The sequence below is a fragment of the Ovis aries genome, chromosome 18 (assembly GCF_016772045.2).
Source record: "Ovis aries strain OAR_USU_Benz2616 breed Rambouillet chromosome 18, ARS-UI_Ramb_v3.0, whole genome shotgun sequence".
NCBI classification, from domain to species: domain Eukaryota; kingdom Metazoa; phylum Chordata; class Mammalia; order Artiodactyla; family Bovidae; genus Ovis; species Ovis aries.
In genome coordinates this window covers 57,978,003-58,263,702 of record NC_056071.1, presented here as the reverse complement: position 1 = coordinate 58,263,702, position 285,700 = coordinate 57,978,003, and the positions used below count along the sequence as shown (strand labels likewise).

Below are 285,700 nucleotides of genomic sequence, written 5' to 3'. Positions count from 1 at the left end.
TCTGTTAGGTAGGGAGAATAGGGAAAAGGCGTCCAAAATGGCGGTGGCCAAAAGACAAAGAAGGGAAAAGCCCAGGAAAATAAAACAAAGGAAGGTCCGAGGACCGGAGTGAGGACCTCAGCTAGAACGAACAACACTCCTGGCTGGCCCAGTTTACACAGGCCACGCCCAGGGGGAGATGAGCATACAAAAAGAGGAGCCAAAGCTAGCTCTCCCCGCGCACGCGCTGGGGCGCTCTTCTCTTCGCATCTTTGGATCGCCGTGCCCTCATGCCTCAAAGATGGATTTTCCTGCTATCTTCTAAATAAAATAGAGCTGTAACACTGATTTGTCTAAGAGCTGTAACATGGTCCTTTCGAGACCTGAGAGCTATAACACGGTCTATCCAAGACCCGAGAGCTGTGACATGCCGAGGGGGCTTTAATGTCCGTCACTCCAAACCTTTGTTGTGATGAGACGAAGAACCAAGCGCATACACTCGCGTGACACTGTCTTTGGGGCTTAAGTACTTATGTTTTATCAAGTTAAAAAATTCTCAATTCCTATTTCAGAATTTTTAGCTTGAGCAGATACTAAATGTTATGACCTGCCTTTTGATATGTAAGGAGAGGATTATGCGCTGTGTGTTCAGTCGTGTCCGACTCTTTGCAGCCCCATAGACTATAGCTTGCCAGGGTCCTCTGTCCTTGGAATTCTTCAGGCAAGAATACCAGAGTGGGTTGATTAGATGGTACTTTTATTAAACTCTAATACTATACTGAAGTTCGGGTATTGACTCTTTCTTGCATTCCTGGAATGAACCACACTTAATTATGATCAATAATACATTAGTGTGTTGGTGGATCTCTTTGCTAATGTTTTATTTTAAAATTTTGCACTGTAGTTAAAAAGGTCTGAAATTTTTCTCCCCCCATCTTTGCTTCTGACGTCAAAGTTAGAGCCACTTCATAAAAATAATTTAGAGGCTTTTCTTTTGCTCTACTCTGTAATACTGTAAAATACATTGGGATTATCTTTTTTTTTAGCTTGAAAGAATTCCATTCAAGGCTGGTGTTTTTTTTTTTAAGGAACTCTGCTTCTCCAGCTTCTTAATTTCTGCTATAGAAATTGGTCTGTTTGAGCTTTTCATTTCTACTGGAGTCAACTTTGATTAAATAACTTATTTCTAGAAAGGTGTCCATTTCATCTGGGCTTTATGTTTTGTTCTCATAGTTATTCAAAATAGCCTCAGGAATCTTAATGTCCTTTCTGGATTATTATTGCACTATGTTATTTCTTTTTTATCATTAAAAATTCAGCTTTATTGAAGTATAATTGATAAATAAAATTTCAAGGTATATAAATTATGTCATGATGATTTTATATATATATATATATATATACACACTGTGAAAATATTCCCCCTTTTAGTTAATTCACCTAGCCCTCACTCCACATATTTATTTTTAATTTTTTTGAGAGTATTTCAGTTCTACTCCCTTAGCAAATTTCAGTTATACAATCCAGTATTATCAACTATATGGTCACCATATTTGACATTAGATCCTCAGGCTTTACTCATCTTATAGCTGAAACTCTATCCTTTACCAACCCCTCTCTAGTTGCCCCACCCCCAACTCCTGGTAGCCACATTTCTACTTTTTGTCCTGTGTTATTTCTTTTATCTTTTTTATTATTAAAAATTTTATTAAATCTTACTTACCCATTTAGTAAAATTGGGCTTGTCTATTTTATTTCCCAAAGAACCAACTTTTAGACTCATTTGTTAATTCTGTTGTTGTGCTTGTTTTCTGTATCACTGATGTCTGTTTTTATCTTTAATTCTAAAGTTATATATTCTTTTGGTTTCTGTAGTTCCTTTTCTAGCTCTTTTAATTGGGTGTTTATTATTTTTAATTTTTATATGGTTATTTTATGTAACAGCTGTATTAAAATATAATTGACATACCATACAATGCACTCTTAAAATGTACAATCAGTTGTTTTTAGTATATTCCCAGAGTTGTACAACCATCATCACGGTTGCCTGTTCTGTATTTTTCATATAAATGGCATCATACTGTATGTAACCTTCTGTGACGATGATTTGGCATAATATTTTCAAGGTTTCACATGTATTATGGCATATAATAAAATTTCATTCATTGTTATGACTGAATAATATTCCATTACATGAATATGCCCCACTTGATATATTAAGGATATATCCATATCCTTATATGGATATTAAGGTTATTTATACTTTTTCCTATTATAAATAATGCTGCTGCAAACAGTCACACATAGAGTTTTTGTGTGGACATGTGCTTTCATTTCTCTTGGTTGTATACACAGGAGTGGAATTACTGAGTCATACAGTAACTTTTTTAACTTTTTAAGGTACTGCCAGACTGTTTTCCAAAGTGGTTGCACATTCCCACCAATACTGTATGAGTTTCATTCTTCACATCCCTGTCAGTTATTATCTGGCTTTTTGATTCTAGCCACATAGAAGGTATAAAGAAGCTTTGTATTTTTGATTTGCATTTCCCTGGTGGCTAATTATGTTTGTACATTTTCATGTGCTTGTTGGCCATTTGCATATCTTCTTTAGAGAAATGCCTACTAAGATGCTTTGCCCATTTTTTAAATTGAGGTATATTTGACATGTAATGTATCAGGCATGCTCAATCATCATACATAGATTTTTTTTCTTGTGATGATAATTTTTACGATATGCTCTCTTATTTTATAAATTTCAAATATATAATACACTATTGTTCACTATAGTCACCATGAAAGTGAAAGTGTTAGTCACTCAGTCATGTCCGACTCTTTGCCACTCCATGGACTACATAGCCCGCCAGGCTCCTCTGTCCATGCAATTCTCCAGGCAAGAGTGCTGGAGTGGGTAGCCATTTCCTTGTCCAGGGGACCTTCCTGACCCAGGGACTGAACCCGAGTCTCCCACATTGCAGTCACATTCTTTACTGTCTGAGCCATTAAAGAAGCCCATAATCACCGTGCTGTACATTAAATCATCACGATTTATTTATTGTCCATTTTTAATTAGGTAATTTTCTTTTTTATTACCAAATTACAAGAGTTCTTTATATATTCTGGACTCAACTTGCTTATCAGATATTACTTACAAATAGTTTCTCCCAATATGTATATTGTCCACTTGCTTGTTGATGGTATTCTTTAAAGTACAAAACTTTTTAATTTTGATGAGTCTTTTTTATTACTTGTTTTTTTGATATTATATCTAAGAAAGCTTTGCCTAACCTTCACAGTCATCAAAGTGTACTCTTAGATTTTCTTCCAAGAGTTTTAAAGTTGAAACTCTCACATTAATGTATATAATCCACTCTGAGTTAATTTGTATTTATGTTGTGAGGGTAGGAGTCCATGTGTATAGCCAGTTAACCTCAGTATCCTTTGTTGAAAAGACTTCTTCCTTCCACTGAAATGTCTTGGCAGTCTTGTCAACGATCAATTGACTGGGGCTTCCCTGTGGCTCAGTGGTAAAGAATTCACCTGCCAGTGCAGGAGCATGGACTCACCCCTGGTCCAGAAAGACCCCACATGCCGCAGGGCGACTTAGCCCGTGCACCACAGCTATTGAGCCTGTGCTCTAGAGCCCGGCAGCCACAGCTACTGAAGCCCACACACCTAGAGCCTACACTCCCCAACGAGAGAGACCCCCGCAATGAGAAGCCCGTGCATCGCAGCTAGAGGGTAGCTTCTGCTCAGTGTGTAACTAGGGGAGAGCCCATGCAGCAATGAAGACCCAGCACAGTCAAAACTAAATAAATAAAATTTTTAAAAAATCAATTGTGGATCCTCACTTCTATTCATTTGATGTATGCCGATACAACACTGTCTTGGTCGCTATTTGTAAGATGAGTTTTGAAGTTGGGAAGTGTGAGTCTTCCAATTTTGTTCTTTCTCAGGGTTGTTTTCATTATTCTGGTTCCCTTGAATATTGTGCAAATTTCAGGATTGCTTGTCAGCTTCTGCAAAGAAGTCGGCTGATATTTTGATAGACTGTGTTGACTCTGCAGACTAATATGTAGAGAATGGCTGTCTGTTCATCGGCTTGGGATGCCAAAGCAAAATACCATCGACTGGGTATTTTGTTTCAATGGTTATCTTTATACTAATCTCTTAGGGTAATATTCTTAATCCTTCTTTTAATAATGCTATCTGTTGTAGCATTGTCTGAAGAACTTTCTATAATGATGAGCATGTTCTGTTATCTGTGTTCTCCAGTGTGTGAACGATGTATGATTGGGAAATTGAATCTTAAATTTTGTTTAATGATAATTGAAAACTAAGTGGCCATCTGTGACTGGTGGCTTCCATGTTGGATGGTAACAGAGGTTTTGGTTCCTTACTGTGAACAGTCCTGAAATTAGTACCCTCTTCTTCCCCTTTCCTTTTTCTTCTCTAAGTATCTAATCCATTTAGTGCTAAATAGTACCTTTAAGGCAATGAGAAAGCTTTGTTATTGTTGTTCAGTGGCTAAGTTACATCCAACTCTTTGTGACCCCATGGACTGCAGCACACTAGGTGTCCCTGTCTTTCACCATCTCCTTGAGTTTACTCAAACTCATGCCCATTGAGTCAGTGATGCCATCCAACCATCTTATCCTCTGTCATCTCCTCCTCCTGCCTTCAACCTTTGCCAGCATCAGGGTCTTTTCCAATGAGTCAGCTCTTCACATCAGGTGGCCAGTATTAGTGCTAAACAATACCTTTAAGATAACGAGCAAGCTGACATTACACATAATCTTTCCCTTCTCTCCCTGTTTTTAACAGATGAATTTTGTCTTCATTATTGGAGGATAGAACACATAGATAGTATTTGTCACCCTTTGGCCTCCTAATCTTCATTCTACAGTTAAATACATTTAGTGGTCACTAGTAGTTCTTATAAAAAGCTTCTCTAAACACTTATTGATTGTCTGAACCTTATTGTTTTGTAGGTCGCTCAGGCAGGGCACAAAGCAATGTTCCCTGATTCTTTCAGCTTCATCAGCTTGTTTGTGTCCTTTATAAATGAAGATCACTTTGGCTGAATAAAAAAATTCTCACATTTTCTTCCTTTGGAATCTGTACTTTATTACTCCATTGTGTTTTAAGTTAAAAGTGTTCCATGGGAATTTCCGGCTGGTCCAGTGGTTAAGAATCCGCCTTGCAATGTGGGGGACCCGACTTTGATCCCTGGTGGGCGTCCTAAGATCCTTAGTTGCCACAGGGCAACTAAGTCTGTGTACCACAGCTGCTGAAACCACGCTACAACCAGAGTCCAAGAGCCACAGTGAAAGACCCGAAGTGCCACAACTAAAGACCTAGTGCAGCCAAATAAATAATAAATATTAAATTAAAAAGTGTTCCATAGAGGTCTAATCCCCGGTAAGTTATTTGGTCATTTTACCTTATGTCAAAAGGGTTTCAATTCTATAAAATCTGATACTTTTAATAGTCTGTGTCTCAGAGTTGACTGTTCTTGGTTGTATGTCCCAAGGACATCATATCCTTTTAAAATACGCAGGTTTGGGACCTCCCTGGGGGTCCAGTGGCTAAGACTCCAGGCTTACAATGTAGGGTACCTGGGTTTGACCCCTGATAAGAGAGCTAGATTCCATATGCTGCAGCTAAGACCTGGTACAGCCAAATATTTAAAAAACAAAAACGAAAAACACAGGTTCAAGTGATTTTTTTGTTGTTTTATTTTCCAGAAAGTTTTTTTTTAGAAGTATCCTGTATTTGCTCTGTTCCACAGTGTTACTTTTCTGAAGTTGGGGGCTTGAGTGGAGGAGGAACTTGTATTACGCATATGTTGAATCTCCTTAGCCTGTTTACTTTATCCATCACTTTCACTTGAATCCTTTGGAAGACTCCTTTTATTGAGGTTTTTTTTTTTTTTCTCCTTTCTACACTATTTTTCTGTCCTAGTTACTCTGCTGGGTTTTGTGAGGGGCTTTGAGGAAATTGGGAAACAATGCCATTGTTACCAAATTTCCTTGATTCTTACTGTTTTTTAAAGCTACTTTGTTAGTGTCACTGTATTCTACTTACAAAACAACTTCATAAACAAAGGGGAAATGCCCTTAGAAATATACTAATTCTAAACGATTCTCCCCCATCTTTTTATACCGAACAAGGTAACTTGAACTAGTCCAGTTAAATCATTGTCAGTTAGTGAGTCCCTCTAGTTTTGGTGAGTGCACCTCCTATGGCAAACAGTTTGCAAATTGAAGTGAGAAATTTCCCAACAAAATGCTCTCACAAATACTCTACTATAATAAACATTCATAGTTTTGAGATAGAAATTCAGTAGTCCCTGAAACTGTTAAACTGAACATTTCAATAATATGGGAGAGCTCTTTGCACTTCTTAGTAATCAAACTTGTAATCAAACTCTTCTTTGGAAACTGGTCCAGATGATACGGGTCTTTATACAGCAGCCTCATTGGTTAAGATGCTAATTAACTGGGCCTGAGAACTTGAAGAGCCAAAAAGTCAAAAATCAAGAGAACTTGGTTGGTTGCTCTGATCAAATGATGCCTCCCCTCAACACTAGCCTCATCAGACCACCAACCAAGGACACCTAGAAGCCATGTCCACTTCACCACCTTTTTGATTGGATTGTATTTGGCTAAAGATCTGAATGTCTCCTTCCTAATGATCCTCTGACTCTTGAGGGTCATGGATAACCACAATAAATCTTCATCCTGGAAAGAACACACAGAGATTTAGCGTATGTTATAGAAGTGTGTGTTAGCTGCTCAGTCTTGTCCTACTCTTTGTGACCCCATGGACTGCAGCACATCAGGCTCCTCTGTCCATGGGATTTCCCAGGCAAGAATACTAGAGTCAGTTGCCATTTTCTTCTCCGGGGGTCTTCCCAAACCAGGATCGAACCCAGGTCTCCTGCATTGCAAGCAGATTCTTTACTGTCTGAGCCACCAGGGAAGTCTGGAGAATCCCGTGGACAGAGCAACTTAGCGTGCTGCAGTCCATGGGGTCGCAGAGAGTCAGACAACTGAGCTACAACACACACACACACACAGAACAATAATAGATTCGGATCATGATTTGATGATCCCATCTGGTTCATGGTGAAAATCCCCATTTTTTGATGTGAACTATTTATTGGCTAGGGCACTCCATCCTTTTAGAAAAGATTTAAGTTAGCTTGACTGCTCCTCTTCTTCTGTATCACATTTCACTGTCTCCCCGGGGATTTCCTGGGGTCTCACACATCTGCCCGTTGCCCCTTACAAGATTGGATTATGGATTATCTCCCATCCATTCCTGTTCCATGAACATCACTTCACCTCCCCCTGGGCACCATTGTCATTCATTGACTACATGGCTGCAATTGACAGGATTTGGGTGTGTGTATAGAGTTACGTTTGAGGGTTTGAGGAGGTTTTTGGTTCAACATTCAGACTATACCTTAAAGTCAGCTATTGGCCACTGGTTTTGAAAAGTCCCTTGGACTTCCTTGTTGGCTTAAATGGTAAAGAATCTGCCTGCAATGTGAGAGAACCAGACTCGATCCCTGGAATATCCCCTGGAGAAGGGAATGGCTACTCACTCCAATAATCTTGCCTGGAGAATCCCGTGACAGAGGAGCTTGGTGGGCTACAGTCCATGGGGTCACAAAGAGTTGGACACGACTGAGCTACCAACAGCCGCTGTTAGAGCAGCACCAGTCCCTCCCCACTAAGCCATCACCTCATTTTTCCGGGCTCCTCCCTCCTTTCTTCATATAACTAATCTCTGAAATGCTCATATTCTTAGCTTATAATGCAGAACAACTTTGTTCTGGTTGACTTGGGGTAGCTCTTTGGGATTCAGTGCCCCATCAATGTGTTTTTTGCTAAATAAAACACGAACTGTTCCAAGGAGAATCTCTCCTAGGAGGCAGAACTGCTATGGCTCATTGTAGGTTTTCTCTTTTCTTTCGCTTTCTGCTTCCTTTCTTCCTGTATACCTGCTCAGAATGTTGGAGGTGAGAAGAGAGGGAGGCGAGGAAGAGAGTTCAGATGTACAGGACTCATCAAGGAACACTTTCTGGAAATCGGGCGGAATTCAGCTGTGCTGAGGGACATCCTGGGGTGTTCCAGGAGAGGGCCGATCAGAAGGGGGGAGGAGGTCTGGCCCAGGCCTGAGAGAAAGCCTGCAGTGCTGAGCAGGAGCCACTCCCAGAGCTACCCCTCAGGGAGGTATTATTATAATGATGCCTCTTTTACACACAAGAAAATGGAGACTTAGAGGGATTAACTAGGAAAACTTCACTCTTGGTTAACATGGCAACCCACTCCAGTATTCTTGCCTGGAGAATCCCTTGGACGGAGGAGTTGCTGGGCTACAGTCCATAGGATCACACAGAGTTGCACACAACTGAAGTGACTTAGCACACATGCAAAATGATTTTGCTTTATTTAAAAAAAAAATTGAGGGACAAACCAAATGTCAATGCCAGTTCTTTTACTTTTATAAATATAATTTAAACAGGAAGGAGGGAATGGTTGTTGGTCTGCGGCTAAAAAGATGAAGAATATTGCAAGAACAATATGATTTGCTCCATTAAAAGAAATCAAACAATTGGTTTATTTGAGGGGTTTGCCTTAGAAAACATGACATATAATCATAAATAAGTAGGTTGATTTTTGCTCCAAGTTACAGCTGCCTTTTTTCAACATTTCTACTTTCCTTGGAGACTGTTTAGCAGGGTGACAGGCACTCCTATCCCTGTTTGCTTCAGGCAACCCAAGAATGAATTTATCCAGGTGTTAATACCACAGAATGAAAAGGTAAACTTGAACTCAAACTGTATTGTTCATTATATACCTACTTAAAACACAGGTCTTTGTATATATAAACAGAATAAAACTTGTACTGTGCTTGTTTTCCTCTTACATTTCTTTAAATCCTTTCAGACAGAGATTGTATCCTTATTGCAGGAAGGGGAGCCCCTTCCAGGAAAGGGAAGTCCTTCCTGGTGGTGCCTTGTTCATCCAAGATGGATGCCAGAGAGAAGGATTCTGGGAGGAGGTCGGACATGTGGTGTCTCCTTTTGACCTTTCCCGATGGTGGCGGCTTATTAGTTCCGTGTTCCTTACCAGGACCTCCTGTCGTAAAACAACTCATGCAAATAGTTACTATGGTGCCTGGCCAGGGAGAGCGGTTTCAATCAGTGTGCTTTGCCTAACATCCTAACTTTTGTTAATCCCAGTTTTTAGTAGCCTTTAAGTGTACAGAGCCATGAGAATCCCCCCTTACCTGTAGCTTTATTTTTCATGGTTTCAGTTACCCTAAATCAACTGAGATCTGGACATATTAAGTGGAAAATTCCAGAAGTAATTCATCAGTTTTAAATTGCAGGCCATTCTGTGTAGCATGATGAAATCTCCTACCGTCCTCCATGGGACAATGCGTATGTGCTCTGTTATTCAGTTGTGTCTGGCTCTTTGGACTGTAGCCCGCCAGGCTCCTCTGTCCGTGGGATTTTTCAGGCAAGAACACTGGAATGGGCTGCCATTTCCTTCTCCAGGGGATCTTCCTGATCCAGGGATCGAACCCACATCTCCTGGTCTCTTGCATTGCATGTGGATTCTTTACTTGCTGAGCCATTGGGAAAGCACATGGCACAGTGATCATCCTTTTTCCATCATATCCCGCCCTTAGTCACTTACTGGCCATCTTGGTATTGTAGTGCTTGTGTTAAGTAATCCTTACTTATTAACAGTGGCCCCAGAGCACAAGAGTGTTGCAGGGAGGAGCCAGTTCTGACCTCTTGTTGGATCTGTTACTTTTAATCTTTGCTTCCCTTTGCTTTTGTTCACTAAAAGGATACTGTTTATACATAATAGCCTGCCTGGGGGAACCCTACGCCTCTGCCTGAATATTAAACCAGAATGCCTTTGTTCTAGGCTCTGTCTGCCTGCCTGCCCATGGCTCCAGGAAAAAAGAAATTAACATCCCCTCCTCAAGTCTTGTCATTCTAGGAGATATTTGCAAGATTAATGGCCTTTTTACTTTATTCGCTCACCTCCCCCGTCTCTGTTCTATAAAAAGAACCTGGCATCCAGCCCCACCCCAATAAAATGGTTATTTTGAGACATCTGTCTACTATCTTCTTGGTCAGCCAGCTTATTCCTTGCCTCAAAACACCCTGTCTCTTGGTTAATTGGCCTGGCATGTGGCAAGTAGAGAGCTTGGACTCCTTTGAAGGAGGAAACAGACAGAACAGGCTCCATCTTGAAAGCAGGACTCCATCCTGGGCTGGACTGTGGACTTTGAGCTATATGCCCAGTATCTATAGAAACAACATACCAGCTGGAAAACCAGACACCCCCCACCTATGGATGAGCCCCAGGGCTCATACCTAGACTCTCCATAGCCTAAAAGAATACCCTAATTATCTGTGTTCCCTTGGTATCTCTAATTTTCTTGAAGAGATCTCTAGTCTTTTCCATTCTGTTGTTTTCCTCTATTTCTTTGCATTGATCGCTGAAGAAGGCTTTTTTATCTCTTCTTGCTATTCTTTGGAACTCTGCATTCAGATGCTTATATCTTTCCTTTTCTCCTTTGCTTTTCGCCTCTCTTCTTTTCACAGCTATTTGTAAGGCCTCCCCAGACAGCCATTTTGCTTTTTTGCATTTCTTTTCCATGGGGATGGTCTTGATCCCTGTCTCCTGTACAATGTCATGAACCTCATTCCATAGTTCGTCAGGCACTCTATCTGTCAGATCTAGACCCTTAAATCTATTTTTCACTTCCACTGTATAATCATGAGGGATTTGACTGAGGTCATACCTGAATGGTCTAGCGGTTTTCCCTACTTTCTTCAATTTAAGTCTGAATTTGGCAATAAGGAGTTCATGATCTCAGCCACAGTCAGCTCCTGGTCTTGTTTTTGTTGACTGTAAAGAGCTTCTCCATCTTTGGCTGCAAAGAATATAATCAATCTGATTTCGGTGTTGACCATCTGGTGATGCCCATGGGCTCGATAAAGGACAGAAATGGTCTGGACCTAACAGAAGCAGAAGATATTAAGAAGAGGTGGCAAGAATACACAGAAGAACTGTACAAAAAAGATCTTCATGACCCAGATAATCATGATGATGTGATCACTCATCTAGAGCCAGACATCTTGGAATGTGAAGTCGAGTGGGCCTTAGAAAGCATCACTACGAACAAAGCTAGTGGAGGTGATGGAATTCCAGACGAGCTGTTTGGAATCCTGAAAGATGATGCTGTGAAAGTGCTGCACTCAATATGCCAGCAAATTTGGAAAACTCATCAGTGGCCACAGGACTGGAAAAGGTCCGTTTTCATTCCAATTCCAAAGAAAGGCAATGCAAAAGAATGCTCAAACTACCGCACAATTGCACTCATCTCACACACTAGTAAAGTAATGCTCAAAATTCTCCAAGCCAGGCTTCAGCAATCTGTGAACCGTGAACTACCTGATGTTCAAGATGGTTTTAGAAAAGGCAGAGGAACCAGAGATCCAATTGCCAACATCCGCTGGATCATGGAAAAAGCAAGAGAGTTCCAGAAACACATCTATTTCTGCTTTATTGACTATGCCAAAGCCTTTGACTGTGTGGATCACAAGAAACTGTGGAAAATTCTGAGAGAGATGGGAATACCAGACCACCTGACGTGCCTCTTGTGAAATCTGTATGCAGGTCAGGAAGCAACAGTTAGAACTGGACATGGAACAACAGACTGCTTCCAAATAGGAAAAGGAGTATGTCAAGGCTATATATTGTCACCCTGCTTATTTAACTTATATGCAGTGTACATCATGAGAAATGCTGGACTGGAAGAAACACAAGCTGGAATCAAGATTGCCGGGAGAAATATCAATAACCTCAGATATGCAGATGACACCACCCTTATGGCAGAAAGTGAAGAGGAACTCAAAAGCCTCTTGATGAAAGTGAAAGAGGAGAGTGAAAAATTTGGCTTAAAGCTCAACATTCAGAAAACGAAGATCATGGCATCTCGTCCCATCACTTCGTGGGAAATAGATGGGGAAACAGTAGAAACAGTGTCAGACTTTATTTTTGGGGGCTCCCAAAGCACTGCAGATGATGACTGCAGCCATGAAATTAAAAGATGCTTGTTCCTTGGAAGAAAAGTTATGACCAACCTAGATAGTATATTCAAAAGCAGAGACATTACTTTGCCGACTAAGATCGGTCTAGTCAAGGCTATGGTTTTTCCTGTGGTCATGTATGGATGTGAGAGTTGGACTGTGAAGAAGGCTGAGCGCCGAAGAATTGATGCCTTTGAAGTGTGGTGTTGGAGAAGACTCTTGAGAGTCCCTTGGACTGCAAGGAGATCCAACCAGTCCATTCTGAAGATCAACCCTGGGATTTCTTTGGAGGGAATGATGCTAAAGCTGAAGCTCCAGTACTTTGGACACCTCTTGCGAAGAGTTGTCTCATTGGAGAAGACTCTGATGCTGGGAGGGATTGGGGGCAGGAGGAGAAGGGGACGACAGAGGATGAGATTTCTGGATGGCATCATGCACTTGATGGACATGAGTCTGAGTGAATTCCGGGAGATGGTGATGGACAGGGAGGCCTGGCGTGCTGCGATTTATGGAGTCGCAAAGAGTCGGACACGACTGAGCGACTGAACTGAACTGAACTGAATTATCTCTGTAACCGAATAGAATTATAAATTCTATTATGCTTATTGGGGTATGACCACAGGCCTATTGATAATTGTCCTCTGTTAACTACCTAGACTTGAGGCATATGAATCATGTGTTAACATTGACCGTATCTTTCTTTTCCTTTGTTCAGACTAGTTTCAGGGAATCTGGGGAGGTGGGTTTGAGCACGTATACTTAGGGTGTATAGTAAGGTTTTCACAATAGCTGGCCTGGGTCCTTGGCTGAGAGGAGACTCTGCCTTGGGCCCGCAGGTGTAATAAACTGCACTCCACTATCTGCATTGTCCTTCTGAGTGAGTTTGTTTCCTGGAGTGCGTGGCTACAAAACCTTAACAAGAGTAGTGATGCTGGCCATTTGAATCTGTCCAAAAGAAGCCATAAAGTGCTTCATTTCAGTAAAAAGTAAAAGTTCTCAATAAGGAAAGAAGTCACATACCATTAAGACCTACGGTGAGAACAAATATTCTATCCATGAAATTGTGAAGAAGGGAAGAAACTCATGCTAATTTTGCTGCCGCAGGTGGAAAGCACCAGTGTGTAATAAATGCTATGTTAAAATGGAAAATGCATGAAATCTACAATATTTTGAGAGAGACCACATTCACATAACTTTTATCATACTATATTGTTAATTGTTATAGTTTTATTATTAGTTAATCTCTTACTGTATGTAATTTATAAGTTAAACTTTATCATAGGCATGTGTGTATAGGAAAAAACATGGTATATATAGAGTTAGATACTATCCGTGGTCCCAGGCCTCTACTGGGCACCGTGCAACTTATTTTCCACAGATAATGGGGGACCTTGTCCTTCAGTTCCAAGAAGCTGGAAGTAGTGAGCCCACCAGTTGGCAATGCAAGGTTGATGGTCTGTAACGTGGTACAGAGAGTCATGAGACCAGGGTTTTAGCCCCGATGTTCTAACTTGCCGCAGGAACAAGTCATGGCAACCCCTTCCTGTAAAATGCCAAAGGTCAAGTTGTGTTCGGACTTACTGTCAGTGGTTGTGCTTTCTGGTGTTGGGTTATCTTTCATGTGTTATGTTCTGGGTGGTTCTAAATCTGAGGGGAGCAAGACCACCATGATGCACAGCCCTGGGGGACCAGTCCCTCCCAGTATGAGTGGGTGGTACCTCCGGAGTTGTGCACCTCGGAGTACAAAGGTGGTGCCTTTTTTTAAGAAGAAATGTATATGTCCTTCTTAAACTCCTTTTCTCATTCTCCACATCAGACTGTTTTCTCTCTTGTCCAACTAGCTGCCATCCATCTGGACTGCTTCTAATTAGTTTTCTTTGCTAATTCTTTCTCTTTCCTGCTAAGAATCTGGCATTCTTCTTTCTGCTTGGCATACCTGTTCTCTAGATCAGGGGTCAGTAAACTATGGCTGATAAGCCAAATCTGGCCTGCTGACCATTTTGTTAAGTGACGTTGTATTCAGATTCAGCCATGCCTGTTTGTCACGCATGGCCAGTTTCATGCTGCAACAGCAGAGTTGAGGAGTTGACCGAATGGCCTGCAGAGTCAAAATATTTACTGCGTGTTCCTGTGCAGGGAGTTTGCTGCCCTCTGCCCCAGATAGTTCTCTCTTCTTCTCTGGCCGGCAGTGACCTCTGATGATGACTTTCCAACCTATGAATTCAGCCCCAACCTTTCTAGACCCACACCTGTCTCCAGGGCATTTCAACCTGGATACCCCACTCAGCATCCCAAACCTGACTCTCGGCTTTCTTTATCCTGGATCTCCGCCTCCTTGCTGTAAGCTATAGTTTGCACCGAGGCAGAAAAAGGAAAGACAACCTCAACAGAAGTAGGTTACCTTTATTCAAGCAAGGAGGAGTGACAGTCGGCTTAACGACCAGGCTGAGTGCAGAGAAGGATCAGGGAGGCTCCATATTTATAGGGAGGTTTGTGGAAGCGATAAGGGAAACGTTAATCAGGCGGGAAGTTTTGGGTATTCTTTAGTTGAAATGACATTTGTAGTTGGGCAGGGGGTGATAAGTCTTCTGGGCAGGTGTAGGGGGTGGAAGGTTTCTGGACAGGAGGTGTTAAGTCCCAGATAGATGCAACCAGCCAGGAGCATCAGGGTGGGACCTAAAGTTCTGTTTTGTTTTCTCCAAAGTTAGATGATTCAGCAAGGGCCTTTGAAACTGTTGTTTTCTTTTCTAGACCCCAAAGACTCCTTCATTCCAGACCCTGAAATCATAAAAAAATGGGGAAAAGGGCACCGTATCTCTCTGGCTACTTCCTTCTGGATAGGGGCGACGATTTTGAGTCTGGAATGGAGGGTCATCCTAGGGCCTAGGGTCTCCTTTTTCTGAGCTTGGGGTGAGGCTCTCGAGAAGAAGAATGGTCTTAACCTGATCTCAAGAGATGGCCCGAATCCGCTCTGGGAGAAACCTTTGAAAGAGATTGAAGAAACAGGGTCCAAATAAAAGGAATATAATTGTCACGCGAGTGTGTGTTCCTTGATTCTTTGTCTCGTCACAACAAAGACTTGGAGTGACAGGCATTAAAGCCCCCCCCCCCCCCCCCGGCGTGTCACAGCTCTCAGGTCTTGGATAGACAGTGTTATAGCTCTCAGGTCTCAAATGGACCGTGTTATAGCTCTTAGACAAATCAGTGTTAACAGCTCAGTGTTACAGCTCTATTTTATTCAGAAGATAGCAGGAAAATCCATCTTCGAGGCGTGAGGGCACGTCGATCTAAAGAGATGAGGAGAAGAGCACCCCAGCGCGGAAGAGAGAGAGAGCTGGCTTTGACTCTTCTATTTATATGTTTATCTCTCACTGGGCCTGTCCTATGTAAATTGGGCCAGCCAGGAGTGTTGTTTGTTTTATCTGAGGTCCTCACTCCAGTCCTCGGACCTTCTTTTCTTTCGTTTTCGCGGGCTTTTCCCTTCCTTGTCTTGTAGCCACCGCCATTCTGGACTCCTTTTCCCTGTTCTACCTGCCTAACAATAATGATAAGTTCCAGTGGTCCCAGGAAAGGGAGCAACCAAGGGAGGGCCTGTTGGAACAGGTTTTGGGGACTGTAAAGGTTTTGTAACTCTTTTCTGCGGCGTTCAATTCTATCTCTAAGTTCTTTGCCTCTGCCCTGGACTATGCCTGTTTTATTAACAAAATAGCAGCAGTCCTCTCCTAGGGAAAGGCAGGTCCCTCCCTCTTCTGCAGTGAGAAGGTCCAGGGCTCGCCTATTTTGTAGGGCCACAGAAGCTAACGAGTTAATTTGTCTTTGGATTGAAACAAAGGACTTCCCTACCCGCTCCATGTCTTCATTAAGTTCTTGGGGCAGCTTGTAGCAGAAATGGGCAGAGGTCGAGATGCCTGCAATCCAGGTGCGTAGGGCTGCTGCTATGCCAGTCCCAATCAGGAGGGGGGCTGTGACAGCTCGTCTTCTCCTACAGGAAAGTTCCCCTTGGGGGAAGACTGTTCTACCTCTTCTTCTTTGAGGAATGTTAGGCCCGGGGTCAGGAAGACCAAGATGCAAGGTCCGGGGCTGGTGGGGGGGAGGGGTGGGGGGAGAGGGGGGGGGCGGGGGGGGAGGGGCGGGAGGGGTGTCCAGAGGGAGACATGAATATGCATAGGACCCGCAGAGAATGAAGATTCCTGGATTGGTGTAATTATTTGTGCTGTTGCAGAGAACCCAAGTGGAACAGAAGGAGGGAGCAGAGTTTGTAAGACCAGTGTAGTTGGGACTAGATTAGTTAATACAGGTTAGGTTTGAAGAGGCTGAGAATAGGACATTGTCAGAGACTGGCCCAATGAGTTGCATAGTTTTCTGTTGGGAAGGGGAGGTATAGTTGCCCTCTGACAGCCGGGCTGAGGGTAAGGGAATTGCTATGTGCGGTGAGGGAGACAGTGACATGCATACCCGGCCCTGGCATGAGTGTGGTGCGCACTGGAAGAATTGGAAGGAAGAGTTGAGAAGGCAGGTAAGGTGCTGATTGCCAGAGGGAGGTTTTAAGAGGGGCCGCAATTGGGAAAGGAGGTCTAGGCGTTTATAAGGCTCAGGGGTTGCCTGTAACTGGGAAATTATGTTCTTGATGACTTGTTCTTGTTTCTTTTCCCGATTTTGATCTAGTATCCCACCCCCATCTGAGTAGCCTCAGTCGGTAATGGGATAGACATGTTTTTTCTATTTGGCTTATGCCAGGTACTCACGAAATTCCCTCTTTTTGTAATTTAACACTGAGTAGGGATTTGGACTTCCTGCCCCCGAGGTTCATGGTGCATGCCTTTGGAACTGTGTTATAAAATGAGGAATGTACATAGAAATGAATGTCAGAGCAGGGGCAGGAAGTAGCCAGAAGGCTGGGGGGTGCAGCCAGGATAAGGAACAGAGGCGTCATGGGCTGTTAGTTAGGCAGCACAGAGGAAATAGCAGCCTAGGAATGGAACCCAGCTGGCAACGCAGGCGATACCCAGGGGAAGACGAAGGGTAGATGGCCAGTCCTGAGGGGAGACAGTTACTAGGCCTATAGCAAGCATTAAGATTAAGAGTGATATTATGGTTAGAGAGACAGGGAGAGGGCAGTCAGGGCGAAGGGAAAAAGGCCCCAAGTTGGTGGTTGTTTGGATCTGAGGGGGAACAGTGTTCATTAGGATGTAGAATGACGTAGAGAATGAGAGTAGAGAAATCAGTTTCGTCTGGAGTCAGGTTGTAGAAGGTTCCCTGGAGCCACAGGTGAGACACCAGTGTGGTCAGGTCTTTGGAGGAGGTTCCTGTCTGGGCGCTGGTCCAGAGGTCTTGTAGTAGTCGGGTCAGGAACAGTTGCAGGTTGAAGAGAGTCCAGGTCATTCAGTGTCCTCTCGGATGGTTGACAGAGGTTGTCGCCAGGTGAATTTTAAGGACGTGGGTCCCGTGAGAGGGAGACCTGAGAGGGGTCAGTTAAGGAGGGTAGCGCAGGATCAGAGGTGACCCGTTTTAGGTGAGAGAGGTGTACCCAGGAGGTGACCTTCTCGAGTTTAGTTGCAGTTGGGGTAAGGAGGATGATTTTGAATGGTCCCTGGCACTTTGGGGTTAGGTCACCCTGGGGATTATCAGACAGATAGACCATGTCCCCAGTTTGTAAAGGGGGCAGGGAAGCTGTGGTTGACGTATTTCCAGAGGGCATTGCGAAGGTCCGCCAGCAGAGGGGAGTGTAAGAAGCTTGGTATGGGAGGAGGTTCAGGGGGGAGTCCAGGAGGGAGCCTGGGCCTTCCATACATCATCTCATAGGGGCTCAGCCCCAGGGGCTTTCTGGGCAAGGCCCGTATTCTGAGGAGAACAGTTGGCAAAAGTTTAGTCCAACCCAGATGTACTTCGAGGGTTGGTTTGGTGAGGGTTTCTGTGATTATTCTATTCATCCTTTCTACCTTCCCTGAGGACTGAGGACGGTATGGAATGTGAAATTTCCAGGGCATCTGTAAGACTTGGACAAGTTGTTGGGTGACCTTGGATGTAAATTTGGGGCCATTATCAGACTGCAGGGATGAAGGCAGGCCAAACCTGGGAATAGTTTCTGTGCGGAGGATTTGGGCCACGGTGTGGGCTCTTTTGTCTGTAGTGGGAAATGTTTCTACACATCCCGAAAAGGTGTCCACATGGACCAGGAGGTATCTGACTCTCCGGACCAGGGGCATATGAGTAAAGTCTTATCTGCCAATCCTGTGCTGCCTCGCATTTGATGGGTTGGGAAGGATGTCGGTTTAAGGTTGGCATTGGGGTTAGTACGTTGACATGTTTGACAGGAGCGGGTAAGATTATCTAAATATTGTTGGTCAGCACTGGATATGGGGAAGTGGTTATGGAGGGACTGTTGGAGTGTCTTGGATGAGGGATGAAAAAGTGAGTGTAGACAAGAGAGAATTTCTCTGGTGGGGGGGTGGGGGGTCTGGAGGAGTCAGCTAAGATGACGGGACTGGAGGGAAGGATGGCGCAGTGCTGTCTCCTTTGCCTTCTGGCCTGCAGCATTGTTGTAGGCTGATAGGAGACTTCCCTTTTGATGTCCCGTACAGTGGAGGATGGCGGCTTGTTTTTGGTAAGAGTGCTGCCTCTGGAAGTTTGTGGATCAGGTCTGAATTAATAATGGGGGATCCCTTTTGGGTTAGGAAACCTATTTCTCTCCATATTAGGATGTTTGAGTGAAGTATGTTAGAGGCATATTTGGAGTCTGTGTGGATGTTAACCCTTAGATTTTTAGCCAGAGTTAAAGCTCTGGTGAGAGCTGTCCGTTCTGCGTGTTGGGAGGTGGTGTGAGGCGGCAGAGGTGAAGCCTCAGTTCTCTGGGTCCCATGATTGTGACGAAGGTCCCCCTGGATGATGGCATATCTTGCTGCAAAGGGTGGGGATTTTTGAGAGCTGCCATCAACGAACCGGTGTGGGGTGTCTGGGTCTAGGATGGGCTGATCTGTTAAATGTTGGAAGGGGTTTTGGGTAAGATCTACTGTTAGGCCGCAGCTATGTAGGAGGGAGTCTGTTGTAGAGGACGTGGGTAACCAGCTGGTGGGGTTAAGGGGAGAGCACGGGGAGAATGAGAGCTGAGAGTCGAGGAGAAAGGCCTGTAGGACCTGTACCCTGGAAGGGGGAAGGGAGAGGAAAGCCCGATGTGATAGCAAGTCTCGGAAGGTGTGTGGGGAACAGACTGTTAAAGGGGCATGTCTAGAGAGTTGATTTGCTTCGGGTAAGAGGGCTGTGATACCGGCCATGGCCTGTATGCAGGGAGGCCACCCCTTGGTCACCATGTCCAGCTGTTTTGATAGATAGGCTATGGGAACCCAGGTGTCTCCAGCCCACTGACACAGAGGTCCCAGGGCCTGTCCTTGGTTGGAATGTGCAATGAGAAAGAATGGTCTGGTGTGATCTGGCAGGTGGAGAGTTGGCACTCGGAGGAGCCTCTGGGTGAGCTGGCAAAGAGGATTGGCCAGCGAGGAGGGATTAAAGAGGGGCTCATCCAGACATCGTTTGGTTGCCTCATAGAGTGGCTTTGCAATGAGGGAGAAGTTAGGGATCCAGATACAGAAAAAGTTCAGGAGGCCGAGGATAGACAGGAGCTCCCTTTTTGTTTTTGGAAGTGGACAGTTAATGAAGGCCTGGATTCTATCTAGGGGAATAGTTCTTTGTTGATGGGATATGGAGAGCCCCAGCTGGGTGACATTTGTCTGGGCTATTTGGGCCTTAGATTGGGATACCTGATAACCCCAGGATCCCAGGGCCCCAAGGAGCTTGGCAGTATGTTGGAGGCAGAGTTTTCGGGTTGGGCTAGAAAGGAGGAGGTCATCTACGTATTGGAGGAGATGACTCGGGGCTAGGTCGAGTGTCTGTAGGTCCTTTTGTAAAGCCTGTCCACAAAAGTGGGGACTGTCTCTGAATCCCTCGGGGAGAACTCTCCATGTTAGTTGTTGGGAAACGTGAGTCTCGGGGTATTGCCAGGTGAAGGCGAAAAGGGGTTGGGAGAGGAGGTGCAGAGGGATGGTGGAAAAGGCATCTTTGAGATCTAATACGGTGAAGCGGGTTGCAGTCGGGGGTATGGCAGATAGAAGGGGGTAAGGGTCAGGGACTACTGGGAATGTCGATGTGACGGCCTCGTTGACTTTTCGCAGATCCTGGACCAGTCTGCAAGAGCTTGGTCCCTTCCTTAGTGCCAGAATAGGGGTGTTGTGTGGTGAATGGGTAGGAATTAGGATAGAGGCTTGAAGAAGACGGTCTATGGTAGGCTTAAGTCCCTTGTGGGCCTCCGGGGTGAGAGTACTGTTGTTGGGTGATTATAGTCGAGGGGTCTTTTAGGGTAATGTGGACTGGGGGATGATGTTTGGCTATGGATGGGTGACCAGTGTCCCAGACTTGGTGGTCTCAGTTGGGTAGATCCAAGGGAAGGTCAGGGGTGAGGTATAGGGACCGTCCAGGTACCATCTGCTTGCAGAATATAGAGACTATATTGAGGGGGGCTATGGTAATAAAGACCCCCAATTTGCATCTCAAATCTCTCCCTAGGAGTGCCATCAGGCACTGAGGCATTATGAGGAATGAGTGTATAAGGGTCAATTTTCCAAATTGACAGAGTAATGGAGGGCTGATTTTTGGCCTTAGGGGAACTTCAGAGACCCCCTTGATTGAGTTCTGAGTCTTGAGTTGGGCCAGAGTAGGAAGTTAAGAGAGAGAAAGTGGCTCCAGTGTCTACTATAAAAGAGGTCTTCTTCCCGGCCACTACCCCATCTACCCTAAGTTCCGAGCTCATGTTCGGGACACTGGCCAGGGGGCTGGAACCCGGGCCCCATCATTGGAACAACTCTCGTAGGGTTGGGCTGGGGTTCTGGGAGAAGTGGGGATTTCCCTAGAGGCGCCAGGGTGTCCCTGTGAACATTCCACTCTCTAGGTCTGGGAGGTGGGGACCTCCCCAGGGGTGCCAGGACGTCCCTGGGGACAGTCCATCTTCCAGTGTCCCCACTGGCCACAGGTTGAGCATACTTTTGGGGGGGACTGCGTGTTTGAGCATGCCTTTACTCAGTGTCCTGACTGGTTGCATCTGAAGCAGGGTCAGGAGTGGGTCTTAAGCCCCGTTCTGGGATGACTTGGGCCAGGCTGATCTCTTCCCTTAATTGCTGCCGCCAAAAGGGCATATTTAGCTTTTCTCTCACGTTCTTTTTCTCTGTTAGACTCCTCCCTATTATCGAACACCTTGAAGGCTATTTCTAGCAGGTCTCTTTGAGGGGCCTCAGGACCCTTTTCTAGTTGTCGAAGCTTGCGTCTGATGTCAGGGGTGGACTGGCTGATGAACTGAACGTGAAGGAAGAGTCATCCAGCAGGGGTGGTGATATCTAGGTTGGTATACTTCTGGACTGCCTCTGTGAGGTGTGCCAAGAATAAGGCTGGATTTTCGTCTGCCCCTTGGGTGATTTCTCTGACTTTATCATAATTGACATGGATATGAGCATTTTTCTGCATTCCTTCTAGAATGCAGGTAATCATATGATTGAGTCTCCCAATACCTGGGTCACTGGACTGATAGGTCCAGTGGAGATCTAACTGAGGCACGGCCTCATCAGCAACTGGGCTGTCCCGGTCTTGGTTATGTAAATGATCAGCATGGGCTTTTGATGCTTGCCAGATATGGTCTTTTTTGTCAGGGGTGAGAGTGGCATTCAGGATATAATATATGTCCCTCCACATGCGGTTATAGGCCTGGGAGAGTCTCAGGAATTCTTTTCTGTATCTGTAGGATTTTCAGAAAATGACCCTAACTTCTTCTCTCTGGCTCATATCTGACAATGAAAATGGCACATGGAGTGGGGTGTTGGGTAGGTGACCGTGTGGCAGCGGGGAAGGAAGGGGGCGGGGGAGTCGGGGAGATGGGGCAGCGGGGTCAAGGGGGCGTCAGGAGAGGCAGAGCCAGCGGGTGAGTCGGATGAAGGGGGAGGAGAGGGGTGGCAGGGTGGCGGGTAAGGAGGGGGCTCGTCCGCGGGGTTGAACTCCAGGGGTGCGGAAGGTGGCGGTCTGCGGTTAGTTGAGGAAGAGCCCTTTTGCTCGGGAGGCAAGATGCAGAGAAGGACCTCTTGGGTGGAGCAGGCCTTGCATAGGGAGGGCCTGCTCCAAAGGGCCCAAAAGGCTTGGGCATAGGGGACCTCCGACCACTTGCCATTCCATTTAAGGAAGTCGGTGAGATTTTGAAGAATGTTAAAGTCAAATGTGGTGGCTTCAGGCCAGCGGTCTTGATTGTCTAATTGGTATTGAGGCCAAATCTGTGTACAGAGTTGTTTTAATCGGTCAGCTTTGAGTTCAGTGAGTGAGAGTGGTTTGAGAGTTTTGAGAACACAGGTCAGAGGGGGATCTTCTGGGAAAGATTTGCCAGACCCCGTCATGGAAAGGCAAGCAGAGGCTCCTATTGAGAGCTCGAGTCGTCACCCGGAGTCGCAATAGGAGTTATGAGGAGAGAGCTCTGTGTCGGGGTGGAGCGTCCCCCACTGTCGCCTATAGAGTGGCCTTGGGCCGGGGGTCCCCGGGAGAGGACCTGAGAGGACTGAGTTCTAGGTCGCCTCTAGAACACGTCCGGATCTTACCTTAATCTAGGGGTCGGCTTAAGTGGAGTGTTGCATGTAGAGCAGTCGAATGGCAAGAGATTCCTATTCCAGAGGTCGTCAGAGAGAGGGAGAGGGACAGGGGTAGAGCCGAGGCCTGGGGGTACGCAAAGCACCTATAAAGCCTTAGCCCGAGGCTTGCACCGCTCAGGAAGGCTCTGGGCTCCCCAAGGGGAACTTAAGCCCTGGCAGAAAAGTGAGCTCTGAGGATGTTTGCTCTCCCAGACTCTGGGAAGGGAAAACAATGAGAGGGATGGAGAGTGAGACAGAGTGAGACGAGTGCCTCGCCCCTTCCTGGGTTTTGGCACCAAGAATGTAAGATATAGTTCCGGTGGAGGCAGAAAAAGGAAAGATGACCTCAACAGAAGTAGTTAACCTTTATTCAGACAAGGAAGGGCGACAGTAGGCCTAACGACCAGGCTGAGTGTGGAGAGGGATCAGGGAGTCTCCATATTTATAGGGAGGTTTTTGGAAATGATAAGGGAAACATTAATCAGGCGGGATGTTTTGGGTATTTTAGTTGAGATGGCATTTGCAGTTGGGCAGAGGGTGATAAGTCTTCTGTGCAGGTGTAGGGAGTGGAAGGTTTCTGGACAGGGGTTGATAATTCCCAGATAGATTCAACCGGCCTGGAGCATCAGGGCGGGACCTAAAGTTCTGTTTTGGTTTCTCCGAAGTTAGATGATTCAGCAAGGGCCTTTGAAACTGTTGTTTTCTTTTCTAGGCCCAAAAGACTCCTTCACTTGCATGTTCCCAACTCAGGACCCCATTGGCCAAACCAGGACTCTGAGAAACATCCTTGTCCCCAGCTCTCCCATCCTCCCACATCTGGTCAGTACTAAGTTCCATCCATTCTCTCTCCTCCACTACTGTTTCATCTTCATTGGTCTCCTTTCCCACAGCCTCTGCCTGGTGGGGCAAAGGAGAAGAGCAGGGATGGGGGAGCTGGGATACCTGAGCATCAGCCCTGACTTTATGTCTGCTGACCATGGACGAGGGCACATTGCGGAGGCCCGGGTTCCTCATCTGGAGCAGTGAGAGACAGCGGTGCCTAACCTGCCTCCTGGGCTTGCTTTAAGGATCAGGCTTTCACATTGCACTGTATGTTTCACCTTGAATCTGTAACATAAAGTGCTGTGGGGGTGGCGATGTATGTGTTCAGTTTCTCTGTCATGTCCAGTTCTTTACAACCCCAAGTATGGTAGCCTGCCATGCTCCTCTGTCCATGGAACTTTCCAGGCAAGAATACTGGAATGAGTTGCCATTTCCTACTCCAGGGGATCTTCCTGACCCAGCGATCGAACCTGCACGTCCTGCGTCTCCTGCACTGGCAGGATGGATTCTTCACCACTGAGGCTGGCAGGGCATGGTGTAAAAGTGAGGGCTTTTCTAGCCTGCTCCTTCCTCCAGGCAGCCTCCCTAGATGCCCCAGATACATGACACCGGCCCCCTCCTTTTTTAATTTACTTGGCTGCATTTGAGTCTTAGTTGAAGCATGTGGGATCTAGTTCCCTGGCCAGGGATGAACCCAGGACCCCTGTATTGGGACAAAATTTTAGCCACTAGACCACCAGGGAAGTGCCTCCCTTCCTTCTCTGGCCTCATTTACACTCACTCAGTCCCACTGCACAGTCCGTGGGGTGTGTGCTCAGACTCTGGTCAGACTGAGCCTTGATGAAGGAGGAAACAGAACAGGCTCTGTCTTGAAAGCAGGACTCCATCTTGGGCCGGATTGTGGACTTTGAGCTATATGCCCAGTATCTATGGAAACGACATACCAACGGGAAAACCAGGCCCCAGGAAGGAAGAGCCCCAGGGCTCTCTGTTGCCTAAAAGAATACCCTAATTAATACCCTAATTATCTGTGTAACCGAATAGAATCATACATTCTATTATGCTTACTGGGTTATGAACACAAGCCTATCGATAATTGTACCTAGGCTTAAGGCATATGAATCATGGGTTAACTTTGTTGTATCTTTCTTTTTCCTTTGTTCAGACTAGTTTCAGGGAATTTGGGGGAGGTGGGTTTGGGCTCCTACATTTATCATATGTAAGGTTTTCACAAAAAATGGTCGGGGTCCTTGGCTAAGAGGAGACTGCCTTGGGACCACCGGTGTAATAAACTGCACTCCACTATCTGCACTGTCCTTCTGAGTGAGCTTGTTTCCCGCAACGCGTGGCTACAACACTGGGAGGGCAGGGATGGACTCCTGCCCATTTCTCTTTCCTTCCACTCGGCACGGGGCCTGGCCCAGAGTTGAGTCTGTAAATGTTTGTGGACCTTGGCCAACTGCCCTCGAGGAACTCATAGAACTTAAGGAGAAAGAGACCCGGATGAGGAACGTGGGCCAGGCAGAGATCTGGACACAAAGTCTGACTGTCTCCACGGAGGAAGATGTCCAATGGGGGACACCGTCTGGGAAGGGCCAGGCCTGGGCTTGCCAGGCCTGTGCCCAGCATCTGTTCCCATTGGTCAATGGCTAGGCCATAGAGGTAATGCAGGATTTTAAGCACTGGCCCTGGTTTGGGCCAAGCGGAGGGAACCCTCCTACAGAGAGCATCCTTCACGGTCAGTGGTTCTGACATCCAGGGTGGCCCCAAGTCTCCTCAACAAACTAAATCACCTGTCACTGTCCTCCACCCATTACAAAAGGTTGATTCCCCTAGTGTCTTCAGGACAACCTCTCCTTTGTTCATCTCTCAGAGCCCTTAACACAATCCCCTGTAGCTGGTTTCAGTCTTCAGCTCCGGTGGGGAGCTGAGAACTGTCTTCTCAGCGTGCCCCATAGTAAACTGTGAGAGCTGACAGGTCCAGACTTCAAGGAGGCCACACCTCAGACCCACAAGCCGTCCGTGGTCACAGGAAAACACACATTCAGGAACCACACAGAGGATGGAGGAGCCACACTGAGGACCTGGAGCTCGCGGGCAAACTGGAAGTACCCTGGGAGAGATGGCAAACATCTTGATGTGCTTTTTCTCTTTGTTCTCCCACGAGTCCAGCCTCTGTCCGGGATGGCCTGGAGCGGAGGGCAGACTTAGACTTTGAACCAAGGAAATGGAGTGAGATCAGAGGCTTTTGAGTTGCAGTTGGACTCTGCAGCAGGACAGCACCCTCAGCAGCCAGGCTGCCATCCTGTAAGAGGACTTCCAGGCATTTCTTGTCCTCAGGCATACAGTTCAGCAACTGAGCTCCAAGACCTCGGGGAGGCAGAGGGGAGCCCACTGCTTTTCCAGCCCCAGGGTCTGGGGTGGGCAGAAGGGGAGGGAGGGAGGTGGGAAGTCTTGTCCAGTAGGTCCTCCACAAATCTTCCTGTGTGTGGTGGGAGGCAGGATGCATCCCAAGGCCCCTACCCATCTGTTCGGGAGGAAAAGGAGGACAGGAAACTGAGCTGAGGGGAGGATGGTTTTCTTTTTTATAAATTTTTTCTCCTATAATTTTCTAAATTTATTTTAATTGGAGGAAAATTAGTTCACAATGTTGTGATGGTCTCTGCCCTGCATGCACGCGTGCTAAGTCCCTTCAGTCATGCCCGACTCCTTGCGACCCTATGGACTGTAGCCCACCAGGCTCCTCTGCCCATGGGGATTCTCCAGGCAAGAATACTGGAGTGGGTTGCCATTCCCTACTCTAGGGGATCCTCCTGACCCAGGGATCAAACCCACGTCTCTCTCGTGTCTCCTGAGTTGGCAGATGGGTTCTTTCCCACTCACACTGCCTGGGAAGTCTAGTTTCTGCCACACAACAATGCAAACCAGCCTACTTATAGAGAGATCCCCTCCCTCTTGAGCCTCCCTCCCCTCCCCCATTCCACCCTTCCCGCTAGATTGTCAGAGTGCCCGGGAGGGCTCCCTGTTATACAGCAGTTTCTCACCAGCTATCTATTTTTCACATGGAAGTGTAAATATGTCTAGGCTACTTTCTTCACTCGTCCCACTCTCTTTTCCCACCTGTGTTCATAAGTCCGTTTTCTATATCTGCATCTCCACTCCTTCCCTCCAAGTAGGTTCATCAGTACCATTTTCTAGACTTCATACGTATGTGTTAATATACAGTGTTTTTCTCTTTCTGACTTACTTCACTCTGTATAACAGGCTCTAGGTTCAACCGTCTCACTTGAACTGACTCAAATTCATTTCTTATGGCTGAGTGATACTCCACTGTACGTATGTACTACAGCTTCTATATCCATTCATCCGTCAGTGGACACCTAGGTCTTTGCTTCCACATCCTGGCTATTGTAAATAGTGCTGCTATGAACACGGGCGTACACGTGTCTTTTTCGATTATGGTCTTCTCAGGGTATATGCCCAGCAGTGGGATTGCTGTTGGTGGGAATGTAAACTGATATAGCCACTGTGGAGGACAGTTAAGGAGATTCCTTTAAAAAACTAGAACTAAACCTTGCCATCTGACCCAAGAGGGTGTTCTGAAGAGCCAGGCTGCCGGATCACACAAGCTTCTAAGTGGAAGGGGCTAGGCCCAGCCCCTGCTCTCAGGGTCTCCCTTTCCTTAACCACTCTTCCGTGGTGGACTTGAGCCTTGACCGCGGTGCTCCCTCCCCTTCCCTCTTGTGCAAATGTTCTTCCAGGGCAGCAACTCTCAACTGGGGGAAACTTTGCCCCCCAACAAGGGACATTTGGTAATCACAACTTGGGGAGTCGGCTGGGCAAAGGGATGTCACTGGCACTGCACGGACAGAGACCAGGGCTGCTGCCAGACAGCACAGGACAGCCTTTCATGACGGAGATGTATCTGGCCCAAAGGCTCACAGCACTGAGCTTGGAAACTCTGCTCCTGGTATTAATACTCTAGGCATGGCTTTGTGTCATTTTAAAATTTGATGAATGCTTCTGAATTGCCCACCAAACCTCCAAGGTGTCTGTAACAATCTACTCCCGCAACGCCTAAAAAACTTCAGCCAAAATCAAGGATACACATTTCTGAATTCTGAAACCGGCACTTCACAGCGTCGTCTCCTTTTCTGTAAATAGCCCCCTTCCTGGCTTTCACCCATTTTTCTCTCCTTGGGGATTTTTTCTACAAATTCCCTGTATATTCTGCACTCGAGTGCTTTGTATCTAGCCCTTGTATTTCCACCCTTGTTTTACAGCATCTTCTCACAGAAAATGCTGCATTTGAGAAAGCTAATTGTCTGTCTTAACTGTCTTTTGCTTTAAGTGTTTCCGATCCTAAGTCGTGAACATCATATCCAGGGCTTTCTTCAGTGACATCATGGATTCATTTTTAAGGTTAGGACTTTCATGTTGGGGATCTCTTCTCATGACTGATATGGCACAATGAATTCCCTCTTTTGAAAATATATATTTATTTTGGCTGCACTGGGTCTTAGCTACAGCTCACAGGAGCTTTGTTGCGGCAGGTGGGATCTAGTTCCCTGACCAGGGATGGAACAGGGTCCCCTACCTTGGGCGCGCCAAGTCTTACCAGCTGGACCACCAGGAAGTCCCAAGGAGCGAATTCCCTTTCTGCTGTCACCGTGAAACTGTCGCCCTGCCCTCCATCCACACTGTCCTCTTCTTCCCTCTGGTTTCAAGGGCAAGACCCAGTCCGCGCCCGGGGTCTGCCTCACCCCTCCCTGCTCATGGACTGTTCCCTTTGTCTTCCAGAGTACACGGGAGCCTCACTACCTGTGCAAGTGCCCACCTGCCGCTGGTTCTCCAGCAGTGACTGCCACAGTCTGCCTGCCTCTTCGGAGTCAAGCCTGGCAAAGAACTCACCCTCCATCCCCGTATCCTCCACCGCGGACCTGCTGCTGAAACGAGCCGATTCCAGCTTCCTTCCAGGTGTGCAAACACACTCGAGGAATAATTGCAGTTCTACCTTCAGCTGCTGCATTCCTACACTAGTTACCAATTTAAGGTAAGCGATTCCACACAAAAGTTAACAAGCAATGAAGTTTAATTAACCGGCACTGGAGGGGACCCTTAGGGGCCAGCACTCACTTCCCAGGGTTGATCGAGGCTCAGGAGTGGACAGCCTGCCCAGTCCCTGATCTACTCCAGCCAAAGCGGCAGCAGAAGTGGCAGCCACGGGGCATCTGAGTCCCAGGTCCAGACCTGGCACCCGCGCCCCGACGGAGCCGCCAGAGGCGGAGTGGATGGAAGGCAAGTTTCCAATCAAGGTTGCCAGGAGGCCGCGGGGCGGGGCCTGATGGGCGTGGAGGGGAGGGGCCTGGTGGGAGTGGAAGGGAGGCGCTTGAGGGCGTGGCACCTGGAGGATGGCACAAAGAACACAAAGGGTGCAGACAAGCCAAAGCAGGAGGAGGGATGGGAAATGCTGAGAAGACGGGGCCCAGCCCCTAGGTGTGCAAACCAACGAGCAGGTGCGTAGGGATTCTCGCTTAAGACACAGGGCCAGCCGGGTCTGGGGGAAGACAAAAGGTGATGGTCAGGAACGCTCAGGTTTCAAGGGCAAGACCCAGTCCGCGCCGGAGTCTGCCTCACCCCTCCCTGCTCATGGACTGTTCCCTTTGTCATCCAGGGCACACGGGAGCCTCACTCCTGCGGGCGCCCAGTCGGAGCAGGACCAGGGGTAGGAGAGCAGGCCCTACTCGAGGCCCTCAGCACAGGCTGCGGCCCATCTCAGGGAGAAGTCTCTGTGGGTCACTGCAGGGTCCCCAAAGGCCGCTGCCATCGACCGGACTTGTGGCGCCCCAGTGCTAAGGTCGGCCTGAGAGTTCCGAGGTCAGTGGATCCAAGCTTGATCGCGGCTCTTTCCAGGCTCTGTGGTCTCAGGGAAAGCCTTCCAGCTCTCAGAGCCTATTTCCTTGTCTGTGACACAAGATGTTCATAGGTACACCTCATTCTTCAGAGAACCGAGTGAGAATCATTATTCAGTACTTTGTGAATGAATTGGGGTTCTGTCCCTGGTGGGAATCACTGTCCAGTGGGGTTGGGACAGGGAGGAAAGGGGCGGCTACTAAGAAAAGATCAAGAAACAGCCTGAGGACAAGGTGACTGGTAGGGTCTTCCTGAAAAGAGGGGCAGCCCTCTGCGTTGAGAGTCTCCAGGCCTGACCTACCAGCCTCATCAGTGGCTCCCACTTGGCAGACGTTTGAGGATCAGATTTTCCGTGGAGATGACCTGCAGCAGGGGAAGCAGTGATCAGAGCTCCAGGAGGCATGCCCTTCCATCCCAGTGAAGCCAACAGGAACCTGGATTTGTGGATTTCAAGGGACTGGAGAAGGGAATCCCTCTTTCCTTTGCCCCACCTCGCAACCCTGCAGCCACTACTTAACGGCCACCCCCCTCACGTGGGCCACCACACACTTACCTGGCCGTGGTCCATTATTTCCCAGAGTCTGGAATCTGTTCCTTGGTACCTTCGCCCAGGATAGAGCTCCCACTTAGTGGGCAGCCCAGACACAAGTGGACACCTGGGGGACCTGGGCATCTGGTTGGGTAACTGCCACAGATGGACCGTGAGGCTGACTTCATGCTGGAGGGAAAGACGGGGCCCATTAGGGATGCTGAGCTGCACACACAACCAGGGTCCTGGATCCTCTGGCCCAGCTGGGGTGGGGGCACTGCCTGGAGTAGAGGTGGGATGGTCATGCTTTTAGAGTCCCACACCCAGAGTCTTGGCACCATCAGTTGCGGGTTTTGCCTGCACCTGAGAGGACTAGTTCTTTCCAGGCCTCCTCTCTGGTATCACCCTCCCACAGACCTACACCCCACGTTACCCCCTGCACCCTGAACAGTCAGCTTCTGTTTCCAGCCCATTAGAGACGTTTAGGCCTACACAGAGGAAACTCTTGGCTGTCTGTCTTGGCCACTTACACAGTTTTTAAAATTCTCTTTTTAAAAACAAGATATCCATAGAGCTCAGGACCTGGGAGTGAAGGATTTTCCCAAAAAAATATTTTGTAGTTTTGATCATGGCCATCATTACTTCTTATGAACACCACACACACAAAGAAAATTTGGTCAATGCAGAAAAGTACAGAAATGCGGGAAAGTCATCAGTCAAATGTAACCAAAGCTCCCTGTATGATGCAACTATTAATAAATGTAAAGGTTATTTTATAGAGTTTTCTATCAAAGTATTTGTCTTGTCTTAGTGATGAACACTTTTCCGAGTTAAGAATCTAGCCCTTTATCAGTCATACAATTTGCAAGTCATTTTCCTTAGTCTGTTGTCCTACGATTTTTATGGGATGGGTTTTGCAAGAGGGATATTTTGAACTATGCAGCAAAATCTCTCCCTTTGGATTCTGGGTTTAAATCAGGTGCCAGCAAAGTATGGACCCAATCTGGCTCACCACCTGCTTTTGTAAATAAAGCTTTATTGCAAACAAAAATGTCTTCCTTTGTGTGTTGTCTTTGGCTGTGTTTGTCCTATGAGGGCAGAGTTAAGTAGTTGCTCTTAAGTCTTTACTGCATGAAAGCTGAAAATTTTTACTATCAGACCCTCCACAAAAAGTTTGCTGATCCTTGCATGAGATCATGCTCAGAAAGCTATTTCCCATCCTAAGACTGCATGTGAAAACCCAGGTCTACTATTAAGAAATAATCACTTTAAAAATTGAAAACAATGCTCACTCTCCAGTTCCCTTCCCCCTCTCAAGGCTAAATTATTTGAAGAATCCATTGTTTTCCCACTGAACACTTTTGTATGCTTTTTAAAAACGTACTAACCTATTTTGTCCAAAATTTTCTGCATGCTTTATTGGGTGGAGGTATGGGAAAGACTTTCAGTGTGCTCTACCAAAAATTTTCTGGGTAACCTATTTGAAGATTGTTAGGAAATGTGTTGTGGTTAGGACTTCCCTGATAGCTCAAACAGTAAAGAATCTGCCTGCAATGCAGGAGACCCGGATTCGAACCCTGGGGTGGGAAGATCCCCTGGAGAAGGAAGTGGCAAACAATACTCCAGTATTGTTGCCTGGAAAATCCCAGGGACAGAGGAGCCTAGCAGGCTACAGTCCATGGGATCACAAGAGTCCGACCCAACTTAGCAACTAAAATAACAGTGAATTGCTTATTTAACACCTGGATAAATATTTACCATATTTGTTGTTGTTCAGTCACTAAGTCGTGTCCAACTCTTTGTGACCCCATGGACTGTAGCAAGCCAGGCTCCTCTAACCCCCACTATCTCCCAGAGTTTGCACAAATTCATGTCCACAGAGTCAGTGATGCTATCTAACCATCTCATCCTTTGCCACTCCCTTCTCCTTTTGCCTTCAAGCTTCCGCAGTATCAGGGTATTACCCTGAAGAATTTATATTTCATCTCTCAAAAGTGTGCTGTGATCCCAGCCCCTAGTTTAGGACAGCAGTTTACAATTTGATTATCCTTATCACCTGAGGAGCTTTTCAAACATCTTCGCCTCCACCCAAGGCTCCTGAATCAATTTCCAAGGTGGGGTTCTAGGATACATTGTATCTCAGATGCTCTGCAGGCCATTCAGCTGGTGACCTGTCTCAGTGATTCCCTTGTCTCATGGTAGATTACTCCCATTTCGCAGTTTAGGAGTCTGAAGCCAATAGCAGTTTAGGAGTCTGAAGCCAGGGTAAATTTTACACTGTTGGCCCACCCACTGCCTCTAGGTTGCAATGCTTTTGCTTGTGCTAGTCCTGTCTCATTTCTGATCCTGGGAAACTCCTATGCATCCTGCAGGGCCCAACTGAATAGTCACCCTATCAATGAAGCCTTTTCAACATGCACTAGCGGCAAGACTAGGTGAGCTCGCTGGCGCTCTCCTTCTCTCTCTCTTCTCTCTCTCTCAGCCACCCCACGGGGGATCACATCACCTCTGGTCGATAAGCTCTGTCTGTGCCACTCCAGGAAGGGGCTTCTGGGGCCAGGATCTGCACGCTTAAACCCACGCAGGCCGAGTTTTCCGGCGCCAGTGAAAACTCCATCCTCTCACCTCTATTCTGGGCCCTACTGCAGAATGTGCAGGCCCTCATGAGCTGGAGTCGCGCGACACCATTGCCCTTCCACTGGCTCCCCTCCGGCCCCAGGACTCACTGTGCTCTCAGGGGCCTCGATGCCCCGAGCTCGGTGGGAGGGATTGATCTGTAGAGCCACAGCCACCCAGATCCTCCCCTTCTCATCCTTGTAGACGCCAGGGCTCTGGAACCACAGGCAGCAAGGGGGCGATCCGACGGGCGGAGAAGCTTCGGCTTCCATCGCAAGGGTCGGCCTGGGAGCCTGGGGCACACTTGGAGACTCCCGGGCCTCAGCCTCCTTAAGAAGACGGGCGTCTGCGTGGGCGGGGCCAGCTATCCTGGGGGCGGGGCCGGTGACCCTCCGCTGGGCCCAGTGAGTCCCAGGTTTGAGGATAGGAGGGGAAGATAAGGGGCGGAGCCAGAAGGAGAGGAGCTGCCTGCTTCTGGGGTCCGCCACCCGGAGAGCTAAAGAGCGTGAGTCTCAGGAACTAGGCCCACCCGCCTAAAGGGGCAAGGACTGGAGTCAGGAGCCTCAAGGGCCTGGACAGGTAAGAGACTCCCCAGGTACGAGGCTCCCCAGGTGGCTCAGTGGTCAGGAATCCACCTCCCAATGCGGGAGACGCGAGAGACAAGGGTTTGCTTCCTGGGTTGGGAAGATCCCTTGGAGAAGGAAGTGGCAACTCGCCCCATGGACAGAGGAGCCTGGCGGGCTACAGTCCATGGGATGGCAAAGAGGCAGGAACAACTGAGCCCGCACGCATTCCATTTCTCAGCTAGAGACCGCCGTCCCTACCTGACAGATGCGGAAACAGGCTTGAGAGGTTTAGTGGCAGGCGGAGGAGGAAGGTGAACCCAGCTGTTCTCGGCTTTGACGTCCGTGCTGTTTGTCGCCTGCCTTGGCCAAGTCTTGCGGCCACGTGGAAGAGGCAGAATGAGGACCAGGGAGATTCAGAGTGGCTGCTGATGAAATGGAGGGGGGCTCCAGGCGAAGGCTCCGAATACCTCCCCATGGTGGTCCAGAGGTAAGGAGTGGAGGCTCCCATGAGCAAAACGAAAGAAAAATTTCTGATAGTGTAGCCGCTGAAAATGAACAGAGCTCTTCGCTGATCACCCTTCTCTCCTGTCGTGTGCTCCATCCCAGGTCCCTTGGACCTGCACGGAAGGAAGACCACTGGCAGGCGATGAGAACGGAAATTTGGATCCTTGTCCTTCAGCTGATTTTTGTCCATATCATGTCTGAGATACGGCAGTGTTTCCTGGCCAGGTGTCCATCCGTGGTGCCTGCAATTGGTAGGATTCACTCTCTGAGGTGGGTGTCACCAAAGTCTTTGCAAGCACTTGGATCTCTCCAGAATGGCTCCCGGCAGAGCCTGCTGAGTGTAGTCATGCCTGAGCTGGAGGAGTCCAGCAGAGGGCGCCCTTCACAAGCCTTAAGTCGGGGTGTCCTGGTGTTGGGGCACTCAGCCTAGGGGGATGATTCTAGACCGCAAGAGGGCACGCAGCAGGACTTGGAAGGCTGGGGCTTGGTCACCAAGATCTCTGCGTGTTTTGCTTGTCTCCTCCCACATACTGAGCCCAAACTGGCCAAGAAGGCCGGCCACTGGGAGCCTGGAAATAGGATAACTTAGATGGGGCTGTTGAGCAGCATGAATAAAGTCTTGGAGAGGGGACATTCAGCGTGTATTTGGAGATCAGAGAATAATGAGGATTAGTCAGTGCTGAGGAGGCAGGCTCATAAGATGATAAGAATACGGTGGTGGTATGTGTGGGTAGTGGATGCTGAGGCTGCCTTGTGAGAATGTAAAATACCAGTCCAACCAGTTCATTTTTATCAACCTGATCAGGAGCCATTAACAGTGTTTGGGAAAGGGAATTGGCATCAGTAAACACTTGATAGACGTTTTGAACTAATGATAAAACAAAAGGGTGACTCAGTCATCAGTGACTACTAGAAGTGGACTAAATGGAGATGGTTCAGGTGGGATTACAAATAAGAACATCCAGATTCCAGCTCTGCTTATTTCAAACTATCAACAGAATGAATTGGCAGGATGATAATATCGACCCAGCCATGGAACTGAAGGAGAGTTTTGTCTGTCCCAAGTCACTGAAGATACATACTGTTTTTTTCTCAAGGTTTTATTATTTCACTTTTTATATTTAGATATAATTTATTTTGTGTACAGTGTGAAGAAGAGATCTAGATTCTTTTTTCCATGTTTATATCAAATTAATACCATTTCTTAAAATGACTGTCCTTTCTCTCCCATATTGTATTATTACTTCTGTCATGAATCTGGAACATACATACATATATATATATATATATATGTATTTGGGTCTATTTCTGGACTTTAACATTAGTCTTTTTTTTATCCTTGTGTTGATAACACATTGTTAATTACTATAGCTTTAAAACAGGTATTTATATCTTGAGTATTAATCTTCTAGCTTTATTCTCCTTCTAGATTGCCTAACTATTGTGATAGTTAATTTTATGTCAGCTTAAATGTTGTTTGGTGGTAAGAGTAATATTTAAATTGGTGAGCTCTGAGTTAAGCAGCTTGCTGTCCATAGGGTGGGTAGGCCTCATCCAATCAGTTGAAGGCCTGGATAATAGGAAAAGACTGGCCTCCTGAGGCAAGAAGGAATTCTCCAGCAGATTGCCTCTGGACTTTATCTACATAATTAGTTCTTCCGACTCTCTAGGTTGTGTACCTTCAGTTCTCCTGGGTCTTCAGCCTGCCAGCCCACACTGCAGATCCTGGACTTGTCAATCTCCACAGTATCCCAATTCTTTGTAATAAACCTCTTTCTGTATAGGGCTTCCCTGGTAGCTCAAAATGGTAAAGGGTCTACCTGCAATGCCCGAGACCTGGGTTTGGGCATATATGCACACACATCTTGTTGCTTCTAGTCTGTGGAACCCTGACTAATTCAGAGATTCTCTAACCTTTGTGATTCTGTATAAATTTTAGAATTGGTCTATTAACTACTACCTCTTTTCTCCAGAAAGCCTGCTAGGATTCTGATTTGGATTGTGTTGTATCTGTATGTCTGTTTGAGGAGAATTATCATCTCTACCGTATTGTACATTACAATCTCAGAACTGGGTATGTCCCTCCCCCTCCACATCTTAGTTTGTCTTTAATTTTTCTGTTTTAATGAAATTTATTATCTGATTCTACTTTGACTGCATGCTTAGTTGAGGAAAATTTAAAAACTTGCACCCAACTAGAAATAACCTCATGCTCCTTCTGCTTCTGCAACTCAGCTAGCTCCTTGCAAAGTCGTGTTAAGTTACATAGTTTCCCAAAACAGAAACTTACAACAATGCTAGGAGCTGAAACACCTCACTCACCCTTGTCAATTACCCAGCCCCTGTAGTTCTGCTTAACCATGTTTTTCTGCATAGAGGTCAGGCATCTCCCCTGCTTTGTCCTAACACTTCGGAGTCTGTCAAACCCCTAGTTTAAACTAGCCTATTAACAGCTCTGCCCACTAAAGTCTGGTGTCATGAACTGTCTATAAAAACTCTTTTTTTAAATGTAACCCCTTTGTTTGAGGCTTAGAGCTGGAAGTGTTAACTCTTCTGGGCATGCAGGTGTAATAAACCTGAGTTCTCAAGCTCTCGGATTGTGGCACTTGCTTTCTCGAGGGACCAGCTTCTCCAACGTAGTCACTCAGTCATGTCCGACTCCTTGAGAAACTTCAGACTGTAGCCTGCCAGGCTCCTCTGTCTGTGGGACTTTCCATGCAAGAATACTGGAGTGGGTTACTATTTCTTTCTCCAGGGGATCTTCCTGACTTAGGGATTAAACCCAAGTCTAATGTGTCTCCTGCATTGCAGGCAGATTCTTTACCCGCTGAACCAAGGGGGAAGCCCGATGCTACTTTAAGTAGTATTATTTTAAACCCTATTATATTTGTCTGATGTTGGTATAGCAAAGAAAGCAACTGATTTTAGTATATTGTTGCTATATCAAAAAATTCACTTATGTTGGGAAATTCTAAGCCATTGTCTTCAGTTATTCCTCTTTTTCTCTCTCCTCCTGTGACTCCAGTTTGCTGGACCTTTTAAACTGTGCACCATAACTTCTATGCCCTGCTCTGCTGTATTTGTTTTATTTAAGGTTTAAAAAAATATTCTTTCCTCTCTGAGCTTCAATTTTGGCGTCTCCTATTGGCTTATTTTACAGTTCATTAGTCCTGTCGTTTGCAGTGTCTAATCAGCTCTTTAAGCCAATAAGCTGATTTCTTAACTGCAAACACTATATTTTTCGGGTCTAGATTTTTCAGGTCCGTTTGATGCTTTTCTGTCGATTTGGAACTTCTCTGATAATCGCTACCTTTTGAACCATTTTGTCCATCGTTGTTTTCTGTATACGTACGTGTGCTTACCTGCTCAGATATATCCAATTCTTTGCAAGCCTGTGGACTGTAGCCCACCAGTCTCCTCTGTCCATGGGATTTTCCAGGCGAGAATACTGGAATGGGTTACCATTTCTTCCTCCAGGGGTTCTTCCTGACTCAGGGATCAAAACTGCGTCTCCTGCATCAGAAGGCAGATTCCTTTCCCACTCAGCCGCCGGGAAGGACCATGCTTAGATACGCTATTCAGTTATTTTTAAAGTACTTTTCTTATAATTCTGGGTTATTGGTGGGTCTGCTTCTATTGTCTGCTTTTTCTCTTTGTTTTCAGTTACATATATATTTTTTTTTAATGGGAGTCATTTTTAAAGGAATACCAAATTTTGGGTGTAAAGCCCTGAAAAGTTCTAAATAATCCTCCCCCAGAGAAAGTTAACTCCTTCCTCTGCTGGGCAGATAGAGTCAGATGCTGAACAGCGCAATCCTGGTGAGAACAGAATTGAGTCAAGGTCCAGTTATAGTTGCAGTGAGAATCAGTCTATCTCCCCCCGTTCACCATTTTCCTGTGGTGTAGCTCTCAGTCAAGAGCCTGGTAGGGCTTTGTCTTCAGCAGGAGATTCTCTTCTGCCTTTTGAGGCTTTGGCTTTGCTTTTTAGTATCCTGCCCTGAGCTGCCTCTGTTCCTAAAACAAACAAAAAACCGCCTTTGGCAAGAAGGCACTGGTCTTGTGTCTGAGGTCCCACAATTCTCCGCTTTCGTCCAAATGCGTGAGAATCAGCCAGTATCCTCGGGAAGAATACAGCAACAGATGCCTGATGGTTGATGTCGGTACACTCTCTCTCCAGTGCTTTCAGGTTCTCCTCAGGAACTTCAACTCCTGGTGCGTCTTTGTCTTCTCAAGAGACTCCAGAGAGACTTCCGTGGTGGTCCAGTGGTTAAAAATCTGCCGTGGAATGCAGGGGGCGTGAGATCCACCTCTGGCCAAGGAACTAGGATCCCAAATGCCACAGGCCAGCTAAGCCAGACCACCACAGTTGCTGAGCCCATGTGCTCTAGAGCCCCGCAGTTTCAGACGGGATATTGTGATCCAAAAGAGACAAATATTAGGGTTTGGGAGAACTTGGACTTCGCTAGAATTTTTTATTGACTGATTGACTTGGCTGCATCATCTTAGTCGAGGCGCATGGGATCCCTGTTGCGTCACGTGAGGTCTTTGTTTGCGTCTTAGTGGAGGCGCATGGGATCTCTTGCGTCACGTGAGGTCTGTTTTGCGTCTTAGTGGAGGCGGGCGGGAGCTCTGTTGCGTCATGCGAGGTCTTTCTTTGCGTCTTAGTGGAGGCGGGTGGGAGCTCTGTTGCGTCACGTGAGGTCTGTTTTGCGTCTTAGTCGAGGCGGGTGGGAGCTCTGTTGCGTCACGTGAGGTCTGTTTTGCGTCTTAGTGGAGGCGCGCGGGAGCTCTGTTGCGTCATGCGAGGTCTTTCTTTGCGTCTTAGTGGAGGCGCGCGGGAGCTCTGTTGCGTCACGTGAGGTCTGTTTTGCGTCTTAGTGGAGGCGCATGGGATCTCTGTTGCGTCACGTGAGGTCTTTCTTTGCGTCTTAGTGGAGGCGCATGGGATCTCTGTTGCGTCATGCGAGGTCTTTCTTTGCGTCTTAGTGGAGGCGCGCGGGAGCTCTGTTGCGTCACGTGAGGTCTGTTTTGCGTCTTAGTCGAGGCGGGTGGGATCTCTGTTGCGTCACGTGAGGTCTGTTTTGCGTCTTAGTCGAGGCGGGTGGGATCTCTGTTGCGTTATGCCAGGTCTTTCTTTGCGTCTTAGTGGAGGCGCGCGGGAGCTCTGTTGCGTCACGTGAGGTCTGTTTTGCGTCTTAGTCGAGGCTGGTGGGATCTCTGTTGCGTCAGGTCAGGTATTTGTGTCACACAGGCTCTCTGGTTGTGGCACTCAGGCTACAGAGCACGAGGACTCAGTGGTTGGAATCCTGCGGGCTTAGTTGCCCTGCAGCATGTTGGATCTTAGTGCCCCTACCTGGGATGGAGCCCATGTCCGCAGCCTTGCAAGGCGGATTCTTGCATTGGACCCCCAGGGAAATCCCCCCTTCTTAACTTTTGTAACTCTGGCATTTGCAAGGAGAAGTTCCCCAGAGGTTTATAAGAATGTCCCTCCGGCTCATTACCTGCCTGCCCACCTGCAGGGTAACCCCCTCTATTTCATAAGCATCCTTTTCTTAAGTCTCCACCTAGATATATTCTACCCCTGCCACAGGTGGGCCAACCCTCCCATGGCCATCTCCCTCCCCCTTCTGAGTGTCCTTTTGGTCTGTACCCTTGTCCAGAACAGGATACAGGCTTCAGCCACGTGGGTGCTGCCAGGTGGACCTTGGTGCTGCCCTGTCTTACAAGCCTGGTAAAGGGGGGAGGTGCAGTCAGTCTGATGGGCTCCAGTCTGATGACCCAGGGTCAGACTGGCCTCTCTGATTTGAGTTTCCTCATCGGCAATGACCAGGAACTGCCAGTTGTTTTATTAACAGATGAATGAAGTTGGCCCTTCTCCCAAGGGCAGACATTTCCTCCCAGAGGACGGGACAGTCTAAAGCCCAAGTGAAGAAACAAAGGGTAAGATCCCATCTCTTATTCATCTCTGCATTCCAGCATCAAGTACAGTGCTGGGAACGCAGGAAGGACCCAGCAAATACGTGTTGGACTGAAAAGTTCTTCAGTCAAATTGTTTCCTGGTTGAAAACAGTCCCAGCCAAATCCTACACGAACCCAGAAGTGTGCTGGATTAGAATTTATACAGACACTTCCTGCCAATGCCTTGTGGAAAATGCACTCAGAAATAAGTGTTCATAGCACAGCAGAGGCCCTGGGTATTGAGAGTTTGCAGTGAAAGAAAAGAGTCAGGATAAACGAAGCCTCATGCGGCACAGATGGCCCCCTGGTCTCTGTAATTACCGTGTTTTATTCCAAGGTCCGCTTTGTGACTGGCCTAGTTACGTTAGCATCATTGCAGGTGGGCCATTCAATCTGATGGCGGATGCAGCCGCCCTTCTGCACCCAGGGCTTTTCCTGACTGTGGCTCGGAACTTCCAAGAGCATGCGCAGGGCTCCACCTACATCATCCCTCCGCAGCCCCTCCCTCTGGTTTTTGGGCCTTGGTTTTAAATGGTTCTTCGTCTAATCCATCAGAATGACCCAGAAGGCAGCAGTTGGCTGTAAGTGGGTCATTCCCTGAAGCCCGGTGGTGGCCTTGTTATGATGAAGAAATTGGGTCTTCGCAAAGAGCAAGCATCCAACCAAAGGCTGGGATGAAGGGAGGGGGCTACCACGTCCTGAGCTCCCCATGGACCCTGTGCTGTGTGGTCTCTCCTCCTCATTCTAGAGATGAGGAACCGAGGTTCAGAAAGCGACCATCACCTGGACAAGATCTCTAAGCTGGTGAGCTGAAGAGCTGGAATCTGAACCCCAGGGGGGGGTCTCATGCCGAAGTCCCCAGTCTTTCATGACCATGGGAACATGGTAGGCACCCTGCAAACCCTGTTCATCGATCTACAGAAACCAAGCTGGCATTCACCAGCTGGGCTCAAATGTCCCAGACACTTAGCAAACCTCTGAAGTTACATCACCAAATACTCACCACTCCTATCATTCAGCTAGGGTATCTAGGGCCCAGCTCCAAGCTTCTCTGTCTTAACAAAGAGCATCATCTTGTTTAAACTTGGATCCTATAGACTCCAAGTTGTCTAGGAGACATTTTGGGAATTAAATGCACGAGGGTAATGGATGGAGTGCCAGATAGTTAAGGCCACGGTCATGGGTGTTTGAAGATCTCAGGTCCCAGGGATGCCAGCCAATACCTGGCTTTCAGGAGAGAAAGAGATTAGGCCATCTCTCTCCCTCCCCTGTGTTCATACAAATATCATGAGGTCCCTTCAACCCCTTAAAATTTCAAGCGACCTCACCAGCATGTTTCTGGGTTGAAGATCAGCAAAGCAGATGGGTTAAAAATACCTTCTGGAGCCAGATTATCTGTTCAAATCCCAACTCCACTATTTACTAGTCGGGTGAACTACAGCAAGTCACTGGCCTGACAGATGAGGGGAATGAGATACAGCCTGCTCAGTGTGGTTGTGAGGATGAAATGGGCTCCTGTGTGCTGAGTCCTGAGGCCAGTAAGAGCTTTAGGTGTTGGCTGTGACTTCGCGCACTGCGCTAGCTCTCCAGTACTCCCTATGAAGCCAGATTTCTCAGAAGAGGCCAGAGTCACCATTCTTCAAGCTTTGCACCTCTCACAGAACACCCTGTCATATTTATGCCAATCCCCTTCCCACCACGACCCCAAAAGTGCTCTCTTAAAGGTCCTAGTGGCCAGCCTCCTAATGGTCATGGGCGATGAGCAGACATGATCAGCCCACAGCATCCTGACATCTCTGCATTATTTCACGCCTCTTGACGCTCCCACCTTCTAACAGCCTGGCTTTCCCTTTGGTTCAACAGCTTGATACTGGTGATTGTCACCTCTTGACATAAGAAGGTTTGAAATGGTAGGTAGAATTAAAACGAATCATCATTCATCTCCTCAAAGTCTTCCCCGTAAGCTTCTGATAATGGTGTACATTCCACCACCACCCCGCCCCCCCACCCCACCCACCACCGTTCATCTTTCTCGCCAAAGTATATGATGTTTTGATGATGGGAGAGCTGGCTAATTGAGGCTTCATCAAACAAACAGAGCAAAAAATGTGGTCACTTAATCATTGTCCATCTCCATTCCCTAAACTGGATTCCCTAGCATGTAGGAAATCGGTGATTCCCGCAGCATCCCAATTTCTGTGATTCTCTAGGGACTTGCTATAGCAGGTGGGTAGGCACAGGGACAAAGCAGAAGCAGCAAGAAATTATCCAAAGGACACAGACATGTAACATACAGCCAAGCCCACCTGCCAGGACCCACTGGGTCCATAATCCATTGTCAGTCGAGTGCCAGCACCGAGAGCCATTCATCCCCATGCAAGTTCAGCCCTACACCAGCTCTGAGTCTAATTCTATCCTGATGTGGAAAAGGGGAATATGAAAAGGAGGCCTAATCCAGTACCTCTGAGAATTCAGCGTGTCCAGGCTGTCTGCTGGCCATAGTGGTGTCGGAAACTAGGGTGTGAGCCCCTGCCCCATACCCAGTCCCTCCATCCCCAGTCCTAGCCTCCCCAACACACACAGACACACACGCGCACACACTCTCTCTCATCCTTTGCCTAAGCCCTGGGCCCCACTCCCTGATAACAATCAGTGATGGAGGGAAGCTATGCACTACATCTTGGTTTGGGCAATAGGCCTGGCATGTATTTGGTGCCTGATAAATGTCAGGAAAACTGAACTCTTCTTGCTGATGGCCTCACGCCTGCTTCAGAGAAGTTGTGAAGAAGGGTGTGAAAAGCACATCTTTTGGAAGAAGACACCCAGGCTTGGATTTGCCTTCTGAAACTTACTAGTTTTAGGATGGCAGATGTGCTACTGGACCTCTTGGAAGCTCTTGTCCTCATTTTGTGAGGCTTAGCAATGCCATGTGGACACGTGCACTGTCATGCCTGGCCCTGCTTATTCTTAATCAGTGGTGGTGTGGAAACACAGTATTAGAGTCTCCCCTACCCATGCTGCTTTGAGAAGAGAAGTAAATCAGAAACAGATACGTTCCCTTAACAGAAGAAATAACTGTAGTACAAAGAAATTAGGAACCCATCACTTGGACCTTTGCATATCCAGTGCAAAAAAAAGTTGTCTTGGCTCTGGAATATCTATGGGACCTTCTGGGTTGCAAAGCTTGTTAGCTGAGCTATTTGGACTAAACTCCAAGGACTCCGTTCAGATTGCATTTTACAACACTCGAATTTTCTTGTGGGTGTTCACTCTTTTTTGAGTTTCCTGACATGAAACGTCCAGGAATGTTAGTGATTTCTCCACTGTGTAGAGGGTATGTCTTTATCACTTTAAAAATGTAAATCATATGATATTCCTTATGTGTGGAATACTAAAAAATGACCCAAATGAACTTACTTACAAAACAGAAATAGACATAGAAAACAAAGGGGAAAGGTGGGAGGAGGGATAAACTAGTAGGAATTTCGGATTAACATATATATAGTACATTTAAATAAAGTAGATAATCAACAAGGACCTATTGTATAGCACAGGGAACTCTACTCAATACTCTGTAGAAAAAGAATTGAAAAAGAATAGATATATGTATGCATATAATTGTATCACTATGCTATATACACTTGAAACAAACTCTACATTGTAAATCAACTATGCATGCATGCTCAGTTATGTCTGACTCTTTGTTACCCCATAGACTGTAGCTCACCAGGCTCCTCTATCCATAGAATTTTCCAGGCAAGAGTACTGCCATTTCCTTCTCCAGGGGATCTTCCTGACCCAGGGATCGAATCCAAGTCTCTAGCTTCTCCTACACTGGCAGGCAGATTCTTTACCACTGCGCCACCTGCGAAGCTAAATCACTATTCTACATGTATAAAATAAAAAACTTTTAATGAACATGTTCATCAGTACTCTGCATTCTGTGTGGACTGGAAGCTTTGCGAAGCATGTTTTACATTATGGCACACAGCCTGTAATACGTGGCAAGTGTAGGGGACAACCGAGAGTGTGTCCATGAAATCACTTACGAAGTGAACATTCAGGAATTTTTCTGTGTTGTATTATTTTTCAGGTCTTTCCTTTCGCTCCTCTTGCTGGGTCCTGTGTTTCCCATCACTGTGAATAAGTCCGTCCGCCTTCGGGGGTCGACAGAGCATCTCCCCGTGCGGATTCTCCCTGACTCACTGATTTGTAACCAGCTTCTATGGATACAAGTGCTTTGGACCGATTTAGAACCTAAAACACAACCCAAAACACAGTAATAGTGATTGTAATTGTTATTATTGTTGTTGAATCCCTGTGTATTGACCGTTCTCAGACAGCCATAATCACCCTCCTGCTTGGGTGTCAACTTACCTCTTCGCTGGTCTCCCTCCCTCTGTCCTCTGTTCCCTGCCTTCCAGGAATTCATAGCCCCAGGCACTGCAGGTTCAGGGCTGGATGAGACACACGTGTCTCTCCTGCTCCCATCACTGTCTATTCCAGTGTGGGTGGCAGATGATAAACTGATATAGTTCTGGATGGTGGTAAGTGTCCTGGGGAAAATAAAGCACCATAATGGATGGAGTGTGGTTGAGGGAGGGGCTCTACATCTGACCACGTGGTCCAGGAAGCCCTCTCTGCAGAACTCCGTGAACCTGGGGGAGCGTCTTCCCAGGAGTGTCTTCCGAGGAGGTGGGCAGTCAGGGTGAAAATGCCAAAGTGTTAGTCACCGAGTTGTGTCTGACTCTTTGAGACCCCATGGACTACTGCCCACCAGGCTCCTCTGTCCGTGGGATTCTCCAGGCAAGAAGACTGGAGCGGGTAGCCATTCCCTTCTCAGGAGGATCTTCCTGACCCAGAGAGCGAACCTGGGCATCCTGAGTTGCAAGCAGATTCTTTACTGTCTGAGTCATCTCCAAGCCACCAGAAGGTGCCACGGGCAGGACGAGACTGAGATGTTTGAGGACCATAAAGGCTGCATTTAAGACAGGAAGGGTGAGCTCAGATGAGATTAGGAGGTGGAATGGGTGGCAGGTTATACAGGGTCCCAGAGGCCAAGGTTCATTCCCAAGACCATGAGAAACCAAGAAGTATGGCTGTGGGCGAGGTCGGTCTGGAGAAGGAAATGGTAACCCACTCCTGTACTCTTGCTTGGAGAATCCCTTGGACAGAGGAGCCTGGTGGGCTACAGTCCATGGGGTCGCAGAGTCTGCCACAACTGGGCAACTCACACACACACACACACACACACGAAGGTCGGTCTGGCTGCCGTGTGGGAAATGGACTATAGGATTCAAGAGTAGGACCCAGAGACCACTTGGGAGGTGGTTGCAGGGCTCCCAGTGAGATGTGTGGCCTTAGCTAGAAAGAGGGGCTGGATTCTGGTCACATTTTGGAGGCTGAGGTGATGATGGGCTGGTGGATTGAGGAGGACAGGTAGGGAAGCCAGCCAACACGTGCTTGACCAGCCTTCCTGACCTCCTCCCAAGCCACTGGGCTCAGCCTCCATCTCTGTTCTAGAAACTTCCAGGCTCCACTTCTCCCATTCCGGATATTTCAGAGCCCCTCTCTCCCCTCTACTGCCCCTCAGAGCCCCAACTTCTCTTCTGAATGACTCCAAGAAGAAGGAGAAGTTCGGGGGAAAGTGTATGTCTAGATTCTGTAACAGCGGCTGCTCCTGGCCCAGCATGACTGTGCCAGCGAGGTAAATCCGCAGTCTCTCTGGGTAGCACAGGAAACAATTACTCATGCAGATGAAAAACTTATTCCTCTCCTTGACAGCTAGCAGCTCAAGGAGCCTTTACTATGTCAGTCCTCAGCTGAGATAGAAGCTAATATTTTCCTTCTGGAGTCTCTGGGATAATATAAGGCAGCTACTGGTTTAATAATGAGCTTCCAATGTTTGGCTCGGCTGCGAGTTGCTAGGCGGAAGGGAGGAGGGAGGCTCAGAACAGTGAGAGAGATTCCGGGAAAGTACACCTGAGAACTGCAGGGGGAAAGGTATTTCAAAGTCAGAGGAAATCAAACACAGCACTACTCTAGTTCAAGAGATGGCAGAGAGCCTCCTGGGAGACAGGCTCAGCAGAGAGCCCCTGGGCAGGACAGGATCCAGAATGGGCCGCCAGGGTCCTGAGTTACAGGTTGAAAGTGAAGTTTCTCAGTCGTGCCAGACTCTTTGTGACCACATGGACTGTAGCCTACCAGGCTCTTCTGTCCATGGGATTTTCCAGGCAATAGTACTGGAGTGGATTGCCATTTCCTTCTCCAGGGGATCTTTCCGACCCAGGGATCGAACCCAGGTCTCCCGCATTGTAGACAGACGCTTTACCGCCTGAGCCACCAGGGCAGCACTAAAAATAAATCCGTGTGTTCATTTGCTTATTCAGCAAGTGTTTATTGAAGTTCAAGTCCTGTGTTGATTCCATGTTAGACACCAGAGGTGATGGAGGTGGAGGGGAGGGATTGACAAATAAATAGAACAATTCCAATGCAGGATGATAAGCATTAGGATTGAAGAGAGCAACACAGACTTGGGTGCTGATGGCCAGAGCCCAAAGGAAAGAGCATCTTAGTGGGAGCCTTAGGGGACCAAGAGTAGAGGGGGTGGAATTCCAGGCAGAGGGAACACCATGTCCCAAGGCAGGATGACAAGGTTAAGGAAATCGTTAGGATCACAGTGTAGCTAAAGTATGGTTTGAACAGTGTTATTTTTGTTGTTTAATCTCGAAGTCATGTCCGACTCAAAACTTTGTGACCCCAAGGACTGTAGCCCACCAGGCTCCTCTGTCCATGGAATTCTCCAGGCAAGAATTCTGGAGTGGGTTGGCATCCCACGTACTCCAGGGGATCTTCCCAACCCAGGGATCAAACCCATGTCTCCTGCATTGCCTACAGATTCTTTACCACTGAGCCGCCAGGGAAGCCCAGACAGTGGTAGGCAGCTTCTAAACTGAACCTCACCTCCCAGTGGCCTCACCCTAGCAGCGTCCACTCCCCTTGAGTGTGGTGTGGCCTGTGACTGGCTTCCCACCCACAGAACACACTCTGGCCATCATGATGTGTCAGTTATATATAACGTGACTCATTATTCCCTCGTGCATCCATTCATGTTGCAATGATCTATCCTCAGGGCAGGTTTGAGACAGATTGGGGCCTGGGGACCTTTGCTGCAATGCTTGAACCTGGACACACCTCTCCTGGAGCAACAAAATACAAAGAAACTGTAAGGGACTAAAACTTACCATGCATGCCTGGCTGGGGCAAACTCTGGACAAAAGATACAAAGAAGGACTTCCCTGGTGGTCCAGTGGTTCAGAATCCACCTACCAGTGCAGGGGCACGGGTTTGGTCCCAGATCTGGGAAGATCCCACATGCCTCAGAACGACTGAGGCCCTGCACCACAACTACGAAGCCTGTGCTCGAGAGCCGGGAACAGCAGCTACCGAAGTCCGAGTGCCCTGCAGCCCGCGCTCCGCAACAAGAGAAGCTGCCACAATGAGAAGCCTGTGCACCGCAACCGGAGAGGAGTCCCCGCTCTCTGCAACCAGAGAAAGCTGGTGAACAGAAACAGAGACCCAGCACAGCCAAAAATAAAATTAATTTTAAAAAAAGATACAAAGAAACCAAAAAACCCCACTGCCACTTTTGGGGAGCCCAGAGCAAAGACAGAGGTCAGGAGCCAAGGAAGGGTACTCTGCATCCCCCCTGCACTCATCCTCACCTGAAAATGAAAGAAACCGAAAGTCGCTCAGTCGTGTCTGACTTGGCGATGCCATGGACTATGTATGGTCCATGGGATTCTCCAGGCCAGAATGCTGGATCGGGTAGCCTTTCCCTTCTCCAGGGGATCTTCCCAAACCAGGGGTCGAACCCAGGTCTCCCACATTGCAGGCGGATTCTTTACCAGCTGAGCCACCAGGGAAGCCCTACGCTAAGCCACAAGGGAAACCTCTCATCACTTGCTGCTGCTGCTGCTGCTAAGTAGCTTCAGTCGTGTCCGACTCTGTGCAACCCCATAGATGGCAGCCCATCAGGCTCCCCCATCCCTGGGATTCTCTGGGCAAGAACAGTGGAGTGGGTTGCCATTTCCTTCTCCAGTGCAGGAAAGTGAAAAGGGAAAGTGAAGTCACTCAGTCATGTCCGACTCTTAGCGACCCCATGGACCGCAGCCTACCAGGCTCCTCCATCCATGGGATTTTCCAGGCAAGAGTACTGGAGTGGGGTGCCATTGCCTTCTCCACCTGAGAGGTGGGCAAACCACCTACGCCACCCCTCCAGCCTGATTCCTAGCACACCCCTACCCTCACCCATGTAAGGAACATGCTCGCCCCTCCCCCCACCCAGAGAGCCAGAAAGGGAACCTGTTGGTCCTCACTCACTCCTGCTGTGGCAAGGGCCCCAACAAAGCCCCGCCTGAATTTCTCATCTGGCTTCTGAGCTTGATGAGAGAGGCCAAGAATCCTGGTTGGTAACAGTTGTAGCCTGCTTGGGAGAAACATAGGTGGAATAACATTAAGAACCAGATGCAGTCTGTAAGACTCTCTGAACATAGAAAGTATTTCATTTAATCATATATTCATATGTATTTTTATTTCATCTTATTTAAAACATTTTTAAATTTTTAAAATAGAGTCTTATGTTTAAAGATGTTCATTGAACTCTTTGCTCTGTGATTGTATGTCACAACTATCTTTTACATTCTTATACATACTACGTCTCCACGTTTTTAAAAAAGATATATCTGCTTGTATTAAACAGGGAAAGTATTAAACAGTCAAGGTTTTATGACCTCTAAAGACTCTCCAAATGAACTGATTGAGTAGAGGAGTGTTCTGGGCTCCCAAAAGGATCTCTGGCATCTGGAATGAAGTAGGAGGTTCTGGGTGAGCCCCAACAGGACAAGAGGAGGTGACTGGCCTTGACCGGTAGCCCTGAGCACAATACCCAGTGGGTGCCTATCCAGCGGGGGTGCCCATGGGTTCCTGAGTGTGAGTGAGACCCTCACCCCAGACCCAGCTCAGGGTCCCCGGGCTGCAGACCACTAAACCTCACAGGTCTCAGCTAATCACTCTCCCTTCCCTGTCCTGAGGGCTTCCCTGGTGGCGCAGAGGTTAAAGCGTCTGCCTGCAATGCGGGAGACCGGGGTTCAATGCCTGGATCGGGAAAATCCCCTGGAGAAGGAAATGGCAACCCACTCCAGTATTATTGCCTGGAGAATCCCATGGACGGATGAGCCTGGTAGGCTACAGTCCACGGGGTCACAAAGAGTCGGACTCGACTGAGCGACTTCACTTTCACTTTCCCTGCCTCGAGTCCCATCCCAGAACCAGCAGGGCCAAGTCGACAAGGGAGCAGACAGCTGTACTCCTGCCTGTCAAAACACAGACAGCAATGGAAGTGGCTGGATCTGGAGCCAGGATACCCCAGTTCAAATCCCAGGTTTGCCACTTACGAGCTGGCTGAGCTTGGCCTGTACCCTTGACTTTCTCAGTCTCCTCTGTAAACCCGAAGACAGAGACCTGTCTCATTCGATGTGTATCCCCGGTGCTGAGCCAGAATCGATTATGAGCCTCGTCATAAATGAGAGGCTCAGTGTGGCTAACAATCAAGCTAATAATGCTATGCGCCTGTTATTATAGATCATGTAGTCATGTTACACTGTGTAAAAATGTAATACATTCCATTTATCCAGTGTTTCTTATATGCCAGACCCTAAACTAAATGTTTTCTATGCAATATCTCATTATATCATCACAAACCCAAGGGGAAGTGGCATTGCACACTTAACAACTGAGGAAAGCAAGTCTACAGCTACCCGAGTAGACTGGCCTCAGCCCAGCCAAGCTGGACCTCCCAGCAGCCCATGGGGTTCTGCACCTGGAAGGTTCTGAGCAAATGCTTGAGATTAGCTGTGATCGCTCTTCCTCTCCGGGACTGCCATGCACATGGGTTGGGCACGTGGTGGGTGTCTGGCTAGTCAGGGAATGAATGATGCAAGGCAGACAGAGGGACCAAGCATCACACCTTGAGTCTGGAGGTCTGCCCTGATTCCCAAGGACATCGATCAAGTCACTCCCCTGTCTGGGCCTGAACCATGGAGATGTTGTTCAGTCGCTCAGTCATGTCCAACCCTTTTTGACCCTATGGACTGCAGCATGCTAGGATGGAGAGGGGACAGAAAATAAAAATCTTTGGAGAATTCTGAGAGCACTGATCACATATTAGGAGTGACTGATCAGAGAGAGAGCGAGGAGAGGCACCAGTACAGGCAGAACGAGACTCGGATTCCTGTCCTGCCATTCCTGGCTGTGTGACCTCAGGTGAATCGCTCAGGCTCTCTGTGCTCAGTCCGATTCGCTTTCCTAGTGTGGACAGCAGGGATAGTAGTAATGCCTCCCTGAAAGGGTTGCTCTTAAGTTAACAGTAACAGTGAGGGTAAAGTGCCTCGGTTTGCTGTGCTGTGGTAAGAGGGGCGGGCAGGGTGTCGCTTCTGTTTTCCTGTATCCTGTTGGCCCCGTGCCTGGGAGGCGATGCTCAGTGATGAACCTGCAGAGCTGGACTGGATCTACCCGCCCCTATGGCCGACAAAGGTCCAGCTAGTCAAAGCTTTGGTTTTTCCGTAGTCGTGTATGGATGTGAGAGTTGGACCATAAAGAAAGCTGAGCACCAAAGAATTGATGCTTTTGAACCGTGATGTTGGAGAAGACTCTTGAGAGTCCCCTGGGCTGCAAGGAGATTAAACCAATCAATCCTAAAGGAAATCTGTCCTGAATATTCATTGGAAAGACTGATGCTGAAGCTGAAGCACCAATCCGTTGGCCACCTGATGTGAAGAACTGACTCATTGGAAAAGACCCTGATGCTGGGAAAGACTGAAAGTAGGAGGAGACAACAGAAGATGAGATAGTTGGATGGCATCACCAGTTCGATGAGCATAAGTTTAAGCAAGCTCCGGGAGTTGGTGATGGACAGGGAAGCCTGGCATACTGCAGTCCATGGGGTTGCAAAGAGTCAGACACGACTAAGTGACTGAACTGAACTTAGTAGATCATGTCAGCTGGGAGGTGCTCTTCCTTTGCCCACCCTAAAGGGTGGGTTAATTGGCTAAATGATGGCCCCCAAAGATGTCCACGTCCTAATCCCTGGGATCCAGGGATATGCTATGTTACATGTTAGAAGAGACTTTGCTGATGTAATTAAGTGAGGGATCCCGAGATGGGAGATTATCCTGCATGGTCTGGGGGAGCCCAACACACTTGTTACTGCTAAGGGTTCCTGGCCTCCTTAATCAACAGAAATTAATCGGATGCCAGACAAGAAATTCAGGCAAGGGGTCCATACTGCAGCAGCAACAGGGAGTGAGTACAAACAACACGTTTCCTTGCTTGCCCGCTCCCTGAAGAGGTTGTTGCTTGTATGGGATAAGAGGAGAGGCGTGTCTAAGGGGTCAGGCTGGAGGGGGCTTAGGTCATTTGCCCCTGCTTAGGTAGTGTTGAGTGCCGGGGGCATGCGGGGTACCCTGCTTTTGCTCCCAACCCCCTGCTTTTGCTCCCAACCCCCTGCTTTTGCTCTGAGCTCTTCAAAAGTAGCAGCTGGAGTTTGTTTGGGTTTGTTTTGTTTTGTTTTGTTTGGCCTCTTTGTATCTTTTGTCCAGAATTTGCCCCTATTGTGCATGAATGCAGTTATTTTTAGTCCCACACAGTTTCTTTGTATTTTGTTGCTCAAGGAGAGGTGAGAATAGGGGCACACTGCAGGAAAGGGTCTGAGGTCCCAGCCTGTCTCACGCTCACGGGAGGTTGAGAGGGAGGCACAAGGTTGCCGTCAGAGAAGGAGATTTGATGACAAAACCGTGTTTGGAGTGTTGGAAGGAAGGGGCTAGGATCCAAGGAAGTCAGCAGCGTCTCAGAGCTGGAGAAGGCAAGAAGGATTCTCCCTAAAGCCTCCAGAAGGGAAGACCTTGCTTACATCTTGACTTTAGCCCCTTAAAACTCATTTTAGATTTCCGACTTCCAGAACTGTTAGAGAACAGATTTGTTGTTTTAAAGCACTAAATTTGTGTTGATTTGTTACAGTGACAACAGGAAACTAACAGTATTGATTCAAAGATGGGAGGCCACACCCTGGGATGCAGCCAGGAGCGCTGCATGAGGTCCAAGGGCGAGGCCTGATATGTCCCCCACAGCTCCCCTGCCTGTGGCTCATGGTGCTAACTGGTAATGGGGGGCCCTAACAACTGGGCAACAGTGATCAGAGATGAGATACTAAATTCCCATTTTACAGATTAGGAAACTGAGCCCCTAGAGTTGTATAGGACAGACAGTCAATGGCAGAGATGCACCTAGAACCAGGATTCTGAAACGCTGGTCCATGATTTTCTCCATCACCCATCATCCTCCACCAATCAACCTGAAAGATGAGTCAGTGCTACCCTAGAGAGCGGAGAAGAGAGAGAGGCAGGTACTTTATACGTAGTGACTTACTGATGCTCCCAACACTACGAGATTCTCATGGTTCCCATTTTACAGATGAGGAAACTGAAACACAGAGAGGTTAAGTTAACTTTCCCAAAGTCACTCAGCCACTAGGGTAGACTGCATTAGTGACCTCAATCAATGGCCTGCCAGAATCTGCTCTTTACCTGCAACTCCGCAATACCTGTCCAATCCCATTCTGGGCTTTGGCCACATACCCGCTTTGACCAATGAGCTATATGCAAATAGAGGCTTGAAAGCAAATGTACAACTCTGTTTGCCCTCTTACATGATTGGGCTTGCTAACTGTTGCAGCCCTGCCATCACCACAGCAATATACTCCAGCTAACCAGTTGGAGGGATGGGAGAAGCATGTGCAAGGAGAGCCAGTTCATCCCAATCAGACCATTCTAGACCAGCAAGCCAACCCCCACCCCCTCTGCACCCAGTCAGCCTGCCAGCTGACCCTGGACACATGCACAAGCCCAGCCAAGGTCAGCCAAGCCTGGCCCAGATTGACAGAACCATACAACTGGCCTGAAGGCTTGTGAGCCACAATAAATGGTAGTTGTTTTAGGCCACCGCATTTTAGGATCACATGTTACATAGCAATAGCTAACTGATACAACTAATAGGTACCAGAGTGGTGGATTTGGGAAACAGAGTAATTCAGCTTGGGAGGAATGTTTAATACATGTAGGAAAGAAGTGTCAACTGAACCAGCAGTTTGAGAGGAGAGTAGGTGTGAGGGCTGGTGCTGTGGGGACCATTTTGCTACCATGAGAGAAGTCATACTAGGACATAGCTGATGCTGGGAGGAGGGGAACCAGAGGATTGCAGGTTTGCATTTACCTACTTGCTCCTTCCTTCTGTGCTGGCGCATGGCGCATAACTGTGACAGCCATCTCAGAGAGATCAAGAAAGCGAAAGGTGTGTCCTAGGGACATTAGCTCAGTGCTGGGAAAATGAGACAGTGCCAGAAGCTTCTATTCAGTGATAAAAGTAAGTCCTTGTTTCAGGCACAGATTTTCTGTCATCTATAGCTTGAAGTACTCCTGTCTGAAGCACAGTGGCCGCTTGCTTCTTGTAGCTCCCTGGTTTATGTAATGCCAGGCCAAGCACCCAGAGTTGCGTGGTCAGTCTCCACACTACTTGGCACACTTCTGAACTTACTCAAAACCTCGTGTGGTGCTCAGCCCAAATGTGGGGCCGACGTTCTGATTCAGCTTTCTGTTTTGCTCAACTGAACTTTTATGAAAAACTCTAGATCTATTGTGTCTTTAGAAATACCCCACGTCGGGCTTCCCTGGGGGTGGTCCAGTGGTTAAGAATCTGCCTTGCAATGTAGGGGACGCAGGTTCGATTCCTGGTTTGGGAAGATCCCACGTGTCTTAGGACAACTAAGCTCGTATGTCACTACTCCTGAACCTGTCCTCTGGAGCCGGCAAGCCACAACTCCTGAGCCCACGTGCTGCAGCTACTGAAACCCGCGTGCCCTGGAGCCCATGCTCTGCAAGAAGAGAAGCCACTGCGACGAGAAGCCCGTGCACCACAGCTGGAGAGAAGCCAGCCCCTGCTCGCCGCAACTAGAGGAATCTCACATGCGGCCATGAAGACTCAGCTCAACCAAAATAAATAATTAAAAAAAAATACCCCATGTTACTTCCCAGAATAGCACAGCCTAACAAGGAACCGGTACAGCTCCAAACTGCCATCCATTGAAGACGCATGCAAAGTCCAAAAAGAGCGTGGTGAGGAAGTAAACCACTGACCGGAAAACCTGCCGCTGCCGCCCTCTCTGCAGCTCCACTCACGCACTCCAAACCTCCCATTTCTGACTTCACATGTGTAGCTGCAAAGTGAACAGACGGAATGAAAATGGGCAGCCTGGATGCTGAAAGAGCTTTGGAGCAGGAGCCCCAGCCGCTCAGATGTCCCTTGACTGTGTGACCTTGGACATGGCAATCATCTCTCTGGATTTCAGTATTTTTTTCTCTGTAAAGGGGCTTCTCACTAAACCCCCTCCCCGCTCTGCTTCTCTGGGTCTGTGAGAGTCTTTCTTCTGCATCTGCAGCTACAAACATGTTGGGGGAGTCTGGCGGGGGTGGAAATGTTTATAGAGATTAAGCTGTCCTGAGTTTTAATTCCAGCTCCAGTGCCTAAATGCCAAGATGCTGTTGGATAAATCCATCAGTTCAGTTCAGTTCAGTCACTCAGTCATGTCCGACTCTCTGCGACCCCATGAATCGTAGCACGCCAGGCCTCCCTGTCCATCACCAACTCCCAGAGTTCACTCAGACTCGGGTCCATCAAGTCAGTGGTGCCATCCAGCCATCTCATCCTCTGTCGTCCCCTTCTCCTCCTGCCCCCAATCCCTCCCAGCATCAGAGTCTTTTCCAATGAGTCAACTCTTCACATGAGGTGGCCAAAGTACTGGAGTTTCAGCTTTAGCATCATTCCCTCCAAAGAAATCCCAGGGCTGATCTCCTTCAGAATGGACTGGTTGGATCTCCTTGCAGTCCAAAGGACTCTCAAGAGTCTTCTCCAACACCACAGCATCAATTCTTTGGCGCTCAGCCTTCTTCACAGTCCAACTCTCACATCCATACATGACCACTGGAAAAACTGTAGCCTTGACTAGACGGACGTTTGTTGGTAAAGTAATGTCTCTGCTTTTCAATAATCTATCTAGGTTGGCCATAACTTTTCTTCCAGGGAGTAAGCATCTTTTAATTTCATGGCTGCAGTCCCTAACCAGCCTCATTCTGGTCATTTATATCAGGAGAATAACGATATTTTTTATTTTTATCATTAGAGCAAAAGCCTAGGAGATAGAGACACTTAGCGGATGGTCCATGGATGGTAAATATTCTGCCAGATTATTATTTTGATGGTTGCTGTCTTTGCTGTTAAATGGCCTGAATGGCAGTCAGATGGGCATTTACCTAGAGGATGGGCAGGTGGAGCCGCAAGCTCATGAGACTGCAGTAACTAGAATGGAAACAGAAAATCAGATGCCCCATCTGCCGTGACTCATTCTTGGCTGGGAACGATACAGACCTTGGTTGGGAGCATCATTAGAAGCTTGGAAGGGACGTGGGATGATTGGCACGGATGGCTGAGTGACCTCCCTGTGTTGGCCTCCACCTTGTTAGACAGAAAAGAAGAGTCAGCCTCGCCAGGAGCCAAAGCTCTAAGATCACACACACCTATCTTTTATTTTGGCCTCACAGAGTCGAATCGCCCAGTCTACTTGCCAAGAGGGACAAAGAGCTTTCCAGTAACACTGAAGGGCTTATTGTAATAACTCTGAGGCCTGGTGACTGATAACTAGAGACAGGAAAGTTGGCTGTCGAAACCCCACTTATTAGAAAGTTGGTGGTAGGAAAAGACCTTTGTTCACTTTGAGTGGAAAACTGTATTTGTTGTAGGCAGTTGGTTCCGTTCCACCTACTTGGTGGTTAGTAATTCACCAGGAGCCCCACGTTCAGCTCTAATCAACCCAGCCTGTGACAAAGGAGCCTGCAGAACAGGGCAAAAGGCATTTTTCTTGGTATGAGTATTTGTTTTGCAAATAAGAATAAAGTGGCTTTAAACAAGTATAGGATAATGATTTGTTTCAACCTCAGTAAAGCCCCAGAGAAGCAGCAAACAGAAGCTTTCAAGTCTCGCAGCCATGGCCGCTGGGACCTCTCATAGTGGGACATGGAGGAAGTGCTGAGCCCTGAGGCGTCTCCTTTCTCCTCCTGACCCCGGGGCAACTATGACTGAGTGTGGATTTCTGCTGTGTCAACTTAGCCCACTCCAGTACTCTTGCCTGGAAAATCCCATGGACGGAGGAACCTGGTAGGCTGCAGTCCATGGGGTCGCAAAGAGTCGGACACGACTGAGCGACTTCACTTTCACTTTTCACTTTCATGCATTGGAGAAGGAAATGGCAACCCACTCCAGTGTTCTTGCCTGGAGAATCCCAGGGACGGGGGAGCCTGGTGGGCTGCCATCTACGGGGTCACACAGAGTCAGACACGACTGAAGTGACTTAGCAGCAACTTAGCTAAGGGCTTCCCAGGTGGCGCTAGTGGTAAAGAACCTGCATGCAAATGCAGAAGACCGTAAGAGACGGGTTCCATCCCTGGTCGGGAAGACCCCTTGGAGGAGGGCATGGCCATTCACTGAAGTATTCTTGCCGGGGAAATTCCATGGACAGAGGAGCCTGGCGGGCTATGATCCACGGGGTCACAAAGAATCAGACACAATTTAGCACACACACACACACATACACACACACACACACACACGCATGTGCAACTTAGCTAAGCTGCAAACACGTTTTCCAGAATTTCCTTTCCTGTGTAGTTCCAGGTTAGCATTGCCCCAAGAGACATTAATCGTGAGATTTGCAAGGTTGCTGTGTGGGCTGAAGGGGCTGTAGCGGCCCCCACTAGTTGCTGCTGCACTGGCTCCAGGTGAGGGCTTGGAACAGCTTGTCCGGGTAGCCTGACCCAATCGGTCAGTCCTCACGTGGACCAGCAGCTTCCGCATGTCTTCCTTGGCCACTGGCTAGTGTCCAGCTGGCTTTTAGACTTAAAAATCTGGGACCATAGCCACTGTCTTATTTATTGTCTGTGTTGGTTGCACTTATCAATCATATATTCATTTATATACTTAACAAACATCGCAGCATCTACTCAGGAGGCACCCAAACCCTGCTCTGGGATCTGGGGGTGAAAGAAGGCTAGGTCAGGTCCTTGGCCTTGCTCTCCTGTAGCCTGGTATCTGGCGGGACATTCAGCATAGGGACAGCTGCTCCAGTAGCAAACACAGGACAGAGTCAAGAGGGGCTGAGGGTTGTTGACTGAGGTTGTACTTACTGGTTCCAGCCTGGACCCCAGGGCTGAAGTGGGTGGCTGAATGATACCCCAGAGATATCCACGATCTAGTCTCCAGGACCTGTGAACCTAACCTTTGCCTCATGGCAAAATGAACCCTGTAGATGTGATTAAGTTAGAGATCTTGAGATGGTAAAATGACCCTGGATTATCTGTTGTTGTTGTTCAGTCTCTCAGTTGTGTCCAACTCTTTACAACTCTGTGGACTGCAGCGCACCAGGCTTCCCTGTCCTTCACCATCTCCCAGCGCTTGCTCAAGCTCATGTCCATTGAGTCAGTGATGCCATCCAACCATCTTGGCCTCTGTCGTCCTCTTCTCCTCTTGCCTTCAGTCTTTTTCAGCATCAGGGTCTTTTCCAATGAGTCAGTTCTTCACATCAGGTGGCCAAAGTATTGGAGCTTCAGCTTCAGCATCAGTCCTTCCAATGAATTTTCAGGACTGATTTCCTTCAGAATTGACTGGTTTGATCTCCTTGCAGTCCAAGAGATTCTCAAGAATCTTCTCCAACACCACAGTTCAAAAGCATCAAATCTTTGGTGCTCAGCCTTCTTTATGGTATCTGGGTGGTTCTGAATGCCATCCTAAGTGTCATAATGAAACCAAGTCCAAGCCCCTATGTTCTTGTCTTTTGAAGTAAAATGCTGCTTCAAGAGTTAATGATTGGGAAATGTGAAAATATAGACCCAAAGAATGGCTGTTGAGCTAAGGAACTGGCAACAATTTAGACTATAATTCTATTACATTACAGAATCACCTAGCTTCCAATTCTCTGAAAGATTTTGATAAAGGCCCCACACACATTCCTAAGTTGTTTTAATAGGAAGCCAAACCACCCCTCCACCTCCAGATGAAAACTGCTGACCGCAAGAACATAGACCCTAGACTGGTTGAAACTAGAAGGCTGACGATGCCTGAAACTTCACCTTGATGCCAACCAATCCAAGAACTGTCCACGAGCTGATCACTCCCTGCTCCTTGAACAACCATAAAACTCCTCACTACCCACTCCAGGGTGGGTCATATGGTCTCCCGGGCATTAACCCACTGTGGCCCCCTTTGCCTGGCAAAGCAATAAAAGCTACTGTTTACTATTTCACCCCAAAACTGTCTCAGTGTTTCTATTCGGCACCAGTGAACGGGGGCTGAGTTTCAGCAACATTTATAAGAAGGAGACCTGACTAGGGAAGATGGAAGCAGAGGGAGATTTGAAGATGTTGTGCTGCTGGCCTTGAAGATGGAGGAAGCCACCGTGAGCCACAGATCAGAACTCTAGAAGCTGTGAAAGGGAAAGAAATGGACTTTTCTCAAGAGCCTCTGGAGAGAACATGGCCCTGCCTCAGTTTAAAGCCACGAAAATCCATTTTCCACCTCTGACATCCGGACCGAAGAAAATAAACGTGCGTTGTTGAAGACACAGGTACCTGTAGCTTGTTATGGCAGCCATAGAAAGCTCTCACAGCTGACTGGGGAGCAGACTTTTCTCAAAATCTGTGGTAGGGAGCAGACTCAGGCAAGGAGCTGCCTGCCCATTTGCTGAAAGAAAACACAAGGCCAGAGTTCGGCAAGAATGTCCCTGGTGGTACAGTGGATAAGAACCCCCCTGCCAATGCAAGGTGGTCTTCCCTGGTCTGGGAAGATTCCACATGCCACAGAGCAACTGAATCCACATTTTGCAACTCCTTAAGCCTGTGCACCTGGAGCCTGCGCTCTGCGACAAGAGAGGCCACCGCAACGACAGGCCTTTGCAGAGAAGCCTCCGCTTGCTGCAGCTAGAGAAAGCTCACACACGGCAACAAAGACCCAACACAATCAAAGTAAATGAATAAATAAATAATTTTAAAGACTTGAGATTGGCAAAAGGCAAGCCTTTAGATGTGGAAGAGTTAAGTGACTTATCAGACACCCAGAGCCGAGGATTTTCTGCGTGAGTTATGCAGAGTCTCTGCAGCTGCGGGAGTCTCTGCAGCATTTCTCTGCAGAGAAATGCCGAGGATGTAGTGTCAAATAAACAGAACAAAAGAGTTTTAGAAGCGTGTGTAGTATGAGCTTTACTGGGTTTAAAAACTAGAGGAGTGGGCGGCTGAAAGGAAACCAGGAGAAACATTTCAGGATGTCCCAGATGACTGTCTCCAGGTGGGTCTCTCGCAATCGCAATTTTTTTCACACGAGAACTTGGGGCTGCGTGACAACTGCTGTCGAATGAGCAAGCGGCCAAGGGACTATTTGATCTGTCAGCAGATAAGCAGCTCCCAGCTCCCGGGTAAACCCGAGGCCGCCCAGCTGCTCTTCGGACCTTCAAGGGTGGATGGAGGCAAGGAGCAGGGAGGCAGATTGCAAGCTGTCAAACTGCAGACTGCCATCTAGCTCTCCAACCTCTATCTACCGTCATGTCCCCAGGCTCCCTTTCCATTCTGTAGGTCTCTGAGTTATTTGGAGACACATACCTAGGCAGCTCCAGGCTCAAGTTAGCGCGTGCTGTTTCTTATTCCGATGCTTTCCCTCCGTCACTGCACTGCCTGCGGGGCCCAGAGGCTTGGCCCACCTCCTCCAATTTCCAGACCTCACCTGGAGCTCTTCTGGCCGGGGCCCCAGGAGGAAGATAACTCTCACCTCTGAAAGAGCTGCTCCTCATTCTCCGGGTCGCTCAGGCATGAAGAAGCCCAGGACTGGAGGAAGATGGGGCATTGCCTGTGGACCCCAGGTGCTGCTCTGTCTGCCCTGTGAGGAGCTGGGCTGACTGCTGACGTGGATGCTGCTGCGGTGGTCAGACCTGGAGCTCAGGCTTCGTCTGACGGGTGGAGAGGAGACGGGCTGGCTGGAGGCAGCAGGCTCAGAGCAAGCGGAGATGGAGGAGCTGGGAGGACTGGGCTCCTCCTGGCTCTGGGGTGTTGGGAATTGAGCCGAGAAGGGCTTTCTATTCCAGCAGACCTGAGGCTGGGCAGCTGGAGCAGTGGAGCTGTCTTTGGCACTGAAAATGAACAGTGTGGAAGGCTAGGGAAAAAGGAGGCTATGAGTCTGCCCATCAGGTACCTGGGCAGAAGTAGCTATGTTCTATTTTTATCTAGAAGTGCCATGTTCCATTACACTCTTCTAAAGCTAATCTCATTTTAACAAGGCAAGGAAGCCTCAACAAGGGCAGCCCTGAGAGGAGAGCTGTGTTTGTAGGGTGTATGTATGTGTGTGCACATATGTGCATGTGAGTGTGTGCCTTGTTTATGTGAGTGTGCATGTGTGCACACGTTTGTGTGTGCATGCTTGCACGTGTGCGTGTGCACGAGTGCTCGGGCATGGGTGAGTGTGCATTGTTTATTGTGTGCACGTTTGCGTGTGCATGCATGTGCATGCATGCCTCTGTCCATGTGCATGACTATATGTGCACACGTGTGCATGCGTGTGTGAGCACCCACCCGCAGGGGCCTTTCAGAGGAGCCAGGAAACGCTACCACAGCAGCTTCTAACACCTGAAGCCTGGCTGGATCAGAGGTATTCTGATCCAGTGGTTTCTCCCACGCACAAAACAAGAACAGGATGCTCAAAACAAGAATAGGATGCTCGAAACAAGGGAATGAGGAAGAATTCCTGAATTGAGAACACACGTACAGGATTACCAGGATGAAATAGTCCTCAACCAGGAGTGGAGGAAAGTAGCATGAAAAGACCCAGCGTTAGAAAAGAGGAGGAAAGATGTAATTACAGGATCAAGCCAGCCCAACATCTGGTTTGAATGTGTTCTATAGAGAAAACAAAATGAAAGCAAATATTTGTTTAACCAAATATCTGGGCATCTGCAGTCCAGTCAGCTTGGCACATAAAATCAGCCATTACAGGGTCCAGAGAGAAAAGGAGAGTAGAAGCCACTTCTGCCCTCAGAGTGATTTTCTCTGCTGCTCCCCCCTCACCAACTTTCACCTAGATTGCGTCAAGAGCCTCTAGAATCTTCTCCCACACATATGTCCTCACACTGCTCTGCTATAAACATGGCTACTGCCTGGTCAGCCTTGATAAGTGGAGGACTGGTCACTTCGACTCCCTGATGAGACTTTCAACTTGAGTAATGACCAGATTCCTAGGCCCTGGGACCCTTGTTTTTGGGCTTCTCCCCCAGGCTTTCTCTCGTACTCCTTTAAGAAGCTGTACCCCATTCCCTGGGGCAAAGTGAGGTTGGAAAATGTTCATTCTAAACCCTTCTGTGATCTGGTTTCTGTGTGTATACTGTACTACCGCTCTGCAAAAGCTTCAGTTCAGTTCAGTCGCTCAGTCATGTCTGACTCTTTGCAACCCCATGAATCACAGCACGCCGGGCCTCCCTATCCATCACCAACTCCCAGAATTCACTCAGACTCACGTCCATTGAGTCCGTGATGCCATCCAGCCATCTCATCCTCAGTCGTCCCCTTCTCCTCCTGCCCCCAATCCCTCCGAGCATCAGAGTCTTTTCCAATGAGTCAACTCTTCACATGAAGTGGCCAAAGTACTGGAGTTTCAGCTTCAGCATCATTCCCTCCAAAGAAATCCCAGGGCTGCTGTCCTTCAGAATGGACTGGTTGGATCTCCTTGCAGTCCAAGGGACTCTCAAGAGTCTTCTCCAGTACCACAGTTCAAAAGCATCAATTCTTCGGCGCTCAGCTTTCTTCACAGTCCAGCTCTCACATCCATGCATAACCACTGGAAAAACCATAGCCTTGACTAGACAGACCTTTGTTGGCAAAGCAATGTCTCTGCTTTTGAATATGCTATCTAGGTTGGTCATAACTTTTCTTCCAGGGAGTAAGCGTCTTTTAATTTCATGGCTGCAGTCACCATCTGCAGTGATTTGGGAGCTCCCAAAATAAAGTCTGACACTGTTTCCACTCTTTCCCCATCTATTATTTCCCATGAAGTGAGGGGACCAGATGCCATGATCTTTGTTTTCTGAATGTTGAGCTTTAAGCCAACTTTTTCACTCTCCACTTTCACTTTCATCAAGAGGCTTTTTAGTTCCTCTTCACTTTCTGCCATAAGGGTGGTGTCATCTGCAATCTGAGGTTATTGGTATTTCTCCCGGCCATCTTGATTCCAGCTTGTGCTTCTTCCAGCCCAGCGTTTCTCATAATGTACTCTGCATATAAGTTAAATAAGCTTGGAAGAGTACAAACCATGAGCCAGAAGGTCACGAGAAATGGAAGGGTTAACTGTTGGCCAGGAAGGATTCTTTAGTGCCCTAGCAGGATGAGCCTGTTGAGCTGGTGAGAGTTGACCAGGAAAATCAGGGGTCAAGTTAGAGGCTGATGGGTGAAGGCAAGTCCTCATAGCATCCTCAGCATGCCAAGTGCAGGGCTCACTACCACACTAAATGTGCAGACTTACAGGGTACTTTTCCCACTAGACCGTGAGGGTCTGGGGACCTTTCACTAAATGTCTTTCATTTATGCTCCATCAGAAACCAGCCCAGAGTGAATATCTGCTAAATAAATGAAGGAAGGTTGAATGATGTCTCCAGACTTCAGCTTTGGCACACCTGCCCTAATAATGCCTCCCTAATCTTTCCCTTCTGATGCTAGTTTGTGGTGCCCACGTGGAGATGTCTGGTACTCAGTCTGTGACATCTCTCCCATCCCAAGTCCGATTTTTCTCAGTTTTTATGAGTCATACTTTTGGTGTCATGTCTGAGAACTTTTTACCTAGCCCTAGTTTCTGAAATTTTTCTCCTACTTTATCTCCTATATTTTTCTTCCAATTTTCTTCCTCATACAAATTCTCTAACACTTTTCTCCTACAAATTACATCTAGCTACATGTAGAGATAAATGGCGATGTAGGAGATAAATGACAACTGAAGTGACTATTAAGGTGCTCACTCTTCCTGCTCATCATTAAGGTGATGTGAAGGAAGAAGGAGTGGGCTTAAAAGCTCAGCTTTTGTTCCAAGGTCAAGGGCATTGAGAGTCAATAGGAGGCTCTGATCAGCTCCCTCAGGTGGGATCAAGGAGCAGGAGTTTCCTCTTGGGCTGAGCTGGGCTCCTTGAAACATAGGCCAACACATGTGAATCACACATGAACATTTCCATTTACCAGGATTAAAAACTGCTGGATGGTGGTGTGTGTGTGTGTGTGTGTGTGTGTGTGTGTGTGTGTGTGTGTGTGCGCTCTGTAGCAATCCACCTGGTAGTGTTCTCTGCATGTCCAAGTGACCAGTCAGCACGTGGGAGAAAGCCTTGGGCTTGACCTCAGCTATGTGGCCTTGAAGACATGACTTTCAACCCTCTGAGATGGTTCTTCACCTGAAAAAAGAGATCTTCACACCTGCCTTGACAGGGTTGATGGAATGGTTCAGTGAATTCAACTGCTGGCGCTTGGACCAGGAAATTGGCCCTATTATTATTATAGTCAACCAGGAAATGGACAGACGACTTTCAAGTAAACGCATAGAGTGTAGCCAGTCTTTTCCTTCCCAAATGAGCAAGTAGGTTGCTGTCTTTCCCAGCAAGGTAACATTGGTTTTCACAAGCTAATCAGAATATCCAGCAGAGAATCATGGGTAAATGAACACCAAAATAGAGAAAGCAACTTATTACTATTACCCACTAACCCCTTGTCCATGAGCAGGCCTGGATAAACCCAATCTGAACGTCAATGCCACAGCCTTAATGTTGACGCCTGAGTGTCCCAGTGATTCTGCAGATACCCAGCAGTTTTTACTACTTGTCCCCACAACTATGGCTAATTCATCATTCATTCATTCCCTCATTCATTTATTCACTCAACATGGCACTTGGATGACTACTGTGTTCTGGGCACTACTGCAGGGGCTACAGACACAGTGGTGAGCAGACCCCAACTCTTGTGAAATTTACCTTTATTCTAGTGAGATTCAGACAGTGAACTAATATCTAAGGGAATTCAAGATGGTAGTAAGTGCTAAGACTCTGAAATGATGGGATGAAGAGTGGCAGGGATGGGTGCGGGGGTTGCTGGAGGCAGGATGGTGAGGAAAGTGTTCTCTGAAGGGGGGACAAGGAAGCTGAGACTGTTAAAAGGAAGAAAGCCAGTCCTGTGAAGATCTAGGGCAGAGCATTTGTAGCAGAGGGAAGAGCCATGGCAAAGTCTCGCTGGGCTCATCACCAGCCTGACCGCATCCCTCCACCTCCAAACTTCTCGCACAGGTGACCTCGCGGGAGGCCCCTCTCCAGCCATCAGCGGAATGATATATGAGCCACAGTCCCAAGACTTGCTTTTGCCTCGAATTCAGAAATCGACTTGAAGGCTGCTGCCATATTTCACTTCCGACATCCCTTGGAACACATTTCACACTGTTGATCTTAAGTAAATGACAGGTCACATCAAAGTGAGGCTGAGGGAGCCAGGACACAGCAGAAAGCTGTTCTGGGTGCTTCAGATGCCAGCCCTTCATTCTTCTGCTTTCTTGCCTTGCATCCCATGACATCTTGGCCACAGCAGGCATCCCACCTGGGGACCCTCAGCAGTCAGTACAGGACAATGAAAGGAGGCTGAGCTTGTACAATGTCACAGTAGGTCTGTGGCAGCTTGGATTGCTGATATATTACGATGTTATGTTAAGTTATGCCATGCTATGCTATGTTATGTTATGGAAGACCACAGTCTGGTGGTTCATGCTGCTGCCGCTGCTGCCGCTAAGCTGCTTCAATCGTGTCTGACTCTGTGCGACTCCATAGACGGCAGCCCACCAGGCTCCTCCGTCCCTGGGATTCTCCAGGCAAGAACACTGGAGTAGGCTGCCATTTCCTTCTCCACTGGTGGCTTATAAACGAGGGGAACTTCTCACAGTCCTGGAGGCTGGAGGTCAGAGATCAGGAGCCAATATGCTTGGGTCCTGTGAGGGTCCTCTTCTGGATGTGAGCAGTTGTTTTCTTTCTCTGTCCTCATGCAACAGAAAGAAAGAAAGATAGAAAATTCTCGCATGTCTTTTTATAAGGACACTAATCCTCTTCATGAGGGCCCCACCCTCATGGCTTACTCACCTCCCAAAGGCCTTACAACCATTGGCTTGGGGCTTAGTGTTTCAACCTGTGAATGGGAAAGCATAGACATTCAGTTCGCAATAAGACCTGCTCAGCAAATGTTGGAGGGCTTCCCTGGTGGTCCAGTGGTTAAGAATCCATGTGCCGGTGCAGGAGATACAGGTTCGATCCCTGGTCTAGGAAGATTCCACATGCTGTGGAGCAACTAAGCCCAAGCGCTACAGTGACTGAACCCAGGTGCTGTAGCTAGTGAAGCCGTGTGCCTGGAGCCTGTGTTCCACAATGAGAAGCCTGTGCACCACAGCTAGAGAAAGCCTGCATGCAGCAATGAAGACCCAGCGTAGCCAAAAGCAATTAAGTTTAAAAAAAAATTTTAGTCATTATTTTTTTAAATGTTGGGCAAGAAGCTAAACCTGCTGGTGGTGAGCTCCAGGGCCCACCATCTTTGGAAGAGCCTGACAGCCCATCTCCCAAGAGGGCTCCCTGGTCGGGATTTCCCAGTCTGGAGTCTAAATCTCAACCTTAATTGCTCTGAAACTAGATTTTTCCAGTTCTCAATAGACTTGCGTTCAGATGGCCCATAGGAGTAAAGAGACCAGAAGGGCAGTTGGTGAATTTATTTAGATGCCAGAATAGCCCCATCTAAAGAACCGCCTCTCCCCCTAAAATCAGACTACTAGGAAACCAGCAGTGGAGGCTGAGTCTGAGGACCAGGACTTGAATCGGGGAGGTCTATATGGCTGTGTCCTTACCATGTGCTACATGCCTCAGGCAAGTCCATCAGACATTAGCTTAGGGTCTGTCCACCCACAGCCACCCACTGCCCATTTTTTGTATTCTTTAAAATAGAGGGGCTTTCACCTAATCTCAGACAGGTCTCAAAACTCCATCCAGACTGGAGGCTTCATCAGAATTTCCCCCAGGAGGCTGACTTCCATCTTCCTAGCTCTTCAGGTTCTCATTTTCAGGGCTCAGTTCAAGCTGGCTACCCTCAGCCTACCCAAAAATAAATTAATTAAATAATAGTAATAAAAATTAAAAATGCAAGAAAAATCCCTCTGGAATACCCAAATATGCCTAATCTGATTTTGCTCTTCTGTTTGCAACTGACAAGAGGCCCAACCCAAATGGTCACATACAAACATGAAAATACATCTGTTTGCATAACTGAGAGCCCAGGGATGGATTCACCTTCAGACCCAGCTCGTTCAGGGCTCAATTCACATTGCCAGGACTCAGATTCTTTCCTTGCATCACTCTGCCTTCACTGTGTCAGCTGCCTTCTCTGGTTTCCTTCTCGGAAGTTCTGCTTTCATGATGGCAAGGTGGCTGCTGCAGTCTCGTCACCTCTTGTTCATAAAGGGAGGGGGGACAATACAAGTATGGGACAGGTGCCCTTTGGCTCTGCAGGCAGAACTGGGCCTCATGCTCGTCCCTGAGCCCATCACTGTCATCAGAGGGGGAACTGATGCCTGCTTGGCCAGGCCTGGGTCACATACACCCAGGAGTAGGGTGAAGTATCTCCCATTAGAACTGAGTTGTGGGATCCTTCAAAGAGATTCAGGGCTTTAACTGAGAATAGGGTACGTGGAAGCTGAAGGGCTCCAAACCACAAATGAACACCACCTGTATGCACTTCTGTGTTTTTCCACACTCCGTTCCCCACACCTTGGTGCCCACCCTCCATCCCAACCCCATCCTTCTCTCACACTCCTACTCATCCTTCAAAACCAAGATCCTGCCTCCACTCCATAGCCTTCCACGTCGCCAGTATCCACATGTGCCCTCCTCTGCACTCTGAAGCCACTTACCATCCATAATGCTCACAGGGCACCCGGCACAGGCTGTCTGGTCAAGGTCATTGTCCTTTGGGGTGTGTGAATTTTCTAACAGTTCCCCAGGGCTGGGATAAGTTAACTTTTTTGGTAAAGGAACAGATAGTAAATATTTGGGGTTTTGTGGGTCATGCAGTCTCTATAGCAACTACTCAACTCTGCCATTAAGAGCACAAAAGTAACCAGAGATGAGATGTAAATGAACAGGCACGGATATGTTTCAATAAAACTTTATTTAGAAAAATAGGCAGAGGGCCGAATTAGCCTGGCGGCCGTAGTTAGTTGACCCTTGCTCTAGAGCCTTAAGGACTAGACCTTGCCTTATTTGTTTTTGAGTTTCCCACTTGGTCAGCACTGTGCTTGGTATACAATGATCAACAGCCGTCACAGCGGATTGGACAATGCTGTGATTGTATGATTTTCTATTCTTTCTCTTAAAAGAAAAACAAAAAAACCAAAAAGAATGGTGAGGAGTGACTACACTCAAAAAGGAAAAAGTGAAAAAAAAAAAAAAGGGAAAAAGTGTTTGTTTCTGGTCCACAAGGAGAGTGACAGTCAGCGTGCCCTAGGAAATTTTCTTTTGCAGTTCAGAAGTCATGAACACCCGAGCAGTTGCTAGAAATGACTCCTCCCCCTGGAGCACCAATCATAAATAAACACCGATGCATGTATGAATGTGCGTGTGTTTTTGTGGGTGCGTGTATACATGTGAACACCTGTGTATGTGTGTACATGTCTATGCACGTGTACATTTGTGTTCATGTTATAAACAGGCACCCGCATTGCAAAAGCCAGCCCTCTTATCTGGCTGAGTCCACGTGTTCCCTGCAGCTGCTGCCAAGGCCACCCCTCATTGTGCATTTCTGCTGAATATCCCTGGGCAAGAGGGCCTGAGCCTGGCCAGCCTGTGTCTCCACGCTGGGCATCTCTTTGCCTTCTGTCTGCATGGCCACAAGCTAAAGACATCACTGAGGAAAACTGTCCTTAGCAGGATCCTGCCCTGTTTGTCCTAAAAAGTCATCTTGTCTTTGAGTTGGAAAGGGTGGGAGGGAGCAGTGGATAGAGAACATAGTTGGTCCCCAGAAACTCCTTTTGTGTTGGTGGAGGGGCCAGAAAGCATCCAGGCTCTGCCTCTTAGTAACTGTGGGATCCTGAACAATATGAGTTGCTTCCCTGAGTCTCAATCACACGTCTGAAAGTTGGGAGTAACACCCGAATCTCAGGAGTGTTGTGAGCGTGGAAGACGATGCATATGGATTTCCCGGAACCTAGTGAGCTCTCAGAAATGGTAGCCAGCGTTAATATGGTAGCCAGCATTAATATTAGTAATACTGTTTATTATTCAGCATTAATAGCAGGAATACCATTCATTATTTTTATAGGTTATCTAAAATGCTTCATGCTTTCCAGTCTTGTCTGTGTGGTCATGTTCTCCTGGAGTCCTTCCACCTGGCCCCAACCCAGGGCCTACTAGTTTCCTTGCCAAAGGGACAAAGCCTTCCCTAACTGTCCTTCATAAACACTAACTCTTTCACACAATCTGCTTGAGTCTTCTGAGTCATATTGAGGGGGCAGCCTCCTCCTCTTCTGAGAAACGTTCTGATTCATCCTGGTTTCAAATTCCTGCTCTGCCCCTTGCTGGCTGGATACCTAAGAAGAGCCTTAGCTTCTCCGAGCCTCTAATGCCTCATCTGCAAAGTGCTGAACACTTAACTCGACGGAATCACCATTGAGTTAACATGATTATGTACAGTACCTTGGAGATGCCAAAAATAAAGACTCATGCTCCAATCTTGCGGCATCTATTCAGTTCAGTTCAGTCACTCAGTCATGTCTGACTCTTTGCAACCCCATGAATCGCAGCACGCCAGGCCTCCCTGTTCATCACCATCTCCCGGAGTTCACTCAGACTCACGTCCATCGAGTCCATGATGCCATCCAGCCATCTCATCCTCTGTCATCCGCTTCTCCTCCTGCCCCCAATCCCTCCCAGAATCAGAGTCTTTTCCAATGAGTCAACTCTTCGCATGAGGTGGCCAAAGTACTGGAGTTTCAGCTTTAGCATCATTCCTTCCAAAGAAATCCCAGGGTTGATCTCCTTCAGAATGGACTGGTTGGATCTCCTTGCAGTCCAAGGGACTCTCAAGAGCCTTCTCCAACACCACAGTTCAAATGCATCAATTCTTCGGCACTCAGCCTTCTTCACAGTCCAGCTCTCACATCCATACATGACCACAGGAAAAACCATAACCTTGACCAGACGGACCTTAGTCAGCAAAGTAATGTCTCTGCTTTTGAATATACTAACTAGGTTGGTCATAACTTTTCTTCCAAGGAGTAAGTGTCTTTTAATTTCATGGCTGCAGTCATCATCTGCAGTGATTTTGGAGCCCAAAAAAATAAAGTCTGACACTGTTTCTACTGTTTCCCCATCTATTTCCCATGAAGTGATGGGACCAGATGCCATGATCTTCGTTTTCTGAATGTTGAGCTTTAAGCCAACTTTTTCGCTCTCCTCTTTCACTTTCATCAAGAGGCTTTTTAGCTCCTCTTTACTTTCTGCCATAAGGATGGTGTCATCTGCATATCTGAGGTTATTGATATTTCTCCCGGCAATCTTGATTCCAGCTTGTGTTTCTTCCAGCCCAGCGTTTCTCATGATGTACTCTACATAGAAGTTAAATAAGCAGGGTGACAATATACAGCCTTGACGTACTCCTTTTCCTGTTTGGAACCAGTCTGTTGTTCCATGTCCAGTTCTAACTGTTTCTTCCTGACCCGCATATAGGTTTCTCAAGAGGCAGGTCAGGTGGTATGGTATTCCCATCACTTTCAGAATTTTCCACAGTTTATTGTGATCCACACAGTCAAAGGCTTTGGCATAGTCAATAAAGCAGAAATAGATGTGTTTCTGGAACTCTCTCGCTTTTTCCATGATCCAGCGGATTTGGCAATTTGATCTCTGGTTCCTCTGCCTTTTCTAAAACCAGCTTGAACATCAGGGAGTTCACGGTTCACGTATTGCTGAAGCCTGCTTGGAGAATTTTGAGGATTACTTTACTAGCATGTGAGATGAGTGCAATTGTGCAGTAGTTTGAGCATTCTTTGGCATTGCCTTTCTTTGGAACTGGAATGAAAACTGACTTTTTCCAGTCCTCTGGCCACTGCTGATTTTTCCAAATTTGCTGGCATATTGACTGCAGCACTTTCACAGCATCATCTTTCAGGATTTGAAACAGCTCAACTGGAATTCCATCACCTCCACTAGCTTTGTTTGTAGTGATGCTTTCTAAGGCCCACTCGACTTCACATTACAAGATGTCTGGCTCTAGATTAGTGATCACATCATCATGATTATCTGGGTGGGTCGTGAGAATCTTTTTTGTACAGGTCTTCCATGTATCCTTGCCACCTCTTCTTAATATCTTCTGCTTCTGTTAGGTCCAGACCATTTCTGTCCTTTATCGAGCCCATCTTTGCATGAGATGTTCCCTTGGTATCTCTAATTTTCTTGAAGAGATCTCTAGTCTTTCCCTTTCTGTTGTTTTCCTCTATTTCTTTGCATTGATCGCTGAAGAAGGCTTTCTTATCTCTTCTTGCTATTCTTTGGAACTCTGAATTCAGATGCTTATATCTTTCCTTTTCTCCTTTGCTTTTCACCTTTCTTCTTTTCACAGCTATTTGTAAGGCCTCCCCAGACAGCCATTTTGCTTTTTTGCATTTCTTTTCCATGGGGATGGTCTTGATCCCTGTCTCCTGTACAATGTCATGAACCTCATTCCATAGTTCATCAGGCACTCTATCTATCAGATCTAGACCCTTAAATCTATTTCTCACTTCCACTGTATAATCATAAGGGATTTGATTTAGGTCATATCTGAATGGTCTAGCAGTTTTCCCTACTTTCTTCAATTTAAGTCTGAATTTGGCAATAAGGAGTTCATGATCTGAGCCACAGTCAGCTCCTGGTCTTGTCTTTGTTGACTGGATAGAGCTTCTCCATCCTTGGCTGCAAAGAATATAATCAATCTGATTTCGGTGTTGGCCATCTGGTGATGTCCATGTGTAGAGTCTTCTATTGTGTTGTTGGAAGAGGGTGTTTGCTATGACCAGTGCATTTTCTCGGCAAAACTCTATTAGTCTTTGCCCTGCTTCATTCCGCATTCCAAGGCCAAATTTGCCTGTTACTCCAGGTGTTTCTTGACTTCCTACTTTTGCATTCCAGTTCCGTATAATGAAAAGGACATTTTTGGGGGGTGTTAATTCTAAAAGATCTTGTAGGTCTTCACAAAACCTTTCAACTTCAGTTTCTTCAGCGTTACTGGTTGGGGCATAGACTTGGATAACTGTGATATTGAATGGTTTGCCTTGGAGACGAACAGAGATCATTCTGTCATTTTGAGATTGCATCCAAGTACTGCATTTTGGACTCTTTTGTTGACCATGATGGCTACTCCATTTCTTCTGAGGGATTCCTGCCCACAGTAGTAGATATAATGGTACTCTGAGTTAAATTCACCCATTCCAGTCCATTTTAGTTCGCTGATTCCTAGAATGTCGACATTCACTCTTGCCATCTCTTGTTTGACCACTTCCAATTTGCCTTGACTCATGGACCTGACATTCCAGGTTCCTATGCAATATTGCTCTTTACAGCATTGGATCTTGCTTCTATCACCAGTCACATCCACAGCTGGGTATTGTTTTTGCTTTGGCTCCATCCCTTCATTCTTTCTGGAGTTATTTCTCCACTGATCTCCAGTAGCTAACTGGGCACCTACTGACCTGGGGAGTTCCTCTTTTGGTATCCTATCATTTTGCCTTTTCATACGTTCATGGGCATCTATTACACGTACTATATGAATTTGGTTTTCACAACTGATACTAATCCTTCCCCAAACCAATGCCTTTTTTTCCTAAGAAGCCACCAGCAGCACAGAGGACGAATTTCCATTTCCAACTCCCAGGGACTTGTACAGCTGTCTGTACCTTCCATGCTACTTTCTCCCCATCTTGCTCACATTGCCATCACGGCTGCTCAGGTCAGAAGCTCCATCAGAGCGGGGATTAGACTTTTGCCACAATTGCTCAGACTGTCCTGAAAGTGTTCATTGAGAGACTATGGTTTTTAGCTCTGAATGCAAAAACTAAGATCAAGGTCTTCTTTACCTAAATTGGAGTGGAACTTTGCACTTAAAAAACAAAAATACCCAGACTCACAAGCCATTAGGAAGACATGAGCAAACGTTCATGCCCCTTTAGCATCCTTGGCTGAGGATAAATGGGTCACAAGTTTCCCCCTGCAGAGAAGGGTGGCAGGTAGCATCCTTGCGGACGCCCAAGGAACCATGTCTGTCTTCCAGTGATCATTTTATTCATTGATCCAGAAATGTTCACTGGGCACCCAGCGTCCGCAAGTTTCTCTTCTACATGTTGATGAGACCCCAGGGATTCCTGGTGAGGTGGACAAGTCCACAGAGAATGTGGCATTTGTTCGGGGGCATCTCGCTACCCCAGGGCCTGCCCTTCTGTGAGGCTGGCTCTTCTCAAGAGGGGCCTGAACATGCTCTCCTGATACTGACCATGCTTCTTCAAAGACCACTTTGTACCTAAATCCAAACACATCCCATAAGAACGTAACGTCAGCCTGGTCTACATTTTGTGCCAAGTGGCCTCCATGAATTTAAAGGAAGGTCTGAACCAAGAGGAAGTCTTGCTAGAGAGTGGAAGATCTTTGGGGGGGCCAGGGTCCCCAGATGGATTCTGCTCAGGTCGGCTGGCACCTGTCGGTTTTGTTTCCCATCCGGGCATGGCCTTTGTACTGAGCAAGTCTTACACAAGAGCCTGAGACCCTGGTGCTGAAAGGGTAGCTCCTTCAACATTCCCAGAGCTAAAAACGGAACGTAGCTAGAAACCCGCGCATGAGCCAGGCAAACGGGGAGAGATAGAGAGAGAGGATCTGGGGCAGCAGGAACCTAGGCACCGTGAGACCCCTCGCCCTGCCTCCACACGGGAGGGCTCCACACGCTGCTCCGTGAGTCCTGGGGTCTATTTGCCTACCAATTAGTACCAGGAATCTCCGCTAAATAAAGGCAGCTCTGACACCCACAAAATACCCACGTAGTATTTTGCTTTTCACACATACAATAACAGCTCTTTTTAATCAGCGTTGTTTTGTTCTCTAAGAAGCCTCTGAATGGCACAGAAAAATTAAAGATCTTCCCAGAGAATGTGGCTTATAAAAGTACTAAGAAAAAAAAAAAAAAAAACCCCACCAAGGAATGGCTGAAGCTACAGGTATGTGTGCTCAGAGGCTCAGTCCTGTCTGGCTCTTCGCAGCCCCATGGGCTGTAGCCTGCTAAGGTCTCAAAAACTGTGGCCACCATTGCTGATGGGGTCTCTCAAAGCAGATGCTGTCCACATTCATCTTTCAGATGGAGATGCTGAGTCCCACTCTGCAAGGCTGGGGAGTCAAGGTAACAGTGCCTGGTGGTGGGGAACCCCTCACCAGTTGCTCCATTCCTAGGGAACCTCTCCCCTCGGGAGGAGAGCCCAGCTAGGTGACCTTGGATCAGTTACCTACCCCGCTGTGACCTTGAGTGTTACACTGGGGTATGAGGGCTGGATCTGAAGATAACAAGGAGCTAGAGAATTTCAGCAGCAGATGATAATCAGGTTTGCATTGTTTAAAGTTCTCTCCAGGGGCTTTTTGCAGAGCAAAAAAACCCCACATAAATGGAAAGAACTCTTGCTTTTGGAGTCAAACAGATCTGGGTCCCTTCTCAGCGAGATGACCTTGACCATGTCCTTCAAATTAAGTATCTTAAAATGCAGATCTGATTCAGCAGGTCTAGAGTAAGGGCTGTCTTTCGCATCTCTCACAAATGTTGCATTTCCTCCCTGGCGATGCTCCTGCAACAAGACTCACTTCCTGGGCGTCTGCAGATCACGGACGGATGACGCCCTGTCTTCTTGGGGCCACAGACCACGCTGAGCCGAGAGGTTTGAATATCTCCGAGCCTCAGTTTCCTCATCTGTAAACAGCATCACGAAAACCCAGCTTGTGTGTGTGTCTGGTGGCCTCTGCAGCTCAGTCAGTACTCAGCCCTCCTTGGGCCCAGCTCTCTCCCTCTCCATCATCACCTCATCCCAGGATGATGAATGGCTATTCTAGGCTCAGCGTGGCTGCCTCATTTCCGCTCGTCCCTCCCCCCTCATTCACAATTGGTGTACTCTGGAAGCTTGCTTGGCACTGGGCTTGCCTTTCAAATGCCCTAGAATTCTGTTTTGGCTTCTTTCTCTTTTCTATTTAAATTTAAAATCTACAGTGCTTGCCCAGGGCTCCTACCATCTCAGTGCCATTAGGAGATTAAAATTTTTCAGCACCTGCTTCTCTGCTGCTTCCCTTTACACATCAAGGGAAGCACAAGACCCACACCACCTGCCACCTAGTGATCACATCCTCCTTCCAAGACAGGGAATGACCCATAGGAATGGGTATTCTAATGATCAGGGCTTATGTTTGCAATGTTGGAGAAGGGAATGGCAACCCACTCCAGTATTCTTGCCTGGGAAATCCCATGGACAGAGGAGTCTGGCGGGCTATATGTAGTCCACGGGGTCACAAAGTGTCAGACACAACTTAGCAACTAAACAGCAACATGTTTGCAGTGCAACATACCTGGTTGGCTTCCCAGCCCTGCAGGGGGGCCTGGCAGAATTCCAGTGAGATATGGTAGGTGGAAAGCTCTGTGCAAGGCAGGGAGCCCGGAAGTGTTGAGATCTGGGAGCTAGTCCTGGCCCTTCCACTCAGTCTCTCTCCCTCTGTGATCCTGGGTGAGGTGGGATCGTCCCAGGCCATCTCTAAGAAAGAAGTGGGACTAAACATCCTCAAGAGCCCTTCCAGCCCCCACATCCTCCATGGTCTACTGTTTATAAGTGAGCGGATACAGTTTCCTGACTATCCATCCGGGCTCTTTCCATCCATGTGTATATGGCATCATATGTCCATCCAGGAAACACAAACCGTACACATGACAAACGTGGAGGGGCCTCCTTCCATCTTGGAAAAGAACAGACTCACTCAACCCACACTTCTCCCCAGTGGGGGCCCAATTTCTTTGTTCCTCTTGACTGTAAAACTCCTTGAGAGAGTTCTTGGGGTGAGTCTAAAACACATCTGTCAATTCTTGACGCTCCTCCCATGGAGAAGGTTTATATCCCTCTCCTGTGAAGTTGGGTGGGCTTCTGTGAGTATTTTGACCAAGTGAGCAAAAGTGACAGATGTTGCGTGTCCCCAGGGCAGAGCTGCACTCACTGCGATGATCCCTGTTCTGCAGTCTGACTGCCCCCAGGGCAGCCGTGCTGCGAGGAAGCCCGAGTTAGGGCTCCATGCCAGGGTCTGTCCACCACTCTGTGACCATCACAGAGCCAACAGTCCATTTCCACCTGATCTGTCCATGGCATCTGACCCCACTGGTCACCCCAACCTTGAAGCACTTTGAGCATCAGACCCACACTCTCCTGCTTGTTCTTCTCCCTTCCTAGTGGTCCCCTCCCAGCCTCCGTTGCTCTTTTCTTCCTCGTTGCCCTTCCGGCTCACATCAGAGTGCCCTGAGACACAGGCTCTGAGCCTTCTCCATCCACACTGGCATCTCTGGCAATATCACCAGGCTCAAGGCTTTTACCGCCATCACGGTGCTCAGGACTCCACCCTGGACCCTCCTCTTGACTCTGGACACTTACATCTGCCCTCGACTCCACGTCTCCACTGGAACATCTAACAGGCATCACGTCCACCCTGAACTTCTGCTCGACCCTCCACCAGACCAGCTCCGCTCACATCTTCCCGATCACAGCTGCTCCAGATAAAGAACCTGGAGTCAGCCTGGACGCCTCTCCTTCCATTACACCCCACTCAAGTTCATCACCAAGTTTTACGAGCTCTGCCTTCAGAGTAGACCCAGAGCCCACCTCCTCCTCCACAGTTCTCTGTCTACCAACTGGGTCCATGCTGCCAGCCAACCTCTGCCACCTGGATGTGGCTGTGGGTTCACCTATTAACTGTTCCCCCAGGGTTTGAGTCTGCCCCCCTTCCATTTAATCTCATCCCAAAAACTAAAGCCAAAGTCATATCCTACCATTTCTCTGTTCAAAACTCATGGCCTCCCATCACACTCAGAATTCAGACTAAATGCCAAAATCATTGCAATGGCCTGTAGGGACCTACATGATCCACCCCCACCCTTCCCGGTCCTAACTCGATTGCCCTAGTTTCTCCTCTGCCCCCTCTGCTTGATCCACTATGGTTTCCGGGAAAACCCTCAAACTCGGCAGTATGCTTCCACCTCAGGGCCTTTGCACGTGCTGCCTCCTCAGCCTGGGACTCTCTTCCCCTAGACAGCTGCATTGATCTTGCGCTCTCGTCCCTCACTCGCTCACCTCTTCTGTAAGGCTTTCCCTGACCACCCTTACTGAAAATACACACACATCCTGCACAGCACCACTGGGCCCTCCCTTGTTCCTGTTTGTTTATTTCTCTCTATAACACTTACTGGCTTCTGGCATCCTTAACACTTACTATGTTTGCTGTTTGCCTCCCTCCATACAGTTTAAGTTCCATGATGACAGGATTCTAGATTTTATTCATTGCTGTTTCCCCAGCACCTAGAATAGTGTCCAGCACATAGAAAGTGAAAGTGAAAATGAAAGTCGCTCAGTCATATCCGACTCTTTGCAACCTCATGGACTATACAGTCCATGGAGTTCTCCAGGCCAGAATACAGGAGTGGGTAGCCGTTCCCTTCTCCAGGGGATCTTCCCAACCCAGAAGACACCCAATAAATGTTTGAATGAATGAATTATACGATTGTGCCTCCAAACTGCAGCCAGGAGGCTGACATGCCCAACACAAATCCTCACCCCCACCTGTCTATAATACAACCCTTGCACACTCTTCCATCATCCTGAGGATAAAACTCAACCTCCTTGTATCTATTTTTCAGAAATGTGTGAAATTATCACTTTGTATAGCAGGGAAAATTGTGACCCAGGGAGATGATTCACTCTGACCCTCAGTTTCTTCACCTGCAAAATGGGGCTAATATTTCTACCTGGTGGAATTCACTTGAGGTTCAAATAAAATAAGCAGTAAAAGCACTGGGCCTTGAAAGAGTGATGTTCTCAATAGGCAGTTCATTTTATTACTAATGGTCACCCTTGCTGGGGTCCAGCCCTGGTGGATCCAGGGTAATTTGAAGGGGGGACAGCATGGCGTCTTAGAAAGAATTATTTAATTAGAAACATAAGAGAGATTAGGAAAGAATAGTATAGTAGGAAAATTTAGTGGAGAAAAGAGGCTGAATAACTTGGTTTACATAGAGAACTAATAAAATCTCAGGACAAGAGATTTGCACCATCTACGTTAGGCCACTGGCGTCCGTTTGAATAGCGGAGAGTGCCCCGCCTTGGACTCCCTCTCTCATGGATCTTAGAAGCCGGGGCAAGTAAATAGACACGGCGAGCCTCCACGCCCCAGAAGGGAATTCAGCCTGAAAATAGAGTAAGAAAAGAAGACACGGGGGAAACCAGTCTTTCCAATGCCAGCCAACCTCTGCCACCTCTGCCCATCCTCTATTGTCCAGAAAGGCCTTATATACCCTTTGATCAATGGATAATACAAAATTATGCAGCATCAGCCGCCCTGACTCTTATCAAGACCAGGCTTTCTCTCTGCATACCTAGTTGTATACATAAGTCTTAGGTGATTTACACCACCTTCTGGCCAGAAGGCCAATTAACATTTTACAGCCCTTTTCTGATAAGGGTAATAGTGTTGTTCTTCCCAAAGTCTGGTGCCACTCTCAGAAAGCACTAAATAAAGTTACATTCTTACATAGCAAGGACACAGCAATTTATAACAATGAAAGAAGTACAGTGATTTATAACAGAGAGAAAATTAATTAACTCAAAATTCTAGTATTGCTAACATCAAAACTATATTCCTATTTCTGCATCCCGTTTACATTGATTAATATCCTCCCAGGTGCTTAAAAGATAAAGGATATGGAGGCCTGGCGGCAAACATTAACTCAACAAACTCTGCACCAAACTAATTCTTAGCTCCAAAAGGCTCTGTATCTTTACGATGTTTTAAGCTTCATGCTTCTCACAGTTGGGGGCTGTAAACAATCCATAAGTTGCAAAGCAGACCAGTCAGATAAGTTAGAAAGCCATCAAAAGGGGTTTAAGCCGAGACATTCTTTTTATATGCAGGAAACTGTTAACTGGAGCTCTGAATTAACTCTTTCCAGAGAAAAGGTGGTAATGTCAGAAGAGTATAGTATAGCAGACAGTAAACAGCCAGATTTTGGTTTCGGGGTAGATGCTCAGACAGAGGACCCCTTGAGACCTGACTCGCCTTGCCCATCAGGCCTCTCTGCATGACCTTGTCATGGGTGGGATCTCCCATGCTGGCTCCCAGCACACCCTCATAGTTGGCCCTGGGGCGAGCCCCTGCAAAAAGCATTATTATCATAAAAATAACAGAAACAGCCCCAAATTGCCCTCTCAAGGGGGGAGGAGGGGAGCAGGGACCAGTCCCTCCAGCCCCTCCCTATAGACTCTGAGCAGCAGCTCCTCTCACTTCTCTCCCTTCCACGCTCAGGACACGCCCTTGGCAATGTGCATCAAGCACCAACAGGCTCATGTGCTCATTTCTTTTTCTCTTTAAAAATTCTTTACGTGGACCATTTTTAAAGTCTTTACTGAACTTGTTACAATATTGCTTCTGTTTTAGGTTTTGATTTTTGGCCACGAGTCATGTGGGATCTCATCTCCCCAACCAGAGATCAAACCCGCATCCCCGACCCTGGACGGTGAAGACTCAACCACTGGACTGCCAGGTCTCAACCACTGGACCGCCAGGGAAATCTCTGTATCTTTTTCTGATTCAAAGTCAAAGACATCCTCTGAGCATCTAGTGAGTACCAGACCCTGGGTCAGGTAGAAGCGTCATGTTCATAATCCCTGACGGCATCTACAGCTGTTTTTGGCACCAGGGGGCCACATGTCTGATTCGTCGATGCTGGGATTTCAAGCCTGCAGTAACCTAGGAAAGCAAGCACTCTTGTCATCTCCATTTTACAGACTGCACCTCGGAAACTGCAGTCATTCCGCAGCATCATCTAATGTCCAGTTCGTGTCCAAGTTTTCACAAATGAAAGACCAAGAAGACTTGATTTAAACTTCCATTTCTTTTCATCCAAGATAATTTGTCAGCGTTTCATTTCCAGTGTTGTCCCCGAAACTTCGCCATTCATTAAATCAATACCCTGATGTCTTCTTTTCCTTCTGTCCCCTCCACAATGTAGTGGGGGACACAAACAGGAAATGGGTGAGCCAGCAACCACGGGTGGCCTCAGTGATGGAAGCCAACCTTGGGTGCTTCAGGAGCAGGGAGGAGAGCGACCCAGTGCAGTCCAGGGTAGGCAAGGAGGGATCCAAGGGGAACAGAGAGATGAGCTAGACCCTAAAGGATGAGAAGAAATGATACAGAAGAAAGAGGGCAGGAGGAGGAATTCCCTGGTGGTCCAGTGGTTAAGAATTCACTTGTGACTGTGGAGGACATGGGTTCGATCCCTGATCCAGGAAGATCCCACTTGTCCGTGCACCAAAACAACTGAGCCCAACTCTCCAAAACAAGAGCGTAATCCCTCCTCGCCACAGCTAGAGAAAACCTGTGCACAGCAACAAAGACCCAGTGTAGCCAAAAATTAATTAACTAATTAATTTAAAAAGAGGGCAGAGGGGCATCCCAGGCAAGAAGGTAAGAAGAGATAAGTATGAGCAGCGATAATAGATGGGACACATCAATGAGACATGTAGAGAAACTCAAGCCGCTTGGTGTTGCTGAAGAGTGACGTGCAAGGCAGGGAGTAGTGAGAAATAGGGTGCAGAGGTGGGAAAGACACAGCACCCTCCCTACACGCTTGCGCACACCCGCGCACACACATACAGAACTTAGTTTACTGATAATTTAGGATGCCAGGAGCCACGCCCTCTCATTCTGTGCCATTTCCTCCCAAGCCTTCCCCTGCTGATCCTAGCATCCCCCAAACCTCTCCCCACTGCTTCACAAAGCTACTGCTGTCACCCCCAGCCCCACACCCTACACATGCCCCCACCTGGACCGTCCAGAGCTGAATGAGTCTCCAGCATCCCGCTCAGTGCCTCCCACTGAACATCACCGGCCGTTGAAGATCAAAGTAGTCAGAAGTCAGAGCATTTCCCGGCCTTGGGTGAGGGTGGGTGTGGAATACAGAACCCAGGGACTCAGAGAGAAGTCACAGCTTCAGACAGAGAACAGAGTGGCTCATACCAGGAGAGAATGGGGACCCCAAGGAGAGCAAGAAGGGACATCTCTGCCCACTCTAACCCCCTCGCCTGGCAGCTGAGCAGTCCTTAGACTTGGTCTGCTTCAGAGCTACTTTTGTGCTCACTGGCTGGTATAATGAAAGGAATAAACTCTCCACGAGGACCCTGTTTCTACATCTTTCTGTATCTTCATTCATATATATATATGTATATATATATATTTTTTTTTTACTGAGCACATACAATGGATTAAACTCTTTCAGGTGATGGAGACACAGCAGTGAATAAAACAGATGACCTCTTGGCTTCACGGAGCTAGCATTCTGGTAGGATAAGCACACGAGCAACACAGTCAGAGATAAAATACCCAGGTGTCAGATGGTGACAGGTGATATGAAGACAAAGAAAGGGCGAGAAGGGAGCGGCTGAACTTGCAGACCAGTGCTCAGGGAGGCCTCACTAAGAAGGTTCACTGGAGCAAAGACCTAGAGGAGCAGAGGGAGCTAGCCAGGCAGACACGGAGGGGAAAGCATTCCAGGCAGGGGGAGCCGCACGTGCAAAGGCCCTGAGGCAGGAGTCTCTTGACTAGTTGGAGGAACAGCAGGAGGCCGGCCTGGGCAAGGAGTGGGAGGGCAGGAGGAGAGGGTGCAGGGGTACGGACGGGGCCAAGGCCTTGTGGTCATGGAGCACTCTAGCCTTTTCTCTGACTTTCACAGGAAGTGACTGGAAGCTCTAGAGAAGAGCTGGGATGTGATCCGGCTTGAATTTAAGAGGCTCACTGGCTGCTGTATGAGGTGTAAATGGCCAGGGTCAAGAGGGATGCTGAGGATCCACTGCGGCTCTCATAATAGTCCAGGTGGGGTGAGGGTGGCTTGGCCCCAGGTGGGAGCTGTGGTGGAGCGAGGAGAGATCAGGCTTGTATATGTCTTCTCCCGAGGCAGCCCAGGGAGGGGCGGAGACCAGGACCTCTGGAGTCCAGCCGCCCTGGACTCCTGGTCCCTCTTGACAAGCTGCTTATCTTTGAAGGAGTTGACTTAATCCTCCTAAGATCCCTTGTTTCCCTACTGGAAAGATGCTAAGGACTGAACTGTGTCCCCAAACTTGTGTGTTGCAGCCCTGACCCCAATGTGACTGCATTTGGCAACAGGGCCTATAACAGGGTGATAATGCAAAGTGAGGTCCCGGGGTCGGGCTCTAATCCGATGGGACTGATATCCTTAGAAGAGGAGGAAGAGACACAGAGATCTCCCTCCTTCTCCATGCTCACAGAGAAGACTGGCCTGGGGAAGACACAGCGAAAGGAGCTGTCTATGAGCCAGGAGAAGAGGCATCACCAGACACCAAACCTGAGGTCATCCTGACCTTGGACATCAGCTCCAAAGCCATGAAAAGATGCATTTCTGCTGTTTAGGCCATCCATCTGTGTTGTTTTGTTATGGCCACCAGAGCAGACTGAAACACCGCTTCTGCCTCCTCCCCCAGGGCTGATGCCGAGCTTCAAGATGCCCGTCAGCCCCGGAGCACAGTCTCAGGAAGAGCTCAGTAATAGACTGTGGTTCTTCTTCATTTTCTGTATTGCTCTACCAAGAAGCACAGGCACAGAGACTATGGCGGCCGTTTCTACTGCTGTATCCTGAAATGCCCCTTCTCGTCTTTCTCATTAGAAAAATTACTTATTTATTTGGCTATGACGAGTCTTGGTTGTGGCATGCAGGATCTTTAGTTGCAGCATGCGGGATCTAGTTCCCTGACCGGGGATCAAACCCAGGCCCCCTGCATTGGGAACACGGAGCCTTAGCCCCTGGACCACCAGGGAACTCCCTCATTTTTCAAATTAAAAAAAAAAAAAAAAGTTGATGTAGTGGAATACTCTCAAGGCTATGCTGCATTTGATCCCATTCATCTGTTCAATTTCCTTCCTCCACACACACCAGAAAGTCACAGGGCAACAAGACCAGAAACCAGGGAAATGTTTTTGGTGATGGGGGGAGTGGGGAGCTCCTATCTGCTTCAAATCAAACCTGAGGCTGTTTTTGGAACTCAGGACACCTGACCCTGCCATTTTGATCCAGTGTCTGTGTTGGCTTCTGGTTGTGACCTACGAGGTGGCATGTCTCACAGTTATCCACAGGAACTTTGGAGTGAAAATTCTAGGAATCACGACTATGCGGGTCAAGAAGATTTGGCCATGAATTTCACTGAGTTAATTTAAGCCCATTAACAATTTTCCATGTGAACTGTGTCCAATTTTCCCCATTTTCCATCAGTAGTATCAGCAAGTGTTTCTGTAGGAATCCGCCCATGCTCAGAGCAGTTGTGTCACATGGCTGCAGGGAGCATGGATGCGAATTGGCCCCAGGATGGGTACAAGCACGGCTGCAGGGCCCTAGATGGCTTGTCCCTGTGGTTGTGCAACAAACCTTAGATCTTGGTCGCCTGTCTGCCCTCTCATGGCCCCTGCTTAGTGGGTTTTCTTTGGGAGTCTTTTTTTTTTTTTTTCTTATGTTCAACTGGGACCTTGCTGCTCAGTGAGGTCAAAGCAATAGGATCATGACATCCTTAGGTTCTGTCCCTGACCCTCCTCCTGCTTCTGGTACTCCAAGCTCCCCTGCATCTTGTGGCTCCCCGATATCCTTGACTTTCCTGTGACCCCTCCCCCACCCCATAAGGGATGCTTAACCCCCATCACAGACCTCTGCCCATGTCCTCCTGATTTCCAGCTCAGCCTGACCTCCTGGGCACTGTTGCCAATGTCACAGTGGGTTCCTACCACCCTCACACCCAAGATGGAAAGGAAGGGGGCCTTCTCCCAGCAACAGCCCACCCTGTCGTGGTTTTCCTTCTCTTTCCCCCACCTCTAGGGGTTCCATCCAGCACTCACAATGCAGAGGCTAGCTCCCGTGCCCCACACACAGCCAGGGCACTGGGGGGGAGGGGGGCGGGCTCTGCCCAGGGGACTCTACCAGCTCCCCCCACCCGGCGCTAGGCTGCCACAGTGAGTCAGGCACCAGCAGCCCATCACCTTCACCTAGACTTTGTGCTACACCCTTACGCCTTCCTGGCTCTCCCTCGGTCTGAGCCCCACAAGGCTGCTAGAGGAGATCTTTATAAACCCAATCCTACCCAACTCTCCCTCTGCTGACCCCAGGAGAGAAAGGCCACCTCCTTGCTCTGTCCTCCAGCGCCTTCACCATCCGACTCCTACTCACCTCCCCATTGGCCCCTGGCCCCTCTTCTGCACGCTCTGCTCCAGACATTGCAGAGCACTTGCCCACATTCACCCTTTCCTGCTTCTTCAGGCTCCACACCTTGACACAGGCTAGTTCCACACCCACGTCCTTTCTGCGCTTTGCTTTTCCAAACCTGGCACATGGGCATCTCTGCCACTGGGAGATCACCCCCAGTCCCCATCCCTCCTCACCTCCTATAGTGGGTGCCCACATCCTCCTCCTGGACCAGGTACTGAGTCCCCGGCAGCTGGGAGTATTGGACGCTGACAGTTCATGGCCAGGTCCACTCCCCAGTGGCAGCCTGACCAAGGTCAATGTGGGCAGTGGGATCGAGATCAGAGAGTCAGGGAGGGGGTGCCCAGCCCCTTGCCCTGACTCAGGACCTTTCCTCCTCTCTCTGGCCTCTCCTGCTTCCCTCCCGCCCCCAACATACCTCCCACCTGCAACCTCCCATCCCAGGTCCCCTCGCAAGGAACCACCTATGCTATCCCCCTCCCCAAGGCAGAGGTGGGCTTTGTGCTAACACTGACATGGATCTAATCTCCCCACCGGACCACCATCTTCTAGTCGTATTTATTCATTCAGCCTACGGTACTTACCAAGGAACCCGGACTCGTGTGTCTTTCTGTCTCCTTCACGCACTCGTTTTTCATCCCTCAAATCTTTAATGAGCCTGTACTGCACGGTAAGTGTCAGAAATGAACAAACAGGCACGGAACGTCTGCATCAGTTTCTCACTGCTGCTATAACAACTATCACAAACTGATTGGTTTAAAATAGCACAAATCTTTTTTACAGTTCTGAGGTCAGAAGCCCAACACGTGTCTCCAGGGCTTAAGATCATGGTGTCTGCAGGGCTGCATTCCTCCTGGAGGGTCTGCTTCTTCCTTGCCCAGGGGTCTAGTGTCATGTCTAGCATCTGTCCAGCTTCCCGGCTCACCACCCCTTTCTCTACCTTCTGAGCCAGCAGCTTAAGGCTGAGTCCTCGCAGGTCATTACTCTGCCCCTGTATCTGCTTTCACATCTCCTCCCTTTCTGGTTGTTCAGTCGCTCAGTCGTGTCTGACTCTTTGTGACCCCATGGGCTGCAGCGCACCAGGCTTCCCTGTCCTTCACCATCTCCCAGAGTTTACTCAAACTCATGTCTATTGAGTCGGTGATGCCATCCAACCATCTCATCCTTTGTTGCCCCTTTTTCCTCCTGCCCTCAATCTTTCCCAGCATCCAGTTCTTTTCCAGTGAGTCGGCTCTTTGCATCAAGTATTCTTAGTTTCTTGACTCCAATTCTGCCCCTCTTCCACTTTTAAGACATTTTAAATTACATTGGGGCCACCCAAATAATCTAGGATATTCCATTTAAAATTAAACTGATTAGCAGCCTTAATTTCATTTTCAATTCTAATTCCCCTTTGCCCTGTAACCTAGAGTATTCACAGACTGTGAAGATTAAGACATGGACATTTGGGGTGAGCAGTGTATGGCTTTGATGACCCCACCTTCCTTGCTTAGCCAGAGGCCTGGGACACAGTAGATGCTCAATAATATTTGTCGACTTGAAAAAAATGCACAACGTGAAAGTTAAGAGTTCACTTTGCCGGGGGGGGGCGGGGGGTGGTGCAAAATGAGGACTACAGCACATGGACCAAGCACCTCAGGTAGCTCTGAAGAGCTGTTCCAAAGAGGCGGGGAGGTGGGTAGGGGGAGGTCAGCATATATGTGATTGTGGTGAAGGGGGAATTCATGCGATCAAGCACATATTTTCCCAGAAGGTTTTTGCTAGTTTCATGAAGCTTTCTGCTCTTCACAAGAAACAGTCATCACCATGCAGGATTTTAGTGCTTTTCTAGATGTTAGGAGATACAAGAATTGGGCTCATAAAAACAGCTTCTGAAAATACCTATCTAAAGATTGCCTTTCCAGGTTTTCCCCCAAGCATAGAGGACCTCAGTTCTGTTCTCCACCCTGAACTCCTTTCAGGTAGTGTTGAGGGTCAGCAGCTGCAGCAGCACAGGACCTAATCCTGGTAGAGGTGGACGGCCAGTGCCCAAGGCAAGGGTCAATTTGACAATGCTAAATGAAAGGGAGGATGCAGGGAAACCCCTGAACTGTCTGTCCCAAGAATTGCTACCTTTCTGTCCTCCTCTAGTTCCAGCCCTGTGGTTCACCCTATCCCCTGGCCATTCGCGTGGTGTCTCTGACTCCTCGTCCAGCTGAGTCCAGGGAAATCCTTTTCACTTTTTCTCAGCAGTGAATCCAACACGGCTGCCTTGTCTTCTGTCCTTTCTCTTCCCTGGCTTCGTTAGCTGGAGGAGACTCTTGAGAGTCCCTTGGACTGCAAGGAGATCAAACCAGTCAATCCTAAAGAAAATCAACCCTGAATATTCATCGGAAGGACTGATGCTGAAGCTGAAGCTCCGGTACTTTGGCCACCTGATGAGAAGAGCTGACTCATTGGAAAAGACCTTGATGCTGGGAAAGATTGAGGGTGAGAGGAGAAGCAGGTGGCAGAGGATGAGATGGTTAGACAGCATTACCAACTCAATGGACACGAATTTGAGCAAACTCGGAGATGGTGAAGGACAGAGGAGCCTGGTGTGCTGCAGTCCATGGAGTTGCAAAGAGTCAGACATAACTGAGAGACTCAACAACAGAGCCCTTCCCCCACTGCGTGGAGCTTTCTGTTCTAAGATGGTGCTGGCATCTTTGCCTCCAGTCCTCAGGTCCTCCTCCATCCAAGCCCTCTTTTCTTGGGTCTCCCTCTGTCTTCTCATTGTGGCCCTTCCCCTAAGGCCTGAATGGCATCCGTATCTGGCCACACATTGTACATTTTCAATAAGCAATCACTCTTATTGGCAGTGATACATCTTTAAAAAGCACTTAAGATGGCATATTTATTTTTTCATGCAGACAAATCTATGCCCACACCCTCATTCCCCTTCTGACATATCTGTTTGAAATTTACAGTCACCTTTTTGGGAAGAAGGGATTATTTTTTCATAATGACATTCAGTATTCTAAACATTTCCACTCCCGGTAACGTATTAACATCTTAAGTTGTCAAGCCTCAAAGGAAAACAAAAAATCATTTTAATCACCTTGAGAAGCTGTGTCTGGGGAGTTATTGATGAGAACTCCCACATAACAAAGCTCCACAGCCCCGATGTTTCTTCTTCACCTATTAAAACATACTCTCATGCCCCTCCACACCTCTGAGAGTTTACACACAGCTGCGTATATGACACACTGGCCTTATTGCTTGGAAGGTGAATGGTCTACATGGTTATCTGTGGTTCTTTCTTTAATTAATTAATTTTTGGTTTCGCTGTTTCTTCATTGCTATGTGCGGGCTTCTCATCGTTGTGGTACACGGGCTTCTCACTGTGGTGGTTTTTCTTGTTGTGGAGCACGGGCTCTAGAGTGCCGGCTCAGCGGTCGTGGCACACAGGCTCACTTGTTCCGAAGCGTACAGAATCTTCCCAGACCAGGGATCGAACCCAAGTCTCCTGCGTTGGCCGGCAGATTCTTTATCTCGGAGCCATTAGGGAAACCCTGAGCTCCGCCTTTAGAAGGCAGGAGCATCAAAGAATGTGTGGACTTTTGTCGCACTGAAAGTGAAAGTCTCCCAGTCGTGTCCGACTCTTTGCGACCCCATGGACTATACAGTCCATGGAAGTCTCCAGGCCAGAATCCTGGAGTGGGAAGCCTTTCCCTTTTCCAGGGGATCTTCGAAGCCAGGGATTGAACCCAGATCTCCAGCATTGCAGGCGGATTCTTTACCAGCTGAGCCACAAGGGAAGCCCAAAATACTGGAGTGGGTAGCCTATCCCTTCTCCAGCGGATCTTCCCAACCCAGGAATCGAACCAGGGTCTCCTGCACTGCAGGTGGATTCTATACCAACTGAGCTATCAGGGAAGCCCCGAATCTAAAATCACACCAGTTTCAGAAGTAGGCTCGAAAATTTTGAACCTTCCAGTCACTGACTCCAAATTTTACTGTCTTTCCAGTTCACAGAATTAGAGCTGATCCTAAGAGCCAGATACCCTGGTTTTGCCACATTGCCAGTGGTACCGAACCCAGGTTCCCAGGGGAGGTCATGGAGAGCTGAGAGTGAGTTTCAACGCTTTAAAATTCCCAAAGGAACACTGCACATCCTGCCAAATGAAGCTCCATTAGCTCTTGCATGAAATGACATCAACCCAATTTGCTTACACTGTGGCCAGAAACTCTGGCTGAAAGTTATGAATGTTTTTTAATAAAACATGGAAGACCTGATATTATTAGATCAGCTCCATCAGACAGACAACCTCTTTCCAAAATGCGGCCTCTGAGGGCAGAAAACAAAGAGCATCTTATGGTGGGGACAGAGCTTGAGGATGATCGCTCTGCATCAGCCTTCTTATTTTACCAAAGCGGATACTGAGGTTTAGAGAGGGCAGGGGCCTCATCCGGTCACCCTGAGAGTTAAATAAAGCCAGGATTGGACCAGAGCATCTTCAGTCCTGAGTCAGTGCTCACAGCCCTCAAAGAGAAGGTCTTCCTTCAATAGAAAGAGACAAGCAGGAAAGTGACCAAAGAATTTTCTACTCATCCCCCAGGGCAGATTTTTGGCCATTGTTCAGGTGGGATGCTGATGAGAAGAGGCCACTGATGTGTTTCCATGGGAATTAATGGGAGGGAGGTGATGCTGAGTCTTGAAAGTGGGAGGTTGAGGTCTGTTTTCCAAATATTGCATGGATTCTGGAATAATACCCCCACGGGCAAGACCTGACCCTGGCTGTGAGTTTCTTCTCTACCTTGGACAGTTCCTGAAAGAGGAGGATTCAGGTGAATTGAGACTTTGGGTTCCTAGAATAACTCCCAGGACCTACCTTGTGCCTGCCTGTAGCCAGGCTCAGACCTGTGTGTAAAGACTCAGCAAGAATTGCATCTCTGCAGTCACTGGGGACCTTCCCTCCCTTTCCTCACTCAAACCTCCTCTCCATCTCAGCACAAGACCCATCATTCACTCAGCTGCTGGAGCCCAAAGCCCAGGCCCGGCCTCTTTCTCATCCCACACAGCTAGCTAAACTCTGCTGAGTATTAGTGTATAAACTGGGCGTGCTCAATTGCTCAGTCATGTCCAATTCTCGAGACTATAGCCCTCCAGGCTCCTCTGTCCATGGGATTTTCCAGGCAAGAATACTGAACTGGGTTGCCATTTCCTCCTCCAGGGGGTCTTCCCAACCCAGGGATCAAAATCTGCATCTCCTGAATTGGCAGGTGAATTCTTTACCACTAAGCCACCTGGGAAGTCCCAGTATCTAAATAAAGTCTAAATAAGGTCTAAAGTATAGTGAATAGTGATTATGGTGTGGTTCTTAGTTCTGACAAAGGTACTGTGTTAATGTAAAATGTTAACAGTAGGGGACTCTGGGTAAAGAGTATATGGACTCTGTACTTTCTTTGCAACTTCCCTGTAAATGTAAAATTATTCTGAAATTAACAGTTTATTTTAAAATTTAAGAACGAATGTTTAAGCAGAATGTGGTGTGTATATATGTGTATATATGACAGAGAGAGAGAAATATTATCCAGCCTTAAAAAAGAAGGAAATTCTAACATATGCTACAACATGGATGGAACCTGAGGAATTACACTAAGTGAAATAAGTCAGTCACAGAAAGATAAATATTATTCATAGGGACAGAAAGTAGAACTGTGATTCCCAGTGGCTGGAGGGGAGGAGGGGATGGAGAGGTTAGTGTTTATTGGGTACAGAGCTTCAGTTTGAAAAGGCGAGAACGTCCTGAAGGTGGACGGTGGTGGCGATGGTGGCACAACAGTGTGGGTGTGTGTGTGCAAGGCCACTGAGCTGGACATTTAAAAACAAGCAAACGTACATTGTATGGCATTCGTAGTTTACTATGATTTTTCTAAAAGTTTAAGAAAGACATTGGGAAGTTGCATTCTTGAGGAAGACTAGAGAACGGAGTTTATAGGCTACACAGCCAAGACTGACCGCCCCAGACTACGTCATGCTACCTAGACCAGAGCTGCCAACACTGCCGGACACAGACGCCACCACCAGTGCTGGACCCTGGACCCGGCCTGGGCTGACCCGGAACACAAAGGGTTTCAGCTGCTGCCTCCCCCAGCAGGATGCCCCTGCTTGTTCACAAGCTTCTGACTCAAAACAGCAGAAACCTGGTCCTGTGCCCCTGGCCTGGATGCAAAGCATCCCCAAAAGTCAAGTATGTGTCATTTGCCTCAACTTCTATTGTGGGATGTGGTTCTAGCTCGGTGAGTGTAAGACCTTCCAAGTATCTTGGTAGTGTGGCCCTTCCATCCACCTCACCTCCCTTCTCGTTCAGACCAGCACTGTGTCTCCGCCCGGGGTTCCTAACATCCTCCGGGTGGGTGTCCGTCTCCAGAGTTGCCCCCTTCCCTTCTGACCTCCCCTGCAGACGCGGGTTCATCTCTTTGCTCCTTACACTCACATCTGGGTATCACCAAGGCCAGCTCTGCCTCCCTAATCTCTCCTCACCACACCCCGCCTTGCGCCTCTACTTTTAGAACCCTTGTGCAGGCTCCCACACCTCCTCAAGTCCTGAGCACTCTTAGCCTCCCACCATGATGCTTCAGGAACATAAACCAAACCCAGGTACTCTCCTGGTCAGAACCCACCTGTCACTGACCCACCTGTGTCTCCACATAAAACATCAGGGCCTTTGCCCCACACCTGGGCATCCTTCACCAGCAGCCTCCCCTGTCATCATCATAAGAGCATATCCCAGCTCTAGGCACCATGTTCTTTCCTGCCCCCTACATGGAGCTATGCCACATATTCTAAATGGAACACACTTCCATCCTTTTCAGCCAAGCAAAAGATTCAGCTGATGTAACATTTACCTTGAAGCTGTCCTTTGCCTCCAAGGCAAGGCTGGAGCCCACTGTGTCCTCTGACACACATCCTGCCCATCCATGCCCCTGCCCACCTCCAGCACAGCACTTAACCCCTCTGAACTGAAAACTAATGGCATTGCAACTCTTTACCAACCTTGGTGCTCCTTCAAGTCTGGGATGATGTGTTGCTCACTGCTACATCCTCAGCCTCCTGCACAGCAAACAGCAGGCACTCAATAAACACTCAAGGCATGGATGAGACTAATGGACTTTGTGACCCTAAAGAGCACAGCCCCAGTCTCTGGGGAACCAGTCATGGAGCACCAGACCTGGCCCTTTAAGACTGAGCTGGCTTTACTCTGGGGTGATGCCAGCTCGCCTGTGGCTTCCCGGCCACAAGGGCTCTTCCCTCAAAGCCACCAGGAGGAGGCCAACCTCTGGCCTCTCTCCAGAACTGCTCATCTGACTGAGCTCAGGCCCGTACAGCTCAGAACCAGACTCCTGCTGACCGAGCAGTAGCCCTCTGCTGCTCAGACTACCAGCCATGTCCACTCACACTGACAGCTTCCCCTGAGCTGCCAGCCCAGGGGAGCCCTGCTAAGCTCTGCAGGCCCGCTGTGGCCTAGGTTTTAGCCTCGGTAAGGCCCGTTTCCAACCACAGAAACTGCCTGGATGTCAGATGGCCCTGTCTCCCATCACATACATCTCTGCTTCTGTCACTGCCCTCCTTTGCTTCCTTCCTTGCCATACGGTCGCTTCCCTTTTTCTCCCTACCGCCTTTCTCTCCTTTTCTTCTTCTCCTTTATCCACAGACGTTTCCAAGAGCACCATCAGCCTGTCCACCAGGAAGAAAATGGAGACATCAGTAAATCCTGCCACTGTATGAGATGCCTGATGCAGAGTATCTCATGCCTCCTGCCCACGACCTTTGACACTGGAATGGTGATGCCTGGCTCACAGAGGAGAAACCTTGTTCAGACAGGTTTGATCACTTATCCAACCTTATCTGTTAAGTCACTGGCCAGAGTTCAAACCTTATTCCACAGGATGCACCCTTTCCCCTGGGCCATTTGGTTTTTCTCCTCTGCTAGGTTCTTCTTCTGGAGAAGGCGATGGCACCCCACTCCAGTACTCTTGCCTGGAAAACCTCATGGATGGAAGAACCTGGTAGGCTGCAGTCCATGGGGTGGTGAAGAGTCGGACACGACTGAGCGACTTCACTTTCACTTTTCACTTTCATGAACTGGAGAAGGAAATGGCAACCCACTCCAGTGTTCTTGCCTGGAGAATCCCAGGGACGGGGGAGCCTGGTGGGCTGCCGTCTATGGGGTCTCACAGAGTCGGACACGACTGAAGCGACTTAGCAGCAGCAGCAGATTCTTCGTCAAGAGGAAGACAGCCTCATCCTGACCCTGAAGAACATTCAACACCACAGTAAGGGAGAGCTCCACACCCTCCGAAAGATTCAGACATGCATGCTCTGTGACGACTGGAGGGATGGGTAGATGAGGGAGGTGGGGGGGTTCATGATGGGGGGGACACACGTATGCCTATGGCCAATTCATACTGATGTATGGCAAAAACCATCACAATATTGTAAAACAATTATCCTCCAATGAATATTAATTAATTAATTAATTTTTTAAATGGGGAAAACCCAGAGGAGGGGCCATTCACAGTGGTTGCACTGCGTCTTCAAGAACACAGAGGGCTTGGGCTTTGGGGAAGAAAGTTCAAGTGTAGGGAAAGCAGGAAGGATGGGATGAGCCACAAAAACCTGGTGCTCTCCCCAGGACTCTGTGAAGCCCGTGGGTCGCCAGGACGTGATGCCTCTCCCCACAGACGAAACAGAAATATTGGACAATGATAAATATAGCACCAGTAACGACGCTGACTTTTTTGGAACCACCTGGAAAGTGAAATACTGTTGACTTTTTTATTTTCCACCTGGAAAGTAAAATATTGCTGACACTCCACTGGTGACATTATTCAGATTGATCTATTCTCTCACAGGGGGAGGTAGGGAGGCAAATGAACCCATCACTTCAGGAGGAGGGAAAGAAAGGTCACCTTCGGTACCAAGATATTTTCCCAAGTCGGAACATAGCAATGCCTAAACCCCATCTTTGTATCTTTAAATAACTTTGCAGCCCAGGGCTCTTTGCCTGCATTGAAGGTCGTTTAAAGAAACAAATGGTCATTGTAACTGTATCTCCAGTTTAAAAAATTATTTCACCCAAGTTGGAGGACCCACAGAAACCTCTTTGGCATATAATGAAGGGCATCCACCCAGGGTCCCACCTCTGGGAGGAACTGAATCTTTTCAAGGGCAGGGAGCTCTCCCTTTGTGCTGAATGTTCTTCAGGGTCAGAAGGATGAGGCCATCCTCCTCTTGAAGAACCTAGCAGAGTAGAAAAACCAGATTGCACAGGGGAAAGCGTGCATCCTTTGGAATAAGTCCCCAACTCCTGGAGGTTTAGCTTTGTTCCTAAGCTTTTCTTCTTCTTACCAAAGCTCACTCTTTGTGGGAATTCTCACAATAAGAGAAGAGGCAGAGTGAGACCTAGAGTCACATGCTAATTACCCCTTGATAATTAAATGAACTCTTTTTGACTCCATAGGTTTTCACTTGTTAGAAAACAAAAGTTATCTCCCACAATGGATTTCTCTTGGAGCTTTAGCTGCTGGCACTGAAAATCAAATCAGTATCTTCTCAAAGAGCCTATAGCAGAGGAGCCTGGTAACTCCAGACTCCTCCTTCTTTACAAATAATAACAATTGCAAAAAAAATTAAAATAACTAATACTACCATAAATTTTACAATGCAGTCAGCCCAGCATACTTCCACATTGAAATCACCTGGGGTGGAGGGATGTAAAGGGTCTGAGCCCCACTCTCAGAAATTCCAGGTGATTTGCAATTGCAGCCAAGTTTGAGAACCACTGCATTCACTCAACTATAAAAATTTAACCTCTTGTAATAATGACTGCCGGGGTCCAGCCCCGGTGGATCCAGGGAATTCAAAGCATGGACGGCATTTGCGAGGAAAACTTACTTATTTATTAATACAAGATTAGATTAGGGAGAAATAGTGTAGTAGGAAAATTAAGTGGAGAAAGAAGCTGAATAACTTGGTTTTCGTGGGAAGCCAATAAAGTTCCAGACAAGGAGCTTGCACCATCTACTTTAGGCCACCGGCGTCCTCTTGAATTTCGGGGGGTGCCCCACCTTGGGCTCCCCCTCACGTGGATCTTAAAAGCAGGGACAAGTAAGTAGACATCATGAGCCTCCACACCCCAGATGGGAATTCAGCCAGAAATTAGAGAGGAGACACAGGGGAAACCAGTCCAGCGACTGGCTCCACCCCCTATTGTTCAGAAGGCCTTTTATACTTTTGATAAAACATGGAGATCAGTGGGTAACACAAAGTTATGCAGCGTTAGCAGTCCAGACTGTTCTCAAAACCAGGCTTTTCTCTCTGCATACCTAATTGTATACACAAGTCTTAGGTGATTTACATCATCTTCTGGCCAAAAAGGGCCAATTAACATTTTACAGCCTTTTTTCTGATAAGGGTTTGTTATCTAGAAGACTTATTTGTGTTGATCTTCCCAAAGTCCAGTCCCACTCTCAGAAAGCACTAAATAAAGTTACATTCTTACATAGCAAGGACACAAGAGGAGTGTAGTGATATATAACAAAGAGAAAAGTAATTAACTCCAAAGTCTAGTGTTGCTGACATCAAAACTACTATATATCTTTTTCCATATCCCGTTTACATTGATTAACATCCTCCCAGGTGCCTAAAAGATAAAGAATATGGAGGTCTGGCGGCAATCATTGAGTTAACAGTGAAAACCCGTCACCAATATGATTTTTAGCTCTTTAGAAAAGGCTCTGTATCTTAAGATGCTTTAAGCTCTGTGCCTCTCGCGGTTGGGGGGCTGTAAGCAATTCACAAGCTGTAAGAGGTCTGGGGGAACCTGTTAGGCAAGCTAGAGAGCTATCAGAGGGGTTTTAACTGAAACATCCCTTTCAAATGCAGAAAACTAAAGCCTTGATTTGACTTTTTCCAGAGAATATTAAAAGAGTGGAAAAGCAGGCAGATTCTTATTTTGGGGGGGGGGGGGGGGGGATGCTCAGGAAATTCCAGGGGGGAAACCTGAGGTCTGATTAGCCTTGCCATCAGAGCTCTGCCACATGACCTTGTTACGGGTGGAATTCCTCACGCTGGCTCCCAGCAAATGACGAAATTCCCTTTGCGCAGGAGTACTGTCTACAGCTGAAGTGTGACATTGTCATGATCTCTAGAATTCTCTTGCTTTTTCTATGATCCAGCTGATGTTGGCAATTTGATCTCTGGTTCTTTTGCCTTTTCTAAATCCAGCTTGAACATCTGGAAGTTCTCAGTTCACAAACTGTTGAAGCTTTGCTTGGAGAATTTTCAGCATTACTTTGCTAGCTTATGAGATGAGTGCAATTGTGCAGTAGTTTGAACTTTCTTTGGTGTTGCCTTTCTTTGGGATTGGAATGAAAAATGACCTTTTCCAGTCCTGTGGCCACTGCTGAGTTTTCCAAATTTGCTGGCATATTGAGTGCAGCACTTTCACAGCATCATCTTCTAAGATTTGAAATAACTTGACTGGAATTCCATCACCTCCACTAGCTTTACTTGTAGTGATGCTTCCTAAGGTCCACCTGACTTCACATTCCAGGATGTCTGGCTCTGGGTGAGTGATCACATCATCATGGTTATCTGGGTCAAGAAGATATTTTCTGCATAATTCTTCTGTGTATTTTTGCCACCTCTCATTACTATCTTCTGCCTCTGTTAGGTCCATACTATTTCTGTTCTTTATTGTGCATATCTTTGCATGAAATGTTCCCTTGGTATATCTAATTTTCTTGAAGAATGCTAAAGCCTTTGACTGTGTGGATTACAACAAGCTGTGGAAAATTCTTCAAGAGATGGGAACACCAGACCACCTTACCTGCCTCCTGAGAAGTCTGTATGCAGGTCAAGAAGCAACGATTAGAACCAGACATGGAACAATGGACTGGTTCCAAATTGGGAAAGGAGTGCATCAAGGCTGTATATTGTCGCCTTGTTTATTTTACTTATGTGCAGAGTACATCATGCGAAATACCAGGCTGGATGAAGCACAAGCTGGAATCAAGATTGCAGCAAGAAATATCAATAAGCTCAGATATGCAGATGACACCAACCTTATGGCAGAAAAAAAAAAAAAAAGAGGAACTAAAGAGCTTCTTGATGAAAGTGAAAGAAGAGAGTGAAAAATCTGGCTTAAAACTCAACATTCAAAAACCTAAAATCAAGGCATCCGGTCCCATCACTTCATGGCAAATACATGGGCAAACAATGGAAAGAGTGACAGACTGTTTTCTTGGGCTTCAAAATCACTGCAGATGGTGACTGCAGCCATGAAATTAAAAGACACTTACTCCTTGGAAGAAAAGCTATGACCAACCTAGACAGCATATTAAAAAGCAGAGACATTCCTTTGCTGACAAAGGTCAGCCTCTAGTCAAAGCTGTGGTTTTTCCAGTAGTCATGTGTGGATGTGAGAGTTGGACCAGAAAGAAAGCTGAGTACCCAAGAATTGATGCTTTTGAACTGTGGTGTTGGAGAAGACTCTTGAGAGTCCCTTGAACTGCAAGGAGATCAAACCAGTTAATCCTAGAGGAGATCAACCCTGAATATTCATTGGAAGGATTGATGCTGATGCTGAAACTCCAATACTTTGGCTATCTGATGTGAAGAAAAGACCCTGATTCTGGGAAAGATTGAAGGCAGGAAGAGAAGGGGACAACAGAGGATGAAATGGCATGGATGGCATCACCGACTCAATGGACATGAGTTTGAGCAAGCTCTGGGAGTTGGTGATGGACAGGGAAGCCTGGCATGCTGCAGTCCATAGGGTTGCAAAGAGTTGGATGCGACTGAGCAACTGAACTGAATTGAAACTGACCCTGTCATTAGTGCAGGCCTCCTGCCCCTCAAAACCCTGCTAAAACCACCCAAAGCCCTGTTCCACTTTGTGTTTTTTTTTTTTGTAAATCAACTATACCCCAATGGCCGTTCCACTTTGATGGGAAGGTCCAGCCCCTCACCGCTCCCCAGGACTTCAGAGGATTCTAGTTGATTCCTGCCTGAAGGGTCACCTCCCTCATCCTCTTTGTCTCCTTTACTCCCTGCTTCCTCCCTATCCACTGTTTCAGTGTCTCCAAAAGTGACTGCAAACTGCTGTTGTTTTGGTGTCTAGGGGCACTGACTATGGGCGCCTTCACTGGCCACAGCTCTTTCTTCACTTCCTCTTCCTCCCACTAACTTCCTGAGCAACACGGAATCCCTTCCCTACCTGGCCTGCTCACATGCAGCCTTGGAAACCCACAGCTTTCTGCACCACAGTTGGCTTATCCATGCCCCTGCTGCACGAAGGCAGCTCTCTCCTATGAGAAACATCCAGATTGACTCCTAGGAACACAAAAATTTATCAGCCTTGCACATAAAGAAGCAATCTAAGTGCTTGGCAACAAGATGATATAAGAACTAATGGATATCATTAATCTGGTTTTCAGGTAAGGAAACTGCAGCTTGGAAAGTCTAAGATACTTGCCCAAAGTCACATGGCTTGTTCCGTTCAGCCCAAACCATCTAGGCTAAACAACTGGCCACACACACCACCTGGGGAGGCACAGAGAGTCCACCCCCGGCTGTCCTGGCTTCCGCTCTTTGGCCAACCAGCTCACATGCCATCTCTGTCAACCCACGATCCGTTGCCTCTGTTTCTCCACGTTCTGTAAGTGAGTGACCCTCACAGCATCCTCCTGGAATAAGACCACTGGCTCACCCTCTGCCTGCCCTCAGTCAAGATTTCCCTTTGGATTCCCCCTGCCTGAGCTCCCATCAGCAGCATGTTGAAGAAAGGATGCTCTGGCCACCAGCCTCAGTCTCATAAGACTATTGTTGGGCAAATCAAACTTGGGGAGGAGATTATCATTCATATACCAATCACTTATGGAGCACCCGCTGTATGCCATGTGGGGACTGGGGCTTCCAGGATGAGCAAGTCAAACAGCACACTCTGCAGTCATGGAGGGAGAAGCTGAGCATTATTTAAGATGAAACAGCCAGGTTCTGGCTCAACTTATTAGCTATGGGACTTCTCTGCACCTCAGTTTCCTCATCTGTAAAATGGGGATAATGATAGTACTCACCGTGTGCTTTTCATGAGGAGTAAACATACATGAAGTGCGTAGACACAGCCTGGCACTGATGAACCTCCTGGGGAAGAATGTGCATTGTTATTCTGCGGCTCACAGCCCCTCAGGGGAAACAAACCTGAACAAGTCATTGTGCTAACATGGTTCCCAGCCCTGGCTGCATCTTAGCATCCTTTGGGGAACTGTTACAAACGCAGATTACCCAGCCCCTCCTGGAACATACTTAGACTCTTTAGGGATGGGATCCAGGCATCTCTAACTGTGAAAAGACTGGTGAGTGATTCTGATCAGGCTGGTTTGAATGTGAGCCACTATTCAAAGCACAGATGTTCCTCCCTGTAGAGCTGAGAGGAGAAGACAGGAGAAGGTCTTACCCAGCTCAGCGGAGCTAGAGCCTCAGATGCTGGCAGCATATCAGAGATGAGGCGAGAAGTTAGGTACCTCCCCGCATCCTGTAGTTCCGGCTCTCCAGGCACCGTATCAAAGGTAATCCACACCACCCACTGTGGACACATGTAGGGTCTGGGTAGATGGAATCTGTCTCTATAAAAAAAGAATGGGTCAATAGGCGGGGAAAGCCACCCCCACACGAAAGACACATGAAAAATCCGCAGCCACAGAGAAATGTCACACTGCAAGGAAGTCTCAGGAGCAGGGAATTGCTCTGAAAATTACTTTATCCATTAAGCAGAAGGAGACTGTTAGGAATCACTTTTGGGGGGTCTCAGAAGAAGATGCAGCCTCTCTTGAACAGGGTCAAGGAGCCTCAGGTGAGGCTGAGACCGTAGGAGAGAAGGCTGAGATAAAGAGATGGGCTGAGACAATGAAAGCCAGCAAAAAAAAAAAAAAAAAGAGAGAGAGGGAAAAAAAAGAAAAAGAAAAAGAAAAAAAAAGAAGCCGCAGCACAAAGATGAAATCTACATCTGAGGTCCTAAAGACAGAACTGACCAAGCTGGAAAGCAGATTAAAGAGGTTGGAGTGGGTTGAGTATGAGCTCAAAATTCATGTCTGCTCAGAACCACCGGAGTGGCCTTATTTGGAAATGGGATTTTTGAAGAAGTATTTAATTAAGATGGTGAGGTGAGGTGAGGTGAAGTCGCTCAGTCGTGTCTGACTCTTTGCGACCCTGTGAACTGTAACCTACTAGGCTTCTCCGTCCATGGGATTCTCCAGGCAAGAATACTGGAGTGGATTGCCATTTCCTTCTCCAGGGGATCTTTCCGACCCAGGGATCAAACCCGGGTCTCACTCATTGGAGGCAGACGCTTTAACCTCTGAGCCACCAGGGAAGCCCAGAAGGTATACCAAGTTAGAGCAGAGCCTAAATTCAATGATTGGTGAAGAGGAGAGAAGGGGGTTCAAAGAGACACACACAGAGGAAGAAAGCCATGTAACCATGGGGAAGAAAACTACAGCGATGTAGCTGCAAGCCAAAGAACAGCAAGCATTGCCAAGAGCCACCAGAGGCTGGGAAGAGGCAAAGAATCCCTCCCCAGAGCCCTCAAGGGGAGCATGGCCCTGCTGATCCTTTGATTTGGGGTTTCTGGCTTCCTGAGGGAACAAGACAATAAATTGCTGTTGCTATAAGTCACTCAGTTGTGGCTTAAAGTGGGAATTTGCTACAGCAGCTGTAAGAAACTAATGCAGATTTCTAGGTCATACTTCCAACTGAAAAGGAAAAAGGAAATGGAGTGAAAGTGTTAAGAAAGTAAGAGTTATAGAGGAAAGAGAGAAAAGATCTAAATGATTTTAGTGGGTTTTCCTAGAGGTGAAGGAAAGAGTTAAAAAACAAGTGGTCCAACAAGAGAAGCTCCCACCACAGAAGCCCCCCCACCACACCTGGAGAGTAGCCCCCCCTCACCACAGCTAGAGAAAGCCCACACATGGCAGTGAAGACCCAGCACAGCCCCAAATAAGCAAGTAACAAATAAATAAAACCAAGTCCTCCATCTGGCCTTTTGTGTCTTATGGTAAGGGATTTTTATAGTAAATAAGATTTTAAAAGAAAACTAACAGCAGAATATTAATGCTAGTAAAACGTCTTACCGAAAAGAAAACCAGCGTAAATGGTGCAGGAGCACTTTAATAGAGGAAAATTCCAGACGTCAGAAATAATGCCTTCATATCACGATGCCAGGTCAGCAGATTGATGAGGTTTGGCCGGGTATCCAGTTACAAAGATGGCGCCCCATGGCTACATGCTTGCCACAGTCTTCCTTCCATTCTGTGCTCCAGTGGTAATAAATTACCTCAAGTCTTTCAAAAATGCTTTTTAATGCTTTTCATTTACCTTCACCTCCTTTCCTAAAACTAGAATTCCCTTCCCAAACTCCTTTCTGTTCTCCCCAACCCTGCTTACCCTCTTGCCATTTTTGCAGGTCTACATCACAACTCCAGCCCAGTCAGTCATGAAAAGGTCAACCCCCATGAAGTATTGATGCATGATGGAGAGAGACTGATTGCTGAAGCTGAAATTCCAATATGTTGGCCACAGTGTGAAGAGCAGACTCATTAGAAAAGACCCTTATGCTGGGAAAGATTGAGGGCAGGAGGAGAAGGGGGTGACAGGATGGGATGGTTGGGTGGCATCATGGATTCAATGGACATGAGTTTGAGCGAACTCTGGGAGATGGTGAAGGACAGGGAAGCCTGCAGTGCTGCCGTTCATGGGGTTGCAGAGTTGGACAAGATTTAGCAACTGATCAACAGCAGCAACTTTCACTCCAGGTCACAGTCAGGTTTCTTTGTCCCCACGGAGCTTTGGCCTGGGCTGCCTGCTTCTCCTTCTTGTGTCCACTACACCCTGGATGCACCTGAAGATCCCGTTTCTCACACACTATTGTAATTTATATCGCTCCATCTCTGCTTTACCTTCCAAACTGCGAATTTCCTAAAGGCAGGACTCCCACCTTCTCTGTCCTTTTACCTGAAGCCTCCTGCCCTGTGCTCAGTGCTGTCTCATCCTTGAGGACTAAATAAGCACAGTGCCTGCTGCTGCTGCTGCTAAGTCACTTCAGTCATGTCCGACTCTATGTGACCCCATAGACGGCAGCCCACCAGGCTCCCCGCCCCTCCCTGGAATTCTCCGGGCAAGAATATTGGAGTGGGTTGCACAGTGCCTAGGGACAGCTAAATTTTCAAGAGCTGAAAAAAAAAGAAGTGAGACCTGAAAAAAAATGATGGCTCCAAACTTAGAGGGGGGAAGTGCAGAATACAGTTAAGATTTGTCTGTTAGCCATAATATTTAATCAATTTCATTAATTGTTCCATCTGATTTGCATAAAATATCATTATAATGGGAAAAATATGTAGAGTAGGTTTTTTCTCTTTGCAAGAATCCCTCATATGCACAATGGCTGCTGAGAAATCATAGATGATCCTAAAGAATGACTCATACCCAATAATTTAAAAAGTAAAGCCAAGGCTTTAAAAGCCTTTCAAAACTTCGTAAGTAAAAGAAAAATTTTACATATGATAGATGTACTTTAGTATATTTGATTTGAAGAGAGATGAGGAATCCTAAAAGCCAGCGTGTCTGAGATCTGTAATCTGATAGTGCAGACACATAACAGATTTTCAAAAAATCGATGTGGAGTGAATAAATGAACACAGCCCTCAAAACAAATGGTTGCCTGTGGGGTACCATCCTTGCAAGGTGGGTGTGCGCCTATACTTGTGGGCTGTGGAAGATCAAGTGCCAAGATATATCATGTGTACACTGAGCACCAGGAGGGAACCTTGTTTCCTGTTCTGTTTCCCCCTAATTAAGGGACATCAATTAGGGTAGCACTCTCGGCCTCCTGTCCCGCTTTCACTTACGTATGAATTCTGATGGGAGGACGGGAGGTGAGCATGTCCAGCTCATCCTCTCCTTCCTCCCTCCGTCTCCTCAAGGACCCAGGTTCCCACAGGAAGTTCACGTTTTGAGCTGCTCTTCCCTGGGTGTTAGGTTTAGAGGGGCAGGCCCACTCAGGGATGCTAGCGGTGGTCCAGCTGTGCCGATGAGAGTGGGTGGGACTTTCCGATAGAGCGTTCAACGTCTCCTTTGTTTTCAAAGCCACCTCACACATAGCGAGCATGACTTCCTTCCAGTTCTTGGAAGGATTCGTTGTGGGTGAAACTGCCCCTCAGACACTGACCTCGGCCATGGGATTTGCTTTGGCCAGTGGAATACAGGTGAAAGTGCCGCTTCCACGCTGAGACTTTAGGAGGCATCACATGCGGCCACTGGTCCCCGGCTCTTTGCCACTTGCCATAAGAGTACGCCCACGGATCCTCTGATCTTAGAGTCAGAGAAACAGAGCAGAGATGAATCCTTTCTGCAGCCTGAAGCAGAGCTTCCCGAGCAGACACAGACCCATGAGTTTAGAAAAATAAATGTTTGTGTCTTTTTTTTCTTCTTTTTTTCTTTTTTCTCGTCATAAGCCAATGAGTTTTGGAGGGTTATTTGTCATGAGGCAAAAAGCTAACTATTACATCCTCCAACCTAATACATAGAGGTGTTATTTTGTTCTCCATCTTCTGAACTCAGACTGGGAAAGGGAGGAGTCATTTGATAAGCCCCTCAAACCAGAACAATATTCAGCCTCGCAGTGGAGAAGCCTGTGCATATGAGCCTCTTAGGATGAGAAGGTCCCCAAGCGGTTTGTACACGCCCTTAGGGGACTGTGTGGTGAAGAGCTCCTGCAGTGGGTGGGAAAAATGGATCAGGAACACAATACTTTCCTCAAAATGAAGATGGGAGAGGAAATATAAACACTCCTGCTTCCTTGTTGGGCCATTTGGAATAACTGATCGGGGGCAGGGCTATTGTGGGTGTGTCTGAAGGTTTTGATTTCCTAGAATTTTTCTTTTTCCTCAGGGAACGTCTTTCACCATTGGTTCCCTGCCTAGGCAGAGCTGCACGGCAATGACCTTTTCATTCATCTATTTTCCCTCCTATGCTAGGAACTCCCGGAAGGTATGAACCGTGTGTCTTATTCATCTTCATATTCCTAGAACCTACCCCAGTGGGTGAACATCCAGTTGGATGCATGAGTAATGGGAGAGCTCCCTGACTCTGGCAAGGCAAGCTGGGTGCACGTTTCAGGTCTTGTAAGTGATGCTTCCCTCTGCATTAGCTTTCCCAGACTGTCACGATCAAATGAGGGCTGATAGAAGCCAGATTCCCAGCTCCTTCATCTGTTCAGCCCTGCAGGAGGTTCCCAGCTAAATGGATCAAGCTGAGCTCCTGGGGACCATTTCCATGGTTCCCTAAAAGGATGAGGCACGGCCATCTAAAATGAATTATTCTTTGCGGTAGATACCCTGTTGGCAGCCGCTAAAGCAGCGTTTCCAAGGACATGGTGTGCATTTTTCAGGGACAGAAGAAGCATCAGGCAAGTGAGCACAGATTTGGAACTTTTACCTTCATCTCCACTAGCCTTGTGGCTTTGGAAAAGGAACTTAATCTCTTCGAGCCTCAATTTTTCTCATCCTTACACTGACTATCATGTCACTTGCCTCCGAGTCCTTAAATCATATATAATAGGTGCGAAATGTCCAGCCTATAATAGGAGCTCACGACAATTGGAGGCTTTTAAAAAATGTTTTGGCAACAGCTGGACTTTTTGCTGAATGGGCTTTTTATAACCGTTGGCCCAGAAGATTCAGAAGGTAATTCTATTTTTTTCAGTACATCTTAGATCTGCCTCCTCTGAGGGGACGTAAAGCAGAGAAATGCTAATTTGTGACTATCTTAAGGAACTTAGGGAGCAAGACACATTTTTCAATAGCATATATGAAAGCTTTGCAAACTGGAAATTAAAGAGGTGGCTTTGAGCCTGAGTCTCACCTAGTACGTGACCTCACTCTGTCTTTCCAATCTTCCTGTCCTTCCCAGGTGACCTGGTCTCTGATCACTACTCCTTCCCTCAATAACCACCTCTCTAGCCTGGAAGCTCATCTTTTGTCCATCACAAATAACAGTATGTGCCCCTCACCCCTGCGTATTCATACCGTATCCTGTCTTCAAGGTGGTGCAGATTCCACCTCCTCCAGGAAGTATTCCCTGAAGCCCCAGTGCATTATCTCTTCTGGGCATGCTGCAGTGCCTAGAGCTTTAGAGTAAGACAGCCCAGGGTTTTCGACCTGGATCCACCTCTCATCAGCAGTGTGACCTTAGGAGAATAGCCTGTCTTCTCTGCACAGACATTTTATTGTGTAAAACCTACACAATACACCTAAAAACCTAATTTGTAGGGTTGTTGTGAAAAGTGTATATGGAGATCCCTTACATTACAGGTGGGGTCTGCAGAGAACACTCAATAAACATTGTTTCCTTCCATTGGCCTATATCACTGTTTTTTTGGCTGTAACCTCAGGTCTTTTCCCTCAAGTCCTTATCTTGTTATCCATTCATTGAAAATTACTCTTTGCTCACCTGCTATTTGTCAGGCACCATCCTAGCATTTGGGTCCATGTATGAAAAAAGTAGTCAAAGATCCCTATTGTCAGGAGACTTAACTTCTAGTCCGGGAGATAAACAGTAAACATGAATAAGTACATTATTTTGTCTGTTAGAGGTGATGGGGAGAAATGAGTAGGGAAAGGGGGCCCAGCAGTGCTGGGGGAGACCAGGTTGCAGCACTGAACAAGTGGTTGGAGAAACCTCATGGAGAAGCGGAGGTTCAAGCGAAAACTCAAAAGCGATGGGTAGATTGCACCCATTTGTTGAATGAATGAAGACAGCCACATTTCTTTCTCTTTTATTGGCTGCGTTTGGTGCTCATGGTGGCACGCAGGCTTAGTTGCCCCATGGCGTGTGGGGTCTTAGTTCTCTGACCAGGATCAACTTCACATCCCCTACATTGGAAGGTGGATTCGCACCGGACCACCAGGTAAGTCGCAAGAGCCACATTTATTCCTGAGGGAAAATGGCTCAAAATCAAGAGCTTGGACTTTTAAAGGATTTCTACTAAGCCCAGATCTTATCTAACTAATAGAGGAAAGGAGAAGCCTCAGAATATTAGTCGTAAAAGCCACATACCTCTTTTTTAAGCGTGACATCCTGCTGGGCTGGGGAGGGCAGGGGCACAAGGCCTGAGTCAGCAGGGAAAGTTTAAATTGACTTCCTTTTGTAAATGATATTTACAAATCTCATCTGACCGGAGAAATCTGTTTGTATAGTGAGTAATTCCTCCAGTGAATTCTAAAATGAGTTTGAGGCCTCTGAGCGGAACTATGGGGGGTGCATACTGGAAGACTCTAGAGCTACAGGTGCATCTAAGAACCCAGCTGGAATTTTTAAGTTTATCTTCCTTTATAGCCTTCTGGACAGCCGTGAATAAGGGTTTAAGTGTATAATGGCTTCATCCTGTGGCCTTCCCAGTAGCCGCCTATGAATCTGCAGAGCCACTGACACTGTAGAAAAATCTTGCAGATAAACCTTTATGTGATCTTCCTCCAGTAGCCCTAAGAGGTCACAGTCAAGGCTCAGAGAGGGCAAGCAATTCCCCCAAAGTCACACAGCCACTGCCATCATAGCTCAGCCTCAGACTCAGGTCATCTGATGTCCACTCCAGGGCTCTTCCTGGCTCTCACCCACCTTGAGCTGGTGGACCCCAGTCCAAGGAGGGGGATGAGAAGAGGACCCACTAAGCTTATTCTGCCTCTGAGCCCTTGCTTCCTACAGCTCTGGGGAGTGAGCATCCACGCTGTCACAGAACATTACCATCTTGCTCAGCTCCAGAGGGCCATGGGACGAATGTCTACCGGTTCCCCATGACAACAGGTCCACCTCAAGTGCTGAGTACACCTGAGCTGAGACTGTTAAGGCAAAGAGGTGAAGGGAGGGCCTTGGGTGGTAAATTTCACTGGGTAAAATTTCCCACCAGCAAAAGGGACTCTTCTTAAACAGTTCAGCTCACAAATCTGCAGGTATTTGTGATGTCCAACATCTCTTTTTTCCCAGGTCCAGAATGACTAAGAAAATAGGGGACAATATTAAAGCAGCTTTTGGACTTGATGGGATCTCACTCCTATCTTTTTAATTTGTTTTTTATTGCAGAATGGATAATTTGCAACGTTGTGTGTGTGTATATATATGTATATATTTTTTCTCTTTCAGAAAACATATATTCTTTTTCAGATTCAGTTATACCACTTCAGTTCAGTCACTCAGTCATGTCTGACTCTTTGTGACCCCATGAATCACAGCACACCAGGCCTCCCTGTCCATCACCAACTCCCAGAGTCCATCCAAACCCATGTCCATCAAGTCAACGATGCCATCCAACCATCTCATCCTCTGTCATCCCCTTCTCCTTCTGCCCTCAATCTTTCCCAGCATCAAGGTCTTTTCCAGTGAGTCAGCTCTTCGCATCTGGTGGCCAAAGTACTGGAGTTTCAGCTTCAACATCAGTCCTTCCAACGAACACCCAGGACTGATCTCCTTTAGGATGGACTGGTTGGATCTCCTTGCAGTCCAAGGGACTCTCAAGAGTCTTCTCCAACACCACAGTTCAAAAGCATCAATTCTTCGGGGCTCAGCTTTCTTTATAGTCCAACTCTCACATCCAATATATTCTTTTTCAGATTCTTTTCCGTTTATAGATTATTACAAGATATTGAATATAGTCCCTGTGCTATATAGTAAGTCCTTGTTGTTTATCTCTTTTCTATGTAGTCATGTGAATATTTTTATGCCCATTCATTCTTTCACTCACTCATTCATTCATTCCAAACTTCTGCCGAATGCCTGCTCTCAAAAAGTCTCTTGATCTTGGAGATCCAAAGATCAATAGGTCTTGTCCTTCTCTGACTTGTGGCCATGTGTGAGGTACTAGATGGGGAGCTGACACTGAGAATTAAAGAAGCCAGAAGACAGGAATCTATTGTGTCTGACATGGAGGTAGGTATTCAGAGACGCTTTCTGAAGGAGGTGGAACCTGAGCTGAGCCTGAAGATATAGAGTAAGAGGTGAAAAGGTCAGGGTTCAGGGCAAGCGCAAGCCATCAGAGGGTGTGAGCAAAAGTTCATAGTCCAGAAAATGTCACAAGAGTCAGGGAGCACGGTATCTGTATTATTGAACTATCAGGTTTGGAGTCAGCTCACTGACTCAATGGTCATGAATATAAGCAAAATTTGGGAGAGAGTGAAGGACAGGGAATCCTGGTGTGCTGCCGTCCATGGGGTTGAAAAGAGTTGGTCTTAGTGACAGGGCTTCCCTGGTGGCTCAGATGGGAAAGTGTCTGCCTGCAATGCGGGAGACCTGGGTTCAATCCCTGGGTCGGGAAGATCCCCTGGAGAAGGAAATGGCAACCCACTCCAGTACTCTTGCCTGGAAAATTCCATGGACGGAGGAGCCTGGTAGGCTACAGCCCATGGGGTCACAAACAGTCGGACATGACTGAGCGACTTCACTTTCTACTGACTGAACAACAACACACTGATGGAGCCAAGCAATGAAGATCAAGAAATAAAGGCAGAGAGAGATGGAGCTTTGGGAACCAGACTGATAGAGCTTGGATTTGATCTCCAAGAGAGCAGACAGAGCACAGTCTAGCATTTACATAAAGACAGGAAAGCGGGAAGGATGCAGAGAGACTCCAGAAGATTCTGCTGCTGCTGCTAAGTCGCTTCAGTCGTGTCCGACCGACTCTGTGCGACCCCATAGACGGCAGCCCACCAGGCTCCGTCGTCCTTGGGATTATCCAGGGAAGAACATTGGAGTGGGCTGCCATTTCCTTCTCCAATGGATGAAAGTGAAAAGTGAAAGTGAAGTCGCTCAGTCGTGTCCGACTCTTCGCGACCCCATGGACTGCAGCCTACCGGGCTCCTCCGTCTATGGGATTTTCCAGGCTCCTCCATCTATGGGATTTTCCAGTGGGGTGCCACTGCCTTCTCCCCAGAAGATTCTACTTTCTCCCAAATCAGCCTCACACGCATTCTGGTGGTTTCCCTTTCCAGCCCAAGAGCCCTGGTGCCCTGGGCAGAAACCATCCCGGGCTTCCCGGCTGCAGAAACGGTATAGAATCTCCAGCCCATCAGCTCTCTGCTGCCCTCTACTGTCTACAGAAGGCAACAACACTCTATTATTGGACCTTGAAGGCTTGCTCTTAATCTCTTAAATCCTAACCCAGGAGCTACAAACATTTCCTGTAAAAGATGAGAAAGTAAAATATTTAGGATTTGCAGAACATACGGTCTTAGCAAATATTCAACTCTGCTGCTTTCGCACAAAGGCAGTTATAAACAAAATATAAACAAATGAGCAGGACGGTATCCCAATGAAATTTAATTTAGGGACATTAAAGTTTGAATTGCACATAATTTTCACAATTATGCGAAGTCACAAAATCTTCTTCTTTAAATATTTAAAAAATGTAAAAAAAATTTTTGTAGCAAATAAACCCAATTTAAAAGTGAACAAAAGACTTGAGGAGACATGTCTTCAGAGATGATACAAATAGCCAATAAGAATACAAAAAGATGCTCACCATCACTAATAATTAGGGAAATGAACATCAAAAAGGGCTTCCCTGGTGGCTCACATGGTAAAGAATTTGCCTGCAATGCAGAAAACTGGGGTTCAATACCTGGATACGGAAGATCCATTGGAAAAGGGAATGGCAACCCACCTCAGTATTCTTGCCTGAAGAATTCCATGGATAGAGGAGCCTGGCAGGCTACAGCCCATGGGGTCGTGAAGAGTCGAACCTGACTTGAGTTAATAACTCTTTCCCTTTTCACTTTTACTTTGAACAACAAAACCGCAGGATACCACCTCACACCCTTTCGTGTAGTTACTATCAAAAAGTCTGAAAATAACACGTGTTGATGGGAAGAGAAGAACGTGGAGAAATTGGAACCCTTGCACACCGTGGTGCATTGTAAAATGCTGCGGGCAGTACAGAAACACAGTATGAAGCGTTCTCAGATGGTTAAAAATAGACCTACCATACGATCCACTTTGGGGATAATTTATTACACAGCAGCCGCAAACAAACAGAGGCATGCAAATGAGCAGATGGCATGATTCCTGTATTGAAACACCATCAAGGAAGTGGAGTTAGTCCAACAGTATTTTTATTTATGATGAACTCATCTGGAGTCCTGGACATCCTCATCAAGGTGTGTTGCAATATATTCTAGAACTGCCCTGGGATCAGAATCAAGTTAGTGCGTCTACAGCTGGAAAAACATACACCTTCTTTCTTTTTTGAAAAGTGGTGCGCCGTCCCCAGTCTAGAGTCCTTTTTTATCAAGCGTGTTGCAGTAGGAACAGCATTGTCTGCACTTTCTTTCAGGTCCCAAGATAATATTCATTTAGGACAAAAAACTCAAGTTTTGGAAAAGCTGCCATGTGTTCTTTTATAATCTCCAGCCCCAGCTTCTTTCTAGATGCCCCTCAAGGCCCTTCAGCAGCTCTTAATTCTCCTGATCTTGGTTCTAGTCACTCAGAGTATCAGGTGAGAAATGAGACCATTTGGGGGTTTCAATCTGGGTTATTCACTGACTAGGTGCAAGTCAGCCTTCCAACCCCCCACCCATTCTGTCCACCTACACACACACACACACACACACACACACACACACACAGGGTTATTATACAGGCCAAAGAAGATGACACATGTAAACAGCTTTATGCAAGACTGATAAAAGTAGTGGCTGTAGATAACATTATTCTTAGAGACTGTATTTGCTTGCTTGTCACATATCTAGACTTGTCTAGGAAATCATCTAAGACAGCAGCCCGCAACCTTTTTTTCATCAGGGACTGGTTTTGTGGAAGAAAATCTTTCCATGGACCAGAGTTGGGAGGCGGCAGCGGGGAGGGATAGGCTTGGGATGACTCAAGAGTGTTACATTTGCTGCGCACTTTATTTTTATTATTATTACATCAGCTCCACCTCAGATCATCTGGTATTAGATCCCAGAGGTTGGGGACCCCTCTCCTAAGAGGAAATCACTAAATTTGAGCAGTTGGGAAACTTTAGGGACCGCTAAAAAGGAAGGGAGCAGGAGGTGACATGTATTAATTCCGTGCCTAGCATCTTACTAGCATCACTTCACTCACTCTGAACACAAACAGGCATTAGGGCCTCACCATACAAGTGGGGAGAAAGAAGCAGGAATCACAGTTACTAAGAGGCAGCATCCAAGCTCACGCTGGTCACATACACTCATGGGCTTGTTTCTTGAGCTCATTCTGTCAGGAGTGCAGGCTTAGACAGCCCTCCCATCTCAGAGCTTTTGTTCCTTTCACCACATTGTGCAGGGCCTCCCACCCCGGGATCTCCTTCTGGCGTGACCAGCTCTACTGTCCAGCTGCAGCCACACTGCCCAGTCCTACAGATGAGCAGGGAGTCCCCACTGTGGCCACAGCAGGGACTTAATGAAGCGAAGAGGCAGCAGGCTATAAAAATGTCGTTAGGCAGCCCTCCAGCCGTGGGGTTAACCATGGAAGTATTGAAAGGGCGCAAAGGGGGTGATTATCAGCTGATAGTTACTGCAGAGACAAAGGGTCTCCCTGGAAAGCTGGCAGAAAGCAAGGAGCAGTCATTCGAGGCTACCCTGTGCCTCTACAAGGGGTACCGGAGATACAGGAATTATTCCCATAACTTTGGTTTTTAAAAGGATCAGAAGAGACACCTCACCAATAACCAATAAATATGAAAGAAGTGTAGCCCCTGGAATTGTCAAAGAAACCCAAATTGAGCCACAGTGATGGGCCCTGTTTCATATATCAGGTTGGCAAATGCCCTTTAAAATGATAATACCCAGTGCTGGTGAGGGTGTAGTAAAATGAACAGCCTACATCTTATGTATCTTACAGATCTTATATCCGGAGGGATAGAAATGGACACAACCTTTTCTTTTTAATTTATTTTATTGAAGCAATATACTCTTTTTCATATTCTTTTCCATTATATGGTTTATCACAAGATATTGGATATAGTTCCCTGTGCTATACAGCACGACCTTGGTATATATCATCTTACATGTAACACTCTGTATCTGCTAACCCCGAACTCCCATTCTGTCTCTCTCCCCCCTCCCCTCCCCATTAGCAATCACAATTCGGCTCTCTTTGTCTGGACATAGCCTTTCTGAAAGCCATTTGGTAGTATGTACTAAGTACTTTGAAGCTACCTGGGGATCAGCCCTTAGGATATAATCAGGGGTGTGGTCAGCTTGTGCTGTGAACACATAATCCCCAAATGTAATCGCTTACATTTGGCATTTAGATCACGATTTGAGGGGATGAGATGGTTGGACGGCATCAACGACACGATGGACATGAGTTTGAGCAAGCTCCGGGAGTTGGTGATGGACAGGAGAGCCTGGCGTGCTGCAGTCCATGGGGTCTCAAAGAGTTGGACACAACTGAGCCACTGAACTGCACTGAACTTGGGGGGTTGACTGAGCTGTTCTTGCGGTTTGCAGCTCTTTCTCACACGTCTGCAGTCAGCTGGAGGGTCAGCTGGTGACTGGGTGGCCTAGGAAGGTGTGGGGTGGGGGCAGGAGAAGGCGACTCCCAGACCTCCTTTGACAGATAGCTGATCTCCCCACGGCCAGGCTGCTGTTCCCCAGGGTCCCTCACCATGGCCACTCTGAGGGTGCCCTGCCTGGGGGTTGCTCCCCTCCAGCGAGTCTCCAAGGCATAGATACTACATTGACCTACATCCCTGGGAGACACAGGATTCCTTTGACAGCTGACTTCAGCCTGGCACGTTTTTTCTTTTATTATATTTATGTATTTATTCTGGCTGCGTTGCCTCTTCGTTGCTGTGTGTGGGCTTTCTCTAGTTGTGGCGAGTGGGGGCTACTCTCTAGTTGAGGTGAATGGGCTTCTCATTGCTGTGAGCATCGGCTGTGAAGTTGGGGCTCAGTCATTGTGGCACATGGGTCTAGTTGCCCCATGGCATGTGGAATCGTCCTGGACCAGGAATCAAACCCGTGTCCCCCACATTGGCAGGCAGATTCTTAACCACTGGACCACCAAGAAAACCCCTGGCATGTTCCTAAGGTGATCTCAGTGGTCATCACAGCTAACACTATCCAAGTCACATTTTCACGTGTCCTGTTGACATACCCACAATCTCTGTGGAAGAAGCATGTCCCAGGCCACGGATGCCAGCAGGGGAATTATTGGAACCATGTCTGTAGGTGTCTACCATGTCTTTTAGAGGTGTGTTTGCAAGGGCTCTCATTCTCTTGTTCACTTACTCAAGCAACATATACTTATTGAACGCCTGCCAGGGGGGCCAGCTCAAGATGCTGAGCAATTAGTTGTGACCCAGTTGGCAAACCCTGCATTCTTGTGGAAACTATATTCTAGTAGAGAAAGGCAAGTGCGCAAATAAGCAAAAGGGAAGAAAGTGAAAGTCGTTCAGTCATGTCCAACCCTTTGCAACTCCATGGAATTCTCTAGGCCAGAATACTGGAGTGGGTAGTCTTTCCATTCTCCAGGGGATCTTCCCAACCCAGGGATCGAACCCAGGTCTCCAGCATTGCAGGCGGATTCTTTACGAACTAAGCTATGAGGGAAGCCCAAAAGAAAAATATCAGAGTAATTTAATCATCATTATACAGAGAGCGCAGAGAATCAAAATGTGGTCAGGTGACAGAGAACTAAGGGAAAGGTAGATTCGGGAGCATTCAAGGAGGAGCTGAGCTGGCAAAGACCTGCAGGCAGGAAGGGTTCTGGACAGGACGGAGGAAGAGAAAGAAAACCAGAGCCCTTCCGGAGGGTAGGCGGTAGGGAAGGCGGATGATGAGGGCACAGACGTGGCCAGTCTTAGACCACAAAGGGTCCAGACACCAGGCACTGGAGGCTGAAATAGGCTCTACGTGGAGTGGGAAGCTACTTGAGGGTTTTAAATGAGCCAGGAGGGAGAGCGTAATATGGTCTAACTTATGTCTTTAGATGGATCATTCTGGGCTTCCCTAGTAGCTCAGAGGGTAAAGAATCTGCTTGCAATGCAGGAGACCAGGGTTCAATCCCTGGGTTGGAAAGATCCCCTGGAGAAGGAAATGGCAACCCACACTAGTATTCTTGCCTGAGAATCCCATGGACAGGGGAGCCTGGCAGGCAACAGTCCATGGGGTCGCAATGAGTCAGACACAACTGAGTGACTAACACACACACGTGATCATTCTGGATGCTGGGTGCAGATGAGACTGTAGATGGACAAGAATGGCAACAGGCAGAGCTGTTGGGAGCCCGGGAAAGTGATTCAGCTAGAGATCATACTGGCTTGGAATGTGGGGCTGGAGGAGGAGACTGAGAGAAGCTGGTTGCTTGGGGAAAGCTGCTGAAGGTAAAGACTCTTGGACTTCCTGAGAGCTTGGATATGAGAGGTGAGTGTGTGAGGAAGAACTTGCAGACACTGGCTTTTGGTACCGGCTGGTTGGTTGGTGGTGGCAGAGGGAAGGATGGAAGAGAAGCTAGTCTGTGGGTGATGATAGGAATCCAAGCTGTGTGGGACTTGTGAAATCCAAAGTATCCTTGGACTTGCAGCTGTCATTTTCACATGGCATGAAATATGATGGCATGTGTAAATTTCACAAGAGAGATCAGGTAGGACATGGAAACTGAGGGGCTCTTGGCAGGTAGAGGGGATGTAACACCCTGGGAATAGATGGGCTCACCAGGGAGGGTATAGAAAAGAGAAGGGGCCCAGGACCCAGTCCACTGGAAGTCAAGCAGAGAAGGAGCTTAGAATGAAAGGAGCCAACAAAGAGGATGGGGAAGCTAGGATAACATGGAACCTGCAAGGAGGGAGAATTTCAAGGACAGAGTAGGGACAACTGACTGTGAGACATGAAAAGACTGAAGACAGAGAAATGACTATCAGATTTGGAGATGAGAGGTCACTGCTGCCCTTGCCTAGAGCAGAGACTCGGGGGCTAGCAGTCCCTGGAGATGGATAGAAGTGGCCAAAGATGGCGAGCTGTGCAGAGAGACAGAGGCTCAGGCCACTTTAAAGCTCTGGCATAAGCCCAACTCTGTCCCGAAGCGTGAGACAGGAAACAGCTTGGTCAGGACACAGGAGCTGACTCAGCTGATTAAAGGAGGCTGGCGGGAACACAACAAAGCTTAGATCTGTTCCATGTGGTTCCAGAAGGCTGAGTGGAGCCTGAAGGGCAGGGGGGGATTTCTTCCAAGGCAGATTCCGGCTCAGACCCAGGGAGAACTCTCTTAGAGCCAGAGCTGTTCACAAGGGAAGTAGACTCCCCTACGGAGCAACATAGGCTGCCTCGATCTCAGCCTCCAGTGCCTGGTGTCTGGACCTTTTCTGGTCTGAGACAGGCTCATCTCTGTGCCTCCCGCTCCTCCAGCAGATCTGGCAAAAAGTGGTTCCACAAACCTTTTTCATGTTGGAGAGAAAAGATCTGCCCCTGCTAATGTCAGCAAGGGCTCTAGGGCGTCCAGCGGTCCTTGTGCTGAGGGAACCCCAGCCTCCCCCTAGTCAGCATCCTAGTCAGCACGGTCCTACTCCAGGGAACACATGCAGGGTTACCTCCGACCCTCTGCGATCTCATGACGCTATGATCAAGCCAGTGATGGACTCAAACGTTTAAGTGCCAATGTCAAGACCATGCGAAGGCAAGGAGTTTGGGATGGACATGCACACGCTGCTATATTTTAAATGGATAATCAACAAGGACCTACTGTAGAGCACATGGAACTCCGCTCAATGTTATGTGGCAGCCTGGATGGGAGGGGGTTTACGGGGAGAATGGGTATGTGTGTATGTATGGCCGAGGCCCTTCGCTGTTCACCTGAAACTATCATAAGATTGTTAATCGGCTATACCCCAGTACAAAATAAAAAGTTTAAAGTTTGAAAAAAAGCGTGGGCTGGAAAATGACACAACCGGGGGCTGCTGTCAGCGTTAAGTGAGAAAGACATTCATCCTCGTGTTGTATGCGGTCCCTGGATACATAACCAGACCTCTCCATTCTATCACATCTGCATTCCCTGTGAGTTCTGACATAAAGACACCCCTCGGTGTAATGGAATGTTCAGAGGAAAGTGGTCTTCAAAAGAATTTTTACAGCAAGATATAAATCGTACCGTTTTAACACTTTGAAATGTCATTTGCATTCTGGAGGGAAGGCTGGACTTTGCCTTGGGCAGGCTATACTCACTATTTTTTTTTTTTTTAATTTTAAAATCTTTAATTCTTACATGCATTCCCAAACATGAGCCCCCCTCCCACCTCCCTCCCCTCCCCATACCATTCCTCTGGGTCTTCCCGGTGCACCAGCCCCAAGCATCCTGTATCCTGCATCGAACCTAGATTGGCGATTCATTTCTTATATGATATTATACATGTTTCAATGCCATTCTCCCAAATCATCCCACCCTCTTCCTCTCCCACAGAGTCCAAAAGAGTGTTCTATACATCTGTGTCTCTTTTGCTGTCTCACACACAGGGTTATCGTTACCATCTTTCTAAATTCCATATATATGCGTTAGTAAAATGGCAACCCACTCCAGTATTCTTGCTTGAAAAATCTCCTGGACAAAGGAGCCTGGTGGGCTACTGTTCACGGTCACAAAGAGTTGGATACTACTTAGCGATTAAACAACAACATACATCCCTCAGTTCATATTTATCTTATAACTGGGAGTGTGTGGTCTTCACGGTGACCCAGAGGGTAAAGAATCTGCCTGCAATGCAAGAGACCCAGTTTCCATCCCTGGGTCAGAAAGATCCCCTGGAGAAGAGAACAGCTACCCACTCCAGTATTCTTTTCTGGAGAATTCCATGGACAGTGGAGCCTGGTGGGCTACAATTCCTGGGGTTGCAAAGAGTACACATTGGGAGTGTGTACATTTTGACTTATTCAGTCGCTCAGTCGTGTCTGACTCTTTGCAATCCCATGGACTGCAGCACACCAGGTTTCCCTGTCCTTCACAATCTCCTGGAGCTTGCTCAAACTCATGTCCATTGAATCGGTTCCAACCATCTCATCCTCTGTCGTCCCCTTCTCCTCCTGCCTTCAACCTTTCCCAGCATCAGGGTCTTTTCCAATGAGTCGGTTCTTCATATCAGGTGATCAAAGATTTGGAGCTTCAGCTTCAGTCATTCCTTCCAATGAATATTCAGGGTTGATTTCCTTTAGGATGGACTGGTTTGATCTCCTTGCAGTCCAAGGGACTCTCAAGAGTCTGCTCCAACACCACAGATTGAAAGCATCAATTTTTTGGCGCTCAGCCTTCTTTATGATCCAACTCTCACATCCGTACATGACCACTGAAAAAAAACAGAGCTTTGACCATACAGACCTTTCTCAGCAACATGATGTCTCTTTAAAACACTGTCTAGGTTTGTCCTAGCTTTTCTTCCATTTTGACTGCCTCATCCAGTTCCCCCTGCTTCCTCTGACTTCTGATAACCACTAGTATGATCTCTTTTCCTATTGTTTTGTTTGTTCGCTTTGAAGCTTGATTGACCTACAAGACTGTGTTAGTTCCTGGTACAAGACATAGTGATTCAATATTTCTATAAGTTTTAAAACAATCATCACGGTGTCTAGATACAAAGATATTGCATAGATACTGACTACATTGCTCACACTGTACATGTCATACTCATGACTCATTTATTTTGCAGCCAGAATTTTGTACCTCTTAATCTCCCTCACCTATTTCTATTTTTAATATCTTTCTCTGTACTTAGAAAATATATCAGAGGAAGGAGATACAGGGTGAAAAGGAATACAGCTTTTACAGGTGATTTTATACAGCAATAATACTTCAATCTGGAGTTTAATACATCATATTAGCAGCTTCTTCCCACTCACTAAAACAAAAACGTCAACAACCACGAACTGAAATTTCTAATCATGGGTTTGTTGTTTTCTTGAGGGGCAGGGGAGTTGCTTTTTTAAATTAAAGCATAGTTGATTTACAAAGTTGCATTAATTTCAGGGGTACAGCACAGTGATTCAATTATATATATATATATATATATATATATACACACACATATATATGTATATATGCATGTGGCTATTCTTTTTCAGATTCTTTTCCTTTATAGCTTATTACAAAATACTGTGTTTAGTTCTCTGTGTTATAGAGTAGGTCCTTGCTGGTTATCCATTTTACATATGGTCGTGTGTTCATGTTAATCCCCAAATCCTAGTTCAGTCCTAGTTAATCCCCAAATCCCCCTCCTTTCCACTTTGGTAACCATCATTTGCTTTCTGTATCTGTCCCTTACCTATTTCTTTCCTCCCCCTACACCCGCCTGGCAATGCCCTATTTTTACCTGTTGCTCTGTTTCTGTCTTTTTATGTTTGTTAATTTGTTTTTCTTTTTAGATTTCCCATATAAGTGAAATCATGCAGTATCTGTCTTTCTTTGTTGTACTTGTTTCATTTAGCATAATACCTTCTAAGTCTATTGATGTTGTCATAAATGGCAAATTTTATTCTTTTTTATGACTGAGTAATATTCCATGGTGTATATATACACCATATCTTCTTTATTCATTTATCTTTTGATGGGTACTTAGGTTCCTTCTATATTTTGACTACTGTAAAAAAAAATTCTGGGACTTCCCTGGTGGTCCAGTAGTTAAGAATCCTCCTGCCAATGCAGGGGACATAGGTTCGATCCCTGGTCCCAGAAGATCCCACATGCCTTTGAGCAATTAAGTTCATGTGTGTGTTGAAATCTTAATGCCCAGAGATGATACTATTTGGAGGTGGGGGATTTGGGAGGTGCCTAAGTGAATGGGATTCGCGCCTTATAAAAGAAGCCCCAGAGAGCTCCCTCTTGCCTTCCACCAGTGAGGGCACAGCTAGAAAGTGATAGCGTGAACCAGGAAGAGGGCCTTTCCTAGAATATGGCCACGCCAGGGCCTTGATCTTGCAGTTCCCAACCTCCATAGCTGTAAGAATCAAATTTATGCTGTTTATAAGCCACAGAGCCTGTGGTACTTTGCCTCAGCAGCCCAAGTAGACTAAAACGAGCCTCCTCTGGTGCAGGTCCTCAAGTACATGTCCTCACAATCTGGAGACCTGAAAATTAAAGGTGGTCATGTCCATCCACACCATCAGGACTAACTCAAATGTGTTCTTTTTTATAGCTGAGTAATATTCCATTGTACATACGTACCACAGTTTCTGTGTCCATTCATCTTTCAGTGGGCATCTAGGTTGCTTCCATGTCCTAGCTACTGTAAAAAGCGCGGCAACAAACCTAAAGCCTATTATAAAGAGCGAAGCAAGTCAGAAAGAGAAAGGCAAATATTATTTATTAATGCAAGTGTATGGAATCTAGAAAGACGGTTCTGATGAACCTGTTTACAGGGCAACAGCGGAGATGCAGACAGAGAGAACAGACGCATGGACACAGTGAGGGAAGGAGAGAGTGGGACAAATTGAGAGAATGGTGTGGATGTGTACATTACTGTACATAAAGTAAATTGCAAGTGGGAATTTGCTGTGTGACACAGGGAGCTCAGCCCAGTGCTCTGTGGCAGTCTAGAAGGGTGGGATGGGGTGGGAGATGGGAGAGGGGTTCAGGAGGGAGGGGACTTTGTATACCTGTGGTTGATTCATGGTGATGTATGGCAAAGGCCAACACAATATTGTAAAGCAATTATTTTCCAATTAAGAAAAAGATGATTATGTCACCGTTCATTTTCCTACTCCCAACATACAGTGACCATCAAAGGGTAAACACAGCAACACTCCCAATCAAGGATGGCGGGGGCGATAAGAAGTCAGAAGAATGGGAAGTGCCTAGGAGTCCCTGGCCCCTCACAATTCTGAAATGTAGCTGGGCGCAGACCACTGGTTCCTCAACTAAAGCACAGTCCTGCTCTGAGAACAGTTCTAGGTGACTCTGGGTTCTTGGTTCTGCTGTGTCACTGTCCCGTAAGAAACGGCCCAGATGCACAGTCAACTCGCTTTCTCAGTCGGCCTCCTGCCTAAACCATGCTCAGACCCCAAAAGTGACTTGTCATTCCCAACTGACTCTGTCCCTTCAGTCTAAGCTGACACCTTTCCTCTAAAATTCACATGGGTTTCCTATTATCAGGTTATAAAAGACCCGTTTCTTCCTAAGATATATCCTTTTACATTTGGGGCTGCCTGTGAGGTTGCTATGCGACCATACCCTTTAGATTCTTTTTTGAAAAAGGGCCCTGCTGTCTAGCAGAAATGGTATAAAAGTGCTCCCTAAGATTGTTAGAGCCCTCTTGTCCAACAGCGAATGTCTGCAAAGCACATCCTTATTACAAATCTTCCTGGTATCTTAAGGTCTCGTAGGTGTACTCTGGACTTCATTTTACCTTGACAGGTCATACTTCACTGGCAGTCCCTGGGTTTGATCTTTGCCATGAGGCCATTTCTTACTTTGAAAACATCTTGTCATTTAGAAGGATTGCCCTGAGTTCTCTACATTTCCTCAAAATTCTGTGAAAACCAAACAGCTCCTTTTTCTTTCAGCTCATCCATCTACATCCATATTGTATATGCAGGTAAAAGGAGCCAGTTGGCACTTTAAGCATTCCACTTAGAAACCTCCTTAGCCAGATACACAAGTTCATTTGGTACAGTTTTTATGCTCCAAGTTGACACAGCCAACCATCTCACTAATTGTCCTGCCAGTATATAAATCACATCCCTTTTCTTCCAGTCTCCAATAAAAATTGCTTTCCTTCAAACTTTCATTGACAGTCTCTTTGAAATCCTTCCAAGTCTCATCTGCCAAGCAGTCCCAGATAGATCAGCATCTCATTTCCCAGGGACTAATGTCTTCTCGGCTTATCTGTTACTGTGTAAGAAACCGACCCAGAACTTAATGGCTCAGAATAACAATTTATTACTGCTTATCATTCTATGGATTGGCTGGGCTCACTTGGGATCTCTCATAGAGGTATAGTCAGGTGGCAGCTGGGCTGTCAATCAACTGGCTGCTCCATGAACCTTGGGCTTCTCACAGTATAATGGCTGGATTCCAAGAAGGAATGTCCCAAGAACCAACATCTCCAAAAATTCAGGAGGAAGATTCAAGACTACATATGATCTAGCCTTGAGCATCACTTCCACTGTATTCTTTGATCTCCAGAACAAAGCAGTCACAAGCTAGCCCACATTCAATCAGATGGAGAAATACACCCCATCTCCTAACGGGATACTGTCATGTGGGTACAAGGAGGAAGGGAACTCATGGTGGCCATCTCTGGAGGTGATCTATCACATCAGGGAGGGGCAGGCAGTGGGTTTGAGAGCAGGTGACTAGCACCCTTAATCTCACTTCCCTGTCATCATAGCATTTATTAATATTACCATTTCTAATTAGACATCGTGTCCCTCAATAGAACATAGTCTGTGTGAAGGCAGGGGTCATGTCTGTTTCTATGCATCACTGTGTTTTCATACTTAGCACAATGGCTTGTCCTTCCTGAGTGCTCAGAATGTACACTGTTTGTGTAATAAATTAATGAACAGGGTATTAATGAACTGCCCAACTTCTCCACTGGAGTTTTGGGGAGAACCTCAAAGGCCCCATTTCCACTGAAGCATATAGGTGTCTGTCCTTGGATGAAAAGTAGCAGAACTCTCATTCATTCAAGATGCTTATTAACCATCAGCTTATTATAGATGAGTAATTTTCAAAGCAACTTCCATAAATGCTGGACATTAGCACTTCTTGGCTTCAAATGTGTGTGGCAGGGTGGGGAGGGAAGGAGGCCTCAGGGTGGTCAGTGGGTAAAGCAGAAACCTGGGTGCCCCCAGTCCTAGTGAATGTGAGTTGATGGGAATGGGCCTCCAAAGCTGTGTTGAAACCAGTTCCAGGTGGTTTTGATGCCCAGGAAAGTGTGAAAACCTCTTCAGGAGACGATATTGACGTCTGGAGGTGGGCAAGATGGCCCAGGCAGAGAGGAGAGGGACAAAGGGCCAAGGGGAGACCAGCAGGGAAACACCCCCCAAGTATAGCAGTGAGCAAGACAGGCCTGTCTCTGCCCCCAGTGGGCCTCTATTCTCGCGAGGAGCAGGGTGGTAAGCAAAGAATTCCAAGGATGTTGATTGCGCTGATACAGGAGACGGCGGGTGTGGGGGGGGGGGGGGTGCGGGGCACTGCCAGCGATTCTGATGACAGACACCACACAGAACACAGCTTGTCCTGAAGATGGCAGATAAGCCCCAAAGGTTTTCGGAGACCCACAAACAACCCAAACTGCTTTCTTAAAGGCCCATCCATGGACCAAGAGCAGAATGCTCTGCCTGGCCCCTTGGTGATGCCAGCCACTAAGCATCTCACCAAAGAAAAGTAGAACAAAATTATTATTGTCTTTCGGTTGCTAAGTTGTATCTGACTCTTTGAGACCCCAAAGACTGCAGGCTCCTCTGTCCTCCATTATCTCCCAGCGTTTGCTCAAATCCACATCCACTGAGGTTGGCCATCTCCCAACGCCTGGCATTTATCCTTTCCCCCGCTCCTCTGTCTCGTATAGAAATCCTGTCTTTGCTTTTGCTACATGGAAATCAATCTAGTGTTAGTTTGCCTTGTACAGAAGCTAAGTAATGTGCTTGTTATTACCTGTGTCTGATTCATTCTTTGACAGGAGACACTATGATTATCTCCATTTTACAGATGAGAAAACTGAGGCTCAGAGGGCTGAAGAGGCTTCTCTGATGTTAAGTGGGAGCCGGGATCCTGATCCCGGTCTTCTGGCTCCAAATTCCCTTCTCCTCATCCTCCCCCCTGGACAGCTCTCAGCCTGGGAAAGCAAACCACCCAATTCTGGCTGTTAAAGGAGGCATTTCCAGGGGCAAGAAAGGGACCTGAGATCCACTAGGCCTTTCTGATAGGATTGGATGCCATTATGATTTTATTGGGTGCCAAAATACACCTCCTTGAGCCCCTTTAGAGCCAGTGAAGGACTCAAGATTCCCTTCACTGGGAGGACACGTTGGGGAGGCAGGGCCCTACCTGGGGACATATATGCTGCTGCTGCTGCTGCTGCTAAGTCGCTTTAGTCGTGTCCGACTCTGTGCGACCCCATAGACAGCAGCCCACCAGGCTCCCCCGTCCCTGGGGACATATATAAGTCTGCCTAATTTAATTTTTTCATGGAGGATTATTCAGGAAAGATCAGAGTATGTCTCAGCGTGGCTAAGCCCAAGCCCTGTAATAGGAACGGAGCCAGGCAGAGGCCACCGCGTGTGGAGGAACTCAGTCCTGGAGAAACAGCGCCATCTGCTGGATCTTCGCAGTGTGACCTACCTGTGACAACAACAAATGTTCAGAAAATAGCGTCTCAAAGATGCATATAATCCTAATGTTTTAGTGTTTGAAATTAAATTTGAGATTATGCAGGGGTTTTACCCACTTAGCACTTAGAGATTAAAATATGTATTAAGCACCTAACAAAATAAGATGAACAGAGGTTGCATTTGGCAAGGGGTAGCCGACCATCACACACACAGACAGACATATACATACATGTATGTTCATAGAGACCTATTCGGATACAGACATGCCTGTGTACCTACAGATACAAGCTCATTTTAGGTGCTGACAAGCGTCCTGAAAGACACTCTTTCCACTTATTATGTCGCCTGCTGTTTGGTTGCTAAGTTGTGTCCGTTTCTTTTGTGTTCCCACAGACTAGCCTATCAGGCTCCTCTGTCCATGGGATTCTCCAGGCAAGAACACTGGAGTGGGTTGCCATTTCCTCCTCCAGGGGATCTTTCCCATCCAGGGATCGAACCTACGTCTCCTGCAATGCAGGCAGATTCTTTACCATTGAGCCACTGGAGAAGCCCACTCTTTCCATTAGTTGGGTTTAAATCACTACGTTCTATCTGGGGAAGCCACAACAGCCTGAAATGACCTCCTAGGAGCTATTTTGGCCAAAGCACTTAAACCAAATGCAATCTACAGTCCCAGCTGGAATGCTGAATGTCATTATAAACAAATCTTTGAGCATCATTTTAAAAAGCAAAGTGAAAGTGAAAATGTCAGTTGTGCCCGACTCTTTGCGACCCCATGGACTACAGTCCTCCAGGCTCCTCTGTCCATGGAATTCTCCAGGCAACAATAATAGAATGGGCAGCCATTCCCTTCTCCAGAGGATCTTCCCAACCCAAGGATTGAAGCTGGGTCTTCCACACTGCAGGCAGGTTCTTTACCATCTGAGCCACCAGTTCAGTTTAGTCGTTCAGTCGTGTCTGACTCTGCAACCCCATGAATCGCAGCAAGTCAGGCCTCCCTGTCCATCACCAACTCCCAGAGTTTACCCAAACTCATGTCCATTGAGTCAGTGACGCCATCCATCTCATCCTCTGTCGTCCCCTTCTCCTCCTGCCCCCAATCCCTCCCAGCATCAGGGTCTTTTCCAATGAGCCAACTCTTTGAATGAGGTGGCCAAAGTATTGGGAGTTTCAGCTTCAGCATCAGTCCTTCCCATGAACACCCAGGACTGATCTTTAGGATGGACTGGTTGGATTTCCTTGCAGTCCAAAGGACTCTCAAGAGTCTTCTCCAACACCACAGTTCAAAAGCATCAATTCTTCTGCGCTCAGATTGCTTTATAGTCCAACTCTCACATCCATACATTACCACTGGAAAAACCATAGCCTTGACTAGATGGACCTTTGTTGGCAAAATACTGTCTGTGCTTTTGAATATGCTATCTAGGTTGGTCATAACTTTCCTTCCAAGGAGTAAGCCACCAGAGGAGCCCTTAAAAAGCAAACCAGTAGAAAAAAAAAAAAAAAGCAAACCAGTAGGTAATTACATGAGTTTGAGCAAATTCTGGGAGATGGTGAAGGACAGGGAAGCCTGGCATGCTGCAGTCCATGGGGTTGCAGAGTATGACACGACTGGGTGACTGAACAACAGCAAGGTAATTACATCACAGAGACCGTGGTTAAACACCTCCAGGGAGGAGAGGAGAGGAATATCAAGCGTCCTGTATGCTTAAGGTAAAATTTCCGCAGAACGGGTCGTGCATGGATTCAAACTGCGCCATTTCGGACAACCTAAATAAAAATCAAAGACATGGGCTCCTAGGACTTTCTTATCCTATGGCCTTCCCACCAGCATCTTCTCCCTGGGGCCCAGAGCTTGTTAGAATGTGGAATTTGAATCTGTGTTTTAACAGGATCCCTTGGTGGTTTGTATTCACGGTAAAGTTTGAGAAACTCTGCTCTGGAAAACTTGTTACAGACCTCAAGTTCTCTAGACGTGACAAGAGACATTGGTGCTGAAACTGCTGATAGAGCATTTTAATAGTTGTTCCATAAACTGTGGGGAGAAAGCAGTACTCCTAAATACATATGTTGTAATTTGTATGTGGGTTTCCCAGGTGGCTCAGTGGGTAAAGAATCTGTCTGCAATGCAGGAGATGCAGGTTCGATCCCTGGGTCGGAAAGACCCCCTGGAGAAGGGCATGGCAACTTGCTCCGGTATCCGCAAAGAGTCAGACACAACTGAAGCTACTGAAAACGCATGCACATAATACATAGGCATCCCTAAATTCATCGAATCCTGGGCTTGTATTCCAAGTCTTTCACTTCTCTTACCTGTGTGACCCTGGCCAAGTCACTCAACTCCTCTGTGCCTCAGTGTTCTCACTGGCACAGTTTAAAATTCATGTTAAAAATAGATAAATAAAATTAATGTTAAAGCATATTTAAGATAGTGCATTAAATATATCTGACTGTAACGTCTACACTCATACAAGTTTTTTCTCATGTACTTGTATTTTTTTATTGAAGTGTAATGGATTTACAATGCTGTCTCATTTCAGGTGTATAACAGTGATTCAATTATATATATATATAGATATAGATATATATGGTTTTCAGATTCTTTTCCCTTATATTTTACTACAAAATACCGAGTCGAGCTTCCTATTCTATACAGTGAATCCTTGTTGGTTACCTATTTTATGTATATGCATGTGCGTACTAGTCACTTCAGTTATGTCCAACTCTTTGCGACCTCATGGACTGCAGCCTGCCAGGCTCCTCTGTCCATGGGATTCTCCAGGCAAGAATACTGGAGAGGGTTGCCATGCCCTCCTCCAGGGGAATCTTCCCAACCTAGGGATCAGATCTCATGTCTCCTGCATTGACAGGCAGTTCTTTACTACTAACGCCATCTGGGAAGCCATTTTTACACTAATCCCAAACTCTTGATATATCACTACTCTCCCCACTCTCCCCACCACTGCCTTCCTCTGTTGATCAACTCTGTTAACCTCAGTAAACATTTACACAGTTGATCAAAGGAACAGATGAAAACGCAAGTGACGTTGGAAGGTGTGGAAGAGGAGCAGCTCACCCAAAGTCATTCTACAAAGCAACGCCCCTCACCCATCTCTTGGCAGTGCCCTTTACTATGTGTGCCTAACAACTGGCGTGCCTCCTGGCACAGAGGTCAGAGGTCCTTTCCAGGGACACTGGCCCCAGAAGGAGGCTAGAACCAGGGCAGGAAACCCCAGTTCAGAGACTGGCTCCAGGTAGGGGAAAAGGGGGCTTAGCACTGCTTTGGTCTTGGCTCAGACCTTGAAAAGTGCAGAGACACGGGAGTGGGCTTTTGGGGGTGGGGACGATAAGGGACCTAAGCTAGAAAGACAGGCTCTGCAGAGAACAAGTCCAGGCGCATGGACCGTAGCCTATGGGCCAATTTCTCTACCCCCGTAGGCTCTCTTGAGTCATTAAAACAATCCTTGCGTAGTGTTTAGTCTGGAGCCAGCTGTGCTAGAGGGTGTCCTGGCCGCAGGGCCAGGGGCCATGAGGTCAGCCTGGCAATGATGGGTTTGTAAGAAGTGAACGAGAGGTGGACACAGAGAATGGGGCTCCAGGGCTGGCCACCTGGAGATGGTGGCCCTGTGCCAGGACATCCCCAAGACCCATCAGAAGGAATCCCAGGACTCGGAAGACCTATTGGATGATTTATTACAGTGAAAGGGTACAGACTTTCATTAAAGTGAAGATAAAAGTTGCATGGGGGAAAGTCTGGGAGAGATGGATTCCCAGCTGCCCCTCCCTAGTGGACCCTCTTGGACAGCAGTTCATTCTCCCAAACCGATGTGGCATGTGCCAAGTGATGCCCACTGTGGATGCTAACTTGGGCCGTGGTGTCTAGAGTCTTTACTGGATGCCAGTCAAGGAGGTGCTTACTACCCAGCTACTCAGTCCCCAGCACCCAGGGGTCAAACTGATCCAGGGTACCGAGGGCCAGGGGCAGCCCTGGTGGGGCCTGAGAAGCTTGGGTTGTTAGTGATTATCCTGTCCACACAGAGCCTGACCAGGCGATCTAGGAATCCTGTATGAGTCACAGACAAGCCCCGCCTGGCAGGAAGCTGTTGCCTAAATCTGGAACCTCCAGTGGCCTGCTAAACGCTGACATGCAGGGGGCAGTGAGGGCCACCGGGAGCAGGAACAGGGGCACGGAGTACAGACCAGCTCCTGAGACTCTCCTTTCCCACCCAGCACCCAGGCGCCTGAGTGTATGCACGGAGTGCTTAGTTCAGTGTCTGTCCACGGCCGCTCCCGCATCCTTTGGGCAGGGATCCATCCGCCATCCATCCACTGTTGTGATGGTGCTGTCCTCTCCCCATGGGGATGGGTGCGGGGCACAGACTGGGCTAGAGGCTCACAGAAGACCCTGGGCACTGGGGCAGGGAGTTCCTGGGTCCCAGTTACCCATGGGATGGTCTCAGGGAGGAAGAGAGAAGGAGTTTAGTGAGGCACAGCCCCTTGGCCCCATTGACTCAGTGTCCTGTGGGAAGGGAGCTCCTAGAGAAAGTCAGAGAGGGCCAAGAGTAGCGGTCCTGGGAGCAGGGTCTAAGGTGGGGCTGCCTGCAGCTCAGCAGAGCCTCTGGCCAGAAGGAACATCGCCTATGCATGCACACACTTCAGTGTGTGTGCGTGCGTGTGTGTGTGTGTGTGCACAGATGCAGAGCAACCCATCAGGGCCTGCCATGCATTCAAAGCCATAGTACAGCTCTTGCTGTACCCTCGCTGTTGAGCACAACCCAAGTCCCCACAGGGCCCCCAGCCATTCAGATGGGCCACCTCCATCACCTGCGCACCAGCATCGCCAGCGGCTGGCCTCGATGGGACCTGGGTGCAGCAAAGATGACCTAGCGAGAAGGGCTGGTTGGTGCTGGCTGGCGGCCACCAAGATCATTGTCATCCCAGACCCAGCGCAGGCACTGCCTCCTAATGACCCAGGAGACCCCCTGCTCTGCACCTCCCTGGCCCCCAGGCAGATTCCACTCTCCCCGCAGTGTCCTGGTGCTCAACCAGGACGCTCATCAGACCCACAGGAGTCACTTCTTAGTCAGACCTGTACCCCTGTCACCATCCATCCAAGCAGTAAGCCTCTGTGGTTTGTCGGGTGGGAGTCTAAGCACTGGGGACGCATCAGGGAACAAGGCAGAGATACTGGCCCTCATGACATGCCCTACGCTGCGATGGAGGGAGCACTCGGCGAAGGCTGATTCAGTGCCACAGTGTGAAAGAAACTGCCATGGATAACCAGCAAGGACCTACTGCAGAGCACACGGAATTCTGTTCAATGTTCTGTGGCAGCCTGGATGGGAGGGCAGTTCTGGGGGAGAATGGATCCATGTATTAATATATGGATGACTGAGTCTCTTCACTGTTCACCTGAAACTATCATATCTACAACTGTTAATCAGCTATGTGGTCGGATGCTCAGTAGTGTCCGACTCTGCAGCTCCTTGGGTTGTAGCCCGCCAGGTTCCTCTACCCTCAGGATTTTCCAGGCAAGAGGACTGGAGTGAGGTGCCATTTCCTACTCCAGGAGATCTTCCTGTGCCAGAGATGGAACCCTTGTCCCTTGCATCTCCTGCAAGAGACATATTCTTTACCACTAGCGCCACCGGGGAAGCCCATTAAGTGACTCTGCTGCTGCTGCTGCTAAGTCGCTCCAGTCGTGTCCAACTCTGTGCGACCCCATAGACGGCAGCCCACCAGGCTCCCCCGTCCCTGGGATTCTCCAGGCAAGAACACTGGAGTAGGTTGCCATTTCCTTCTCCAATGCATGAAAGTGAAAAGTCAAAGTGAAGTCACTCAGTTGCGTCCAACTCTTAGCGACCCCATGGACTGCAGCCCACCAGGCTCCTCCATCCATGGGATTCTCCAGGCAAGAGTACTAGAGTGGGGTGCCATTGCCTTCTCCTAAGCAACTCTACCCCTGTACAAAATAAAAAGTTAAAGAAAAAAGAAAAGAAACGCTAAAAATAGGTGTGTTAGACTGGTAGTAGGTGTATAAACTGCTTTTTGGACTTAATTTGACAATCTACAAATATTTAGTATCTCTGACCAAGAGTACTTCTTAGAATCTACCTGTAATGGTTTCCTGGGGTCACCACGACAATGCAACAGAGCCTTGATGGCTGAAAACAACAGAAGTCTATTCCCTCCCAGCTCTGGAGGCTGCAGTCTAAGAGCAGGCGTCGGCAGGGCCCGGCTGCCCCCAGGACTCTCCGGGAAGGCGCGCTCTTCGCTTCTCCAGCTCCTGGGGTCCGCTGGGCTCCGTGGCTTCTGGCTGCATCGCCCCGATCTCTGCCTGTGTCGTCACGCCACCTTCTCCTCTGTCTGTGCCGCCGTTTCTGTCTCATTTACGGACATTTGCCATTGGGTTTAGACTCTCCCAGATATTCCAGGATCATCTCCCTGCCTCATTTCTGCAAAGTCTCTTTTTCCAATTAAAGTCACCTTCCCCCGTGGCAGAGTGGTAAACAATCCGCCTGCCAAAGAAGGAGATGCAGGAGATGCAGGTTTGATTCCTGGGTCAGGAAGATCCCCTGTAGAAGGAAATAGCTACCCACTCCAGTATTCTTGCCTAGAGAATCCCATGGCGAGAGGAGCCTGGCGGGCTACAGTCCACGGGGTTGCTAGAGTCGGACACTAACCAGCGACTCTGCACATGTGAGCATGCGCAAGTCCCAGGGATTAGTATCTGGCGAATCTTTTGGGGGAACCACCATTCAACCTACTACATTAGCCTATGGCAAAAACCTCTCCCATTTTTTAAACAACCTCCCTCATTAAAAAGGCTAAAATACACTTTTTGCACAAACATTTTTAACATTGTATAAAACTTACCATTGAAAACAGCCCACCAGTTAAACAATAGCATAATTAAGCAAAATTGAGTACAACACAGAATCAATTTTTGTCACAGCCATTACAAACACTTCCAAAGTTTCATAACATGGGAGATGCTCATATTGTGATACTGTAAGAGGAAAAAAGCAGAACATAAAGTTTTCTTTAATGTCTGATTTGAAATATGCAAAATCATTTGAAGAATAATAAGTAAAAGAAAATATGCCTTATGAAAAGTATTTGTCATCTGTGAATGGGATTATTGGCCTATTTTTTCCCCCTCTTTCTAGTCCTTTAAAGGAACACAAATTGTTTTTATGATTTGAGGAGGTTTTGTTTTAAAAAAAAAAAACACAAAAATTTAAACGTGGTGATTGATCACCTACATTTACTTGGGCTTCCTCTCGAAACTAAAAGTAAAAGAAGTAAAGGAATTTTTAAAATATACAAAATAGATATAAATGATAAATAACACAAAGGCAAAGGACAAGAAGGAAGAGAGGAGATGAGCGAAGAGGAGAGAAGTTGGTCAGTTTTGAGGGGCTGGGAAGTGTGTGCAGAGCTCCGGGCGCCACACAGGCTAAGGGGGGAGCACGGGGCAGACAGTGAGGGTGCGGGGCGGGAGACCTGCAGGACACTGCCCGCTCCTCCATCCCGCCCCAGGGGCCTCAGCCCCCAGGATGGGGGCCAGTGAGTCCAGCAGAGGGAGTGGGCTGAAAACCAGAGAGGCCGGTGGAAATCGATACGCCACCGAAAGAGCTCCCAGCCTCCACTCCAGTTTCTAGAAGACAGACAGGCTCACACCTTCTAGGTGGGATGGAAGAGTCTTCTCTGGAGAAATTAAATGGCCTCAGAAAAAAGACATGCGAGTACTGACACTTGAGATTTGAGAGTTCACCAACCAAAGGTCAGCTCAGCACCCAGCTGCTGTACTAGGAAGTCCACCAGCAGTCAGCTGCTCTAACCTCACACAACCCACATACACTGTCTCTCTACAAATACACACGCACACACACACACACACACACACACACACACACACACACACTGCCTCCAATCCTGTATTCAATATCAATCTCCTAATGGGTTCTTTACTTTTCAAATGGGAGGCAGCAGCTAAAGGGTCTTCACCTAGAGAGTTTCCAGCACAAAGGAGAGGCCAGAACAGATAAATGAAGAGGAAACTGGACGCCCAGGGAGAATGCAGACGTGTTTTAAAAGAGTGGTTTGGGGAAAGAAAAAAAAAAGGTGTAAGTAATACCCTCAGATATGCAGATAACACCACACTTTTCACAAAAAGCGAAGAACTAAAGACCCTCTTGATGAAAGTGAAAGAGGAGAGTGAAAAAGTTGGCTTAAAACTCAACATTCAGAAAACTAAGATCATGGCATCTGGTCCCATCACTTCATGGCAAATTGATGGGGAAACAATGGAAACAGTGACAGACTTTATTTTGGGGGGCTATAAAATCACTGCAGATGGTGACTGCAGCCATGAAATTAAAAGACGTTTGCTCCGTGGAAGAAAAGTTATGACCAACCTAGACAGCATATTAAAAAGCAGAGGCATTACTTTGCCAAGAAAGGTCCATCTAGTCATAGCTTTTACTCCAGTGGTCATGTAAGGATGAGAGTTGAACTATAATGAAAGCTGAGCTCCAAAGAATTGATGCTTTTGAACTGTAGTGATGGAGAAGACTGTTGAGAGTCCCTTGGAGAGCAAGGAGATCCAACCAGTCCATCCTGAAGGAAATCAGTCCTGAATATTCATTGAAGGACTGATGCTGAAGCTGAAACTCAAAACTTTGGCCACCTGATGTGAAGAACTGACTTACTGGAAAAGACCCTGATGCTGGGAAAGATTGAAGGAGACCCTGATGCTGGAGGAGAAGGGGAAAACAGAGGATGAGATGGTTGAATGGCATCAATGAATCAATGAACATGAGTTTGAGTAGACTTTGGGAGTTGGTGATGGACAGGGAGGCCTGGCGTGCTGCAGGGTCACAGAGAGTCGGACACGACTGAGTGATTGAACTGAACTGAAGTAATATCCTCAAAGTTAAGGTATTGTATTCATGAAAGATAAAGACAGAACATGTGGCTATAAAAAGGATGCATTCACGCTCATTAAAATGGCCAAAAACCAAACAACAAAAACAACACCACACAAAATCCAGAAAATAGCAAGTGTTGGAGAGGCTACAGAGAAACTGGAATGCCTGTTCACTGTTGGTAGGAATGTCAAACAGTGCAGCCACTGTGGAAAAGAGTATGGCAGCTCCTCAAAAAATCAAACATAGAATCAACATAACATCCAGCAATTCCACTGCTGGGTATACACCACAAAGAACTGAAAGCAGAGTCTCAAAGTTATTCTGTACTCCCACATCCATAGTAGCACTGTTCACAATAGTCAAAAACTGGAAGCAACCCACATGGCTAGTGATGAATAAGTAAATAAACAAATATGGCACAGGCACACGATGGGTTACTGCGCTTAGCCGCTCAGTCATGTCTGACTCTTAAGAGACCCCGTGGACTGGAGCCCACCAGGCTCCTGGGTCCATGGGATTTTTTCCAGTAGGAAAACTGGAGTAGATTGCCACTGCAGGCAAGCCTGACCCAGGGATCAAACCCGTGTCTCTCGGCAGGTGGATTCTTTCCCACTGCGCCACCTGGGAAGCCTAATGGATTATTATCCAGCCTTAAAAAGAGAACGGCATGGATTTCCGTAGTGGTCCATTGGCTAAGAATCTGCTTGCCAAACCAGGGCACATGGGTTCGACTCCTGGTCCAGGAATTTGGGGTCCATGCCTTGGGGCAACCAAGCACATGCACCACAACCCCTGAACTGATGCATCCTGGGGCCTGTGCTCTGAAACAGGAGACGCCACCACCGTGAGCAGCCCAGGCGCTGCAGCTCGAGAGGAGCCCCACCTGCCACAACTAGAGAAAGTCCGCACACAGCAATGGAAGACCCAGCGAAGCCGTAACTAAATAACACAATCCACAACACAGACGAACTGTAAGGACACCATGCTATACGTAAAATAAACCATTCACTAAAGGGTAAACATTATGTAGTCCCACTTTGATGAACTACCTGGAGTGTCAAATTAATAGAGGCAGAAAGTAACATGGAGGTTGCCAGAGCTGTGGAGGGGGGTGGTGGATTGGGGGATTGTTTGATGGGTAAAGAGTTTCAGTTTTAGAAGATGAAAGGAGTTCTGGGGATGGTTGGTGTGGTTATACGACAGTGTGAACATATTTGAAAACGGTTAAGATAGTATATATGATTTTTTTAAAGATTAATCATTTAACAAAAGCCCTTAGAAACTGTTTTAAACAGGTAGCAGAATTCAAGGTTGGAAAATGGGAACTTGCCTGGCGGGCCAGTGATTAAGGCTCTGTGCTTCCTCTGCAGGGGTTGAGGGTGGGGCTCAGGAGGAACTAAGATCCCACACGCTGCGTGGCGCAACCAAAAAAGGTGGTGGGGGGCGGGAACTGGAAGATCTCTGCTCTACTATGACCTCAGTAGAGTTTTTCCCTAAGGACCCAATCAAAAAATGTCCCTTTCTATACCCTTACACTGGTTTTTTTTTACTTCTTAGCTCTTAACGCACCTAACCAATAATTGGTCCACTTACCAGCTGTTTCCTCTCTCTCTCCCTCTACTCGACTATGATCCCCATGAGGACAGAGACGTTTTCTGCACTGTTTCCTTCTCTACCCCACAAATCCGGGACAATGACAGAACCAGGAGAGACAGATGGCAAATATTTATGGGAGAGACAGAGAAAAGAAAGTCAGGGTAATCTCCCAAAGAGGAGAATGAAAGGATAGGGACTTTGAAAACAGCAGAGAAAAGGCGAGAAAACTATGAGGTCGTTCTAGAACCCTAACATCTGACAGACAGGAATCAGAAAGAGAAACAGGAAACATCAGGATAGGGAAATTCCTGAAGAAGTACTGGGGAAATTTCTCAGAAGTGAAAAACAGAACTCTCTAGATTGAAAGCCAGTGAAGGGAAAACAAAAGAGATTCACACTAAGGCACATACACCAGAGATAAAGAAAAGATCCTAAAGAGGGTTTTTCCTACAAAGGAATCATCAAAGATCGGGACTCAGAATAGCATCAGATTTCCCACTAACAGCACTGGAAGCTGGCAGGCAATGGGGCAACATCATCAAAATTTAAAGGGGAAATCTCTTCTGATCCAGACAAGCTATCAAATCTAACACACAAACAAAATGAAACCTTCTCAGACAAGCTGATCTCCAAAAGTGGACTTCCTATGCAGCTTCTTTAGAAAGCTTTTGCAGGATGTGCTCCAGCAGAGCAAAGGGATAAACTGAAAAAGACAAAGACTCAGGATGTAGGGAACAGAGAAACCAACACTGGGAAGACATGACGGGAGTCCAAGAATACTGACAGGACAAGCAGAGGCCAGCTGGAGAGTGGAGGGCTCCAGGAAGCGCTTGGGAGGAGGTGGATAGGAGACAGAGGACAGGCGCATCTATTTATTCAATGCTTCTGTTTGAAAACTGCATTGATAGGGAGATGTCAGACTACTGTGTAAAGGTTAAACATGAAATCAACCAGAAAATAATCAAGTTAAAAAGATAATCATTATATCACTTACATGTGAAATCTGAAAAGGTAGAACTCAAAGAAATGTAAGATAGAATGTTGGTTGCCAGAGCCTGGGGGATGGGGGAAATGGAGAGATGTTGGTCAAAGTGTACAAGTCTTTAGCTACGGAATGAATAAAATCTGGGGATCTAATCTACAGCATGGTGAGTATGGTGAACAATACTATATTATACATCTGAAAGGTGCTAAGAGATTGGATTTTCAATGTTCTCTCTACCAAAAATAAATGGCAATTATGTAAGGCGATGGATGTGTGGATGTCTTAACCAACCCTACTGTGGTCATCATCTTGAAGTAGATCAATGTATCAAATCATCACACTGTACCCCTTAAACTTACACAATGTTATACATCAATTTTATCTCAATAAAAGAATGAAAATGAAAAAAAGCAATTATTAATAAAGGGAAGGAAACGCTGCACAAGAAAGAAATACAGCATTTGGCTTTATCAGTGAAAAAAAATATAACAGTCATAACAATAGTCACGCTAACACTGACTACCACTTTAACCCAAAATTGTTATAACTGTATGGGAAATAAAGTAGAAGGGGGCAAGGGGGACAATGATGAGGCTACAAGAGCGCTGAGTCCTTTCCTAGGAAAACGGTAAAGCGATCGGATGTCTGAAATGAGTCAGCAAAGAAATAACAAAGAAGCATAATATTAAGAAAGATGGAGGCAAAAAGAAGAAATAGCTTAGGGAAACAGGTGAAAGACAGGCCACTGCAACGTTCATTGTCAGTTTGTCGGTATCATTTGATTTTGACATGCACTGTCTTATTAAAAAGTGCATTAACTAATAGTTTAAAAATACCAGTGACTGGGAGTCTACAAACCTTATTGGACGGGGATGCCAACAATCAGAGGGTGACGGAGGAAAACAGTGACAAAGGAAAAGGCTGGGATCTCGGACAGAGGAGGGAGCGAGGGAAGGAGGACTGGGCGGGGAGAGACACCCAGGCACTTGAGAACCAGGGCTGGTCACGAAGTAAGGGCGGAGGCTCTGCGCATGCGCAGAGACAGAGGGCGGTCAGGACTGGGTCTGAGGTCAGAAGGGAAATCCTGCAGATGATGGGAGCTCCTGGGGAGAGCCCTCCGCCCTCCGCCCTCGGGTTCAAATACCCGCTTCCTGCCGTTGGGAATCTCACCAAATGAAGCCCAGTGAGACCTCTGGCCTGTCCGCTTGTCCACGCACCACGGGGACCCTGGGGCACTTTCCCCTGCGCTTTGTTCACCTCTGCCCAGTTAGGCCTGCTCTGACGGGCCCCGTCTGGAAAGCTGACCCTCCACCTCCTCACATACCTAGTCAGGCGTGGCCAGGGGGAACTTGCAAAAGCCCTGGGCTCCTGGCTGAGTATTTCGGGGGAAACACAGATCAAATTCAGTGGCAAGAACAGTTCTTCCCTTCAGGGCTGCTACTCCCAGACCCGTGGCCAGAGCTCCATAGAGGCTGAGGATGCAATTATTTGGCCACGCCTCCGGAGTGACCCACAATGTGAGGACCGCAGCTCCAGTCCTGCCCCTCACTAGATAGTGACCTTGGATGAGGGACCCCGCACCTCTCTGAGTCTGTTTTGTCATCTGAAAGGGAGAGATAACACTACATTTGCAGACCTTTTGTGACCAGTAAATTAGGGCTCTACATGCCTAGCGCAGGGGAGGCGGTGCTCAGTAAACCTTTGTGTCCTGATTCCTGTCCGCTCATACAAAGCGGCACCCACCATGAAAATCCAGGAACTGCATGTAGTAGGTTCCTGTCGCTTCTGTAACAAAATCAATTTCACTGAGCTAAAATCAAGAGCTATATTTATGTGGCAGCCTGGATGGGAGGGGGGCTTCCCAGGCGGCACTAGGGGTAAAGAACCTGCCTGCGAGTGCAGGAGACAGACGCAGATTTGATCCTGGATCGGGAAGATCCCCTGGAGGAGGGAATGGCAGCCCACTCCAGTATTCTTGCCTGGAGAATTCCATGGACAGAGGAGCCTGGAGGGCTACAGTCCATCCATAGGGTCACAAAGAGTTGGACATGACTGAAGGGACTTAGCATGCAGGCCTGCTGGATGGGAGGGGGATTTGGGGGAGAATGGATGCATGTGTATGGATGGCTGAGTCCTTTCGCTGTTCACCTGAAACCATCACGACATTGTTAATCGGCTACACCCCAATACAAAATAAAAAGTTTAAAGTTGGGAAAAACAAAACAAACAAACAAACAAAAACAAAAAAACCCACGGCCTATATTCCTTCTGGAGGCTCCAGGGGAGAATCTGTGTGTCCTCGCCTTTTTCAGTTTCTAAGGACACCTGTGTCCCTGGGCTCATGGCGGCTTCTCCATCTTCAAAGCACTTGTGATGACACTGGGCCCACCCAGATGATCCAGGATAATTTCCCATTAATTTAATCACAGCTGCAAAGTCCCAGGGAACAGCCTCACAAGTTTTGGAAGTCAGGATGTGAACCTCTTTGGGGCCCTTTCATTTAACCTGCCACACCAATCTTTTGCTTCATTAAAACTGCAGTGACTTGGACAGGCAGAATTGATAGCAGCCTTTGCTGTCACCTCTGTAATAGTGCTCTGCTCCCCCGAGAATCATTCTACAGTACTACTAAGAAATTGTGGATAAAAACTCAAAGGTCAGAAAGCCCAGAGAATGGGAAATGGGCCCTAGGTCCCCAGGGTTACAGCTTTTTGTGTAAAAGCAACTGCTGAAGTTCTCCTTCAAATTCCAAGTATGTTAATGCTCCCCTGCCTCAAGGCAGGAGGTGGAGATTATCTAATCCCTGGCTAAAGGCTCAGCCCCAGACTTGGGGTCCAGAGCAGGAAGAGCTCCCATCACATAATACAGGATTTAGCCTGGACTCCCCTGGAGGAAGGATAAATTACTGATAAGTTAGAATTGATTCAAGGTTAAACTGTGTTCTTTCAAATAGACTTTCACATGATGAAACCTATTCTACCCATCAGTTCAGTAAACAGTTTCCACTGAACGAGAAGAAGTACTATTTAAAAAAAATTAAAACTCAGGGGCAGTTAGTCCAACTATAGTATTAGGAAAGTAATTTACAGGGAATTCTTTCTGTGTCAGGACTCCCTTACCCCAGCCCCAAGAGCAGCTAAATAATGGATACACTCCATTGAGAGTATTAAATATTGCCATTGACCTTCAAAGATGAGTCTGCATGCTCCGGGAACAACCAAACAATAGCCCGTCAATAGATACAGACTTATCTCTACTCCCTTATTACGCCTAACAATGATGGTGAATAATGTACCACAATCAAGTCCAGATCTAGTCCAGAGTAACCATGGAGGTTACCCTATCTGGAGAGCTTATTATGGGCTAGGCTTTTGATGTGGATTCTCCCATCTCATAACAAGCCTGACGTAGGTAACATTCACCATTGTCCTGTTCAATAGAGAAGGCAAGGGGGGTTATTAATGTGTCTGAGGCCTGTCACATATCTGGGAAGAACTGGAATAGGAATCCAGGAAGTTTGATCCAAACCCAAGCTCTTCTGCACTGCCCTGTGCTGCCACTCTGGGGAACTGCAAGAACCTAACACTTCTTACATCTTTATTATTTTTTAATTATTTATTTATTATTACTTTGGACTCTGCTGGGTCTTCGTTGCTGAGCGAGGGCTTTCTCTAGTTGCAGTGAGCCTGGGCTCCTCTCTAGCTGCGGTGAGCAGGCTTTTCGTTTCTGTGGCTTCTTTTTTTGTGGAGTATGGGCTCCTCTGGTAGCTCAGATGGTAAAGAATCTGCCTGCAATGCAGGAGACCTGGGTTCAATCCCTGGATTGGGAAGATCCCCTGGAGGAGGGTATGGTAGCCCACTTCAGTATTCTTGCCTGGAGAATCCCATGGACAGAAGAGGCTGGCAGGCTACAGTCCGTGGGGTCGCAAAGAGTCAGAGGACTGAGTAACACACACACATTAACACACGCACGGGCTCCAGGGAGCATGGGCTCAGTAGCTGTGGCACATGGGCTTAACTGCCCTGTGGCATGTGGAATCTTGCCAGACCAGGGATCGGACCTGTGTCCCCTGCACTGGTAGGCAGAGTCTCAGCCCTGGACCCCCAGGGAAGTCCTGCTTCTTTTGTGACTCATCTGGAAAGAACAGAGAAAAAATTATCTGCTTATTTTTTACATATTTTTCTGAGCATGACATATGCTACTTATTGCGATCCTTGAGCAAAGACAAGCAAAAGGGCAGTTTCAGCCTGGTATGATGGAAAAGAAGGGGTTGTGGGGTAAAACGGGGTGAGGAAAGGCCATCGGGGATGGCGACCTGGGAGAGAGCGAGACGGCCCGTGAAGTGTGTACGGAAGCCCGGTCTGCCTGCAGTCAGGAAAAGATCTTTGAAGCAAGGTATACTTCTTAGTTCCTCAGTCGGGTCTGGCTCTTTGCGACCCCATGGATTGCAGTCCGTCAGGCTCCTCTGTCCATAGGATTCTCCAGGGAAGAATACTGGAGTGGGTTGCCATGCCCTCCTCCAGGGATCTTCCCAATTCAGGGATCGAACCCAGGTCTCCCATATTGCAGGCAGCTTTCTTTACCAGCTTAGCTACCAGGGAAGCCCAAGAATACCAAAGTGCTTTGCCATTCCCTTCTCCAGGGGATCTTCCTGACCGAGCAATCAAGCTGGGGTCTCCTACACTCAGATGGATTCTTTACCAGCTGAGCTACCAGGGAAGCCCTTAGCCTCGGCGCAGATCTGCTCCCAGCTCACCTGGGCGGTGCACACGGCTTTACCACCGGCATGATGCTGCTTTCAGGAAACAGGGCAGGCTGAGATGCCCAAGTCCACCTCGCCCCCACTGTGGGTGGCTTGAAACCAGCTCTTTCCTTTTTCACTGTTCCTTTCCTCTCCCTCAAACTAGCTGTAGTGTGAGATTCCCTGGTGGTCCAGTGGGTAAGACTCTGCACTTACACCGCAGGGGCAAGCTCAGTGCCTCATGGGGAACTACATATGCCACAGCTGCACACACCCCTGGCCCCGCCAGAATATATAGCTCTCATTGGGTTCTTATGGATGACAAGAAAGGAATTTTGGATTCCACCAATTCTCAAGTGGATCATGAAATCTATTTTTTTAAATAGCTATCAAATCTACTTCTGTTTCTATGACCATCCACCAATACCTATTTTTGCCTGCCAGTGACTCTCAGAAACAAACCTGGAAGCTTCCTTGCCTCTGGTTTAAATTTACTCCAACTTAACTTTGCCAACACAAAGGTCGATCCTCTGAACCCTTGGCGCAATCTCTCCCATCACGAATACCAAGGGACCCAACCTCTCAAGATACAATCTTTCTCTTTAACAAATTTACAAGAATTCCTTCTCAGGCTAGCTGGTGGGACTTTACTAGTCACAGCAAAGTGTGAGGATCCATATTCTAGCCAATTCAATAGGGCCAATAACAAGAAATCCTAGATGTCTTAAAACTTACCTTCTGTTCTAAAATATCTCCCAAACCTCAACTCATACAAATGTTTAATTTTCTAAAATAACCTCCTCTATTTCCAAGTCTAGTAACACAGTACTTTGAAGTTGTGACAAAAATCCAATAAATTAAATGATAACAGCTGACGTCCTGCAGTGGAAAGCTGTGAAGCAGAACTTGCGTAGTTAAAACAGATGATGTGTGACATTGCTGTTTGTACAAGGGATTCTGGTGTCACTGTTCTAATTATCACGGCAAATTCTAATTATGCAGATCATTAAAATTATTCAGACTGACATCAGATACCATCTTCAATTTCCCACTTGGGAAAGATGTGTCAAGCATAAAGAAAAATATTAATGAACTGCTGGAAAGAACATTTCCATTCCTTGTAGAGCTCAGTGATTCCTTAAACTTTTAAGCTCTCTGGTGACTGATATGATCTCACTGTGATTCATAAGCCTCTGAGTCACATTATTTACTTGGTGGCTCTCTCCCAGTGCTGATATTTTAGGGAGGTTTCCTACATTGATGTTTCCCTGCAAATGTTTCTCATCATTTCATTGTTTAGATGAACCCTATGGGGATAAAGGCAGGCTTAGGGAAAAAGCCAAAAGGAGCAAAATTATGGAAAAGCACCAGAAGCAAAAGCGAGGGTCAGTTTTGCACACTCACATGTGTGCCCCACAGCCTGGTTCTCATCCAGGAATGGTAAGAGAGTGATTTGCTACTTTCTTTCCAAAGGAGAAGGTCACAGGCTTGGCTCGGCCCTGGCATGGCAGTGGCACAGGGCTTCCTTCCAGTGCCCTCATTTTCATTTGTAAAACAACATGCTTCCAACAAATGAGCTCCAACCTCCTCTACGGGTCTGTGTAAGCTCTTAGCGTAGAGCAGACACAGAAAGTATTGATGAGATGCAGCGTATAAAGCACGTGTAACAGGAAACCTTTTGTGACAGCACTCTGCTTTTCTTTCCCCTGAAGCCCCGAGCTCTGTGATTTACCAAGGCCAGTCCTCTCATCCAACAGGACAGCCCCCAATGACCTGTGGGGGGGCTACAACTCGTCTTTCCTTTCTCCACAGGCTCTTGGAGGGTGGGCGGCGGGGGCGCTGTGTGGGAAGGATGGAACCAGGAGCTGAGACCTGCAGGACCACCAGGCAGGTCAATCCTTACCCTACTAAGTCCATCTGTTTCAGAGCTTTTCCAAGAGGCATTCATGTAGACCCAGTGTTCAACACAGAACAAGCCTCCCAAACGGCTCTGGGGAAATAAGCCATCCTCTTTCTTTGTTACTTTCGCTCTTTTCAATTAAAAAAAAAAATGCAGCTTCTTCCTACCTCTGCCACCATGCACTTCTGAATAGATGCTTTGTTTAAGTCCTTGGAGATGAATGAAGGCTTCTGGGGAGCCCAAGGTTTAAGAGTGGGCTTTCTTCCCATGAGTCACTGCAAAGCTTACCTCCAGCTCCACGTTCAGCCCAGGTGGAGAAGAAACACAGTCTTGTTAAAAGATACCATGCGCTGGAAGATCTCAACTATGATTTAAATTATGTTCTTTTTTTATAAAGGCCCTATTTTTAAGGAATAAAAGGTTCACAAGATCCCATGTTTTGGACGGAGTTAATGGCCGCTTCCTATTGAAGTGCAGCACAGCTGGCCAAGCACAGGTCTTTGGAGAAGGGCAAGCGGGGCACCCCCTTGTCTCTCCCACTCACTTCTTGCCAGTCCAGTCCGCCCAGAACTCCAACTGGATCATCAACGCCTCTCAGCATTTACAACACTTACTTTCCCTCAAGAAATTAGAGCACAGCTTGATGGCAATTTTCATGGAAATTTTCATAGAAGAGTATGAGAATCACTCTTAATTTCTAAAATCCAAAGGTCAGAGTTACTAAAAGTCCTTCTAGACTGACTGTCTGTGTCCCCTCAAAATTCCTATGCTGATATATAACCTAACTCCCAAAGGGATGGTGTCAGGAGGTGGGGCCTTTGGGAGGTGATCAGGTCATGGGGTGGACCCCTAATAAATGGGATTAGTGCAAAAGGGACCCCAAAAGTGGGAACACGGCTGTCTGTGAAGCAGGAGTGGGCCCTCACCACAGAGCGTATCCGCTACAGACCTGATCTTGGACTTCTGCCTTCCACAACTGTAAGAAATCTATACCCACTGTTTACAAACCATTCAGTCCACAGCATTTTGTTACAGCAGCCAGAACATGAACGCACAGACTTCCTGCTGTTCAGAATAACCGCTCACATGCAGTATCCCTGGGTTGGCATTTTATTTGAAAAAAACAAAAACAAAAAAAACCCGGTTATCTTATTTTCTTCCTTGTCCATCAGTTTTCTTAATAGAACAAGTCACAAAAAACTGGGGGAGGGTTGGGGGGGGTGGTATATTATCTTTGAAGACTGACATATTTGTGGAGGACCCGTGAAGAATAACAATGATTCAAAAGCTCCCAGGTTTACTCCTGAATCAGGCAAACAGCAAAGGACAACACAAGAAGGAATTTTGTTTACAACAATCTCGTAATGCAACATTGATTATGACAATACAGTGGTTACAATTATGTTCGCGATAGGATCTTCCTTGCCCAAACACCAGACACGCTAAAATCACTTGGCTGCTTACAAACTGGAGGAGCCAGCGCAAGCAGTCATCTGAAGAGTGGGAACCTGGATGGGTAAGGCTTCTCTGGTGGTGAGACTCTGACGCCAGCGGCTCCTCGCCCGGGGCTTCCTTCCCTCACTTCGAGTCCTGGTCTTTCGCTTCATCTAAGAGGGCGGAGCGGATCCCCAGCTTTTTCAGTTCTTCCACCAGGTCTCCATTCTGGTGCATCTGCAGGAGAATGTCACAGCCCCCCACGAACTCGCCGTTAAGATACACTTGCGGGATGGTGGGCCAGTTGGAGTAGTCTTTAATGCCTACGTGGAAAGAACATTGAAGGGTCATTGGAATGAGCAAAGATGAACCTGCATGACAACACGTCTCCCTGCTCTGAGCAGGACACCCCATGTCCCTCCCTTGCTCCCCATCCTTGGGGACAGCGTAAGCTTTAGAGTCCAGTGAACCCCTGTTTAAACCTTGACTCTTTGGGACTTCCCTGATGGTCCGATGGCTAAGACTCTGAGCTCTCAAGGCAGAGAGCCAGAGTTCAAGGGTTGCCACACGTTGCAACCAAGACCCAGCACAGCCAAATAAATAAATAACAAAACAAAACAAAAAAAAACCCCTGACTCTTCCAATTATAAACTGAGAGGCCTCCATCCTCTGTTTCTACCTTCATCCCACAAAGTTTTTACAGGAATCAGGTAAGGAAAACTCTCATAAATGACCTGACTCACGACTGACCCTGGATAATGGCAGAGTACTTGATTAGTTAATGCAAGTTACACAAGATACACAAGGTGATATTGCCCATGCTTGTGCCAGCCATGTTTTCAGCAAAATAAAAAGAGAAATGCCACAACTTCAATTCCAAATGACAACTGAATGTGGGCCCATCACAGTGACTCACTGGCAGACTGGGCAGCCCCCACCTAATGTTCTTCACGCCTTTCTTGGTTGGTGAAGCAAGACACTGAGTCACTGGTTTTTATCTTTAATGATTCTCTTACCCAAGCAAAAATCCGTCTCCTGTGTCTATAGACTATGGCTCTGGCCCTATTCCGCCCCTCAGATGGGACAGCTGAGCTGGTTCAGCCCAGAACTCGTAGGGACTGAGAAAAATGAAGGGAGGGCCCAGGGCTCACTAAGGCCCATGTCCTGGGCCAGGTACAGGGCCACAGGCCGAGGGAGACCCACTCCCCGCACTAAGAGAGAAAGACAGTGGCTCCAAGGACACACCGAGATGACGCGCCTCCTGGGACAGGGCAACCATCTGATGATTCTGTTCAGAGCTGGGCCACGAGGGTGCTGGTCATGAGAGGAATGTGGTTGCAATCTTAAGACATTGAAGAAAATCAAAAAACCCTTTTCTGAATTCCTCATCTTTTACTTTCTTTTTGACTCAGACCCTGAGATTGAAGTGTACCTTTTTATACACACAAATAAATGAAACAGAAAAGTCAACAGATTCTTCAAGCCAAAGATCGTATTATGTACATTTTAGAAATCGGCCAAGTGGTGGTTTTTATGTAAACAAACGATACAAAACCTTCTGCTTGATGCCCTATCATTTATTATCAGATGTGTTTGACCAAGTAAGATGGCCAATATGAGTTATCTTACAAACGACAGTCCCAAGATACCTTATGTTTTTCTCTTTTAAGTCACTGCCTCCTAAAAAAAAAAAAAAAAAAAAAAACCAGCAACTTTGCTCACCAGGACAGCGCTAGAAGGTCACTGCTGGAGAGTTTTATCTTTCTTCTGCAGACAGGCTTCAAGGATGAAGAAATGGTTACAACATTATAGGCTCTGAAAAGTTCGCTTTGAAGCCACTCTGGGTTTGTTTTGTTTTGTTTTCTTTAAAGCCAACTGGAGGTTTGGAGATTATCAATAAAGGGCAAATTCCACGAACCATCAGAATGTCTTCATACTGGAATACTCTGAAGAATTCAGGTTTTCCATTGCTCTGATGTTTGGTACTACATAAATAATTACTTACCATGTAAGTTATGTGTTTGGGATTTAAAAAAAAAACAAAACTCTATTCTCAAACACGAAGAGACTATCCGAATTTACTTATGTTTCCAATAATTCATCTTTTTAAAATTTATGATGGGGAGGATTAAGAAATTTTTTTTTTTGCGGCATTACATTTTTATTGTGGTAAAATACATACAACATTCAATTTACAATTTTAATCTTTTTAAAGTTTACAATTTAATCCCATCAATTATATTTATAATGTAAACATCGTGACCATCTAGTTTTTCATCATCCCAAACAAAAATCTCATCCCCTTTAAGCAGTAATTTCCTGGTCCCTTCTTCCCTCAGCTCCTGACAACCACTAAGCTGCTTCCTAACTCTGTTGTGCCATACAGACTGATATATCTCAGTATTCAGATTTGCCTGTTCTAGATATTTCATATAAATAGAAATATTTGGCCCTTTGTGCTTAGCTTCCTTCATTTAGCATAACATTCTTAAGCTTATCTATTTGTAATACAGATTATTACTTAATCCTTTTATATGACTGAATATTATTCCTTTCTAAGTCACTTCAGTCCAGTCTGACTCTTTGCAACCTATGAACTGTAGCCCTCCAGGCTCCTCTGTCCATAGGATTTTCCAGGCAAGAATACTGGAGTGGGTTACCATTTCCTTCTCCAGGGAAGAATTGTTTAATGTGAATTTTTTACCCCTTCTAAACTTTCTTAAACATCTTTTACATTTAGGTACACAAACCATTTATCTGTACAACACTATGGGTTTTTTCCCCCCAATTAATAATACGTGCATTAAGCTCTCCATAGCAATAAATAGGGAGAAGGCAATGGCACCCCACTCCAGTACTCTTGCCTGGGAAATCCCATGGATGGAGGAGCCTGGTGGGCTGCAGTCCATGGGGTTGCTAAGAGTCAGACATGACTGAGTGACTTCACTTTCATCTTTCACTTTCATGCATTGGAGAAGGAAATGGCATCCCACTCCAGTATTCTTGCCTGGAGAATCCCAGGGACAGAGGAGCCTGGTGGGCTGCCGTCTACGGGGTTGCACAGAGTCGGACACGACTGATGCGACTTAGCAGCAGCAGCAGCAGCAATAAATATTACTGATTTTTTTGGTGAACGCCTGCCTTTTTTTTTTTTTTTTTTTGCCATGCCTGGCAGCATGCAGGATCTCAGTTTCCTGATCAGGAATTGAACCCAGGCCCCCTGCACTGGGAGTGTAGTCTTAAATCACTGGACTGTCAAGGAAATCCCAGTGCCTACAATTTTTGAAACACTCCAAAGGTGAAAAAATTTGCCATCTGAAGGCCACCCAAAACCACGTTTAATCCTAAAAAGTATGATGTTTTAAAATAAAACCTTTGTTGAGTAAAAGAATGATCTGCTTTCATCAACTGTTTTTATGCTCAACCATGGTTGTACCATGCTGAACCAAAGCGTCAGGCGTGTCCCATTCACTGAATATTATGCTGCTGCAGACCATGCATCCCAGCTACAAGGAAGGAAGGGAATCCATTCTTACCACCAAAACTACCCAAAAGCCCACCACCAAAAGCCCAAAACAAGTGGGCTTTTGGACCACTCTGAGTATCCAACACAGTCACGTGCAAGGGAGACAAATTCCTTGCAAACCCCATGGCCCGTGACTGTCCGGATCACTTACACTTCAAGAGCGTAGGAGAACCCCACTCAGAGCACAGGACGGCACTGTGACAGTACCCAAGGGGCCCACAGTGCTGACAGTTTATCACAATTAGACTTACCTGCTTCTTTCATTTTTAGATTAGCAAGTGTGGGTGGCTGATGTCAAAGCAAAGCTCTGACATCTTTCCTAAAAACGATGTCATTTTCCATGTTTTAAAAACTCTGATTACAAGTTTAAATATTAAAGGAAATACCCAACTGCTTCCTAGAAAGTGAAGTGAGAAATTCCCCAAAACAAAAGACTATGAATCATAAATTGGAAACTAAAATTCTATCAAGTCACAATCAATCAAGTATGGCTAATTTTTCTCACCCTTTAAATTTTCCGTGACTACAATGTAAGTGTGAGTATTTGTGTAGTTCTTGCATCTATCGCTTGGAATATATAGCTTGAAAAATTGCTTGGAGCAATTCTTGAATAATTAGAAAATCATAGCCAAGAATGGATATTAATGATAACCATACTTTATAGATGATAAAATGTGATTCTGTTTGTGACAGAAAATGCTGAATGCAAAGTTACATAACAGGTAAAACCAGGACTGGGACTTGGGAGTCTCTTACAAAATCAGTTCTACATACACCCACTGCTCCACCAAAAATTTTAATATTCCAAAGTATCAAGTCAGAGGGGAGGAAATGTTCTAGAAAATTCCCTTCCAGAACTTTCAAAAGGTGCTTCTAAAATTCTTGACATTTCAGAACACTGGACGTCATTCCTGCTTTGGACAATCAACCATAAGAGCACCGTGATCACAGTTTTCCTTTTTCTCGGCAGGTTTTCAGGACACGAGCTTCAGAGTCTGACGCAGGTTAATCCCAACTCTGCCAATTAGGGGACTCTACTCCTTGGAGAGGTTACGCCACCTCCTCTGGAGTCATGTAGTTCTCCATATCCCCCAACTTGGGAGTACTTAAGGACTTAAGCAGGTAGGACTGCTAGTGATAATGTGAGCTCAAAGCATCAAAAATAGCAGAGCTTCAAGAGAAGAAAAGTAAACCACAGGGCCAAGAAGGAACCTGGGGGAGGGACTGGCGACCCGCTCCAGCGTTCCTGCCTGGGAGATTCCATGGACAGAGGCGTCTGGTGGGCTATAGTCCACGGGGTCACAAAGAGTCAGACACGACTAAACGGGCACACAAGAGGGAACAAGGCTTTGGTTCAGGGGTCAGCCTGGCTGGCTGGCTTGTAAATATAGCCTCAGGTAAATCGCATCTCTTAGCCTTCGTTTCCTTTTCTGTAAAATGGGAATAACTCTGCCTCACAGATTTATTATGAAGATTAAATAAGTTAAAATTGGTGAAAGAAATTATGCTCCCACTGTGCCAGGTGCACGGTGGCTACTCTCTCCACGTCAGTTTCGTCTACCCCACTCACAGTGACGCTCTTCTGACAATATATGCAGCGGGGAAAACAGAGGGAAAGAATGCGGGGAAAACACCAATGAAGCAGGCCATGCAGCAATAAAAACCCCATTTCCTGAGCTACGGGTTCCTGAGCTTCATACTCTTACATTGTTCACACATCTAATCTCATTTCATCTTCACAGAGGTATGTACAACTGTTCTTATTCTACAGATGAAGAAATAAGGGCTCTGAGGTTAAATAACTTAACCAATGTCACAGAGCTAGCATGTGGTGGAGCCAGATTTGCGTCCCGGTGCCTGGGAGTCCAAAGGCCAGGTTCTTGACCACCAGAGGTGGCCTCTGGCCGGGGGCTGGCATCGGTTACTCCTGCCTACCTGTGAGCCCCACCTGCATGACACACAGATCTGCAATCCATGGGACTGCTTCACATTTTGAACATTTATATACATACAATCAAGTCACAATTACCTTTTTGCAACTGGTTGTTGTTTAGTCACTAAGTCAAGTCTGACTCTGTTTCGACCCCACGGACCGCAGCCTGCCAGGCTCCTCTGTCATGAGATTTCCTAGGCAAGAATACTGGTGCAGGTTACCATTTCCTTCTCCAGGGGATCTTCCCAACCCAGGGACCGACCCCGAGTCTCCTGCATTGGCAGGTGGATTCTTTACCACTGAGCCACCTTTTGAGCTAACCATTGTCTTTTCTGAGATTCAGTCAGATTAAATACACCTAGATCTAATTAATTTTTTAACCATAGCTTAGTTTCCCATCACATGACACAGTTGCTTTCTTCACTCTGCTGCTAAGAGACCAAGATCCTTTCTTGCCCACTTTTCATTACTACAAAGAAGTTGCACATCCTTACAGGAGTCTCCGAGTTCACAGGCAGGGGACGGCCTCTCCAGCCCATGGGGAGGCAAACCACAGCCTTCAGGCCAAGTCCACTCCAATTCCTTGTGTTTATAAGTAAAGTTTTATTGGAACTCCGCTTCTCCCCTTCATCTAGGCGTTGTCCCTGACTGCAGTACACTGTAACGGCAGAGCTGAACAGGCGCCAACAGAGACCACTGGGCGCCCAAAGCCTGAAGTATTTACACTCTGGCTCTTCACAAAGGAAGCTTGTCGATCCCTGCTGTAGACTAAATACTTGAGCATGAAACAGATGGGTCTTCAGGTCGGTTCACCTTCAACCTGCCCGGGTACTGAGAGTTTCTCCTCCAGAGGGTGGGCACACGTTATCTCCCTGTCTGCAGCATACAACCTGCCCTCCATTGACACGTACGCACACTCCTGATCTGACTTCTTGCTAACATCATAGCTTTACTATCCTTAAAGTCCTGGACACTGGAGAGGCTGAGCGTATTTTCAAATGCTTAAGAACCATTCAACAAAGCATGATGGTTATTCATTCAACAGACACTGCTCTTTACATGAAGAACATAAGAGTAATCTGAACAGGCAGAAATTCCAGTGTCCGTAATGTTTTTACGAGTTTATGATAAAATGATAAAGAAAAGAAGCAGTTTTCATTGAGACACTCACTGAAAGTTCGCTTTGCATAAGCAACACTCACAGTGCTCCGGGAGTCACAAAAGACACGTTCCCCGCTCTCAGGAGGGCAGAACGCTATATATAGACATGTGTGATCTCAACTCTACTGAAAAAAAAAAAAAAAAACTGTTAGAAGGTAGATCCAAATATTAATAATAATGGTTTATGGTTTCCACCAGAATTACAGTGGATTGTCATTTGCTTTAGGTTTTCATTATTGTTTTCCAAGCTTCTCCCATGAGCACATGTTTCTTTTGAAACCAAAAGTAAAGATTAGTCTTTGTTAAGACCAGGGCTGGGAGATGGGTCCCTATCTCTTTGGGTTCCACTGTGGTTGTCTTCAATGCGTGCTCCAGGTTTTAAAAAAGGAAAAAAAAAAAACCAAAAACTTGAGGAAGGACAAAGTGCAAAGCTGCCTCACAGTCGCCCTGGTTCCCTGGGTCTCAGGTCTCGGCCTGACACCTCTGGGCACCACACTCCATGGACCCAGCGCCCAGAACCAGGAGACAGTGTCTGAGGGTCTTCCTCCAGCTTGGGCTCTTTGTAAAGCTCAGCCTCCTCTGGCACAAGAAAGCAGGAAAGGCCAGTTTTGCAGGAGTCCCTCTCCTGTCGTGGTTTTCATTCTGTCTGCCCTCTAGGGGAAGACTGAAGGCAGGAGGCGAAGGGGACGACAGAGGATGAGATGGTTGGATGGCATCACCGAGGCGAAGGATATGTGTTTGAGCAAGCTCCGGGAGTTGGTGATGAACAGGGAAGCCTGGCGTGCTGCAGTCCGTGGGGTCGCAGAGTCAGACACAACTGAGTGACTGAACTGAACTGAACTCTCCTGTTACTAGAAGTGACCTTGGTCTGGGAAAGGCGCACAGACATATCCTTGGTTGGCAAAAGCAAGCATCAGACAGCCTGTCAGTCTCTCGTGGTAAACTCAAAGCTGTGGCAAGCAAAAAGATGGAGACTTCAAGTTTCAAAGCCTCACCCAGGCTAATAATCCTCACTGTGAAAACCTGCTTACACCACCCTGCCCTAAGTCTGGAGGTTAAGACTTACACTAATGCTTACTTTTCTAGGGAACAAAGGACATGTATTATGTTCAATATACATGTAACACATTTACTGACTAAAGTAATGGTCTGATGAAGGTCAACGGTCAAGACATTTAAGGGTTAAATTCCTGTTGCTATTGTTTGAACACTTAAGAACAGAAGGCTGAAAGTCAAACACAGAAGTGTTCTTAGCAAAAACATTCTCACTCCTGCTCTTACTTTCAGTTTGCTGGCCAGACTGCAGTATGGCCTACCTCTGGTTATATTTAAAAACATTTTTTTAAATAATTGAAGTATAGTTGATGCATAATGTTTCAGGTATAGAGCAAAGGGATTCAGTTATACCATCCACTGGTTATATTAAACAGGAGAACTGAAAGTCACAGACTGGAGGCTCTCAAAACTTTATGCTAAGCAAGATATCAACAACACAACTTTTTACTAAGGGCCATAGGGGCGAGGCAAGGTCCCAGCTGAGACTGCAGTTACTCCCATCTTATCTTATAAGCAGAGACACCCTGCTGCTGGATGAAGACTGCAGCTCACCCTGTAAGTGAAAAAAGCCAGCCACTTGGTAGCATTCCAGAAGACCAGGAAGGCAAAAGGATCGTGGGTATAATACATGGAAGTATTACTTTTTTAAATTTTTAGTTGCTCAGTTGTGTCCGACTCTTTGGGATCCCATACCTTCTGGTAATGTTAAGCTGCCTTCACTCCTCATTTCCACCCGCCAAAACCAAGAGTTCTGTACGGATTAGATAACATGGGGAAAAATACTTTTAAAGTCATAAAGTGCTAATAATAAAACAGCTACCATTTAGTGGGTGCCTTCCCTGTGCCAGGTGAGATGACGGGCACATTCTAAAAGTTTTCCTTTCTCTTTGTTCCTCACAAAATCTTTGGCACACGTGGTTTCATTATCCTCATATTATTCAAAGGGAAAACGCAGTTTTGTGCCTTGCTTCAGGCTGCAGAATGGATTGGCCACAGGATTCTAACCTGAAGCCTTTCCCTGACACCAGCCTGTCTCGTCCATGTTGGAATGACTATGATGGACAACTTCAAATGCAGAACAGCAGAAAACAGAACTCGGCATGCAGACTACCAGAGAACTTGGTGCCTTAAAACTCTCCAGGACACTGTCACTAAACAACCTCAGGAAGACTCAGGGAGAACTCAGTCACTGAAAAGTCTAACTGGAATGCCACGCTTCAGCGGGTACAGGGACAGTCCCCCCATTTCTCTGCCAGCCCCATCCACCCCAGCCAAAGGGCAGGCCTGGTTTTCCAGGCAAGAATACTGGAATGCGTGCCCGTGCCATTCCCTTCTCCAGTCCCTCCTACTCAACTCACTTGAAACAGCAGAATGCAGGTAAGGTTCACAGCAGGAGACTCAACAGCAAAGGTGCTAATTAACTGTCAGGGCCCTCCTCCCTCCCTCCAGAGACAGTGACAAGTCACAGACTCTGCATACTTTGCCCCAGAACCTGACTGGCTCCTGGAGCTGCCAGCTTGAGTTAGCTAGGGCTCAGGAGTCATTCCTCGTCCAGCTCCCCACAAACCTCTCTAAGATACCCTATCTCCCACAAATCTCCCCCATCCTTGAGTATCTGAACATAAATTTTCATGTCTTTTTCAGCAGCAGACGTCAGCTAAGTCCACTCCAAAAGCTGAGTCCAGCCCCTCCTTGTAAGCAACGACGGAGAACGGTCCCTGACCACCCTCATCCCCCAGCCTTGAGGCACGACAGGCCAATCTCTGAATCCCCGAGCCTCAGAAAAGGGCAACCTCGGCCCTCCCGGCACCATCAACAGCACCTGTCCCTTATCCACGGGACAGGCCACTCCCTCAAATTGTTCCCAAGTGATTACTTCTTAGGGCCTCTTCCTGTATCCCTCTGCCCCACTTCCCCACTCCTGCAGAGCTGGGAGTCGGGCTGCTGATAATGTTGCTTGGACTCAGCCGAAGAGAACTTGCCCCGAAACGCCTACTGCAGCTCAGAGTGAGGATCGGAGAACCTCTAGGACTTAAACCCGCTGCACAGACTGGCCCAGAGCCCCAGATCTTCAAAACCTAGTTCCAACTCGATCGTGCCCCCACTCTAGATGCTCTGATGCGGTGTGGAAACCCATACCCTAACCCCCTCCCCTCGAGCCCCCGGACGGACCTGCCCGACAGACCCTCGGCCCCGTAGAGCAGCCAAGGAAGGTCGCCCCCCAGCCCCGCCCGCAGCCGGCCCTGACCTTGCCGGAGCTGGGGGTCGTCCAGCACATTGTAGGCCGCGTAGTCGCGGACGCCGTGCAGCCGCAGGATCTGCACCACAGCGTTGCTGAAGCCGCACTGGGGCTGCTCCGGCGTCCCCTTGAGGAAGACCACCACCTTGTCCTTCTTCACCAACGCGTCCAAGTGCTCCGACGAGCCGCTGCCGCCCGAGCCTGCCGCCCGCACGCCCGGGCCCCGGAGGCCGCCGCCTACGCCGCGCCCCCAGCGGAGCAGAGCGGTCGCCGCCGCCGCCGCCGCCCGGCCCAGAGAGCCGCTCATCCCAGCACGTTGGCCGCAGCTCTTGACCGCCGGCGACCTGGGCTAGCCAGCCGGAGCCTTCCCGGGGCCCGGCCCGCGGCGACTCGGCCCGCCCCCCGGAGGCCCTCATTGGACCGGCTCCGAATAGCTCTCCCTCATTGGATAGAGCTGGCCCGCAATTACTTGATTCTACCAATCAGATTGCTCGTCCCGCCCCGACAGGTTGAAGGAGGTCTTTACGTCTGAGCCACTACCCACCCCCTTACCATTGGCCGTCGGCAACCGCTTCGTCAGCTGATTGGAGAAAGTGGATGTCCATCAGTGTCACGACGTTCCGTGGTAAGCAGAGGCGAAACCAAAAAGACGACTTCCCTCCGAAGGGCAGACGGGCCTGCTGGGATACTGTGGGAGGACTGGGTCAGGCGCTGGGCGGGGTTTTCGCAGCTCCGCGGAACGCCGGGAAGGGGTCACGTCCAGACGAGGATTCCGGTTCCGGTGCAGACGGCGGCAGCGGCGTTGCCACGGCAGCGTGGTTGGCCGGTACCTGGGTAGTGAGCTCGCGTTGTTGGAGGGGCTGGAGTTGGCTTCGGTCCTGCGTTGTCCGCTTAGGTGAGCTGCCGGAGCTTCCGTGAGGCCGCGGCGGGAACAGGGACCGCGCGGGCCTCTGGGGGCCGGGCCTGGCCGGGGTTACGAGGTCGGGGCGCGCGGGGCTTGAGTCCCGGCCCTCCGGCTGTCCCGCTGCTCACGTGGGAGACCCAGACCCTTTCTCGCCTCTGCACCTCGATTATTTCACTAAAATAGCTTTTGACTTTTAAAGTTCACGAGGCGCTCTTGTCTGTGTGGTCGGGGCTTCGCTGACTTTTCAGCCTACTTAAGCCCCTGGGCCTGGGCCCCAGGAAAGGTGTGTTGAGTGAGAAACTTAAGAAAGGAATTGGTTCGTTCGAGGAACGTTTTCCGAGCAGCTGCTGCGTACAAGGCACGGCGCCGGGGAGAGACGTCCAGTGAGACCTGTGCCCAAAGGTTGACAGATGAGAGGCGGGCGCAAAGCAATGTGGGGGTACAGGGGAGGGAAAGGAAGCCTCCCGAGGCCCACCGCTTTCTCCATTCTTCATTGTGCATGTCACACCTTGTCGTACATCATTAGCTTGTTGTTGCCTTCCCTCCCAGACCCTTGACTTCATTCACCGCTGCATCTTCAGTACGTAAAACGGGTGCTTGCGTTGCTGACAAGAGTGACCCCCGAAGAGCGGGGCTCCGTGAAATCGCCATGTGATCTGTAGTCTCGGCGTCGCACTGGGTTGATGGTACCCTGGAGCACCCCAGACTTGCAGAGAAAGCATCCTCCAGAGGAAGCTGAGGCAGGACTGCTCGAGGGCCGGCAGTGCCATGTGCAATTTTCCTCTGATAGTTCCCAGTGCTGTTGCCACGGTGATGATGGCTGTGCCATGCCATTGTCTATCAACCGACAGGAAGAGAAACTTTGGCAGTCAGATATTGTTTAACAGATGAAGTGGTTTCTGTTGGACACTTCAGTACTGCTACAAATTACCTTTCTTTTCTTTTCTTTTTTTTTAAAACCCTAAGTATTTTAAAAGTTGTGGCTGGAGGTGACCTCGTTCTGCATTCAAGGTTAAAAATCTGAAAATTAAAATATGTGCTTTCAGCAAGAGTATCTTCTAAATAATCATTCAGCATGAAACTTGAGCCCCATAAGCTGAAAATTAAACTCAAGACTTTCCTCAGAAATGCTCCCCAGTGACATATTTATTTAACCCCCCTCTGATGTTATTGATGTTTAGTACTTTACTAATGTGGGACCCACGATTGATGAGCTTCTTAAAGAATCCTTTTTCTCTCCCCCAGAGTCATTGATTCCAGGTAAATCAGAGGAACAGACATCATGAACAGAAATAATACGGAAAGTGATGTGATGCAGAAGTTTAACTATTGTTCCAGAAGTCCAGCATCTGTGGCTCATAACTTTAGGAACTGTATCATTTTCAAGGTCACCTAACATATACTCATATTGGGTTGGCCAGAAAGTTCATTTGGTTTTCCTGTAAGCTGAGAAAACCGGCATGAACTTTTTGGCTAACCCAGTGCTTATAGTAAGTTTATTTTATTTTATTTTTTCAATAAATATTGACAGTTTGTTCCAGAAAATGTAAATTGTTCATTGCCTCCTATAAGCTGCCTGATTCTCTGCTTGTGTTCACTGGATTAGGGAGAAGAATTTGCAAACCGATTATGTGAGGGTCCAAAATGTAAAACTGGGTGGTGGGGAGTAGCCTGTTGTTTGCCTGGTCTGTAACATTGGCTTTGCCTGTACAATTGACAGACATTTTATTAAGTTGAGAATATAGCTGTCATTAAGAATAATCCTTGAGCAGGAAGAATATGAACCCTATGTTTTCCAAACTTACGATAGAGTTGCTAGTTACAGTCAATACGGTGAGACTGTCTGAAATGCAAGGACATGGAAAAGCAAGCGGGGGTTCTTTCAAAGAGCTAAGTGGGATGACTTTGATAAGATGATGAAGGGAAAGAGATCATGTATCTAGACCAAAGAAATTGAAGCAATACACCTAAATGTAAGTTTTTAATAAAGTAACCTGAAGTATAAAATGTATGTGTTGAATATATTCCTTTCTGTCTTTGACTTAAAACCACTCATCAGGTGTTGGCACCAAACATCAGTGATTTAGAGAATCAAAGAAAATAGTGTTCAAAATATTTCCTCCAAAGCACCAGCCTCTTGTATATAACCTGGCTTCTGAATTATCAACTTTCTCACTAGAGACTCTATAGTGAACCTATGACAAAAATTCTTAAACAGTTGTAAGGAATCTGCCTTTGTATGCAAGTACATTTGGGCGTTCTGAACTGGACATCACCCTCTTTATCACTTTGTGATCTCTCCCTTGGGGACATTAACAGGGAAGTGGGGGTGGGAAGTACAAGAAACCTAGGAGAATCCTGGGATTTGGGTCACAAAATGTAATTTGACCCCAAACTAAATAGTCTACTATGTAAACATGCTGACTCAGGCATCCTAAAAGTGGTTTTCTTTCCCGTGGTTATTTATAGATAAGGTTTTACTATATTTAGTAAAATTTCTCCTTTCTACCCACTCCGAAAGCAAATGCTGGTTGAACCCATAGTTAAAACCTTACAAATTTGACATCGTTTCTTCCTATATATCAGCCCTAAACAAAAAGGATTACCCAGCCTAAAGGTGGAACTTCATTTGAACACTTGGTGTGTCAGTGTTTTGATACTCTTAACTTCAGTCCTGAGGTTCATGCTGCCTTCTGACAGGGTGTGGTTATTTTGTATAGGACACATGACCCCAGAAACTTCCAGTAGGTCCGAGCTGGCTGGAGCATTCTGTAAGTGTCATTTTAAGAGAAAAGTGGCTGCTTGTGTTGCAGGATGGCTAGAGCCCCCAGACATTCCTGAGCTAGAATAGCATTCGAGACCCAGATTTCTGTAGACCTGAGCCAGAACCCGAGACCTTTCTCCATGATGACCTTAGCTCTTGAGTCGTTTTAGAGCATCACTGCAATCCTGGAATTAACTTGATTCCCTAAAAATAAATGATAAAATGTGTGGCAGTGCCCAGCCTCCCGAGAGGAGTTTTGCTCACTGGTAAGGCAAAGATAGAAACGCCTTTGCAACCTTTACTACCTCTATCTGACAAGACAGCTGGGTTTATAAATACTTCTCTGGCCATGGGAGTGGCCTCGGTTTTGCTAATCGCAGTTTCTCACATCATGTGGGCTCAGCTTAGAGGCAAGGAGGCTTTGTTCAGGCACTCCCTTCTCTGCCGCAGAGGTAGTGCTCTCCATCTGGGTAAAATGAAGGAAAATGCTGTAAATTGAGTTAGTTCAGTCTAAAGGAAATGGAGATTCAAGTGAAAATGAATCCTGGAAGAAACTTTTATGAAAGCCTAGGTGTCACAGCAGAACCTGATTCTGTTCTGGGATTTGGGATGTAGAGTGTGGGGTCTGGCTTCCAGTCCTGAGCATCTCATACGAGCTTATTGGGATTGCCCCTGGAATTTCCCGCCCCTCACATCTTCCCCCTTCCTTGATTTGTGAAAAATATATTTGTGACATTGGCAAAGTTCAGTTCAGTTGCGCAGTTGTGTCCAACTCTTTGCAACCCCATGGACTGCTGCATGCCAGGCCTCCCTGTCCATCACCAACTCGTGGAGTTTACCCAAACTCAGGTCCATTGAGTCAGTGATACCATCCAACCATCTCATCCTCTGTTGTCCCCTTCTCCAGCCTTCAATCTCCCAGCATCAGGGTCTTCTCCAGTAAGTCAGCTCTTCACATCAGGTGGCCAAAGTATTGGAGTTGCAGCTTCAACATCAGTCCTTTCAATGAACACTCAGGACTGATCTCCTTTAGGATGGACTGATTGGATCTCCTTGCAGTCCAAGGGACTCTCAGGAGTCTTCTCCAACACCACAGTTCAAAAGCATCAATTCTTTGGCGCTCAGCTTTCTTTATAGTCCAACTCACATCCATACATGACCACTGGAAAACCATAGCCTTGACTAGACGGACCTTTGTTGGCAAAGTAATGTCTGTGCTTTTTAATATGCTGTCTAGGTTGGCCATAACTTTCCTTCCAAGTAGTAAGCATCTTTTAATTGCATGGCTGCAATCACCATCTGCAGTGATTTGGGAGACCCCAAAAATAAAGTCTGCCACTGTTTCCACTGTCTCCCCATCTATTTGCCAAGAAGTGATGGGACCAGATGCCATGATCTTAGTTTTCTGAATGTTGAGCTTTTGTTGTTTCATTTTTGGTTCACTTTTTATTTTAATCGAATCTAGATATGCATATAGATTAAAGAACTAAGTAGGTTTTATAAGCTTTTTCATTAGGTGATAACTTTCATCTCTTAGTCAATTTCCTTGGTGCTTATCCCTGTATAAAGAACTTGTGTGCTTAGCTACTTTCTTAACTTTTAATGTTCAGGTGTTGGTTGCCCTCCCACTAAGAAAGATGAGGATTTAACTTCCTCCACAGATGCATATCTCTTCCCATTACTTTCTCATTCAGTTGTCTCATAACTGGTTAGATCAGTATTTCATGTTACTGTTGTTTTGTTCAGTTGCCCAGTCGGGTCCAACTCTTTGTGATCCCTGGACTGCAGCACTCCAGGCCTCCAACAAGATCGTTATTAGCCCCAAAGAAAACACACCTATTGTGCAAGGGGAAAACGCGGCCTACTACATGGCCCTACATGTCAGTAGCATTTATCTAATCATAATAACATGAAACACAGTAAAAGAGCTGGCTTAAAACTGAATGTTTGAGCTCTAAGCCAACTTTTTCACTCTCACTTTCATCAAGAGGCTTTTTAGTTCTTCACTTTCTGCCACAAGGGTCCTGTCTTTATATAAGGACTGGAGAGTTTTAATGAATTTCTTTGCATTCTATTCCTCTGCCATTAGACATTTACCCCCAAATACTGTTGTGTGGGTGTAGCACGAGAAACAGGTTTTGTATACAGGAATTCATTTGAAACTTGCCTTAGACCTAGGATAATTGTTCTTGGGCATTTGGGCTCCTAAATTCTCTTTTCACTCTTTGTTAGTAACATCTTTTTGACAAACTTAAGCACTTGGGGTTCGTAAGTTTGCTTTGTTTTACCTTCACAAGCATTTTAAAAAAATTTTTAATTCAGAATTGTAACAAATTCAGTAAGTCTGACAGAAAATTAAATATTCCTGAATTATCTCCAGGATATGAGTATGTATTGGACACAAATGTGATTTTTATGCTTTTTGAAACTAAAATGACAACAGTGCAAAACTCCAATTAAAAAAATAACCCATAGTTTTTCACTTCTGAAAGTTGTTCCCTTTTATCCCTATGCTTCTCTCAGTGAGGACCGAACTCCCTGGCTACACATAGGCCTTTAAAGTCAGACATCTGCTGGGCTTTTTTCTATTGAGAACCTTATTTCATTTCGAGAGAAAGAACCCAAATGATACCGTCTCTGGGGTCGCACAGAGTCGGACACGACTGAAGCGACGCAGCAGCAGCAGCAGCAGCATAAGGTCATATTAAAAATTAAAAGTTAATCATCAGGCGTGCTAAGCCTTGAGTAAAGGTGGCAGAAGAATTGAATTCTGCTTAGCTGTTTAGCGAAACATTTTAACATTTTGTGTTATGTTTCTTTCTTTACCAACAGGCAGATTCCATAACTCAAACTGTTACTACATTCCAGAGACTTCTGAGAAGGTGCCTAGACCACAGAGTTTCAACAGCAAGGAGCCAGGGCTGTTGTGTGTCGCGTTAGGACGGTTTATCTGTCTGCAGGAGTCTGTGTCTCCCTCTGATAATCTCTGAGCTCGCAGCCAGACGAACACTGAGAAAATTTTATTGTTTTCCTTTGAATGATGACTAAGACATATTACCAAGGCCATAAGCACTCTTTATGTTGAGTCAGAATTTCACTTCATACTTCAGCCTTTAGGCCTTGATAATTACATGCTTCAGAATTAAATCTTGCTCTCCTGGGAATCCATAGCTCTAGCCTCCTTCACCAGAGTAGCTAGCAAAGGACCCTTGTTTCTCAGAGTAGGGGAGTAGGTTGGAAGTGGGATGACATTAACTGTTTATTTTCCTTTTGCAGGAAAAATAATGATTTTAAATAATATTTTTTTCTACTCTTCTGGCCCGAAATGTAGCCACTTGCTAATTCTAAACTTGACAGTTTTTGAAAGTGTAACCTACTGAGATAGAATTAATTTGATATCAAATTTCCGTGAGCCAGAGTTTTGGAGCTTTAATAAAAAGACTATATTATTAACCAATTACACTTTGTAGAAAAATAATATAATAAAGAAGGGGGAGCATTTTGCCTAGGCTGCCCTTACAAAATTGGATCACCAAGAGAATTTTGTGTTAAAACTTTGAGGAGGACTTCCCTGGTGGCTCAGTGATAAAGAACCTGCCTGCCGATGCAGGAGACAGGGGTACCATCCCTCATCCGGGAAGATCCCACAAGGCTCAGAGCAGCTAACGCCGTGCACCATACACCACCAACTACTGAATTCTGAGCGCCCTAGAGCCCGTGCCCCACAAGAGAAGCCACCACAAAGAGAAGCCCAAGCACCCCAACTGGAGAGTAGCCCCCCCTCTCCACAACTAAAGAAAAAGCACTAGAGACACCAAAGACCCAGCAGAGCCAAAAATTCAGTAAATAAAAACTGTTAAAAAAAAATAAAGCCCTGAGGAGGGGGTGACATATTTCCAAGCTTTCTGCCCTCTCCAGACATCCAGATCTGCACTCGGTGTAGCTCTAAGCCTGTATGTCAGGCCAGTGGGTGAGCTGTTGCCCTGTTCATCTCTTGCTACTGTGCAGCTGCGTCTCGGGGGCTTCACCCATACTGCACAACTTTCAAAATCGTTCTATTCTTTGAGAAACTTGGAGCTTTTCATAATGCGCGTCTCGGCCTTACCCCGCAAGGCAGGTAGGGGGCACTAGTCTATCTCCCTTAGGAAGCAGGGCAGCAAAAGCCAGTAAGTGCTGTCCCTTGTCAGGGCACAGGAGTGTGGGAGCTGCCAGATTCTGGGAAGAGGCTGTTGGTTCCTTTCCAAGACTTGTGCTTATTTTAGGGAACAGTATACTTGCTTAGTTTTCTAATATTACAGCCACAACAGATTAGAAGTAAATTTAAAAGGTTAACACGAAACGCAGAAAGAACCCATGACTAACAGGAGATTTTAAAAACTGAGAAGCAGATATTTGGGGATTTTTCTCTTTTTTGGATAGCTGCATTCTGGGAGCATTGGGTGCAAGCGGAGGTTCATGGTCCTCGCGTGTCAGAATTCCTTGAGCGTTAGAGCCCCTGTGTAGTAATTCCAAGTCACCCAGACAAGAAAATGGTATTCCGTGTGCTTTGGTTAAGAAGTCAAGGGAACGTAGTATATGTTAGATTGCCAACAAAAAGTATACAGACTCATGGTCTAAGTGAAGTTGCTCAGTGGTGTTCTAATCTTTGCGACCCCATGGACTGTAGCCTACCAGGCTCCTCCATCCATGGGATTTTCCAGGCAAGAATACTGGAGTGGGGTGCCATTTCCTCCTCCAGGAGATATTCCTGACCCAGGGATTGAACTCGGGTCTCCTGCATTGTAGGCAGACGCTTTACCATTTGAGCCACCAGGGAAGACATGGTCTAAGTAGGTTGTGTTAAAAAATAAATTTCAGAGGCATACTTTCTTCCCTCATTAATGCCAAAAAAAACAGTGTTATTCTATTCCTGTTATATATCTCATATTAGTCCAGGATGAGCACCTTAAAATTACTTAATATGTTTAATTCGGTGGTGAGGTATTGAATTATACTGGCATAAAGTTGGATTTTTCTAAACTGCAAGTCACATGCTGGGCTTAAGAGCTCAGCTAAGTCAGCCATCCATAGAGCAGTTCCACAAATGCTGGATACACCATTAGAGGCATCAAAGGACAGAACCACTTTGCTGTCCTACCACTCAGCCCTATTTCTCTACTTTTGGAGACCAAAACCCTTCAGGGGTTTTGTATGTATCACAGTTTAATTTTATGCCCCTCCCACCCCAACAGACCTTCAGCTTCTAGTCCAGCGGAACTCTTTCCCACCCTGGTCCTTCTGTGTGCACAATACATACTTCTTGACTGGAGAACATGTGGCGTTGTGAACAACGTAGGACAGTGTCTCAGATCCCCAGATTGCATGAGGCAGTACTGACCACAGACGCCGTAGGAGGGAGAGAACCATTCAGCCATAGAGGTTGTGCTAAGCAGGCCGCAGAGTGGAGTAGGACACGCCCACTCCCCAGGACCTCAGCCCTACTGCAAGAATGTCACTAAGTACCAGCAGGGGGTGGGGCTGCCTGGCCCAGCACAGCAGGGCCTCAGAGAAAGTTAGCAGAGGGGATGGTGTTTGAACTGAGTGTTGACAAAGGGTAGAGAGCTGCTATTTAAAAGAGAAGGACACTCCGGGGCAAGGAAACCAGCAAGGGAAAGGCCCAGGTGGGTGCCAGGGTGTTTCTCTAGTAGACGTGAATTGAATGTCGCTGGGGCTTAGGATTTTGTCCTTGGGATGAGAGAAGGTCATAGCAAGGGTGTCTGCTGCAGAGTTCTCGAGAAACGAGCTGGGTAGGAATGTTGATGAACTGGAGGTGGCCCTGACTGACTGAGGGAGACTGGTCAGGAGACCACTGGAAGATGGAGCTGTTCCTGGGCTCTGCTTGTGTGCCGTGAGTGAAGGTCACCCGTGCAAACCACATTCCACACTTTGAAGGCTGGGTTGATGTCATCTGGTGACTGGCTGGTTGTGGGGAGGGGGCTGGGAAGAAGAGGCGGGACTCAGGCTTACCCCCAAGTTCTACCTTAGCCCTGGAGCTCCTCCTGGCTAGGGAATACGAGGAACACAGGAAGGCTTGGAGGAGTGAGCCACAAATTGCTTGCAGACATTCTGAGTCTGAGGAATCTGAGGGGCATCTATCTAAGTTTATATCTAAATTTATCTATCTAAGGTTATATCTGTAATATCGGGGGAAAGTACTCAGATGATTGCCCCGGAAGGTCTGGACCTGATAATCAAAGAGATTTGGGGGCTTCCCTGGTGGTCCAGTGGCTACGAGACTCCGTGCTCCCGATGCAGGGGGTCCGGGTTTGATCCCTGGAGAACTAGATCTTACATGCTGCAGCTGAGAGTTCACACCCCGCAACTAAAAAGTCTCGCATGCCACAACAAAGATCAGGATCCTGAGTGCTGCAACTAGGACTCAGCGCAGCCAAAGTAAGTTATTAAAAAGAAAAAGATTTGGGCAGAGAGAGCAAGAAAAAAGGGAAAAACCAGCGACGCAAGCTGGGAGATGTACGCTGTTAGGGAAGGATAGGCCTGAAGACTAGAAGAGGCCAGAGGCGAAACAAGCTTCCTTCCAGGAGAGAGGCCCCATCAGGGCGGTCAGAAGCGACAAGAGAGGCCAGGTAAGAACCCAGATGTCCCCGGGGTTTGGCAATGGAGGTAAGCGTGGCTGTGGGCTGAGCCATGGGGGGGCGGGGGTAGGGAGGGCTTGTGTTCCCTGACCTTGGGCAGCTCCCGAACCTCTGAGTCTCTGGAACATGACGGAGCTGGGCCAGTGAATTTCTAGAGTCTGCTGGCTGAGTTGTGTCTGTGCACCTGTGTGTCAGGCTGTCTCAGAGACTGTAAACTGAGCAGACAGGGTCTCGGCCTTTGCCCAGATTCACCAGTGACACAAATATTTCAGCTTGGGTGATGAAACAGCCTTGATTGCTGAAGCCGGTGAACTAATGCCACTGGCGCTGCACCAGCCGGGCTTGTAAATACCCAAGGACACAGGGTGTGTGTTGCTCTCTCTCCTGCCCATTTATGGGGGCTGCTTCTGTCCCCCGAGTCTGGCTTTTATAGAGCCAGGAGGTGCATTTGGTGACCCTTGCTGTTTTTCTCTGTGGACTATCTCAACAGCGTTAAAGAAATTGAGAATTAAAGTTCTTTTAAGATTGCAGGCCGGGTGCTGGGCCTCATGCACAGCAAGGACTTGAGGTGGTTGGTTTGAAAAGCGTTCATTCGGCGTGTATCTAGGGCCAGCTCAGAGCAGGATTCTAACATCTGATGGAAAGAGGCTTCTGTGGTAAAATGACCTTCGCAGCTGGGAAAACATCAAGAATTATCATCAAGAGCAACAGGTTTCTTACAGGCGTGTGGACCTTTGACCCAAGCCTCTGTCAGTCCAGGAGAGGGGCCAGCTGTGCCCCAGATGTGGGCTTCCCCCAGTAGAGCCCAGCCCGCTTGCATGGTCTGATGGGAGAGGGCACAAATGCCTGGCTGCCCTGAGTCAGGTGCAGGACCCCCTGCCCCCTACCGCCGCAGCCCCGCTTCCTGGGCATGCTGCCTATTACACTGCACCTCTAATATTATCACATGTTCAGGACAGCCAAGCCTGCCCAAAGCAAGGAGGGAACACGGCAGCAGAATTCAAAACCCTGCCTCCAGGGGGCAAAAACACGAAAAGTTCTCTCTGCCTCCTTACTGGAGATTCTTCCTTCCCCACAGCCCCTTCCTGAGTCGGTCTCAGTCGTGAACTCTGATTGGCAAGACTAGTCATGGGAGGATTCCATTTCCCATGATAGCACACCCTTGCACAGAACCTCAAGTTTGCAATACATTCCCATGGCCCTTATTCTCTGCAGTCCTGAGGACAGATCCTACAGGGAAGTCGGGACAGGAAGCGGCCCCATTTTCTGGATGTGGAGACAAAGGAGGGGAGATGGCCCACCCTGGATCAGCCAGCCAAGGGATGCTGAGCCCCAGAGGTACCACATCAGGAGGTTTCCCTCTGTGAGCTCGCCCCGCTGCCACGGCTCCCCTCCCCACGTCTCCTTCTCCCTCCCTCCCCCGACCACCCCTGGGTTGGCAACACTGACATTCTAAAGGTTGCATTTAGGTTTCAAAACAAAACTGAACAAAGGAACCGGGTTCCTAGTGTTGTGCTGCCATTGTTTAGGCCAAAACAGTGAAGCTGGAAGGCTGAGCAGCAGTCAAGTCTGTTTATGAAGAGTAATCGCACATCCCACCTATTCAGCAACCAAGGAAATCGCTGAGCGTGGCTGTGACTTTCCTGGTACAGAGCGGTTCGGAGAACACAAAACCACAGTCATTATCAGAAATGATCTCAGCCGGCCCTGCGAGTTTCCCCGAACGTACGAAGCTGAAGCTCTGATGTTTTTCTCACTGCAGGTAAGCAATGTGACTGGAGGGTTTGGCCCTGCTGTTTGCACACACTGATACACACACACACACACATACACACACACACAGCAGACCTCAAGGCTGGTTCTCTCCCTCTTGTAGCACGTGCACTGCTCACAGGCTTTCTCTTCTGTTACTGAGGCTGCTGCTATTCTTTACAAAGTAATTTCTCATCAATAACGTGGACCCATAAGGAACTAATCACATTAATGGAGCCAGAGCTGTAAGATTTGGGGTTCTGTGTGGCTCTGTGTAAAAACATAACCTAAGACACAGATTGGAATTAAATCATGACCAGAAAATGGCCCTCCACTATTGCTAACAGGCAGACAGTAGGGGCAGTGGTTATCCATAAGAATTGTGAGCTGAACAATTAGAGTGGTTATTCATAACAGTACCTGGGTTGTAGCTCAGGGCAGCCTCATGATAGATATGTTTCCTCATTTGTAAAATTCGGTAATAATAGCTATAGACTGGCTCTGAACAGGAAAAGAAGTGTGTCAAGGCTGTATATTGTCACCCTGCTTATTTAACTTATATGCAGAGTACATCATGAGAAACACTGGGCTGGAGGAAGCACAAGCTGGAATCAAGATTGCCTCAGATATGCAGATGACACCACCCTTACGACAGAAAGTGAAGAAGAACTAAAGAGCCTCTTGATGAAAGTGAAAGTGGAGAGTGAAAAAGTTGGCTTAACGCTCAACATTCAGAGACTAAGATCATGGCATCTGGTCCCATCACTTCTTGGCAAATAGATGGGGAGACAGTGGAAACAGTGTCAGACTTTATTTTTTTGGGCTCCAAAATCACTGCAGATGGTGACTGCAGCCATGAAATTAAAAGACGCTTACTACTGAGAAGGAAAGTTATGGCCAACCTAGACAGCATATTAAAAAGCGCAGACATTACTTTGCCAACAAAGGTCCGTCTAGTCAAGGCTATGGTTTTTCCAGTGGTCATGTATGGATGTGAGAGTTGGACTGTGAAGAAAGCTGAGCGCCAAAGAATTGATGCTTTTGAACTGTGGTGTTGGAAAAGACTCCTGAGAGTCCCTTGAACTGCAAGGAGATCCAACCAGTCCATCCTAAAGGAGATCAGTCCTGGGTACTCATTGGAAGGACTCATGCTAAAGCTGAAACTCCAGTACTTTGGCCACCTCATGCGAAGGGTTGACTCATTGTAAAAGACTCTGATGCTGGGAAGGATTGGGGGCAGGAGGAGAAGGGTATGACAGAGGACGAGATGGCTGGATGGCATCACCGACTCGATGGACATGAGTTTGAGTGAACCCCGGGAGTTGGTGATGGACAGTGGGGCCTGGAGTGCTCCGATTCATGGGGTCGCAGAGAGTCGGACACGACTGAGTGACTGGACTGACTGACTGACTGACCTTAGTGAAGTGCAGTCGTTCAGTCGTGTCTGACTCTTTGTGACCCCATGGACTGTAGCCCACCAGGCTCCTCCGTCCATGGGATTTTCCAGGCAAGAGTGCTGGAGTGGGTTGCCATTTCCTTCTCCAGGAGATCTTCCCAACCCAGGAATCGAACCTGGGTCTTCTGCATTGCAGGCAGACGCTTTACCATCTGAGCCACCAGGGAAGCCCTGACTGACCTTGATGAGGACTAAATGAGTAAATATAAGTATAAAGGTTTAGGACAGTGCTTGGCACGTAGAAATCCCTTAATAAATGCTAAATATTGTTACTGTTCTCCATCATTCAAGATGTAACTCACATCTCACCTTATCCACAACGCCCTGGCTCAAACACACGAGCCTTCACTCTTCTCTCCCATTTCTGGATTCTTGTAAGAGCCAATTCTGAACCCTGCCATCGAGCATCTATGCGGTGCTGTCTTGTTATTTCAATGTTACTTATTTGTTTCAGTTTTATTGTTGCTGCCACAATAGGTTGCAAATTCCTAATGTTAGGAACCATGTAGTTTGCTTTTGTTGAATTTCCGCAACTCACAGCCTGGTCCTGGGCAATCGCTAGACACTTCAACATCTTTGGAGTATGTTCATCACTATAATAAATGGGACAGAAATTGGTGGTGTGGTACTGTGTACAGGTACCATACCAGTTAAAACTTAAAAGTGTGAAGACTTACATTGACACGAAAAGCTGTACTAAATGTTCATAGCTGCTTTATTCAAAATAGCCCCAAACTAGAGGCCACCTTGATGTCCTTCAACAGGTAAATGGTTAGATGAGCTATGGTCCATTTATACTATGGAATAAGACTCAGCAATAAAGAGATGTGGATTCTTAATACAGCAACAACCTGGATGAATCACCAGTGAATTACGCTGAGTGAAAATAGCCAGTTCCCAAAGATTACACACTTTATGATTCCATTTGTATAATATCCTGGAAATGGCAGAACTATAGAAATGAGAACAGGTCAGTGGTTGCCAGGGGTGCAGGAGGGGATGGGGCCAGGAGGCAGGAGCAGCAGGAAAGATCCTTGTCGTCATGGAAATGCTCTGCATCTTGATGTCAGTGTCAATATCCTAGTTGTGATACTGTATTAGCTACTCTCGCAAGATGTTGCCATTGCAGGAAACTCAGTAAAAGGTGCGGAGGACTTTCTCTGTAGAACCTGTTACAACTGCATAATCCACAATTACCTCATGTAATTGTAAAACAAAATAAAACCACGTAAGGTGTTCCTTAAGCGAAAAGCAGAGAGAAAAGATTGGCTTGCCCACTGATGAGAGGAATATGGCCAGGCTCTTTCAGAAGGATTTTATTTTGTTAAGAATAAAGTTTGTCAATGTTAGCTTAACGTGTTTATTTCTATAATTACTTATGCTTTAGTGTAAGATAATAGTAGTGTTTAATAGCCATGCTGAATGGTACTATTATCCAGTACAATCAAGATGCATATTATCTGGGGACTTCCCTGATGGTCCAGTGGTTGAGAATCCACTTTGCACTACAGGGGATGTGGGTTTGACCCCTGGTTGGGAAGCTAAGATCCCACATGCTGGGGAGCAGCTAAGTCCACACGCTGCCACTGCTGAGCCCCAAGCTCCAGAGTCCGCTTGCCACAACTGGAGAATCTGTGTGCCGCAACCAAAGATCCCTCATGCTGCCACTAAGACCCAACACCGCCAAATAAATGAATCAATTAAAAAATAAAAAGATTCACATCATTTTCTAAACTGGGAGGAGTAACTTAGAGATGATCTTTTCCAGTTCTCCCATTTCACAGAGTCAGAGACTCAGATATGACCCGAAGTTACACAGCTACTGAACATCTACAAGGGCTAGAACCCAGTCATCCCAGAATCCAGTCCTTGCTTCCAGTACACGTTGTATTTTACTTTTATAAAAGCACCCCAATTCGTGCATCTGGAAGAACAGTCTGAACTACTTCGGTTCCCGAGCTTACTCAGTTATGGGGTGGCCCAGCTGCCAGTGGGGAAGGCAGACTACTTGGAGAGGTGAACAAACTGTGCTGGGGGGGTCCGCTCACCCCCCTACCAGCACACGGGAGGCCTGGAGGGGGGAAAGACAGACTAACGCTTGGAGGAGTGGCAAAGGAGGAAACAAAGAAAGAAGCAGCTGCCAGCAGAGCCGGGATGAGAACCAGCTTTCCATGCCCAATCTCTGATGAGGCGTCCCGGAAATGGCTACCCCAGCGCAAGCTTTCCATCTATGCTCAGCCAGCAGCACTAACGTGAGTCCTCGCTAAGGGGGAGGGGATGGAAAGGGATGGATCCCCCAGCCTAGACATGAGACAAAGTGAAAGGGTAAGGTGAAAGGTGCTCAGTCGTGTCTACTCTTTGCGACCCCATGGCCTATACAGTCCACGGAATTCTCCAGGCCAAAGGGATCATAATCTCCAGAACACCAGTTACCACGCTTGGGACTGTCTGGGTAGGTCCGTCCTTCCTGTCCTCTTGCCTCAGTTTACCCACTCGCACACAAGGGTTGGGATTCGCCAGAAGACTCATTCCAGCTTTTGTTGTACTCTTTCTGTAGAGATTGACCACACAAACAACTAAGAACCACACAAAATAAGACTTGCACAGGATCGCTGTCGCAGTTAGCGAGCTGAGACAAATTTGAAACAAAACTGAGTAACCTCTCCAGGCTTTTGAAACTGGCCCCTGCTTCTGGGTGCGCAGCGGTGGAGACGCTGGCCACAGGGGAGAGACATGGCGGAAGAACAGTCAATATTTCACTCCTCGGGAGACCTTTTGAACGTGGCATAAATAACCCCCGCCGCCAAATGAGTCAGAATTTCCAAAAGGCATCATTTTAGGGCCTCCTTGTGGTTCCCTCTCTGGGCCACTTCTGAAAGGCAGGCCTGGGTGGGGCTTCCTGTACTCCACTCCAGAGACGGCACAGGGGCTCTCCCGTCGTCTTTGCCAGAATTTTCTTTCCAGATAAGCTTCACTCTTTTCTGTAGCAGTGGGTAATGCTGAAAAGACAAATGAGTTGAAGTTTTTATAGCCTTCCTACTTGCAAACTCCCCCGTTCTTCTATATTGCTTACTCAACTTTTTCCCCTTCCATAGGCACTGTTTGAAGTGGCCTAAGTGTGCCAGAGAATGAACAAAAAGGAGGGTCTCATTTTTGTCAGGCTTAAAGAAAGCAACAGTAAACTATCCTGAAAAGCACTAAGCCCTGTAAAGCTAAAGCTAATAATAATAATAAAACTAGTAACATCTGCATGGTATTTTGCAGTTTATAATATATTTTAATCTCATATGTTCTTGCCTATGAAATATTATTGCTATCCCCATTTAACAGATGGGAAAATAAGGTCCTACAATGTTACTTGCTAAGGTTCCCTCAGTCAAGCAGCAGAACTGGGCCTGGGATTTGGGTCTCTCAGCTTTGGCTGATGCTCTGTAGTGAGAGGGACAGTCTGTCTCTATACCACGCTACCCTGTTCAGGCGACAGCCCCTTGGACATAGAATCCCTGCCCTGTGACCTCCTTCCGGGTGACCGTCCTTGACTCATCCTTCTCCATATTCCTATGGGCTAACACGTAGTAGTGCTCAGGAAATGTCTGATGAAACACTGAATAGGGAATTCCCTGGCAGTCCAGTGGTAAAGATTCTGCACTTCCATGGCTGAAGGCCTGGGTTCAACCCCTTTCAGGAACTAAGATCCCACAAGCCCTGTGGCTCAGAATACAAACAAACAAACAAAAAGACTGAATAGCTGTCTGCCAGGAACCATCCTGAGCCTACGGCCCCCAGAACAGTTCATGTGAGCTGGGTGCTCACAATACCAAGCGCAAAACCATTCAAGAGAGCTGGCTATTATTAGACCCACTTAACAGAAAAGGAAACCAAGGTTGAGTAATGAGCTGAAAGTTGCAAACTTGGGCAGTTTGGCACCAGAGCCTGAGCTTTCGGCTCCCCAGTGCAACAAACCAAACCGTCTCTCAGCTTCAACCTTTCAGGAGTGTTGTCAGAGCTGTCTTCATCCTCCTGGCGCAAATCACCTGACCTCTTTCCATCAGAAGAGAACTCATTAAACTTTTCGTAACTTATGGCAAGGATCCTCGCAGAGATTTAACGAGGAGATACATGTGGAAGCATTGGGAAAGCAAAGCACATTTTCCAGATGCCCAGGATTGTAATAATTGTTGAACGCCGTCTGTACCTCCAGCTAGACTGCTGTAATCCCAAAGCCTGTGGTAGCACCCCACAGGAGTCAGGGTGATAATAGGAAACACAATTGGACATCTAGAATAATCGAAGGGCAAGGATGAAAGAGGCCCTTTGTGTGTATCTCCTCTGACCCTGTGAATAATTACAACTTAGTAAATGGGTTCTGAGTAGGAGGTGTGGCTGACACTCAGGCATTTAACTCAGGCTAGTTAACCCAGCCTTAACTCTTGAGCTTTGGCATTTGGAAAACAATTTGCCTTGCCCTCCATTTGGAAAACACACACACATACACACACACACACTGGTCTTGCTTTACAATTTAATCTTAGGACACTGATTTCTACACTGATTTATTCAACAAACATTGATAGAGAGCCTATCAGCCTCACTAAGGAACCAAAAGAGGAAAACACCCTCGGGGAAGCCTTAGATTTGGGACAGTTACCGTCACTTCATGGCAAATAGATGGGGAAACAATGGAAACAGTAAAACAGTGACAGACTTTATTTTCTTGGGCCCCAAAATCACTGCAGATGGTGACTGCAGCCATGAAATTAAAAGATGCTTACTCCTTGGAAGAAAAGCTATGACCAACCTAGACAGCATATTAAAAAGCAGAGACATTACTTTGACTACAAAGGTCCGTATAAAGGTCCGTCTAGTCAAAGCTATGGTTTTTCCAGTAGTCATGTACGGATGTGAGAGCTGGACAAGAAAAAAGGCTGAGCGCCAAAGAACTGATGCCTTTGAACTGTGGTGCTGGAGGAGACTCTTGAGAGTTCCTTGGACAGCAAGGAGATCCAACCAGTCAATCCTAAAGGAAGAGTGAGTGAAGTCGCTCAGTTGTGTCCTACTCTTTGCAACCCTGTGGACTGTAGCCTGCCAGGCTCCTCCATCCATGGGATTTTCCAAGCAAGAGTACTGGGGTGGGTTGCCATTTCCTTCTCCAGGGGATCTTCCTGACCCAGGGCTCGAACCGGGGTCTCCCACATTGCAGGCAGACTCTGAGCCACCAGGGAAGCCCTAATCCTAAAGGAAATCAAGCATATTTATTGGAAGGACTGATGCTGAAGCTGAAGCGCCAATACTGTGGTCATCTGATTCGAAGAGCTGACTTGTTGGAAAAGACCTTGATGCTGGGAAACATTGAAGGCGGGAGGAGAATGGGATGACAGAGGATGAGATGGTTGGATGGCATCACCAACTCAGTGGACATGAGTTTGAGCAAGCTCCCAGAGATAGCGAAGGACAGGGGAGCCTGGCCTGCTGCAGTCCATGGAGTCGCAAAGAGCCGGAATAGACTGAGGGACTGAAGAACAACCACCTAACTCTTCATCTGCAGAATGGGCGCAGCCACACCTAAATTGTGAAGACTGGAATTCACGTGGTACAAGGGTTCTGCAAGTTGTATCCTTCACGTGAGTCGCTTTCATCTCCATTCAAAGGAAACGGAACCTCTCGCGCAAACCTCTAATTACTACTTTGACAAAGATCAGCGCTGGCGGGGAGGACGGTCCAAAGGCCTGCAAGTGCTGGGAGCACAAAGGCAAAGGCGGATAAGATTTAAGAGGTTAAAGAGCTGGGAGTCCCTGGATCTGGGATTCGCCGAAGCGTCGGAGGAAGTGTCCGCTGGAGGGGCGGGGCGCACGGGGAGGCCGAGGAGAGCACATTCGTGGACCTGGGGACTGTGGGAGGTCGATCACGGGCGGGATTCACATTCCTGGTGACTCAGCCCCCATCGCCTCCCCTCGGTATCCTGGGGTCCTCCCACCGGAGCCTGGGGCGGGAACATCCCTGGCTTGGAGGCTCCCGGGACGGTGGAGTGGGAGGGGCCGGATGGGGCGCCCCCACCGTCAGGCTGGTTGATAGGTGTCACTTCCTCCTTGGATTTCGCGCCTCCGGGAGAGGGGTGTCCCAGCCTTTGCCCCCACCTCGGCTCAGAGAGGGCAAGACCCACCAGGCCCCCAACCCCCTCCCTAAGGCTAGGCGCACAGAGGAATTCGGCAGCTCCGCACCGTCTCTAAGGATGAGACCCAGGCGGAGGCAGGAAGGTGGCCAGGACTCAGGGCGGCTCCCGAGCGGGAGAGGGCAGCCCTGGGCGCGTGACCAGGGGTGAGAGTCGGGAGTCCCCATGACAGCGCTCTCTTCCCCTGCACCCCCGGGGAGGGGGTCTGCGAAGGCTCCCGCCGAGCTGAGCCCGGGCCCCCGGGCCCTCCGCCGAGCGCGCGGATCGCCGCGCGCCTCTTTCCTGCCTGCCCAGCCGCCTCGGCAGGGCCCTGGGGGCGGCTCGCGTGGCGGGTCCGGAGGGGACTGGGCGGGGCGGGGGCGTGTCCGGGCCCCGCCCCGGCCCCGCCCCGCTCCGGAGCCGCCCGGGACGCAGGGAGGAGGAGGGTGGCTCGGCCCGGACTGCCCGCGGCGCCGCGCTCCTGCAAGCTCCAGTCCGGGTAAGTGGCGTGGGGCCGGGGGACCAGAACAGGGACCGGAGGGTCGGATCCTCAACACCCACCCCGGCCCAGCCCTGGTGACCCCCCTCACCAACCCCACGCCAGGAATCGTGATCGCCGAAAGTCAAGGGGACCTGGAGAGGCGCGCCGGGGCGCGGGGGCGGGGGCCCTGCTGTGACAGCTGCGGGCGGGCGCGTATTTTTAGTTTAAACCCAACCGTTCCCTGCCGCCTGCGAAATCCCCGAACGTTTTCGCTCCCCGACCCTCCCCGAAGGAGCAGCCCGTAAGCCCCGGGCAGCACGTCCCCGCGGGGTCGGGCGCCGCCTCCAGTCTTCATTCTGCCTCCGCCTGGGGCAAGCGGACCTGTCACTGCGCCGCGTGTCCCCGACCCGGGCGGTGAACGCCGGCGGGAATACCCGCTCCCGGCCACCGCGAGCTCGCTCCGTAGTGCCTGCCTGAGAGATCACCGCACCCGCGGTGGGAAGGGGAAGTCGCACTCGCAGGCAGGACTGGTTTCATTCAGAATCCCCGGAGCTGTGCAGCCTTGGGCAAGCTTCTCCGCCTCTCTGAGCCTCATCCCAGTATCTCTAAAGGCGGGGAGAGTGAGACCAGAAATCTCCTGTAGGGCCTGAAGGAGCCCCAGATGGTTGCCGATTCCTCTTAAGAATCTTCAGATTTTGATTCCGAACAGCGGACCTGGTGTATATGGCCCTTTGGCCAATCCATTAGTACTGAGTGCCCCGCACAGCCCACTGACCTCCGCTCCAAAATTCTATGGCGGGGATTACAGCCCGGCTGGGGTGATCATGAATGTCATTGTTTTACTACTTTGGTCCTGAAGCGCTGGCCCAGGACTGCCCTGGGACCCTCTCCCAGGTTCCTCCTGGCACTACTGATGGGCGTTTTACAGCCAAGGGCTGCCAGTTGGGGAGCCTGACATGCCCACAGGGGCATGCCACATTTCTCGGAATGTCCTCCTAGAAAAGGAGGAGGACAGTCACAAAATCGATGCTTTTCTGAGCCTGGCGGCACAGCCTCCTTCACACCTTAAGAGGAGAGGAAACAGGTCCAGAGAGAGCGAGTGATTTGCCCAGAGCCACACAGCCAAGAACAGAAGTTAACTCTGCAAGGGTCCAGCCTCACCTCCTGCACAGCTGGGGGCACAGCCAACGGCTGGCTATCAGTGGTCAGGAGCTGAGAGGCAGAGCAGGGAGGTGCGCGGCATAAACAGGCGGTTTTGCTCTGTTTCCTGGAACTGTGCCCCCCGTGGGTCTCTCTGACACGTGTAGCTCTGTGCATTCCTCAGGCAGGCCCGCTCTCAGGCAGACGGCCACAGCTGCGCCAAGGCTGCTGGCCCCGGGGCCTTGTTTGCAGCCAAAGAGGCCCCTTGGAGGGCAGCTGGAGCGGGTGTGGGCCAGGAAGGCTTATTTCTGGAACTCATCCCTGTCTTGCTGGGGGTCCTGAGGAGAGGCCCTGCGGATTTGCCGGTGGCTCAGAGGGGGAGTGGTGAGAATCTGGGCTCAGGTTTCTGCCTGGGGGTACAGGCTGGCCTCTAGCCCCTGCAGGCACCCTTGAGGGGAAGTTTGAGTTCCTTCCATCTCCATGGGAACAAGCCTCTAGCCCGGGTGCTTTGCATGTTCTGCCACAGCTGGGGACCTGTCCTTGTCTGGGTGGCCTCCAGATACAGAAACCTGGGGTGGGGGCTTTGGGGAATTATGGCTTGGCTGCGGGATAACCTCCATTCTGGTGAGGCCAGACCGGGCAGGCCCAGAGTCACCTCCAAAGCGGCCTGGAGCCCCTGGGAGCCCCGTGGGCAGAGGGGCCTCCTGTGCGGCTCACGTGTCAGACTGGCTGGCCCAGCCCTGTGTTAACCTTTCCCCAGCTGTGTGACCGTAGAAACGTCACTTCACCTTTCAGAGCTTCAGTTTCTTTCGTCGAGAGATGGGATGACCGTAGCACCTGCTGAGAGAATTAAATGGGACTCGCCTTCAGAAGCGTTCTGTGGGGTGTCAGACTCAGCCCCTGGGAGCAGGTGTCACAGTTCGGGGTGATGGCGGGGGTCTGGTTGGGACACCTGAGCATCCTCCCCTCCTCAATTCTGCCCTCTTCCCCTTTGCTTTGATGTTCCCATGTCTGTCAAATAGCGGGTGGCCTTGGATCACCTCCCTCTGAGCTCTTCCAGCCATGAAAGCTGGTCCTTGACCCAGCGGAGAGATTACAGAGGGGCCAGCAAGGGACTCCAGGGGACTCCAGGCTCAGGAAGCATTTCCTGTCTCTCATCTCCTAGGATTCTGACTGCGGGCCAGGCTGCCACTCCTGGCCCAGGTGCAGATGAAGGGAGAGATTCCTCCGAGGCCAGGAGTGGTAGAGCCAGGATTTGAACTCAGGGCAGCCTCTTTTCTTTTCTTTTTCTTTCTTTTTTTAATTGAAGTGTACTTGAACTCAGGGCTGGATGCTCTTCACTCCAACCACACCGCCTGTCTCAGGACAATCTTATATGTTAATTATCAGGAGAACAGTACTGATGAGGCAGGATCCAGTTGCCATTAAGACTTTGGCATTTGCTAAAAGAAGTGGATTCCAAACCTTTTTTTCTCCCCCTATAACATCTAAAAGGAGCCCAGCTGGACCACTGAGAGAAGAACCTGAGGGGAGCCACTGGAAGTTAGGGAAGTATGTAGCCGCCCTCCCCACCTCTGCCCATCCCCCAAGGAACCTTTGCTTCAAGACTTCGGGATGAATTCCCTTGCAATGAGCAGCTAGGAAGTACACGGGCGGACAGTCCTGGCAGTGGAAACCTTGGTTTTGTCATCTCTACAACAGAGTTAAGAGGTCCCAACACCTCCCTGTGGGATTGCTGGGAGGGTGAGTGAGACATTTGGGGAAAACGCTCAGCAGAATGCCCAGGATGGTGGGAACACGCCAGAAAGAGGCATTATCCTGGTTTTTATTAATGCTAATCCTCCTAATGTCATTGTAACAATGTAGTGTGGCCTGCACCTCTCACGTGTATTTCTGGGCTGCAGATTTGGCAAAGGGAATCCTAGCGTCCCTAAAATACTTTGAAAGACTCGGGGGAAAGGCAGAGAGCCGCTCAGGAAATTAGAGGTCAAAACACAAGCATCCTAACACGAGTTGTTTAGTAATATATATACATGAGATGTGAAATGATGGCAAAGAAGCAAGAAAGTGATAACCTTGAATACAAGTCAAGTATCACCTTGGGCTGCGGGAGAGGAGATTGGGATTGAGAGGGTCATGGTGGGAGGGGGTGGTTACTAGGGAATTCACTTTGTAATTGCTTCGGAGTATAGGTATATTTCATGCACACCTCTCTGTATAGACAATGTTTCACAAATTTAAGGAGGTTAAAAAAAAGGCAGGGAAATGATAATGCAAACAATCTTTGGTAGGAGGAGAGGGTAAAGGATCAGTTTTCTCCCTTCTCAGTGGGATTCCCTGTTTCTGTGGGCTTGTGGGCCTTCTTAAAAAATATTTTTTGGGGCTTCCCTGGAGGTCCAGTAGGTAAGGCTCCACGCTTCCACTGCAGGGGATTTGGGTTTGATCCCTGGTTAGGGACACAGATCCTGCATGCTGTGTAGCCATAAATAAATTTTTTAAATTTATGCTTCATCACTTACAAAATAAGAAAAACATTATATACATATACAATGTGTATAACATATATGTATCTAATATACATTAGATACATATACAAGGGATTCTCTGGTTACTCAGCTGGTAAAGAATCTGCCTGCAATGCAGGAGACTTCGGTTCGATCCCTGGGTTGGGAAGATCTCCTGGAGAAGGGAATGGCTATCCACTCCAGTATTCTGGCCTGGAGAATTCCATGGACTATATCGTCAATGGGGTCGCAAAGAGTCAGACATGACTGAGCGACTTTCACTTTCATATATCAAATCATACATACAAATAAAATTAGAAGATAATATGGAGCATTTTCACAAAAGCTGTCTTAGAAGATCACTCTTCCCAGATTCACATGTTATTCTGGCTGGATTTTAAAAAAATAAATAAAACCGACACAAATCCTGTTGTATAGCAGACACCTGATTTCTCACTGAGGAGTAACCTCCCTCTTCTGAAGTCATAACAAGAAAGTGACCTTAATGATCTACATCTCAGATGATCAACAGGAATTTTTACAGCCCTGGCTTCACGAATTGTGCTTCTGAGTCAGAAAATTCTGACCTGTTTAGCCTGGCAGAACCTCAGGTGCCCTGGGCCCATCTGCTGGTCTCACGGCCGAGGGAATGCGAGGCACATAGTTGGAGCAGACACTTTGCTGCCACACCTGTGTGACTCTTATGAGGACACCACCCACCACACCTGTGCCGCTACGGCAAGGGCCACGGCCTCCTCCAGGCAGGGAAACCAGGAGCTTAATATAATGTAACCAGGAGGTTATATCTGAGGCTAAATTGATGCGATTGTTTTAATTTCAAAAAGTCGGAGGAGAGCTACAACATGCGATGACCACAGCACTTCCAGGGCTTAGGTGGACAGGAACATCATCAAAGGAAATTTGCAAGCAGTGCCTTTCTTCCTGGAAGCCCTCTTAGGGCTCCCCTTACTCCTCTTGCTCTTTGCAGGGTGTGCTTGGTATATTTGTTAGTTACCAAAGCAATTCAGTGCCATGGATGTGTTGATTCCCATTTTTCAGATGGGGACATGTTCAGAGATGCTAACTGTCTTGCCTCAGATCACATAGCAGGTGTGTAATGGGGCAGGAGTTTCACTCCAAGGGAGAACTAACATGACTACCAAGAGACTTTTAAAAAATGTGCTGTGTATGAGCACGTCTTTCACTCCTCAGAAGCCAGAGCCCCCATGGCCCGGCCTGGTGGACCCAGATCCAGGGAGGCTCTGAATGCTGAAGGAGCTAACCATCAGGCTCCCTGCTTTTCAGCCAAACTTGCTCTCTTTGTGACAGGGTGCGCTGAGAATGGGGGAAACCATCCCATCTTGGGACCTAGTGATTCCTGGCCACCTTCTGTCTGCCCAAATCAAAGATGTTCTTCTGTGTGCAGAGGTGTCTGTTCTGACCAACGGGAGTCAAAGGATGGGTGTCCCAGGATTGAGGCTTTAGGGGTTGGCTTTCCCTGGAGGGAGCCCTTGTGCCTGGACACATATGTTCACCTGGGCAGCGGGGACCTGGGGCCAGATCCCAGCCCTGCTCTGTGACCCGGGTCAGCTGGAGCTGGCCAGTGGAGCTGGTGATACCTCCCTGGAGGGCAGGGCTTTTGTGAGGACCCGATGGAAGAACTTGACACAGGAAGGTAGCCTAGAGGCTAGGAAACAAACCCTTCCTGTACGAGCCTGGAGAGCCTGAGTGTGTAATGTTCAAGAAATATTTAGCAGCAACAGCTGCACTGGAGAATAAAAAAATGCCAGAACCTGAGAGAGAATCTCATAGGAGCCCATCGTTTTACCTTTGGGGAAACTGAGTTGCCACTGTGTCTCCAGGAATGACTTGCCCAAGTGTCTTACATTCCTCAGGGCCCATGTGGGACCTGAGACGGTGTCTTCTGGCCCCTGGACCCATACCCTTTCCCCTACAACCAACCACCTTCCCTAAACGTCTGTTTGTTGTAACACAGTTCAGGGTGGTTGCACGGTGAAGATGGGGAGGCTGATCTTCTGGGTTAGGTCCACCTGGAATTGGTGGGTGGGGGTGGGGCGTGAGGGGGCCCTGCCTCTGGTTGAACTCTTAAGTCAGGAGTTTAATGTGAGACCTGGAAAGGTCTTCACACCTCCCTAGTGACATTTGCTGAAATAATGCAACAGGACTGACTCACTGCGGGGGGTGGCCGGGGGGAGCCTCTTTCCTTGTTATTACAAAGCGCTGGCCTGTCTGTGATGATGCAAAGAGCATGCCATTCACAGACCCACTTGACCTTCACCTGGGCCAGTCTCTGTTTCCTGCTCTTTGACCTTTAAAATGGGAGGTTGGAGTTAGAAGATCTCTAAGATGCCTTGACCCTGGAGTGGGCTTCCCTCGTGGCTCAGAGGTTAAAGCGTCTGCCTGCAATACGGGAGAATCCGGGTTCAATCCCTGGGTCAGGAAGATCCCCTGGAGAAGGAAATGGCAACCCACTCCAGTATTCTTGCCTGGAGAATCCATGGATGGAGAAGCCTGGTAGGCTGCAGTCCACGGGGTCACAAAGAGTCAGACACGACTGAGCAACTTCACTTTCACTTTAAGATGCCTTGACCCTGGAGTGGGAAGTGGCAACCGACTCCAATATTCTTGCCTGGAAAATCCCATGGACAGAGAAGCCTGGCGGCCTGCAGTCTGGGGTCACAAAGAGTCTTACACGACTGGTGTCTTAAAATTTGGATGTTTCCTCTCATCCAGGAACCACAGCCTCACAGTAGGTGTTTGGGGATCTTCAGCCTGGTGGCTACAATCTGCCCGCTTTCTCCCACCAGGAGAGGCCAGGTCACTTAATCAGGTAATTCCCTGCTTATCTGCTTCCGATGAGCCCCTTGACCTAAAGGTTAAGTCCCAGGCCTCCAGCCTACGGGCTGACACTTCACGCTTTCTACCACTGGGCTGCCTCCAGGTCCCAGGAGGTCCCATACCTATCCTCATCTTCCCCACCTCCAGACCGATGCTACAGCGGTTACCTGTGCCCAGCTGTCACCTCCCCAGCGAACAGCTGGCTAGGCCTCACCTCCTCCAAAAAGCCATCCTCGACCGTTCAGACAGGCTCTGTTTTCAGGGTCTCATTACGCTTTGCGCGTGATAGATAATTTTCAGTTTTCATGTCTGATTCCCAACTAGCTTAGGACCTCCGTGAAGGCAGGGTCACAGAATTATTTATGCTCACATCCCAGCCAGAGAGGGAGAGCATATTATTATTTAATGAAAAGTCTTTACACCACAAAATAAGATCTGACAAACTCAAGGGGAGCTGATGCTCACAGCACCCTGAATGAAGTGGGCAGGGCACATCAGAGTAATTCCTAGGACACAGAAGAGAAAGGTGGGTTCTCAAGACATGACCTGAGGCTGGGGAGAGAAGGTGTCCCCCACCAGCTCCCTTTGCGGCCCTCGTCAAGGCACCGTCTCCTTGACTGTTGTTGTTTAGTTGCCAAGTCGTGTCCAACTCTTGGTGACCCCATGGACTGCAGCATGCCAGGCTTCCCTGCCCATCACCAACTCCCGGAGCTTGCTCAAACTCATGTCCCTTGAGTTGGTGATGCCATCCTACCATCTCATCCTCTGTCGTCCCCTTCTTCTCTTCCTGCCATCTCCTTGGAGAACAGTCCACTTGCCTGGCCTCTCTGGGGACTGGCCTTGGAACTCTGGGCACATCCCTTGGCTTCTCTGGGACACAGACCTGCTGTTTATTGTCTCTGCTCAGCAAGCCCAGCATTGCCTACTGGGTCTTCCTTCCTGCTCCTCCCTCTGCCTAAAGAGTGCCTCCCCAGACCTTTCAGAGAGGCTGCTCCTTCTTTTCATGGAAATCTCACCTCACAGCCACACCCTCCAGGAGACTGTCCTGCCCACCCAGTAAGCCTACCCAGTCCCCAGCCCCCACACCACTCTGCCCTGTCTCCCCGTTCCATTGTCTCTCTAGCACTTATCACTACCTGAGGTTATCTAAGTTATTTACTGTGGAGCTTGTCTTCTATCTCATCTAACTGAAAATGCCCGGAGGGTGAGTGTTTTCCTGTCCTGAGAGCAGTCTGGTCCTAGTAGCAGCTCAACGCACCTTACGGAATGAGTGAATGGATCAATGAATGAATGAAGGTCCAAGCCGATGGAGTGGACAGGGTACCCTGTAAGCTGCCTCGCTTGGTTTTCTGTCAGTTAGCATCTGGTTAGCTCTTACCAAGGGCTTGCCAGGTGGCATTAGTGGTAAAGAACCCACCTGCCGATGCAGGAGACGTAAGAGATGCAGGTTCACTTCCTGGGACAGGAAGATCTGCTGGAGAAAGGCATGGCAACCCACTCCAGTATTCTTGCCTGGAAACCCATGGACAGAGGAGCATGGAGGGCTACAGTCCAAGGGTTGGAAAGAGTCAGACAGGACTGAAGTGACTCACCACGCATGCAGCCCTTCCTGGACTCTGCATTTTTTCTGTTTTTTCAACAATTTCGTGACGTGTGCTCTGATAGTACCATTTACAATGAGGTTGACTCACCTGTCCTCAGCTAGCTAACAGCGGAGTTAGGAACTGAACTCAGATTATCTGATCCCAGGGTTCAGGCATCAGCCTTCATTGGCCTTTCCAGTCTGGGAGTGCGCACTGGGCAGGACGTGGTGAGTCAGACCCAGAGCTCAGGCCTCCTTACCAGGCTTCTAGTTCTTTCTCTGCAATTCCCAAAGGCTTTCACATTGCCAGGGCATTCCTCAAAGGAAACCCAACCTGAGTGGGCAGCATCATAAGGGTCCAGGAATGCCGTGGGTTCCCCAGAGGTGGGGCACGCCATGGAGCACCCTGCCCTGCCCACGCCCTTTCCCAGCCTGGACCTGAGAGCTGTCGAGAACTTGGTGACCACAAGTCGGCGGTTGTTGTAGGTTGGACGTGAGCCAGTTTGGGGTTGCTGGGTTAAATTCCTTTCCTCAGAACCAGGCAGCCATTGACCCTGGTTTGCATAACTTGCCTTTTTATCTGTTTGTTGATTTCAAACTGAACTTTGCTCAGAAGTAATTTTAGGACATGGATTTTTGAAGAAGTCCATTTTGTGGTGTCTCATCTCCACTCCCTTCTGGATAAAACCACCTGAAGGCCATGTCTTTGCTTGGCGACATGCTCCCTTGAGGAGGGGAGGGTGTCCCCGGGAGTTCCTCTACTTGTCCGCTGTTGGAAGCAGCTCCTGGCTGGAGCCGGCTTTGCTTCAGGAGCCGTAAAGGCACGTGTTTGTGCTGAGGTCTTGGCCCTTCGGCCTGGAAGCCGCTCTCCTTGGGCAGCTGCATCCCTTCAGTTTGCCTGAGTGAGCTGAACACGTCCTTGGCCTGGGCGGGAGGAGTCTGGCTGGGGAGGTGAGCACCTTAGATTGCCCCATTCCTGGGGCCACGGCTCAGAGAGCTCAAAGCTCGGGGAGCTGGGAGGGGGCCCAAGTAAACCTTTTAATTTTGTCCTTTTGGGCTTCAGTTCCCTTCTTGGTTGGGCTTCCCTGGCTCAGATGGTAAAGAATCCGCTTGCCAATTCAGGAGACATGGGTTCCATCCTTGGGTTGAGAAGGTCCCCTGGAGAAGGGAATGGCTACCCACTCCAGTATTCTTGTCTGGAGAGTCCCATGGACAGAGGAGCCTGGTGGGCTACCTTTCATGGGGTTGCCAAGAGTCAAGACACGACTGGGCGCCTAACACTGCCTTGTCTGTAAAGCGGGGGCACGCGTGCTACACTCCTAATTGCGCTTGGGATGTGTGAGCCTGTGTCATGAGCTGCAAAGGGATCCTTAATCAGTGGTTTTGCCCACAGAGCACAGTGTCACCTGCCTCCCTATGCAGTAGAGAGTTCTACTTTGCCTGATTTTTCTTCTGCTCCTTGCCCTGAGGTGTGGGGCCAGCAGCCTGGAATGCTGGGATGAGACAGGCCTGGGCTGGGATCCTGATCCTGCCACCTGCCATGTGGTCTTGGCAAGTCACATAAGCCCCGTGGGCCTGGCTAACTCGATGGTCCAAGGGGGCTGGTCATACCCTCGCTGCAGAGCTGCTGTGAGGGCCCGACATGGTCACAGCTGGACAAGACAGTCCCAGCGCCACGCTGGTGTTTAGAGCAGTTCCAGTCATTTCCTTCTCCAGCCTCTCTGAGCACTCCCTGTTCCCCAGAGGTGCTCCCTCGCTGGGAGGTGACTTTGGCGACAGTGTGGGTCACTTGGAAGTGAGCTCGGCGCTTCCACCTGCCTTGACCCTGGCACTGGGGCTTGTTGGTTCTAGCGCAGCTGCTGGTGAGTCAACCCAGGCTCAGGTGTTCTTGGCTGAAGCCCATCCGTGGGTGGGCGAGCGGCTGGAGTGGGCCCAACGAGGCTGTCCACTCAGAGGACTCTTGGGGTGTGCAGGGTGCAGACCGCATTCCTCAGTCTTTGATTTTCCCTCCCAAGGTCCCAGCCATTCCTAACAGCCAGTGCAATCTTTCATAGATTGCATCTTTCTATGCAATGTTCTTTCATAGATTTAACTATGGGAAAAAATTCAATGCCGCCACTTCAGTTCCGTTTGCCCTATTCCCAGCCCGACCTCGGGGTCCTTCTCGGTACAGCACAGGGGCTCAAACTAGGCCAGAGCTCTGAGTCTGGATGCGGGAGGCAGGGGCTACCTGTAATTGACAGGATGCCTGTGGTGGCACAAGTTCAGAGCACAGGTGATCCAATTCCCTTTTCCACCTTCCTTTTGACTTTTCATCTTTCTGATTATCCGATGTTCTTATAATCACCTGGATGCCACCCGAGGCTAATGGGTGACTCTCTGGACTTGGGGTTGCTTATCTGTATTTAGTAAAAGCTCCCCATGTGGTACTGTTGCACTGGAATGGTTGGGAAGCACTGGATTTTGTACGGAGACCATCTCGGTGTGGAGCTGGTCTGGCCTGACACCTCTCTGACACGTGTCCATCTCTCTCCATGCCCTGACTACCAGATAGAATTATATAAAGTGTTTATATTCATTGCATTTATTCCTTTTGATGTTCTATACATGCCAATTGACTGTCACCCTGGCTTTCCTTTTAAAGTAAAAATAAAAGGTCCCCTCTTGAAATCATTTTAAGTTTCAGTGGGTTAAGTGTTTTACAAATGAATGGGAAAAATAATAGTGCAAGCATCCCCAGATGTAGCCCAAAGCATGGATGTGACGTACAAATGGCCAAAATGTGTGAAAACATGGAACTAAATGACTTCCAAGGGCCCCTCAAGGCCTGACACTCTGATGGGTCCAAGGGACACTCACCATAGCTGCCTAAAAAGATGGGCAGATGGCCTGGAAGTTTCATATGGGGGAGTGGACTAGAGGGTGACAATGCATAGTGAAAGGGTCCCCCTGTCTTCCTTTACTCCGTGGCACCCCCAGACAGTGCTCTGTTCCAATGCACGTGTCCATCACTACCTCCCTCAGTCCTAGAGGAAAGCTGGGGAACTCCCTGTCCAGCACTCCAATGAAGATAGTGCTCAGTCGTGTCCGACTCTTGCGATCCCATGAACTGTAGCCTGCCAGGCTCCTCTGTCCATGGGATTCTCCAGGCAAGAACACTGGAGTGGGTTTGCTCTTTCCTTCTCCAGGGGAACTTCCCAACCCAAGAATTGAACCCAGGTCTAGCACTCCACCAAGGCTGTTTTCCTGGAGACATTGCTACACAAACCTGGTAAGTGCAAACTTACCATGATCTTGTTGCCAAACTCATGTTCAGCTGCTCATCGATGAAGAATCCAGTAATGAGAGACAGGTATTGTATAAAAGGAAAGATACTTTTTAGAGGAAACCAGCAATCCTGGGGAGAAGGTGGACTCATGTCCCAAAGAACTGACTTCCCCTAGTCAACCAGGGGCGGAAACTTCTAAAGGGGAGTTTCAGAAGTGCACATGAGGTCAGGAGCTACATGCAGAATAGTACAGTCAGCTCTGACAGTCATCTTGAAAGTGGTCATGGGATGGTCTGATCAGCATTATCTTGACTGATTAAAGTACAGTTAATTTTCAGGTCCAAGGTCAGTTCTCCTTTTCTTTCTTCTCTCTTTCTTCTTTTTTTTTTTTTTTTGGCATGCTGCACGGCTTGTGGAAATTTAGTTCCCCAACTAGGATGGAACCCACATCATTGGCAGTGAAAGCGTGGAGTCCTAACCACTGGGCCACTAGGGAATTCCCAGTTTGTTCACATTTTCTTGAGGTCGGTACTGGGAATTGTGGAAGATAGATCAGCTTCTGTCATGGATACAGTCTGGTCATCGCGGAATTAACTTCTTCCACCTGGTGGGTGTTTCAGTATCTCAAGGCTAAAGCCTTTAAAAAAAAACTCAAAAGCTTTGGCCTCTCTGAGCCGCAGTAGTCTCATCTGTAGAGAGACGATAGTAGTGAGAACAATCACATCAAGGAAATAAGTGTTACAAGACTTAGCTCACTCCTGGCACAGAGCACACCCTTCAGAAAGGTTAGCCTTAGCTGTTTCCTCTCGCTTCCATGGAGTTCAAGAGTACAGGTGGCCGGGGACACTTTATTCCTTTATCAGCAACCCTGCACAGTAGGTTTTATTTGGCACTTTATGGAGGAGGAGCCCGAGTGTTAGTTACTTAGTTCGTTTGTCAGCAATATCAGGTCTAGCATTACGAGGGGAGGAAACTGATGGGGGAACTCCTGGGCTGGCTGTGGAAACTTGGGCAGGTGGCTTAGCCCAGAGAAGTTACAGAGCTCGTCCAAGGATGCGAGCTAATAATAAATGGTAAAGCTAGAAGATGGTGTCTTGAAAGATCTATCTTTTTCTATTTGATGCCCTTGCAGGGGACCAGAGCAGAGAATAAATCTAGTTTCTTGAGGGTCTTGTTGGATGTGGTTAATTTAATCATCTTTTCCTTTAGAGTTGGACTCTTGTAACTTCTCCACACTGTGCCTCAGATTCTTGGGGAGACCAGCCTCATTTGGGGGACCTCACAGCCCTCCAGCAGCTTGGGGAGGGACCAGGCTGAGGGGCTCTGTGAATATCTTAGGGGGAATGTTGTTGCTCTGCATGGAGCTCTGGTTTAGAAGCCCCAGCCTGGAAATAGGCATCCGTGCAAGACTTTACATTTTTCTGAGTCCCCTTGGGAGAGAGCATCTGTGGTGTGTGGCTCTACAGAGCTAGTGGGGAAGGTTCTGGAAGGCTGGATGAAAAATGAAATCATCAGGATCTTGGGAAGTAAATACCAAAGGTGGGTTCCTGACCAGTTTTATGCCTTCATTTTCACTTCTGTAAAATGATGATAGAAAAGGCAACATTAGCTGCCTGTTGCTTGAACTTAGCACGTGCATCGGGCGCTTACCGTGGGTGTGGGTCTCTGAGCTCACAGAGGAAGGCTAGGGAGGAAGCCTGACCTTGGATCGGGAGGCTTCTGGAGATAAAGCTCAGACAAGGGAAACAGTGACGGGATCCGAGAGCCTGCAGCCCCTGGGGGAGGTGGGCTGATCAGAGAAGGGAGGACCTGGACTCACCCATCACTGTGCCCTCTGTTCCCTCTCTGTTACCTGGAGAAAAGCTGCCCTTGACACAGGCTGCTGGAAACCCAGCCGCCACCTGTCAGTGGCTGAGAGGGGGAAGGGTATCGGGAATGTAGGGGGAGCGGTGTTGGGAGGGGACATAAAGGTGGAAGTGTGACCAGCTGTTCCCAGTTTGCCCAGGACTGAGGGGTCTCCGGGGACCCAGGACTTTAGGGGCTAAAGCCAGGGAGTTCAGTTCAGTTCAGTTGTGTCCGACTCTTTTTGACCCTATGAGTCGCAGCACGCCAGGCCTCCCTGTCTATCACCAACTCCCAGAGTTCACTCAGACTCACGTCCATCGAGTCAGTGATGCCATCCAGCCATCTCATCCTCTGTCGTCCCCTTCTCCTCCTGCCCCCAATCCCTCCCAGCATCAGAGTCTTTTCCAATGAGTCAACTCTTCGCACGAAGTGGCCAAAGTCCTGGAGTTTCAGGGAAGCCCTATGCAAACCAGGATGGGTGGGTCCCCCTAGTTAGTCAGAGTTCTGCCATCCTGACTGCAGCTCTGGGCAGCCTGGGTCATGATGGACAGTGAGCCCCTGTGCACAAAAGATGAAGGACTCTGCTGTCCCCAAGTCTGTGAGCACAGGAAGGCAGGAACCACCCCATCCTCCGGTGGTCCCTGTCTGTCCCTGTGCACAGAGCGGTTAGTAAATGCTATAGGGATGAAGGACTGAGAGCTGAGGGTCTCTGCCTTCACTTCCTCCATGCTGGGGACAAAGCACTCAGCTGCAGACATCCCCAGTGGTCCAGTGGTTAAGAATCTGCTCGCCAAGGCAGGGACGCAGGTTCGACCCTACATGCTGAGGGGTCACTAAGACTGTGGGCCACAACCACTGAGCCTGTGCTCTAGAGCCTGGGAGCCGCCGCTGCTGAGCCCACGTGCCACAGCTACTGAAGCCTGTGTGCCCTAAAGCCGCAGCAAGAGAGGCCACCACAGTGAGAAAGCCGTGCCCCGCGAGAGTGCAGCCCCTGCTTGCCAAAGCTGGAAAGGGCCTGCTCTTAGTAACAAAGACTTAGTACAGCCAAGAGAAGACATTACTTGGAAGCCAGTTCATGCTTTGCTACTTTGCACATGCTGTTCCCTGTCTTGCATGCCCTTCCCACCCTCGGCAGTCTTACCATGCTGTGTACCCTCTGAGCAGAAGGTTAACCCCCTAATTTCTCTGTTCGTTCATCTCCCCCCACACACACGTGGTGAGCTCCCCAGGGGAAAATCCTAGTTTCGTGTTTTCTCTGCTGCACCACTTGGCACCTATAAAGGTTTCTTGGACAAACGAAGGGCGCTGAATACACAGAGCAGAGATTCATTCATTCACTCACCACCTCCTTGCTGAGCGCCTACTGCACACCAGATGCTATGCTAGACAGAGGGATGGAAGAATGGACACAACTGGATATTTTGCTCTGATGGAACTTACATTCTAGTAGGTTCTAGAATCATCAACCTTCAACCAGCAAGCACTAAGTAAACAGACCCTATCAGGAGGTCACCTGCTGTGAACAAAATGCAAAGGAGAAGCGGCATCACCCAGCCCTGGGCAGCTGCTGGTGGGCTGGAGGCCGCAGGTCCGTGGAGGGGAAGTGGTTCAGGCCCAGCATGTGTGGCTTGCCTCCCATGGACGCAGAAAGGATGCACCTTCCCCTGGGTGGTGGCAGCCCTACTGTTGAGTGTGGTCTACTCAGGAGGGTAGCATTTGCCTTTCATGCAAACCTGGTAGGCTATCAGTCCGTGCAAGAAAATCCACTAAAGGGGACTTCCCTGTTGGTCCAATGGTTAAGAATCCACCTAGCAGCGCAGGGGATGTGGGTTTGATTCCTGATCGGGGAACCAAGGTACCACTTGCTGTGGAGCAGCTAAGCCCGAGAGCCACAGCTAGAGAGTCCATGCACTGCAACAGAAAAATCCCACGTGATGAAACGAAGATCCTGACTGCCGCCCTAAGACCCGATGCAACCGAAGAAATAAGTAAACGTCCAAAAGGAAAAAAGGAAAAAAAAAATCTACCAAAGCTAGCATTGTGCAAGAGGAAGGAAACGCAGTTTAGAAGGCCACGTGGTGTTTTTGTGCCTGGTGGGGGAAGCCCCGTATGTCTGCCCCGGGCCCTTGCAGTGGGAGTGCAAAGAGCCAGGCTCACGTGCTGACCACCCCTCCCCACCGCTGGGTGGGGGAGCTTGCCTGGCAGGAGGAGGAAGACCAGGGGCTCTGCTAAGGGATTGTCAGAGAGCCCAGTTTCTTCTGGGGAGAGGGATTAAGCCCCCTGCATCAGGGGCATAAGGAGGGAGAGAAGTCTGGCACTGCACACCACAGTAGGGTGTTGTCTGCTGGGACTGATGGGGAGCTCAGCCCCAGACACAGGCCCGTTGGGCGGAAGGAGTGGAGTCCAGGAGTGCCAAGCACCCCTTTCCTGGGAGAAACGCTGCTCCAGAGCCCCCCGTGGCTTCTCCCGGGGTGCTGGTAGTTCCTGGTGCTGACGTCCAAGGGGGCACCTCTGCCTCTACAATGGACCTGGCTAACCCCCGCAGGTGACCTCCTCATGGTGCCCTTTCCCCCGGAGAGTGAGGAACAAGTGAGTCCCCAAGGCTGATGCCCTTGGCTTCACAGAAACACGTCGTGAACCTGGCGTCTGAAGCTCTGGCAGGAACCGGCCTGTGCTAATTATAATCTGCACAGCCTGCTAACGATTGACCTTAGACTCCAGGGAGGCGAAGGCTCCTGGAGGAAGGTCTCAGGGTGCTCTAAGGCATCTGGACGCGAGGCAGGGGTTCGTGGTGCAGAGGATGGCTCTTCTGGACTCTTCAGCGGACACCACCTTGCAGCTCCAGCAGAAGGGAGACAGTTCTAAACTCCCGGGCTCTGCTGAAGGACTGTTGGGGAGAATGAGGCCGCCTGATTGCCTTCTGTGTGACCTTGGGCAGGTCATGTAAGGACCTTGATTTCTTTATGTAAAGAAGACCGTCATTCTTACTTAAGAGGAGTTGGGAGACCTCCATGAGCTGTGTGCGAACGCCTGGCACAGGGACTTACACCTGGAAGATGCTCAACAGTGTTAGTTCTCAGCCTGTTACTCTCTGAAAAAATCCTGGAGGGCTTCCTGGAGGTAGTGATGTGGAGCTGATGAGTGAATGCCAGCAGGCAAAGAAGAGCACTGAGGGGAGAGGCCACATGGTGTGTACAAGGAGCCCCGGGGAGCTTTGGCTCCGAAAGAGGAGGTGGGAGGCAGTGAGAGGTGAGGCTGCAGAGATGGATGGAGAAGGACCACAACTTTCCCAGGACACGCTGCGGACTTTCTCAGGTGTGGGCTGCGGAGCCCTGGAGGGATTAATTTAAAAAGGCCTTTGACTCTGAGCCTTAGATGCCAAAAAGAGAGGGCTGTGGTCCTTCTGCCTCCTCAAGGCTGGCCAGGAAGAGGCATGCTGGTGCCTGAGCCCCTACAGGGCCGTGGGTCTCCCCTGGGTTCAGCCAGTGCTGCTCCAAGAACTCACTTACTCTGAAAACTCCCATTTGGAACAAACCCAGTTTCCTGATGGCTCAGACGGTAAAAGAATCTGCCTGCAATGCAGAAGACCTGGGTTTGATCCTGGGTTTGGGAAGATCCCCTGGAGGAGGGCATGGCAACCCACTCCAGTATTCTTGCCTGGAGAATTCCATGGCAAAGGAGCCTGGCGGGCTACAGTCCATGGGGCCGCAGAGCTGGACATGTCTGAGCAACTAACACTAATTAACTATTACCAGCTGCCTTCCTTAGACTGTTCTTCTCACAACTGGGGTGCTATTTACTGAAAAAAAATTGTTTTTTAAAGTTTTTTTGTTTTTTTTAAGTGGACCATTTTTAAAGTCTCTGTTAAGTTTGTTACAACAATTGCCTCTGTTTTATGTTTTGGTTTTGGTTTTTTGGCCACAAGGCATCTGGGATCTCAGCTCCCTGACCAAGGATTAAACCCACACCCTCTGCCTTGGAAGGCAGTCTTAACCGCTGAACTGCCAGGGGAAGTCCTGTGGAGTACGATTTATTAAATGAAAGTGGAGTTCAAGTTGCTCTGTATCCTTTTGTAAACCAAACCTGAAAACCATAGGAGGGGTTTTCCTTAGTTGGGAAGTAAAGCATACCTCGTTCCTGGGGATGATAAAGACCACGGTCAGTGCAATCTGGCCTGTGTGAGTCCTGTGGATGTGAGAGCTGATGCTTTATATGGAGGGTCTACTGGGCCCCAGGCTCAGTGCTAGGCCTTTGCATGCTTGTTGGTGCCATTGATACCCTCACTTTATAAACAAGGAAACAGAGGAACGGAGAGGATGATAAGCTTGCCTGGGGTCACACAGCTAGTAAGGTGGAGAAGCTAGATTCAGTTCCATGCTGGCCATACTTCATAGACCACCTTTTCTGTGCAGCCTAATATGAAAGCTGGGCTTCCCCATTTAAACTTATTTTTAAAAGTCTAATGGAACTGTGAAATCTCTTAATTTGTTGCTATTGATAGCTTGTACCCAGCTCTAAAGTTTTTTTTAATTTTCTTAAAAATGGCTACTACAGCCTTAAAGAAATTGACATGTAAAAAATGTACCTGTGGTTCCAGTGCTCTGAGAGAACTTCTTCCTTTTTTTCTGCTTTCCTTTCAATCCTTATCTTTTTTTGACACAGTTTTTGTATAATTCGCACAGCAAGTGTTGGCAAACAGCAGCCCACTGTCCACATGCTGCATGATTTTGTCAACAAGGTTTTATTGGAACACTGCCACACTCATCATTTACATACTGTCTGGCTGTTTTCACACGACAGCTACAAATTTGAATAATTGTGACAGAGACCATCTGGCTTTGCAAAGCCTAAAATATTTACCATCTCACCCACTCCAGAAAAAGTTTGCAACCCCTGGTCCAGAGGGCAAAGAGTTTTAATTGGAGTATAGTTGATTTACAGTTCTGTGTTAGTTAGCAAGGTGATTGATTCAGTTACGCACACAGATACAGGTGCTCAGTTGCTAAGTCGTGTCTGACTCTCTGACTCCATGGACTGTCGCCCACCAGGCTCAGACTTTGTCCATGGGATTTCCTAGGCACAAATACTGGAGTGGGTTGCCATTTCTTTCTCCAGTGTATATACCTATGTATATATAAAAATATATATATGTGTTTTCATATTCTTTGCCATTATATCAATAGTTTATTATAAGATTCTGAATATAGTTCCCTGTGCCATACAGTAGGACCTTGTTACTTATTTATCTTATATATAGTAGTTTGTATCTGTTAATGCCAGACTCCTAATTTATTCCTTACCTCCCTTTCCCTTTTGGTTACCGTAAGTTTGTTTCTTTTTTTAGATCTGTGAGTCTATTTCTGTTCTGTAAGTAAGTTCATTTGTGTTGTATTTTAGAATCCACGTATAAGTGATCTCACCTGGAATTTGTTGTTGTCTGCCTCAGTGGGATCATCTCTAGGTCCATCCATGTTGAGCCAACAATTATTCCATTGTTTTTTATGGCTGAGTGGTATTCCATTGTGTCTGGGTGTGTGTCTGTGCGCATATGTATGCTACATCTTTATCCATTCATCTGTTGATGGACATCTAGGTTTCTTCCATGTCTCGGCCACTGAAATAGTACAGTGTGATCTTTTTCCTCTTCAGACACAGCAGTAGCATTCATATCATGTTTCTCAGTGTAAATGGCCCAGAAAATTCCATGGGATGGATGTCACCAAATTCCCTTAACCATTTTCCTTTTGCTGGACAGTTAAATGACATCTTTTCCCCCCTCAATTTGCAGATTTGTATTTATCTAAAACACTTTAAATAATGCCTACTGCTTACCAGCACTGTTTATCAATAATACTCAATCAGACCAATGATAAGAAGTTCATACAATTATTACTCCCATTTCACAGATGGGAAAGTGAAGTCAGAAGAATCAAATCTGCCTTATTTTTCAGCAGGAGAGTTGGGTCTGAATCTGCTTGGCCAGTTGATTCTGAGGCTATGCTCCTAGCAGCTGTTAGGAAGAGTCCTGGGTGAGGCAGGCCTTTGTGACTGTGGCTGTGTGGGGGTGGAGGGGGATGTCCAGCCCAGTGACTCACCAGGAGCGAGCCCCACCCTGCCCGGCCCAGCCCAGCCGGCCCACCCCACATCACTCACATTTGCTTAGCCCCTGGTCTTCCTTATTACAGGCCAGGCAGCTACGGCCACGTGACCACAAACTTTGTTTCTTAGTGGAAAACAGCCCCCAAAAGAAGCCCAGCTACTGACCCTGAAGGAAAAGATGATTTCTGGTCAGAAAAATGCCACTTGGGAGGGATAATACAAGAATAGATGAGGCTCTCCTTTGTGGCCAAAAGAGTACTGATCTTGCGCAAACGTTAAATCGGTGATAAATTGGCAAGTGTTCTAGGTGAACTGAGAGGAACAACCAGAATGGGACGTAACCATCCAGCAAAATGGCAATGGTTAAGGAAAGTTTGTGACATCCTCTCCAGGGAATATTCTGGGTCATTTACAAGGAGAAATGTTAATAATTAACACCAGGGGCTGGGTGTAGCCCTAGTCAAGGAACTGTGGGAAGCTGATGGGACCTGTAGATCTTGCCAGGAGAACAAACATAAATGCAAAATGCTGTGTGAAATTTTAGGGGCCCACGGAGCCTACATAGCCCAACTCAGGGGTTCCACCTGTTTTGGGGGGTGCATGCTTAGTCGCTCAGTTGTGTCCAACCCTTTGCAACTCCATGGACTGTAGCCTGGTAGGCTCCTCTGTCCATAGGATTTTCCCAACAAGAATTCTGGAGTGGGTTGCCGCTTCCTCCTCCAGGGGATCTTCCCCACCTGGGAATCAAACCCATGTCTCCCACATCTCCTGCGTTGCAGGTGGAATCTTTGCCACTGAGCCTCTGGGGAAACCCGGGGTTGTTGGGAGAGGCAGGTTAAAACCTCTGGTCCACAGAGACATTTTGAAAAGTGAATTTAGTGAGTGCTACTCACGGGATGTTTGGGAAGTGAGCTGGTGGATTTCAGAGGGTCGCAGGCTGAGAAATGCTGTGCTGCAGAGATTGGAGGGGAGGTGGGGGCAGGAGGGAGACTTCGTGTGTTGAGAACACTCTGAACGCTGTGCCTACCTTCCAACCTGAGCTATCAGGTCACCCAAGGGTACAGGATCTGGTTGGTTCTGTTCACTGCTCTGATTTTCAGCACCAACCACAGGATCTGGTGTAGAGCAGGCATTGAAACCAGATTTGTCATTAAATGAATTGAGCGTCTCGCGAGCTCTGGAGCAGAGAGCAATCGGCCGGGCGTGGTTCTGGGTGAGATGAGATGGTGGCCTCCCTCTGCTTGCTCACTCGGGTCCTTTGAGGGCACAACTGTCAACATCACCCACGGGTGGATGGAGTGAGAGACATAAAGAGGGGTAAGCCAGAGAGAGCTGAGTTTTTCTCGGCCAGTTCCTGGAAGCCTAGGCCAGGCCCCCGCAGCCTGGCTGGTGTCCCTGCTGATCTGATTTGTTTCGAGCCTACACTGAGAGGCCTGGCATCACCAGGCCCATCGAAGTCCCTGCAAGCCAGGCATAGCTCTTGGCTTGTGCTCCATCTCAGGTGTGCTCAGAGGGCCCAGCCTGGGCTCGGTGCCTCGTCGGTCTGATCCACTGGGGTTCACCCCCACGCCCACCTCCGCACCAGTCGAGTGTGGGATGGGCCATCCTGCTCTGACTCAAAGAGGAACCCCCACTTCTTTCGCCTTCCTGACTCACTTCCTCCTTTTGCAGGTCACTTTGTAGCATGGCACAGCTGCCGGGGCCCCACAGGCCTGGGCTCGCTCCCGCCTCAGTAGCTGTCTGGCCTGAGCCCGAGAGCTGGCCCCTCTGAGCCTCAATTTCCCCATCTGTGAGGTTACACGGTCGCCCCTTCCTTGGAGGTTGGTGGGTAATTGACGCACCACATCTGCCCAGTGCCTAGCACTCAGCAGGTGCCTTATACATGGGAACTCTGGGTGACATCTTCCCCAACACACAGGGGCTTCCTTTGTCATCCAAAGGTCAAGACTCATGAGGACCTTGACATTTACCCAAGCGCAATCATAGGGTCACGGATGACCTGGGGTGGGGATGAGGGGGAGCAGGCGGAATCCTGGTTACCCACCAAACAGCACTGGGTGTGGTAAGCAACTGGGGGCTTTGCTGGGAGGGGCCCGTGGGGACCGGCGTCGGGGACAGACACCCTGGGGAGGGACAGCTGCCCCCCACCGCTCATCAGATGCTACAGTTGGAGTCAGCTGCTAGTAGGAAAAGATCCTTGGATCTGAACTCTGGTTTCTTTGTCGAGGAGCAGGTTTCCAATAAAAACAATGCCTGGGAGTAAACGGCACTTCACAGGGTTGAATGAAGGTGCCAGGTTGTTAGGAGCCTTTTCAGAGCAATATTGTGTCCAGATAGTTGGTCAAAGGCTGCCCTCTGTTGCTTGTGAGTCTGTCACTGACCAGAGCCTGCCCCTCCCTTGCTCACAGACCCTCACCAGCTCCCTAGCGCCCACAGTGAAGTTGGTGCACCCCTTTGAATCCTGAGCTATTCAGGCTCCCCCCACCTGCCTCTCGGACATGGCGTCCTTTTTTAAACATTACATTTCTGTCTTTTTTTTTTAAGGTTGGCTTTATTTATTTTAAATTTACTTCGTTATTTTTGGCTGGGTTGGGTCTCTGGGAGTTGGTGATGGACAGGGAGGCCTGGCGTGCTGCAATTCATGGGGTCGCAAAGAGTCAGACACGACTGAGTGACTGAACTGAACTGAACTGGGTCTTCATTGCTGCATGGTCTTTTTCTAGCTGTGGTATATGGGTTTAGCTACTCCTCAACACGTGGAATCTTCCGGGATCAGGGATCGAACCTGTGTCTCCTGCATTGGCAGGTGGGTTCTTTTTTATTTTGATGGATTTCACCATTTTTAAAAATTTATTTTTTTTTTATTGAAGGATAATTGCTTTACAGAATTTTGTTGTTTTCTGTAGCAGGCAGATTCTTAACCTCTTGACCACAAGGGAAGTCATGATTGTTTCTTTAAGAAAAGAAATAATTTTATTGATATATATTTCAAAATACAATTTAAATGGGTACATTTGAAGTGCACAATTTGATGCCTCTTTGTATATTCACAAATCTGTACAAACATCACCACAATCATCTTTAGAATATTTTTATTACCTCCCCCCAAAAACCTATACAACCCCCAGTTTGCCCATGCCTCCACCCACCCAACTCCAGCCCTAGGCTGGACTCATTTTCTTTCTGTCTCTGCAGACCTGTTCTACACATTTCATATAAGTGAAAGAATACAATACGTGGTCCACTGAATTGTGATCGGCTTCTCTGGTTTAGCATCATATTTTCAAAGTTCCCGTATGCTGTAGCCCCATCACTACAGTATTCCGTTTTTATTGCTGAGTAATATTCCTTGGTATGAATATAACACATTAATCCATTTGTAAGTTGATGGACATATGAGATGTTTCTACTTTTTTGGTTCTGATGAACATTTGTGTACAAGTCTTTGGGGGACATATATTTTCATTTCTCGGGAGTATGCCTAGGGGAGGAATTGCTGGGTCATGTGCTAACTCCATGTTTAATCATCTGAGGAGCTTCCAGACTGTTCTCCAGAGTGGCTGTACTTTTTATAGTCTCACCAGCAGTTGTGTTTCACTTTCGGCATCTTCACCGATACTTTGTTATTGTCTGTCTTTTTGATTATAGCTAGTGTTACTGGAGTGAATGGTATCTCCTTTTGGTTTGAATTTGCATTTCCCTGATGGCTAATGATATTGAGCATCTTTTGATGTGCTTATTGACTATCCATATGTACATCTTCTTTGAAGAAATGTCTATTCAGATTTTTTGCCTATTTGATAATTCGGTTTTTGTCTTTCTAGCATATGATTTGCAAAAATTTTCTTCCATTCCGTGGGTTGTCATTTCACTTTCTGGATGGTGTCCTTTGAAACACAAAAGTTTTTGATTTTGATAAAGTCCAGGTTGTCTATTTTTTTTTTTTTTTTGGTTATTTGTACTTTTGGTGTCACTTCTATGAAATCATTGCCTAATCCAAGGTCATGAACATTTATGCCTATGTTTCCTTCTGTGAGTTTTATAGTTGGGGCTGTTACAATGTGGCCTTTGATCTATTTTGAGTTAATTTTTGTATATAGTGTGAGGTAGTGATCCGGGTTCATTCTTTTGCATGTGGATATCCATTTGTCCCAGCACCATTCATTAAAAAGACTAGTCTTTCCCCACTGAATTGTCTAGGCACACTTGTTGCAAATGAATTGTCTGTAAATATGAGAGCTGATTGTTACTTAGCTGTGGGTTATTTTGAAGAAATGTAATGTTTCCTTCAGAGGCCCAGGATCCCAGGATGTTTTTATACCAAGATGCGTCTTGGCCATAACTCTGCCACTGAGCTACGGCAAGATCTTGGGTGAGTCTCTCTCCTTCTCTAAGCCTCAGTCTCCCCATCTGTAAAATGGCACAGCTAGATAAGAAGATTCCCAAGAAGTGGTCCAGTTATTACATGGTGAAATGCAGGGAGGTTTCCGCAGTACTTTTCACCGGCTCCTGGAGGTGTCTATCGCTAAGCCTCTTGGGACAGTTTCAGGAACTCCCTATCCTGGTCTGACCTCATGGGAGCCAACCTTGTTTTTTCCAAGAAAGTTAGTGTCAGGCTCACTGAGTAAGCATCATTGTTATCCTTCAGCCCTGGGTATACAGAGCGGGTGGGACATGGCCTCCGCCCTTGAGAGCAGCAGTCTAATGCAAAGACAAACATCAACAACAGGCATGGAGCTGAGCTGGGCCAGCTGGTTGGCGCTGTTTATCAAGGGCTGCAGCTGCAAGGAGGGGCAGGGGCGGATGGCAAAACTCGGTTTAGCGGATTGGGCCACAGGCCCGGCCCAGATGTGAACGTTTGCTCTAGGCGGTATCTGGGAACAGTAGGATGAGCTGTAGCGTATATGTCACAGCCCTTTCATCCACCCAGCAGCAGCTGTTTCTTACCATCATCTAAGGAGCCCTAAGGCCCTGACCAGGCGGCTGCTGACCACTTGTCTCCAGGCAAGGCACTATGGTTAAAGGGAAGGCTCTGGGCGGGGATGAGTAAACTGAGAGTTTGGGATGAACATGTATACGCTGCTTTAAAAAAAACCAAACAAACAGAAAACCAACAAGGGCCTACTATTTAGCACAGAGGACTCTGCTCAATATTCTCTAACAATCTAACTGGGAACAGAATTTGAAAAAGAAGAGATACGTGTGTGTGTATAACTGAATCCCTTTGCTGTACACCTGAAACCAACACAACATTGTTAATCAACTATATTCCAGTATAAAATGAAACTTTTTTTAAGAAAGGTGTTGCGGGGAGGCTCTGAAGCCAAGCTGCTCAAGTTTCAATCCCACTCTGGATGCTTTGGGGAAAGCATTTAACATCTCTCTGCTTGCAAGCGAATTCTTTACTGAGTCACAAGGGAAGCCCGAGAATACTGGAGTGGGTAGCCTATCCCTTCTCCAGAGCATCTTCCTGACCCAGGAATCAAACTGGGGTCTCCTGCTTTGCAGGCAGATTCTTTACCAACTGAGCTATCAGGGAAGCCCTTATCTACAATCAGTTCAGTTCAGTCACTCAGTTGTGTCCTACTCTTAGCGACCCATGGACTGCAGCACACCAGGCCTCCCTGTCCATCACCAACTCCTGGAGTTCACTCAGACTCATGTCCATCAAGTTGATGATGCCATCCCACCATCTCATCCTCTGTTTTCCCCTTCTTCTCCTGCCTTCAATCTTTCCCAGCATCAAGGTCTTTCCCAATGAGTCAGTTCTTCACATCAGGTGGCCAAAGTACTGAAAATTTCAAAGTATTGGAGCTTATCTACACTATGGGGCCTATAATAGTACCTTCCTGGTAGGCTATTTCTTTCTAAAACATTACATATTTTAGAACATGGCCTGGCACAAAGAGGCGGTTCTTATTAAGGTCTCTGGTTATTACAGGTTGGAACTGTAGCTTGGAGCTTGGAACAGTGTAGCATTGACTCCAATATGCTAAGCCTACTTCATATTATAGCCCCTGGTTATTATACGCTGTAACATGATAACTTGGTACAATTAGCCTGCAGGTTGCCTGAGGATCATTATTATAGTTCTGTGTATTTGAATACAGCAGGGCTTCTTGGAAGCATATATTTCTCCTTCCTAACTGCTATTCTGTTAAAAAGAAAAAAAAAAAAGGTCTGGAGGTGAATTGGATGTGTTCAAAACAACTTTTCAGTTTCAAGCTCCCACATCTCTGATGGCATGCAAGTCAGTTCTTGCTCTTGATTGACCAACAGGGAGGCTGGAGTTTGGGAGTTGGTGGGTGGTGGAGCCTGCACTGGACCCAGGGCTCCCTAATCCCATCCTGGGGCCCACTCTGTCCCCAGCCGTGGCCTGAAGGAAGGCTCTGATAGGGGGTTAGCAGTCTGTGCTGATGTCCACCCTCCCCCGATCCCTGCCTTTCTCCAGTCTCCCTGAATCTGAAGCATGAGTGTATCAAGAACCAAATAAGGCTAGAGAGATGCTCCTTCTGGCTCCACACTTCTTTCTAATAAAAAAGAACAGAACTAGCAATTACCAATTTCCTACGAAGAGCCAAAGGTGGTAAATATTAGTCTTGATATTTTCCAGATTTACGTATCTGCTCATGTATACTTGTGAGCACTGACTCTGTGTGAGTGTCCATCTCAAGTACCCTGATCAAGACAGCAGTGATCAAGATGATCAGGGGCCGGTCCCAGACACAGTTCACATTCAAATGAGAACAGCAGCCTGAGAGTTCCGTGGAAGTTGTTGATTTCCATCCCTAATGCTAAGAGCCCCCATGGCGGCTGGAGACCCCATGGCAGCCACATGAGTTGTTGAGCAGACACCCGGGTTCCTTTCGAACCAGGGACCCACAGAAGCATGGAATTAGGGGCGCATGGAAGCACTTCGGGGACGCTCTGAGAGCCGCATGCACACGTGAAGGACTCTGTTTATCTGTTTCTCCACACTCCTGGCAGCGCCCTTGAAATTGGAGCAGGCTTTTGTTGGCTTGTGTCTCCCCATCACTCAGCTCCTTACTCCTTCAGCCTCCATCCAGCAGGCCCAGTGCTGGGCACACCAGTAGTCTTAAAGGAGGAGGTGCCTGGGAAGTGCTGAGCGCAGTCTGGAGCTTAGGAAGTTGTCCTGAAGCAGGGATCCTCAACCCCTAGGCCACGGACCTTACTGCCCCACGGCCTGTTAGGAGCCCAGCAGGAAGCGAGTGGCAGGCGGCGGCAAGCTTCACCTCTGTTTAAGGTTGCTCCCCAACCACTCTACTGCCTGAGCTCCGCCTCCTGTCATATCAGAGGCATTAGGTTCTCACAGGAGCTCAAACCCTACCGTGAACTGCGAGTGCGAGGAATCTAGGTAGCGAGCTCTTTGTAAGAATTATCCCCAAACCATCCCCAGATGCAGGCCCGTGGAAAAACTGTCTCACAAGACAGTTCCTGGTGCTAAGAAGGTTGGGAACCGCTGTCCTAAAGAACAAACATAAAAGGCAATCAGATGGTTCGCCGTTTGGGACTGCAAATTAAAAGCACAGTGAGATATCACGGCTGGTTAAAAAGGGCTAAGATGAAAAAGACTGACCATTGAGGGCTCCGTGGGAATGAGAACTCTCACACACTGCTGGCGGGAGTGAACAGTGGTGTGGCCGCTTTGGCAAATAGTGTGACAGTTCCTTAAAAACGTACACGTGTACCTGCCATCAGATCCAGTCACTCCACTCCTAGGTATTTTTGCAACCGAAATGAAAGAGTATGTCTATATAGATGTGTCCAGAGCAGCTTTATTTGTAAGAACAAAAACAGTCGATCGACAAGTCTCTGCATGCTATGGAATATTACTTAGCAATGGAAAAGAGTGGACCATTGATACAAGGCAACAGCATGGATGAATCTCAAAGTAATTGTGCTGAGTTGAAGAAGCCAAAACCACACCCCCTGTCCCACTCACTACGTTCGTTTATGTAAAGATCTCCAAACAATTTGAGCTAACATCTAGTGACCGTAAGCATGTCAGTGGTTGACTGGAGCAAGGTATGGGCAGGAGGGAGGGGTAATTAGATGGGATCAGGAAATTTTTGTGGTGATAGGTGTTTGCTATCTTTGATTGGGGTGGTGGTTTTAAAGGTATATATGTTAAAACTAAAAGGTATATATGTTAAATAGTTGGCTTAAAACTGAACATTCAAAAAACTAAGATCATAGTATCTGGTCCCATCACTTCATGGCAAATAGGTGGGAAAACAATGGAAGCAGTGACTGACTTTATTTTCTTGGGCTCCAAAGTCCCTGAAGATGGTGACTGCAGCCATGAAATGAAAAGATGCTTGCTCCTTGGAAGAAAAGCTATGACCTACCTAGATAGCATATTAAAAAGCAGAGACATTACTTTGCTGACAAAGGTCCATTTAGTCAAAGCTATGGTTTATCCTGGAGAAGGAAATGGCAACCCACTCCAGTACTCTTGCCTGGAGAATCCCATGGAGGGAGGAGCCTGGTAGGCTACAGTCCATGGGGTCGCAAAGAGTCGGACACAACTGAGCAACAAACTACTAACTACTACTATGGTTTTTCCAGTGGTCATGTATGGATGTGAGAGTTGGACCATAAAGAAAGCTGAGCACTGAAGAACTGATGCTTTTGAACTGTGGTGCTGGAGAAGACTCTTGGGAGTCCCTTGGACTGCAAGGAGATCAAACCAGTCAATCCTAAAGGAAATCAGTCCTGAATATTCATTGGAAGGACTGATGTTGAAGCTGAAACTCTAATACTTTAGCCACCTGATGTGAAGAACTGACTTATTTGAAGAGACCCTGATGCTGAGAAAAATTGAAGGCAGGAGGAGAAGGGGACAACAAAGGATGAGATGGTTGGACTCTGAGCAACTGAACTGATGTTAAAACTATCAAATTATACAGTTGAAGTGTGTTTGTTGTTATTGTTGAGTTGCTCATCTGTGTCCAACTCTTTGTGACCCTCATGGATCGCAGCACCCCAGGCTTCCCTGCCCATCACCATCTCCTGGAGCTTGCTCAAACTCATGTCATCCAAACTCATTGGTGATGCCATCCAATCATCTCATCCTCTGTTGTCCCCTTCTCTTCCTGCCTTCAGTCTTTCCCAGCATCAGGGTCTTTTCCAGTGAGTCAGTTCTTTAGATCAGATGGCCAGAGTATTAGAGCCTCAGTTTCAGCATCAATCCTTCCAATGAATATTCAGGACTGATCTCCTTTAGGATGGACTGGTTGGATCTCCTTGCAGTCCAAGGGACTCTCAAGAGTCTTCTCCAATACCACAGTTCAAAAGCATCAATTCTTCGGCACTCAGCTTTCTTCACAGTCCAACTCTCACATCCATACATGACCACTGGAAAAACCATAGCCTTGACTAGACGGACCTTTGTTGACAAAGTAATATCTCTGCTTTTTAATATGCTGTCTAGGTTGGTCATAACTTTCCTTCCAAGGAGTAAGTGTCTTTTAATTTCATGGCTGCAGTCACCATCTGTAGTGATTTTGGAGCCCAGAAAAATAAAGTCTGCCACTGTTTCCACTGTTTCCCCATCTATTTGCCATGAAGTGATGGGACCAGATGCCATAATCTTAGTTTTCTGAATGTTGAGCTTTAAGCCAACTTTTTCACTCTCCTCTTTCACTTTCATCAAGAAGCTCTTTAGTTCTTCTTCACTTTCTGCCATAAGGGTTCAGGTTTTGGTTCTATACATTTTTAATATTCTTTTTCATTATGGTTTATCTCAGAATGTAGACTCTAGCTTCCTGTGCTACACAGTGAGGCCTTGCTGTTTATCCATTCTATACATAATAGTTTGCATCTGCTGACTCCAGACTCCCTCCCCAGCCGCCCCCCCTCCTTCCTTGGCAACTGCAAGTGTGTCTGTGAGTCTGTTTTTGTTTTGTAGATAGGTCCGTTCATGTCATTTTTTAGATTCCACATATAACAGATATCGTATGATATTTGTCTTTCTTTGACTTACTTCCCTTAATATGATCATCTCTAGGTCCACGTTGCTGCAGATGGCATGATTTCGTTCTCTTTTATGACTGAGTAATGCCCTATGGCATATGTAGATTTAGGTATGATATGTATACCCCACGTCTTCTCTATCCACGTCCATTTATCTGTCAAAGGACATTTAGGTCTGTTGACGTGTTATCCAGGTTTGAGGGCCACAGGAAGTGTGTATGGTCATTGTGGTTGAACCCGCTCCCTTGGCTGCTCAGGAAGGTAGGGCAAGTCTGGGGCGTTCAGGGGTGACTGTTGGAATCGCCCCTCCTGGGGGAAGGTTCCTACCTGAGGTGAGGAGAAGGCATGAGGCGCTGGGGGCTTGGCATGGGCTCTCGATTCCCAGGGCCAATAGGAGAGAGGCCTGGGGGTGGCGGCGGGGTCGGGGTGGGGGTCTTAAGCGTCTGTCACTGCCACGCTGCCACGGAGAACACTGCCCTGGGCCAGTGGGGAAGGAGGGCGAGGGGAGGCGCAGAGACAAGGGGCCAACATCGCATCCTGGAAGCTCTCCACTCGCTTGGCCGGGTCTTCTCCAGGCAGGGGGCCTTGGAGGCTGGGGCGGTACCTGGGATGCGCCTTGCCACGGGCCAGATGGAGCCCTCTCTCTAGGCCCTTGGAGAGCCCATCTACAGGGTACTCGGGAGTGCAGCTGGCGTTTTCACTGCCGAGGCCTGGGGTTGGGCCACGACCCACAGTGTGGCCAAAACCAGCTCACCAAAACTGACCCAAAGTTCCTGTTTCCAAATCAGAGTCCAAATGGGCAGCGTTGATTGGCCTGCCCACCCTCATGCCTGCGGTCTGCGACACTCAGGGTCCTTGCCAGGCCCAGACTAAGTCCCCTGACGCCCTGCTCACCGCCGCTCTGTGACCCGCAGCTGATGGCCAGTCTCTGCCTCCCCGTCCTCTGGTCGCCACGCTGCAGCAGGTGGGATGCTCTCTAGGATCCCCGCAGGGAGCCCTCCGGTTCGCACCCCCTGATTGGCTGCCCTCCCGGCAGTTTGAGCCAATCACACCTGGCCTGAGGATACGAAGCTCCACCCCTCGGAGCCGCTGGTTTGCCCAGGGACGCTTTTCCTCTCTGGGTAGTCCAGCCTTCTGTCCCTCATTCTCTCATGCTTTCCCTGCGCATTCTCTTCCCTCCCAGAGGTGCGTATTTGACCATGCGTTGCCAGGTCAGCAGGCCAGCATTTCTTGGGTGGAAACCCTCGGTCCTCCACACTGTGCCTTTTGATGGAATGCTTGGGCTTTGTTAATTTCAGTGATAGGACATACTGTTTTATAGTCAGCTGCCTGGGAAAGGAGGTGGGCCAGAGAACGGTGGTACCAATCACCATTTATCAGTGATGACAGAGCACTTGTCTTGAAAGCAGTCCCCTCTGTGGGAACTCGGCCTGTCCCCTTTGCGGCTAGAATTGTAAAGTGGACCCCACAACCCTATTCCTAAATGACGTTTCTTGTATTAACATTTACAACGCCCTGGACGTGGATGGGTTGTGGAGCCCTGCAGTCTGTGTGGCTTTGATCCATCCAGTCCCCAATCTCCCCGAGCTGGTGGTTACCTCTGATGGGATAAAGCCCAGCAATTGTTCCCAACTCTAGATTCAGCTACCATGGAGGCTGGTTGTAAGTTTCAATAAGATGATGTGCGAATTCCTGGTCCAGTGACCCACTGAGCTGCTGTGGAGAGTTCTGGCCCCTGATATTTATTTATTTACGGCTGCCCTGGGTCTTGGTTGCCGCGTGGACTTTTCTTTGGTTGTGGCGTGCGGACTTCTTATTGTGGTGGCTTCTCTTATTTGAGAGCACAGGCTCTAGGTGCGCAGATCCAGTAGGTGTGGTTCACGGGGTTAGTTGCCCTCAGACATGTGGAATCTTCCCCCACCAGGGATTGAACCCGTGACCCCTGCATTGGCAGGCAGATTCCTAACCATTGGGCCACCAGGGAAGTCCCTCCAGCTCCTGCTTTTTACACACTTGCTCTCAGAATCACCTTTCCACGAATGCCAGGTGAGAGAGAAGGGCCGAGGACCTCCCTGGTGCTCTGAACCATGCTCTGAGCTCTGGCCTCTCTGCAACATTGTCTGACAATAAGTAAACAAAAAAGAGGTCCCAGAATCCACTTGGAAGAGGCTCGGGGATTAAAACCGGCTGCCTGCTGGTTTCCTGAAATTCCATCTGTGAATGTGAGAGGAGTGGGAGCGCACAGGGCGGAAACTGTGTTGCAGGGCAGGAGTGAGTCACGGGAAAGGCGAGCGTGGCACGGGAAAGGGAGTGAGCCCCGTGCCAGGGCTCCGGGTCAGCTTGTCGGGGGGGCCCCCTGGCCAGGTTGGTGGAGGAGGCATGACAGGCTCTAACTGCTTCTAGGTCCTGCCGTGGGAGCTGGGGTTTACTCGGGTCTGTATCCTAAAGTTTCTGCATTCTAGAGCTGAATGCCAGGGGGCAGCTGGATTGGCAGAGGGCCAGAGTGACTGGGCACCATGGGACTGGGGCTGCCCGGCAGTTCAGGCCTCAGTCTGTGATTTCCAGGTCTCAATTCTCAAGCTGAGAGGCCCAGATTTCCACACTGCAGTCTGCTTCCTGGAGCTCAGATGCTTGTAGAAGATGACCTCAGAGGTTCTGGGGGGCACAGGCAGGGGCATAGAAGCTAGATGGCACCATGGTGTTTAAGAACATAGGCTCTGGACGCAGCCATTCTGGGTTCCAGTCCTGCCCTCAATATTTAACACCCATTTGGCTTTGGGCATTGTTCTTAGTAACACTTATCCTCACTGATCCTCAGACTCAGATGGTCAAGAATCTGCCTGCAATGCAGGTGACCCGGGTTTGATCCCTGTGTTGGAGAAGGAAGTGGCAACCTATTCCAGTATTCTTACCTGGAAAATATTAACACCATGGACAGAGGAGCCTCGTGGGCTACAGTCCATGAGGTCACAAAGAGTCAGCCACGACTGAGCAAGTAACACTTTCCTTATAAAGTTGGGATAAGTGTCTCACTGGTCTTTGTAGGATAAATGAATGAATAAGTGTCAGCCCTTTATCACAGATGCAGGCACGTACAGAATGCAAGACACATGTGGGCTGTTACAATTATTATTGTTAATCTAGGGTCCACCACTTTCTGGCAGGCTGTTTGCTTTACTGAGTCTCAGTTTCTAGCTTTATAAAATGGTACTAATAATGTCAGCCAAATAATAGTCGACCATAAAGTCAGCCAAATAATAGTCAACCAGTAGTTCACTCTGGGAACCTGACTTTGCCCCTCTCTTCCCTGGGAGGGGTCTGGTGTCATGCGCTACAGGGATTTGGCTAGGTCTTAGGCAGGATTCTTAGAGTGTCTGGATCACTGAATGGCACGCGAGCTCCCTTTTGTCTCCTGGTAACTTCTCAGCTCCTTTACCTGCATGTCGCCAGGTCCCTCTGGTTTGCAGCTGGACTCAGAATGGATTCACCTTGCCTAGTCGGACCTTGCTCAACCAGAGTCGTCATCCTTCCCGGGACAGTTCTGCCAGCTGCCCTGACATGCAGTAGAGTTGGACTTGGTTTTAGAAGCAGGATGGTTTAGTGAGATGAGATGAGCATGGGCTTTAGAATCCAACAGAACAAGGTTCAAATCTCAGTGCTGCCCCGATGGGCCTGGGCCCCTGCCTGGTCACTCCAGCCTCAGTGTTCTTATCTAGGGTTGTGCCCACTGAGTGCCTGGTCCTGAGGAGGTGCCCGACAACTACCCCCAGATGCTAAGAGAAAGGTACTGTGGACGGGGAGGCGGGGAAGGAGCTCTTCCCAGTGTTCAGTTGCTGTCGTGTCCGACTCCCTGTGACCCCCTGGATTGCAGCATGCCAGGATTGCTTGTTGTTCACTGTCTCCAGAGTTTGCTCAAAGTCATGTCCATTGAGTTGGTGTTGCCATCCAACCACCTCATCCTCTGTCGTCCCCTTCTCCTCTTGCCTTCAATCTTTCCCAGCATCAGGGTCTTTTGCAATGAGTTGACTCTTTGCATCAGATGGCCAGAGTATTGGAGTTTCAGCTTTAGCATCAGTCCTTCCAATGAATATTCAGTATTGATTTCCTGTAGGATGGACTGGTTTGATCTCCTCACTGTCAAGCGACTCTCAAGTCTTCTCCAGCGCCACAGTTCGAAAGCATCAACTCTTTGGTGCTAAGTCTTCTTTATGGTCCAGCTCTCATATCTGCACATGACTACTGGAAAAACCATAGCTTTGACTATATAGCTCTTCCTAGGCTCCCCCGCTAATCAGCCGAAGCTCTCAGTCCCAGAGGAGGCCCTGCTGCTCAACCTCTGCTGCCTCCTGCGTGACCTCCCCAGGAGGACCGAACGGATGACTTGTAGACAAGTGCTCAGCACAACGTAGGCCTTTCTTCATTACAGAAATGGCAGCACCCTTCTCTTCCCAGGTTGGCTTTTTAATTTTCAAGTCCGCATCACGTTTTCCAGCACCCTCTATCCGCCACACACTTCTTTAGCATTTTTGCCTCCTCATTCACCCTGAGCCTTTCCTGAGACTCTAACTAAGCTCTCCCTTTTGACATGATGGCCCAGGTCTGGAGCTCAGATTCTGGCATCGTCTTGGCCTCCTTTGAAGGACAGCCTTACAGTCCATTCCTGGGAGAGCTGTGTCCTTAGCCACACGTGGGGGTGTTGTCCATCTCCTGTGGATGCGCTGATCTCACAGGCTGGTGCCTTTGACCCGGGATCCATTTAGGCACATGCCGTGCCTTGTGTCCTCTCCTCTGCTCCATTGTCTGCCCTGCCCTGCCTTGTCTGTCATCAAGGAAGAAAGATCATTTCTCTTCTGGCTGTCGTTTGTGATAACCACACGGGATGCTGAAAACCAAGGCTGCTTCCTTTCCAAGCGTCTTCTTTGGCAGACCAGCACCAGTCTGAATCAGAAGGGGCCTACATCCTGTCTCTCATTGCCCAGGGACAGCCCAGAGGCACACCCGGAGCCCTACCCCCTTGCTGCCTGCCGCCACACCCCAGGGCTGGACTGCATCCCATAAGGGACTTGGAAATGGAAACAGCTTTTTAAAGAATGCCTGAGTACATTTTTTTTTGTTTTTGCCAAAATGTTTGAAAAATGCATAGTTCCTTTTTTTTAAATGCTGTGTCCATTCAGCCAATCCAAGAAGGGCAAACTCACGGGAGATGAGAATTCTCCCCTTGCTCCCAGAGGCCTTCCCGTGTCGTCCTCGGCCTCCTGCAGCTGCTTGACTCTGCACCTTGACTCTGCCTGACCCCATCCGCCCCCCCCCGAGTGTGCCTCCACCGACCGCATTGGCAAGGGCTTTCTTTCTGCACCTACCCTGGCAAAGGTGACTCACCTGAACCTCAGAATCAGTCTCGTCCCCCCCACCTGGTGTGTGCTGGCTCCCGATCGCCCCCAGGGGCCAGCCTGGATGTGGCTCTGATCTGGCTCTTGCCCCCCATCCCCTTCCCTCCCCCTGATTCTCATGCTCCGGCCTCCCCATCCCACAGTGTGTCCAGAGTCTTCCCAGTGTCCTCAGACTGCAGTGCCTCGCACTCAGGCTGCACTCCCCTCCTCTCAAAGCTCACTGTGGTCCCCTCACTGGACACAGAACCCTCTGGGCTAGAGCCCCACCTGGTTCATCCAAATCTTGGGGACCCAGCAGCTGTAGAGATGTACAGATGCATTCATCTATGCCTACTCACCTGCATCCTACCCTACATCCAGCCTTGGGATGGTGTGAGAACTGCTGTCTGGATGCAGCTTCCTAAGGAAGGAACACCCTCCACCTGACTCAGAGGAATTGGGGGTTAAAAAGAACTGCTTCCAAGGATGGAGTGTGTTCCTGATGCTAGGTGGGAGGTTTTTTCATTTATCAAATCTAGGTGGTGTTCCCATGCTATGGTCTGAATATTTATGTCCCTCCCAACCCCTCCCTGGAATCCTAACCCTCAATGTGATGGTGTTAGGAGTTAGGGCATCTGGGAGATGATTAGAACGTGAGGGTGGAGCCCTCGTGGATGAGACTAGTGCCCATTTAAAGAGTCCCCACAGGGCTCCCTGACCTTCCTCCACATGAAGATACGGTAAGTCTTCGACCAGAAAGAGGACCCTCCCGACCAAGCTGGAGCCCTGATCTCTGGCTTCTAGCCTCCAGAACTGTGAAACGTGCATTTCTGCTGTTTATAAGCCATCAGTCTGTGATATTTTATTATAGCAGCCCAAACAGACTCAGACACTCCGTTTCCGAGTGAGGAGGTAGGGACTCAGAGAAGTTAAGTGACTGGCCAGAGGTCACAGCTCCCGAAGGGTGGGGCCAAGACCGCCAGGACCAGTGATAGGTCCTTCTGGCCTCAAACATCTGTCCAATCCCAGGACACGTGCCTGTGGGTGGCTTAACCAGCTAACTGCCTGCTGGCTGCTGTAGCTGCTGTGGCTGCTGGTTGTAGCCTTGGAGCATCCAGAACTGTGGTTGGCAAACTAGCCCATGGGCCACATTTGGCTGATGGTCTGTTTTGGTGTGGTGAATGTGAAATGGGCTGCTTTTTGGGGGGCTGCGCTGGGTCTTCACTGTGGCACGTGGGCTTCAGGAGTTGCAGTGTGTGGGCTTAGTTGCCCCACGACACATGGGATCTTAGTTCCTCAACCAGGGATCGAACCCACATCCCCTGCATTGGAAGGTGGCTTCTTAACCACTGGACCACCAGGGAGGTCCCAAGAGTCTTACATTTTTTAGGGGCTATAAAATCAAAGAATATGTAGCAGAGACTGTATGTAGACTGCAGCGTCTAAAGATATTTACTACCTGATCCTTTACAAAAGAAGCATGCCCCTCCGCCCCCCGCCCCTCGTATCGAATCCGACTCTGCGACTCTTGGACTGTAGCCCGCCAGGCTCCTCTGACTATGGGATTCTTTAGGCAAGAATACTGGGGTGGGTTGCCATGCCTTCCTTCAGGGCATCTTCCTGACCCGGGGACCGAACCCGTGTCTCCTGCATTGCAGGCGGATTCTTTACTGCTGAACCACCAGGGAAGCCCAATATAAAAGTTCCCCAGGACCATCTCCTTCGGAGTTTACATGTAGCCCTGGGAGTTTAAGGCAGGACTTGCAGTTTATCTCTGCTTGCCTTAGAGGGGCCAAATGCTGGAAGGGGTGCTGGCTGAGGAGCATCTCTGTGGTTGGAGAGGGGAGCCAGAGCCCAGGCCAGGCTGACAGTCTGAGAGTGGAAGCTGGTCCCTAGACCCAGCCCAGAGCTGGACTTGGCATGGCTCATGGAGACCTTAGTAACATGGACCCTTCCAACCCACAGCCTCAGAGACCCTTTGTTCAGTACTCACGGTGTGCAGATGGGGACACCGAGGCCCAGAGTCAGACGTACGTGCTCAGGGTCAGTGTGCAGATTCCAAGCCCAGGGCTGTCTCCTACCTTCCTCGCCGCATTTCGGAAGCCTTCTCGTCCTGCTCAGCCCAGGTCTGTGGGCCGTTTCCTTGGCTTCTTCTCTCCTTCAGTTGACATTAGTGAAGGGCTGGTAACTTGGTTCACTAGCACTGGGGCGCGGAGGTGGAGAGGCAGCAAGAGGGGAGGCGGCCTGCCCAGAGAGTGTAGCTGGCGACCACGAATGCTCTGGGGCCCCGCGCCAGAAGGCAAGGCTTTGGTGACGGGGCTTGCTTCTAGCAGAGGGAGCAGAGGTCACGGTCTTGGTCTTGGCTGTGTCAGAGTGAAGAACCGCAGGTTTCCTGGGGTTGCTGTGAGGAGATACAGTAGGAAGCAAGGCTGGAAACAGGATCAGGCTCAGGGCTTGGGGGTCGGTCGGAAGACCACGTCGCGCTGTATCTCGTAAACAGGGCACGGGTCAGCTGGCGTGGTGTTCAGGAAGCCCCCTCTGGTTCCCACCAGGAGGGATGGGGGCTGGGCAGAAGCTTATTGGAGTCCATTGAGGTCACAGAGGGAAGGCCATGACCTTCCTAGTGAGGGAGGTCTTCTTGGTCCATGAACCAGTTGTGAGTGGGTTTTTCTGGAGCTGCACATTTACTTTTCAAGTTTAAAATTTTATTTTTAGTTTACTTTTTAGAAAATGATTTTGGGGCTTCCCTGGTGTTCCAGTAGCTAAGACTCCATGCTCCCAAAGCAGGGGGCCCAGGTTCGTTCCCTGGTTAGGGAACTAGATCCTACATGCTGCAACCAAGACCCAGCAGAACCAAATAAATGATTAATAGAAAAATAATAATTTTAAGTAATTAAGTGTTTTTGGCCACTCTGGGTCTTCGTTGCTTTGCTAGGGCTTTCTCTAGTTGCTCCGAGAGGGGCTACTCCCTGTGGCGATGCGAGGGCTTCTCTTGGCGGCGGCTTCTCTTGTTGCAGCTCGCAGGCTCTAGGCACGTGGGTTTCAGTAGCTGTGGTTCACGGGCTTCGTTGCACCTAGGCATGTGGAATCTAACCAGACCAGGGTTTGAACCCATGTCTCCTGCATTGACAGGCATATTCTTAGCCGCTGTGCCACCAGGGAAGTCCAGCCTTAAACTTTTTAATTTCCATAAGGAAACAGGCTGTCCTTTCTGTCGGCCGTGAGGTTTACAGCAGGATTCTTACCCAAGTCCATGGACTGATAGAAGGCAACAGATTGAATTGCTGCTGACCTCTGAGTGAGGCAGTTTCTTCAATGCACAGGAGGCCAAGCCCAAACCAAGCCCACTCTGCTAATAGCCCGGCTATAACTTTGTCACATATGTTTTTATGTTGCATTGTGGTCATAGTAGATATCTCGAAATGTAGTTTATGCCCATCACTATTTCAAAAGCCTGGCAGTTATTAGGCCCATCGTTATTAGATCTTGTGATTTAGTGTGTTGATAAGATTGTGTGTGTGTGATGAATTTGACTTTTAGTATTTTTTTATTTTTAATATTTTATAATAATTATTTTTGCTTTGTGAATTCTGTTTATCTATTTAATTTATTTATTATTTTGGCTGCACTGCTCAGCTTGAGGGATCTTAGTTCCCCAACCAGGGGTTGAACCCAGGCCCTCGACAGTGAACGCGTGGAGTCCTAACCACTGGACTGCCAGGAAATTCCTGATTTTTAGTAGTTTGTTGACTATGTTTTAATATGATTGGTTTCCTTGTAATCCTAGCTTTTAGTCTCAGCATTTAAAGCCTTTATTATGAGAAGGGGTATACAGTAACAGTCCATCCCTCTCCCCTCAAATCCTCAACCTGGCTGCAGCCCTTACACATGTTCAAATGTAGCTTTTCTTCTGGAAACTTCCTGGGGCAGGGATGGTGCCCACTTATTTGCTCCCGAAGTTGTAGCATCAAGCCTAGCTAGGAGCATGTGCTTAATTCCTGTGTGTTTCATTGACCTGGAATGAAGTGGTTTGGCAAAACCGGCCAACAGACCCTGGTCTCTTGAACTCTGCCTGCAACTTCACCAAGCTTACCATTAGTGGTCCCCCATCCGAGGTTAGAAGCCCGCCTCTGAGACTGATTCGTGGGTCTGGGGCCCCTCTGCTCCCCGCCCCACCCTGCTGGATCCCTAGTGTTCTATGCGACATGTTTCCAGGTCTCCAAACCATCACGCCTCCCAGGCCGTAGGCATTTCCAACTGGAAGGAGTCTCCAAAACCACGATGCCTTTTGGTGCTTAGAGCTTCCCCGTGCCTTGTCATCTGAAACTCTGGGAGCTTGCTTCTGCTCCTCCCATTCATCGCTTTATAAACACATAAAAGCTGAGCTTTTGGAAGCCAGTCAAGTCACACATCAGACGAGAGATTAAAGCCACAATGAACCAATTTAAACGCCTGCACATTCTAATGTGCTTTTCAAAGGAAGCTTTCAGAGGCAGGGGGTGGCTGCAGGGAACATATTAAGCTATTAGAAAAACATCAAAACAGCGCTGAAGGAGAAACAACAGGTTGAGAGACTGAACTCTGGGGAGCTCAGGGGGAAGCCCACCCTGGGTCCCCCACTGCCTTCCCCTTGTCCAGTGTGCATCTCGCCGTCTGATGGCAGAGCTCCCCGTGCAGGGCCAGGGTGGGGCAGGATGCCCAGATTCCCAGTTAACCTCTGTTGAACAACCAACTGATGATTGAGAAACAACAAACAATTCAGCCAATGTTAAGGAATTTCTTTTTTTCATTTTAATGATTGCCCTTTCTGGAAAATTCACAAAGTGCCTGAGAAGAAAAATAAGGAAACAGAAAAATGTCCAGCTGTGATTCCACCAACCAGACAATGGTCCTTAACCACATGGCCTCCACGGACAGCATGCCGGGAGCAAAGAGGCCTGAAGTCACGTGGGATGTGGCTTCTGCCACTTGCCCACACCCCTCTCTCCAGTTCATCATGTGGACACTGTTTTTTGTCTGTTTGTTTGAGCTGCACTGTGAGGCTTTGGGGATCTTAGTTCCCTGACCAGGGATTGATCCCCACCCCCTGTGGTGGAAGTGTGGTGTCCTAACCACTGGACCACCAGGGAATGGGCTGTGTAATGATGAGACTTACCAACCTTTTCTAGGCATAATTTTTTGTGGTTTTGGTCTTTTTGTTTGTTGTTATTGTTTACTTTGTTAGCCACACCATGCAGCATGTGGGATTTTAGTTCTGAAACCAGGGATCAAACGCATGCTCCCTGCAGTGGAAGCAAGGACCACCAGGGAAGTCCCTTTGTTTTTATTAGCCGTAGAGCCAGGGCTCAGTCATGCCTGACTCTTTGCAACCCCATGGACGATCGCCCGACAGGCACCTCTGTCCATGGGATAACCCAGGCGAGGATACTGGAGTGGGTTGCCATTTCCTCCTCCAGGGGATCTTCCCGACCCAGGGACTGAACCCACATTTCCTGTGTCTCCTGCATTGGGAGGCAAGTTCCTTACCACTAGTGCCACCTGGGAAGCCCTTTGAGCCAAGGTTGTTAAAGATAAATTTTGTTGCATTTTTTTGTATTATTATTAGAGCCTAAGCACTCTCCATCACAAACTCATTTCAAGCTTACTTTTTGTTGGCTGCATAATATTCTGAAGTACAAGTATGTCATGCTTCCCTTAATTATTCCTATTGCTGGGCATCTGGGTTGTTCCTAGTTTTGTCTGGCCATTTTAATAAATACTGTGGTTGGTGTGGGGCGCATGACAGTTTATACCAAGGCAGGGCTATTTCAATATTGATGGAGGCTTTACTCTGTGCAAGGCATTGTGGGAGAGTGAAGGATAAGCTAGACACAATCCTTTCACCTAAGATGCAGATATAAATAACTAATCCGAAGTGGGTTATAGTTGCCATAAGCAGACAACTAGAACTGAAACACAGAAGAGTTTTTCCTGGGCTTAATGGGATTTTAAGAAAATTACAGAAGAAAAATCTGAAACTTTGTATCCATAGCTCGAAGGTAAGAGAGGAGGGGGCAGGATGGCAAAGGGATTGGTTTAGCCGGGAAGACCTCTGCCTAGGGGTGGGTGTTCCCGAAGGCACTGGGTTTCAGCTCAAAGGCAAAGTCAGTGGGTTGTCAGTGGCTGCCAGGTGTAGGTCGTGTATGCTGTTTTGTGGTCAAGTGAGCCTGAATCGTGCCTGACTCTCTGTGATCCCACGGACTGTAGCCCGTCAGGCTCCTCTGTCCATGGGATTTTCCAGGGAAGCATACTGGAGTGGGTTGCTGTGCCCGCCTCCAGGGGATCTTCCCAACCCAGCGATTGAACCTTCATCTCCTGTGTCTCTGGCACTGGCAGGCAGATTCTTTACCACTGAGCCCCTGGGGAAATACCAGGTGGTATGTAGGTCAGTGGAAGCGCTTAGTCAGTATCTGCCTGGGACCCAGGTTGGTGAAACAGTAGAAGTCACAAGACACCAGGCTTGCAGGGGTTCCCCAGCCTGAGATGTTCATTCCAGCTGAGGTTTAGGGGCTGGCATCAGCCTGGCCGATGCCAAAAAATTGTGTTTTTTCAGTTTGAAGGTTTTGTTCCATTCCTATCAAGATTCAGTATCTATCACAGACATCTCAGCCTGTGCGTGTTTTAGGACCGGCTTTTGAAGGGATTTCCAACCAAAGAGAAGAGAGTGGCTCCCGAGTCCCACGGTAGCATCAGAGGGGCGCAGGGAAGTTAGGACAAAGAGTCTTTGCCAACCCAACACCCTGAGCCCGCTCTCCCTGCCCAGCGCCCCTCCCCGCCCCTCACCCCGAGAGGCCAGACCTGTTTTTCCTTCTCAGGCCATTTCCAGTCCTGTGGCTCTTTGACAAACACAATTGCCTCTGGCTGTGTCAAGTCAAGCATCAGAGCATCAGGAAGGGGTTGGGGGTTGGGGGTTGGGGGTCTGGGCCCACCCCCAGGGTCAGCCTCCCTTATCCTCGCCCACCGCCCATAAGCTAGCCGGGGGGCCCTCCACAGCACCCCCTTCTCCCCTGCCTCCCTGTCCCCCCCACCCTGCCCCCAGGCATTCTCACCTGTCTGTCCGATCTCACATGGTCCTGTCTTTCAGCCCCTGCAGGTGCCATGACTCAGCAGCCCCAGGAGGGCTTCGACAGGAGCGTGGAGGACGCCCGCCAGTGGATGAGGGCTGTGCAGGAGCGGCTGCAGATCAATGACAACACCCAGGGGCCCCGCACGGCGCTGGAGGCCAGGCTGCGGGAGACCGAGGTATGCGGAGGCCGTGGCCTGGATAACCCTGCGGCCTCGATAACCCTGCGGCCTTGGCCTTGTCCGTCCGTCTCAGGCTTCAGGTTACTCCCCAGCTGTTGCATGGCAGAAGTGGACAGACCAGTGTTTCTCAAGCTCTGCTGTCTTGGAGTCTCTGGGGTGTAATTGTAGGTTCTCAGCCAGGAGGTGGACGTGACATTTCTGACATGCTCCTGCCGTGGGTCCTAGGATCACGCTTTCATTGTAAGGCTCCAGAGGCCACTCTCTGGCTCGCCTGTCCTGCCAGGAGGCCCCATGCAGCCAGGTGGTCTCTGCCCCTAGCTGGTGCCAGGCCTGCTTTCCACCCTACCTTTGCTTCCCTGTGCCTGAGGTCCCTGCCTTGGCTCTTCTCTGGCTGGAGTCCGGCTCTACCCACCACCTGGCACAAGGCAGAGACTGGGAAGGCCAGGGTTGAAGGGAGGGGCCAAGCCTGGTCGGGAGAGGAGTTGGCAGCCAAAATCCCTTCCCTTGTCAGTCTTGGCCTTTGTCATCGTTATCATTGTCACCAATCGTCGCTTATCAAATGGGTGCCTCTGCCAGGTCAGTGGGAGAAGGGCAGTGACGTTCATTCAGCTGCTATTAAGTGCTCGAGCCTGTGCTGTCTGCTTTCATCTTCAGTTTCCCAGAAGCCCTGAGATGGTGATGTAGTGTCCCCACTTTCAATAATGAAATGGGTCCCTAGACACAGCGATGGGCCAGAATGAAAGGAGTCGATCTTGTCGGGGCTTGGACCCAGGGCTGAGTTCAGAGCATCACTGGCCATCTCCATGTAGGAGCTTGGACCAGTGGAAGGAGTGCAGCACATGCTGTGCTTGGGTTTATGGCCTAACAGGGACAGGTATACATGTAATCTGGCAGCCTCACAAGTATGGAAGAGGTACATCCCTAACATGGGTTCATGACACTATTCTCCTCTACAACCTTCCGTGGCTCCCCATTGCCCACCAGAGAAAAGCCAGCTTCACCTGACATCAAAAGTCCTCCACCATCTATCTACACGACCCTATTCTCTAGCCTCGGCTTCCCCTGCCGGCCCACCTGCCGGGCACACATCCTCTCCTATTGGCAGGAAACCGAGATTCCCTGTCACCAAGCCTTTGTGCATGCTGTTGCCGCTACTTGGAATGCCCTTCATTTGGGTCTGAGTGTGCAGTGTGGAAAGAAACGCCTGCCACTTTGCCCACGAGTCTTTTCTGGTCCCCTCCCCCAGCCCCAGTCCCAGCTCCTGGTGCTCCCTGTCTGCGAACAGCCCTGCACGGCGCTTGCTGTCTTAGCACACTATCCCTTCGCACCTTGCATGGTCTGGGGGCAGCTCAGTACCCCGTGGTGGTGGGTCAGGCTTAGTTAGGTGAAGGCAAGGCGATCCTTAAGGAAGGGCTGTTGGCAAGGGCAAGAGAACGGGCCCTGGAAGCCTCAGGAGCATTTCCATCGGATGAAACCCTGAGCGTTGGGCCAGGAGCCTAGGAGGAGGGAGCTGCATCCTGGGCGCCCCACCCTGTGCTCGCCCACGGGGCTCAGACCCGCTGGTTTTCTGTATGCTTCGATGTTTCAGCATCGATTTTGCAGAAAGAAAACATTTCACTCCTGCCTTCTGGGGAAAGGGAGCAGCAGTACCTTCCCCGCCTGCAGTCCGTGGGCCCTCGGCCTGGGGCCTGGGTGCCTTCCCTCCACCCGCTCAGCCATGCGCGTCCCCGGTGCCTGTCTGGAGAGTGACCAGATGCGAGTTTCAGTCCAGCTCTGAAGCTTAGTAGCTGTGTGGCCAGGAGTAGGTCCCATGCCCTCCTGTGTGCTGAGGGCTGTGGGGTGCCCTCCTCTGTGCAGAGGGGCTGCGGAAGCCTGCCAGTCCCTCACGGAGGTGGGCATCTTCTGTGGAAGAGACTGGAGAGTGGCTGCTCCTGGGACAAGCTGGTGTCCCCCAGGCTAGCAGGTCAGGGGCCTTGGGGGATAAGTGACAGCACTGCTGAGGCTTGAATAAGGAGCAGTGAGCCAGGTTGGGGGATGCAGGGGGAGGGAATGGAGGAGTCTGGGGAAGGGGGAGAGCTTGGGGTCTGGGGCGGGCAGGTCTGGCATTGAATTCCCGCTGTGGCCACAGCACCCGCGGAGAGTTTCCGTTGCCCCCTGGGCTTCAGCTTAGCTCCTGGGAGAGTGCTAGTTATCGCCTTGCAGCAGAGAGGAAGGACCAAGGCCAATAGCTTACTGGCACACTTGGCGAAGGGCAGGGCATGCTGGCAGAGCCGGCCCAGGGCAGGAAGTGTCCCTCACGGCTTCAGTGCAGGGACACCGTCTATGGACTCTCCCAGGCCTCGCCCCGTACCTCCGGGGCTGGTCTCCTAGGCCACTGCATCTTGTCTCTTCACCCTCTGGTTCCCAGCCTCCTTGGCCCTGCACTTGGGGCCTCAGCCAGGCTGCTTCCTAACTGGTTTCCAGGCCCCTTAATGGTCAGAGAGCTGCCACATCTCCTAGGACTTGGCTTCCGAAAGTCTGATGCCCTGAACATGCCGTGTGTTTCCAGCTTTGCTGGAGCCCCCATCTCACATGTCTGTACAGCACTGAGGCTCGGTGACAGTGCTGCCTCCTCATGAGGGCTTCTTGGATTGCCCACACCCCTCCTTGGAGCTCCGATTTTGTGGCCTCTTATGGCTCTTTTATAGTCATCTGTGCTCTTGTCTACGGACCCCAACACAGCCCGCAAGCATTGGGCTGTGTTTATTTTCATCCCAGATTCTAGAACCCAGCACAGTACTCAGTATAGTACCCATCATAGTACTCAACATAGAACTTAGCATAGTACCCACCATAGTACTCAGCACAGTACTCAGGAGAGTGCCCATCATAGTACTCAGCATAGCACCCAGCACAGTACTCAGCATTAGTACCCAGAGGAGTGCCCATCTGGCCTTGACTGCATAGAGGAAAAGCCCTCACTACATTCCCCCAGCTTTCCTGACCTGCTTCTCCTCTCACTGAGCTTTTCCCTCCACCCAACCCCACCTAACTGTTGCCCTCACCTGGCTCCTTTGAATCAGAATTGCTTTGCGGTTGCAGTTCTGTGACGCCTTCCCAGCTGGCTTGAGTCTCTTGCCAAGCTCTCCTGGACTTCATCCTTGCTGGGGACAGGCTGTAGAAGAACCCCACACCAGCCCAAGAGCAGAATCACTGGGCAGAGAAGGAGGTGGAATCTGCTTCTCAAAAGTTGTTTGTCAGCTCAGCCCCAGCCTCTGGTCCCCTGGCCCCAGGCCCTCAGCAGACCTGCCTCTGGCTGATATTCCAATTTGGGAGCAGAGGTTTCTGCGTCAGGCCAGGTGGGGCTTGTGAGCTGCCGGCCTTTGTGACCAGCTCCACTCTCTTTGGCAGGAGGCAACAGGCAAACCCCCCTGCAAAGGGCAGTGAATCTTGAGGTCTCCCACGTCCACCTGATCCAGCCTGTACCTCCCTGGCCAGGAATCAGAGGGCAAAGGTCCAGAGGCCTGGGGCAGATCACACCTTCGGGACACTGGACTTTGGGGGAGGGGCCCTTGACCTCGCGGGGCCTTTCCAGGCTTGGCTCGTTCCTTCTGGTGTGGCAGAGATTGAACTTCGCTTCTTCCCCAAGCTGCTGGCCCTCTTCATTCACAGAGCTGGGTTCTGACTGAGCTTAAATTGGGCAGCAGCTCTAGAGGGGGCCTCACGAGGTGCTGCAGAGATGGTTCTGCAAAGCCGAAGTGTCTGCAGGTCCCCAGTATCCCTGCTTAAAGCTGGAATCACTGTGGTGCCCATCTTGCCAGCTTGGGAGTGGACATGCGGTCTCCACAGCCCTGGGTGTCAGAAACATCAGATGCCCTTCTTTTCTAATTTATTTTTGGCTGTGCTGGGCCTTCATTGCTGCGCGTGGTCTTTCTCTAGATGCGGTGAGCACTTCACTGCAGTGCTTGGTCTTCTCACTGTGGTGGATTCTCTTGTCGCAAAATTCCGGTCTAGAGTGTGCAGGACTTGGTAGTTGCGGCCCATGGGCTCAGTTGCCCCTCAGCACAGAAATATCAAATTCTTAATTATTATTATTATTATTTCTAGTCGAAATAGATCTCCCTGGTTGACAAGATACTCATCCTCCGCCATCCTGTGGGACCCCTGCTCCCGAGTGGTGTGAAATGTTCTGTGCAGGGGTTGGGTGATGATCTTACTTAGTCCAGAACATTCCATGGTGGCCCTGTATCCTCAGTAGCCACCAGTCACTGTGGTGTCTTTGTCTTCCCCTTTGCTGTTCTCTACTAAGTGGGACTTGGGAGTCCCTGTTGGGTCTTTGCTGCCCCCATTACCTTCTGGAGTCCTGCAAATCCTGCTGCTCAGCCTGGCTCCTAAACCCCAAACATAAGCTCTTTCCTTCTCTTGAGGAATCTCCCCATTCTTCACCCTGCAGATCCCAACCCCACCCCACTCAGAGCACACAGACACAGCCCTTGGAAGGAGCTTGTTTAATCTCATTCTTTGCTAATACATGTAGGCGGGGAGGCCCTCTATACTCTCATCATTGTCATCATCATCGTCGTTAACCATTCTCATGTGAAAGTCGCTCAGTCGTGTCCGACTCTTGGTGACCCCATGGACTATACAGTCCATGGAATTCTCTAGGCCAGAATACTGGAGTGGGTAGCCTTTCCCTTCTGCAGCGGATCTTCCCAACCCAGGGATCGAACCGGGGTCTCCTGCATCGCAGGCGGATTCTTTACCAACTGAGTTTATCAGGGAAGTCTCATATGAAGTAACAAAAAAGGATTGGAATCATTGCCCATTTGCACATGTTGGGGGAGGGTCTGCATAATTCAATTCAGTCACTCAGTCATGTCTGACTCTTTGCGATCCCATGGACTGCAGTACACCAGGCCTCCCTGTCCTCCACCATCTCCTGAAGCTTGCTCAAACACATGTCCATCGAGTCAGTGATGCCATCCAACCATCTCATCCTCTGTGGTCCCCTTCTCCTTCCGTCTTCAATTTTTCCCAGCATCAGGCTCTTTTCTAATGAGTCGGATCTTCAAATCAGATGGCCAAAGGACTGGAGGTTCAGCTTCAGCATCAGTCCTTCCAGTGAACATTCAGGATTGATTTCCTTTAGGATTGACTGGTTTGATCTCTTTGCTGTCCAAGGGACTCTCAAGAGTCTTCTCATAATTGTTCAATGGTTCATAAAGTATATTCACATGTCAATGATCTAATTAATAGTATTTTTAAAAAGTAATTTTATAGCCCTATGAAGTGGACAAAGCATGGTGTTGTTATCACCGTCTCGGAGTGATTGAGTGACCTGCCTGGAGCCTCACGGCTATCAGTGGGGCAGCATGGCACAGGGCAAGAGGCCTGCCCCAACCCCACCCACACAGAGGGCTCAGATGGGCCAGCCCACTGGGCCATCAGACTGAGAAATCCAGTTACGAGCCTCAGGGAGACAGGCTGGGAACAGCTGGAGCTTTAGGCAAATGCTGTGCTGTCAGTACATACAATCAAAAGGCAGGTAAAAGGCAGTATTAACAGTGAACAACTGTGGAGTGATGGAGTATCCCGTGTGGGTCAGGCCATGTGCTAATGGCTCTCCGATCACACAGGTTACCATAACCCTGGGTAGCGTAACCACTGTCTTCCTGCATTTCACAACCCTGGAGAATTTACGTACCAAAGGTCACACAGGTAGCCGTAGAATTGGAATCCAGTTGTATTTTGACTACAGAGGCCAAGCTTTATTTGCCAAAGAGCTGGAATAATAACAATGAGTAATGACAGTAGCTGATGCTGATCAGAGTTGTACTATTTGCTAGACGTTGTGTGTCAGCCTTAGCCCTCCAAAAAAGCCAAGGCCGAGATGACATTAAATGTGCAAGAAGTTTAAGAGGGAATCATCTGTGAGGGAAAATGAGGCAGGAACCCGGGAGGCTGGGAGGGACCAGGTCAGTCCAGTGCAGATCTGACCCCGAGTCCAGGAGGACAGGAGCTTCTTAGGCTGCCCTGCGAGTCTAAGGGAGTTTGGTAAGGCCGTGGGGCATCCTGAACCCATCCGAGGAGCCCAGGGTCCCCTAGGGACAGAGCTGCCCTCACGTTCCTATTTGTGGCCACTCATGGCAGCAGCTGAGGGACTGAGGCCTTGGTGCCAGCTCTAAAGTCAGAGATAATTCTGGAGTCTCAGCAAGGGGCCCTGGCCAAGCCTGCTCTGGGCAGTAGACCTGAGAGGCAGATTCTCATGGCCGTGCATCCTGGGACATGCACTTTGGGTGCATTTTCTCAGTGAAGTCTGAAAAAAAAAAAAAAATTCTGAGAGCTGAGTACGACTATACTCCCACTTTACAGACAAGAAAAGCAAGTTCAGGGAGACAGTGACACTTATCTGGATTTACACAGCTGGAAACAGGCCAGCCTTGGAAGGGAGAGGACTCCTATCACTGGAATGCTCTGGCCGGTTCTGTGCTAATTTATCTCTGTCAAGGCTCGCTTCCACCCCAGGCCCCTCGGCAGAATGCCCGAGGTCACGGGAGAAGGGGCAGGGGCTGTGATTTGAACCCCAGCTCCTCTGGTCTCCATGTCCTGCCTCTTTCTGCATCATGTCACCATCTTCTCAAGGCTCTGGCTGTTGTCGTGTTGTCCAACTACTGGTTTCGTGTCCACGACAGAAAATATGCCAGCTGGAGCCAGAGGGCCGCGTGAAGGTGGATGTGGTGCTGCAGGCCGCCGAAGCCCTTCTGGCATGCTGCCACGAGGACCAGAAGCCCGAGATCCTGGCTCGGCTGAGAGACATCAAGGCCCAGTGGGAGGAGACGGTCACCTACATGACCCACTGTCACAGGTAGGGTGGCCGGGGACCCTGCCAGGCCTTCATCTGCAGGTCTGCTGCCGACCCGCCATGCCCACCACTGTGCTGGCCTGGGGCTCCCTGCCCAAGCGACAGCTCTCAGTCCAGGGATGGCTGGGAACAGGATGCTCTCTTGGGATGTCCGCCAGCCTGCCTGCCTCTTTCTAATAATCGAGCTTAAGGATAATAATAGGCAGCGGGAGCCCATCGTGTTTCGCCCACAATTAGTTCCTAGGAGGCTGGCCTTGTGTGCACCCTCCAGCAGAAGGGGCTGAATGGCCCCAGGGGGGAGAAGCCCTGTCGCCTTGTTAGCACTGTAGTCTAGATTTTCTCTTTGTACCAGGGAGCCTGGTGGTGGTGGGCTCTGCCCTGAGATTGCTTTTTGCTCCGCTGGTTACTTGCTGTGTGGCCTCAGGAAAGCTACTTGACCTCTCTGAGCCTCGCATGTCTCATCTGGACAATGGATATCATTGAGGAATTCCCTGGTGGCTCAGATGGTAAAGCGTCTGCCTGCAATGTGGGAAACCCGGGTTTGATCCCCGGATCAGGAAGATCCCCTGGAGAAGGAGATGGTCATTAAGTGTTTCTTAAAGAAAGTTATTAGGAGGATGGCAGGAGATACAAATGTCAAGAGTCAGATGCAGCCCTTGGCATACAGGAAGTCTTTGATGGGCAGAAGCTACCAGCCTCCTCTCCATCTTAATAAAATCAGAATGAGTGGACTGGCAGGACTTGCATCGTGCTTTCTGCTTTTCAAGCTCTTTCATTGGAATTCCAGACAAAGTGGCTGGATGTTGGCTGCACCATCTCCATGTTACAGATGGGAAACTGAGGCGGGTGCAGAGGCCGGGTGAGGCAGAGTTCGTGACATGCCTGGGAGCCACACATAGGCCCCCAGCCCTCTGTCCCACACTGAGCAGTGATGAGCCCACAGATTCTGTTTCCTCTGCAAATGATGATATACACACACTCCCCATGGCAGCCTTCTTGGGACAGCTAGTGGGCACCCATGTAGTAAGAGACAGAGTGGCTATGTGCGGAGTCCAAACACCAGAGAGAGTGACTGGAGGACACTGTGCCTCTCTAATGGGAGTTTCAGGCTAGGATTTGGGGTTCTGGTGGCCAAGGGCATCAGCAGGCCGGGGTTCTCAGAGCAGGTCTGGAATCCGAACTACCCCGATGGCCAGCCCCATGGGGCTTGCTTCCCAGACAGGAGGGTCTTGTCTAGTAGGACTGGGGTGAGGCCTGAGAGGGTGGGTGTCCTTGTGCCCGCCACCCACTGTACCGGGGAGGGGGCAGTGGTACGGACTCCCCGCCCTGAGCCAGGTGGGGGGTGCTCACCGTGCCCGTGGCTTCCACCCGCAGCCGCATCGAGTGGGTGTGGCTGCACTGGAGCGAGTACCTGCTGGCCCGGGATGAATTCTACCGCTGGTTCCAGAAGATGACGGTGGCGCTCGCGCCCCCCGTGGAGCTGCAGCCCAGCCTGAAGGAGAAGCAGTGGCAGCTGAGCCACGCCCAGGTGCTGCTGAACAACGCAGACCACCAAGCAGTGCTCCTGGACCGGCTGCTGGAGGAGGCGGCCTCCCTGTTCAATAGGATCGGGGACCCCAGCGTGGACGAAGATGCCCAGCAGCAGATGAAGGCTGAGTATGACGCCGTGAAGGCGAAAGCCCAGGTGGGTGACGGGCTGTCTTCACCCATCCATGCCTTTATCCCATCTACTCGTCCAGCCACTCATTTGCTCTCTAAACATCTATCCATCTGTCTATCCACCGTCTACCATCAACCCACCACCTCCCATCCATCCATCTCCCTACCCTCCTATCCATCTTTATCCACTTACCACCTATCTCCCCACTAAACTCCCAAAGCTCCCATTCACTGTCTACCCACTCACCACTGCATCTACTTACCTACCCAACCTTCCATCTACCCACCCTCCTTTTCGCCCATCAGTTTACAAACTCGTCCGTCTGCCTCCCCATCAACCTAACCAGATCTCCTATTCTCTCTGTACATCCACTTAATCACTCACGCGTCTATTCATTCACCTGCTCATCAACCCACCCTTGTCCTCTTTACGCACTCATGTACTCATCCATTTCTCCACCGCCCACTGTCCACCCTTCACTCACCTCCCTTCTGTCTACTTGTCAGCTGTCTCTTCACCCACCCACTCAAGCATTTTGTAGCTACCTACCCATCAGTCTTCCACCTACCCATCCACCCAGCCCTCTACCATCCATCCGCCCACTGACACATTATCTACCATCCAGATGGCCAGTGTTGCTCATGCTTAATACACATCAGCAGCAGCAGCAATACACATGTGGGTACTTAGTATGTGGGTGTTGACTGACTGGCTGATGGACCGTGAGCTTCACTTCTGCCTGACTCTCCTCTCCTCTTCCTCCCTCTCTCCTCTTGTACTTTAGTCCTTCCTCTTTGCTCTCTCTTGCCCTTCCCACAACCCGTCTGTTCACTCTTTGTCCCTATCTCTCATCTCATTCCTTTTTTAAAAAAATTAGTTTTAATTTTAATTGGAGGCTAATTACTTTACAATATTGTAGTGGTTTTTGCCATACATTGGGATGAATCAGCCATGGATGTACATGTGTCCCCCATTCTGAACCTCGCATCCCCCTCCCTCCCCATCCCATCCCTCAGGGTTGTCCCAGCGAACCGGCTTCAAGTGCCCTGTTTCATGCATCGAACTTGGACTAGTCTCACCTCATTCTTGCCTTGGTTTAAACCATCCATTGAGTTATTATGTTCAATTTTGTTTCGAGAAATTCTGTTTGGTTTTGTATTATGTCTGTTCTTTGTTCCATTGTCCTTTTTCCTTTAAACTTTGCGCTTCACCCAGATAAGGATGCTATCCCTAGGCATTCTAAGCATGCATATTTTACAGTCATCAGGCTGCTCCAGTGGCTGAAGTTCCAGGCCCGATGCTTCTGTCTGTCTGGTCTCCTAACATGGTGGATTGTTTCTGTGGGGGCTTCGTAATTCTGAGCCGTGAGCTCGTCCTATTTGAACCCTATCTGCAGAACCCTGTGGCTGGGCCTGGCACTCAGAGAACTTGTGTTTGTTCCAGCCAGGGTGCTGTGGGAATTTACCTTCAGGATTTCTGTTTTCATGTCATTAAATTGTCTTGGGGGTTCCTAAATCAAGTGGGTTCTCTGCACTCAAAGCCCCAGCCAAAATGGTGCAGAGGCTCCTGGCTACATACTCTGAAAGGTGAATGTTTCTTCATTTGTTTTCTTAGACAGAGCCCAGGCTGAAAGACATGTGCTTCTTTCCTGGATTGTGCTGGTGGGAAGGTTTCTTTCTCTAGTTCACCCTTTGACAGAGGGGGAGCCCCTTGAGGGTTCTGCCTTTGTGCAGTGGTCTCCACCCTCTGGGAGCCAGAGTCTAACCTCTTCCCACAACCTGAGCAACCAAGGAGATGTCAAGCACACTTGTGAGTTTAGTAACCTGTTTTCTGTAGCACCTTTGCATCTGGTCCATAGGAAACTGCTTACCTTGGCGTGTGTGGTGTGTATGTGTATGTGGTTCTGCATTTGAAACATGCCTGCTACATTTTATCCAGCATTTCTGGCTGGCTGTGGTAGAAGGGTATTCAGGGTTCTAGTCTCCCTGTTGCTGGAGCTGGAAGTCTCCTGGGTTCTTCAAGTTATGGGAGACGGTTCTATAATAAGCCCAGATCTGGGAATCTGCAAGCAGGAATAGGATGCTAGCCTCTGAATGTTTGGGGAGGGACCTGGGTTCCAGGCAGCCTCTGCTGCTTCCCAGCTGTGTGGCCCCAGGGTTGCTCACCCTGAATGAGTGTGCATCTGAGCTCTTTAAAGACTGGAGATCATTTTCCCAGGATAAAGGATGACATCTGCTCTCAGTAGCTATGATAAAAAAAATAGCCACAACAATGGTGTCTGCCATACAGCAGGTGCTGGGAGCCATTCACTCAATGAATGAGAACCCCCACCCCTGCAGCTTGGAGGCTTGGAGGACAGGCAGGTGGGTGGAGCTTGTCTCTAGGAAATGTTACCAGCTGGCCCTCCCTCTCCACATCCAAGTGACTGGAGCCCGCTTAACAGCAATTCTCTCTTCAGGACTGCCCCGTGGGCCCAAGCAAGGGGAGATGCCTGCGCATGGCCTCCTTGCTGTGACTTTACAGGAAACAGGTTCTTGTGTCAATCAACAGAGAGCTACTCATGCAGGAAGCGGAAAGTGGCTTTGTGTATGTGTGTGCGCACGTGTGTGTGTAAGGGACATACTTGGGGCACCCATGAGCACCAATTCTGAAAAATGATCACCTCAGAGGTTCTCATCGTCCCTCCAGGGGATTCTCCCTCCATCGGATCCAAAAAATAAAATAAAATCATAGAAATCACAGCTCTTATTGGCGACCACTTCCTTTTCTAAGTCCCTTCATGTCTTTGACCTCACTTTATCCTCCCTGTCTCCTTATGTCGCAAATAGAGAAAGTGTGTGTGACTGGGACCCCTTTTTTTAACTTAAAAAATAATCCACAGATAAACAGCAAGGTCCTATTGTATAACACAGGGAACTATATTCAATATCCTGTGATAAACCGTAATGGAAAAGAACGTGAAAGAGAAGGTATGTGCCTGTATAACTGAATCACTTTGCTGTAGAGCAGAGATGAACACAAAATTGTAAATCAACTATACTTTAATAAAAAATATATATTTTTAAACAATTTAAGGGTTGGATACCACTGGGCCTTAGAAAGAACTAGAAGTCCTGGCGACTTCCTACGTGGGCTCCTCCGTTGGTGGAGCCCCGGGTCCTGGATGAGCCGCTGCACCTGTGCCCATGAGAGGAGAGTGGAGGGGGGCAGCTGGAACTCTTGTGGGTCAGGCTCAGAAAGCGGAAGCAGTGGTTACACGGGAGGTTTCGAGCTCCTGGATGAGGGAGCAGGTTTTTTCCTAAGGGTTTTCCCGAGGCAGAGCCCAGCTGGCAGCCTCCTGGGCTAGGAGTGTGGGGGCTCTGCCTTTTAAGGATGAGGTTGGGGTGGCGCAGGGAGAGCTGCCGCCCTGGCTGAAGCCCTTGGAGTTGCCAGATGAGCTGATGAATTCTGACCTTGATGTGGAAACTGGGGGTTGGGGGGCACGTGGCAGGATGATTGGACCCCATGAAAGGAAGCAGTTTGGTTTGGACTTTTGGGCTGTTGGCTGAAACTCACAGATGCTTGATTTTCTCTTTCTGGATGTCAGAAGTTTGGGAGCTCTGTTGTAACTCATGGAAGCCCAGGTAGCTCTTGGAAGGGGGCTGGGATGGGGATGGCAGACGTGGAGCTGTTTCGTCTGTCCCAGAGCAGGCTGCAGAAGGTTGAAAGGTGCTGGATGGGGAGGGGCCAGGGCCAGCCCCTGCAGAGCCTCTGAGGTTATAGTCAAGCTGTCGTGTGAATGTGCCCTTTGCTGGAGAGAACAGCCATAGTCTCCATTGGATTCTTAGATGGTGCCGTGACCTTCAGAAGACAGAAGCTACAGAGAGGGGCAAATTTTTGCAACACCTTTACAAGGTTCTTCATTAGTAAAATAGGGAGTAGCCTTCCCACATTCCCTGACATCAGCCTCCTAGGCATACCCCATACCAGGCCTTCCAGCCCCAGAAAAAAGGAGAACACTCTGGCCCCATCCTATGCAGGGTGGGGGACGTTGCATGTCCAGTAGCCCTGAGGTTCTTGGTGACCCGGATGCCTCCTAGTCACCTGCTCTCTGTACATTTGATGAAAGCCTCGCCTTGTGTTCAAGGCAGATGAGAAAGCGACTCTGAGGAGGCAACTGAAATCCTCCTACCCCGGTGACGAGAGCTGTGCAGGGATCCCTAGAGGGCCAGGCCTATTCTCAGGGCAGGCACGGTCCCTGGGATACTGTCTTAGCCTGCTTGGGCCAGACAGAAAAGAACACCATAGACAGGGCAGCTTTAAAAGCAGGAATTTCTTTCTCACAGTTCTGGAGACTGGGAGGGTGGAACTCAAGGTGTCAGCAGATTTGGTTCCCACTGAGGAAGGAACGATGCTGAAGCTGAAACTCCAGTACTTTGGCCACCTCATGCGAAGAGCTGACTCATTGGAAAAGACTCTGATGCTGGGAGGGATTGGGGGCAGGAGGAGAAGGGGACGACAGAGGATGAGATGGCTGGATGGCATCACCGACTCGATGGACGTGAGTTTGAGTGAACTCCGGGAGTTGGTGATGAACAGGGAGGCCTGGCGTGCTGCGATTCATGGGGTCGCAAAGAGTCGGACACGACTGAGCGAATGAACTGAACTGAACTGGGGAGTCTCTTCCTGACTTGCAGACATCTGCCTTCCCTCTGTGTCCTCACACAGTGGAGACGGAGGTGTCTGCAAGCCCTCTGATATCTATTCTTATAGAGGCACTGATCCCATCGTGAGGACCCCACCCTCATGACTTCCTCTGATCCTGATTACTTCCCAAAGGCCCCCCCTCCAGATATCATCACTTTGAGAGTTAGGGCTTCAACAGGTGAATTTGGGGAAGCTGCATCTCAGTCCACTGGAAATACTGTATGTATTACTTTCATTTATTTATTTACTTCTGGCCGCCCTGGGTCTTCACTGCTGCTCATGGGCTTTCTCCAGGTGCGTGGGCTTCTCCCATTGCCAGGCATGGGCTCTGGGGCACACAGGCTTCAGCAGTTGTGGTACATGGGCTTAGTTGCCCCGCTGCATGTCTGGAATCTTCCCAGACCAGTGATCAAACCCGTGTCCCCTGCATTGGCAGACAGTTTCTTAACCACTGGACCACCAGTTCAGTTCAGTTCAGTTCAGTCCCTCAATCGTGTCTGACTCTTTGCGACCCCATGAATCACAGCACGCCAGGCCTCCCTGTCCATTACCAACTCCCGGAGTTCACTCAGACTCGCGTCCATCGAGTCAGTGATGCCATCCAGCCACCTCATCCTTTGTCGTCCCCTTCTCCTCCTGCCCCCAATCCCTCCCAGCATCAGAGTCTTTTCCAATGAGTCAATTCTTTGCATGAGGTGGCCAAAGTACTGGAATTTCAGCCTTAGCATCATTCCTTCCAAAGAAATCTCAGGGCTGATCTCCTTCAGAATGGACTGGTTGGATCTCCTTGCAGTCCAAGGGACTCTCAAGAGTCTTCTCCAACACCACAATTCAAAAGCATCAGTTCTTCGGCGCTCTGCCTTCTTCACAGTCCAACTCTCACATCCATACATGACTACTGGAAAAACCATAGCCTTGACCAGACGGACCTTAATCGGCAAAGTAATGTCTCTGCTTTTGAATATGCTATCTAGGTTGATCATAACTTTTCTTCTAAGGAGCAAGCGTCTTTTAATTTCATGGCTGCAGTCACCATCTGCAGTGATTTTGGAGCCCCAAAAAATAAAGTCTGACACTGTTTCCACTGTTTTCCTATTTCCCATGAAGTGATGGGACCAGATGCCATGATCTTCGTTTTTTGAATGTTGAGTTTTAAGCCAACTTTTTCACTCTCTTCTTTCACTTTCATCAAGAGGCTTTTGAGTTCCTCTTCACTTTCTGCCATAAGGGTGGTGTCATCTGCATATCTGAGGTTATTGATATTTCTCCCGGCAATCTTGATTCCAGCTTGTGCTTCATCCAGCCCAGCGTTTCTCATGATGTACTCTGCATAGAAGTTAAATAAGCAGGGTGACAATATACAGCCTTGACATACTCCTTTTCCTATTGGGAACCAGTCTGTTGTTCCATGTCCAGTTCTAACTGTTGCTTCCTGACCTGTATACAGATTTCTCAAGAGGCGTAGACTTGGATTACCGGGATATTGAATGGTTTGCCTTGGAGATGAACAGAGATCATTCTGTCATTTTTGAGATTGCATCCAAATACTGCATTTTGGACTCTTTTGTTGACCATGATGGCTACTCCATTTCTTCTGAGGGATTCCTGCCCACAGTAGTAGATATAATGGTCATCTGAGTTAAATTCACCCATTCCAGTCCATTTTAGTTCACTGATTCCTAGAATATCGACCACCAGGGAAGTCCTATTAACATCTCAACTTTCACCAAGGAGAGTTCTTTCCCTCATTTATTCTGCTAGTTAACAGGCCACTATCTTTGCCTCTAAAAATCCGGTTTTGACTTCTGATATGTTAATTAGCAAGGCCTCTGGTGTTGGTAGGGACAGGACCACAGAAGCATGGTAGGGCCCACTCTGGACTGGGGCCTTTGAGACCACCCTGTGGCGTGGGGCGGATTGTTGACCAGGACAAAGGGCTGAGCCTGGGGATGAGCAATGGCACAGTCAGCCGAAAGCAACTGAACGTCAGGAAAGGACAGAGCAGGCTGGTTGCCAGGAGGCGGGGCCTGCTTGTTTACTTTGCTAGTGGTTTTCAATCCAGTGATTCTGTTTTCGGAGGGCCAGGCAAATAGTAGCATCCGCCTCCTCCCTGCCTCCCGGGGCAGGGGCCGTGTTTGTTTGGCATCTCGGCCAGGAATCAGGGCCCTTCCTGCAGCTCTTTGCAGAGGCATGATTCCGCTGCCCCTGTTAATTGGTTGGGTTTTGACATTCCTGACGACTCTGCCCACACAGATGGGTTAATTGTTGGGTCTAATGAGAGGAGGTGGAGCGCTCTCTCATTTGTCAGGCACATTCCTCCGACGTGGCCCGCCGGGCCGCAGCTGAATTGTGTTCTGTGATCTTGTTCTGCCTGGCACGGAACGTGGCTGGATGCCTGCCCTACTCGGCCGCGTTCCTCTCTGAGTGCCTGCTCACCATCACAGAGGCTTTTGTTTACTCTGGATTTCCCCGAGCACCAGCACCTCGTCCTTCACACACGCAGAGCCACCAGCCGGCACTTTTCTTGGACAGTTGGCTTCGGTACAACATTTATCACCATCAGCGTCAAACCAGGGGCCCAGCCTTTAATTCTCTGCGTAGTATTCTTGACCCACTTTGTTTTATGAATTAATCTTCCCGTGGAGGGAGGAAGCTGGGAAGGATGCTGGTGGATGCAAATAACCCCGGGAGGAGGAGGAGCCAGCAAGGGAGACATGAAGGAGCCTGCCACTGTGCCTCGGTCCACTTTCAGAATTCAAGCAGCCCCATGTTTCCCATCCGCCAGGCGCTAATGGTGAAGTTCTGAGCCTCACTCCCATAGGAGAATTTTCAGCTCTTTACTGAAAGACTTGGTCTTGTACCTTGATTTCCCCATCCCTGAAATGGGGATATTATTTCTCACTTGCTATGGTAGTTGCAAAGGTTTAAATGGGGCTTCCCAGGTGGTGCTAGTGGTAAGGAACTCGCCTGCCAATGCTGGAGATGCAAGACAGGCTCCATCCCTAAATCAGAAAGATCCCCTGGAGTAGGAAATGGCTACCCACTCCAGCGTTCTTGCCTGGAAAAATTCCATGGGCAGAGGAGCCTGATGGGCTACAGTCCGTGGGGCTGCAAAGAGTCGTGTATGACTGAGCATACACACAGCCATGCTTAAATAGCTAGAGACTATCTTAATAAAACATATTTTTAAAAAAGGTTTAAATGAATCAGTATTTCTAGATTTGATGAGGAGCCTTCTCCTTGGGAGGCGAAGGCACATACAGATAGCCAGGGAGGTTATTCAAATCCACGTGTCTATCTACCCTTCCCAGTTAAGAATTGTTGACTTAGCATTGTAGAAGGTCAGGACCTTCCTGAACTCGGCCTGGCCCCATGGCTGAGAGCTGAGGTCAGCAAATTATGGCACGTGGGCTCAAGCCAGGCTAATGGCTGATATTTTTATGACCTGTGAACCAAAAAGAGTTTTTATATTTTTCAATGATTGGGGGAGAAGTGAGACAGAACATTTCATGACATTGTGAAAATGGTAGGAAGTTCAAACGTTAGTGTTCATGAGTCATTTGACTGGAATACAACCCTTCCTTATGGATTTGCCTGTGGCTACTTGTGTCCTACAAAGTAACAAGCACATAAATGGTTGAGAAGTTGCAACAGAAACCGTGCGGCAGGCAACCCCGGAGTATCTACCATCTGCCAGAAAGAAAGGGTCTGCCGCCGTCTGGGCCTGCGCAGTGATTTTGGAGTCTGAGACTTGCCATGGTGATCATGTACACGGAGGTCTTAGGGCAGCGCTGGCACCTCGGTAAGCGCTCGGATGGTGGTGATATGTAGTTGTTGCTGTTCAGTTGCTCAGTCGTATCCAACTCTTTGCGACCCCATGGACTGCAGCACGCCAGGCTTCCCTGTCCTTCACTGTCTCCCAGAGTTTGCTCAGATTCATGCCCCTTGAGTCGGTGATGCCATCCAACCATCTCATCTTCTGTTACCCGCCTTCTCGTCTTGCTGTCAATCATTCCTAGCATCAGGGTCTTTTCCGATGAGTCGGCTCTTTGCATGTAGTTGTTGCCACGGCCACTTTCCGAGGACGTGGCAGGAAAAGAGCCAGCTGTGTGGTTGACAGACCCAACGTTGACATGCTGTGGTCTGTAAAGCCAAGAGTGTCTTGGCTGGTAGCTAATAAGGCAGAGAAGAGTGTCTGAGATCTTTGTGTCCAGTGAAGGGGTTGAGAGTCGGTTGCATCACATGCTCTACACACACACACACACAGAGTCAGGCCTGGGAGGCCAGGGACAGGCTGGGCTGGGGACCCTCATGACCCTCTCCTCCTCTCCCACAGGACAGAGTGGACCTGCTGGAGCAGGTGACCCGCGAGCATGAGCGTTTCCAGGAGAGCGTGGACGAGTTCCAGCTGTGGCTGAAGGCGGTGGTGGAGCGGGTGCATAGCTGCATGGGGCGGAAGTGCCGGCTGAGCACCCAGGACCGTCTCTCGGCGCTGCAGGTGACCCCGGCGAGTCTCTGCCGGAGGAGGGAGGGGTGCTCAGGGCTGGTGGGTCTCTGTTAGGGTTTATTTACTAGGATGGGGCCGGGAGGGCGGGGAGCCCAGGAGGTACAACCATCCCCACATACGGGCCCCGAATGAGGATAAGCATGGGATCTGGTGTAGAACGTGTCTGGGGCCTCAGCTGCTTTATGGAAGTCTCTGAGCCAGCAGGACGTTTGGACACCAAGACCACGGCAGCATGGTCTCACATGGGGACATCTGGCCATGGAGGTGTCTTTGGCTGTCACAGCTGGGGGCAGGAGTGCCCCTGGCATCTGGTGGACGGAGGCCAGAGATGCTGCTAAACATCCCACAATGCACCGGACAGCCCCTACAGCAAAGCGTTATCTGGCCTCACATTTCAGAATGTGAACGTAAGGAGCCCTGGGGTAGGCATGGAAATTCAGCAGGGAGAAGCTGGGTCCACTCTGGCCTACCTGACTTCCATGATCTCAAACGTGCTCTGCTGCTGCTGCTGCTAAGTCGCTTCAGTCGTGTCCGACTCTGTGCGACCCTATAGACAGCAGCCCACCAGGCTCCCCCATCCCTGGGATTCTCCAGGCAAGAACACTGGAGTGGGTTGCCATCTCCTACTCCAGGGGATCTTCCCAGCCTAGTCATCAAACCCACGTCTCACATGTCTCCTGCAATGGCAGGCAGGCTCTTTACCGCTCTGCCACCTGGGAAGCACGTACAAGGCGTATTTGTCACTAAAAAGGAATAAAGTACTGGTATACATGACAACATAGAAGAATCTAAAAACGTTATACTGAGTGAAAGAAGCCAGTTTCAAAAATTAGCTTATTCTATGATTTCAAATAGATGAAATTCTAGAATATTCTGGCATGTTAGACATGCTCTGTATTTTGATAACAATATGAACTTCATGGGCATGTATATTTCTCAAAACTCTTTGAACAGTAACACTCAGGAGCTGCATGCTGCTGCTGCTGCTGCTGCTAAGTCACTTCAGTCGTGTCCGACTCTGTGCGACCCCAAAGACGGCAGCCCACCAGGCTCCCCCGTCCCTGGGATTCTCCAGGCAAGAGCACTGGAGTGGGTTGCCTTTTCCTTCTCCAATGCATGAAAGTGAAAAGTGAAAGTGAAGTCGCTCAGTCGTGTCCGACCCTCAGCGACCCCACAGACTGCAGCCTTCTAGGCTCCTCAGTCCATGGGAATTTCCAGGCGAGAGTACTGGAGTGGGGTGCCACTGCCTTCTCTGCTGAATAGATTTCCTCAATTTACAGTGTGTCTGCTTTTGGATGAGCCCATCATTGGTTGAAAATACTGTAAGCTGAAAATACATTTAATATACCTAACCTACAAAGCATCCTAGCTTAGCCCAGCCTACCTTAAGTGTGCTTAGAACATTTCCATTTGCCCAAAACCTTCTAACACAAAGCCTGTTTTATGACGGTGTTGAATATCTCAAGTAATTTATTGAATACTATAGTGAAAGTGAAAAATAGATTGGTTTACACTCATTGCCACTGCCTAGCATCAGGAGAGAGCATCGTGCTACTTATCACTAGCACGGGAAAGGATCAAAATTCAAAGTGAGATTTCTGCTGAATGCATATTACTCTCATGCCATCGTAAAGTCAAAAAATCGTTAAGTTGAACCATTTTAAGTCAGAGACTGCCCGTACTTTACTCCATGTAAATTACACTTCAATAAAAGGTGAAAAAAAGATTTTGAAGGTATTTTCAAGAAAACCAGACTTAAAAGTGTTTATTTAGGAAGTTTTATAAAAGCGTTTATATTTTTAAAGTTAAAAGTTGGTGAACATTTATTTTAAATGAAAGGTTATATCATTGTTATGAATGAAATACCACTTCTCATTCATAATTAGTAGATAACTATACAAATATGTGTAATGACGCCAGATGGGGTCGTTAGGTTCTATTCAGGTCTGTACTTTTGCCAGCTGAAGGCTCCAAGCCTGAGGCTGCCTCTGTCTTTGTTAAAAATGAAGATTAGGGTCTTCACTGCAGGTCTGTTCGTTAAAGACTCCACACTTCCGATGCAGGAGGCATGGGTTCCATTCCTGGTCGGTGAACGAAGATCCTGCATGCTGCATGGTGCAGTCAAAAATAAATACGTAAAAATTTAAAATAAAATAGGAAGATTAACAAATGTCAGTGTTGAAAACAGAGAAGTACCCAACAGAAACTTTCCCTTTGACTTAATCAAATAACTTGTAAATGACATGGGAAGGGAATTACATCCTTAATGTTATAAAGGCAGACAGTCCACCCCTTGGAAAGGTGCCCAGGCTCCAGCCCAGCGATAGGAATTAGCACTTGGCATGATGTTCCCAGGGGCCTTGGGAAACGCAGCAAATGTTTCCTTTTCCTCTCATATTTTTTTTTCCCCATCCTCTCTCCACTCTAGGGCATTGCCGATGATTTTCCTAAGGGTGAGGAGTCCTTGAAGAGGCTGGAGGAGCAGGCCGTGGGGGTCACCCAGAACACCTCTCCTCTGGGTGCAGAGAAGATCACCAGAGACCTGGAGGAGATGCGGGACGTTCTGGAGAAGCTGCGTGGGCTCTGGGAGGAGGAGGAGGGAAGGTTGCGGGACCTAGTCAAGTCTAAGGGAGCCTGTGAGCAGCAGAGGGGGCAGCTGGAGGCTGAGCTGGCAGAATTCAGGAAGGACCTTCAAAGGCTGGCAGAGGAGGGCCTGGGGACCACAGCCAAGGCAGCGACCGAGGATGAGCTGGTGGCCCACTGGAGACTCTACTCGGTAAGCAGAGTTTGGCGACGCCACAGGACGATCCAGGTGCTGTGTGTGCCTCAAGGCATCCCCACTTGAAGCTCCTCCATGTAGTGGAAAGATCCTGCTAAGTCTCAAGCAAACTTGATCTGGTTTTCTTGATTTTGGATCATCTAAGTTCTGAGTATAATAGGCAAATTGAGTGCTTGTACCCATTTTCCAGATGAGGAAACTGAGACCTAGAGAGTTTTTTTTTTTCCCTCTCAACACTCCCAAGATGACATGGTAAATTGGTGGGTAAATAAGAGGTGTATTGGCTCCAAGTTTGCCATTTCCGTGCCTGATAGTAGGATATGGGGGACACTTTCTGAGCACAGAGCAGGGACTGTGACATCAAGGGAAGGTTCTCAGTGTAGGGAAGATGAGGTGTGTACACAGCAGGAACTCTGAAGAGGCCAAGCAGATGATGCCTGTCCTGGGGAGGGTGGAGTGGGTTCCAACCCAGACACGGCATCCCATTGGAGCACCCTCCCTCTGTGCACACCCACCCTCGTGCACACTCGCGAGAGGTCTGGCTTGAGGACAGAGAAATTTTTCAAATAAGGATTGCCACCACTCCTTTCATTCCTTATTACACCAGCAGCCTAGCTCGTCAGTTCCATTAGGAGAAATACCTAAAAGAAAGGCCCTTGGGCCTTACCTCCTCTCCTCACTGCTCTGTTTTTTTCTCTCCCGTCTAATGTTGCTCATATGCAGAAATATTTGTGTGTAGATAGAAACAAAGTACACACACACTGTAGCATCAGTCAGCCTTGCAGGAGACCAGATTCACCTCAAGGGTCAACTTGGTGCCATGGTGGGAATTGCCTCTGTGGGATTGTCCTCCTCGGCACAGGGCAGGGGTGGGGTTGTGCAGCGGTGAAGGGCGGGGACTTGTGGGTCAGACTGCCCGGGTGCAAATCTTGGCTCCTCTCCTTGCCAACACGCTGAGTTTGGGAAAATTGCTTTAGTCTCAGTTAAACGTGATGTGGACGTGATGATAACAGGATCTGCCTCCCACATTCCTCATGAATGTGTGAAAACCAAAAGTGCTCAGAACAGCAGAGAATCAGCACTCAGGGAGTGAATGGCTTTTACTAGGAGCTCTAAGTGAGGGACAAGGTCAAAGGGTGCAAACTCGGCAGGTTGGGGGGAGAGTAAGTTCTGGAAAGCCCCGGAAACACTCGCCTGTCCTTACAGTCGCCTGCCTGTGCAAGTCGCTCAGTCGTGTCTGACTGTGACCTCATGGACTATAGCCTGCCAGGCTCCTCTGTCCATGGAATTCCCCGGGCCAGAATATTGGAGTGGGTAGCCGTTCCCTCCTCCAGAGGATCTTCCCAACCCAGGGATCGAAGGTCTTCCACATTGCAGGTGGATTCTTTACCAGCTGAGCCACCAGGGAAGCCCCATGCCCGGCTACGATTTAGGAGGCCTTTCCCGAAGCAGGAGGCTGAACACACTCCTGCAGGTGCTGTCTGTCCCTCCCGATTCAGGTGTCAGTTCTGACCAAGATATGACTAACTGGAAATCAGTGAGAGGGAGTTTCAGGACTTAGTAGAGGACTTTTCTTCTTAAGCTAGCGCTTATGTTGTTAAGAAGCACTCCTGCTCCGTGCTCGGTGCCTGACAAATGGGGTGGCTCCCTGTTACCGTGGCAGCCGGGAAGTGGGTTCTCAGGCCAGCCAGGGTCCTGCCAGAACCCATTCGCTTTCTACTTCCCCACCCTGCCTCCTGCTGAGTGTGGACCCTGCAAGGGTCAAGGTGAAACTCATCACTTCCTGGGACTGCAGGAAAAGGCTGTATCTCAATGCGATTGGGGCCTCCCAGGTGGCGCTAAGTGGTAAAGAACCTGTCTGCCAGTGCTGGAGAGACAGAGAGATGTGGGTTCAATCCCTGGGTCAGGAAGATCCCCTGAAGGAAGAAATGACAACCCACTCCAGTGTTCTTGCCTGGAGAATCTCACGGACAGGGGAGCCTGGCGGGGTACAGTCCATAGGGTCACAAAGAGCTGTACATGACTGAAGCAACTTAGCCTGCATGCCCTCAAACGGTTGAGTGGCGTGGTTCGGGGTTGCCAGGTGGAAATATCCTGTTGACTTGCTGACAACAATAACTGCATCTGCAAATCACCTGGTTTTTTTAAAAAATTATTTGTAGTTGTGGCAGGCAGGATCTTGAGTCTTCATTGCAGCCTGCAGAACCTTTTTCTATCTTAATTTCAGCATGTGGGATCTAGCTCCCTGACCAGGATTGCACCCAGGCCCCCTTGCTTTGGGAGCGTGGAATCTTAGCCACTGGACCACCAGGGAAGTCCCGCAAAGCATCATTGTTTCCCTCAGTGCGGGTGGGAAGTGTCAGGGGGGCCAGCTCCGACATCAGGTCCACCGTTTCCCAGCTCTGCAACTGTGAGAAAACTCTTAGCCAGAGTTTCCTTGTGTGTAAAGAGGAGATGCAGAGGACTACCCTCCAGGATCATGGCGAGACTTAGTGAAGGGGACCCCAGGGCACTGAGCACATTGTCCTGGTTCCCTGGGTGTTAGTTAATCTGTGTAATTCGGTGTCAGTCCATGGCCACGTGGTGAGGTAGGTGATGAGAAAGAGAAAAACCAGCTCATCAGGAGTCAACGTTATTTGGGGGTCACAGAGCGGGAGCAGGGGGCGCAGGGGCTGAGCTCTCGGGGCCCCTGTCACTGCCCTGGGCGACCGTGTTCCCCCAGGCTGGCCTGCCCCTATGGCCCACGTTCAGCCCCCTGCTGTCTCAGAACCTCACCCGCCCCCTCGGTGTCATCTGTTGCTGCAGGCGACCCGGGCGGCGCTGGGCGCGGAGGAGCCGCGGGTGGACCGGCTGCAGGCCCAGCTGAAGGAGCTCATCGTCTCCCCCCAGGACCCGCAGCCACTCTCAGACAGCGTGGTTGCTGCCATCCAGGAGTACCAGAGGTACTGGGCGGGCCGAGGGAGGGCCTGGACCCCACGCTCAGGGGCCTCTGCCCATCTGGCGCCAGCTACAGCCCGCTTGTGCCCTCTCGCTACCTGATAACTAATAATTCTTGCCCCTCTCAATGACTGGCTGTTATAGGGTCTCCCTGGGCTCAGGCACTGACCCCTTTCCATAATATTTTGCATTCTGCTTCCAGAAGGAGACCTGAACTTTGCTTTTTCCTGTGCCAAGTGGCCTTTTCACTCATTTCCATTCAGTCTCCTGATGCAACTTTGCACCAGAGACGGGTCTCCTATGTAATGGTCCAAGGGGAGGGCTCTCCGCTGGGCCAGCATCATGCCCCCACCTGCTGGCGGTACTGATGGAAGCACCTGGGCCTGACTTCAGGCCAGCTTCTACCTCCCGTCAGCCCATGGGCTTGGGCACAGTCGGAGCTCAAGGCTCTTAGCTCAGCAAAGACCAGCGGATCAAATATCCACCCCGTGTGGAACTGGGCACAGTTTAAATTTGGAATCGGTGCCTGTTTTTACTATGTGAGGCTCAGAGGGGTTTGGAACACAGCCCAACCGTTCCCATCTCTGTTGCTGTTGTTTTAGTCGGTCAGTCATGTCCAATTCTTTGTGACCCCATGGACTATAGCCTGCCAGGCTCCTCTGTCCATGGGATTTCCCAGACAGGAATACTGAGGTAGGTTGCCACTTCCTTCTCCAGGGGATCATCCCCCACTCAGGGATCGAACTCGCATCTCCTGCCTTGGCAGGTGGGGTGTTTTGTTTTGTTTTTTTTTCCCCACCACTGAGTCACCTAAGAAGCACCCCTGTAGCATCTCTCATTCCCTTGTCTGATACAGGAGGTTCCCCAAGGAGGAACTCAGGGAGCTCCCCCCTTGCTGGGTGTCTCTCACCCCACAGTGTTAGCAGGCCACCCTTCTGTATATTCAGAGCAGCGACCTGGTTCCCCCAGGGTGCTAGTGGGCGGTGGGACAGGGTGGCTGAAGTCTCCTTCGCTGCTCTTGTTGAGGTGGCGGGTGCTGGTTATCTATGACTGAGTGCTAGACGGCCTATATACATTATATATATACATATGTATATACATATGGGCTTTCCAGGTGATGCTAGTGGGAAAGAATCCAGCTGCAATGCAGGAGATACAGGTTCGACCTCTGGATCAGAAAGATCCCCTGGAGGAGGGTACTGCAACCCACTTCAATTTTCTTGCCTGGAGACTCCCATGGACAGAGGAGCCTGGCACGGTATAGTCCATATGGTTGCAAAGAGTCAGACATGACTGAAGCGGCTTAGCATGGCGTGTCACGTGTAACTGATTTATAGTATTTTGTTAGTTTCAGTTGTACAGCAAAGCGATTTAGTTATACATATAATATATATCTATTCTTTCTCAGATTCTTTTCCTTGTAGACTATTATAAGTTATTGAATATAGTTCCCTGCGCTACATGGGCATTATATTTGAAAAATTTTCTGTAGGAATTATTTGGGCCTAGTATAATGGCATCTTACTCAAGAAGGGATTTTGTTGCTTTTGTGAGTTGCTGGGGGCAGGCCGCCTGAGTCTGAGGTCTCCACAATTCCTCTTCGAGGCTTGTTTCTTTCCCTGGTCTGGAAGCTGGGCTGCACGTCTGTTGGAGGACTGGCTTACCTCCAGAGCACTTGTATCCGGAAAGCCTAGGCCTCAGGGTCCCCTGGACAGCCCGGCAGCCTATGGAATAGGGGAAGAGCTTGCCCCAGGGGCAGCACACGTGAGGTGCTCTGGGGGTCCGGGGGGAGGCCTGGCCCCTGGACTGACCCACTCTCTCCTCTCTCCGTGCCCCCTCTCCTGTGCTCACAGAATGAAGGCCAAGAGCAGCAGGCTGCGCAACACCGCAGCCACAGAGCTATGGCAGCGTTTCCAGCGGCACCCCCAGGACCTGCACCTATGGAGGGAGCTGGCCCAGAGACTCCTGGATGTCACCGCCAGCCTGCCAGACCCGCCCTCCATCCACACCTTCCTGCCGCAGATCGAGGTAAGCCTGGTTCTGTCGGGAGGGATGGTGGGGGCCCCTGGGGGAGACCACCAGCCAAATGCGGCATTTCGGCCATCCCTGCAGGGAAAGACGTATCTCTCGGTCCTCCAGGTATCTGGGTAGAGCTCACTAGCAGCCTGGCGGGTCCCAAGTGCACACTTGTAATTATCAGGGACAAAAGTCACCCTCAGTTCTTGGAGAGAAGGCGAAGCCTGGTGCTTGGTGTGGCCCCAGGACTCTGCCATGATCCGCCCACACTGGTTCTCTTCCCGACCCGGCTACAGACAGTCCTCTGCTGGAAGTCTGAGGATGTCAGGCCATTACCTTTAATGTGTACCCATTGGGATGCATGTGACAAGTGGCAGAAAACTGACTTTCTGGTGGTTCCAGAGCTGGCTTGATAGCTCAGTGGTATCTTCCAGAACCTAGGCTCTTTGCAGCTCTAAACTGCATCTGCCTTCAGGTCCCGGGGTGGCTGCTGGCACTGCCCGTGTGCATCCTGACTGGTGTACTGGGCTCATGATATATGGCTGTGTGTCCTCGTATTTTCAGTTGACACATCTGAGCTTTTTCTCAGCACCCTTTAAAATGGTTCAATAGCATGGTTCAAGAAATCACTTTAAATGGATGCAGACTATTCCATTTGGGGGCGTGCCCTTTTATTTATTTTTTTAAGTAGCCACAATTCGATTGTTGAGGTTGTTTGCAATTTTCGTTGTCATAATGAATGTGCATTGAATATGTATGGACACTGAGTTTTATTTCCATTGCTAGCATTCTCCTCCTTTTACTGATGAGGGATCCGGGCCAGGGAGAAGTGAGAGAGCATGTTCAAGGTCTGGCTGCTCAAGAGAGGCAGAGCTGGGGCCAGAACTGTGGGTTATAGAGTCTTGGCTAACATTCTCAGCCCTGTTTTCACTTTGGCTTCTGGAAACAGCTCTGCGGAACAAGCAGAATGATTCTTATCATTTGACTGTTGGGGAGCCACTTGCTTGAGGTTAACACAACCGTTGAGTGACAGGGCTGGCTTTGACCCAGGCCTGTCCAACTTTCCCTGCTGTGTCAGGATATTGCCTCCTGTCCTTCCCACTGGGGCAGAAAGCAAACGGGGACCTTCTTGAGGCAGGAGGGAGGTCCTGTCGCTCTAGAGTGGGACCCAGGACTCCCACAGCAGGACTTTCACTGAGCAGTGGGTTGGAACACGTGGGGCCAGGACTTTGGCTTACTCACCTTTGGAGTCTGTTTGCTGGTTGGGAGTGTGTCTTGCATCACTCCCACTGGCCTGCCTGGGCAGAAGGGATTTCACAGGTCAGGGCTCAAGCTGCCAGCCCTCTCTTTTTTGGCCACACCATGCGGCATGTGGGATCCTAGTTCCCCAGCCAGGAATTGAGCCCATACCCCTGGCATTGAGAGTGCAGAGTCTCAACCGCTGTACTGCTGGGGAAGTCCCAGCCCTCTCTTTTCTCAACTCAGCTTCTGCATCTAGCCTCAGAGCGGCTTGTGGATTGAAAGTGAAAGTGTTAGTTGCTCCACTGTGTCTGACTCTTTGTGACCCCATGGACTGTAGCCCTCCCAACTCCTCTGTCCATGGAATTCTCCAGGCAAGAATACTGGAGTGGGTAGCCATTCCCTTCTCTAGGGGATCTTCCTGATTCAGGGATGGAACCCAGGTCTCCTGCCTTGCAGGCATGTTCTTTTCTGTCTGAGCCACCAGGGAAGCCCTGTGGGTCCGCAAAGCTCCAGCCAAAACCTGGGCGTGGCTGGTGTGTTAGTTCTCTAGGGTTGCTGTAACAAAGCACCAAAAAGTGGTGCTTTTATATAAAAAAGAAAACAACAGAACTTCATTCTCTTAAAGTTCTGAAAGCTGGAAGTCCGAAGTTGATGTCTCAAGAGGATCTTGCTGTCTCCAGTGGTTCTAGGGGAGACTCCTCCCTTGCCTCTTCTAGCTTCTGATGTTCCCTGCCGGTTGCTGGCATTCACTGCTTTGTAGGTCCACCACTCTGATCTCCGCCTGTCATCATGGACCATCCTCCCCCTAAAGATCTCCGCCACCTCTTCCCTCTGTGCATGCTGCTGCGGCTAAGTCACTTCAGTCGTGTCCGACTCTGTGCGACCCCATTGACGGCAGCCCACCAGGCTCCCCCGTCCCTGGGATTCTCCAGGCAAGAACACTGGAGTGGGTTGCCATTTCCTTCTCCAATGCATGAAAGCGAAGTGAAAGCGAAGTCGCTCAGTTGGGCCTGACCCTCAGCGACCCCATGGACTGCAGCCTTCCAGGCTCCTCCGTCCGTGGGATTTTCCAGGCAAGAGTACTGGAGTGGGGTGCCATTGCCTTCTCAGTCTGTGCATGCATCTGGGTCTAAATCTTCCCTTTCTGTAAAGGCACCAATCAATGACCTCATTTTAACCTGATTGCCTCTGTAAAGCCCCTCTCTCCAAAGAAGGTTGCATTCTAAGGTAGTGGAGTTGAGACTTGACCAAACCTTTCTTCCCCCAACCATTTCTCTTTTGAAGGTCACAATTCAACCCAGAACAGCTGGTCAAATAATAATGGCTGAGAAGATCTATCTTTTCTTGTGAGGGTCCTGCACTGTGTTAAATGCTTTTTAGGCATTTAAGCCTCGTGACAGCCCCACGAGCTGCGATATGCCTATTGGTCATTTACCGATGAGGAAACTGAGGCTTGGAATTACCCAGGTTCTCCCAGTCAGTGGTGGTGGTGGCGGTTTAGTCACTAAGTCATGTCCCACTCTTGGGATCCCAAGGACTGTAGCCCACCAGGCTTCTCTGTCCATGGGATTTCCTAGGCCAGAATACTGGAGTGGGTGGCCATTTCCTTCTCTACGCCCAGTCAGTGAGCCATCCAAACTCATGATTGCAACTCCCCAGCCTGATTTCTTCACCCTTGTGATACTGCGTCTTGAGTCTGGCAAAAAGGGAATGAAGGTGGCCCCCTGCCTCAAGAGGCTTGGCCTCTGTGTGGCTAATCACCAACTATACACGTCATCAGCAGGTCACCTACCTGGGCTGCAGTCTTACTTCCTCTCCACCCCATGCCCAGCTCATTGTCTCTGTAACATCATCAGATATCAAGTGGAAGGACTCTGGCCAGCTGAAAACAAAACCCCTGACCTCCAGACTCCTGAGCCCTTGGTGAGAGAAGCAAGACATATTTACCTCTAATAACTGGTTGATCAATAGGACCATGAAGTCGGGCAAAGGGCTTTGGGGCAGGAAGAGTGAGTGTCAGGTGGGAATGTGACCAGGGCAGGCTCCTTGGAGGAAGTGGGGCCTGGGCTGTGCAGAGTTCAGGCTATCTGCATGGGAGCTGGCTGCGGCTGCAGAGTTCCCTGTTGGTCCTCTCTCTGCCCCATGAGCTCCTGTGCATCACGACCCCACTGAGATGCCACCTCCTCTGGGAGGCCTTCCTGAATTCCCTCTGATCATGCTCCCCTAGGCCCTTTTGTGGTTGTTCAGTTGCTAAATTGTGTCAGACTCTTTGCAACCCCATGGACTGCAGCACGCCAGGCTTCCCTGTCCTTCACTATCTCCCGGAGTTTGCTCAAACTCATGTCTATTGTCTCAGTGATGCCATCCAACCTTCTCATCCTCTGTCACTCTCTTCTGATCCTGCCTTCAATCTTTCTCAGCATCAGGGTTTTTTCCAATGAGTCAGCTCTTCACATCAGGTGGCTAAAGTATTGGGGCTTCAACTTCAGCGTCAGTTCTTCCAATGAATAATCAGGGTTGATTTCCTTTAGGACTGACTGGTTTGACCTCCTTGCTGTCTGAGGGACTCTCAAGAGTCTTCTCTAACACCACAGTTTGACAGCAGCAATTCTTTGGCGCTCAGCCTTCTTTTGGTCCAGCTCTCACATCCATACATGACTCCTGGAAAAACCATAGTTTTGATTATATGGACTTCTGTCGGCAAAGTGATGTCCCTGCTTTTTAATATGCTGTCCGGGTTTGTAATAGCTTTTCTTCCAAGGAGGAAATGTCTTTTAAGTTCATGGTTGCAGTCACCATCCACAGTGATTTTGGAGCCCAAGAGAAAATCTATCGCTGCTTCCGCTTTTTCCCCTTCTATTTGCCATGAAGTGATGGGGCCAGATGCCATTTTAGTGTTTTGAACATTGAGTTTTAAGTCACTGTTTTCACTCTCATCAAGAAGCGCTTTAGTTTGTCCTCACTTTCTGCCATTAGAACGGTATCATCTGCATATCTGAGGTGGTTGACATTTCTCCTGAAAATCTTGATTCTAGCTTGTGATTCATCCAGCCCAGGATTTCGCATGATATACTCTGCATATAAGTTAAATAAATAGAGTGACGATGTACAGCTTTGACATACTCCTTTCCCAGTTTTGAACCAGTCGTTTGTTCTGTGTAAGGTTCTGACTGTTGCTTCTTGACCCACATTCAGGTTTCTCTGGAGACAGGTGAGGTGGTCTGGTATTCAAAATGTCCCACACGCCAGCTTGGGGATGGCCCTCTGCTGTCGGTGATGGAGAATCATTGAGTAGAGGATCAGACTGGTTCAGTTTGGGTTTGGCTACAATGTGCAGAGTCGATCGGAGGGGCAACTGAGAGGCAGCAGATGGTCAGGAGCTGCAGGGGTCCAAGTGAGCAAGGCTGAGAGTGCACCACGGTCAGTGCGAGCCAATGGAGCGGAGACAGATTTCTGACACTCATAGGAGGCAGCCTTCTTGCTCGGGATTTGGTAACAAGATGGATGTTGGGGGTGAGAAGGGAATCAGACTGACCCTGACATTCAGGGCCTCCCGCCACCTTCCCGCCTGCCTGTTTCTCCTTGCATTCACCTCTCCCTCGGCCACCAGCACAGAAGCCCAGCCTCCCAGGCAGGTGCAGCCAGACCAGGTGTGTTCCTGCCCCAGCTTCATGCTGCTCTCCTGTTCACGGAAGCCTTGTCTCCCCCAGGCGGCCCTGATGGAGAGCTCCCGCCTGAAGGAGCAGCTGACGATGCTGCAGCTGAAGAAAGACCTGCTGGACAGCATCTTCGGCCAGGAGAGAGCCACGGCCCTGCTGGAGCAGGTGGCGACTTCTGTGAGGGACCGAGACTTGCTGCACAACCGCCTTCTGCAGAGGAAGAGCAAACTGCAGGTGAGCCCCGTCTAGGCCCTCAGCTCAGCCTCCCTGCAGCCACAGCTCTGTATCCTGACCCCAGCCCTGCCACTCGCCACCACGTGGCCCTGGACATGTCCTTTGTTCCACACAACCTCAGAGCCCTCATCTATATCATCTGGGTAGGATTATGGTGGGATCCTTCTCATTTGTCTGCCTCCTGCCTCTGCCCTCAAATCCCATTCTATACTCATCAAATCAGTCTTCTGCAGAGAGCTGGGAGGCAGTTAGATGGGAAGATGCAGAGAAAAATACTTGTAAACTTTAAAGCAGCGAGAGCCGGAAGCTATTTTTGTTCTTATTGCTGTTCAGTTGCTCAGTCGTGTCTGACTCTTTGCAACCCCATGGACTGCAGCATACCAGGCTTCCCTGTCCTTCACCAACACCTAGAGCTTACTCAAACTGACGTCCATTGAGTCAGTGATGCCATCCAACCATCTCATCCTCTGTCACCCCCTTCTCCTCCTGCCCTCAATCTTTCCCAGCATCAGGGGCTTTTCCAGTGAGTCGGCTCTTTGCATCAGGTGGCCAAAGTATTGGACAGTTCCTCCTTTTACGTAACAATTATTTGCTAAGCATCTGAGAATGATGATAGTGGCAAAGCGATATCTCTAGGACACTGACCAGAGGCCAGGCACCTGCAAAAAGCCCCACACCCATGGTCTGAGTTATTCAATGGAGCAGACATTTAGCATACATTTTAGGGTCTGCAAGGCCTTTGATCTCTGTTGCAGCTTCTGAACTCTGCTGGTGTAGCAAGAAATCAACTGTAAATGAATGGGCATGACTGCATGTCAATACAACGTTATTTACAAGCACTGGCCTCTGGTGGGACTTGGGGTATGTGGTAGGAGATGCAATTTGCCAGCACCTATTCTAGAAGCAGAACAATTGTTAGGTGAGGACACAATGATCCTCAGAGAGGGGCATCAGATCCCCTCAAGAACTCCAGGAAGGCTTCCTGGAGGGGGTGGTTCCTGAGTGAGTAGGAGCTGGACAGGAGAAGACTGGAGAAAAACTAGCCCATCTGTGAGTGTCAGCTTGTGCCACAGGGAGACTGAGCGGAAGGCTGAGTTGTGTGCTGCCTGTTGTGTCTCCGCAGAGCTTACTTGCTCAGCACAAAGATTTTGGGGCGACTTTCGAACCTCTGCAGAAAAAGCTCTCAGACCTCCAAATCCGGGTCCAAGCCGAGAATGGGCTTCGGCGGGACCTTCCTGAGAAACAGGCCCAGCTTCTGAGGTTGCAGGTAAGAGGTCTGTCTGGCCCAAATCACCTCCACTCAGATGTTCACCTGTGCCGGAAGTGGCCCCCTTGCAGTAATAGTGGCCAGCCAAGTGGCAGTCAGCCCAAGCCAGAGATTGTGATCCCTCCCTGGCCCCTGAGATCTGACGTTTCCTCTCAGCTGAGTTTCGGCTGGTATGCCTGATGGTTCCTGGCCTTTAGCACCTCCAAATGGCTGATACTTGAGCCCAACAAAATAAGTTTTTTTTTGCTTACTCTGTGGTCCTAAAGTCTAACATGAATATTCGCTTCTAAAGTTGCTTTGCTAAGTGTTCCTAATGAGGCCAGAGGCCTTCAGTTAAATAAGTGATTTGAGGATTAAGAATAAATATTTTAAAACACATGGACTGTAGGTAGGCTGATCATGAATCATTGTTGGCTGGGTGAGGAGCTTGCTGGTTTTTAAAATGCCCATGAAACAACAGTTACCTTTTTAAAATCCAGGCACAGCTCATACATAACTGGGAGTGTTCTTTGGAAGGTATTAAGAATGATGCATTTGGGGGATTTAAAACTAAAGCTAAGATGCGATTCTCCATAAGAAGAGGTGGTCGTCAAGGAGGAGTCCAGACATGAGTCTGTCCCCCAGCGACACCTTCTGGTCTTTAGCAGTTTATTTTCATGGTGTCGCAGAATATTTTCATCTCATTTTTAAAATTCTCACCATTCCTAAGAGTGGCCCATCAGACAGCCGTGGGGTGTGGCCGATGGAGTTGGGGAGTCCCGCCATCCCTGAATCCTCCTGGTCTTTGCATTCAGGGTCCCCACCCTGATCAGCGTCCACGAGAAGGAGAAAGGATGTTCCACTCATTCTTCCTCTCCTGCAGGGGCTGCAGGAGGAGGGGATGGACCTGGGGTCTCAGGTGGAGGCCATGAGGCCCCTCTTCCAGGGGAACCCTAACCACCAGCACAAAATGGACCAGCTTTCTGCCGCCCACCAGGCCCTGCAGAGGTCTCTGGAGGTAAGGGGCCAGCAGAGGGTCTGTGTCAACAGAGGCCAGCTTCCTGGAATCTGTCCACCCCTCCTGAGGACTTTCTCCTTTTCCTCCGTCGTTCCTTCCAACCCTTCTTTTTCTTTCTCCCTTTCTTTCTTTCTTCCCTTCCTCATTTGTTCATGATTGAGCGTCTCCTGTATGCCAGGCAGGATGCTGGGTCCTGAGGATGGAGACACTGTGATCAGGACAGCGAGCCCCCTGCCTTCCTGGGGCTTAAGTGCCGATGGGTAGATGGACAACAAGTCAGCAACAAGTTAAACAAACGATTCCACATGTCAAACATACGCATCCACAAGTGAAACATACAATTCCGCACGTGCCAGGAGACCAAAGCACAGAGCAGGCCGCACCCACACAGGAGCCCCCGGTCGTGTTTGCTGCATTCATGCCAGGTTGCAAGTTGGGTCCCGGTGGCTGTGAGCTCTGTCTGCGGTGCCCTCTGGTGGCCACCTGGATCCTTCTTGTGTCGTGGACTGACCGCAGTGTGGAGGAGGCAATGGCACCCAACTCCAGTATTCTTGCCTGGAAAATCCCATGGACAGAGGAGCCCAGTAGGCTGCAGTCCATGGGGTTGCGAAGGGTCGGACACAACTGAACGATTTCACTTTGACTTTTCACTTTCATGCATTGGAGAAGGAAATGGCAACCCACTCCAGTATTCTTGCCTAGAGAATCCCAGGGATGGGGGAGCCTGGTGGGTTGCCGTCTATGGGGTCGCACACAGTCGGACATGACTGAAGTGACTTAGCAGCAGCAGGGTGGTGTGGCTAGTGGGACAAGCTGAAATGTCTGTCCCAGCCCTACCCTGACGACACTGATTCAAGTGAAGTCCTGGGTCTGCATCTGTAACAAGAGTCCCAGGTGTGCAAAGCCAGCTCTCAGGCATCCGCAGCTCAGGAAAGTGTTTAGTTTAAGGCAGGATTTCTCACCCTTCCAGACCCTGTGTGCTCTATTTTAATAAAGAATTTCTGGCATCGTCTTTGCAACCCTGAAATTCATAGATAGTACAAGTTACCCACACGATTTACAAATTTAATATAATGCTTTTTCTATCATCAAAAAGAGAAATAAAAGCAAACAAATGATAAGAAAATAATATGTTAATAATAACCTATAATGGAAAAAGACTCTGAAAAAGAAAATGTATATATACAGATATCTATATAGATGTATACATATTTATATTGATAGAAATTTAGTGAAATCACATTGCTATACACCTGAAACATTGTAAATCAATTATTGCTGTTGTTCAGTTACTCAGTTGTATTTGACTCTTTGCGACCTCATGGACTGCAGCATGCCGGGCTACCCTATCCTCCACTATCTCCCGGAGTTTGCTCAAACTCATGTCTATTAAGTCAACACTGCCATCCAACCATCTCATCTTCTGTTGCGCCCTTTTCCTCCTGCCCTCAATCTTTCCCAGCATCAGAGTCTTTTCCAATGAGTCAGCTCCTCACATCAGGTGGCCAAAGTACTGGAGCTTCAGCTTCAGCATCAGTCCTCCTAGTGAATAGTCAGGGTTGATTTCCTATTCAACTATATGTCAATGAAAAAATAAAATAATGCTTTTCAATAAAGTAAGTGCTTCTAGATGGCGATCAGAATATACCCACTCTATTCGGCTGCAAAGTGAAGTTCACACCTGTTGTGTTACATGCAGGGGTGAAATGGTTGTGCCACACAGATGCCTGTTCAGCTTTAGTAGGCACCGACTGATAGTCTTCCCAAGTGGTTGTACCAGTTTATACCCCACACTGGTGGTGGAAGCGAGCACCCATCGCCCATACCCTCACCCAGACTTGGTACTTCCCATAAAAGCAGAACAGGCTTAGAGGCACTTTAAACCAGACTTGGTCTTTCCGGAGTCAGTTCCTTGCATTGTGCAGAAGAGAAGATCAACCTCTCGTGTTCCTCCCTAGGTGGGGAGCCCTGGGGGCCATCTCACCCCAGGGCTCTGGCAGGGCTGAGGGTCCTGCAGGATGGGGTAGCCAGGGGTTTCAGCCTGGTTCCCCTGGGGCTGTTCCACAGGACCTCCTGGAAGGACGCCAGCAGAGCCTGCGGGAACATTGCACCTTCAACCACGATCTGCTGAAGCTGCGGCAGTGGATCTCTGTGATGACACAGAAGCTGGAGGCTTACCGTGGGGACACGGGCCCATGGGATGCCCAGTCCTGGGAGGCTGAGGTTGAGGTAAGATGAATCTCCTCACAGAGATGCTTATTCTCTCCCCTGCATCCCAAAGGCAGGTTCAGGGGCGGAGGGTGGTGAATGGTGCTCTCATACCAGGGAGCAGACACCCCACCACCCCAGGACTTAACTGTGTGTGTGTGTGTGTGTGTGTGTGTGTGTGTGTGTGTGTACGTGTGTGTGTGTACGTGTGTGATTGTATGTCCTTTAGAGGCTGCTGGCTGAATTCCCGGAGAAGGAAGCCCAGCTGCCCGTGATGGAAGCGCTCGGCCGGCTAGTGATGGAGGCGTCTTCTCTGGAGGGAGCTGCTGTGGTCCAAGGGGAGCTGGAGGAGCTGACCAAGTCATGGAGGGCCTTGAGGCAGCTGGAGGAGAGCCTGCTGAGGTGAGAGGGCCTCCTGGGTTGGAGCCTGGTCTCAGACAACCCTCCTTCCCAGCAGGGAGAGCTCAGCCATGTTCCTAGAACAGATGGCTGGGGTTCTGCTGTGTGCCAGGCGTGGTGCCAGGCGCCTCTGGGCATCCCCAGGCAATTCTAAGTAGAGGCAGTAAGAGCAGGGAAGCGTCCCAGTTTAGCCTCCAGCCCCTGCTGGCTGGGGCCTCACCTGCATCGGTAGATATATGCCCCTTGATGATGGTAATGTGAGTCTCGGGCAGGGAACTGGAAACGCAGGTGCCCTGGGGAGCTTCAGCTTCTGACCCGAAGGACAGGCATGGGCTTATGAGGACCAGAAGTCACCTCCCTCCCCGGTTCTGTTACTTCTCCCATGATCTGGGAAGTCCCCATCTCATCATCACGTTGACCGGGCTGATTTGACTTCTCAGCCTCATCAGAAACCGGCAGCTGCAGAGGACGACAGAAGTGGATTCAGGGAAGAAAATGATTTTCACCAACAACATCCCAAAGACTGGGTTTCTCATCCTCCCCACGGATCTTACTTCCCGGCATCGCCGTCAGGTAAGTCCATCTCATGGGCTTCTGGGGAGGGCCCAGATCTGAGTCAGGTGATGGTGGGAAGGTGTCACCAGTAAACCCCCTCCCCGCCTGGGGCCACATGCTCAGCTCAGGACTGGGGCCTGTCCTGTATCTGGTGAGCCTGCCCAGTGGTGACACAAGAGTGCCCTGGGCCACTGGGCAGAGGGACTCTGGGATCCCAGACCCAGGGTCTGCACTGAGGAAGGTCCTGGGCATCTCTAGGGAAGGCAGGCCCTCACTCTCAGAAAATCCGACTGCTTCCCTTGCAGGGAAGAGAGTGTCAGAGTGTGAAGCTTGCTAGCAGCACCAGACTGCAAACTAGAAGTACACACGATAGGTATTTTTGGTGCCCTGGTGGCTCAGATGGTAAACAATCTGCCTGCAATGCAGAAGACCCGAGTTTGATCCCTAGGTTGGAAAGACTCCCTAGAGAAGGGAATGGTAACCCGCTCTAATATTCTTGCTTGGAGAATCCCATGGACTAGAGGAGCCTAGCGGGCTCCAGTCCATGGGGTCGCAAAGAACTGGACACGACTGAACGACTAACACATAACACACAGAAACTACACTTTGTAAAAAGAACTAACCTCACTATATCATATCATCCATCCCTCTCCTTGACAGGCTTTAAAAAAAAAGAACCACAATGAGAAGAAATTAATTCCTGTTCTTCAAAGACAGCACACTAATTCATTCACACGTCCATTCCTTCTCTCATTTCCCCATCCAGAAAGCTCTTACCGAGTCTTTCTGTGTTCTGAGAACTGTGCTTGGAGCTGGGACACAGCTGTAAATAAAACAGAGATACTTTCAACCCTCAGAGAATGTAGCATCCAGCACAGAGTTTTTCAGATTGTCGTGTGCATCCAGATCGTACCAAAATGCAGATTCTGATTCAGAAGATCTGGACTGGGACCCCACACCCTGCTTTTCTACAAGCTCCCAGGTAATGCTAAGCCTGCTAGGCCTTGGAGCACATTTTGAGAAGCAGGGAAGCAGGAACCGCAAAGCAATAGAATAAGGGTTTACAGAACACGTGGTTCATGGAGCCAGAAGACCCAGAGGCCACGGCAGCCTGCTGCAGAGTGAAGGACTTGGGGGTAGGGAAGCCCTTCCTGGAGAGATGAAAATGAGATGTTCAGGGCGCCTCACAGCTGAGTGGGAGTCAAGGAGAGGCGGAACGGAGTGTGTTCCATGCAGACGAGACTGTGCCTGCAAGGACCCGAGGGAGACAGAACCAGCGCCGGGTGCTAGATGTCTGTGGGCCCTGGCTCAGACGATGGGGCAGGTCTCATGAGCCGCAGAGCCAGGCAGGGCCAGAATCTGAGGCTCTCCGGCCGCATCGAGTGTGAGAAGCTACTCAGCTGTGTAAGTGATGGCGTGGCTGAGTGGACTTGCATTTTATTTATTTATTATTTTTATTTTTGTTTATTTTTTAATCGTTGGCTTCACTGAGTCTTTGTTGCAGTGCATGGGCTCTTCATTGCCATGCACGGGCTTTCCCTAGTTGTGGCAAGCCAGGGCAATTCTTCGCTGCAGGGCTCAGGTTTCACACTGAGGCAGCTTCTCTTGTTGCACAGCACAGGCTCCAGGGCATGTGGGCTTCCGTAGCTGTAGCATATGGGCTTCCGTAGTTATAGCGTGTGGGTTCATTAGTTGTAGCTTGTGGGCTCTAGAGCAGAGGTTCTGGTAGGTGTGGCTCACGGCTCAGTTGCCCCGCGGCATGTGGGATCTGAGTTCCCAGACTAGCGATCAAACCTGGGTCCCCTGAATCGACAGGTGGATTCTTAACCACTGGACCACCAGGGAAATCCCTGGACTTGCATCTTGGACAGATCACTCTGGCCACCTAACTTGAAGAGGGACAGAAGTGGCAGAAGGTGATCACATTGTAGACATCCTGATAAGGGATGATGCTGGTAGCCTTCAGGAGACCAAAGAGGTGGCAGTGGGCAATGTTCTTGGTCCCTAATCATGTCTACATTGAGTAGAGATGCTTTCCTCATCCCTTCGCCCCTCCAGGTGCCTCTTATCTCCCTCTGGGCATCCTCATCCCCCACCCTCTGCTTGGATGGAATTCCCAGGACACATGGCCAGTGGGCTGTTTGCAGAAACTCTGAGGCTTTGACCATGCTGTGCCTTCCTGCAGGCAGGTCTGCTCAGGGAGGAAGGAGGCAGCCAGGAGGATTATCCCCAGTCCCTGAGGAACTTTGAGGACTGGTTGCAGAAGGAAAATTCCAAGCTGGTTAGGATCATCGCCATGAAAACTCCCACCACCGAGGACTTGAGGATCAGAGCAACAAAGCTGCAGGTTTGTGCCCAAGGAACAGCCTCTTTATTTCAGAGGATTTGGCCCCCAAAGATGTGTTTGCTGCCAGAGTTCTCAAAAAAAAAAAAAAAAAAAAAAAAAAAGAGCACATACCTGTTATGGCTTATGTATAAATTTTTTTAAAGATGTATTTATTTATTTATGGCCGTGCTTGGGCCTTCTCCATTTGCAGCGAGTAAGGGCTGCTCTCTAGTTGCCGCGCACAGGCTTCTCATTGCGGTGGTTTCTCTTGTGGAGCGTGGGCTCTGGGTGTGCGGGCTTCAATAGTTGCCGCACTCGAGCTCAGTAGTTGTGGCTCACGGGCTTAGTTACTCCGCAACGTGTGGAATCTTCCCAGACCAGGGATCGAACCTGTGTCCCCTGCATTGGCAGGTGGCTTCTTATCCACTCTACCACCAGGGAAGTCCTAAATAATAGTTTGAAACTTTTTTTTTTTTTGCTTCCAGTATTATGGGAAAACCATCCATCCATTCATTCACGCCTCCTGCTGTATTGCCCAACTTGGAAAATATCACCACTAATCACGACTCGTCTAATCAGTTAACTCTTGCTATGTAACAAGCCATTCCGACAGTTGCTTAAAAGAACAGCTGTTTGTTTAACTCATGATTCTGAAGATTGGCAGTTTACTCTGAAGTCTGCTGGGCAATGCTTCTGATCTTGGCTGGGCTCCCTGATTTATAGACCAGCAGGGTGGCTGTACTTCTGGAGGTTGGTGGGGCTATTCTAGATGAGCATGGGATGGACCACACATCTCTTATCCTCCTATGGGATAGCCTGGACGTCCCAGAGCAGGGGCAGGTCTGAGAAAGCGAGTGGGAACATGCAGGCCTTTTCGGGCAAAGGCTAGGAACTGGCGCATCACTTCTCCAGCATTCTGTTGGACAAAGAAAGTCACAATGCCAGCTCAGATTCAAGGAGAGAGAAAACAGGTTTCACTTCTTGATGGGAAGTATTGCAAGACCATATTGCAAAGGGCATGAATATGGCAAGGGGGTGGAAAGACAGTCCTACCACAAATCTCTCTCCTCTACTCGCACATCGACTTATTCACCAAGTCCTTCTTGATTCCACCTCTTGGGTATTCATTGTTTCTGTTTCCCCTCATTACCACTGTCTTCATCTAGACATTTATCATTTTTGACCTTGACCTTGACAATAGCCTCCAAGCTGGCCTCCCTCCTTCTTCCTGGGTTCCCATCTCAGTCATGACTCATTCTGAAGCCAGAGTGACCCTTCAGAATCCTAAAGATAACCTTGTCCCAGTAGTGAACACTTTTCAAGATAGAGTTCAATTTCCAGAGTTTATCACTCACAGCTTTTCTCAATCAGGCCCCAAACTATCTCTCTTTTTCGTAATATTTTCTGAAATTTACCCTAATACCTTAGAGTTTGGTTTTATTTTTATTTTTCTTGCTTGAGAGTCATCTGGATTCTTGAATCTGTGGCCTAGGATCTTTCTGGAAAATTCTCCAACCTTCTCTCTCAAACTGTGGCCTCTGCCTTGTTCCCTGTTTCCTCACCTTCTGAGATGCCTTTTAAACATATGCTCCTTCTTCTCACTGTGTGTTTCACTGTCTCTTGTGTACTTTTTCATCCTTTTGCTTTTTTATATTACTTTCTGAATACTTTTTTCTAACTCATCTTCCACTGTACTAATTCTCGCTTTAGTTGTATCTCATTTGCTATTTCACATGTTTATTAAGTTCTTAGCTTTTAATATTTCATTTATCATTCCTAGAAATTCTCCTTGGTGCTTTTTAAAATCTGCTTTGCCACTTTTCACAGCTTTTGGGTCCTTGCTGAAAATTTTCAGTTTGCCTTTTAATTCTTTCAACACAGTAAACATAGTTGGTTTAGCGAGTGTGTCTAATAATCTCAGTATCTCAAGTCAAGACTGTTTCTGTTGTGTATTGTGTCTGCCTCTTCCTCATTAATTCATTAATTTTATTTATATTTGGCTGCACTGGGTCTTTGTTGCTGTGCATGGGCTCTCTCTAGTTACGGTGAATAGAGGCTACTCTTTGCTGTGGTGTGAGGGCTTCTCACTGGGGTGGTTTCTCTTGTTGCAGAACAAGGCTCTAAGCATGTGGGCCTCAGCAGGTGCAGCGTGTGTGTTCAGTAGGTGAATCACATGGGCCCTAGAGCTTGGGCTCAGTAGTTGTGTCATATGGCTTAGTTGGTCCAAGGCATGTGAGATCTTCCTGGACCAGAGACAGAACCCACTTTCCCTGCATTGGTAGGCACATTCTTAGCCACTGGACCTCCAGGGAAGTCCCAGTTTCCGCCTCTTCTTGGAGTCTTATATCTGTGTGTGACTGCTTAGATTGTGTGCTGGATATTGGGTTTGACAAATAGGTGCGAGGATAATTTGAGATTAAGAATAATCTTTCCTTCAAAGAGGATTTTGTTTGCAACAGCCAGGCCAGTGTGGGCTTTTATCAATCTAGAACCGCTGAATCTAATTTCAAAACTTGAAGGTCCCTGGACTCCTGAGATGACTTGGCACTGGCCTGCAAATCCAAATAAGGTATGGATTTACTTCCTATTCACCTTTAGGGGCCTCTGCTGAAGACAGCAGTTTTTCAGTCTCCACTTCTGTAGGGTGCAGACTTTGACCTCTGTCTCCTAAATCCTGCAAGTCTGCCAGAAGCATAGATCTGTTTCACAACTATTTTTTCCAGATTAGCAAATATCCTAAGTGCAAGAGGAGGTCTGAACATTGGGCTTACTTCTCTGCATCTTAACCTTTCACATGTCTTGCCTGACTCTTTTTGTTGTTGTTGTTGACTCTCTGATGCCTTCAGTTCCATTCAGTTCAGTTCAGTCACTCGGTCATGTCCGACTCTTTGCGACCCCATGGACTGCTGCACGCCAGGCCTCCCTGTCGACTGATGCCTTAAGAATGTTTGTAATGTTTTGTCCTCAGTGGGAGCTTTGGTCCCAGCCACCTAGCCCTCCCTGTCTACCTCCTACCTCAGCTACTCCTCTCATCCCCGCCACCACCACCCAGCCCCAGGCGTATCAGAGGTGACTTGCAGTTCCCCGGGTTACGCTTCTTTGTAGAGTCCCCACTCTCGAGGGCTCTGAGAAGCTAAGCTGTGTGCCTGTATCATGCAGCTGGTGGGATGGGACAGATTCTGGATGCCAAGCCAGAATTTAAACTCAGGCTCTTTGACTTCGGACCCAGATCGTATCCTCACATGGCACTCCCACCCAGGAGTCCTGAGGATAAAAGATGCCATCCTGGGGGAACACAGTACTGTATTCTGATAGAAAAATCTGCCCAGTCCCAACCTCACTCTGCCAGGAGTAAAAATGCCAGTAGAAAGACATATTCAACAATGGTAGCTTTTTATTAAAAAAAAAAATTTAATTTTATATTGGGGTATAGCTGATTAACAATGTTGTGATCGTTTCAGGTGAACAGGAAGAGACTCAGCCATGCATACACACGTATCCATTCTCCGAAACCCCCCTCCCATTCAGTCTGCCTCATAACACTGAGCAGAGTTCCATGCGCTCTACAGTAGGTCCTTGTTGATTATCCATTTTAAATATAGCAGTGCGTGTATGTCCATCCTGAATTCCCTAATTATCCCTTCCCCTCATCCTTCCCCCTAGCAACAAGTTTGTTCTTCAAGTCTGTGAGTCTCCCTCTGTTCTGTAAGTTCTTTTGATCCATTTCTTTTTTTAGATTCCACACATAAGGGAAGTCGTATGATATTTCTCCTTCTCTGTCTGACCGACTTCACTCAGTATGTCAACCTCTGTGTCCATCCATGTTGCTACGAATGATGTTACTTCATAATTTTTAATGACTGAGTCATATCACATGGTGTGTATGAACCACGTCTTGTCTATCCAGTCCTCTGTCGATGAACAATGGTAGCTTTTATAATGACGATAACTCTTATGTCAAGCCCTCTGGAGAACTTGGCTCTGGAATGCCAGAAGGCTTCCCTGGTGGCTCAGTGGGTAAAGAATCTGCCTGCAATGCGGCAGATTAGGTTCAATTCCTGGGTTGGGAAGATCCCCTGGAGAAGGGAACAACTACCCACTTCAGTGTTCTGGCCTGGAGAATTCCATGGACAGAGGAGCCAGGCGGGCTACAGTCCATGGAGTCACAGAGTCGGAAGGGACTTTCAGTTTCCCTAGTCATACGTAGTGTAAATCTGTGTCTTATTTATGATAGAATGCCAGAGCTAGAAGTGACCGTGGAGGTGAGCACGGCAGCTCCTCTTTCAGGCAGCAGTCCATTCTGCAACGTTGCGGAGAGCAGCTCCTGGCCTTGGCTGCCGTTTATTTGCCCAATGAGATTCTCTCTTTATGTGTTCCAGTTGCCCAGCAAATGGAATTTGATTGGCTCCTCCTTACCAACCAGGTGGGGCCTCCTCAGCCATTTGGAAGGTGCACGTGACCCTGTCTTTTCCCTCTAGGAGCTGGAGGCTCGAATACCAGAAGGTCAGCATCTCTTCAAAAACCTCCTTCGTCTCAGGCCAGCCAGCAGGTCCTCGGACGAGCTAGAGGATCTACGCTACCGGTGGATGCTCTACAAGTCCAAGCTCAAGGACTCCAGCCACCTGCTGGTAGGTGCTAAGGTTGCACAGGTCCCAGGCCCCGGGGAGACATAGCTCAGTCTGTGTCCACTCCACCCCATCCCTCAACAGACCAGACTGAGAGGATCACTCAGGGAGAGGCGATGGAGACTCATGGGTCCTAGGCCCTTGATGTGCAGTTTGTCATTTGGCCATTCTGCCACCCAGCACGGCTGAGTTCCAAGAACGACAGCTTTGCTCTCCCAACCTGAAACCTCTGTGTGCATCATCCCAGCTCAGTGCTCACAGCAGCCGTCCGCCAGAGTCACTGCATCTCCAATTTCCAGAAGAGGGATGAGAATATGAGGAGTTAAAAACTCACCCGAGTTCACCCGGATAGCCAGGGACAGAGCCAGCAGCAAACACACCTTGATGGAAGCACAACCCAGGGAACACTGGCGTGGGGGCTAGGACCCCTGGGATCTAGGCCGCCTCCTCCACTAACCTGCTTGTGGCATTGAGGAAGCATCTCCCCCTGGGGGACCCGTGCATGCTGTCACTTCACTCGTGTCCAGCTCTTTGCGACCCAATGGACTGTAGCCCGCCAGGCTTCTCTGTCCACGGGATTCTCCAGGCAAGAATACTGGAGTGGGTTGCCGTGCCCGCCTCCAGAGGGGCTTTCCCACCCAGGGATTGAACCCACGTCTCTTATGTCTCCTGCATTGGCAGGTGGGTTCTTACCACTAGTGCCACCTGGGAAGCGCCCTAGGGGCCCACCGTCTCACACAAAACAATAACAGCTAAACTAGTAATAGCCTTTGCTGCTGCTGCTGCTGCTGCTAAGTCGCATCAGTTGTGTCTGACTCTGTGCAACCCCACAGACAGTAGCCCACCAGGCTGCCCCGTCCCTGGGATTCTGGAACACTGGAGTGGGTTGCCATTTCCTTCTCCAGTAATAGCCTTTATTAAATGCTATATCCTCATTACAGCCCTCTAGAGGAGGTACTGTTATTATCCCCTGAGAACTCATAGGGAAACTGAGGCATGGAGGTTAGTCCGAGGAAAGGGTGGTTGGGATGGCCACTGAGGGCCCTTTAGGCCCGCAGACCCCAGACTCCAAGCTTTGGGGCTTCAGCTCTGCCGGCGCTGAAAGCAGCCGAGTCATCGGCCACTAGGTGTCAGCCCAGCCCCAGCCAGGTCCGTGCGCCCATGGCCTCGGCCCAGGCTTTCCCAGACAGGATCCCACCTGGGCCCCAAGTGCGTTAAAAAGCTCATTAAATTGAATCACCTGCTGGTTCAGCCTGTCCAGAGGACCAGAAGTCTTAAAGAAACACTCCCCTGACAAAATGAATATTCCATTACAGGCTCTGCTGGGATTTAAGTTTCACTCACTTAACTTCTTTTTTTTTTTTCCTTTCCCCTTTTCCTCTCCTTCCCTAAAATAACAGACGCAGAGTCCTCCAGGGGAGCCGACTGGATTCCGAAAGGTACGGTGTCTGCCTTCTGCTCCACATGGGTAGAGGGCAGGGCGTCTGGAGGGTTGGTGGGCCTGGGATGCTGGGGCAGGACCCCTGGGCTTTCTGGAAGGTTCCATGAGAAATGCTCCTGGGGACTCAGTTCTGGGCTGCCCTGCAGTGGCCCCGGGGGTCCTTGTTCTGCAGGACGCACAGCGTGTACTCAGCTGAGACGGGACGCAGGGGTATGAGCAAGGACACGGTTAGTGATTATGCTGTGACAACAGGCATAAATCGGGCCGGTCCACGGAGACCTGGGCCACTCCAGGACATTGGACCTTACGGCCACCTGAGTAGTGGACGAGCATCTGGGGTCCATGGGGGCTGAAAGAGGAAGGGGGCTGTGCCAGTCATGCTCGACCAGCCGGTGTCTCAACTGCCAGCCTCTGAGAAGTGCTCAGAGCCTCTCCCTGAGGGCTTGCTGGCCAGAGCCATGTTAGTAAAAAGAGCCATACTTACAGGAATAATGAGGAATAATGATTGTTACTATAAAGGCTACGTGTTGACCATCCACTCTGTGCCAGGAACTGTACCAGATCGTGCCTAGGGCGTTTCACGTCACCGTCCCCCAGACATCCGACAGGCATCATTACCACCATGCTAGGCATGAATGAAGCGAGCAATGACAGGACTGCAGTGACGTGTTCGCTGGAGTCACACGGCTCCTGAGCGGTCTCTGCTTCAGACTCTAAGCCCACCCTTGCCCTTCCGCACGGTGCCTTGGAGAAGGCATCCCTGGGCCTGGCGGCCCTCCCCACCTGTGGAACGGTCCAGTGTACACTGGCGTCCCTGGTGCCACCGTTTCTGAGAGCAGGCTTGCTTTGGAGGAGCTCTGGTTTGGAATTGTATTTGAATGCTTTTGGACACGCGGGGTCTCAGTTGCTGTGTGCAGGCTTTCTCTAGTTGCAGCAGGCGGGGGCTGCTCTCAAGTTGCGGTCGTGGGCTTCTCACTGCAGTGGCGTCTCTTATCCTGGATGGACTCTAGGCGCCTGGGCTTCAGGAGTCACAGCGCGTAGGCTCCGTAGTTGGGGTGCACGGGCTTAGTTGCTCTGCCGCACATGGGATCTTCCCGGACGAGGAATGGGACCCATGTCCCCTGCATTGGCAGGCCGATTCTTATCCCCTGGACTACCAGGGAAGGCCTCTGAGAGTGAGCTTGTTGTCCTGCCGAGCACTGGCTCATGATGACATAAGCCTCTGGCATGCTTTGCTCCCGAGAGCCCCGGGACCTCGAGGTCTCTCTGGCTGTGGAGTCTGTGTTCCCAGGGGCTCTGCCCACCCAGGTGTCTTGGTCTCCAGCTGGTGTTCGTGTCTCCATCTGCAGTATAGTGTGTGTCCCCAGGACTAGACGGGGGAGTCACCAGACCAGTGCTGTGCTCTGGGCCTCGCGTCCGAGTTTTGTGGCCTTGGGCAAGTTGCTTTGACTCTGGAGACTTTCTTTCCCCATCTGTAAAATGGAACTATCAACGCTGGCTTTATTGACGTCATGAACGAATTTTGAAGATCATGTGAACTGTTGTTCTTTCTTGAGAGGAGAGCCTGAAGTCCTAAATTCGTTTCCCCTAATTTAGAAGAACAAAGGGCTTCTTGTGAAGTAGGGGAGTGCATCAGGAAGGCTGGGTCACCACACAGCTCAGCCTGTGACTCCTGGTGGCACCTGAGAGCCCAGGGCCAGATGTCCAGGCTGCCTCCAGCTCCTGCCCTTTAAGCCCCACTCTGGTTGGGAGCCCTCGTCTAAGTGGCTCCCAGGCCAGAGTTCAGGGGGAGTCATTTCTGGGTCCCCTGGTGTTTGTGGGTGGGGGCTTGCTTGGCTGGCTGACACCAGCCCTTCAGGGCAGGCTCCTGTCCCTGGCAGCCTGTCACCGGGTTCGTATGGACACAGCTCCATGTTTATTGGCTGTCTCCTCAGTCAGTGACTCCTCAGTCACTGATTCACTTCACAGATGTTTACTGAGCTCTGACTTTGTACCAAGCACTGATGCAAGTACCTGAGATAGATTACCAGAGCAAAGGCCTGCCAGGGTAGGCTTTGCATGCTAGCGGGATGGGCGGGGTGGAGAGGGGAATGGGAGAAAGGCTCTCCCCGCAGCTGGCGTTGCCCAGCACAATAGCACGTTTCTGGCCAGGGAATGTCCAAGTATAGCAGTGGCTTGCGGTCTTGACAGCTACAGGTGTGTTTGTTTTTTTAAAATAATTTTATTTATTTATTTTTGGCTGTGCTAGGTCTTCATTGGAGAAGGCAATGGCACCCCACTCCAGCACTCTTGCCTGGAAAATCCCATGGACAGAGGAGCCTGGTGGGCTGCAGTCCATGGGGTCGATACTAGTCGGACATGACTGAGCGACTTCACTTTCACTTTTCACTTTCATGCATTGGAGAAGGAAATGGCAACCCACTCCAGTGCTCTTGCCTGGAGAATCCCAGGGACGGGGGAGCCTGGTGGGCTGCCGTCCATGGGGTCGCACAGAGTTGGACACAACTGAAGCGACTTAGCAGCAGCAGCAGCAGCAGCAGCAGGTCTTCATTATGTGAAGACCACTCTCTAGTTAGTTGCTGCAGGCAGGCTTCTCATGGCAGGGCTTTCCCTGCTGCAGAGTACAAGCGCTAGGGCACACGGGCTTCAGCAGCTCTGGCTCATGGGCTCCAGAGTGCAGGCTCAGTAGTCAGGGTGCATGGGCTTAGTTGCCCAGCGGCACATGGGGTCTTCCCCGATCAGGAATCGAACCTGGGTATCCTGCGCTGGCAGGCGGATTCTTTTATCCCTGGACCACCTGGGAAGCCACAGACGCAGGGTTGATCTTATCTATAGCTGGCAGGTGTTAGACTCCTTTTCGTGGGATATGCAAAGCAGGCAGGCTCTAAATGGCCCCTAAATCTGCTTATTCGGCTACATTTAAAATCAAATGGATGTGTGAAAGTTTTGAGTTTGGTGCTGGCTGGCTTTTGAGCTCTTGGGTCTCAGCTCCCTGTGAAGAAGCAAGCAACCCCAGAGGCCAATATTCAGAGGCCATCTGGGGCCCCTTTATATCACAGCTTGTTTAAGCACAGATTTCTGGGTTCCACCCCCAGAGTTTCTGGTGCGTTAGGTCTGGGGTGCCCCGAGGATCTGCGTTTCCAGCAGGGTCCTAGGTGATGCTGCTGCTGCTCCCCTGGGGACCAGACTTGGAGAACCATTGCTTTATGCCCTCGATTTGCATCCAGGATCCACCATTAGTGTGTGTTCCCCTTTGCAAGGCTCTTAACCATGGTCTTCCAATGAGTGAAATGCGGGTCCTCAGACCTAAGAGTTCTTATAAACCAGAAGTTTCTGAATTGCTTCGTAAATGAGGACCTGGATGCTGGCAGACAATGTCCTGCTTCTCTTTCAGACGGAAGCCGGCTAACGCCACTTCTGGGAGTGGAGATACATGGGGATGGGGGCGGCATCCTCCCCTTGGTGTGGTTCTCATGTTGTTTGCCCGGTGGGGTGTGCACACGCGTGTGTGAAGGCATGTGCACATGTGCAGGTGTGCAAAGACACACGCAGGTCTGACAGGTAGAAACTAGACACTGTCTCCTGGGCTTGTAATCTTGCCAACTTAAAAACATTTCGTGTATTATTTTTAGTCCAAAGGGAAGGGAAAAAAAAAACCCTACTCCAAAGCTAATTATTTATGAGCCGTCGGCCCTCCACGCTTTTTTTTCCTCTCTACGCCTCAAGCCACTGAAAGCTCCAGCTATGTCAGTGGCTTCAGCCCGCTTGTTTATATAAACAGAATAATTAAGATTTATTAAACTTGCAGCTGCCTACACACTTGCCAGCTTCATGCCACCAGATATGTCTGCCTGCAGCTTTCAGACACATGAAAGGTCAATTGCTTTTTGAGCTGTGATTGGGCTGTGAGTCAACTGAATTCGTGCCTTGGTGCAGGGGAGCGGTCCTACCTGAGTCAGCCTTCGAGCTGAGGAGTGGATTCGCCAGTGTTTGCGTTATTGGGGTGAACTAGGCAGGGTCACAGGCCCGTGCGCAGGCGTGGAGAGCGGATGCCAGTATGCATGCCATGCTGTGGACCCTGGGACGCGGGTCCAGGTGGGGAGAGACCACAGAGCGACGTTTCATTCACTGGCCCACATTTCACAGATTTTAAGACTCACAGTTTTTCACGTTTTCACGTCTTTGGAGTTGCCGTTGTTAGTCACTCAGTCGTGTCCGACTCTTTGCGACCCCGTGGACTGTAGCCTGCCAGGCTCCTCTGTCCATGGGATTCTCCAGGCGAGAGTACTGGAGTGGGTCAGGGGACCTTCCTGACCTAGGGATCAAACTGGGTCTTTCGCATTGCATTTGGGTTCTTTACCATCTGAGCCACCAGGGAAGCCTTTCCTATTATGGTCCAGTAAGGACTGGAATTTGCTTTCCTCTGCCACCCAGAACACTTTCCACCTAAGGTTCCTTTAAATTAAAATCTCTTTTTGAGGGTTGGATTTTAGAGGGTTTTTTGGCTGCGCCATGCAGCGTGTGGAATCTCAGTTTCCCAACCAGAGATGGAACCCCCACCCCTGCAATGGCAGCAGGGAGTCTTAACCACTGGACCACCAGGGACGTCCCTTGGTTGTGTTTTGTTTTGCTTTCCTTTGGACCACACCGACTGTACCAATTTAGACGACCCAGCTCTGGGAGCTCTGGCCTCCGGTTCAAGTTCTCAGGGCAAAGTTTTGTTTCTCACCCTCTCCGGGTACCAGGATAAGACCTAGGATTTCCTTGTTTCCCATTTCAGTGTGGGGGAGATTAGCCCTCGGTTTCCCTGGCCCTGAAGGTGCAGCCCTGCGGTGCCCCTGCCTTATGTGGGGTCTCCAATCAGATGCTCCATCTTCACTGTTGGGTTTTTTCTTCCTTCAGTTCAGTTCAGTCAGTTCAGTTGCTCAGTCATGTCTGACTCTTTGCGACCCCATGAATTGCAGCACGACAGGCCTCCCTGTCCATCACCAACTCCAGAAGTTCACTCAAACTCACGTCCATCGAGTCGGTGATGCCATCCAGCCATCTCATCCTCTGTCGTCCCCTTCTCCTCCTGCCCCCAATCCCTCCCAGCATCAGGGTCTTTTCCAATGAGTCAACTCTTCGCATGAGGTGGCCAAAGTACTAGAGTTTCAGCTTTAGCATCATTCCTTCCAAAGAACACCCAGAACTGATCTCCTTTAGGATGGACTTGTTGGATCTCCTTGCAGTCCAAGGGACTCTCCAGAGTCTTTTCCCAACACCATAGTTCAAAAGCATCAATTCTTCGGTGCTCAGCTTTCTTTACAGTCCAACTCTCACATCCATACATAACTACTGCAAAAACCATAGCCTTGACTTAGTGGTATATAAAATAATAGCGCTCCTCACAATAAGCCTGGTAGAACAGATGGACTATTGTAATACCACATCTAGGAAAGCAAGCACCAGGGCTTTCCTTGTTAGGCAATAACTTTCTCTCACAATAGCTGCAGTGTTGTTTTTTAAAAAATATATTTATTTATGCTGGAGAAAACTCTTGAGAGCCCTTGGACAGCAAGGAGATCAAACCAGTCAATCCTAAAGGAAATCAACCCTGAATATTCATTGGAAGGACTGATGCTGAAGCTGAAGCTCCAATACTTTGGCCACCTCATGCAAAGAGCTGACTCATTAGAAAAGACCCTGATGCTGGGAAAGATTGAAGGTGGGCAGGAGAAGGGGATGACAGAGGATGAGATGGTTGGATGGCATCACCGACTCAACGGATATGAGTTTGAGCAAGCTCCGGGAGATAGTGAAGGGCAGGGAAGCCTGGTGTGCTGCAGTCCCTGGGGTCACAAAGAGTTGGACACAACATAGTGACTGAGCAACAACAATTTATTTATGTCTCTTTTGGGTGTCTGTGTACAGTTGAGGTGCTCAAGCTCAGTAGTTGGGGTGCCCAGGCTTATTAGTTGCCCCATGGCATGTGGGATCTTAGTTTCCTGACCAGGGATTGAACCCAAATCCCCTTCATTGGAAGGTGGATTCTTAACCACAGGACCACTAGGGAAGTCCCTATTATGATGTTTTAAAAATCAGCATTATTGGGACTTCCCTTGTGGTCCAGTGGCTAAGACTCTGCACTCCCAGTGCAGAGGTTTGGTCCCTGGTCAGGGAACTAGGTTCCCCATGGTGCAACTAAGATCCAGTGCAGCCAAATAAATTAAAAAAATTAAAGGAAAGAATCATCGTTATGAACTGGAGTTCCTAGTTGACGTTAGGGTGCACTTTTTGGGTTGCGTATCCTATGGGTTTTGAGAAGTGCGTAGTGACATTGCAGACGAGTGTCACCGCCTTAGCCTCCTCCCCAGCGCTTCCTCCTTACCCCTCTGCCCTCCCCCAGAGTCCCTAGCAACCACTGATCTTGTTACTTCTTTCATTCAGCAATATGCACTTGAGTTTCCTTCGTGTCTTTTTGCGGCTAATATTTCATTTCCTTTTACCACGGAATAACGTCCCTCTGTGGGGATGTACCATTCAGTCTTTAATAGCCTTTTCCCCTCAGTCCAGGATCCAGTCTGGGATCACACATTACATTCAGTCATCACACTTCTTTAGTTTCCTCTCCTGGGACCAGTTCTTGGTTTTTCTTGACTTTGACCTTCTTGAGTACAGGCCAGATACTTTATAGAATGTCCCTCAGGTTTTGGGTTTCTAGGGTGTTTCCATGTTGTGAGCTTCTGGAAAGAATGTTCTAGAAGTGATGCTGTGTTCTTAGTGCATCTTATTGGGAGAGTGCAATTTCGATACACCCACCTCAGGACTGCAGATGCTGACTTGGATCACGTGACTAAGGTGGTAGCTGCAGGCATTTCTCACCTGTGAAGCTGCTCTCATTTCTTTTGTAATTAATGAGTCCTAACTGCTCAGCGACCCTGGAAATACAACACCTCTTTCTTACACGGTCGCATCCTCCAGCTTCCCCAGGGCCTCTTTCCCTCCCATGACTCACTCTTTCCCTGATGGTTCCTTCCTGCCAGCTTTGGTCCCCAACTCTAGACCTCTCACACTCTGATCCATTTCTTGTCCAGGTCCCTCCTTCCAGCTTCAGTCCCAAGGCCCAAAGCCGAAGGGCATCAACTTGAGAGACTGCTCAGACTCAGCTTGTCTGAAGCTGACCTCACTGTGTTCCCTGCGTCCAGCCAAACCCCGGGCTCCATATAAGCAAACCATCCTGACCACACAGTCTTCCAAGCTGGATGCCTCTGGATCACCCTGGACCGTCACTGACCTTAGTTCTGTCCTAGACACAGAAGAACCTGGATGGTGCATGGATGTCAGATGAGGAAAGATGAGGGGAAGGAAAGGCAGGGAAGGGAGCTTGTGTCCATATATCTCCTGCTGACTGGGGCTCCATTTTCGCTTGAGTAATGACAAGAGCACCCCTCACTCCAATTGTTTCACCCAGAGGTTCTTCTCATTGATTAACCAAACTGCCTCCAAAAGGCCAGCTCAGATGGTGTCACCGCCATCTGGTCAAAAACCAATTCATGCGTGCAAACTCAGTTGCTCAGTCACGTCCGACCCTTTGCAACCCCATGGACTATAGCCTGCCAAGCTCCTTTGTCAATGTCCATGGGATTTTCCTAGGCAGGAATACTAGAGTGGGTTGCTGTTTCCACCTCCAGGGGATCGTCCTGACGATCACCCTGCACCCAAATCTTCTGCATCTCCTGCCCCTTGGCAAGCAGATTCTATGTCACTGCACTTCCTGGGACTCCCCAAAACCAAGCCAGGGGGCTGGAATAACACAGTTCTGTGGCCTGAACATCACATGCAGAGCTGCCCCGGGGAGGAAACAATGTTAGCTCAGCCCCACCCAGCCACTACCATTCTGTCCCTGGGTGGGAGCTCTCCTCAGCCTCTGAGCACTCCTGGAAAGTGAGTGTGGGCTCTAACTCAGTGCTTCGGCACCAAAAACATAGTGAAGAAGATATTCAAAGTGTGCGGGCGGAGCCCAGCCTGGGATGTGTGATGCCCTCAGACTCCCTGGAGCATCAGGGAGATGCCCCTTCTGGGTTCTAGAGGAAACCCAGAGAGGGGAAGCCAGCCAGCTTGTGGTTCTGCATCAGTGAGAGGGACCTTGAGGGACTGAGCTCATTGCTAAGTGAGAGTTAGTGATGGCCACTGGTGGGGCCCATCTTGAATTGCCAGAGAAAAGCTGGCCCCTGCCTGCCACCTTGAGCTCTTGGCACTGGTCTGGAGGCATCTTTGAGCTGGAGAATGAGGCCCAACCAGCTCCCGGGAAAGACCCCGAAAGCCCAAGTAGTGATGCCACGTGACTTTCACACTCGGGGCCCCAGGTCAGGGTGAAACCAGCTTCAATGGCGGCCCAGGGGGACTTTGGTCATAATTGCTGCTGTTTTAAGAATTCATTCATTCATGCATTTCTGTCTTTGCTGGATCTGTGTTGCTTTGCGTGGGTTTTCTCTAGTTGCGGCAGGCGGGGGCTACTGGTCGGGGGCTACTGTTCATTGTGGGGCATGGCCTTCTCACCGCAGGGGCTTCTCTTGTTGTGGAGCACAGGCTCTAGAGCGTGGGCTCAGTAGTCGTGGTGCATGAGCTTAGCTGCCCCACAGCACATTGGCTCTTCCTGGATTAGGGATCAAACCTGTGTTCCCTGCATTGGCAGGTAGGCGCCTAACCGCTGGACCACCAGGGAAGTCCTTGCTGCTGTTTCTTATGAGAAGTGCCATGTAGGGTGGTAGAAGGAGACATGCTGATGATTTGAGCCTGTCCCTGTGACCTTGGGCTGCTTATTTCCCGTGGACTCAGTTTCTTCCTCTGAGAAATGGGTACAGGGTACCTCCAGACCTGGGCAGCAGCTCAGGAAACCCACGAGCATGGAGGTGAGCTGAATGTGGGGCCGGAGCATGCTTGGTGTTGTTCATTAACGTGTGGAGTCCACATGTTCTGGGGGAGCCATCGGGATGGTGCGGACAGTTCACAGACAGGTCAGAGAGTGTGTGCCTGGTCACATCATGGCACCAAGGGAGGAGCAGACAATCAGACGCCCAGGAAGGGAAAGAGCCTTTTATTTCATTAATTGAGCAGATGTTTACCGAACATTATTGCTGACACAGCAGTGAATCAAACTAGTGTAGACCCTGCTCCAAGGAGTGAAGGGGAACACAGACTTTGAAATCAGTAACCCAATGGAAAGGTGTTGATCCATGAGGATAAGTAAGGGGCTTTTTTTGGTTTAGAGGCAGGGAAGTTCCCCCTGAGGAAGCGACTCACAAATTGAGATTAGAATAAACAGTAAGAGTGAACTAGATGCATTGGAGAAAGAAAGGAAATGGGTCTTCCAGTGGAAAGTATAAGCTTTGCAAAGGCCCTGTGGTCAGAGGATGTGAGGGCCTTTAAGGGACCGAGAGCAGGTGTTTAGGGAGAGCGTGTTTTTCTCTCTGATGGGGCCGAGGAGGCTGACGGTATCTGGTCCTTGGAACCTGGGTGCAGGGGAAGCCTAGGGGGCTTGTAGAAGCCACCCGTCTGCCCTGGGTCCCATCAGTTGGAGGAGGAAAGGTATGAGTATTTGCCGAGCACCAGCTATGCGTGTGAGAGTAGCCTGTGCTCCCTCATTTATCCTTGTGATTCTGGTAGGCAGGTGTCAGGCTCCCTTTGCCTCAGTAGAAGGCTCTGAAGCTCAGAGAGGCTGAGTGACTTGTCCTAGGTTGCACAGCTAGGAAGTGACAGGGCCAGGGCCAAATCATTTCTTTCCCCCACATCCTTTTTCATCGATGGCAGAAGATTCAATCACCCTTACTGTGATAAATTCTTCCTGCCAGGATTCCTCAAAACTCTAGAGCCCCAGGTTCATGGGATGTATTAAAGGACTCAAGCATTTAATCACCCTCTGTAATATGACCTGTTCCCGCCCCACCACCACGTGCTGTCGACCCTTTACCTCCACCCCTAAGCGGTGGGGAGCGTCCTGAGGAAGCCCCTTCTCTCTCTGTTTTGTCGTGGTTCAGCTGCTCGGTCGTGTCCGTCTCTTTGTGACCCCCTGGATTGCAGCATGTCAGGCTTCCCTGTCCTTCACCATCTCCTGGAGTTTGTGCAAACTCATGTCCATTGAATCGGTGATGTCATCCAACCATCTCACGCTCTGTCTTCAATCTTTCTCCTCCCGCCTTCAATCTTTCCCAGCACCAGGGTCTTTTCCAATGAGTTGGCTCGTCGAATCAGGTGGCCAAAGTATTGCAGCCTCAGCATCAGTCTTTCCAGTGAATATTCAGGGCTGATTTCCTTTATTTATCTTTGGCTGCGTCGGGTCTTAGTTGCAGCCTTCAGGATCCTTTGTTGGAGCACGTGGGCTTCTCTCTAGTTGTGGCCCGCGGGCTCCAGAGCACACGGGCTCAGCCGTTCCGGCACATGGGCTTGGTTGTGTGTGAGATCCTAGTTCCCTGACCAGCGATTGAACCACATCCCGCTGTGTTAGAAGGTAGATTCTAACCACTGGATCTCCAGGGAAGTTTCAGCCCCTTCTCTCTGTGGATAGTTGTAACTGCACAGAATACACGTAGTACTTTCTATGGGGAAACGCAGGCACAGAGAATCTCCCAGATCTGAGAAGAGCTGAGATTGTCGATTTCTTTGTTGGCTTCTTAGACAGTAGTTCATGCCTATTTATGTGTGTGTGCACACAGATATGTGTTTTCTAAGCATGTGATAATACTATTAAAACGTGCCTTCTATTTTAGACGGGTTTTTAGAATCCAGGTCCTTCAAAGTGAAGATGTGAGGTCTAAGTGAATAGACAGTTGGCAGGCAGCAGGAGTCCTTGAAAAAGACGACTCCGTGTCAGCACTTGTGAATGCAAGAGAACTTTGGACCTTCAAAGAGATTTGCCCCAGAGGATTGTGGCCAAGGCACAACTCCTCACTTACATAAGCAGAGTAGCAGCTCTGAGCATGGCGAGGCGAACAGAAATAGGACCCTTAGACACAGATCTCCACTGACTGCTAAGTCACTTCAGTCATGTCTGACTCTTTGTGACCCCGTGGGCTGTAGCCCGCCAGGCTCCTCTCTGTCCATGGGATTCTCCAGGCAAGAATACTGGATTGGGTTGCCATTTCCTTCTCCAGGGAATCTTTCCATCCCAGGGATTAAACCCATGTCTCTTACATCTCCTGCTTTGGCAGGTGGGTTCTTACCACTAGCACCACCTGGGAAGTCCACCTCTACTGGGGAGACCATTAATTACAGGTTTTCAGTTGTAGTGTGAACCTAGGTTAGGGTGTACCTGCATCTCACCCTTTTTCGCTCTCCTGGGTGGGTCAGAGATTAGGAGTCGGGCAAAGTCAGCATGAAGTGTCAAGCCGTCAAGTTAGAGCACTCGTAGACTGAGGCATCAGTAGGTGAGCACCGTCGGGGGGAGGGTCAAGCGCACTTGGCAGCCAGATCTGACCCCGCCTGGCAGCTATGGGAAAGTCTGTCCCCTCTGTGGACATCATTCAGCTATTTAAATGACTTATCACACACACACATACACACACACTCCTGAAGTCACCGCTGAGATAAACCCAGCCAGGAGTGCTTCTCCATTGTGTGGGTTATAGGAAGTCTGTTTTTTACAAAATCAGTGCCTGGGATCTTTGGTGAGTGAGAACACCCGAAGCTGGAGGCGTAGGGTCAAGTGTGATCAACCTGGACGAGATAGCTGGGACAGGAGAGTGGGCGAGATCATTCAGGCATGCGGGAGAGAGACAGAAGTGCTCAGGTCAGAACATCCCAGGAACACCTGCGTATTCCTATTACCATCATGCCCACCACCACCACCACCATCATCACTGCCATCATCCTCACCAGAATCCCCATCACTATCATCAGCATCGTTCCCGTCAGCATCATCACCCTCACCGTCACTGTCGTCCCCTCCTCACCACTATCAACATCCTCATCCTCCTCACAACCATCATCAGTACCATTATCATCACTAGACTCGGTACCCTGGAAAATGACTCTTTGGTTCCTCTTGGAGCTAGTAGATATATTCTATAATAATTGTACTAGTCATAAGATCAAATATACTTTTTAATTGGTGTATAATTATACTTTGCGTCCTCGCCAAAACCTAGAAAATAGAGGTACGTGTTTAGTCCCCATTTTGCAGAGAAGGAAGCTGAGGCTCAGAGACATTCCTGATTTGCCCAAAGACACATAGCTGTTGTGGGACAGTCTGCACTGGAGCCTAGATGGCCGAGGTCCTGAGAGCTGGGCCCCTGCCCTGTACCATGCTGTTCCTTGACGGTGGGGCCTCCACTTTATTGAGTGGTCAGCTGTTGGCCCTGCATGCCCATGAAGCTGCAACTCAGCCAGTCCCTCGAGAATTTGGGTAATATCCTGTGGCTGCTCTCATGGATATTTGTGCAAAGAAGCCCGTTAGGTGTTTGGACAAGTGCGGGTGTTGATGAGGAGGATGGCGATGAGGAGCAAGGAGAGGGAGGAAAAGAAGACGAAAGAGGGAGAGGAAGACAAGATGAAGAAAGTGGTGATGGAGAACCCGATGATGAGCCTGGTGGCGACGACGGTGCTGGTGGTGGTCGGGGTGATGGTGCTGATCGTAATGGTGAGCCTGGCGGTGCTGGTGGTGGTCGGGGTGATGGTGCTGATCGTAATGGTGAGCCTGGCGGTGCTGGTGGTGGTCGGGGTGATGGTGCTGATCGTAATGGTGAGCCTGGCGGTGCTGGTGGTGGTCGGGGTGATGGTGCTGATCGTAATGGTGAGCCTGGCGGTGCTGGTGGTGGTCGGGGTGATGGTGCTGATCGTAATGCTGAGCCCGGCGGTGCTGGTGGTGGTCAGGATGATGGTGCTGATTGTAATGGTGAGCCTGGCGGTGCTGGTGGTGATGGTGATGGTGCTGATCGTAATGGTGAGCCCGGCGGTGCTGGTGGTGGTGCTGGTGATGGTGCTGATCGTAATGGTGAGCCTGGCGGTGCTGGTGGTGGTCGGGGTGATGGTGCTGACCGTAATGGTGAGCCTGGCGGTGCTGGTGGTGGTCAGGGTGATGGTGCTGATCGTAATGGTGAGCCTGGCGGTGCTGGTGGTGGTCAGGGTGATGGTGCTGATCGTAATGGTGAGCCTGGCGGTGCTGGTGGTGATGGTGCTGATTGTAATGGTGAGCCTGGTGGCGCTGGTGGTGGTCGGGGTGATGGTGCTGATCGTAATGGTGAGCCCGGCGGTGCTGGTGGTGGTGATGGTGATGGTGCTGATCGTAATGGTGAGCCTGGCGGTGCTGGTGGTGGTCGGGGTGATGGTGCTGATCGTAATGGTGAGCCTGGCGGTGCTGGTGGTGGTCGGGATGATGGTGCTGATCGTAATGGTGAGCCTGGCGGTGCTGGTGGTGGTCGGGGTGATGGTGCTGACCGTAATGGTGAGCCTGGCGGTGCTGGTGGTGGTGATGGTGATGGTGCTGATCGTAATGGTGAGCCTGGCGGTGCTGGTGGTGGTCGGGGTGATGGTGCTGACCGTAATGATGAGCCTGGCGGTGCTGGTGGTCCGTGACTTAGATAGTGGCAATAATTTTTGTGTTTTTTTATTGTTATTTTTTCGAACTTTTGTGTTAAGAGCTGACTTTTGCCCCCTTGAATGTGTCTTGTGTAACAGATGAGGAGACAGCTCCTTTCACCAGCAACCCCTTTTTCCTGGGAAGAGAGGGGCTCTGCACGGGGCACATGGTGAGCTCAGAGGGACACTGGCTATCCGAGGCCAACTGGGGCCCTGCAGGGCTGCTGTATGGTCTTGCCTGGGAGGGATTCTGACGTAGAGGTCTTTAGTTGTAACCCCACAGATGGTAGCTTCACCTCATTGGCCAAACACATACAGCAAAGATGGTGACTATAGTAATGATGCATAATAATAATGGCAGCAGCTTGGAGTCCCTACTATGTGCCAGGCTCGGTTTCATTGAATCCTCACCACAACTCTGTCAGGTAGGTACCATTATTTATAGAGGAGAAATCTGAAGTTTAGTGAAGTTGAATGACCTTCTTCAGATTCACACCCAGGATTCTTATAAACCAGGCAAAGACTAATGTGACAACGGAGAAAGCCTGTAACTCTTTTATCCTCTTCCTCTCTTGCCTTGAGTGGTTTGAGAAAACTAGAGAGCTTTGTTTCTGGGAGAACAGACGTTAGCCCCACTTCACAGATGGGAACACTGAGGCTGGGTGCAGTTGGAGAGTCAGTCTGGAGCCAGTGAGGCTCCTCATGTCGCCTGGGGGCCTTCCCCTCCCTTCGCCCCCCGTGCCAAGCCCCAAGCCCCCAGCCCCCAGCCCCGAGCCCACTCACGTCTTCCACTCTGGTTTTGCAGGCCGCGCGGTGGCAAGGGCTTGGCTCTCTCTGCTGGAAGGTGTGCCGTGTGGCGCTCCCCCTACAGCTGCTGCTCCTGCTCTTCCTGCTGCTGCTCTTCCTGCTCCCGGTCGGGGAAGAGAACCGCAGCTGCTTCCTGGCCAACAACTTCGCCCGCTCCCTCACGCTCATGCTCCGCTACGACGGCCCTCCGCCCACCTAGCCCCCTTCCCCCACTGGGGGCATTCGGGGGATGCTCTTCTCCAAACTTCCAGCCGCCCCAGCCTCCTCTGGAGGATGCTGAGGGACCTGGAAACAGAGGCAGGCCAGAGCCCGCTGGGCTGCATCCATGTAAATACTATATCGATATTCTTAGAACAAAATTACTTTTTTATACAGCATTGTCTCAGTCTATTTATACTAAATGTGTACTACGTGTGACTTAGGGGATAATGCATAGCCATTTTTTTAATATACTCTGTATGTAAATACTCAGTATCTATCATTTCACATATGACCTCTGTCTTTGGGAAAATTCCCAACAGTGTTTTTGTCCAGTGGGACCTTGTAGCATTTTGGCCTTGGTCTGCAGTCAGCCCTGGAAAGCAGGGACAAGAACGTGTCGCTTGTATGGCCATCTCCTATCCAGAAACCAAGCCCCACGTCCAGATGTTCGTGAAGAGGACTCTGAGCCATCAACACAGAAGAACAGCGCTGGCGCTCGCTCAGAGCCCAGTGACTCTCGGTCTAGGCACAGTCAGAACAGCCGTGCTCATCTAGACTTCAGAGTGACCGCAGACTAGATGCTGTGGGTGAGAAGCAGAAAAAGGGCTGATTCTGGGCTGGCCCAGACGCAGCAGTGAAAAATGGCAAGTGACAGAGTGAAATTAATGGAGGAAAGAAGAACTCCAAGGAGCGCACCCAGAGCCAAGAAAAGCACAGCAGGGGGACCTTGGGGAGCGTGAATAGCCCAGACAGTGAGGAAGGTCCATGGTCTGAGTCTTCAGGGAGTGGTTAGGTCACGCTGCCCATGTTCTCTGCTCTGCTTGGGAATAAAATGAAGGAGAAGGAGCCTGTTGTTAAGATTCCCATGTGGAAGGATAAGCACGCTGTCTGTAGGGCCCAGGTGCCTGACAGTGCCAGAAAGATGTGTTACCTCTGTTGCACCGAGGCTGAGTTTTTCATCATCTATGGCTCCGGCTGAAGGGACAGAGGGAAGCATCTGACCCACCAGGGACCAGAGCTCGGGGGTCCAAGACAGAGAGGAGGGGTCATCTGCAGAGCTCAGCCAGCCTGGAGGGCTCTCTCCTTCTCCCAGAAGGGACTTTGGAGAAAGCTGGGTCCTCTGGGCCACGAATGTCCCGCACAGGTCCCCACAAGGGACCCAGGGTCCAGGTGCCCCAAACCAGGCCCTCTCTGCAAGAGCTTGGCAGTTGGGCCCATGAGCCACCTGGGCCTTGAGGCTGGAAATATTGAATTGGCCAAAAAGTTCATTCGGGTTGTCTGTACCAGCTAATGGAAAAACCCGAACGAACTTTTGGGCCAACCCAGTACATCCCTTCCTCCCCCAGGGAGTTCTGGAACGGTTCCTAAGTGTTTCATCACTGGATCCTATTTTCCCCAAATCAACACTAAAGTTTCCTTTTTTAAAAAATGCTTAGTGCCCACTCTTCACTGATTGATTTTGTCTGTTCAGCTATGCATCAGAGACCAAGAGGGTCCTCAGGCCTTTGAAATCAGTGTCACAGACCCAGAAAGGCCTTTAAACAGAGGGGAAGCTGAAGACCCCAAGGGTCCAGGCCCCCATCACTGTGCTCCCCTCCCCCACACTGCCCTCTGGGCCTCGCAGGCCCAGCCTGCTCAGGGCTCTCGGCCCAGTGACTCAGGCTCTGTATAACTGGGAAGAGCTGGACACTCACGGGGCAGGAAAGTAGGGTTGCAGAGAGGAGACCTCCAGGCCAACGTAGAAAGCGAGCTTTCCTCTAGATATTCAGAGACCAAGCCACAAGGCCATTCTCCACAGGTGGCAGCTTTCCTGGAAAATCTGGGGCTGCATGAACCAAGACCTCAGGCCCAGGCGGCTGAGCCCAGATGCTCACTGGGTTGAGTTGGTCGAGCCTGAGAAGGTCAGCGCTGTGGCGGGACCTTTGAACATCTCCAGGCAGGCGGAGGCCCAGAGAGGGGAAGTAACTTACCCAGAGTCACACAGCGGCAGTGGCTAAGGCCAGAGCTGATCCCGGTCGCTGCTGCCTCTGGGTGGTACCCAACCCGCTGTCGCGCCCCACCAAATCTGTAACTTCAAACAGGCTTGAGTGACATGAATTCAGTTGGGTCACGTGTCCTACGTGTCAGGGAGGGAGAATCTGTAATGTGTGGGCTGGCGGGAGGAAATGAACGTATATTTTTTAAACTTTGATACCATAGAGCTTGTTTGCATAACTTTTTTTTAAAAAAAAGAGAATTGATATTTTCATTACTTTCATATAAAGACAGTTGTGATATGACATAACCATTGTGTACTGGTGCTTCTCAAGTGTCATCTCTTTTGCTTAAAAGTAGGTGCAGATAATTATGAATTTTATGACGTTCTAGCTTCCTGAGGACCAACCTCGAAGAGCTTTCACATGCCTTTTGAGAAGGGTGTCGCGGTGGGACCTTCGTGCATTTATTTTTGTCTGTTCCCTGGAGGGTGAGAGGTGATAAGACGTGTCAAGTTCACTGCCCAGCCCAGCGGTGTGTGTCTGTGTGTCTGTGTGTGTGTGCGCACGCGTCCAATGTGTGTAAGACAAGAGACGGAGAGAAGGGAGAAAGAGAAAGAGGGAGAGAGAGACAAAATGATGGCGAGAGATAGAGAGGGGGAGAGAGAGACAAGGAAGATGAAGAAGAAGTGGGGAGGGAAGGGGAGGGGAAGGAAGACAGAAACACAGCGGAGCCTGATCAAAGCTGCTACCCTCCTTAGCTGTCTCTCTACCCCCTGATGCGGGGCTCCCTGCCCCCAGGGTGGCCTTATCTGGGTGGTGCGGGTGGGGTGGGGAGGGGTCCCTGCTTGCTCTATGGATCTATGGCTTCCCTGAGGGTCTATTATCTGCGTGTCCCACTAGGGGCAGCGCAGTGACCTCCAGCAAGCCTCTCGCATCCCTGGCCCAGTCAGGACTGCGGCCTAATTCCTTCTCTCGTGGGAACTCAGCTACTGGAGTCGGGGCTCTGCCTGTTCCTCTCACTCCAATAGGATTGTCACCCGTCTGGGTCCGCAACAGAGGAGAGGGGATGAGGTTGTGGGTGGTGGGCGCAGGATCAGCATGAAATACGTGGGCATATACCCCCATGGCTGCATCCACGGCAGACATCAATAATCGACCACCAAGCCCTTCCTCTCCCTAGAGACCTCAAAGGACTTCACAGTCCTTCTCAAAACCAGTCCAGGCTGCTGCTGCCACTCACTCACATTTGTCATGTGAGAAAAACCCATTTGACATCCTTGTACCTGATCCTAGTCCCCTCAGAAAACTCTCAATTTGGGCCTCCTTTTTAATTTTAAAACTAGGGTGTCTCCAATCACTTCCCTTTAGTCCAGCCCCTAGGGGAGACAAACTAACCCCAGAAGGCAGGTAATGGGCTGAATTATCACACAGGACTTTTCAGAAAAGGAGATGGAGTAGGAAATGCTAAATTGCCAGTGTTTGTATAGACTGTCTTGGTCCAACTTTTTGCCCATTTTACAGATGAGAAAACTGAGGTCCTGACAGCTCCTCCTCACCCAGTGAATTCAGAGAATTCGTTCAGGAGGTGGGGGTAGATCTCTGCACCCACTGGGTGACAGAGTGACCCTTCCCAGTGCTGAGCAAGGTGGAGCTGGAGCTCTGGTGTTAAGAGCTTGTGACCTTCAGTGAGTCACCTGCCACCTCCCAGCAGCCCCTGGTAAAAAGGGAAATTAACCCTGGAACATCCCATCCCTACTTGAAATGTTAGATATTCTGGGAAGATGATGGTGGGCTTCGGTCTTGAGGCAGAATCTCTAGAGTCAGCCACAAATGTCAAAACCTCCTCTTCTACCAACTTGGACTTAAATCAGGGGATATTGCTCATCCTTCGTCCTGATAAGTCAAGAGGTGGGCAGCTGTTGGCATCATTTCCTCACTTCAGGGATGTCAGAAACAAGGTTCTGTGGCTCTCTTTTCTTTCCCTTATGATTACCTCATGGCCCAAGATGCTTGCTCTACCTCCAGATTTTTCATCTGGATTCCAGTTGGAAGAAGGGGGATGAGCTGGCTAGAAAATTTTCAGGAGCTTTCCCAGAAGCCCCATCCAGACACTACTGTTATATCTCAGAGGTCAGAACCATGTGACATGGTTCCTTAACATCTGCAAGGAGTCTGGAAATATATCCCTCCAACAAAATGGGCATCTCTTAGCAAGAACGAGGGGTTGAGTGGATTGGGGTATCACTTAGGTGTTTCTGCCCTAGTCATCTTGACCCTCTATGTCTTGGTTTCATCCTCTGTCAGCAGAACTCAGAGGCATTCATCATTGAGGGGTGAGAATGACCTTACCAACACTGCCCCCCACCTGCCTCCCCAGGTGACGGGGGACCCTGAGTCCTTCGAGTCCCTCCCCCTTTGCAAGGCATCATAGCTTTTCCCTCCATACTCAGGACACTTCTAGACCCACTTTCTTGCAAATAAATCAAGTGCCCTTCTTGACCAGAGTGTGTGCAAAGGCAATCCCCCTACCCCCAATCCCTGGGTCTGTATAGATCCAGGGATAAGCTTTTTAACACTTTTGTGTTTGAATTCAGCCCAGGAAATTTATAGTTGCTTTAATTTCTCCTGGAACATGAGTTACCCCTGGGCACAGATCCTGGAAAGAGAAGCTTTCTGAGCTTTTCCAGGCTTCCCCCCACCCATTTTCCAGCTAAGCCCCCAAAAGAGAACTTGGGAGGACACATAGCGTAGGTGGCTCCCAACTTCCACCTGATGGAGTCCACGGCGCCTCCAGCGGAGGGGCAGATTCAAAAGACTTAGACCATCACTTCTCAGTTTCAATTATAAGAGAAAGGCCTCCTGTTTGTCAGAGTGAGAAAAAGTGGAAAACATTTTTTTTTTAAAGAAATTAAAAAGACAAAAGCTCACCATCTAAAAACACATCTTCAGGCAGAGCACCCAGAGCCTTTGAGAATAGTCAACCTATTCAGCATCCTTCAGTGCCTGCCTTTTTGGTTGTCATGGTAACAGGACAGCTGCTTACAGGTCGGTACCCAAGCACCTTGTCCAGACGGGGGCCAGGAATCCTCCAGAGGGACCTAAGTTTTCCCAAAAGGCCCTAGGCTTCCCTTCAGGAAAGTTTACTTCGAAGCTCGGCAGCCAGAGCTCAGGGAGGCAGCCCTTCTTCCTGTTCTGATGGAAATGAGAGGGAAGAAACAAACAGGATCTGCAAGTGAACCCTGACTTCTTCCAAAAGCCCATGGCATGAAGTCCTGGTCTTGGTCTTAGATGATGAAACCAGAGCACAGAGAGGGTTAGCAGCCTGCCCAGAAGCAACCAGCTAGTGGGCGAGTGGTCGAGTTGGGATTTGCACCATGGATGAAGGGCTCCAGGCGTCTCCTCTTCAGCCTCAGCTGCCTTTCTTTCCTTGGCAGGCCTGGGTTGCTGCTGCTTTGGCAGCTGCTTAGCTAGTTGAAGGGCTTCCCAGGTGGCTCAATGGTAATGAACCCCTCTGCCAATGCAGGAGACGCAGGTTCAATCCCTGGGTTGGGAAGATCCCCTGAGAAGACAATGGCAACCCACTTCAGTATTCTTGCCTGGGAATTCCCGTGGATGGAGGAGCTTGGTGGGCTACAGTCCATGGGGTCGCAAAGAGTCGGATGTGACTGAGCATGTGTTCACGGTGACTAGTTGAAGGCAATGTCCCAGAGCAGGACTTCTTTCCGATGCCCACTCCCCCAGGGAGCTGGCAACACCAGGGTGACGTGCCGGGAGACGGAGGCAGGGTGCTTCCCTCCCCTGGAAAAATAGAAACAGACCACCTCTGCAGGGCAGCTGGAGGGCAGGGTCGGCTTTGGGCTGCGGCTGCCTGTAGGGCTGTTCCGATTCCTTCTACTGGAGGGAAGAAAGAGGCGTTTTCTCTGCGGAAACAGTGGCCTTGCATGTTCTAGAAGTTTCATGGGTGAGGAAGAAATGGACAGAGAAGTTTTGTGTGAACGTGGTGTGTGTGCATACATGTGTGTGTGGGAGGTGGGAATGGGTGTGTTCTGCACACTCCTCTCCACCCAGAAGCACAGAGGCGCAGCCCCTGTTTCCTTCCCTGGGCTTGTGGACAACAGACCCACCAGCCCGTGGTTTCCGGGACCCTCAGGGGGACTACGCTGGACCCAGGACCTGTCCCCTGATTCCAGCATTTTATGCCTCTTGAGGGGAGCCACCAGCTGTCTCCACACAAAGGGGAGGGCAGCTGACCCCCGAGGTCTCTGCCTTCTGAAAAGCTCCCTGAGGCTGGTTTGGAAACACGCATCCTCTTTTTACTGGGCTGGCACACAACCTGCTGGGAGAGGAGGACTCCATTCACGGGGTCCTAGTTTGCCCATTTCTATCTTACTCTGTGGGTCTCTGTGTCTATTAGAAACCCGTGATGTTCAAAGAGGCTAAAAAAGAACAGGAGATAATCATCGAAGAGCTCATGAATGCTGGCTTCTGTCCATTTTTCTGCTCCCAACCACTATTTCTTAAAGCATTTATGATCTCAGTGTATGTAGATGAGGAGTGACTATCTCTGCATTCATTTTTCAATTATGTTTGATTTTGCAGGGCTCCTCTGAGGAAGGATCAGCTTTGATTCTTTTCATTTGCTTATGTATATTCATTCCATGTTTTCTTCCGGGAAAGGTTTAAGGCAAGATTTGAGTGTATACATGGTTAACATGGTCATTGTAGGGCTAGAAATAACCTGTTTATTGAGCATACAATCTATTTTTAACCAATAAATGGACTGGCTAATTTTAAAAAAAAATGTATCTGGGATCCAAAGGAAGGAAGGAAGAATCGAGTGGCTGTTCATAGAATATGTTGAGCACCTAAGATGACAGAAGCAGGAAAGATGGCAAGTTTTTAGTATGAGCTTTGGAGGTATCACTATCCCCCACCCACCCACTTCAAGTCCAGAAGACCAACCCTCTCATCCCAAAACACTTGAGCCTGATAGATTTGTTAGTTTCTCTTGTCCCCCTCTCCCAAGTCAGGGCTCGGTAACCAGAGGGTCCCACACTTCCCCAGAACCCCATGTGGAGGCATTGCCACCTTCCTGCTGTCTGTCTACCATCAGTCAAATCCACAGAGGCAAAAATCAGCCCATCCTTGCCTTTGAAATCTGGTGACAGTAGTGTAGTGCCGACCAGCTATTCATGTGGCCGGACTGGTCTGGTTTAGGCTGGGCGAGCCAGGTGAGGGCACGGCCAGATGTGTGTGTGTGTGTGTGTGTGTGTAGATGCTGCGTCTGTGGGTTTTGTTGTCAAAAGCAAACTAATTTTTTATCATTGTTTACAGTGTCCTACTATGTAAACAGTAGGCACAGGGACCATATTCACTCCTGTCATATTATTTGTGCTGGTGAAACACGCATTTGTAACAAATTAAGCTTTCTGGGAAGGCAAGCAGAGGGGGAGCCCAGTGACTGCCTTGGAACATGTGTGTCTTATCTCAGTTCATATCAAGTCCAAAAGCAGCCAAGAGCCTCCCCTGCCTTCCCTGCTGGGGACCAAGAGGGCCTCCAGGGCCCTTGGAATTCCTCCTCTGTGTTCTGTTTTAAAGTTGCGTGAAGCTTCCGTCCCCTTCCTGTTGTTCAAGCTGGAAATGGCCGTGTTCTCAAAGATGGCTCGACATTTTGGCAGTTGCTTTATGTTTCCTACAATGTATCTGCCTTATATTTGGAAATAAAAATCTCTATTTTGGCCTATGAAGCCTTATGTGGTTTCTTTTTCTGAGATTAAGGGGTGTGTCTGAAGAGGTTATAAGGAGAAAGATGCCGTGCAGTCAAGGCTGACTGAGGGATGAACCCTGATTTCTGGGCAGAACGAGGGCCCGGTTTATGCAGGGGTCGGGGTCAAGGCAATAGCATCTCAGTCCAGTGTGAGCATCGCATCAGCTGGGAAGCATCTTCTAAAGCTCTGCCTGCATCTCCCCAGACCTCCTGGGTCACAGGGTCAGGGATGGGGACAGGCCAAGCAAATTTTAGGAATTCCAAAATGCACGCTGACTAGAGAAGTGGCCCCACACAGATCCAGGCACAAGGAGCTAACAGACGGCTTCTTCTAACACTGCTCCCAACGCTCTGGATCAGAGCCCCATTGTGACGGTTTGTTTAACAAACAGTTCTTAGGCTCCGGGATCTGGTTTCCTAACCCACAGTGCATTGGAAGCTGCAAGCAGAGGACACATTTTTAGAATCAGGAAAAGGGCAATCTCGAGCCCATTTCCAGGAAAAGTCTTAAGAAACCGGCAAGGAAACCCAGTTGATGAAGGCTCCTAATTTAGGGCCCCAGCTTGCCAAGAAAAGGGAAAGTTACGTTCAGAATCTGCTGACAAAGGCAGAGATGTGTGTACTTCAATCAAGAACACGTTCCAGGAGAAAGATTTAAAACAGAAAGGCTAGGGCTTCCCTGGTGGTCCAGTGGTGAAGAATCTGCCTTCCAACGCCGAGAACACAAGTTCTGACCCCGCGTGTCGCGGGGCAACTAGGTCCACACAATGAAGACCCAGCACAGCCGAAAGACAACACCCCCCCACCGCCCCCCAAAAAACAGAAAGTCTCTGCCCCTTGCATAATTTATTCCCCACATTTAAAAATCTGCCATTGTTTTAATAATGCATGTAATAGTTTTTCTAATTTGTTATCTTAAGAAATCTCCCTCACCTTTTGGGAGGAGAGAGAGAAGTGATGTGTCTGTAATCCCTCATTCCTAAAGTGCTGGAAAAAGGTAGAACCACGTTCTAGACTCTTCTTAACCTAAGCAGCATCCAGACAGTGAATGAGAAAGACCTGGAACCTTCTAATTGAAGACTGGGTTCCATAGCACATGCCCTAGAGTTCGTTGAAATCACTCTCTGAGGTTCCCCCCACTCCGATCTTAACATGCTATACTTTAAATTTATTTTCTTGTTTTTAAAAAATGTTTACTGAAATATAGTTGCATTATAATGCTGTGTTAGTTTCAAGTGTACAGCAGTGATTCTTTATATACATACATATATATATATATATTCTTTCTTAGGCTCTTTCCCATATGATAGGTTATTACAAGACATTGGGTCTAGTTCCCTGCACTCTGCATCTGAGGTTTTGACTTGGTAGAGCAGCTCTGCAGACAAAGATCAAAGAATGGAACTGTCTGTCCTGTTTGGAAGGGGTCCTTGGTGGCCACAGGTCACCCTTGTTGAATGGCGACTAGTGACAAAAGACAGGATGACTTTTCACCATCAGATTCTGACAAGAACAAGATTTGTTTGCTACAAGGAACTTCGAACTGGAAGAAGCGAATCCACCAGGCATCTCAGGCCCCACTGGCTAAAGTCTCAGGGTAAGGCCATTGACCTCTTTTCCCTGTTTTTGGTTGTGCCGAGTGTTCACAGCTGCACAGGCTACTCTCTGGCTGCGGTGCATGGGCTTCTCACAGAGCCCTGGCTTCAGTAGTTGCAGCGTCTGGCCTCTAGAATGCAGGCTCAGTAGCTGTGGCACACGGGCTTTGTTACCCTGAGGCATCTCCCTGGGCCAGGGATCGAACTCATGTCTCCTGCACTGGCAGGCAGATTCTTTACCACTGAACCACCAGGGAAGCCCCGGCCACATACCCTTGAACAAACCCTTACAGTCATGGGGCCAGAGATATGGAAGCCTCGCTCTCCTAATCTCCTAATTAGTTCTCAGAAAGATAAAGCATATAGAAGAATATATATATATATTTGCCCCTTAGGTGAATATAGAATTGGTCATGGTGTTCCTGATTTTAAGAAGCTTTAATTTGCATAATGGAATATTATGCCGGGCCTCATATATGGTAATTAAGCATGCTATACATGTTTATTTCTACAACAGCGGCTTCCCATCTTGGGTCAGAAGCTTCAGCGTTAAAACACTGATTCGGTGGGAAAACTAGATTCAGTCTCTTTTGTTTTAATTTCACACCTTTGGGGGAATCTAACCCACTGTGAAAGTTACATTAAACACACACATGGTTTCTAAACCTTTACAGAACTCTCTCCTACTCCTGGCTGGGTGATTAACTCATTTTTATGACTATGCTTTTTTTTCTTTTTCCCACAACCAGGCATGCTATGGAAGTAATTATCTTACCTCTGTTTTCATCTGTGGCTTCCAAGCCCAGCCGTGACATGTTTAATTGGAGAGATTCATCATCTTTCGTAGAAACCCCTTGGTGAGGACATTATTCACTACTTGGCCTTGGCCCCTTCCGTCACCGTCTCGCCAACCCTGGCTCCAACAGCTCCTGCCATGACCTTTCTCCACTCTGCTTCCCCCAATTACACATTGAGATGGGCCACTGGCTTGAAGCCTCCATCACTGGTACGGCCGTTGCCCTTTCTCGTGCATCCTAGTACCTGCTCCCGGCTCCCACTTGGCCTTCATTGCGGCTTCTGCTGCCAATTTCTAACAGGAGGGCTCCTCTACCAGTGGACATCAAGGGTAATTGTTCCAAATTGTCCTGCCGCATGGCCTCTCTCACGTGGAGGGTACATTTTCCCCATCCTTGAGCATGTGCAAATAATTGAGGCCCTTTTGCTTTGGAATAAGCTGACGAGATGACAAAAAGAAAAGCAGAATTTTAAAAAGGAAGCCAAATGGAAGGTGGTAGCCTGGATTGCATCCTGGAATAATCAGAGGACACTGGCCGAACACCTGATGAAATGCAAATGAAGTCTGTAGCCCTGCTAACAATACTGCCCAGTGTTAGTGTCTTGGTTTTGAAAAATTTCCCATGTGACATAAGACGTGAGCGTTAGATGAGATCAGGTGAAGGATATATGGGAACTTTGTGCTCTTTTTGCAACTTTTCTAAAATTATTCCAAAATAAATGTTTTTAAAATATAGATTTTTATGGCCTGGGAAAACATATGAGCATACTTTTTTGCCCTTAATGTGAATGCTTAGAATGGGGATGACTGTTCTCGGAGCAGGATTGGAGGCAACCTGATCTGCTTGGCTCTTAGCAACTGCATCACAATCTCAATCGAACTTGAGAAAGTTCTTCAATCTTCTTGAGTGATTCAAAGGGATGTGGTTGTGGGGATGAATGAGGCTATACTGAAGAGCTTGTACAGGGCTTGGCACAGAATAAACACTTAACATTGGGAGCTATTTATTCAACTCCCTTCCTAGCGGCTTCCTCAGTCATGCTAGGCAGGTTCAGAAGAGGTGTCATGTTTTAGCCATCTGAACTTGGAGTTTCTAGGATACTTAGCTTGATTCCAAAGTACTTCCCTGTAACAACTATTAGGGGTTTGGGGTGTCCGCTGTGCGCTTGCAAGTGTCCTAGAGACACATGTTGGGGGGACTCTGGAATCAGGATTCAGTTGCAGACAATAGAATCCACTCTAATTAGTATGAGAAAGCATTCATTATGAGATATTAGGCTGATGGGGCTCAAAGAGTCAGACAGGACTTGGAGACTGAATAACAACAAAATTAGGTGGTTTGCAAAATTGTTGGAAAAAATTGAAGTAGTGGGCTGTAGTCTGAGGATCCAGGAATAGTTTTGGCCCTGGAACCTCTCTGTCTTTTCCACGAGGAAGAAAGAAGCGCTCAAGATGGTAAGAAGCTGCCAAACCAGGAAGCTACCGAGTGAAGTCTCATGGTTTCCATCCCATCCTTAGCGGCAAAACAGATACCCGACGTCAGATGGTCTCCTCCGCGCTCCCCTTCCATACTGAGAGTTGTGCAGGAGAATCTGAATGAACAAAAACCTAGGTCACACCTAGAACCTGGCAGCAAAGGAGTTGGGAAATGTCATTTTAGCTTTCTCCTCTCTGCCTTACAGGAAGGCATCCTGCAAAGGAGTCTAATGAGTGATGAAGGGGCAAAATCCATTTGGTGCCCCGCAGTCCACACCTCCGGAGACTTCATGTCTGCACGCTCCCACTTCCATATCTAAACTTCCAAGCAGAAACCATAGCAGAAATAATAAGATCACACTCCATCTAATGCAGTTACCTCTTTATGCACAGGGGCATGCTTAGCAACATGTCACTAGTCAGCTTTTTTTGTTGTTGTTAATTTCTATGCTCTATCATTTTTGATAATCTTGATTTGATGTCCTGGAGGCTGAAAATTAAATTAGAAGGTTAACCACCCCACTTCCTGCCACCATGCCCAAGCGGTTCATGAGCGGGCACTGGGGTAGCTGGAGGAGGAGGCTGCGTGATGTCCACGGGATGGAGGACCGCCTTGTCCACCTGGCTATCGGGAACCTCTTTGGCATAGACAGACTTTTGGTGAACATTTGTAGACCCCACCCACACCTTTACACTCAATATCGATTCCAAAAGGGCTACCCACAAGTCTCTTCCTCCCTCCTCTTTGTTATCAATCCTCAGTCTTAAACTCTTTTCAAGCCCTTGATCATCGGTAAGTCAAGAAGACTTCGCTTGTGGGCTTCCCAGGTGGCGCTAGTGGTAAAGAACTTGCCTGCCAATGAAGGAGACCCACAAGACACAGGTTCGATTCCTGAGTCAGGAAGATCCCCTGGAGAAGGAAATGGCAACCTACTCCAATATTCATGCCTGGAGAATCCGATGGACAGAGGAGACTGGCGGGCTACAGTCTGCTGCCGCAAAGAATCAAAAAGAGCTGGACTCAACTGAAATGACTCAGCATGCATGCACAGACTTCCCAGGTGGTCCGGTGGCTAAGATTCCTGCTCCCAAAGCAGGGCGCCCAGTTCCATCCCTGGTCAGGGCCACAACTAAAGATCCCACATGCCACAACTAAGACCAGGCACAGCTAAATAAATGAATAAATTAAAAAAATATTAAGGAAAGAATATTTAAGTAAAGAATACCTAAGGTCAGGTATGAATAAAATGGTGAACAAAACACTAACCTCCTGCCCTCCTAGAGCACACTTTCTGGTGCTGGCTGTTGCATTAATCCATGTAGATTTGTACTCCCAGTGACTTCACAAAAAAATTCAGCTCAAAGATGTACGTGGGAATCTCCCTCCCCCACTGTCTTTCATCATCAGCTTTCCACAGGGTTATGATCCTACAGAACAATATATTCCAAGACCAAATCCTTTCCTCCTAAGACAATTGGTCATAGGAGCCTCCAGGTGAGGCCATGGGGGAGTGGGTTGAGGGGAAGGGGGCTGTGTAGCAGGGGAAGGTGCCCTGGGGTGTGAACCACATGTATTTGGCTCAGTGACCAAACAAGGCAGTGGGCAAAGCCTGCAGGCCTGGGCACTCACCCAGGAACTGCCCCGTGGCATTGTTATTGCTATTCACTCACTCCTTGTGTCCAACTCTTTGTGACCCCTTGGATGACAGCACGCCAGGCTTCCAGTCCTTCACCATCTCCCGAAGTTTGCTCAG

At 48.7% G+C, this 285,700-nt stretch overlaps 3 protein-coding genes, 2 long non-coding RNA genes and 2 other non-coding genes across 20 annotated transcripts; 3 read left to right on the top strand and 4 right to left on the bottom strand.

Annotated features, from left to right (window-relative positions):
* Positions 1-23,106: 23,106 nt before the first annotated feature.
* On the bottom strand, positions 23,107-32,944 carry TCL1B (TCL1 family AKT coactivator B). The gene is made up of 3 exons (XM_042235449.2): positions 32,749-32,944; positions 30,047-30,211; positions 23,107-29,856 (listed from the first exon to the last, which is right to left on the bottom strand). The coding sequence occupies exons 1-3, from the start codon at positions 32,908-32,910 to the stop codon at positions 29,803-29,805; spliced, it is 381 nt and encodes a 126-aa protein (XP_042091383.1). The 5' UTR covers positions 32,911-32,944; the 3' UTR covers positions 23,107-29,802.
* A 108,113-nt stretch (positions 32,945-141,057) lies between these two features.
* On the bottom strand, positions 141,058-151,658 carry GLRX5 (glutaredoxin 5). Of its 3 annotated transcripts, XM_060401462.1 has the most exons (3): positions 151,322-151,658; positions 142,643-142,711; positions 141,058-141,720 (listed from the first exon to the last, which is right to left on the bottom strand). In XM_060401462.1, exons 1-3 carry the CDS (start codon positions 151,617-151,619, stop codon positions 141,542-141,544), a joined length of 546 nt encoding a protein of 181 aa, XP_060257445.1. In that variant the 5' UTR covers positions 151,620-151,658; the 3' UTR covers positions 141,058-141,541. The 3 variants fall into 3 exon arrangements, with proteins under 3 accessions (XP_060257445.1, XP_004018030.1, XP_060257446.1); XM_004017981.6 differs by lacking the exon at positions 142,643-142,711; XM_060401463.1 differs by lacking the exons at positions 141,058-141,720; positions 142,643-142,711 and adding an exon at positions 148,147-148,967.
* A 415-nt stretch (positions 151,659-152,073) lies between these two features.
* On the top strand, positions 152,074-166,169 carry LOC105603234 (uncharacterized). Of its 8 annotated transcripts, none has more exons than XR_009597122.1 (5): positions 152,074-152,207; positions 153,462-161,603; positions 162,828-162,950; positions 163,142-163,374; positions 163,931-166,169. It is a non-coding gene; the product is annotated as an uncharacterized LOC105603234 (long non-coding RNA). The 8 variants fall into 8 exon arrangements; XR_009597121.1 differs by having other exon boundaries at positions 162,691-162,950; XR_009597123.1 differs by lacking the exon at positions 162,828-162,950 and having other exon boundaries at positions 163,220-163,374.
* LOC114109243 (small Cajal body-specific RNA 13) lies at positions 152,870-153,144 on the top strand. The gene has a single exon (XR_003585921.1). It is a non-coding gene; the product is annotated as a small Cajal body-specific RNA 13 (non-coding RNA).
* Positions 164,916-164,987, bottom strand: TRNAC-GCA (transfer RNA cysteine (anticodon GCA)). Its single transcript has one exon. It is a non-coding gene; the product is annotated as a tRNA-Cys (tRNA).
* A 5,257-nt stretch (positions 166,170-171,426) lies between the features above and the next one.
* Positions 171,427-280,059, top strand: SYNE3 (spectrin repeat containing nuclear envelope family member 3). Of its 5 annotated transcripts, none has more exons than XR_009597268.1 (19): positions 171,427-171,467; positions 182,723-182,805; positions 213,235-213,392; positions 220,067-220,239; positions 221,611-221,920; positions 230,919-231,080; positions 233,518-233,865; positions 236,674-236,810; positions 238,659-238,833; positions 243,774-243,956; positions 245,080-245,223; positions 246,086-246,220; positions 248,288-248,449; positions 248,658-248,830; positions 249,268-249,400; positions 251,568-251,729; positions 255,170-255,276; positions 256,187-256,336; positions 257,734-257,778. XR_009597268.1 is itself a non-coding variant. In XM_042235442.2 (19 exons), exons 2-19 carry the CDS (start codon positions 213,249-213,251, stop codon positions 272,555-272,557), a joined length of 3,225 nt encoding a protein of 1,074 aa, XP_042091376.1. In that variant the 5' UTR covers positions 171,427-171,467; positions 213,235-213,248; the 3' UTR covers positions 272,558-280,059. The 5 variants fall into 5 exon arrangements, 3 of the variants coding, with proteins under 3 accessions (XP_042091376.1, XP_060257900.1, XP_042091378.1); XM_042235442.2 differs by lacking the exons at positions 182,723-182,805; positions 255,170-255,276 and adding exons at positions 271,428-271,498; positions 272,134-280,059 and having other exon boundaries at positions 257,734-257,772; XM_042235444.2 differs by lacking the exons at positions 171,427-171,467; positions 182,723-182,805; positions 255,170-255,276 and adding exons at positions 195,097-195,118; positions 271,428-271,498; positions 272,134-280,059 and having other exon boundaries at positions 257,734-257,772.
* On the bottom strand, positions 174,401-189,376 carry LOC132658135 (uncharacterized). Its single transcript, XR_009597269.1, has 2 exons — positions 189,233-189,376; positions 174,401-183,491 (listed from the first exon to the last, which is right to left on the bottom strand). It is a non-coding gene; the product is annotated as an uncharacterized LOC132658135 (long non-coding RNA).
* Positions 280,060-285,700: the final 5,641 nt, after the last annotated feature.

Bases quoted from the DNA above. Each gene is read 5' to 3' on its own strand.
- SYNE3 (XM_042235442.2), top strand. From the start codon at position 213,249: ATGACTCAGCAGCCCCAGGAGGGCTTCGACAGGAGCGTGGAGGACGCC. The intron at 220,240-221,610 runs GTAGGGTGGCCG...TTCCACCCGCAG, and splicing joins TACATGACCCACTGTCACAG to CCGCATCGAGTGGGTGTGGC. The intron at 248,450-248,657 runs GTAAGATGAATC...TATGTCCTTTAG, and splicing joins CCTGGGAGGCTGAGGTTGAG to AGGCTGCTGGCTGAATTCCC.
- TCL1B (XM_042235449.2), bottom strand. From the start codon at position 32,910: ATGGAAGCCGAAGCTTCTCCGCCCGTCGGATCGCCCCCTTGCTGCCTG. The intron at 30,212-32,748 runs GTGAGTCCTGGG...CTTTCCCTCCAG, and splicing joins TCGAGGCCCCTGAGAGCACA to CATGAAGTCAGCCTCACGGT. The intron at 29,857-30,046 runs GTAAGTGTGTGG...CCCCTGCTGCAG, and splicing joins AAATAATGGACCACGGCCAG to GTCATCTCCACGGAAAATCT.
- GLRX5 (XM_060401462.1), bottom strand. From the start codon at position 151,619: ATGAGCGGCTCTCTGGGCCGGGCGGCGGCGGCGGCGGCGACCGCTCTG. The intron at 142,712-151,321 runs GTCAGGGCCGGC...TCTCATGACCAG, and splicing joins CGACCCCCAGCTCCGGCAAG to CACCCTCGTGGCCCAGCTCT. The intron at 141,721-142,642 runs GTGTGTCCTTGG...CTTTCCACGTAG, and splicing joins CCAGGAGGCGCGTCATCTCG to GCATTAAAGACTACTCCAAC.